This window comes from Anarhichas minor, unplaced genomic scaffold (assembly GCF_050575085.1).
Source record: "Anarhichas minor isolate MPS153535 unplaced genomic scaffold, ASM5057508v1 ptg000028l, whole genome shotgun sequence".
Classification (NCBI taxonomy): domain Eukaryota; kingdom Metazoa; phylum Chordata; class Actinopteri; order Perciformes; family Anarhichadidae; genus Anarhichas; species Anarhichas minor.
The window spans coordinates 19,704-308,061 of NW_027466474.1; the positions used below are offsets into that span (position 1 = coordinate 19,704).

Sequence of the window (288,358 nt, forward strand, 5' to 3'; positions counted from 1 at the left end):
GCCAATATTCAGTCAAATATGTGATCAGGACATCAGCAATTATGCTTTACTGGTCGTCTATCTCTGATAATGTTACAATGTAAACAATCAATCTGTGTTCAAACGAAGGATCCATTCAGTTACATTAGGATGCGTTCAGGCTCTGCTCAGTGAAAATGAGTATTGGGTGAAGATAAATCATAATGTTATTAAGATGTGTTCACATGTAATATCGTAAAATGCAGTATTGTTGAGAAACTTGAATAAATCCAGTTGTTTGAATTGATGAGGAAAAAAACAGTATCGGTGACTACAAGAAGTTAAAAGGACAACATTTACAATTTTGATGGTTTACTGCCTTAAGAGCGGTTGAAATGATTTTTTAGACGGTGGCAAAGAAAAATTGTCTGGAGCCTTGTAGACCAGCTGCTATGATCAAACAACAATATGGACCAGCACTGATCTGCAATCAGTATCGGCGGCAAAATAAACGTGATCAGGGATCTCTAAAAGTTATATTTGCTCCCTTTTCTTTCTTTTGTGCTGATCCGATCCGTTGACTTGGACTAATTGCACTTACTGTATCTCTTTGGTCCATCTTCGAGGCAGAAGGAGAGTGTGAGGGTGGCATCCTCCTCAAAAAACTCTGTAGCGAAGGCGTCCCACCACAAACTGTCACTTTCCTGTTAAAGGACAAAAAGAACACTACAGTTAGACAGAGGCAGGACTTCCTCAGGGTTAATCGACACTGTGTTTCTCTAAAGAATAATTATCTTTAGTTCATCAATATATGTAAAAACATGTCACTTCAGGTACCCCTCTGTCCTCTCAAAGGACAATGGGTTGTGTCAGTTTGGTATGAAAATATTCATATTATTTAATAACTCGGTGAATTTCCTTCATCCAGGTTGTTGCTCTTGCGCTGCTGCATTTTTACATAAATTCAATATTGATTCATTCTGATAAGTCAAAGATGTTGTGTCCATGCATGCCTCTCTATGAGACAAGATAAATAAGATTTGTTTTTTATATACGAAGCCAGCAGTGCAGGAGGGCAAGTATTTCCTTTATTGTAGATCGGCTCGTTTTGGGGGGGGGGGGGGGGGGGGGTCATTAAAAGGAATTTTATGAGCTTTATTTAAATCACTGTTCTTACATTTGAGTCTACAAAAAGGTTCAAGTATGAACTGTAAAACAGTCAAATACATTACATGCGTAAAATAAATGATGACAGGCCCATAAAAAGACATCACTACATGGAAGGATAAGAACTAAAAGCTGACAGCTACAAAAAGAGATAAAAAGCATTTCAAAATGAGTCTATAAATCAGGTTCAAAAACGTGATCTCAATGCTGGCTGCTGGCCTGAGCCTATACGGGTCGATGTAAAGCCAAAGCCTGGCAACCTTTACTTTTCTTAAGCCTGGACTTTGGGAGAGCCCTGCCTCGGGCTCCTACAAGTCTGAATTACAAGCTGAGGTCCAACAGCTTTATTATTCACTGCTGCTTCTACTTTCCACAGCAGGTGATGATACCTTCAACTTGTACCTTCAAAAGAGCTATTCACATAGTCGTAGTAGTTGTTGTAACACCAGCAGCTATTAATAGCTTTAGTGGCAAATAAACAGTGGTAGAAATAGTAAGAATATTAACACTATAGTTTTAGTAGTAATTGTAGCAGTATCAGTGGTAATAACGGTAGACATAGAAGTACTAGTAGTTATACAGATCTACAGAAGCAGTAGTCAGTGTACACTCTATGAGGAAACTCATGTAAATCTCTTTGGCCTGAAATGATTCCTCTAACAGCCGTTTACCCTCCTCCTCCTCCTCCTCCTCCTCCTCCTCCTCCTCCCAAAAAACCCCAGATCATGTTGGCCGGACGACCCCCTCTCCTCCCCTGCCCTCGCCCCTCCACCCGCCGACGTTGGACTGATGCTAATTTCCTCTGACACGTTATGACAGATCACTGCGTTTCATTCCAGGCCGAGGGATGGCAAGCACTTTCCAGATGCTGACAATTAGCGTTGTCACCATCGAGCAGCGTCAAGCCCGATAAGCAGCGACCGGGGCGGCCTCGCAGGTCAGCGTGTCTCCAACGCGGCGAGTCTGATGCAAAGAGGAAGCGATGTGGTCAGGAGGACGTAAACCTGGACCTTCATCCAGCTGCTCAATCAATAGGTGATCGTGAGTAAGTGTGGAGGTCCTTTGGATGGCAAACCAATCAGCTGAACTGTGAACTACAGACTGAACTGAGACAGAGGAGTTTTAACAAGTATGAGGCTAATGGAAGATTTGTCCAAGTCTAAGTCCAAGTTATCATTTATTTATTTATTCTATCAATGTCCAAATAGACATCATCCCCATCGATGATTCGGAAACAACAAGAGACATCCTTCTTCGAAGACAGGCTGCAACCGACGATTATTTCCATAATCAATTAATCTCACAACCGTCTTTTTGATTAATCGTTTAATCATTTGGTCTATAAACTGCTTAAAAAAAATGTGAAAAATGCCAATCACAATTTCTCAGAGCCCAAGATGTCAAATTGCTTGTTTCCTTCAACCGACTCTCCAAAACCCCAAATGTTTGTCAATGAACAATAATGAAAAAACAGAAGGAAGCAGCCAATCCTCAAATGTTTGGCCTTTTCTCTTCATTAATTAATTAATTAATTAAACAAATTGTTGTTGATTGAATTAAACTGAACACTATTTCACGCAAATATTTGTAAAAAATAAAATAAAATCAACAACAATAAGGAAGTTATGGTAGCAGTTCTGGCCTTTCATATTTGGAAAGTTGACTACCCTTTTCCCTTCAGCAACTTCAGCACCATACCACTTATCCAAATGTGTCAATGGTGCAAGTTTCATCAAAAACTGGGCCGACTGTGTCAAAAACATCATATATTGTTATGAAAATGTTGACCAGTAATGACAGCACCCCCATTAGGTCAATCAGTGTACTGTGTGGAAACGTGCTACGCTTTCTCCGTGTATGCAAATGTATCACTGGCCAGCTGTCCGCTGGGAACGGACTGCATGAGCTGCCGTGTGTCTGTGTGTGTGTGTGTGTGTGTGTCTGTGTGTGTGTGTTTGACTTTAACTGTGTCATACTGTGAGAATCAGCTGGTGTGAACTACCAGCATGTGTGTGGTGTCTGTTTTATATGAATACATCTATTTCAGAAGAGACTGACGGAGAAGGAAAAAATAGACAGAAATTGAAACGGACTGACTTCGGTGCTACTCGTCATTCAGATGGAGTTCAACCCATAATCCACCACCAGGAGGGGGCGGGACCTCCTGGGATTGACAGTCAAATGAAGGGTCAACAAGACTCTCTCTATCTCTATCTCTATACTGTATATACACACATACACACACACACACACACACACACACACATAGCAGATCTTTGCGATCTCACTGTGCAACTATGACCCTGTTCGTGCAGCTGATTTCTATAACTCCTTGAATACATTTTAATGACACAAGAAAAACATAACAAAGAGATCAAAATAAGTGTCTGTATTTATCATAAATTATAAAGTTGGCGTTGTGTTTTTCTGATTACAGATCAAACAACACGTAAGTCCATCTCTCAATGGTTTCTGTTTGTTACTTTAACTTTAAAAACTCTTGAATGAATTGAATACATATGTGGTGCCCTATAGCGAGTATCACAAGTGTAACGTTAATTCACATGGGATTTACTCACAATAATCTACAGTGGCATGTTCCCTGTGATTTATTTATTCTATAGCAATCCTAACTGATTGATGGTCTAACTAACTGGTTAACAAAATGCTGTACACACCGACAAGAGGGAAGAAAACAAAAAGACAAAAAACATTACCATCATTTCATATCCTAGTTTGAAATTAAGTAGCAAAACGACAACATAGAGGTCAAATAAACTAAACATAGAATGCAGCTTTTAACAGACGTAGCTCATCAACGGGAGTAATTTAAACATTATGTACCGAAGCTACTTCGACGGTCTCTTTTCAACACAAAATAAAAGCTCCAACGTACATTCCACAGAGGACAATTGTTTACATTACAATACGTATGGAATTTAATAAAAATAAAAGCATCAACATCCTTAAGTATGCTTGTCAAAAATATAGGTTATTTACATGTGTTTTAATGTAATTAGTTTTAGGTCTATGGCAATTGAAAGTAAATCCAGTAGCCTATTCTGAAGTATACAATTTTCAGGTTTTTGTTCTTCACTTAAGTATTTCCATCTTACTTTATAATTCCACTCCCCTACATCTTAGAAGGAAATATTTGAGTTTTTACTCCTCTACATTTATCAATGTACTGTGCAAGTTCAAACATACGGATTATCACAAGTATCCTTGAAGTTCACCAGTTACATTTCTTTCACGGTGCCAAGCACCAAACCTTCCAACTGAACTTCCCCTGCTGCTAAAACAGGTTAGGGGATTTCATGAGGAAGCGCGATCCACATTTTGACATAATCTGCCTTGATTTAGTGTTGGAGATACATTTTTCGAGTGCTGCTGTCATCCTGAGGGCCCCCATCACTCTGTCTTAAAGACTCCTCAGTAAGCTTCCTCTTACTGTTTTAATGAAAAGTGTTTTACTTAAGCTCCCACTTCTCTTCTTTTACAGAATGCTGTCTTCCTTAAAATCCCTTATTCAGTTTTACAGAAGAGGGTTAGTTAACCTCCCCACATTCAGATTTAAGCAGTGTTTCACCCACATAGACTTTAAAAATGTGGTTTCATTATTAGACTCAGTGTTAGTATTATGTCCATTTCTCTCTCTCTCTCTCTGTGCCCTTCTCACACTGTTTTCAAGCATTTTCCTGAAACTGAACCATTTTTTTCAAAATAATATGTTCTGCTCTGTATCAATATAGTTCATTTTGTCAGTCTAATGATATCTGGCTCAGGCAGGGTCCAAACGTATGACATGCTTTGGTTAAACCCACCCAGACAACAGAGAAATCTAAAAATAACAACCACATTTCATGCAACATGAACAGCACTTCATTTTACCACAATAAAACAAATGGCACTTGACAGTTTCATTGCTCTCCTCCATATCACTTATTTTGTAAATTAAATATGCATTTAGTAGCGCTAGCTAATAAAGTTAAATGTTCCTGTAGAACTTTTCCATTATATGCAAGCGATGCTCTATTTAGAATCAGTAACCATTAATCCTCCAAACTGGAGCTTTGGGCAGCTTTTTGGCCATAGTCTCGCCAAGTTGTAAAAATGTGGCTGGCTGAGCCGTGGACCGGCTACGTTTGGCTCGGATCTAAAGACAGAGGAGAAGCTGGATCGGAGCCAGACGGGCCGGAGAACGGCTAAAGCCTGGCCAGTGGACACGAGCCATGCGAATCCTCTGGCTGAAGCTGAACAAGCCACACTGAAGCCTCGTGGTGCTGCGGATGTGGTCTTCAATTTCAATCCCTCGACTACCGCAGGATATGTTAGGAGCTCTGCTTTTATTCTGTCATTGGTAGCAGGTTATAAAACTGTAAATGAGACATATTTACTATAAAAAAAGAAAAATCCTCCAATATCCTATGAGTCTTTTTTTGTTCTATCTCTGCCCGTCTCTCTTTGTGTCCACCTCCCTCTCTCTGTGTCTGTCTCCCATCCTCTCTGCAGCTGCTCGCTGACAGACAACGTCCTGCCTTCATTTACGCCCGCGGACTCTCTGACGAACCACGTGGCGTGACGATGTTTGTTGTCAAATGCTACAAATCAGGCCGCCTCCGAGGGACCCGAGGTGAACGGACATGGCCGCAGCCGTGACGGCCGTCAGCCGATAAGGCTCTATTGATTCAAACGGATCGCACCCCATCTGAGGGGGATTTATCAATGTGTCAATTGCCCACTAGCCAACCACAAATCACCAGTGCTGGCCAGACTCGGGGGATTTACAGGAAATCCAGAGGATTGGAGGGACAGCATAGGGAGGATCCTCAATAAATAGCAACAGGGCTGAGGGGTTAAGTCGTCGCATATATAAATGTTCATACCGGATGGAGACGCAGATGGCACAATGTGGCAATAGACAGAGAGGTTTTACTGTAAAAACACACAGCGCCCCATTGTACCATCTCTATCCATCGATACAACCCTTTGTACTGTACACGTGCACCTATACACAAATAAACCCATGCTGTGCACACATTTCTATATTGCGTGCATTCACACAGCCACATAAAAGAAGACCACCCTTTTCTTCCCTCACTCTATCTTCTCTAACAGTCCATAAACCACTAACTCTATGTTTTACATTAAACATTTTTTTCCCAGAAAGCTTTTGTTCGTTTTTTTCCCCCCCGCTGTTGCTTCCAGCCTCTTGTGGCAGAAAAGCCTCCAAGAGTGTAGGCGTGTCTGGGGCCTGACCTTGGAGAATTACCAATGTCTGAAACCCCATTCAGCTCCTGAATAGCATGGAGCCCGGCTGACTGGTGGGCCAAGGAAGTTGTACTGTTGTCAGAGATTCAAACAGCTTCAGGTTATTGGGGAGCATAACAACTTAACAGAACCATACACTCTCAAGATGTTTGAAAAGGATCTTTAGCAAGGTAGCTTTTGTTTGGTGAAGGCCATTGAGAGATGCCACACTTTAGATAAAAGTAAAGAAGTCAGCATACAATGTGCTTGTCGGACCTTGTAACGGTGCCTGAAACGCCCTCCATCCACACCTCACAGACGTTGTAATTGGGGGTTAGCGTACGACAATTTTTGCAACTGACAACCAAACAATCATGGCGACTTTACGCAAGGATTGGCCAGATATGCAGATTTTTCTTCTTCACACAACTGCTTCTATAATAATAATAATAAATGTTTTTGAGAGAGAGAGTCACAGTTCTTGTGCACAACCTTGATTATTTTAATTTTTGTGGCAGCACTTTGACATTTTTAGAGTCAATATTAATTAAAAAGTAATTGAAATTTAAATGAAAATATATTAAAAACCTGTTTTGTATTCAATTCAGTTGCTAAAACAATAACTGTATTCATAGGTAAGTCGACAGATGGATTTTTAATCAGACAACGATTTTGATGATTGATCATTTTAAGTTACTGAGACTTCCAAATGAATTTGGGTATAAAATGTAACTAACAGATATCACCATGAAACTTCCCCAGGTGATATAGATAGACAAATAGACAAAGTAGTAAAATAAAAACCTAAATGTGAATTCTGGAAGTTCTCTTCCCACTAGTCTGACAGAAGTAATTATAATAGTAAAAAGTAAAGTGAAATCTCAAAATTGACCAGTGGATGAAAGACAGTGTTTTTGCTACGTCAGCTGCTGTTTTACATCTTTATAAACTGAATATTTTTGAGGTTTGGACTGTTGGTCTGACAAAAAAAAACAATTTGATGATGCCAAGTTGGGTTCTGGGACTTTCTTTTGTTTTTTTCCATTCTTTTCGGAGAATTAGAATCAAACAAATAATCAGTTCCTTAAAAATGCTTGTTTTCTTCTTTTCTCTCACTGCAGTATGAAATCCCCAGACTAAGACTTAACCACACATGCAGGTGCTGTTTCTATTTAGGGGTCCTTAGGATGACAAAGTACAAGAACCACTCCTTTAGACTACATAGACAACACCACTTTAATCATGTCAGACTCAGTGCACACTAATGTTTCTGCACAGGTTTACCCTCTTGGGTCTTAAGTGTTTTTATATAATGCAAACTTCACATGTTGCTGCATTTGGCCACCTTACAGCCACCAGCCAAGCATTATGCAAATGAGGAGAAATGAATGCAGCACGGGGGGGAAAAAGTCATTGCCCTTGAACAGCCAGTGCACATTCACCGGGAATGAACTTTCTCATATAAATTAAGTCAGAGAGGAAGTTCCCACATTTAATTGCATGGCTGCCAATTTACTTAGGCATCGTTACCATTCCCCCTCTTTCTTTTGTGTCAGAAGATACAAGCAGTAGTCGGAGACCACCGTTTGTGTTTCAATATAGATTTAAGGTCGAGGTTAATACGCAGAAGTTGTTTGTCTGCTGTTTTTAATGCAGGAAACCTGCACAAAAGGAGCTGCTGCGAGGATGCATCCAGCACCACTGGCTTTCACCCAGAAGGTCGCAGGATTTATCCCCACAACAGCAATAATATCATTGTCCTGCTGAAGTGCCCTTGATCAATACACACACACTGACTGACAAGTGGGACTTGCTGAGGGTTTCCGCTAAATTCCTATAAAAAAAAGTGAATTTCAGCAGAACTTTTTTGTGACCCCGTTAGAAAGATAGATAACTAACTCACGACCTCATCAAGGGTTACATGTTCCTATGAGGTGTGAGCACTTCAAGCAAGCACAGAGTGTTTTTTATAACCTTTCAAATTGTTTGGTTTGAGTATTTTTGGGGGATAAATATCCTTTTATGGAGCAGAATAACGTTTTTTCTTTAACTTCATCTGGCGACCCCCTCAGATTTGTCTTGTGACCCCATCGAGGGGTCCCAACCTCCAGCTTGGGAAACACTGGATTAGAGAATTTGCGGCTTTACGCCGTTTCATACGATTGTGAATTCAATATCTTTGGGTTTTGGACTAATCGGCCTATTTTAAGATATCACTTTGGAAATCTCTTTTACAATATGGGACCTTTAACCGTTTAATGTGTAAAACGATTAAAGGTCCCATTCTGTAAAATGTGAGCTTTCCACGTCTTTTTTATTATAAAGCAGGTCTGAGTGCTATATAAATACTGTGTAAGTATTAAACGTTCAATCCATAGAGAAATACACAAAGCCTTTACACAGAAGCTGTGCCTTTTAATGAGCCGTCAGGATTTCCTTACAGTTGTGATAAAACTATGTCATATATAGAGACCGTTTAACAGTTTCAGCTCTAGTTTATTTCCTGTTGCAGTGCATGAGAATGGCTGCCTTCTAAATCCCAGATTTATATGATATTTTGTACACTAAAACAGAACGTGAGATTTTTTAGCATCTCTGAAAACCTTAGTGTGAAACCAATAGTACAGTATGTAAACGCTGGACACTACGTTGGCATAAATATCCCACAATGCAATGCGTAGGTGATGACAACGTTCATAAGTGACAATAGCGGGCAGCTCTGTACCGTCAGTTCAATATAAGTGTAAGTGTAAGATTTCACTTCACTCAGCGTTACATAGTTTTAAACTTTTAACAGACTTTAATGATGATTCTATGATATGGCTCGTAGCAAGTGACAAGGTAACAAACTACCGTTTATTCAAACAAAAGTATGTTGAACGAGAGTACGCATTTTGAATATGAAGTACTAGGTTTTTTGAACATTAAAGCATGTATGAACATGTTCTAGTAGAAACCAAATTCACAAGCGTGAACCTAGAAATGAGCACTGTCTCCTTTAAATAAATAATCAAAATAAAAAAATCACCCAACCATTAGTTCCAGCTCTGCATGTAAAAAAAACCTGAAATGTGTACAGATTCACCAAAAACCCAAGCAGCTCACCTCAATGAAGACAAACAAGAAGAAGTCAATATGCACCAGCTGACACACAATCAGGACACCGTGTTAAGTGACAACAAACATCAATAAGGATGAAAATAATAAAACAACAACAAAATGCATGAACGATAAAGCCGGGAAGTCAAATTATTTACAGCACCCATGAGAAATTAAAACCAAAAGCAAGGCGAGGATTCCGGCTGTGACTTGGACACAATAACACTGTTCTACCCCTCCAGCCTGTATTCCCCACTGCTGAGCTATTTAGACCAGTAAACAATCAACACACCGCCAAACAAAAAAAACTCAATCAATACCGGATTCATCACATCCTCAGATATTGTTCAGTTTAAGTGAATGTGCTCTGTTGTAATGCCAGTTAGCTCCTCCTGTAAACACATATTCACCTGTTGCTCACTAGTGTGATCTTCTGTATGTGACCACCATGGCTTCCTCAGTGCTACACAATACTTGCATGAAATGTAATTAGTTCTGAAGAATTTTAAACTGTGAAATGAGACATGAAACATGTAGAGTGAATAGATTATTTGTAATCTATTCATAAACCGGTTGGGGTAAAAGAAAAAAGTACGATAGAAAAATGTAATACTATTCCTTTTAATGTACATAGATATATATAATTATTATAATTATGTGTATTGTGAGGTCTTATGTCAAGGAATGTTCTGCTTTCGTAAAAATGTCATTACATTCATAAATCTGTATTATTTAATGATGAAGCTGTTTATTTTTGACTCAACTGATAACCTTTTACAATCTTTTGATGTTTTTTTCCCCCTATTGTCACAATAACTATAATAATAACTACAATTCTCGACTAATAATAACATTTCATTTTGATGTGTCAAATTTGCTGCAGTGCTGTCTTGAACTGTAATGCGTCGCATTGTTCACTGTTGTGTTAAAGGCTGGGCCCTGCAAAGATATACTGACTGAAGAGCACAATCTGTGTATGCGGCTGAGCTCATCATGTCATATATAATAGATTAGATTCTAGTCGGATGTTTGCTGAGACCAGAGGTCTGGCTCCGCTACAATGCAATGCCCCCAGAGCCGTTCAGTGTCTTGCTCAATGACACTTCAGTAGAGCAGGAGTTTGGCTACTTCTGGCTAATTGTTGGTTGATATTCATGGGCGCTGAAGGAGAACAAGCGTGCACAGAAAGTGTTTTCTGACTAAATTAAAACAGTCCAGGCTCGTAATATTCTGTAGTCCGTTCCCGATATATTCAGAATAGTTCACTTCAGAGGAAAAGCAGTAAACTACATCAGAGTCAAACAGCTGATCAGCAAAAGTGATGAAACAGCCAGAAACGAGCAGCGGCTGGCTCCTGGTGTAACTAAACCTGAAGAGCAGTGCGTCTCTCCCGGGTTCACTGAATCTGGTGCTGAACTGATGAAATATTACGATATGTTTACACAGCACAAGTTACTCTGCTTTCTACGAGCTAAGTGGCATCCAAAACGCCAATATATGTTAAAAGACTAAAGTAAATCTACTTCTTCAGAGTTTTTTTTTCCGCAGTATTCCAATACGACTACAAAGGAAAATTCTAGGATGACGTACTATTAGGACAGTGACTGAAAAATTACAATATTGTTGACAAAAATGTTCCTGCACCTCAGTAGTTTTTCCTTACTTCAGTTAGACACAAACAAACAGAAGTATGAGGAAGATACATCCCAGCAAAAACAGATAATGGCTAAAACATTGCTGAAAGTAAAAAAACAACGAAGTGGGTCGGAAGCAGACAAATCTTGGAAATGGTTTTGGAAAAAAAAGAAAAAAGAATGAAGAACTCAAAACTTGGCTGTTCTCCCTAGAGGACGCTTCACCAAATTTGCATACTGTGTGTTGGGATTCAGGTGGACGATGGATGGGTCAATAAAACGTTGGGAGACACAAATTCATTTCCTATTTCCTCTCACAGTCAATGTTGGTTTCTTTAAATCATTGCTGCAGTCGTGACCACAATCTTTTCCTAAATCTTACCAAGTAGGTCTGTGCCTAAACTTGTCTAAACCAAATGTGTAATTTTGAAGACTCATCCAGAAGAGAGAGAGCTGCAGTAAACATTTAGGAACAGCTACTGTTTTAAACGGCAGCTTCATCCATTGTGTTTTGTATCTTAGGATACAAAGAAGCTAGTTTCAAAAAGTGAAAACCATCCTCAAGGCCGATCTCAGCGTCTTATTCAAAGACCCTTCAACACACACCGGCTGCAGCAGAGATCCAACCGTGACCTTTATGTTTCAGGACGGACCCTCTGACCACGTCGGGGGGGGACAACAACAGGACATACATGGACTACAGGCCCCGTCTGTCTCCCGTGTTATCTGAGCGACAGTGCAGCCTGGAAGGAACCAGGGGAAAGGGCCAGGAAAAAGGTGGGTCTATTGTCCGGGCATCCTGCTGGATCAGACCGGCGCTCATTGTTTCACCAGAGGCCTTGTTTTTTTGTCTTCCTAAGACTTTCTGGGAACATCCTCTCAGAGCATCACATGTACAGTGTGACATCACTGGACCAACAAATGAGTCTATTGTGTAAATGTGTCACGTTAAATATATACATTGGAGAGGATCATATCCAAACCTGTTTATGTATCTTTTTAATATCTCAACTGTCAAGTATATGTGTTTATTTGCCATCCTTTAATTATTATTATTACTTTTATCACCAGCTGCGACGGCGACGCCAGTATTGCTTTCACCTTGCGAGTCTGTGAGTGTTTATATTTCTGTCTGTTGGACGGATTTTATCACCGCAGCAGCGGCGCAACCATGTAAGAGGCAGTCAAACTTTACAGGGGTGTAGTTGACATCACAATGAAGGCTGAGTTCGAAGATGGAAGTGGTCCGAGCAAAGCCGGCGAAATTTGCCACGTTGTTATTCGACATGTTATTGTTATGAAAATCTAAATTATAGCTGCTTTAAAGACATTGTTTTTTTTAATTGAGTGGATGACAGGCTTCAGCATGTAGCATGCTATTGTTGTGACGGTATGTCTTCGATATGTCTGGCCTGAGTCTCTCTTGTTATTTGTCACTTCTGTATGGGCGACCGGACATGTTTCCCCTTAGGCGAATAATAAAGTTATCCAAATATCTATCACTGTGGTCTGTAGAAGCAGATATTAATTACTGTCACCAATAACTTGGAGTAAGACTGAAAACTGTTTAACTGTGCTGTTGAATTGTACGTTAATATGTAAAGAATATTCAGTTTTGTAGACTGAATTTGCCTCAAAACACGAAAGACTGCATTTCATATATGATTTTTGTCCTTTCTGTGTCTATTCAGTGATTTTACACCAAAGAGCAGCGTTATAATGAATTAAATAATAAACAGGCAAAAGGCATTCAGCTGACTTAACAGTAATGACTACACTTATCTTCGGATAAGGTGACTTTTTTTCCTCCATCAGTCTGTCCGCTCACCTTTTAGCAGCATTATTCCTTATTTTGGAGAGGGGGGGGGGGGGGGATAATAAGGGAAGCAGAAGCTAATGTCATTCGGTCCTTTCGGAGACTGGCAGCATTATGAAAATATAAAATGTTTTTGCTGTTAATGTAAGAGCTCCGAGCAACGTTTTACGGGTCCACAACAGCAGATGTCTGTTCACTGTGAATCATAATGAAAACACATATCAGAGACAGAGAAATACATAATAACGCTGTTTAGTCAGTCAATAACAAATATATAGACTTATTTAGGGCTCCATTGTTTTGTTTTGTTGTTTGAGTGAGTGGGAAGGAGCTTCAATGATGTTTTTTGTTTGTATTTAAATGTATTTGATAATTGAATGGACTCTGGTAACATCAACACTGTCCGATTAATATCTTTAATCTATTAATTAATAAATTAGCTGTGAAGATTTGCTGTGTCACTGAGGCTGCTTTTAACAGAAAACAAGGATTAATATCTAAACATCTACAACAGAGGAAGACTCGCTGCCCTCTCCTACACAATTAACATGTGTTTTAATAATTGTTTAATTGATTTTAAAGCCTTTTGTTCAGTTTTGCATCATTAAAAACTCAGTCGTGACACATGAGAAGCCTTTCCAGTGATACCTGCAGTGGCTTGTTTTCCCTGATGGTAGATAAATCCAACAGTAATGGTTCAGATAAGGGCAGCGCGATACACCTTTCTGGTAATTACTCTCGTTTCACACACGCACACTGTAAAAAATGTCTCTGTAAACCAAGAATTTAAACGTCTTAGGTTCTGTGGAAATGTTTCTCAGTCTGGTAAAAGTTTAATGAAAAAGATTTTTTGTCAATTGACTAATTGATTATTCAACTACAAACTACAGCCTCAACATCTTATATTTATTAATCATATATGTTTATGAATGGTTGGGTACTTAAATGAAGCGGTGTTGTTGTAACAATTAACTCGTGTTTGTATTTGTTCGACACCTTTATGTCATTTATGGGGGAATTTGAATAGTTTTGTGTTGTTACTGAAGTAGTTGTGTTGTATTAAGACTTCCCTGCTCTCATGAATATATTAATGTTTTGTTTGGACATCTTTTAATGTGTGGACCGGCAAAAGATTAGTTGTTGTTGCTATGTCGAGGCTAATGGTGATCCACTAAAATAAGCAATAAACATGCCCGTCTCTTTTGCGTCCTTCGTTTGGAATTTGAGCTGAGCAAATAGATCGGTTTTAACATGAAATCCTGGGTTTTCCAGCCTCTCAGCTGTTAAAGGAACAGTTCACCCTAAAATCAAACATACATGTTCCCTCTTACCTTTAGTGCGATACATCAATCTTGATTGTTTTGGTGTGAGTTGCCGTAGAGATGTCTGCCTTCTCTCTAATAAAATGGGACTTGATGGCACTCGGCTTGTAGTGCTCAAAGCGCCAAAAAAAATACATCTTGGAAGGAACTTAGGAACTTAGTTTCTACATGAAACTGTTCCCAATAAGGTTTGCGAATTATCTTGAGTAACCGGGTCATGATTTCTGGATGTAGAACATTGCTGTTGAGTTTTTCAAAATATATTTTTTTGCACAAGCCGAGTGCCATATAGTCTCGTCATATTGGAGAGGACAGACATCTCTACCGCCAATATCTCCAACACTCGCACCAAAAACAATCTACATCGATAAATAGAAGGGAAAATACGTGTTTTTGATTTTGTGGTGAACTCTCCATTTAAGATTGCTGCTTTTCTTCGTCTTATAAGATAGTAAACTGAATATCTGTCGGTCACACAAAACAAACTATTTCAAGACAATATCTTTTTTTAACAATATTTTGACACTTTACACACCAAACATCAATAATCTTCCGTCTAATCATTGATCAAAATCATTATTTGCGCTTCTAACGTCTTAAAAACTAAAAACTTCCTCTGCGTGTTCTCGGTGGCTCATCTTTAATCCTTCTCTGTGAACCATCCAGCTCAGTGCCAACTTGACCTGCACATCATAAGCCTATTCATGTCAATCTGACACGTCATGCTGATGGGAACAGATCCACTTTGCCCCTGACAGGAACAAGGGATTTCGCCATAATGAACACTCCAGTTCCTCCGGTTCCACAGTCGAGCCAATGAGTCAGGTATGTGGTCCCATTTTGAATAATGAGAATAAGACTAACTATGTTCAACAGACACAAGAATCCAGTGAATGGCCTGCCAATCACTGGTTACTGATTGCTTGTGTGTCCACTGAGGAAGAGTGTGACCATTAGACCCACCGTCAGCAGCAGCAGCAGCCCTGTGGGTGTTATTACAGCGCCTCCATTAAAATGCTTTTGTTTTGCTTCTGTTTCGCCCTCTGTGTTGTAGTTTTACTTACAGTGTTATTCTGTGTCGCCGCTCTCCTCTGCTGAATATTAATGCCGTCTATGCTAATGGCCTTACACCGGCTGAGGTCGACCAGGCTCCTCCTCTGAATGTTAATCCGCCGGCTCATTTGCATACGCTTAAGTGTCAAATTCCCCCACAAATCATCGCAGCTGCCTCCGTGCGGCGAGGGCCAGTGGCCCCCAGAGCGACAGCACAGAAACAATGTGGTCACGCCGTATGCGTGGCATCAAATCCACATCAAAGCCTGTTTAGATTGCCAGGTCACAGGGTTCACATTGTGTAAAATGAAGGTAATGGGATAGCAGTCAGCCCCGCTGCAGAAATACAGCCAGGCAGGTAATAAGTATGAATGGAGCAGGTAATAAGGTTGGGATAGAAACAGACCCCGAGTCATCACAGGAGCAGGACTGTTTAAGCTGCAGCACAGTTATCAGTTCAAAGGTGAAAGCTGATCTCAGGCAAGCGCGCAGTGCTTGTTGTGTCGTTGTTGTTGTTTTTTATTCCTTCTTATTTCTGAGTGCACGGCAGGTGAAAAAGTTGTTACTGAGAAGGAACAGAAATCAGCCCTTCAGCATGTTTTGAAGGAAGAGTTTCGCCTAAAAATAAAAAAGCTTTGTTAACGAGCCGAAAGCAGACAACATGAGATGATATTAGATAATATCTATTTGTGGAATTTGAATCAGATAAAACGTCGTCAGTGTGAACTACGACCCTCAAAGGGGGACGTTGTATCATCATCACTCTGTTCAGCTGGAACAATTAGTTAACCCACTGATTAAAGAATTAGACGACTATTTTGATAATCGATGAATAATTTAATCATCAATTAATCGTTAGTGTCTTTTAAAAGGCACAATTAATAGGATTTGTCGGCTGCGGTTTGTAAACATCAAATTCAAAGTTGGCCCCTCCTCCCCGGCTTAACGAGGGTTAGGATGCTCAGCAGCGAGAGAAAGCCAACCTCAGACTCACTCTCGTGTAGGAACGAGCTTCATTTCGCCTCGCTAGGTTTACGTTTCTAGCAGCGTTGTGTCCACCATTGTTGTAGGTTCCTCTTGGACGCTTACGATCTTTCACCTGGTTGTTTTCAGAGGGATTAGCACCCAGAGACGTCCTGAACACAGCAAAATAAAAAGTCATCACATGGGTCCTAAGTGATGATTGAGAGGGATACTTTTTGTATCGGTCTATATCTTGTCTTTTAAGGAATGAAACTCAACACATCCTCTGGTTGCAGCTTCTCCAATGCAAGCATTTTTTTATTCTGTTTTATATGATTTTAAACTGCATATCTTTGAGTTTCGGTCCGACCAAACAAGACCTTTGAGGACCTGATCACCTTGGATGCAAAGAAACTGGAATGGACATTTTTTCCCCTTTTCCTGAGATTTTGTTGACTAACCGATGAATTGATTAATTGAGGAAGCAGTTTGAGAAAGTAGATCAATCAACAGATTCATGGGTAATGACAATAATCATGTATTGCAGCCCTATAATACACTGCATGGCTCTCCTCCTACACCTCATAGCTCAAAGCAAACACTTCATGTTGGATGTGTGTACACCTCAAAGTAAACCACCAAACACCATAAAACAACCTCTCTAATGCACTGAACACCACCCGAATTGACTCTTACCTGTCTCTAATGGCACTGGAGCATCTGAGGGTGGATTCCCCCACCCCGGTAAAGTTCATCTCCCTGGCTTTTAAAATGGTTTAACAGATGCTGCAAACATTTCGAACTAAAAGTTCCAGTCCGTGCAACGATACTGTGTGTAAGACTTCAAATCAAAAGAGTTAAAACCAGAGTAGCATGTCTCTGTCTAATTCTAACAAGTTGTTATTTCACCCCCGCAGGATTCACTGCCTGCTCTGCTATAGATGTCACTTATACTCCTGCAGACTATATAGCTTCCTCTGGGGGTAAGAAAGTCTCCTCCAAGTGTCAAGTCCTTGAGTCCTGCACCTGCCAGTGCGAGCAGCAGTTGCACCACCAGCCAAGCAAATTCAAAAGCACACTCATGAATAAGACAAATGGAAAGAATTTCTACCAGAAGAGTGACTCCAGTCGACTCCTTCAACACTTTTCTAAAAGGTGGTGTCATACTGGGGCTTAGTCAGCTCCCCCGTTTTGAAAACTACTCGGAGCGAAAGGGAATGCAAACTATAGAGAGTCATTTTGCTTCGACGGCCTGCCAGCGAGCGCGATGTTAAGTACGCTCGGAGCCATTCTCATCCTCAACAATGGAAGTCCTTTCACGATGTTAAGCATCTTTACTTGGGTGATAATTCTGACAAGACGCTTGAAATCATTTCTGACTGGGATCAACAAAATATATAGCAACAAACCCAGGCAAAGAAAGGCTTTAATATGCCTCTTCACACTACAATCCAACAGAGGATTTAACACCGTTATATGTTCTTCGGATTTGTTTCATATACTTTCTGTCTTCTTGTGTCGTATGTGTAAAGTACCCCTGTTCATAATGACAGGTCTAAAATGATGTTAATGTTAAACAGCTCTCAGTTGATGTTGTTTTATCGCTTTGATAGCTCATGATTTTTCCAGATTTTATAAGAATTGCTTAATTAGCGCTATTTAATGTGTCAGCTGTAAGATATTGCCAAATACTATGGGTTTTCATTGTTGTTGATGTAGACAGTCCTTTACTTGCAGCATTATGATCCCAAATCCTAATTACATCTATTTGTACTTCTCTTATAGGAGTAGAGGTGTTACACCTCTCTGCATACATGAGTAACACCACTATGTAGGACACGTTTCTTTGACTGTGAATTACTTTTTTTGCAAACAAAAGTATTATGTTTAATGTATTTGTTAGTGCTTTATCAATATGATGAACATATACATTAATTAAATGTTTCCGTTTGTTACCTTCATCGAATTTACAAGCCCATTTTAGTGGCAAAGTGAAGGTGAAGTTCAGTACTTTTCAACACACTGAGTTTTCATAAAATCCGAAGTAAAGACAAGAAAGATTTTTGAATGATTTTGCTGTTATTATTTCCACATACAGCGGTGGGCTCTAGGGCAATGAAGCTAATGTCAACAAAACACAAAGGTAAAAGATCGTCACATAATTTAAAAACGGAGTTAATCAAACTGATACTTCGATAAAAGACCAGTTCATTGCTAGCTGTTTACATCAAACACAGAAGGATCTGCAACAGCTGCTCGCAGCAAAACCTTGATGAAATATTCAAGACAACAATCCACCAGGACAATTCAGCTATTTTCCTCTAATGGAATCCAGATTTTGGGCAAGAAACATTCCAAACTTCCTGTTTTTGTAACAAAAATCATCGTGACCCTGCGCTGATACCGACACGGTCTGAATGTGAGCTGAATGTTAAAGTCGTCTTGTAGGAGTTGGACTGAGCGGCAAGAGGCAGCAGAATGACCCCTTCAGGCTCGCATCATATCATTAAGGGACCAGCAGCTGACCTCGCTAAACAGGAAGTAAACCATCTGCTTCCCGAAGCATGTATATTTTTTCCACTTTTTGTTTCATCTGTTTTAGTTAGAAGCCTAGAGAGAAAAACTCTCAGTAGAGTTAGAAAGAGACATTTTCATTTTCTACATTGAGCTTTTTAAAGGCAGATTTCTATTACAATCTTGTCACCTTTCCCTGAAATTTTTTTTTTCACATGCAAAAGGTTTGTGTAAATTGATGGCTACAGTTTTGCATTCACGAGGATAATTGCTATATAATTTCGTTAAAAGCCTAAAACTGAGCCGTATGGCACATCTGGATGCAAACAAATTTCAAAAGCTGAAGCATTTATTTCCCGCTATAAGACACTACTTCTCCCTCATTATATTCGCCACCTGGATTTTAATCAAACAATGAGCACATCGCTAAAGAGACGACGTATTATACACTCCTTCCATTGAAGACGGAAGACGAGGAGGAGAATGAAGATGCTATGGACACTAACGGGTACAAAAAAATAATTATATTATTATGCAATTATATCATTTAGTCTCAGGAGATGGAGGTAATGGTTTAAACTGATTTGTGTCTACTTAACATTTGTGTGTTTTCACATCATGGAAGACATCCATGTGCTGTTTGTGCTGTATACATGTCCAGTGGTTCTGTCCTGTCATGCGTGTGTGTGTGTGTGTGTTTGTGCACATGCGAACACGTGCATGCATGCGTGTGAGTTCATGCATGTCCATGTGTGCGTGCGTGCTTGTGTGCGTGCATGGTGATTGCACTTGGTGTCTGGGTATGTGTGGAGCGGGTGTCGAGGTCCACTGGGGCTCGGACCACTCCGTATGAATAATGCATCAAACCGGGCCGTTGCATCTCAGCAACGTCGCCTTGGTCTGCTTAAAGTTGCAAGTTCCTCTTTAGGAAAGTCAGCATCATTGCTGCAGCAGCTCAGCTGGAGTCAGGCTCTAAAACCAGATTTCCTTTAAATGACTGCAACGATTTCATATGGACTCATGTAAATATGGTATATTTATCCACAACAAGTTAGTTTTCAATGTCTCAGAGGGAATCAAATTCCAGCCTTAAAGCATCCCGCAGCTGCCAGAACTCACATTATTTAAAGAATTAAATATAAACAAGAATGCATTTGTCGATTCATAGAGAATTAATTTAATTTAAAAGTGATTTTGTTTATGGTAAAAATAGCATTCACTGGTTTTCTTATTCTTCTGTGATAGTTAAGTGATTTTTTTTGTTTCTGGGCTGCAGGTCAGACAAAGCAAGACATTGTTTGAGGTCACCCACTCTGAGAACCTGTGATGGTCATTTGTTTTTTGCTATTTACTGATAATCTATTGACAAAATTATCAATTATTATTCAGAACCAATTGTTAGACTTATAATGAAAATAATCCCTAGTTGCAGCCCTAACATTTATAGTTGAACAAGTGAACAGTTAGGCTGCTAAAAGGTGCTTTTTATTGCATTTAGCTGCTTTCTATTGCCATAAACATGCGTCGCGAGGACAACTTGACATGTTGGATGAACTTCTTATCTGCAGATTTACACATTCGAGATCACAGAACAGATGCCGAAGACAGATGCTTGCTATGTAATTCACAGTGGGATCACCAAAGGTTTAGTCTGAATGACACTGTACACCAAACTCGCTGAGCGACCAACTAGTTGAAGCATCAGGAAACTGACATGAAATGAAGTCACACTCATGCAACTGTATCATAATCACCTTGCTTTGCAATCAGGGTCACTTTCATTGAGAAAACTTCCTCCACAGACACAGTGATGAATCATGAATCATGAATCATGAATCATGGCAGACATCAAACACTTCACCCCACAGTGGGCAAACTCTGCATTCATGTCGGTCTTGATCTGTTGCAGTTTTTAACCAAACACATATGCAAATATGTGTGTGGGGGGGGGGGGGGGGGGGGGGGGGGGGCGATATGTAAATATATGCAAATTATTTAAATGCACGTAAAACAGTTATACTTTGCTTTATGCAGCCTGGTAAGAGTTGAATAGTCTTTCAGACGCCCTTACTGTCTTATATTTGTAAATAACTTTCTCTATTAATATGTTTCACTGCCCAAAAACTGTTCATCTTAATCTGATCAGTTTTCAAATCTTATTTAAAATCTTTAAATTTCATATAATTGCGGTGCAGGTTCACCTGATGTATTACTTCAGGTGGATCACTCAACCCATATCAGACTCGGAGACACAAGTCATGCATTTTACATTTTAAACAACTTAAATAGCCACGTGAACGCATCTCCTCCATATCATCTTTTTTTACTTCGGGTGATGGTATTTCTTGCAGCGGTATTGTCTTCACACCGGAGCCTGTTTACTTTCACCTCAGGAATGTTTGGCACTTTTGCACCGCATCCACACCTCCTGATTGACAGACCGTAATCCCGACCCGAGCCTCTCTGTCTCTCTCTTCACTCTTTCTCCAGCCCCAACATCCCGTCCCTTCTCCCCGCACCGGACCTCCACAGCCCCGGATACCCTCCCACCGGTACCGCAGGAGCTATCCCTCCCGGTCGGCTCACCTCTGTGCGCGTCTGCAGCCGCTTGTTCATCTCGTAGATCCGATACTCGGGCTGGACCATGTAGGGCGCGTGTCTCCTGTAGAAGGGTCCGAACGGAGACGAGTAGAACGGGTCTTGGGTTGAGTTGGACATGGTGGCTCCTGGCAAGGCGCACGGTGCGATTTCAACATCCAGCGGGCACAGCAGCGCACATTGAAGCGCGATGCTCTCCGAAGACCCCCAGTAGGAAGCAGCCGCTGTCGAGTCTGAGCTGCACTCTGCAAGTTGGCCTGCCTAGTTCGCTGCTATAGCGTGGTGCTGGAGGAGGAGGAGGAGGAGGAGAGGAGCGGAGGAGGGGGAGGAACAGGAGAGGGGGGGCAGAATTGAAGGGGGAGGAGGGAAGTCGTTTCCTGTTCCCTCAAGACCTACACTCAGTTTTGCACTCTTGCTAAGTTCAAGTAAGATCTTTGTGTGCATGTGCATGAGGGGTTCTTTGTGTGGATTATGTTCTAAATCAATGCATTGTTTTAGTTTACTCACACAAGTATTTGTGCTGTAAGCATAAAGAAAGTCACATTAAGGTTTAGAATGAAAAACAAGAATGTTTTCTTAAATTCCTGGAAGAATCAACATCACATTCAACATATCGGAGGTTTTAATGATATGAAACACAAACTTGCCAAAACTGATCCCTGTAAAGTACAATGTTCAAATGGGTTCAAACTGTTCTGTTCCAGTGCCTGATATGAATTTATGGGCTAAACATATCGACTAGAATAACAACAATCTGTCTGCGGCATATCAGAAATATATGTTTTTTAAGAAAACGCATTGCAAATACTTAAAGATCTTTAATAACATATCATCTGGAAGATTGTCTTAAAAAGAAAAATGCAAAATCTTTCTGTTTTATGTCGAAATAAAAAAATAAAATTAATGTCTGTAAAAAGTTGAATATACTTCCTCCTGAGCCATAATCTAGACTCTGAGACTCAAAGACACAGTGAGTGACGAGAGCATGCTGAGCAGCACAGCTGACGAGTCTGCACTTATAAAAAAACGCCCATTTAATGTGTAGCATGACTTCATAATAGTGTATTGATCGTGTTCCCTGCTGTCGATGCTGCTAACGACAGAATCTCAGTACCTGGCTAGTTATGCACCAAGTGGCATAATTTGTGATTAAGGGAAGGGGGGGCTCGCTGCTTTGTCTGCTGCAGTGGGGAGTCTGCAATCCATAATGTCACTCTGACTGTTAACAAGTCAAAACATGCGAAACCCGCCAGATTTTTTCATTTAATTCAGTGACATGTGCACACTGGTAGGTCGATAATGGATGGTACTATGAAGCCACTGTGTGTTAGATTTGCAAATTTGAGATTTTACATTCAGTGGAACAGTAGTATCAAACATGACATTGTGACACAGCGGCGATGACGAACTTTCTGCGAGTAAATTTAGATACATTTTTAAAACAAGTGTTGATCATGGCCTGTTTAACACCCATTAAGGAGCCCTGGGTCAAAAGTTTGCAATTGAGCCCATATAAGCCCCACCTACCACATTGTGTGCATTTTCTATATATAATCACTCCCAAGTTCCCAAATAAATCAAGGAGAATCAGTATTCATATGCTAGAATATCAATACTTTTTAGTTTGTGGCTGATTAAACACAACTTTATTCGGAATATGCACCTCTCAAGGCTCTCTACGCTTCGTAATGTTACTCCTCCGCTGCTCGTTTTAGTCGTTACTGCAAAACCTCACCTCAGTGAGTCCTCGACTTGCTTTTTATACAGAATTTAATATAAAGATTAGTGAGTATGAATAATTTAGCCCGCTACATCGGTCTCAATGGCAACGGTACACAAATAACTGGTCGCCTGTCTGACCATCCAGCTACATTGATTTGAATGGGAATGTCCGTTTTACTACTATAGTACTAATATATATGAAGGCTATTTAGCCTGAGTCCATTATGGAATACTAACTAGAGGTGTAGATGTTGTCAATGTATACACTGGTATCTTCCTTTGTATACCATACTTGTCTTCATAACTTTTACCCTTGTGCATATTTAGCCACTATTTGATGGGGACTATTTACAACCGGTTCGGTATGTCAGGTGTGTTTGTATGCATTATGGGTAATTAAGATGGCGACTCTGCATTTATCAGAAGTCGGAGGAAGAGCCCGGTGATCGGAATGTTACGTAGTATTAAAGTCCTAATGGGAACAACTTGTGTGCGGATCTATTTGTGTCAACTCTCCACAATATAAACTTAAACAATACATGTTTTGAAATGAGCTGTTGACATCTGGTACACAATTTTAGCTGATGATGCAGGACCAGCTAGAGTTGATATTCTACTTTAGTGGTACAAGTTCCAAAACAAACTTGCAGTTAATCATATTATCAAAACCAAATGAGTGCATGCAGTGAATCAGTTGAGTTTCTTGTGACCTGATGTCACGGTCTTTCCAGAAAATAAAGTACTTTTGTCCCATTAAGGGAAGCATTTCCACCAGCAGTTTCGAAGTATATACTGGGTAGTTAGAAAGATCAGGCACCCTTTATGTCATATTATGCAAAGTAAAGAGCGCCAGCTACAGAAACTCATAAATTAATCAAAGATGTCAAAATACCTCCCACACAGTTTGATTGACAGGTGATCTCTGGAAAGGGAATCAAAGCTAAATGAAAATACACCTTGCATAGTTCAAACTGTTACACATTAATCACCATCAGAGGATGTAACATCGCGATAATCTGGATAACCATCAAACTATACTTTCTACTTCTGCTTCAGTTTGTGACTTCCTACATTTCCCAGAATGACTTGGTGGGCCCTCCGATGAGAACACTCCTGAGCTCGTTGAATCTGTGTTTTTAATTAGGTTGAAACAAGTTAATCCAGTAATGATCAGATTACGCATCATCAAATCTCACACATTGCCCACAATTGATTTTGATTTGATTTGAACGATCTTGTTGTTGAATGAACACGAACACCTTTTGAATGCATTTATTCAATCTAAGATCAGGAAATATCTGTTTCTGACAACACTCATGTTCTTAGTTTGCATACTATTTGCCTGAAATTGCAGTTTGCATAATATGACACATGGACACTGTGTGCAGACAGGCTGGCTCTAATTTATTTCACCAATTTTACACTATACGCCATGCAGCACGTGTCAATAACATCATTTACTGTGACAGTATGTGTCACTAACATGTTGAATTTCTGAACCAGACACACCAGAGTGCATTGGAAATATATATTTTTTTGGCACAGCGATTAAGATTTGCTCCATGTTCTCCTCCGTGACAGATTAGGCCGGGGCTGCAAAGTAACCACAAGAATCTAAAAATAAACAGACACTCAGACCAGCCGTAACGCTGCAACCAAATCTCACATTAACTGCCCGCACTGGGAATTAATGAACAGCATTTATGAAGTCTGACTTTTAATCCAAAATGGCTGAATGGGGAGAGGCAGTCTGAATCGAGTGAGATAAAAGTTGTAATCCAAATGCCTCAGGCATCCGGTCGGGTAATTAAAAAAAAGTTTGAAAAATCTATTAATAAACCTTTAATTAAAAACTACATTTTTAATATCTCAAGACCTTTTCAATTGACATTTCTAACAGGATTTGGTTGCTCGCCTGAAGCGCTTACCACTCGAGTGTGGCTGCAATACAGTACATTGAAGTGAACAGCTCATTTAACAGATTTCAATATGGACTCGGTTGTATTGTGCAGATGATGGTAAACAGGACCCACATGAGAGGTGAGGCAGCAGAGGGTCTCTCTGTGAGCAGACCGACCACGCTGACGAGAAGATTTCCCCTCCTCAACACAGGGGTTCTCCTCCCACACACTGAAAACACACAGACACACACACCACTTATACATTTAAGAACTTACATCTAAAATCACACAAATTTAGATTAACTGCTTCACCACGAATATCAAAGGTGAAGCCACTGTCGTGCAACAACAGTGACTCGCTGATCACTTGACATATTTATGAAAGGCTGCTGGTGATACTTTGTAATTTTCTTAATGTGATCAAATCCCATTAAAGACAAAAAAGCAAAAATGTACTGGTCTTACTAACACGTGTTGCCTGATAGCTCTCACTCCTCTGTGCCATAGTGCTCCAATGTTGTCGATTAAAAACACATCAGCGAGCCACACGGTTGCGCTGGGTGACATGAACACACACACACACACACACACACACACACACACACACACACACACACACACACTGTAGTTTAGTCTGACTCAATCCCACATACACCGTCCTGCTGCCCCAAATACTCACTAGAGCACCAATGTGGATTAATCCACCGCTGAAAATAGTCCCAAACAAATGCACATTTGACTCCCGTTTCAATAACTTATCCTAAAAACTAGAACATTATTTAGCCTTTTTTTTAAAAACCTGAAACGTGAAAATGTATATTTGTGACCTGATTTTAAAGATTGACTGTATGGGATCGGTAGGAATTAATGAAGTGGTTGTTTTGTGGATCTGTTGACATATATTCAAAATATAGAATAACAATGAATCCTATAAATATCTAAGATCAACCGCATGAAACATTCTTTGCTTTCGGAGGCAAAGTCACAAACAAAGATAATAACTGGAAAACAAATGTCACTCACCACATTCATGTCTGAATCTTCAACAACAATCACTTTAAACCCGATCAATCATGCTGTCAGCTGTGTGAGACAGTGTTTCTGTTATTATATTTATAATGATTGAAGCGATCATAGTACATCATGTACAATATCTTAAGAGTGCTGAACAGTTAATAATGTTTTAATCACCATTAATGTTTTACTGAACTGACCAGGATGATACTTTCCACTGTTTCCTGTTCTGAACTTCATCGGCACATTTGTTCATGTGTTTTTATTTCTTTTTTCAGCTTTAGTCCACTAAATGGAAAAATGATTGTGAGGAACTCTTTTATTTTGCAACTATTAATTAACTCCAGCCTGTGGTGTCTTTGTGGAGGTTATTCCGGTGCAGTTCAATAGATGAAAATGTTCCTCATTCATGACTTCAGAACCTTTGTTTTACGTACTTCTGTATTTATCTTTTACTCCTGTACGTACCGGGGCTTTTTTTTACCCTCAGGGACAACGAAGTTGAAAGGAATTGAATTGAAGTGAACTGAATAGCAAACCAAATGTACCTTGAGAGTCCGCGTTGTCGTATATCCTGCATGTGTTTTGCTGAATGTCTCATTTGCTAAACGCAGAAAAATGCATCAAGGATGAAGGAGAAGAGCTTTTAGTTGTGAAAACCGCAAGGTGAGCGAGACAAAAACACTTGTGGATGAGAATGGAAATGGGTCAGGACACATATAGACACTCTCTGCTTCTGCTGGGTTCCCTCTCGCTGTTACTATGGTAACGTACCCTATCTCCCTACCTGCCTACCTGCCTGCCTTCAGCGCACAAACTACACACCCTTAGCAGCCGTGCTACAGGTTTTGCACCTGAACGCACCGATGCCGCTCGTGTTTGGAGGAACCCTGAACACCGTTTCCTTATCCTGTTTCACAGCAGAGCGTGAAAATGTAAAGTTGTAGCACGCGTTTGATGTCGCTGCTTAACAATCACACTCGTTTGTTTTGTTGGGGTTTTTCTTTTTTTTGGGGGGAGTGAAAACAGGCGCCAACGGGATGAATGTTTGTGAAATTTTGAAAGGCAGGAGGAAGAGTTTGATTGTGATTTTAATAAAAAAAAGGGAGCTTGCAGGCGATTGACAAGCAATCATGAGACAGATGAAGAGCTAAAAATAGAGCAGAACAGCGGTAAGACTGCAAATAAACCACTGTAGTCTGCGGGTTCAACTGCAGCTCAGTAAAACTCGGTAAGTAAAGACTCCTGCTATCTAACTCTGACCAGATTCCAGCTTGTTGTGGATGAAGTACAAACTAACTGGACTGTGAACACTGGGAAGTGTGTCCCCTATACAATTGTTTTCCAAATATGGATGAAATATACCCCGGATGCCGGAGCAGCAACTTCTATGGTAGAATCTCATTAGCATCGTAATAGCTTCCAGGCTCATTTGCATTTTGCCGTGAGTGATTTTTTCTCTCCCTCTCTCTCTCTCTTTCCTCTTCACTGCTGGATGGAATAATATAATATAAAAAAAAGAAGAAGTAAAACTTTGAAGCACCACATTTTATTTCATTATTTAAGTTAAACAAATTGTAATTGAAAAGCACTTTTCAATTATGCTATTTCCTCACACCGGTGACAAATGAGTCTTACAGTCGTGTCAAGCAATTATGGGAAGACACACAAAACTACAAACTAATATTTGCACACAGGGATGACGAATTAGTGTAAATAGATTAATACAGCAAGTAGAGGCTTTTAGTTCTATTTCAGAAAGAGCCCGTGTGTGCAAAGGTGGAGTTTAAAAATCATATTTGCGCCAATATCCTGAACTCTGGGGGTGAAGCGTGCCACCAAATACAGACAAAGATGCTGAAGGGAATGTCGGAGACAACACATAGCTGGTAATATGAGATCCTGCCAAGTTCAGATAAAAAGGCAAACTACATATTTAAAGTGATTGACCAGGCTTTTGTGGATCCTGCTGCCCTTTCGACAAGGTGGCAACACGTCCTTGTGTTGCACACGAGGATACAAACACACAGCGCAGCTTGTTAGACATCCACACTCTGCTTTTCTTATGCTGAATTTTTGCAACTCAGCGAGCAAAGGGTTAATATTTCCAACCAGTTCTGCCTCCGACACACACACAATCATGCACGCAAGCACACACACACACGCTCATATCCCCACAACCCATCACCCCTGATCACACTCAGACTCGCGCACACTCCCACACACACACACACATGCACACACAAACCCATAATTCCCAACACCACCTCCCCCTCTCCCTCCTCACCCACCGCCTCCTCCTGCCTCCCTGGGCTCACTCCCTCCCCCCCCCCCCCCCCCCCCACCTCCTCCTCCTCCTCCATTCTCCATCTCTGCCCCCCCCTCCTTCCTCCATCTCCTCCCTCCTCCACCACCACCACCGCGGCCCCCCCTCAGGTCAGTTAATAAGCGAGCCTGAGCCTGTGCCTCAGCTTGGCTGTCTGGAGGACATGCAGAGCAGTGTCTCCTGGGAATTGGCTCATGCAGAATGCTGCTCCGCCGAGAGAATGGAATTTTACCCTCGCTAGGGCTCCCAGCCGCACCGCGCAGCAGGAAACCTGACAGACACGCACACACGCAAGCACGCCAGCACGTGCTGCAAATCAGCACACACACACCCTCACACACACACACACACACACACACACATATATATATATATATATATATATATATATAGATAAACATAGTGGTCCCAAGAGTGTGTTTCCTGAGACATCTCCCCGTCCCTTTAAGTAAAGTGACCACTACCTTCTAAAAAAACACTTATTTTCCCCCTGAATCATCAAGAAGCCATCATTAACTTAATGGCGACACAGTCTTCGAGGACACACAGTTGCACAGACGCCTGCGTTACACTCAGATGTAAACACACACGGTTACGAACGCGGGGACATCAGTGGGTACAGAGCCGCTAATGAGTCGCCCCGTAGATTTGGAAACAGTGGCTTTTTTTACACTTCTGTCTCAACTTCAAGTCTTGAGAAAGTCACCCCCTCCTCACCCACCCCCCCCCCCCCCCTTCCTCCTCCTCCTCTTTCATTCCTCCTAAAACCCACAGCTCCATCTATCGGCGTCCCTGTGCTACATTGTTAAAGTCTGTAGGCGATGGAGAGTAAACTCTGAGGAAAATATTCTGTAATCACCTTTTCACTATTTCATGTGTCGTGTAAATTAAGTGGCTGCAAACAGAGAGCAGTTAAAACATGTTTGTAGTGTTAAAAAAAGTAAGCAGGTACAGGCACAGCAGCGACAAAGAAATAAATGTCTTCTCGCTGTGACCTTTAACCCTTAATGTGCTTTTTCGTAAATCACATTTTTTTCTGCCATTTAAAATGTCTCTAAATGTGACCCATTTGGTTTTAGAGACTGTGTATTTTGGGGACGAAATGACAGAGGTCTGATGAATCATGTTGTCCAGCAAGGCTGAGTATGATTCATGCCTCCAACAGGGTTGTATTTACGCAGGAAAAAACAATGTCCACTGCATCGAGCCTGCACATGTACACGACATGCAGTCACAGGGGGGGAAATATGTTTTTTTTGTTTTGCTGATGTGTTTTTCAAATTCTACATATACATTAATCACAGTTACGGAAGCTGGAGAGAGAGCTCGGTGTTTGGGATTATATTTCTCTCTTGTTGATGAGATTTAGCTGAGCAAAGCAAGGGATAAGACCCAATCCTGTTTTCTGTGGTCGCGGCATGTGTGCCGAGTCTGGGCGAGATCTCCAGTGGGAGAGATCCCACCACCTTCATGCGTAGATTACCACTGTTCCAATGGGATTAACAATCACACAGATTGTAAACCGGTGTCGCTGCAGGATTGAAATGTTCACAGACAAGGCTCTGTCCTGCTTTTTTCGCTGAACGTGGGAGAGCTTGGCTTTCAGGCATCTTTGAATAAGAGGCAGTGTGGTTTGGACGTAATCATAAACATGACAATTCTTATTTTTCTCTCCCCGCCGCTTAACTCAACAAGGAAATATAATCCAGAAAACTAACATTCACACAGGAGGTGATGTGAGGTGTAATGTGCAAACACACACCCTAATTGTAAATGAGATTTTTTATTTATTTTTTTCAAACTAAATGTTATTCTCCACCCCCAAATACACCATGACAGTGGTGGAAAAGAAATGTGGAAATGGTGGAGCAAAAAAAGAAAAGCCATGTGGAGACACAAACACACACACACACACACACACACACACACACACACACACACACACACACACACACGCACACACACACAACCTTCAATGAGCGCCTCTCCATGAAATGCAGCATTTACACCATGAAAACGTTTCAAATAATAACACTGACACTCAGCATGTAAAATATTTCTGCCCTTTTTGCATTGTAAATATTCTCCATCTGCAACATTTGTCAGGTATAGCACACGGAGGTTAGCGATATAATTATTTTTTCTTCCCTCTCGTGGAGCACCTACTGTGGAAAAAAAAAAAGAAGAAGCCCAGCCTGTCTCAGCTCTGGCTGTTTGTAGTGCAGCAAGCCGAGGCAGCAGCGCTCTCTTTGGGATTTAGCCTTTCAAAAGTCCTCGTCAGATTTGCAGCGCAGACGTACTTCTGCTGCCTGCCGCCCCCACATCTCTGCCCCCCTCCCCCCTCCTCCCTTCCCTCCCGCTCCCCAACTCCACCACATCTCCCCATCCCTCTAACCACCACCACCACCCCTCCCCCTCCCCCCACCATCAACCTCCTTCCCCTCTCCTCTCTCTGCTCACTCTGCTGCAGATGTTTTGGATATGTTTTCTTAGTGAGGAAGCTGCGCCAACTGCCAAGTGCCGACAAAATGCCCCTCGGTCGCTGGCGGCGGCGGTGGTGCCGGCCAACGGTTGGTGAACATTCCTCAGACAGAGAGAGGTTGTGCAGAGGTTAGCACCAGTGTGCACAAAGCAGGATCCCATTTACCCAACCTGCAAGCATTGAAGTCAAGAGAATCGTTTTAGGATTTAAGTGATTAGAAAGAGCAGCAGAATACAAAATAAATGGGCCCGTCTCTGTGTCCAGTTGCCGTGCTTGGACACACAGCGCTCCAGTGTTTGTGGGTTTTGCACCACAATGTGGCAAACATTTGCTGAAGGGATTTCAGGTTCAGTTTGGGTTTTGACCGGACCAGCCAGCTCATTAGCTTGCCTGCTCTGTGGCATGGCATCACAACCCTTCAGGTGCAAAAACGTATCTTTTCACCAGACACACAAAATGAGAAAATATGGGAGACACCTCCCAGTGTTCCCATTCCACACAACACATCTCCAAGTGTTGATTGTTCAGTGACAATTATTCTGTTGATGATGCACTTATAGAGGCTGTACAAAACTATCTGAAAGTGTTGAATTAACTGTGATGGGGATGGAACTACACAAACACTGCTGCAGGTGGTTGGTAACGCTGACAATATTGTTGTTTTGATGTTTTCATTTCAGCAGCTGGTTAGAATCAAGTCAGAATACAATACGTTTTGTCTGTTATTGGCACCATAATAGTGTTGACAGGTTTGTTATCTTCACTATTATATTAATAATGCTCCTTTATCCAAAGCTTGTTCTGTCATCAAAACCAATCACCATCTGGTATCAGTCGAGCTAACTGTAAAAAAAAAAAACAGCAACACACCAACAAATTAAAAAACAACACATTTTGAGCAAAATCAAACCTAAAAAGTTTAACATGAGAGGTGGCTTCACCTGTTTACCTTCATTTTACAAGCAGGTAGTTTGAGAAAATCACCGTGTTGCATTTCAACATACTAAGAACATATAACAAGTACAGTGAGAAGGATGGGAACTGGTCAATATGTGGAAGAGGGGAAACAGGCAATTAGTGTCGATCATCTTGGCCAATAAAGAACTGGAGTTTCCAATATTTTACTCGGTCATGACACATCCTGCTGTTAAGAATGAGACACCTTCTGTCTGTCATATGTGTGCTAATCAACACATTTGTCAATTAAAATCTGTATCAATCACATTTTAGTCAAGAAACATCTGCACCCTTCATACCTTATGTTTCATGTTTTGGTTACTTAGAAACATCTGTATCCTTCTCGGCTCAACAGATGATTTTATCCAACATGATTTTCCTAATCAACATGTATTATATATTTTCATGGATCGATACACATCTGAGTTGATCAATAATCGCGTGTCTAACATGCCGGTTTATCAATAGACATTTTTTGCCACGTCTTTAACCAACAAGCGTTTTCTGTGGAGGACGAGGCTGATGGGAGACCAAACTTGATGTTCAGCAGAGAAAGAAAGAAAAATAGCTGGCTGTGCTGCTACCATCCCCCATCTCGTAGGCATGGCAGCAGCCTCACACACAAGCGCCTGCGCACACGCACGCACACACACACACACACATATACAGGCTTGCTCATGGACACACCTACACACAAATACACATGCATACAAAGCACACATACATAAACACACTCACAAACACACACACACACGCACACACACACAGCTGATCTCGCTCTGCTACCTGATGTGAGGCAGAGAGAATTTTCCAGAAACCAAACACAATGAATCTTCCTCTGCTATTCATACAAAACAGAAAACCACGCTGCAATAGTCCTAATTCAAATGAAATCCACGCGTGTACTTAAAGCTGCTGCTATTAAGTCTCAAGGATCAATTTTAAACTGCTGGAGAAAGACGAAGAAAACAGAGAGTCAGAGGGGAGGGAAAAGTTTATGGTATAGCTTCAGTGCTGAATATATAAAGTGTTTTAAAGAGCCAGACTGGAGCGGTGTTTGAAGGCAGAGAGCAGCTGTGGTGGTCTGTGGTGGTCCCGCTGAACCTCCCTGCACCCCTCATAGTACAGCTCACACAGCAGCTCAGGGCTGAATTGTTGCACAAGGTTATATATATATATATTTTTTTTTATTTGATGAGATTTTCTATTTCAAAGATGTTTTTAAGCTTTTGAAGTCATTCAGATATTTATTTTCGATAGGATGGTGCAGCTATATTGATGCTGTGAGGCAGATTTAGTATGAAGATCAGTCTGGGCTTTGTTCAGCCAGTGTGTTTAGGTCTGCTGCTGGAGCACCGCACTGACTTCTAAGGGATTCTGACTTTGCACAAGGGATGGGACTGTATAGGATTTTTTTTAAATCTTGGATCGCGATAAAAAACCCCACTTGCAATCAGTTGATCGTGGTGAATCTCCATCATCGAGATAATGGGTGAGTGAAAAATAGAGCCTGATCTGAAAAATACAGGAATTATCATTAAAGAAATAACAAATACATATTTCTTTTTACAATTTACTATTTTTTACTATCTATTCTTTTACTATTTATTCCTGATTTATTATTACCTTATTTAAGATAATTCGATTTTTTTCACCCAAAAAAACACTTGTTTCTTGACTAACGGTAAGTTAAAGTGATTCCAGTATGTTTTAGTGCCATTTTAAGAGATTTAAACATTTTTTAGTGATTATCGGGATAATATCAAGAATCTGTATTATTCTGACCGTCCTAATCATGAAATGACATTTTCATATCGTCCCATGCCGACTTTACAATTAACATTATTTTGCAGTTTAATATTGTTCACCCATAAGTTTTGTTAGTAATGACACAGTTTGCACTTGTGATGTTCATTACTGTTACTTCTCTTTATGCAGCTTCTATTACTGAAAGCTATGGGAACACATGATTTTACTTAATGATTAAAACTTTCTTTTGCCGAGTTCTGTGTGTAAATATCTTTTCTGTGCACATTTTCTATGTTCTCTACTGAGTGTGGGTTTCCTCCAGGTGCTTCAGATTCCTCCCACAGTCCACAAACATGCAGGTCAGGTGAACTCCAATATGTAAAAGCCTCTAAATTAGCCACAGGCTTGTGTGTGTCGATGTAGTATTTAGGTATAATAATGAAGAAGGGCATTGTTTAATTGCCCTCATTTGAAACACTAGTGCAGTGCCCTCTGAAAACGTGCCTGCTCAGAACGCTAAACATTTGGCCTGTAGTGTTCCTGCAAAGACAAACAACTTCACACTCAATACTACACTTCATTGAGTCCTCAGCAAAAACACCTTCCATGACATAGTTGCGTCACTCAAACACCAAACTCAGGGCAACTCACTGCCAGAAACACCAGTGAAATACATTCTGGTTCAGGAAAAAACACCAGGGGCAAACTTTACCAGAAGACAAGGTAGGCAACCTTGGCCTGGGGCCCGAACTAAAAGGGCCCCAAACAGTTAATAGACTTGCTTCAGATTTGAGTATTATTTTCTACCACTGCCAATACCAACATTCCCAGTTGGAGAGATCGTGAAAAGTAAAACAAGATGGTGTTTGTCTGGTGTCCCCCAGTCACAGTTACTCCCGTCCATAAAGATTGGTGTAATACACATAACGGAGGTTTGTAAAGGCCCGCTGTGGACGACATGCTCGACTCATGGACTTGAAGCTCCGCCCCCGCTACTGCACAGAGCGCTGGTCACTTGATTATTCAAGGTTCATCAAAGGTGTTAAATTCAATATTCAGAGCATTCATATAGCAGCAAACAACTGTTATCTATGTAAGTAGCCTATATAGTGGAGCAGAGAATGAAGTCGCTCCTACTCTGTGTGTGTCGTAATCTGAGCTCCTCCTCGCTTTGTGTACATATAGCCGGGACGGCCACGCATGCTTTTAGTGCACTTGTAGCCGTCTGGTTAGCTCACGGCCGCTGCTGATACCGCTCTCAGGAGCAGACGGCGCCCACCCTCTGCTTCCCCCGTAAACTGTGTTAGCGCTGTTGCCGTAGTTTGCGCTGTTGCCGCCGTTAGCACCGTTAGCTGCAAGCCGTTGGCTCAAACATCACCATGTTTATAGTAAAGCTACTTTGCAGATTAAGATTTTTCATACAAAGGATGCAGTATAATCAGGTTGTAAAATATGGTTCATTGGTATACTGTAGATTCAAACTGGTTCACATTTACCAAATAACGTTAAAATGCTGCCTGCAGGTATCAGTAGTAATCCAATAATATATGTATATAATAATGTAACTTTCTGAAAGGGCCTAAAAAGAGATTTTATTTTTGATACTTTGCTTGATATTTTGCAGAAAATATGCAGGATATTACTTATTTTTCCATACATCCTTTTGCTTAAGTTAATGATCTGAATACTTCCTCCACTACTGTGTGCACATATAAAATGTACAGCGTAGGAAGTCTTTATGTGAATATGATGTAATATGATGCACTAAAGCTAAGACATGTAAAAATAAATTCTACCTGACGTCCACTGTGGTTCACTATCGCCATGTTTCAGACTGTTTAACTGGACGCACATCACAGTCCACAGCTTCATTTATTACCAGTGTTTACCTTGCCAGGTTCAGCCAGTGTCCTTGTATCAACCAGAATGATTTTTTGTTTTAGGCTTTGTCTAATTGGCATCATCCCAAAGAAAATCAATAGTGCTTCAAAATTACAGCGCTGGACTGGGTGCTGTCTCCAGGCCTGCTGATTATTGGACTTTGCATAGCGTTGAGTCGGTTTGCTGCGCCGTGGTCTTACCAGCAGCCAGGTGTAACATGGGAATGGTTATTTGTTTGAATAGAAGCCCAAAGCTTCTGGCAACTTCAATCCAAATCAATGCTCAGACCAGGGCACCACATGCATTGATTCCCCTCAAAAAAGGAGCCTTCTTATTTTCCTGACTTCGATCACCTCATAGTTTCCCCCCTAAAACAAAAATCTGCCAAAAAAAGAAAAAGGTGGAGAACTCAGAGGTTTGTCTTTTAAAGACTGTGGGAGGTAAGAGGGGGGAAGGGGTGAGGAGAGGTGTCGTCTAATGAGCTTTAAAGAAGGCGTACAGCCACGTTAAAATGAGAGGAAACAGACCTCCCACCAAATATGAATACCAGAAAGATGCAAATGTACTCAACAGTGAATTTGTAATTCTGAATATGTTCAGAAACAAAAGGCTCTGGAAAACAGAGGGAGTGAAAGTGAACTGCTCCCCTCTGCTTCTCAAAAAAAAAAAAACGGAGACAGGGAGAAGGAGAGGATGAGGGAGAGAGAGGAAGATGGAGAGGGAGGGGTATGAAAAAAAAGAGGCAGAGAGAGAAGGAGGGAGGGAGGGAAAAAAAATCCTGGGCCCTGTTTCTTCTGTATTTTCTTTCTTTTTTTTTTTTAAAGCAATGGCATCCTGTGTTCTTGGATGTGTCGTTGCCATGGCAACTGTAACTTGGTGACCTCGTTATTTCTGCCTAATCCCGCGCTGAAATTATGGTTGCTCCACCCTTTTGCCTGGCTGCCCCGATAACATAATCATTGCAAATGAGGCAGGGGAATGGAGAAGAAGAAGACGATGAAGAAGAAGAAGAAGAAGAAGAAGAAGAAGAAGAAGAAGAAGAAGAAGAAGAAAAAATACATTTTGGCATTTTTCTTTTTTTTCTTTTTAACCAAATCGCCACGGGCTGTAATATATCACATACAACATACAATTACTGCCACTACTATCTGCTATAAGTGTTGTGCAGAATCCTTACAACAGCCAATGACGAGTGATTCAAATAAAGCACTTAGCAATAATCGGCCGTGAGTGGTTGATAAACCGTATTGATTTCACATCAGTCGTGAGTTTATTACGCTGGAATCGGTGCCAAGTCAACAAAAAGGCTGCCGCTCACAAAGTTTGGAGACTGTACACTGTAAACGAAGACCAGGCAAAACTAAATCTACTGTACTACATACATACACACACACACACACACACACACACACACACACACACACACACACACACACACAGCAGCACATAAACACCTGAATTATTGATTTCAGTGTTTGATTAGATTTACCTATTGGATGAGGCACAATAAGCTCTCTGAAAAATTTATGGATTTTGTGAGATAAACATGCAAACTAATAAGAAATCCTCAGTCATGCCTATTCAATAATTCACCAAATTTGCATATTATTATTGGCATATCTCATTACTCCGGACCAAGACACACTTATATATTCCAAAATTGTATTAGTTGGGTATTCTGTTGCATTAATTAACATGAATAATGAAGGACGAAGCGCCTTTAAAGCTGCGAATCAAAGAAATCCCTCATTTAGGAACACAAGAGAAAAATGTCTTTGTGTGGTCAAATAGGCCACAGAGTCCTTAACAACTGAATTATTTGCAAGTAGCTACTGTAGCAATGACTAAAATATACTGCAGTGGAGGCAAATGCAGTGCAATGAATGAGTTCAACATTATCTGCATTTCATTTATTTAAGAGATCTCTAATCACTAGTAAAACTTTGATTCCAGATATGAACTCCAGATATATTTAAATAAAGACTAGTCCAAGACATCCCAACTTAAGTTTTGACATAATTATATCAAACAAAAATATTAAAGCTATGCATATCTTGTTTTGCATCATATTTTGATAACTAAAAGTAAGATGTTATTAGCCAATATGAACTGTAAGTATTACATCTTGAACTGGAGTTATGAGTGTTTAAAGGTAAAGTAGAGAAATCTTTAAAGTCACGTTTACAACATCTATGAAAAAAGATAAACATGTTCTTTTGGGGAAAACTCCTTTTGTCTCTTTTATAGTTGGAATGGATTCACACTGTAATCATCATTCTGACTAATCAAAGTGTATTCAAAGACTTAGGAAAACATGCGCCCAATATTGACATCACATGGTGACCTGCTGCCGTTTCCACTTAATTCAGACCAACCTGACTCGGTGGTCCGTTTTGCAACAAAGGCAATAAATATGGTGCGGCTGACAACTCAACCTAAAACCTTCAAACATTAAGTTCCTCACCTGAATCTGGAGATGATGAATTCCTACAACATGTCTTGGATAATCATTGATGACATGCATTCATTCATTCGCCTCCTCGAAAAAATCAATTACTATCAGATTTTCTTTAGAGCTGCAGTCAAAACCAACAAAAGACATTTTTCACAGCAGACATTTTGACTTTGTCGTAGTCAGAGAAGCACAGGTGTATTTAACAGCATTAGATGTTACACCTTTTGACAAAGCTAACGATGGCTGCATTCCACTTCGGGGCGGTCCCGGTGTGGTGCATGCCGGCTCAGCACTTAATGGAACTGAGCCAACTGAGCCTTTTGCTACGACGACGTGTCAAAATGTCTGCTGTGAAGAAAGATCCATTGCAAAGGCTTGCATCAGGTCACACAGCACAGATTTTGAGTCAAACTTCCATGTCAGATGTCTGACACTGACATTTTGACAGAATGAACATCTCCTTATTTGTAAATATGTAGAAGCGAAGCAGGCTGTTCTAGTCCAGCATTCATAGCTATACCTATGAAAAAGAATGCGCTGTAATTCATAAAATAACATGAGATGTATGTAATCCAAATAACCAAATGCCCACACAGGGTGGGCGGGAAGATGGGTGGATGGTTTAAACAGGAAACAGACTGTCACGTGTGAAACAAGAAGCCAACGTTGATTTATTTGTCACGTAACTTGCGTACTTCAGTAACCTCACTTCCGTACTTATTTTAACCCTCGCGACCATCTTTATCCTAAACCTAACTGAGTCCTTTCTTTGCCTAAACCTGAGCGAGTTGTTTCCTGTGAAGACAGAAGTTTATTTTGAAAAGACCGTATGCATGTAACGAAAGACAAGGAGTAACTTTTTCCACAGCTCTCAAACGAACCGTTGTATGAGCATACGGTTTTGATATCTTTGATTGAAATCATGCCCAGTCAGAACTAAAGAGGAGATACCTTAAATTTGAGTTTCAACCAGTGATATTTAGTATATCACTCGAAAATATCAAGGCAACCAGCAGATGTGTGAATATTTTGTCAACAAAGGTTTAGCATTAGCTGTCGTCTTTTAAAAGCCACGATAATTTGTTGTAAATCAATGCTCTTTAATAATTTAGAAAGATTAGACATTTATGTTTTTAAAATCTCGTATCTCACATTCACATGTTGGAAACAGTATTCATAGTGAAAGAGAAAGATGAGGCAGACTTAAGATGTTTTGGACCCCCCACCCCCCCTCCTCACTTTCCAGCACCCACCCACCCTCCCCCTTTCTTTTACTGAACTTAGACCCGTATGTAAATGAGAAACAGATGTTTTAGAGGTGGGGGGGGGGGGGGGGGGGGGGGGTCTTTCCACAAAAACCTCAGGCTTAGGAAAACCAGAAAATCCCCTAACTTGGATCTTTTGGTCCTGCTTCTCCCTTTGGAAGTCCACAGAGGCATAAACAGAGACAGAGACAGAGACAGAGACAGACAGAAGTACTGTACAGATGTGTGGACAGATGTGTGTGTGTGTGTGTGTGTGTGTGTGTGTGTGTGTGTGTGTGTGCGTGTGTGTGTGTGTGCTTAATCTGCCTTAAGAGAGACGACTGCACAACTCCCAAGAGGCTTATATTGGTCAGATCCTGTTGCTTGTATGGAAACTCTCAATTCGGTCACATCGTTCGTCCACTTTATAATACAACCCCCGACACACACACACACACATATCTACACACATCTACACACACATCTACACACCCCCCCACCACCACTGACCTGGATTTGACTGGCTGCAGCCTGCGGTATCCGCCCACATCGACTTCGCTGGTCCTGCTGGCTGTTTCGGCTGAGAGGGAAACAACAGTTTTGTTTTTGCTAATATACTTTTATAAATGTTGTTTTAATGGACGATGAGCCACTAAAACCACCAGCTAGTAGCAGAAGCAGTAACACAAGTGGCAGCGGTAGAAATCACATTAGAAGTAACAGCAGTGATGGGAGTAGGAGTGATAGCGGCAGCTGTTTCAACTGGATTTTAATGACTATATCGCAATATGTAGTTTGGATCTGCTTCATATAGCAACGCCATTTAAATTCTGCTGAGAATGAGGCCTTGTGTGAACTATATCTGGGAAAACTTTAAAGTTGAACACAGATATCTACAGTCTGTGTCTTATAACCAACAAATCACCAAATGAATACTCACCAGGAGTTCAGTTTGTAATCTGGGACACGGTGATAGTAGTACTAGTGGTAGTAGTTGTAGCAGTAGATGTAGTAGTAGTAGTAGCAGCAGTGGGGGTATGAGTACTTCCATCCTTTACCTGGTAAAAGTAAAAATACATTACATTACAATACAATAAAAAAGGTTAAAAGGTAAATGTATTTAGTATTATCAGCTGCAATTAGTCAAAGCATCAAAAGTACCCATATCGCAGCATTCTCCCTTCTTAATGTTGTATTATCTATATTGTGTGATTGTTTTATTTTTGTTTTAATGTGTAAGCATAGTGTAATTGTGTCAGCTGGTCAGGGTGGAGCTAATTTTAACTACTTGATATATTGTTGTGCACTGTAATCTATAAAGATGCATCAATATTTGTAGGATGATCAAATGTTTTCTGTGTAACTTCTCAAAAAGTAACTTGTTTCTACAGCTGTCAGATAGATATAGTGGAGTAAAAAGTACAATATTTAATATTTAATTGAGAAGAAGTACTTTGCTATAGTTTACTTTCCACCACTAAGTCGCAGCAGTACCTGTAGTCGTAGTATTAATCAGCCTAAATACAGGAGTTAGAAGCAGTGGTAGTAATAGTCGTAATAATGGTAGCGGTGTATTTTTTCTTAGTGACGGTAGTTCTGATCCATCCATCCATCGCAGTATGTAAATGCAAATCTTATAAATGCTAATGCAGAATGTTCATACCAGCATATTGAATATATGCATAATTTTTTGCATATATTGCATTTTTACACTATTTTCAGAATCACTGTTGAGGAGAAAAATGCTTATATTCCAGTTGTCATGCATGTATTTTTTGAGTTATATAACATGCCTACTCACTCATTGGTGCATAAATAACCTTTTAAACATTTTTATAAACCCCAAATCTACAACTAGGTGACTTTGTTGCTGTGTAGTAACGCTATGTACAGTTCATTTCAGGTTATTCAGGGTGTGCGTGTGTGTGTATGTGTGTGTGAGAGAGAGGAGGGATGTAGAGGTGCATGTTGACACCAGCATCTCAGGGGAAATGCTGCAGACATCAAAACGCCGTTTCCCCTCTTTAACATACAGTGAGGATGTCCCTAAACATTACTGACGTGTATCATGTAGCAACACATTATCTCCTGCATCTCCGTCTCCAAACGATTTTCCAACAACCAGGAACAAGAACCTGTTGGATATTTCTGCTCCCAGAAGTGACATATGTGATTAGATGGGTCACATGTAATGGCGGCTCTCCTCACCCTCCTCACCCTCCTCAGGCCTAATGAGGAGGTTATTACCTTTAATGGCAGCCTGCCTTCATCCTCTCTGATGCTGCAGGTTGTCATTGCTAAGTCCAGTTTGGCCAGAGGCATTTACAACAAATTTACATTTTTAACTAAGAGCAACAGTACATTTCAATCCCTAGATCGCCAATATTTAAAGCAACCGACAACAGAACGTGCAACATCAGTTGTATTGGACACACCAGAGCTGCTCAGAAAGGAACGCTTGTTTGGAAACAAGAGCTGAGAGAGAAAACACAGAGAAGTGGAGTCCCTAAACCCCGAGGCCCCAGACTCCAGACTTGCTCTACCTCACTCACCGCCAGTCCAAAAAAAACAAATATATTAAAATTGAAATGCTATAAAACAGAGAAGAGCAGCAAATCCTCATATTTTAGCAGCTGGATCCAGCAAATGATGGACTTATCATTTCAACGCATCTTATAAAACATACTCAAGGTATAACCAGAGTGTTCCTTTGACATAAACCCATTTAAGATGCTGTATCTGATGTGATGGGGGGGGGGGGGGGGGGGCGACCGTGGCTCATGAGGAAGAGCGGTTTGTTCATTAATTGCAGGGTCGGTGGTTTGATCACTGCCGTCTCTCGTCCACCTGTCAAAGAGTCCTTGAGCAAGACACTGAGCCCCGAATTACTTCCGATAGCCGGGCCAGCGCCTTGACAACTCTGTGCCTCATTAGTGTGTGTGTGAATGTGAATGTGTATGTGCGTGTGTGTGTGTGTGCATGGCCGAATCAACGTAAAGGACTCTGGGTAAATAAGATATGTAAATACAAATGCTGTCATATACGTATGATTTAGAATTACAGCTTTTAAGGATTGTTTTTTGTAGGATGGATATATCTGAGATCACTTTGCAATGATACTGAATGAAAGCAGGGAAAAAAGCAATAAGCTTGTGTAAAGATACTGCTACGCTTAAAAGTGCTACATGACAATTAAAACGTACACATGTGCTCATGCACAGATTTACAATATTCTCTTCACTCTGTGCACAGCGGAACATTTTGTCTTTTGTGCTCAAATGCTAAAAAAGCTGCAGTCACCATCGCGTTGCTCTTTAAAGCGGCCTCTGTCACACCGTGTCCCTCTGAGTGGACAGTAAATCATGTCAAAATGTGACTTACAGTAGTGCATGTATGCTGTGTACCAGCTCAGACAGAAAACAGTAATATATGTAGTAGAGGTTTGACAGAGAGTACGTGCGTTGCTGCGTGTTGCTGTCAGCCTGTCGTTACTGTCACAGTGACGTTCCTGACAGGCCAGACAAAAAAAAAACACGTTCCCACGTAACTTCAGCGTAATCACAACTCGAGACACTCCAAAGGCGTCGAAGCCTCTGTTGTTCCCACCTGTGTGTGAGAGAGAGATTAAATTCTGTGTTTCAGCAACAAGGTTTGTCAAAGTCCTCATTTTTCTTTTTTTTGTTGTTGTTGCAGTTTTTCTTTTCAGTTGACTAATTTCAGGGATTTCATTCTAATGTGCATTGAAGGAATATCGGGAGGGCAGGCCTTCATCATTTATTTATTGACATGGATTTTTCAAACAGTGGCTCACTGAGCAGATGCTGAGGACCATCTCCAGGATGCCCTGGTCTGAAAAGACACTGGACCTAGTGTTGTCTACTCGAGAAAAACAAAGTCTCCGTCCACCTTGATTGCTGCTCTGTGAGTTACTGGCACGACGGGCGTTTAATTAAATCAAAAACGTATCACTCAATTTTTAATTATGCTCCCATACACCTCAGGTTGACTTATGACTTAGTGCCATCTAGAGACCAAGGTGGGTACGACACTGATCTAGGAGAAAGCTACATTAGTCTTCATTATGTGCGGTGCAGCTTATTATGGCTGTTTGAGTACACTGGGTGACCTTACATTTCTTTGTGCCTTAATGGAAAGAGATTAATGGTTAAAAGGGCAAATACAGTATATCAATATAATAAAACATTTCCACCTGGATTGGAATTGTTGCTCTGAGTTCTATAGAAACATTTCAGGACATGTGTAGCTACTGCTTAGGAAGCACTTTTAAAGTCGTCCTCCACTCATGTGTTCTGCTTATTGCTACTTCATTTGAATCTTTTCTCTGTCCCACAGTTTCATCTTGGTAAAAAAAAACACATTTGTATATTCATTGATTCCGGATTTTTCAGTGAAGTAGAGGCTGTAACTGTATTTTTAAAGAGAGAATTAAACTGTTTGGAAAGAAGTTTTAAAACATGCCAGCAGGGTATCTCCAAGTAAAAGTAGCAATACAACAGTGTACAAATACTCAAAAGTCCTGCACTCAAAGACTCACTCAAGTAAATTGCAGATATATTTTCAGCAAAAAAAAAAGTTTCCTTTTTCAAATTTTCATTGAATGCAATTCTGTTCATCTTGTTCTTCCTACCTTTCCTGTACAGGCGTTAGTTTAGTTTTAATTCATGTATCTGTGAGTATATGTAGGTTCATTCAGTAACTGTGACTGTACATATGTGGGTGAATGTGTTTTTATATCCATCATATCTTTTGTCACAGCTTCTACTTTTACAATATAATAAGTAAATGAAAAGTATCAAAACTAAAAGTTGGCAGGCGAACAACAATTATGATTGTATTGTTATTATAGTATTGGATTCTTGTTACTGATGCATTAATGTGGAAGTGTCACTTGGAGTGAACAATGGTGTGTATTTGTAAAATCAGAAGTAAGCAAAATACAGTTAAAGTATCAAAAGTATGTCAAGAATACCCTTTACAGATGTTCTAATTATAAACAGTTATATTGGGAAGTTATTACTGATGTAAGCAGCCTTTTAATTGTGTGTTTGGTCAATATGAAACCAATTTGAACTACTTGATGTACTACTAGGTGGGTTATCTACTGCAGGGAATAATATTTTAGTAGCTGAACACATTTTTTGTTTAAAACATATTAACTATCGCATGTCAGTATACAATATTTCCCTCAGACAAGTAGTGCTTTAGAAATATAAAGTAACATAAACTGGAAGCAATTAGAAAGTACAAGTACCTCAAAATTATACAGTGCAGTACTTGAGTTAATCGACATGGTCTTTGCAGCAATAGGTTAAAGGTAGAAGTATCTGCTGCAGCATCAACACATGAACGAGACTCCTCATAACACCTTGATCAGACCTCAGCATCCTCCGTGACCCGGTCTCTGAACTGTTGCTGTCTGATCCTTGTTCCTACTTTGTTGTTTTAGATCCTCGGCTACAAAAACAGCCTCGGCTATGAGAACAGGGCAGTCAGGAAGCCGAGAGGCGGTTCCTGGGTTTTGGGTGACTTACTCTCACGCAACACATGTGGCGGCTGGTCCTCGGGAGGCAGAGGGGTCCTCCCTGCAGGTCAGGTTACCCAGAGCAGCCAAGGGCTAACCACTACCATCTGGCCTCACCTTCCATGTTCACTCCCGCTCCAGGTCCCAATGGCTTCCACATGGCGTCCTGCCGTCTCAGACATCAACTCTGCAACACACAAACACACATTCACGGAGGGGATGCACACACCAGGTACACACAGATACACATGCAGATAATACATACATGTGCACACATCTATCTGTACATATGTGAACATGCAAGAAATTAAAAAAGTGGTTTGTTTATATCGCAATTAGTAAAAATGTAGTTACAACTTTACAGAAAAATAGATCAGGCAGACAAGACATCATTTATGAAAATATGCTCAAAGTACAAAATATAAAGTTGTAGGATCAAGTAAAAGCCATAAAAAAGTAAAGAATTTAAATTATTCTTTAATATATGCATTCATTTGGCTTCATAGATACATAAAATAGATGAAAACATACACATGCACTTTGCTTACAAGCAAGTACGAACCCACAACAGATGCACATGCGCAAACTGAATATGCCCACATGGGGGGCGTGGTTTGAGGGGCTTTAATCAGGAAATTCACCTCCAGGGGTTTCATGGAAGCAGGACTGGACTCTGCTCTTCTCCCCTGCTTCACACAATGAATCATGGAAACAGCCGGTGCTTGAAAGCCTCAGTCCACTGTCAATAAAGCTAATGCTATCACAGCGGTCTCTGTGTGCAATGTAATCTATTATATTGTTTTATGTGCAGCATGCGAGGAAAAAAACAACAAAACACTACTTCTACACTTTTAACTTTTAACCTGGCTTTATCAAATGTTCAGATTTCTGTTATGGAAGTTTTAATGGTTATTAGGTAAACGTTTTATTTTACCCATTAATCTGTAGTGTCTCCCCTTAATATAATTATTTAGAAGCAGCATTTATTGAATCGGAGCAATAGAGTGCTGAGGGGAGAGGACGACGTGCTGGAAGCTCATGAGCTGGTTCGACCTCAAATTAGCACCAGTTCCCCCTTATTTCACACTAGGTGGGTTACTGACACCAAAACCCTTTTAAAAAGTACAGAATATAACACCACTAGGCCAACTGTCACTGGTAATAAGTCCAGTAGTAGTCGAAGACATTACAAAGCTAGAGGAGCAGTACATCCACTGTGCCATTGGAGGCAAACTTCATCTGTTTTAGGTGCTGAAAAGAGACATAACTCCTTCATTTATTTTATATAATGAAGGGTTGAGATCAGTGAGAGCAGTGAGATAAAACTAGTAGACACATGTGTGACTGGCAATTAAACATGTGGAAAAAGGAAAGACTACAGGAGCCAATCTCCCTCATTATAATACAATACACAGCACAACGTAGTCTAACAGTACATAGCAGAAGAAAAACTAAAGGGGGGACGTACTCTACGCTTTGGATCCTTCATCTTCTTTCAACTGATCATGCATTTTATTCTTCCATTTATCTGACCTTTATTTAACCACGATGGTTAAACGGATGGATGGGTTCGTTTCTAAGAGTGTCACGGTCGAATATGATTCATAAATCACGAGCTCAGCACAAGAGAACAGTTGATCACCTTCGCTCAGGTAAGAGATGATCATCTGCCCGAGATGAAGAACAAGTTATACATTCAGTGTGTATCTACAAACAGTTGAAGCTGCTGATGAACACGTTCGTTCATCAGTTAAGTTCATTTATTGTTGGCCACTTTGGAGGGAGAAAAAGGAGCACAATTGTCAGATGTATTATCAAACATTATAAATTACTACTTGAATGTATTGTACATGTTTGTAGCAGAGGTGGGACCAAGACATTGTTTTGCGAATCACTCGTGAGCCTCAAGTCTTTGCACTCAAGTTTCAAGCCTTAAACAAGTCGTAACATGCTCTTCAGCACATTTAAGGCCATTCTAACTACATTGTAATGATATTATAACAATAGCCTTAACGTAAGTTGATTCAGGAAATTAATTGATTTTTGATATTTGAATAACATACTTTTTAATCTTTGGGCTTGTGGAGAGGGTATCAAGTATCCACTCCAAGTGAAGTCACGAGTCATTGATGTTAAAGTCCAAGTCGAGTCTCAAGTCATCAAATTTGTGACTGAAGTCCAAGTCATGTGACTTGAGTCCACACCTCTGTTGTGAAGTGACAGGTGCACTATAGATGAAAGACATCTGCGAATCATTTCCGGGCAGCTGACCCTTAAACATCTTTAGATGCATTATGACATAATAATGCAAACCCTTGAGCTTTATGGCAATATTAGATTCAATGGGGTCAAGTATCTTTTTCTATTAGAACACTTTTGGTCTTTGAAAAACTGGATAAAAAAAAAAAATAAAAAAAAAAAAAAAAGTATGTTTAGGTATTTTATGGCTTTATCAGAGTGTTGTTAGTAGATACATTACAGGAAATGAGGGGAAAGAATGGCGACATGCAAAAAAAGGTCACCAAGAGAATCTGAACAAGGGACAACCACCAGTTCTAACGACTCCCATCTGGTTATTTTAATATTTTCTTGAATATTATCCATATTATGAAGTATATTGTGATAGAAGACCCAGCTGCACTGTCCCATTACACTATATAGCTCTGTTGACCTTATGTGACTCCGCTCCTTGTTTACCAGAGTGAGACAACAGACCTTTAAATCACATCAGTCATCCTCCATTTAAATACTCACCATCAAAAACAAAACACGCTGCTGCTGCCCCTTTGACAGAGGAGCACCACGGACAAATTCCCTTTTAGCACACGGCTGCACCTGTGACATGCAAATCATTTGCTTCTCATAGATTCACATTGCACAAAACAATCGCATCTGTGGCACCGGGTGACAGCTTATCTGCCCCAGCTGAAACGGGAACAACATGCTCCGTCTCAGCGGTAATCTTTGATCAGCTGAAACGCTTTCTGTGATAAACATTGACTCGATCCCCGTGGGCAATCACTCTAGTGCTGGCATCATGGGAGGTAATGTATGCATAGACGTGTTGCATTCGCCTCGGGCCCTCACACACAGACACAAACACACACATGCGTGCACACACAGTGAGATGAATTACTACGCCACCTAGAATAAATACATATCAGTTACAGTGAGCGGGGGCGCTTTGCTCTTTCCTATTAATCCTCAGCATGGTGATTTATTGCAGTGTGCTTGTCAACAGCCATATAGTCCCCCGGAACTGTGGCCGGCCGGGAGAAATGGAGGAGTTTAAGACTAAAGGCCCGGCAGCTGCCCTGTAGTCTATGTATGTGCTCCACGCTGAAGGTGATTATGTAGGCTACGTGTTGGTTGAGCAACAACGGAACGGGAGTGCAAAAATAATCTACTCGTCATAATCCAATTTTTAAATTGATGCCGGACCAGATATAGAGATTTGCACGTGGCACTGTGGAAGGCCTGGATGCTCAGCAATCCGTTCAGAGTGAATCCTAAAGGGATATTCTGCAAGTTATTTTTAAACAGTGGATGCACGGCAGAGCAACATTCAGCTGCGAGTGTTAACTCATCCGTTTGATGAACGCAACTTCCCCCTGAAAAACAGACTGGCAGATGAGCGGGGAGGGGGGGAGGGGGGGGGGGGGGGGGGAGACTCTTATTAGAGAGCACCATCTAGTGGGTGTTCATATACTACAGTGTTCAAAAGAAAATACTTTGATTTTGCAATGTTTTTCTTATTACCATAAATTAATTGATGCTTTTTGTGAATATGAAGCTAAAACCTGACATATCTTATTTATCATACCGTAGAGCTCCTTCGTTGTACAAACACCAGCTGTTGTAGGAAATCAATTTAGCTCTTCTAAAACTGTACACACGCATGAATTGAAAGCTACTGAGACTAACACACTGTTGGTTTTGATCCATTCGTGGGATTTGTTGACAATTACAAAATAGAGAATATCAGCAGCATTTGATTCTAACTTGTATCTTTCCAATTCCACCCCCCAAAAAATATGTGACTGTTGAGTGATGCAGTACTTTGTCAACTATTCTTTATCCACTTTGAGATGGTTTTACATTTATCGACTCTCTGATTGACAAAACAATCTCACCTCAAGGTCCATTTAGTAGCAGTTTTGGAGCTTTCAATGATCTTCATCAGTTACAGAACGGCTACTAAATCAACCTTGGAGGTTTTGTTTTTGTCAACTGTCATTTCAAAAGGTCAAGAATGAACCTTGACGTTATAGATCAACGTTACTCCCCCTCGGTTACCTTGAAAGAAAACCTTGTTTCTCTAGCATGCATTCACGGTGAACTAAGAATTAAAACACGGAGACACTTTTTCAACTTCTGTTTCCAAAGTCAAGAATGAACTCTGAACCTTAAAATGGATCCTTGGTGTTGACTCATTTTATTGTGAATTTCACACAGTTACAATACACGACTTAGAAAACCCACAACAGGAAGAGAGCACCGCGGAAAACAAGGACACTTTGACTTGACAGCTACAAACATAAAATAAGGCCACTTCACCGTCAACCTTATTGTCCGTTTGAGAGAAGAAGACAGCGGCTTTTTCTTCGACTTCGAGGTTTCTGCAGTGGAAGAGGACTTTCAGGGACGATACAAAAAAAGAACCAAAAGGTCTACAGATGTCACGTCACAATGGACTGACAACGTTGTGTGTTGGATTTCAAAGACTTTAAAGGAAACGACTGAAGCTAATGTAGGTATGAAGTAGCTGATATGCATTTTGGAGGAAGTTAAGACAGATAATTAATTTTCAGCAATTTTCTTCAATGTTCTCTCTTGGATCAGGACTGTGTGAAAGCGATCACTGATTAGAAGCTACATGAACATTTTTATATGAATTGTTTCTCATTTAACTCATTTGACTTCACTGATCTTTGAAAGAATACCTCAAATTTGTTGTGCACGTTTGAAGAGTGTCCATACCATCACCGTATGGTATGGACATATGTATATAAAACACAGTTTAGACCGTCACAGCTAGATGGCGCTCTGAGGCTGCATTTGCAATAAAAGCTCCTCCTCCTCCTCCTCCCCCTCCAAAATGAACCCATCTAACTGTCTCCTCTCCACCTTCTTATTTTATCCAGTTCCTCTCTGTTACCATCTCTCTTCTTCACCTCCACACCCTTAAACCCTCTTCCTCATTTCCTCATTTCCTCATATCCTCCTCCTCCTCCTCTCTCTACCAGTCTCTATCTCTGGGCTTCTCCATCTCCTTATCTCTCCCTCCCAACCCCCATCACCGTCTCCACTCCTCCCCTCTGTCCTCTACTGCGTGGCCACAGCCTGGGTTTCCCCTCCGGAGGTCAGCAGCTGCATTAAGCTTCCTGAAGCCGGCCGGTTCACTCCCGCGGCCCAGTTGAAGAACATTCTGGAGCAAAACAAATGAAATACAAACATTATTCAGGAAGCAATCAAAACCCAATATGTTAATTTGTTTAGTTGCATTTCTAGTATTATTTTCAGACCATCACTACAAATTTCTAAATTTAATCTTTGCAATTTAAATGCAGCACCTTCTCATACAGAACTGTAGTGTCATCTCCTACTATACTTTTACAGTATATATATATATATATATATATATATTCAGAATATTTTTGAAACAATGGGGAGTGCGTCAAGAAACTCTGTTGGTAATGTTGAAGTAGAAATCAGGTGCTCTTCAAGGATGGGGCAAGCAGTCAAGAACAAAAGGAAGAACAATGACTTACGTAAGAAAGAAGTTCTTGGTATTAATAAGCAGTCTGGAAAAGTTAAAAACCTTTAATAAATCATGGATATCCAACGCGGTTCGACTTAACAAGTCTTCATCGGGGTATGAAGTGTCATGAGGACAGGTGTTCTACTTTAAAAACAAAATGTGAACGCAAACAAGTACTGAAACTGACTCACGCGTGTTGACGCTAAAAAACTCAATCAAAAATGACATGTGAAAATGATATGTGCTCATAAAAGCTATAACACTAACAAAAATAATGGCAAAAACGAGTAATGTGAAGCAAATAAATAAATTAAAGGACAAAAATAATGAGTAAACAATAATGCACATAGAAAACAACCTTATTGAGCCCCACACTGTGGAAATACTCACAAGGGATCACCCTAAAAAGCTGTTTGTCCAAAGAGTAGTTACGATTAAAATGGCTTTTTTAAAAACTTAACATAAATAAAAAAAACAAATAAAAAAAGTCTATAAAATGCACCGTGTCTATGTAACTTCAACATATATGTTGGTTCACTTCTGTAAGATTTATTAAGGATTGCATTAATATAAAAGATCAGATTGTTTACTTGAATTTGCTAATTTCAAATCGTTTGTCAATTAATTTAGGCAAAGTTCTTGTGCATATTGCTGCACATTTAACCATCAATTAAACACCAACTTTGGCTTCTTTTTGAAGATGAAAAAAGAAACATGTTTATAATTCAAACAACAAGATATTGAGAAAAGTGTGCTAACTTTTTAGTGGATAGACGGTAACTTTAACTGACAAATGACACATTGACAGCCTTGATCCTCCATATTTTTTGGACGTTAAATAAGGAATCTGACAATCTGTGTTTCCATAGTAAGCAGGAGGACTAGAAATAACAGTTGTGTACAGGTTTGATGAATGACATTTGTCATGTGAAAGCCAGAAAGATGAGTACAGCAGATAGGAATAGGGACAATGAAGGAACGGGTGCCACATCCCTTCATTTCCCGCCACACAGATTGTTTCTATTTCTGTCCTCAGACCCTCATCTGTTTCCTCAGGGATTATCAAACTGGATCACATCCCCTCTAATCTCTCCTGGCCTACGCAGAGCGTAAACACAAACTTCTGTCTCAATGTATTCATTTAGGAGAGTTCAAATCACTGTTTCCTTTGTACTAATTACTGGAATTAATTAAAGAATTTAATCGATCATTAATCAAAACCCTTTTCCCCCACAGACATTGTTGTTTTGGAAAGTTTTAGAACTGTTGAAAAGATGGATGAATAAACAAATGCAAAAGAAAAAGAGTAGCATTGCTCATGTCGCTAATGAATCCAGTGGTCATGCTAGTTTGTAAAGTGGCTGAATAATACTCAGAAATTAGGCTACATTTTCGCTGGAACGGTTATATTCTCAGGGGTCTCTTGACCTCTCACCTCAAGATATGTGCCTGAAAATGGGTTCTACAGGTACCCACAAGTCTCCCCTTTACAGACATGCTCACTTAATGCTAATCCCCATGCAGTTAAGGAAATAAACATGTTTGTATGCAGTATAAATGTGTGTTTTTTCACCTATTCTAAAAATGTTGTGTTTGAGTATTTCTGCATACTGGGGTCCCTAAACAGTCTCAGAATTGCATAAATCAGGTTTGACTAGAAAGCTGAGACTCTTGTGGATCCAATGAGGCCATTTGTATTCATGTGTGAGGATGTTAGTCCACATAGCAGCCATTTCACATACTGAGACCATTTGTTAAGTAAGAGCTTAATCACTTTAGTTCCCTAACATGACAAACAACTGTACTGTCAAGTAAATCGTTTTAAATATAGTAGGAGGATTAAATATTCGATGTAAAATATGTGGATTAAATAAGTAAGTCATAAATAATACACTTCGCAGACAGAAAAATGGATGAGCTCCAGTGATGAGCAAGCAAGAAAAACACACAACTGTGCCATCAATCATAAGACAGACCAGCATAGATCCATTTGAACATCTTGTGGTGAAACGCCATATTTCAAATCTCTCGCTGTCTTTTTTTTAATAATAAATTTGACATGAATACGTGACCAGACATGAACCTGGGTCTATTTACACCACAAAGAAGATTTCATTTGATGAAGGTTTGATAAAACTGTAATACATTTAAATGGAAAAAATGGCTATAAATAGCTATTGTACTTCATATTCTGTGCTCATATGCAGTTCATTCTTGAGCACAACTTGCTTAACATTACATCAGGTATTGCCAGTAACGTTAAGGTTGATAGCTGGAAATTGTTTCTCTGATCTGAAGCATCAAACAGCTAAATGTGATGTTCAGGATGTCGGAGAGTCTCTAAGACTCAAAGAGCGTTTTAGCAGCCTCGACAGGACAGCATGTAAAACAGACACGTTTCAGTGTCAGACACGTGTAGAAGATAGTCGTACACCAACTGAACAAATCGTGTGTACAGAGAACGAAAAATATGGCACACACGACACACTCCGAGTAACATTTAACAGTAACAGACACGATGTTTCAGTATGTATTAAACAAAAATAAATACATTATAAAAACCGAACCTCGTAGATTCATATTATAAGTGCATTGCAGGGTGGAATTTTCCGAAATGCAAAAGTCTATAAAAAGCATTGGGTGGTGTCTTTAGGATGCATGAACATTTTCCAAATGTGACTCTAGAGCAGATACACATTTGTTGAAGTTATATTGATGGAGACAGATGTTACAGAGCTCCCTACAGCCTGCAAATAACAGTAGGAGTCATTATCCGCTTCAGCACTCACTCTGCGATGTACTCCAGCGGTGTCCAGGAACCGAAGTCTGCGTCGGGCATGAACTTCCTGTTCATCGGCGTATCCAAGGTAACCCTGTCAAATTAAGCCAGATGACAATCAGGGAGTGAGCGGCAGAGAGAGAGACACAGAGAGAGAGAGAGAGAGAGAGAGAGAGAGAGACAGAGAGAGAGAGAGACAGAGAGAGACAGAGACAGACAGAGACAGAGACAGAGAGAGATACAGAGACAGAGACACAGAGCGAGACAGAGCGAGAGAGACAGCGAGAGAGAGAGAGACAGAGACAGAGCGAGAGACAGAGAGAGAGACAGCGAGAGAGAGAGAGAGAGACAGAGAGAGAGAAAGCTGGCAGTCTGCAGCACCTCCACACATACAGACCACAATCAGAGCACAGGGTTCGGAAAGAAAAATGATTTGCATCATGTTTGTGTTTTATTATCATATTCATGACTTCATATTTCACTTGGCAATTCAACACAGCACGCTTTTCTTGTCACCTTTTGTGTAACCATGCTAACATTAACATGCAGTACTTCTGTGCAATAGCTTATAAACAACGCATCCTGACCCAGGAGTACTGCAGTGTTTTTTTTTTTGGTGGGAGGGATTGTCAAGGTTTATAAGATGTATACAAATATACATTTCTTTGCAGGAATATCCCTCATGCACAAATGCTATATAGTGCTGGTAAATGATGGCGCAGCAGGAGTAGGCGGTTGTCTCCAACAGAAATGCAAGTCATGGGGCTAATGCTGAACAGATGTGACAGCATGCTGGAGAGAAACTACAACCAGAGAGAGAAAATCCATTTCTAGCTTCTCATGATGACATTGCAAAAACCAAAAAAATATTTTAAATTAGATAAAGATGCAATGATGCAAACGCCTGTGTGTGCGCCATTCATCTAAAACAGATCATGTGCACAACCACAGATCCACTGGGTGACGTTGGCAGCCTTATCCATCTTTTACTCCTGCAGCTTATCTTCAACCTCCCACTTCCTGTATCCATCGGACATGACAAAGAATTGTGAGGCACAGGTCATTTAACGGCACAGTAGCTTTAGTCTTCGCTTCTTTTACCGGCTTCTTGCAGCGTCGGTGTATTTAAAGATGCGTAGTGCAACAAGGATTAATAAAATGTAAAGGAGAAAAAAACCAAGGTTGTCTGGTGAAGCTTTAAACGTTCTCTTCAGGTCAGTTATTCATCATTTTAGCGTGAGCCCAAAGCCTACGTTCTTTAACTGCAATGACAGATGACCGATGAATCGACGAGTCCTTACAGCTCAAATTCCCTCACATTTCTCTTCTATCCTCCTCAGAAGCAGATGGAAATCAAAGCTTAACATCCTTTTTGAGATTTAAAGAAAACTTCTTGTTGGTTATTCTCTTCATTGAGAAGACAATCTTACCAACAGTAAGCAAAATGAGTGAGACTTGCTGTGCATTCCAATGCCAATACTACCATACTATCTAGTATGCCAGAGACGATTTAGTATGTCCCAATACATAGAATAATAAATGCTGAATGCCAAAATTACCATCTGGTCGTATTTTGCAGTCTGCAAACCAGCATGCTTTTTTTGGCTATTCTGAAAACAATCCTCTGGGCAAGAGGATAGAGTTCAAGGTGCCATGTCATGGCAAAGTATGTCCTGATTGAATGCATACTGCATGCAACAGAACATACTATGTAAGGGCAGCTGTAGTACATCAAGTAAAAAGAAATAGGATGCGATTTGGAACGTAGTATTGGTTATTTCTTTAAGTTTTAATTTCTGAGACATCGATTAAAGTTGCTGTGACTCCAAACAGACTACTATCCTCCACAAAAGAGACAGACACAAATGTTTTCAGAGCCACCTCTCAGGACCACAGGTTGAAGCTATTCGATACTAAAGGGACACATTTGGTGGACGATTAATATTAAAAGCCTCCCACCTGTGATTCCCACATCCTCACCTAAACGTGCATTGAGTGTGTCCACAACATTTCCCTGCAGTACTTACGGTAGTATGGCCACAGCAGCGGCTCCCGATGGCATCCCACTGTTCTTTGCTGCGAGACTCTGACACAGCTGGTGGACGGCAGCTTTGGCCATGCCGTAGCCCACCATGCCTGGAGGGTGCAGATGGAAGATTTATTTTAATGTCCTCGGGGAAAATTCAGTTTGCAGAGGCAACATAGACCACATCAACGGCATGACACACTGTGCCTGGGAGTGGATGGCATTGGTTTAGTGGGGAGAGGTCAAGTGGAAGGAAATTGGGAGAATCTCCAGTAGGAACAGCTTGAGACCTTTACAAATGAATTTGTAGCCAGGTATGTTTGTGCTCTGATAAATAAACTAATCACATTCAGTTTACTACACACACTACATATGAAACATCTCTAACCGCTTGTTCTCTTCTCTGTCGTTTGATTTTGAAACCGGATAAAGTTATCGGAATGTTTTGTAGCTTCAGCATCTGGAAACAGTAAGTGTGCCTCTACCCCCCAAAATCTAACAAGCTTTCTGAAGAACGCAAAGCATCTGCCCACCCGACTAAACCAATCTCATGACCAATGAGAACGAGGGGTGGTGACATGGCTTTTATTACAAGCTTTTGATTTTCACCAAGAGAAAAATCAAAAAAAGGAGGCACGAGTTAGAGACGCAGCAGTCTAAAGACGGTGAAGTCAACACTCCTGTTATTTTTCTGTAAAGCGTTTTAAATAAAGTGTTGCGACGGGTGTGTTGACCTCGTCAAACATTGGCTAGCTAACTTTAGCTGTGTCATTTGATTCAGTCAGCGATGTAACAGTTACACCTGGAACTTAGCAGGTGTAAACATGTTGTAACAACAACGTCTCAACGTCAGAAACAGTTTGTGTGATTCCACCCGTTTTAATTCAGTAAATCTTAGTAAACACTTAACTCGGATAAGATTGAATTTAGGAACAGCCGGAGCAACGAGCTCCAGGAAGAAGATTAAATGGGGAATTGGATCAGAAGAAGCTAGAATGTGAGAGCCTAAGCAAAGGACTTCAGCCAATATACTTTAGAGTCCCAGGTTGGCACTACAGTCAGAAGACAAGTGTCTTCATATCAAAGACTATTCTGAATCCTGCACCACTCATGTTTCACAGGCTCAACTCTAGGCAACTTCTAGGTATGCTAGAATAAAAACTGGACTTCTGTGTGGAAGACAACGGGCAACAAGCTGCTTGAATATAATACATACGATTGTTTGCTGTGCCTCCAAACACTGAAAGCTATCTTTTGCATATTTTAGAGGATAATCAGATTGGAGATTATGAACAAAAGTCGCATGGAGAGCACAGAAAAGACCCCCCTCCTTCTGGGGCTCGACCTCTGTTTTAAACCCTAAATCAAAAGGTTAGGATTATTAAAAAGCCCTGCACGAGGTCCGACAACCCACTCTTGGTCTTTTAAGTTGGCTTTGGAATTTCAAAATGTAATTAATGATTGATTCAGAGCAACAAAGATGTTTTTGTTCACTGGGCAGAACATTTTGATCAATCACAAAATGATCTTGCATTTTCACCCTTTTATTTGCGGACGTGATACTCGTCTGGTTATCCCCCAACATCTGTGAATAATATTCACAACATTTAACGGGGTATTCATTCTTAAACCTTTAATTCACAACAACCTTCAAAGTCAATTAGTTATCCGAATCTGCTTTTCTTGTTTCCGCCGCACAGATTATCTGGATTTTGGTCAACGCTCATTAACTTTTTCCTCACTTTGTTTGATCAAAGCACACAGAAGAAAGGAAGTACCTCTCAGCGGTGTTTGTTATATTTCCTTACATGTGGCTCTTGATGTTGACTCGTGTTTAATTAGACCACACAGATATGTTTCTTTTTTTATACGAGATAACTTTCACAGTTTTCTTGTATTTAAAAATACACCTAATACCTAAAGAAATTGCCTCTGCAGAGGGGCTGCAGGCTCCCAGTAAATACAACCTCAGTCAAAAGAAAACAATAGATCAGGATCCCCAAACTGCATCAGTGCAGTTTACGCAGGCTGTCCACATGGATAATGTGTATGGAGCCTCAACTGCTGAGTCATCTTCATAAGCCAGCAGCCAATGAGATTGTGGGCTTTGTGCTGAATCGGGGCTTTGTATCGCCGTGGAGTTGGATCTCTGCCCAACCAGTGGTTAGCTTGAATAGAGGGGGAGACTGCACATCACATGGCACATCACATGGCACCACACCAAATCCTCTCTGGATGCCACAGAGGCCGGCTGGTGTCACATGAACAATGGTCTACTATAGAGAGGCAGGGTCCCGCCTCTTTCGGTGGACCATCCTGGGACTTAATGTCCGAAAACAATACGTACGGTAGTCACCAATGAAAGACAAATCATTTTAATTACACATATGGAGTTTTTTATTTATTTTAAAGATAATTTTGCACGTTGTCAATTCCAGAGCTGGTCTGGTTTCTGTGGCTGTTTTCTTTTATACCGTCACAGATTTGGGTTTGTCTGTTTCAACACTGCCTCCCGACAAGAAGCTGGATCAACAAATCGGCGTGTTTGATGCTCAGATCTACACAACATGACTTAGAATTACCAATAAGACCGTTCTCTGCAGAGATCCAGGCTTAAGGTATCTTAAGTATAATTCGTGCTTTCTAGTGATGTACAAGTTTATTTTTTCAATAAGGCTGCAACTAATGATTATTTTTACTATCATTTAATCTGCCTGTTATTTTCTCAATAGTCTGAAATGTCAAAAGGAATAGTTGTCTTTTGTTAGCTGCATTAATGAACGCTAATCAGTCACATTTTTGTCATTCAGCTGGTCTTGTGTAGAGTAAAATAAGGCTTGAGCTACATGCCCAAGGACACTAACAGAGTAAAGGGTTGCACACGGACAAACTGCTGCTTCCACAGAGCTCATCGGCTATTGTATCTTTTTTCCCCTTCTGGTTTTGATTCTCGGATCCATTTTATTGACACCTTTTCCTCTCACTGTTGTGAACTGCATGAGAATCCCCCGCGTCTCTGATCAGGATGTCAATTCCCCGGTCAAAGCCCTGCAGTGCTTTCCATTACCTGCTTTATTTGAATCGACAGGTTGGACAACAAAGCTATCTGCAAAATCGAGTCTCCGATACATCAAAGTCTGCCTGCAACCCTGACGTGACACGCGGCCAAACCAGGTCATCGTGATGAGAAGGGTAAACACAAGTGTGTGTGTGTGTGTGTGTGTGTGTGTGTGTGTGTGTGTGTGTGTGTGTGTTCCTTACCTCCAGTGCCCGACAGGGCAGCTTTGGCCCCGGCCAAAGTCAACAGTCCACCTGGTTTTAGGTGCAGAGCGGCGAGGTGGCCGGAGATAGTGGAGGTCCACACGCTCTGTTTCCACATCAGATCTGTGTTTTTGTACAAATCTAAGAGAGACGGGGAACATTTTTAATTTGCTGGTTTCTCATTTATCAAACATGCTTTTAAAGATGCATCATCTTATTTAGTTTCTGGCACAGAGAGCCACATGAGAAGATCGATACCACTCTTGTATCTGTCTGTTATAAATATAAAGCTACAGCAGTTGGTTGGCTTAGCTTAGCACAAAGAGAGGGTACAGCTAGCCTGGCTCTGTACAACAGCAACAAAATCTGCATCAGCGCCTCTAAAGCTCACAAATCAACACATTATATATCATTTGCTTAATCCGTGGAAAAATCAAAATGGGGTTTGTATCCGATTATTTCTCGGCTTGGACCAGAATCACACAAAGAAGATGTGTGATATTCAGTGAGCTTTAAAGGTGCTACTTGGTGGATTTTGTTACCTTTGGGCTGAGCCATGCTAGCTGTTCCAACAGTTTCCAGTCTTTATGCTAAGCTAAGCTAAACGTCCGCTTCTTAATTACCGTACAGTTTATTTAGGCTGAGTTTAATTTTGTGCATGAATGGCTGCAGGAAACAAGTAGCTGATGATTAATGTCACAGCAAACAAAAAAGGTTGAAATCTCACCTTTGGAACTACAGCTTCCTCCCGCCCATCCTCCTGCCACGCACAAGATGGCATCCACTTTCTGCTCCCCTAGTAACTTGGCCACATCTGTCGTCACCTGCACAAAATGAGAGATAACTACCAACACCTTTTCATAAAGCCACGGGGAGACTATCTCTGAAATAAAAACACCAGCTGGAAATGTTTACCACACATTCTGCGCTGCGTTCAGGAAGGGAATTGGAAAAAAAAACATTCACAGCAGGGGATGAATGAGTGATGATTACAGAGAGTTTATTTATAACCGTTATTGCAAAAAAGAAAATTGCAAGGATGTTCTATCATAAGGTGACAAAGACATGCATGAGCTATGCTCCAGCATTTTACAAAAATCATGTAAACTAGCTAAATAAAAACACAAAAATATGTTAATATACTAACCTGTATAAAATGAGAATATTGCCTAATAATGAATTAACTATTCTATTTTAGATTTGTATATGTATTGTCCAGGTTGTACCCAGCATTAACTGGATAAACAGGATAGAAAATAAACTGTCACAAGCCTACAAATATATAAACTTTTATTAATTTATAAAATATTAAAATATATCCAGTAATGTAAGATGTAAAAAGACAGCCAAACCAACAATATCTTGTTGAAAGATAATATATAGTTGTTAGATTCACGAACTTTTCTCCCTTCTTTTCAAATGTGACTTGAACGCAGCATTAGCATACAGTTGAGCAGAACCGATGAATCTAATTATAGATATAATAGATATAATTCATGATGCATACTGTCATGTGCAGCTCACCTGTCCTGCCTGCTCGGTGAAAGACTCACTCAACTTCACGATCACGTTCTCGTTCGCCTCCTCGTTTGCAGCCATGTCGATGCAAGCGACCCACTGTCAAACGTCACGAATAAAGAAACTACAGTCAGCTTGTCGTTCAGCATTGAGTTAGCATTTATTGATAGCATTGACTCCCACTGTAGCATTGACTCCCACTCACCCATCCTTTGGATTTGAAATGCTGGACACACGTTGCGCCCAGAGCTCCTCTTCCTCCGTAAACGATCACCCGGTTCGCAGCCATGTTTACGCTCTTGGTGAGTTGTGTGCAGCAGTGTGACAGAGAGAGAGAGAGCAGAGAGGAAGAGCTTCAGCTGAGCTCAGAGGGAGGAGGGGGGCGTTTCTCTCCGGTTGCGCAACAAGTTGACGGAGCTAATGCTGCATTCAAGGACGAACGGGAAAAATCTTGAAACCTATTTTTGTCAAACTAAACTGGAGTAGAGTTCACAGAATTAATGTTTATCTGACTAATCTGCTGCACTTGAAAATAAATGCCAGAATAATCTGAGCTGCTCTAACTGCAAATGAAGAATCCCAACAAGTAAACGTGGTTATCAATACTCTGAATTAAATTAAAGTTAAAAGAGAATTAACTCAATTGTATTAGATGTATTAATATGGAGCTAAATCCAGGTCAAAAGTTCTGATCATTTGAAAAAAAAAAAATGTGAACCTGAAAGTTCAAGTTGTGGTCTTGAACATTGAAAAATACAGCAATGTATTCTAAATAAAAATAAGTGAACGAAAAGTGTTTTTGGGTTGAATATCATTTTGATTCAGTTCTGGAATTTTTTTGAATACATTTATTTTTTTCATTTTTCACTTTCATATATATTTTGATATTGTGATATTGATATTGATATTTGATATTGATATTATATGTCGCCTCCCACTGGAGGTTTTCCAGGCACGTCCAACTGGGAAGAGACCCCGGGGAAGACCCAGAACACGCTGGAGGGATTACATCTCCCAGCTGGCCTGGGAACGCCTCGGGATCCCCCAGAATGAGCTGGAACATGTTGCCGGTGAGAGGGAGGTCTGGGTCAGCCTGCTTGGCCTGTTGCCACCGCGACCCGACCCCGGATAAGCGGAGGAAAATGGATGGATGGATGGATATTATATGTCTGTCGCCCTCTTTACCCTCTTTGAATCTCCTTGCATCCACTCTGACTTTATATCCATCCCACCCCCCCAGGACTTTTTTCCATCTGTCTTTCATCGGCTGGCCGCTACAGGGCCATTCAAATGCCGGGCAATAATTCTCTGCAGTTTCATCACCACGAGTGACACCTTCCATTGATTAGTGCAGTTTTAAATAAAGGCACTTCACATTGATGTAAAATCCAATAAGGGTATAAAATAGTCCTGCTCATTGATTTGCAACATCACTCACAATAACCTAATATATAAAAGGATATTAAAGGGATATCTTACACAGAATGCAAAATCTATGACTGGTTAACGCTAGTAGCTTACAATCACACAAATATGCCTTGGTCAACTACTCCCATTGTTTCTCTGTTTTTATTTTTATGTGAGTCCGTATGGAGAAGCAGCATGTGGCAGCGACTTCTTTTGCAACGTTTAACAAAAATGTGAAAAAGTTGTTGCTCTGTGTCTTTATTTACCCTTCATAATAACAGCTCTTGTTTTGATTTAGGGGTGCAGAAGGGTTCAAAAACAATATTTCTGAAGTAGCTTCAGGATTGATCAAAAATGTAGTAAAACTAATTACTGAGGGAGATGTTTTGTGATGCTGTTGTGAGACAGCATGCAGGAATAATATATTACAAGATCATTTGACAAAGGCCTGTGTGCCGCATTTGAATAACAACAATATTCTTGTTATTCAAATGCTTGTTATTCAAATGCTGAATAAAAGCCTGAGCTTGAACCCCTGAAGACATTAACCTTCAGCTAGAACCTCTACAGGTATGGACATGTGTTACAGGATAGTGTAGCAGTGATAAGCAGAACGTTTTGCTAATTTGTGAGTCACTTGTTGCAGCTCACTGTGGTGAAATAAGTACAAGCATCAGATCTCACAACTGGGTGAATTAGAACGAAAACCAGAAGGGCACTCGGAGAGCACAGACCTCCACCAAGGCCATGTCCTTTCCTCGCAATGTTAATGAAAATATGAAATGAATGAAAAAATAATTCTTGAATCTGCCCCGTGATTCGTCTCATGCTCCAAAATGTAAGAGATTCATCCTTGGCCCATGCTACATCCTTTCATTAAGTTTAATTAAAATCAGGCCAGTACTTTCTTTGTGCTCCTGCTGACAAACAGACAAACAATCACAGACTCATGTGAGATATCCAATGAGAATTGCTCACTTGTTGGAGGTTGACTATCTGTGTGTTTGCCTCTTAACGGGTGGCATCTCTCATGTCAGCCTCTGCCATCAGTGTACGAATGTGAGCGTGAAATGTTTATATATATTCAAGTCCATATTCTTCTTTACGGTTTTGTCTTTGAGAAGGAACGTAGAGTTCAGATGAGACCTTATGAATGAATGTGTGGCCGTGTTTCTCCCAACCATTTAGTGTTCAAACAGTGAGCACCAGGTGCTGCTACAAGACTGTGTTGCTGATGACACAGCACTGAGCTACAGCGTCCCATTATTTTTGCTGCTGTTCCATACATGCTGTTTGCCAACGCAGCGTGCCAACGAGATATCCCCAACTCTCATGAATAATACAGCAAGATGGCCTCGGCTCCCCTGCCACTGTAGAGAAGCCCCCGATCTGTCACACTCACCTGGATATGACACACACTCCTGCTAAGGGGAATAAATGCTTGCTTTGTCTAGTTTGACATCCACACACTCACACATTTCCAGTGTGAGAGAGACAAATACACTTTATTCTTTCAGTGCTGTAAACAAAAGTATTGTATGAAACACACACACACACACACACATGCACATGCACTTTTCTTTTAGAGTGTGAGTTGAGGAGGCAGATGTATGAGAGATGGAAGTCAGTGAGCCTGACCGAGCTCGCTTCTCTTGGAGAGCTGGGTGATGTACGGAGGAACACACCATAATTATGTCCCGCTGTCTGGTTCAGACCTGGGAGAGACATCCTGCAGGTTTCTGACAGTCGACAAACACAAAATTATAAGTACATCGCAGCAATCGGTGCCAGGTCGAGTATCTGTCAGCAGCTCAGCATCTCTCAGCGCGGCGGGACACAGTAATGACTACGGCGGCAGCGGGTGGTGTACAAGTACCGGTTTGAGTGGAGATGGCCACTCAGAGATACGATGACCTGATTGAAAGGTTGCTGGTTGGAAAGCAGGACCAGGAGCTGGAGAAACCCGGGGACCAGTGCTCCCAGGTTGGTTAGCATGGCAACTTCTTCCCACAAGCTGAAGGGGCTCATTGGTTTCTGTCTGAACTTCAGGTTTTTCTTTTGTCAAGTTTTTAAAGTGAATTTCATTAAAAGATGTTGCAGATTGTTCTAACCCTTAATCGAATTGTGGGTTGCAGACAGAGTCTTGCAATTTTAGATGTCCAGGTAACATTATTGTCATCTGACAAATAAAATTAGTAAGTAGGATATGTCCATCTCAGGTTTGGCCCTCATAAATCCAGTGAAGAAAACCTGCACTTAAGACTGAATACTGAAGAAGAACAAATGCCCAGTTTAACCTTTCGACAACATTATCAAAGATGCTCAAATTTCTAAAGACTCATTTTACACATTAACTTGCTAATGTCATGTCATTTTCTAACATTATTCCACTTGGCTGGCTTGTTTTAATAACCTTCCTCACCTTACCCGTAACTCATAATGAGCGTTCCTTTACCCTCACAGTATTTGTCATTACTCTGCCGTGCTCTTTATTTTGTTGTGTAATGCTGATTATGTGCATTGATCTTGGTTATGCAGCACTTTGTTTGTTTCCGAAATGACCCATGAAAACAAATAATCACAGTTCTGTTTGTAAGTGATCAAGCATTGTAATCTTTCATAAAGGTATTCCCCGTATTTTTGAGCACACTGTTGTCTTCAGAGGGGATGTATACTGTGTATAAATTCTGTAGCTATACGAATAAAGCCATTACTCATACATTTGAATGCATACATTACTCACTGATTACTCCATTCACTACAAGGACTGTTTCTAAAGTTGAGATTGCTCTCCCTCAAACTGTTTCGCAAGGAAAGGTCAGGTTGTCTTTTGTTTAAGAGATAACATTTTCCTTTTATAATGTAGAAATGTAGCTTAAAAATAGCGATGGATTGGTGCTAATGTAGGTTAAATGTTTGATAGATGTATTGCAAATACACGTAAAGATGGAGCTTGTACATGCTGCTAGTAGAAACATGAACAAACCCAGATGTAGGACATTGTGTACTTGCTGTTGATTTGCCTAAAAAATATTCAATAGCAAGAATACAATAGAAAGAAACTACTCTGAGCTGAATAGCACATTCAGTTAGAGTTACGGTGCTTTCTGTCAAAATGTGATTTCCCAAAAGAACTTAAAAAAGGGACAGTGTGCACAGCCAAATCCAGCAGGATGCTCTCTCTATTCAATGTAATAGATTCTATGCTCGGCACGGAGGAGTAAAATGCACAACTACTGTACTTCATCAATGTGCAGAAGTCATTCACCATCAAGTCAGTTCGTCACCACTCTGTAGAGTTACCTCACTGATAATCTTCTAAAGTCTGATTGATCAGCTTTGAAGAAAAGGTTATCCGGCCTCTCCGACTTTGTGATGGCAGCGGTTATGAAAATGTTACAGTTAGTGTGGTGGTTTCAAACACTTCTTCTTAACTTTTGAGGGACTGAGCTTCAGGAAAGATAAAATCTCTCTGGAAGATTTAGATTACGAATGGATCACAAATCAAAAGAAACAAACAACGTGTCTGTGTCTGAAGTCCACCAGAACAACTTCAAATGCTCCTTTACATGTTTTCTACAAGTCTGTGAAACTCTACTGGAGGCAAGGAGGACATCACTCCAGAGGATATTTGATGATGGTGGAGGGGAGAACAAACACACTGGTTCAAAATCCCATAATGTTTTAGATCTGGTGATTATGAAAGGTCATAGTATATCACTCATAGCATTATCATACCCGGTGATACTCATTGAGTCAGTTATTGATGTAGCATGTATTTACAACAAACAACACAAAGTGCTTCACAATTCAAGACAAACACAAGACGTGAAATACAGACAAATAAAAAAACGAGCGATACCTTTAAAAGAGATGAAAAATGAATCAATGTCCACAGATTTGAAGGGAGTTTTAAAAATAAAAAGTCACGTCAAAGGCACAGCCACCTTTAGTTTTAAACCTGGAGGGAGGAACATCAACATGCCCTAAAAGTTTTCTACTGACCATTCAGAGCACTACAAGTGATCCTGAAATGGATTCTGAATATGAATTTGAGATGGTGGTAGTGAGTCAAAATAAATCATGTTAGTGGTAGAGCAGTACTTTCAATAAACAGGTAGAAAACAAAGTTACAGTATCTCTTGAGACAAAATGTTTGATCACTGGACAAAGGTGATCACTTGCAATGTTTTGTGTTATTCAAACCTTCCTTTTGAGCAGACAAGTGGACCCAAAGTAAACCAGCAGATGCAACCCACAAGTATGAAAACATGTTCGTTTTTAGTTTGTGTCCCGTCTCCATCTTTCCTGTTAAATGCCGACAGACAACGTCCTATAGGGAAAAGAAAGGAGCACACGGGTTGATCTGAAGGATTTAATTGAAGAAACATATCAACACTGCTGTGTCCTCGTCGGAGACAAAGACAAAATGGCAAACAGAGATAGTCAACCTACAACAGGTAAGCATTGGATCTCATTGGATAATTGGTTGAACAGGATTTCAAATCTATTGGATAGTGGATCCTAAAGTGGGGCACTGACTTTGGCAACTCCCACTTTTGGATCCACTATCCAATAGATTTAAAATCTGGTTGAACCAATTATCCAATGAGAATCGCTCACTTGTTGTAGGTTGACTATCTGTTTGTTTGCCTCTTAGTCTTCCTCCTCTTTGACTCAGATGAAGTAGTGTTGAGACGTTTAGTGTGTTTGCACAATTTAAAACACTGTAAATCAGTCGGTGTGCTCCAGTCCGTTCTTTTCCCTTGGAAGTTTCCTGTCCGGAAGCTGGGAGGCACCTGATTCAGCCGCATGCTGCTGGAAGATATACAAGGAAACTCTGTTTAACTGTAGGTACAACATGTTTGTCACATGTTTGTTTCTTTTTACTGAGAAGTCCTTTCCCACTCAGTGCATTCAATGAGCCGAAATCGATCTTGTGCTCTGAAATAATTAAGTTTCAACACTATGTCTTGTACCAGACAATAGCAGATCCTTTTTGATCTACAATTTACTGTATTTGCTTCCTGTCATTTCCTGTTGTTGTTGTTAAAACCTTGTAAAAACCAGATAGCTTTGGTCTCCTTCTCCTTTACCACTCGCAAATATTGTTGTTTTGGTCTCCAGCTGTGACAGCCAGTGCCATCCAGCCAAATTGTTTGGACTGATTTCCTTCAATCTTGCCAGAGGACGCACTGTAGCTCCATCCCCTCCCCGGGGTCTCTCTCTCACGGACTTTGATGCTTTTGAGACATAAATCCTGGACAGCTTTTTCCGCTCATCCCCGAGCTGTGTCAAGCACCACTTTGTTGCCATTTCAATTCTCCGTTTCATTGTGGCAGCTTCCAAAATGGGCGCTTGGAGAGTTTCGGCCTGGTGCGAGTTTGTTGATTGCAGTGCTTTATGACTTGGAAATGTGTTTGGTGGCTGAGTGGCATGGAGTGGTTTCATAATGGGAGCTTATCAAAGCAGTGGGCAGCAGGGGAGGAAAGAGACAGATAACAGGCGCAAGATAGAGAAGGAGCTGGATGGTTCCACTACTGAGATACACACTCAGTTGCCAGTTTATTAGGACCATATAGCTACAACTAATACAGATCCAGTAAATCCGACATTCATGAAGGTTGTAATGTTCATTCTTTGCTTTGCTGTGTGATGATTTTGGTGGCTGTAGTTTGTGGTGTGTACTGCATTGTACTGAGAGATCAATTTATATCAGTAAGGGGAGACTGAATTACAGAAACACAACTCTGTTTAATGCAATGCCATTTAACGGCACCACAAACTGCAAATCATGATTTAATTAAAGGAGAGTAAAAATTGATTTCATTTTCCGTCTCATTCATCTTCATCTACACTTGTATCTTCAATATATAGTGGCAACATACCACATCTTGTTAATAATAACCTTTCTTGAATAAACAATAAATTCGATTTTTTTTATGTGAATGAACCTGACCTGCACAGACTGGAGAACTTTCCTCTATAGATTGCATTCCTTTGGTTGAGGATTTAGCACTTAGCACATGAGCTGTAGCTTTGAAAGAAGAGTGCATGATCATCCTGCAGGGAAAATACTAAAGAAACCTCCTTTTGTTTTCCTCGGCCAACACTAGATGTCCCCATGAGCATTTGATAGAACTAAAACCGCTCAGCCTGTGCCATAGCACCCTTTAGATGTTCATGCATGGGCCTTTTTCCTCTTCAAGAGCATATCATGTAGATGCAAATGTAGAGAAGCAAGTGTGCAGACATCGCTAACGGGACGTAGAATAGGCCTACTAAGCGCCCAGGCTAAACGCAGGGCATTACATGGTGATGCGTCCCAGTGGCCTGTGGAGAAAGTCTGAGCTCTGAAAAAAGAAAACTGGTGTATTGTGGGTCAGGTGATCAAAACAGAGGATTAGATGGGGAAGCTTCAGGGGTGTAACGTCTCGGATCTCACAGCAGCTCGCCCTAAAGTGGATTATGAAACTGATATTGTTGTCCGATGTTTACTGGAGGGCGAGAGATGGGAGGAAAAAGAATCTGCCGGTAGACAGAGGAGGAGACGCCGGTGGCTGATGTAGGATAAACGTATAGCTCGCCCGGAGTAAGACTTAAGATCACTGTGGAGAAGAAATAAAAGTGTATAGTGGCAGGTGGAAGGAAGAGCTGCGAAGAGAGGTTTCACAGGAGGGCGAAGTTGTGATTAGAGAGAGATTGGAGGTGAAATCCCAGGGAATCACCGGCAGCTGTGCAGGTTGCTCATTGAAGTCTTACTTTCATGGGTGTGAGGAAACAATCAAAATGGAGTTGGGGAAGAATCAAGAGCGGGATTGATACATCTGTGCCAGGGACTTTGGATTTAAAGATGGAGAAGGACTGGGAAGTAGAGTGTACCGCGGAAGCACCAGCAGATGTTCCCTTTTGTCGGCGCTGTAGTTGGAATTAATTAAGCCCCCCCCCCCCCCCCAAACATCACAACAGTCTCCTCTTCTGCCCACCTGAATCTTCTAATTAACTTGTTTTAAAACATGAGATCACAGCATTTCAAGTTTCACCAGGGGAGACAATCTTTTATTAGCATATTCATCATTCCTCATGTGTTTTTTTCCTTCAATTTTCAACACTATTTCTTGGTTGATGAGGCTCATTTAATTTGTAATGATTAAGTGATGAAAACGAGGCTTGTTTTAATTAAAGTTTGTAGACAGATTAACAAAAAATGTGCTAGTGGAGTGATTTTACACATCAGCGGTGGCCATTGAGACGTAAAACTGTGTTCAGAGGAGGCGTTATAAGAAAAGTTTTCTGAGGCATAGTTCAGTCAACATCGAGCAACGCTGAAAGCAAGAAACGTCACTGTATTATTGCATTCTTCTTACTTCTCCACATAGAATCGATTTATTTGGAAAGAAAAAGGATGACTTTTTTGTGTGCAGTCCTTTCAAACCCTTGGTAAAAACACATTATATGGCTATTTAGCGTGTTCTGTAAGAAAAGATGTAAAGCCTTAAAGACCTTGTTTGCTGTAAAAGCCACAAGCTGCAACACGGAAATAAACTTAATTCCACCAAGCCAAAGATACAAAGGGAAGTTATCTTGCAAAGGTTTTTCCGACTGACAAAACAAGATTTCACATTTTTTTTGATCTTCTCTTCACAGTCAGAAACGGTAAAAAGACAACACCCTGGATTCTGACTGAGGTTTGACATTTAGAGACAAATATCACCAGAAATCCGCTTTGTTGATTCCGTTGTGCTGCATTCTGCAGTTTCAGACTCAAACTCAGAGACGCTGCAACAATGTTGGTTAGAAATTAAATGACAACTAGAGTTAGAGTTTAGAACAAGTTGTAAAAAAATTAATATAAATAGTCCCGAACCAATTTCGAATTGCACTCTAACAGATGATCAGTGGGCAGTTTAAAAAGGATCAGCTGAACCAGAGTATCACCTTTTTATTTCACTGTCTTCTTCCTTGTAAAACCTGGCCCCTACATTATTACCCACAATGCAACTTGTGTCACTCGTTTCTCATATTTCTCATGTTTTATACTACAAATTCTGGCCAGATCCTACACATTGTGTGAAATGAGACACACTCATTGTTTTGTTTTTTTACGATCCACTGGTTTTACTGCTTCGGTTCAGACTCACTGATTTCTTCAGTAGAAAAGCTCTGATTAGAAACCACTATATGCTCACTGCTCAACACTGAACTGCAGCGACTTGCTTGTAAACATTATGGAGCATTTAGCTGCTGCAGAACCAGAGGTGGTGCTGACCAAAAATGAAGCTCAAAGGAGAATATTGGATTTAAATTCACCAGGTCAACAGAAACATGATGCCAAATGAAAGCTAACGTTGCTCCGTGTCTGCTGGATGTGTGACCTGTTTGCTAACACATCCACCGTAGCATAGTTGTTAATTGGTAATAAGTCAATTTCAGTTTTCATAGCTTGTCCAGCTGTCCCAATGCAGCCACGGAAATCAATGAAGACTTCTTTAAAGGAATCTATAAAAATCTGCAACATGTGTATTGGAATGATTCAATTTAATCTGTATTTATTAAGCATTTACGTACAAAGATAAGTGCTGCTAATTTGATTCAGAAGATGTTTGATCATTATTTAATGATGAAAAAGGGGTGAGATATTCATCACGGATACTCCAGCAACACTATTGCTCTATTAATGTGTAATCACACTAATCCTCTCTTTCCATAGAGGATATCTCAGTAGATTTATCTGTGAACATCTGTTTGAATCAAGCAAATCAAACTGTGCTGATTCGCAATGAAATCAAAGTACGGCTGATTATCCTTTTTTATATATTAAAACCAAAATTGATGTTTCTGAGTCAACTCGGATGACAATGATCATTATTTATGCCATAACAAGTAACAATTTATTTAAAAAACAAGCAGCAATTAACAATGTTTGTTTTACTTACTAAAGTAAAGATAAAACAAGATGAGCAGCACCAATATGTTTTTGTAAAGACACCAGTAAGACCTTAACGATTCAAGATGTTGAGTTCCACTCTACTCCTTCGGTGTCAAATTTACTCAATACTAATAACATCAATATCACGCTTTACAGTCAGCAACTCAGCCGCAGGCAAATCCCAAAAGCTGTACGTGACAAATGAGCCGGTGTTCATTCACATCACTCACCACTTTATGAGACACATTTCTGCTTGTTCATTACGAGGCTGCTGTTTCACGTAAAAACTGACTGTCTCCTGTCCAACTCATTGTTTCTCCAGGTTGTTTTACTGCTCAGTGTGTTCGTCACCTATTTGGATGTCTTCTGTGTGAAAATGACCCAACTGCATAAAGATCACATGAAATGATGGACAAAGAGAAGAACATTTCTTGAGTTTTGAAGATCATTTTTAGACATTTAAACAATGTTGTTGCCTGTCAGAGAGAAAGTAGATGTGAATGTAACACTGTCAATCATTTCTTTTGTATTGAAAGAGTTGCTTGTAAGTATTTAAATCCAGACAATTTTGCCATCAATTTATTTATTATTGTCTATTATTTTCACTTCGTTTTTAGTGGAGACTTGGCACAACTCCTCCTCTACAGAGTTTATATTGTAATGACAGATGGGATATATTATATCGACATATAGCCCAAAAATGTTCAGTAGCCGCAACCTCCGATCACGCGGACAAATCAGTTACATAATTTCTAGAAAGTTTTTGGACCCTCATCTTCGTGTGAGCTCAGACACATTTTAAACCAGATTACTTTGTTAGCATTTTTAAAAACAGGATATCTCTGAATGTACTTGTATTTGTACAATGTCCTGACACTAAATGACTGTTGTATACTATATATCTGTTTTTAAGTCTTTTGTCTCAATATGTGATGTTTTTTTGTTCCACGTTGTCGTGCTTTTAGTTTCTTTTTTTTATACATATCTTAAGAGGAAATTCTAGTTATAGCACCTTTTTACAGTTGAAATGTTGCATAAATCAAATTTGGGACCAGGCACAGAAAACTGCACACACAGCACGTATAGGGCAATGAACTGGAAGTTAATAGAAGCAAATTTTTGCCCATGGGCTTCATATAAGGTTATTCCATTCATAGACAGCCAGGTTTCATCCAAAGAGCAAGTCTGCATTTTTGGACAAAAATGGTGAATAAAAATGTCATTATCTGATGACAGTGTTGGAAGAAGTACTCCGACCCTTTAGTAGATAAAAGGGAAACAGTACATTTGTATTAAAAAGTCCTGCATTCACAACCTTTCTGAGTAAAAGTATAAACTTATTAACAGCTAAATTAAGTATTAAAAGTGAAAGAAGTGTTCAACAACGCTAGCTACGAAAAACATTTCCTGTAATACGTTTATATCCCACAAAATCAATGGGACGGATAAAACACTGGACTTCTGTCGAGGAGAAGAAGCGTGTTTGTGTCTCGTGTGTGACCACAATCACAAGAAGTTGATTTATTTGTTCTTTTCTTAAACCTTATAAGTTGATTGTAAAGACTGTTTGCACGTAGCATACACGTTGCTGGCCATTCAGAGGAAAACGCACAAAATGAGGAATAAAGTTTCTTTAGATATCTCTAGTATACCCTAGTATGAGTATACTTTGCAGGAATAACTTGATATGCAGTAAAATGGCTTCTGTAACTGATATGTTATTATACATTATATTATTGGGTCGATATTGATGTGTAAGGGTTTACGGTTTAAGCAGCATTTAAGTGTTGTTGCTGTTTAATAGAGCTACTTTTGTAACCGTGTTGGTTATTTCATGTATTTGAAAAAGGTTCTCAAATGTTTTAATGTATTTTTTTGTTCTGCAAAAAAACAATAACAATTGATGTGGAGTAAATGTAATGGAGTAAAAAGCAAAATATTTCCCTTTAAAAGTCGACCGTAAAATTAACATACAAAGTACTTAGAACCTTGAAGTACTTGAGTAAATTACTTTAGTTACATGCCACCAGTCCCCGATGATGCTGTGGTGAGAAGCATGCAGACGAGCACACTTCTCACCACACTAACTTTTAAATGGTATAAAACGCTGCTTTCAGCCTGGTGTTCAGCTACTCTTCAGTACAACCAGAAACTCGCACCAGCATGACCTCTGCTCGCTCCTCCACAAGTAAAAGCTTATCCAAACAAGACGAGTCCTCACGTCGGTTGCTTGTTGCGTTTGGTCTAATCCTCACCTCCCCTGCAGCAAAAGAAAAAGTACATAGGCTGTACAGCAAGAGCTGCCATGTTCGCTTGCTCTGCATAATGAGATCTGATCACAATATGGACAGAATGCAGACATGCATATAAATCACAGATGTAAGGGCAAAGGCGTGATTGGATTGTTCATTAGCCTCGTAGGAAATCCAAATTCATTGCACTGCATGGAGAAAATCAGGTCTCAAAGGAGCTGTAATTAACATTCATACCATTAATATAACATCAAACAACTATTTACTATGTAAAGATAAAGAGTCTACCTGAGCAGAGAATGAAGTCGCCCTCTTTGTGTGTGTTGTAGTCTGAGCTTTTCCTTGCTTAGTTGACGTAGCCGGCCGGTTGCTTGTGGTTTTAGTGCTTGTGAGCGTGTCTCACTGGGTAGCTGATGGCCGCCGCTCTGCACTGCTCACATATGGCGGTTACACCTGATAACGCTGTCCTGACCGTTGGTGCCGTCGCGGAAGCACAGCACCTACCCTCCGGTTTTTGCAACATTTCGGATCCGTATTTAAGTTCTTGTTTTCTGCTGTTTATGTTGATTTTAGAGATTTGCTGCATTTATGTTGTTAAATTAGCCTAATGCCTTCATATATTTTGGTAGGATTTTAGGTTGCATAAAATCTTCTATAGGTTTATACTCTTTATACATAGTCTATGCTCTATCCAAACACACTTTACTTACTATAGGAACACGTGATCATGCCAAATGTTAAAGGGATCTATGAGATTGCATTCAAGTGGCCTGAAAATGTCTTTTACTGTTTCATGCGGTTGTCTAAATATATTTAAATCTGTGACTACTTTGTTCGTCTCTCCATTTATAGATAACGCTTGTCCAGTTGCAATGCAATACAAATTATTTTGAAGATATAATTTCAGTAAAATCATGTTGCCAGATGCTAAAACAGCATTGAAATATTGGAATCAAAGTTTGTCAAAGTTGTCTTGAAGCTCTCAGCTTTTCTTCCTACCAGTATATCTCATTCCTAGACCTGCTTCAAATCTGGACCGTGTCTTTTTATGTCAAGGAAATGTTTCATGTTTTTCATCCTGCTAAGTCAGATTTCATTCCACATCCTTTGGGAAACAATGCTTAGCTAAGAGGCACTTCAAAAGACAACACTCAGTTGCAGCGGCTACAAAAAAAACTTTTGATCAATCATGATCCACTTTTTTTCGGTCTGTGTCCTCTGGGGAAAACGTTTGGCAACATTATTTGAGCTGAGACGTTCAGAAAACACTTAAATGTTTGTGCAGTCATAAGATGTCCAAAAATAATAAAATATGCCAGAATAATCATGTTAATTACTGAACTGTCTGCTTTTTGCCTTTATAGTACTAGCTTCCTAATTAGAATAAATAGTCAATTCTGTTGAGCACAGATTCAGTTCTCCATGAATCCTGGACTGACGCCGTTGGCAGGATGATACGAGTGTGGCAAACACTGTCCACCAATAAAAGTGGAGTGGGCCTGGAAGCAGCATGGTGGCATGTCCTACTCGGAGGGCTGTTTGGGTTTCTAGCTTGTGATTAGAGCGAATGTGGACTCTGACCTCAGTCAGACACAAAAGCTTTCACTCAAAGTGCCGTGACTACTGCATTATGAATGCACCTGCAGATTATTCCATCAGGACTGACTCAGCAAAGACTTCCACTCGCTTTTCAAAGTATCACTCCGTGCATAAATGCCGGGAGCTGAAAACAGTCATGAGCGAGTCCTGCTGAAAGCATTCAAGAGGAAGTAAAACACACGTCAGCTGCCAAACACACAAAACAGAGAGCTGAATACGACGTCCACTGTTGCTGTGAGTCTCCATATTACATTACTCCAGGTATTAGTGTCAAGTTTACTTCTGATATATTGATATTGTGATGTGAGACTGGATATCGTCTTAGATTTTAGATATCGTAATGTGGCTAAAGTGTTGCCTTTTACTGTTTTTCAAGGCTGCATTACTGTTCGTTGTTTTTACTGCGTTAATATTTTGTAAAAGCACCAATGGTCAACACTAAAGTATCGTATCGATATCGAGGTATTTGGTAAAAAATTGACATCAATTCACCTTCTTTGTGAAGAAAAAACAACATTTAATGTGCCAGTTAAAAGATGCATTGAGCAATAACTCAATAAATATTCTGATCCATCAATTAATAATCTAAAAGTCTCTCTTCAGTATTCAGGCAGAAAACGAAGATTTGTTTTACAAATACATGTTGCAGCTACCAGTGAAAAGATGAAATGAGGGGCTCGTTAGATGGGGAAACACTTGAAAGTTATCACAGCAGTCATTTTATCTTTCAGTGGACTAGAATAGGGTAACAATAAGTGGGAACAGTACACGATAAACATCTGTGTAAATGCTGAAAACAAGAAAACTATTATTAATATTATTTTAATTGTGGTGAAAGCCGGGTCAATGTGGTATAGTGAATGTTGAAAACTAGGACATTTGAGTGTTTTACAGATATTTATCAGGACTTGGGACACCCAGCTTGAAACTGTGACAATCCCGCTGAACGTAGAAGGTCTGGTTAGAGCAGTTTATACAGAGGTTAGCCCGCTACAACGGTCGCAATGGCAACGGTACGCAGAAAAATGGCCGCCGCTCTTACCATACTGTTACGTTGATTTGAATGGGAATATCCATTCTTCCCCATTCTATTTCTATGACTAGAGCCCATTATAATGACCACTGGAGCTTTGACCAGTGAAAGTTTAGCATGCTTGCTTAATAAATTACTTATGATTATTTAAAACAAATCCAATGCCAAAGACCAATCTGTTGATTGACAAATAATTTCAACATCTTCACATACCTAAGGATCTGCTAACCAAAAAACCTGCTAAACCATGGAGTAATCCACTCCCCATGACTTATCATTACAAGTTTGTAGCTATAGCCATCTTTTTTTTCAAACATTGGAAATCTCATTCGACCAACGGAGCTCTTAAAGTCTTTTCGTTAGCTCCCAGAGAGCGCATGCAGGGGTGGTTCTCCAGCACAACTGCTGCATTAATTCACAGAGGTCAAATGGAAAGTCTGAGCTCTGGAAGACGGCTCCAAACGAATGTCACTCTGTTCGAGTAGAGGCCCGCAGAGCGGAGAGTGGGAGCCATATGCTTGGTGCTAATGCAGCAGTCGCAGCGAATGTGCACCGAGTTGACATCGCAATCTGGAGCCGTGCACGCCGCCACCGAAGTTTAACCGATAATGGGATGTGAAACTGGTCACATATCACATCTGTGTGAGCAGGCTCCTGCTGACGCTCCCCGTACAATTTGTCACAATCTATTACAGTCTTCACCGCACACCGACACACACACACGCTGAATATTCTCACTGCCAATCTTTTCTGTAAAGGCACAAAAACACATGAAAAAAATGCCAGCTCACACGCACCAATTCATGCAAATAACTAAATTTGAACACACAGAGGTGGACTTTCTACCACTCCATTGTGTGCAAACTTTCAAAACCAACACCCCCCCCCCCCCCAACCTATTGTACTCTCAAACACGACCGCCAGCACACATTACACAGAAACCCACACACAGACAAAATGAACTCCCAGCTTGAAAAACAAGATGCTACAACAAGCTGCAGAGACAAATTCCTTCCCCCCTCTTCTTTATTCAACATGCAGCCCATTAATTGTCCGCGTGATAAATTACAGCCATCTCAGCAGCCCCCATGTGACATATACACTCGGGTTGTTTATAAGCACAGATGTGGCAATGTAATCTCTGGATTTGCCGGGAGAATGTCAAGGGAGAGCCCCCTCTTACTCGCCTTAATGAATCATGCTATAACTTAATTTTGAAGGAGCAAAAACACATTGGGCATATGTGCTGACTGAGCGTGAGCACGTGCATCATGTTTAATTATATGCATTGATGTGGCACTGGCTGTGTAGTTACTTATGAGGCATGACGCTCATGACATGCTTCATCACGATTTACATGAAAACATGTTTCTGTGAGCAACATCTCTTGTGCTACGTTGTCATTATTGACTCTGCACTACACATTACAGCTACCTCTTAAGCACGACGCCCCCAAATTTGGGGGCTCTCGGGCTCAGAACCCCTCAAACTCACATGCGGAAAATAGCATGATTGTTAGCCAGAAGTGTGGACACGGCCACTTTTTTTTTTCGATGAACCAGCAACGTGTGGACAACAACATCATATAAGTCACTTATTATAAACTCCAAAGACAACTATAGGCTACACATATAAGCACAAGTATATCGTGGCATAAAAGCACCAAATCCGGGCCAGAAATCGGCGCTATGAGTACAGTAAATCAATGTTTGTACCCTCATGCTAACAGCTACCAAGTCATACAAAGCATGTAATAGCATTAGCACACGTGGCGGAACACGTAACTAACTTCTTTTTTACGATCCGTATAAGCACTAAACAGTTGTGGGTGATCAAACGTACCTTCATGCTGAACTTCGCCGAAAAAAATCGTGGGTATGCGCCCAAGTTTTATGAAAAATATGGATAATAACGTCGGAGAATTTCCGTTCCAAAGCTGTAGTCATTGCTGCCAACTGCATACTGTTGACTTCCGACTTGTTTCCAGAATAAGAGCGGTCAAGGGGGCTTGGGCGAGTGGTCAGACTGCCTGCGACCGGAAATTTCCGCCGGGGTACACGCGTCACTTCTGGCAACTTTATTGTATGAAATCTTTTGACGATCACCACCAAACTTGGCATGAGTCTTCCTAAGCCTGTGACGCGTCTAAGGAGGGGTTGTTTTTGGAAATCGACCGAGGATAGGCTGCCATGCAGCCACACACACACACATGAAATGAGAAAATCCTACAGATGACAGCCAAAACTGGCTCTGATGATGTTATGAATATGAATATGATTCCTATTATCTGTATTTGGATGTATTGAATCATATGAGTGATAAAGAAAGTGAAATATATAGTTATATAGTGTATAAAAGTACAATGTAAGAGCTGCAACAGCTGGTTCGAAAATGATGGCCTCGCCTGACTAAAACCTCTTATTCTTAACTTTATTCCACTTTATTCCACTTTAACCTTTTTTTAATAACTACTGATCAGTTATGCTATGACTTGGGAAAGTTTCAGGGAGCTAGCTGCATTATTTCAATAACCTTTTATCACTGAAAGTGCATTTTTCCCAGGCGAGGCTGAATATTTTCACTTTCAGCTGTGTTATGTCTTATTTTCTATATTAACCAGCAACATATTCACAATATGACCTATGTAAACTATGTCACAGGTGTTGTGATCTGATTATATCAACAAAAATTATTAAAATCGACCTTGTAGTTACAGAGCTATGGTCAGTTTTGTAGGGCTATGCTTTTTCGCTCAGAGACCTCAAAAACGGCTCCGAGCTTAATAAATACTTGGTATTCTTTGACCAACACATTGTCACCCCGATGCGTCAAATACCTCAACTTGGTCAGTGCTCCTAACTATGACACTCTAGGTCCCCCTCTTACGTCCCTTATGGAAGTGTCGGGGACGTTGTGTCAATATACGCTCCTTACATGCGTCATGTTTTTTCAAAATTAACTTTTGTCTTCACAGGAAGTTTCGTTTAGGCAACCAAACCTTTTAGTTCAGGATGGCCTAATCCGGCATTTGTAGCAAAAGCTACGATTTATTACATATAAAGACCACAAAAGCACACACCGGGGGGGGGGTTGGATGGAAGGTGGATGGGTCCAAGAAACAGTGATCTTTCAGCCTGGAGACCACAGTTCATTCATGTGAAACGAGAAGTCACATTGATGCTTTCATCACGTAACTTGCGTACTTCAGTAATCACACTTCCATAGTTATTTTAACCCAAACGACAATCTATTTCTAAACCTAACCAAGCAATTTCGTTGCCCAAACCTAAGTGTTGTTTCCTGTGAAGACAGAAGTTTATTTTGAAAAGACCCTGTGCACGTAACGAGCAGAAATGTCATGTGTTGCTGGCTTTCATACGAACCGTTGTGTGAGGATGCGTTGCTGAACTCGACTGGGATGACGACTCACGTGACCACCGAGTGACAAACGAGTCACGTGATTAGCGACTGATGTGACTCCAGTGGCTAAGGACACTAACGACTCATGTCACCAAATGTCAAGATTTACTTCCAGTTTTGCTCGGGACATGAACAGTAGTCTCCTGGACTATAGGCCTGTGTTTGCTTATGTGAACTATCTCGCACTTTATACTAGGTCAGTTGCTCTGAGCATGTAAAAAGAAGGGCGGTGTGTTTACATTAACTTAGGTGTTGTCTTTGGCATCTTTTGTGGGTTAGAAAGGGTTCAGGAACACAACAATATGTCATTGAAATGCTTACTGTGAGATGAGATAAACCTTTATTGATTCCCAGCATGAAATTCTGTTGTTGGACAGAGATAGGAACAGATAAATAGGGAAAGTAAAGTAAGAGGTATATACATTTAAAATAACAATAGAATCAAATGTAGAACCTATACGAGAGCATTTAGACAGTAACGATATGAAGGTGGATGTAGGAAGAGGAAGACATCGGTTTGAACGGGTCGGGGACAGATGATGCCGGGATGAAAGGCTTTTGTCTCCAGGTGAAATCATCGATGACAATAACGTTGCTTATCACAGCTACGCAGACGACGTTCAGATTGACTTAGCTCTTTCACCAAGTGACTATGGTCCCTTGGTGAAGGAGCTTAGATCAAGTCAATAGCCGGATGCAATTAAATTTCCTTCAATTAAATAATGACGTGACGGCTTTCTATCTTGCTTCAGGTCATTTCAGGCTGTGGTTGTATCACCCAAGAAGACTGTCCTCACCAGAAAACAACTGTTGTTTTTTGTTCAAATGCTTAAAATAACCTTGGTCTTCCTGACAAGTGACCTCTTATGGTAAATAGTGTCTGTCCTCTCCCACAAGCAAAAGAGGACGGAGGTTATTGGGCATACGAAGTGGCTGACTATCAATGCAGAACATGGTTTGCATATTGTCTCCTTAATACTACATGTGACTAAGGACTTTTTTACCAGCTGAAAGTATCCTACTGCAACTGAATTTAGTCCTCTGCTCCTTCTGTCAAAATGCAGGTTAAATTCCTCAAAGGTTTTTGGTCCCTTGGTGAAGTTATTGCAGTGGAAACAACTAAATGTTATTTTTATTGACCATAAACACTTTTTTATAACCTGAACCAAGTTTTAGTTGCCAAAACTTGACCTTATGAGGTGCAAGATCAGAAGATGCTCATGTGAGTGACCTACTATAGAACGGTGACAAAAACAATCAATTCAATTCAATTCAATTTATAATTTAGTCTAATTGAACGCTACTACAAGGAACTTTCATTTTGTTTTGATTTTAGCGGCCCATGTGGACGGAAGTGGTGTCATTTCTGAGCACCAGAGTTGCTTTAGAAAACCTCTCACTTTACTGCAGCAGGGTCCGACACTCAGTCCTGGTTCTGTATGGTTTCATCTGATTTTGCATAGAATCCGAGCCGGTGGCACCGATGACGAGCATTAAGAAGGTTCTATAGAGGCATCAGTATGAATGCGAGAGTAATTTGGGGTTTTGCGGACTCATCCAATATTGACATTCTTGTCTCTTGATAGAGTCAGTTTTCATCCAAGTAATAACGCCAGAAACCATTTTGTGTATGCGGGCATTATGTTGTCATTAGAAGGAATGTACGACAAAGGCTGGACACCTCTTCAAAGTTTTACACTAATACATCCATTGTTTCAAAGCCTGTTTATTCTAGTGTGGAGTCACAATTATCAGGTTACGGATTAGACTGAAACACTGATGAGTCAATAACTCATAACTCATAATGACATGAATATATCAGACATGGTTGCTTGTCTGAAAACATGTTTGGTGGTGCGATCCCCGGCTCCTCCTGTCCGCATGTTGAGGTGAGACTCTGAAACCCAAGTTCCTCCCCGGGTGCTTTAGAGCAGCTCACCTCTCCTTAAGATCAGGATGGGTCAAATTCAGGGGTGGAATTTCATTCAGCTGTGCTGCGTACCATTATAAAAAATTGTTGTTTAATAGTGTCGTGGCACATATTCGTAACAGAATTACAATACACCAAGGGCAGCCTGCAGTGCAGCGCATAAATTAAGAGTCTTGAAGTTTTAATTGGAGACAGGCAAATTGATGTGAATAGAAACTAGGCAAAACAAAAGGCTAAACAGAAATAAATACATGAATAAATAATGATAAAATGCATAATTAGCTGCATTTGCAAATGAGACAAACACAACTTTTGATGCGCTGTAGATGTAGCACACATTCATGCATCATAAATAGTATCGACTTGATGCAAGTTATTTTAAAAGCAGTCTTAGGGGCTACAAGTACTTGTCAAAATGAAAGATCTCTGTGCACAATGACTGTATGTCTAAGTACGCTGCACCTTTAGAAATGGTCTCCCTGTTAGGTAAAGACCAGTATTTTATTCAGGTTAGACTAAAGTACATCTTTATTGCTCTTCATAGGATTCAGGTGAAATGTCCTTCATCTCTACTGCTGGATGAATTGGATGTCTATAATTTGGCTTTGGGAGAGGAGGAAGTTGTCTTTGTTTGCAATGTTATGTCATATGTAGAGTGTTGCTCTTTTCTTACAAAAAGTTAATTTAGTCAGTGATGGGATGCACAGAAAAGTACATTTTCGTGCATTAAGTGCGGCATACTTAAGTATTATTTTGAAGTACTACATTCCAGAAGGAGATAGTGAGATAGCGATATATGATACGAGTGTTCATTATCATTATTGACGGATTAACAATAAGCAGCATTTTAATGTTGTAGCTGGTCGAGGTGGAGCTGATTTTTACTTAATCTATAACAATACATATTTTATTTGATGATATTTTTTGTGTGGAACATCTGAAACTGTCAATAGTATTACTAAATGTCATATAAATAGTAAAAAGTACAACATTTCCTAATGAATTGTGGAGTAGAAGTATAAAGGAACATTAGAAATTAACTAACTCAACAATACTCGAGTAAATTAACTTTCACTGACTACTACTTCTAAATAATATGAAAAAAATACATATTCTTATTAAGGCTGATGTTCCTTTACATGGTCACCACAAATATCTTTGAATGAAATAAATATATGTAAGAGAATGTTGTTGATTTTTAGCGGTCATCTTCCCCTCGTGATGATCACCTGGAGGTCATACAGCATAGTGAATAAAAAGCACATTTTTATTCACCACTCCGTCACTGGAGCACGCGCATCATGCACGCGTGTGCACGTGCCCAGTGAGTGTGTGGGGCAGCCCTAAAGAAACCCAACTCTCTCCCTCTCTCCCCCTCTCTCTTTCCCTTTTCCACCCCTCTTAGTCAAGGACAGTTTCGCTTCGCATTCCGCCTGTCAGTCTGCCCTCGTGTTGTTGCTTATACTGCCTACTACGGGATACTCGTGATTGGTTCATCCCGTCCCTCTCCTCCCTCCCTCCCGCGTGACTGTATGTAAATCCGGTCGGGACTCAGCCAGTAGGTGAGGTTGGGGCTGGCGGCTCCTGCCTCGGTGGCGCACACGAGACCCGAGAGCGGCCGAGGTGAGATCGCTGCACTGTCGGAGCTGTCCACTGCGCCGTAGTGCTGAACTCCACAGTCCCTCTGCTCTTTTCTTACTCCGTCCTGCTCTGTCGGCTCTGCTGCACATTGGAGATATTTCGGGAAAGGATTAACAACCTCCCCTTTGGCAGTTTATAGGTGCAAACTTCTCCCGAGGACATCTCGCTCTCTTTCGCTCTCGCTCTCTCTACACACACACACACACACACACATCGGGAATTACACTAACCGTGAATTTGACCGCAGCTCGAGATTATCACTAATAATAGTTTGTTGAAAAGTGTTGCTTCCTTCCGTTTGCCACTAATCTCGCTTGGATTATCTTTCTGGATGGTGTACGTCTGGACGCACAGGTAAAAAGAAAAATGTGTTTTGTTTGTTGTGGAATCATTTTGTTAAAACCTATCCGACCACCGCTCCATCCCCGAAAAGTCCCGTCTCTCTCTGTCTGACGCGCTATCAGCATGCAAGCTTAACCCTCATCATCGGTGAGGCGCCACAACTCTTGTCTAATAATCCACCAGGTCACTCTCTCCTCGACTCAGAGAAAAAAAAAAAAAAATCTCCCGATCTGTCGCCTCAAGCGTTTACTGTTTCAATTGACTTGTCGCCAGGACCTGGAGGCTCAAATCAAGTGATATCAGGATATCTGAAGTTGAGATTACAGTTACTGTTATTCTGTCAGGAGCGCTGAAGCACAAACATGTCCTGTAACACAATCAATGTTTTTTTGAAACGGCTGGAGACACGCCACAATGCCCAGAGCATTTAATTTATCCGCGCACTACTTAGTGCGATATTTTTTTTTCCCTTGGCACGCTAATCCTTGAGTGACACCGTTAGCAGCAGAGGGATTATGCTTTTGTTTTTCATCCTCAATTTTGCGCCTGACTCATTTGGCAGTGTATTACAGGTTCCTGCGCGCGCCGGGGATGGTCCATTAATTGTGTTTATTGATGGTTTGCGAATGAAATCTGGGGTGTTGTTTTGTGGTTTTATCGCTGTGATGGTGCAGCAGATGGAGTAAGAGCTAACCTAAAGCCAGATTAAGTTCTGCCATCGATACGACTCCGATTTACAGGCTGAACTCCTTTGAAGAGGTCTCTGGTGGAGCCTCAGGACAAAAGATACAACAAATACTATAAAGATAAAAAAAAATAAACTTGAATGATTGCCAAATACATCTATTTGTAAAAGATGGTAGAATGTAACTAAATAATTTACATTTACTAAAGTAGGTTGAGTTACTCACTGTTTCATGTGTACTTTGACTCCATTACATAAAAAAAAAAGAAAAGAAATTGACACTTTACAAAACAAGAAAATATGATGCGTTGTTATAGATAAAGCATCCCAACAGTGAATCAAGTGTTTAGAATGAGTTTCACCTCGACAACAATGACAATTACACATTAATGATTGATTAATATATAGTAGCATAATATAATAATATGATAGTGTGAAACTCACAGGGTTCATTATTCTGTATTATTTAAGTTATTTTACTTGAGTAATATTTTCAATACGGGACCTCTACTTGTACTTTTTGCCATGCTTATTTAGGGCTTGCTATTTAGGTGTTAGACTCCTGATTAGTGTGGTGACAATGTTATCGATTTACAGGAATCTGTAAAAGGGACAAGACAAATTCCGAGCAGTCAGCATGTTGTATTTCCTCCATCATTTTGACGTTCTGCGTGATTTACCGGGCACACAGACACTAATGATGCCAGCACGTCTCTCTACTAATTGCAACAGTAATTGAAATTCCTGCAGAGGAAGTTTGAATGCTACATAAAACATGCACATTGAACGTTCAGCCAACTGTGAGCCTTAACAATCCGACTTCAATCCTTTTATTCCCACAATACATTCACTTTATCTGTGAAAGCTCTTTGAAACCACAAGATAAAATCTATTTCCACTGGCACATTGGATGAATGAGCGGGTCTATTCTTCAAGGCTGCACTGATTAATTGAATCTCCATTCCAATACGAACCAGCGACCAAGTATCATAGGCTATAAACTGTATATAGTGCAGAATAAAGCGTGAATACTTGACAAACGTGCTAGTCTAGATAAAATATCATTCTGTTGAACGGGATATCGAAAGAGGGAAAAGACAATGCTATTTATTTATTTATAGCATGAGCTTCCTGCACGGATATGCTACTGAATCACTCAGTTCACAGTTATCTTCAAACCCAAAAGAACACCAACAAAGCCAAACAACAGTGTTTGCAATATTCTCACAGGAACCCCCCTCCCCCCGCAACACCAATACCAGAAAAAGCTCTTTTTTCCCCTTAGCTCAGATCCAATTAGACCGTTTAACAACAGGTAGGAGATGGTGCCAGCTGAGCAGGTAGTGGTGTTTATGGAGCTGCTCTGCTTTTTCATTTCATTGCAATGTCTTTCTTCGAGCACCGCGGGGAGGCAAAGGCTTTTGAGTCGATATTTCTTTTCACTGGAAAGAAGAAAAATAATGCTCGGAAACTGATCAAAGCATTTCAGATTTGAGAGGAAAAGCACTGCGTGTGAAGGTAATGGCAGCTGGTATTATTGAGGGGGGGGTGATATGACAATGAAGCTGTAAATTGAGGAGGACGATTGCTGAAAATGGCACCGTTTTACGATCTTCATGATAATCTCAGATGTCCTGGCAGATTCAAAAATCTTTACCAATAACACTCTGAGACGTTTTTACGGGGCTGTTTTAGAGAGCAAACTGGTTTTAAGAAGCATATTTTTCCCGATGTTACTTTTATGGCTTTCTGCACAGCTGCTAGGTACATCCGCAAATTCAGCAGCTCACTTTTCAATGCCAAGGCAGGTCCCAAAGGTTTTTCCGTTCCACACCTCTATGATCATGCACTAGTCCTTTTATGGCTACTGTACTGTCTATTTTAAGCTACCAGCGGTTTCTACTGGGTCGCTGAACAAACACGGGAGATGAAACAACTATACTGCAGCTCTAGCAGCTTCCTCTGGGCTTCTTTGGGATCTATGAAATCCATTGTGTCGTACAACATGTAAAGAACCATCATACCGCTACTGAAGTAAAATGTGAAGAAAGCATGATGGAATCAGGTGCCATACTGTGCAGGAATAGAGCCAGTTTTATTTGGCAGTATCATTGCGTTTAGTCAGTGAAAGGTACCAGAGGCCCCTGCAGATTGAGATTTACACACTTTTCACTTCAGAAAACTTTGATATTTAAAGAGTCAAACTTGGTATCATGCAAATGTTTTGGGTTTTATTTGCATATTTTAAGATATACGTTTTTAAAAAGTCTGCCTCCACTCCAATACGATTGAAGTAAATATACTGTCAGCAGTTTTTTATAGGAACTATTTCTTCTGTAGAAAGTAGTTACAAAAAAAAACAGTTGTCTTGTCGAGTTTTTTTTAATTATCCAGAGTAATGGGGATATTGTTCCTGAAAAAAGAGACGTTTCTGTTGACTTTTTTGGTAACTTTTGAATGTTTTCAGCATCACAAATTAGATTGAATTAATCTCCACTACCCCTCTAACCTCATTGGGTAGAGGGGCTACCATAAGGGCTGAGTTCTTACCCCAGCGGCCCGTGTTCAAGTCTGCATATCCTATCATATCATTCCCTCTCCCCCCTGCCTTTCCTGTCTGTCTCTCACTCTCTATCAAACAAAGAAGAAATGCCCAAAATATAATTGGAGATTGAGATCTCAAAACTTGGCCAAATAAAACCAAAAGCTATCTGCATGGATGTGTGTCACTGGAGATGAGTCAGAAAATATTTTCCTTTTGGAAAATACACTTATTGTTTTTGTGAGAGTCAGATGAGAAGATCAATACTACTCTCATGTTTGTGCCCAGAGCTGGACGGCGATTAGCCTAGTTTAAAACAGATAATCTGGCTCAATCCAAATTCCAAAAATACGTCTACCAGCTTATCCACACAGACAGAATGAGACTTAGTGCTTTTAGAGGAAGCTATGAAATGTAACAAGCAACACCTTGTCCGTCCACGCAGCACTTCTGTGTCTCCACTATTCGTCTGGCAACCTCGAGGAGATGACAGGGCTCTGTGAAGTGCACACAGCCGTTCGCCAAAAGACTGTTACAGAACTAAGACAAAAAATAAGAAAAACATTTTACATGCAGTAAAGTATGGAAACGGAGTGGTATCGATCCTTTAATCTGACTCTCAGGAGGAAAAAGAATAAGCGTATGTACCAAAATATCAAATTATTCCTTTAATACTTCAAAAGGATCCATAGTTTGAATTCTGTCTTTGTTGAAAGAACTCACTTGAGTAGATTGTAGATGAGTAGATTTTCTAAACATACTGGTTTCACCTTCACAACTTTTTAAATGTGTCATCAGTGATTTTTGTGGATAATGACTTTTTCCTTTCTGTAACCATCAGGCTTTCAATTTTACAATTCAAAAGTCACATTTCACAAGGTCACACATATAAACAACCCAAACGAAAACATATTTAACACTTGTGCTTGCTATGGAAATCAAAATTTCAAATGTGTTCAAAATAGGTTTAGATACAACAACAGTAAACAGGTTTCATCTCTCAGAAGCTCAAAACCCTAACCCACCTCAACAATAACACTTCTAACATGGCTCTCCCCTCTTCCCACTCAGAGCTAAGCTGCAACCGCCGCCAACTCCCATCTGCGTCTCTGTGTCTGTCTTTGTTGTTCCCCTCTCCGATATGTGGAGTCTTTATTGTGCAGTGGGCCCACACACATTGAGCCATCTTACCTTGCTGCCATGTTCAGGAGACACTACCTCCTGACACTCTTGTGTCTCCTGGTAAGCAGGGGGTTCGTTTGATGAAGTAAAAACCTTTTTTTCCTTAATTTTTCTATTTATTTTCTATGTGCGAGTCAACCGTTGCTGAAAGCATGCAAACAAAGAAACAGAAAACGTCGTTTGATCACATGTAGCAGTTACAGATGAGAACGCATAACAATATCATTTCGATTATCGGTATGTGCTTAACTTTCTTTGATGATGTATGAAAAAGTCTGCTCTGTGCAGTGAAGTCAAACATTTTGCAATGGATTTCCCCTTTTTCTTTCTCATTTTGCTTGGAAGATCAATCTCAGGCAACAGCATGAGGCTCCGTCTCCTGACTTTTCAAACAGCTCTAGACCTCTGAAGCATGACCTCCACTCCACTCCATGTCTTGATTGAACTCCAAGTGGATTGTTAAATTGTTATTGTCATAACCCATTTCGTGCAGCACAGCAGAACAAGGCTTCCGTGGCTACTGTCAAAGCCGAGGCCGGGTGAAGCATTGAGACGACTCTTTTTCTCTGTCTCAGTGCTCTTTGGCAGATGGTCAGACCATAATAGAAGTTGCAGATACCTTAAGGGGTGAGGGTCAACAGGCTCTAGGTTTCTGCGCTAATCCTGTCAGTGTGCTGTAAGCGGGCTAATAGCGAGTGTGGCTTGAGGCCTTGTGAAATACTTCTCAGCAGGTGGGGTTAGTGGTGGTGCTCGTCTCTGAGATAACAATGCCGTTGTTTGCTGTTTGTTGTAAGCGTACGACACTTGGGGAGTCGGGTGTTGGTGGTCCGGCAATGCGTTGCATTTTAATGGCATCTCAGGCCACAGTTCAGTGTTCACCGCCGCTCGCACAGTACAGTAGATCAGATCAGTCCGATTATGTAATGATTGTTCACAATGGGAGAGCCAATGTGCCTCTGCCAGGCCCTTTCCTGCAGAGTTGTAGCGACGACCTGCACCTCACGACATTTGAAATGGTCTATAAATTAAACGGCTATAAAAGAAAAGTCAAGGTCTTCCCTGCCGTTGCCTCGTATGTCCAGACTCCGGCGATCGTAAATTAATCAAATGTGGGCCGTATAACGCACAAGTCCTTGCTGTCAAACCTTTGTCACACAGAACTTATTGGAGTCGCTGCACAAAACCTTCTGATGCGTAAAAGGAGTGTTAAATATCTTGTGGTTGTTGTGGTGCTCGCTCATATTAATTGTTAATAATTGTAGCTTTTTGGATGAATCCCAGGGTACAATCGGAGCTGATGGCACACAGTAGGCTGCTGATAATTCTCAGATGTCTTGCCAAGCTAGACGGAAATCCTGTGCATGACAAAAGATATATTAGAATCACTTTTCAAAGCTGTGATAAATAATGTGCACACTCTCTGAGGATGAATTACTTTAAATTTTCATACAGTACAAACTGGCAGCCGGGGCTGGTCACAGTGTGCTGTCTGGCGTTTCTTAAGGACTGCCTGGCTGGATCAAAGATAAATTATATAGTCTGTGAGAATCCCACAATTTCCCTTTTAAGTTTAAGTAGATTCTAGTGTTAGGAAAAGTTACTTTTATTCACTTTAATTAGATTCAATCTACTTTCAAAATGTGCACTGCCACAGTGTGTAGCTGACTACTTTTTAAAGGCATTTTGATTCAAATTTGTAATAACAGAAACTGAACCAAAGGGAAATTAACAATGTTATTGACAAACAAAAGTCAATTTAGCAGCTGTTCTTCGGCTTTCAATTGTATGATATGATCCTCTTCAGCTGTCAAGCTCTTTAAAGGAATAGTTTAATGTGAAGATCGGTACAACTCTCATGTCTCTGCAGTAAATATGAAGCTACCACTAGCAGCCGTTTGCACAAAGAGTGGAAAAAAGGTGGAAAGAGCTGGCCTGAGGCGGATTTTGTTACCTTAGTTTGGACAGCGGCATGCAGCCAACATACCAAAACCAATGGCTTTGGAGATTCAACATTCATTCTTCACATTCTTAAAAAAGCACATTTTCTCTGTACATCTTGAGAAAGGAAAAGGTGAAATGGCACATCCTGTTTGTGAGTTCAAAAAATAGTGTTTGAGTCCCTGCAGGATTGCTCAGCCGGTCTTAGTGCTCACTGAAATCTCACCGTCCGTAACACAAAACATCCATAGTCCTGCTGAGAACAAAGCAAGCTGCTGAGTTAGAAACACATCAGAGGCTCATTAGCGTTCCAGTGATTGACCAGCTGAACTCCCGTTACCCTCACGGCTTTCTTAATGTCTTCGCTGCTGTAAATCCCCTCACCTCATCTCATCGTGTGTACCGGTCCGACACTGTGGTTCCAACAGAAGTCCTTTTCATATCTACAGTACCCCTGGTCACGCGGGACTCAAGGAGGGAATATACCTGCCTTGTTTTGTGCCAGAGACTGCCGTTGAATTCTGGTGAAGCTCCAACTTTCTGAGTGTTGAGGATCATTGAAATTCCACGTTTGATTTCAGAAGTTTCTCTGCCTGGATTTGGACTGCCTGCCAGGATTTAGAGCAGATTAACTTTGAAAGTGATTTAGCTCTCGGCTTCTGCAGTTGCTACTGGGGCAGAAAAATAACAGTTTCTCATCCACTATTTCCATCCTCACAGTAACTGAATATTCTTAACGTGCAAAAGAGAATTCTGGTGTGAAAAGAGATGATTGACAGTCAAGTAGGCAGAAATATAGAGGAGACCCAGCCCTCTGTAGGTGTTATCTAATGACCCACACAACACAATAAACACACTCCCTGGATGCATTTGTGGCGTTCCTCATTCAGTGGTAAAATGTAACTGTGGTGTACGAGGGGATTTAGTGGGGAGGCAAAACACGGCAAGTTCAAAGCTCAGTGTAATCACATTTTATGCGTTCGGATAGATATCTGAACGAAACAGATAAGAGCCTCATAAAAAGGATGGGGGATAATGAATTATGTCATCACAACATGCAGCCAACACATTTACACAAGGGCCTATCTCCTTCTTTATCTGCTATCTGGTGGCACTGGGATGCACTGCTGTTATCCGCTTGGCATTTGGAGCTGTGCGTCCTGTCTAATGAGTCGGGGATATCGGAGCGGCGCTCTTCCAAAGGGTTCAGAAGCTGAGTTGTAGACGGCAAGTTGCTTCTTTGAAGTCCAGTGAAAGTGAGGGTTGACAAATCCTAAGAAGTCTGAATTAATTATGTGTGGCAGTGGAGTCAGGCTTGTAAATGTACCATAGGGACTGAGGTGTGATTGATACAAGGGGTTTTGAATGATGAGACGAGTTTCTCTGAAACTCCTTTGTGCTGGTTTTCGACATAGTTAAAAGGACCGTGCTGGTGTTTTTCCACGTTTTAGCAAATCAACCACAAGGCATGCATAGTTATAGTTAGTAATGACACACTTGGAAACAGAAGAACCACTTTTTTAACATGAAAGTAAGCTTCAAGGTGTTAGTGCGGCGACACAGGTGTGATCCCTCACTCACTTCGTCATGAAATTGTAGATTTTTTTCCCCTCATGACTTTATGGACTTGTTGTCCATGTTGGCATCACCCTGATTCACAAGTCATGCTGTCTGAAAATGAAAGCTGCAAGGGTGATAATTTGTCTATAAAGTCTACGATGTCTATTGTAAACTGTTACTCATGCAGACGAGGTTCACAGAGCATGAAAGCAAACACCATGCTTCACAACACACGGTCACACCTGAGAGCTGCGCTGGATAACCACAGGTTTTAGCAGCTAGCCGCTGAGCAGCCCCACTGGAGCAGTTTGTGTGTTAAGTGCACCTCAACAGCAGGTAACGAGGGAGCAGCGAGTCAGTCACGCTCAGATTTATGCTTTCTTGTTTTGGAAGTTTCTCGGCTCAAACTGGCTTATTGTTGACTTTCTCATGTAACGGCTTCCCTTCAAACACTTGAACTTAGTACTGTAACTTGGAAGTGTTTGCTTTCAAGTGAATTAACATGAAATGTTACTTTGACCAAAATAAAAACGGCGAGCAAGAGTTCAGAGTGATGAATTATTTACATCAAACACGTTACCTCATTGCTAGTTTTAAGAAAAGTTTTCTTATTAATAGAAAAACTTAGATTAGTTGAACTCCTCTGCTTCACAACGCTACACAGAGTTATTATTAACACCTACATGTTATATGAATACAAATTCATTAAGCTAACTCAATAATTAGGTTAATGAATTGGACCATTAGCATAACTGGTCATACTGAATACATCATGGTGATTATGGAGGGACATTAGGCAGCTCGAGTGACACTTATTTGGACGTGATCCAGAATATTTGAGAGATGATTAAGGCTGCGCCAGGTTTAGGCCCCGGCTTTTACAAGGCCTGTTCGGATTTGGCTCAACTATTTGGACTCAATTTATGCCCCAGAAAGAAATCCCCCTTTTTGAAAATTGCTCCTCAGATGAAAAGAAAGAAAGAAGGCAAAGCGGAAGGTTTTAAAGAGGGGCTCTTTTCAACTATTTCCTCATGCCGTAGCCACTATTGCTCATTATTTCTGCTGTCAATAGCACAAACCAGGATGAAGCTAATGAAGTCTTACACTTCCTTTAGCATTTCATCTGTTTGAAAAGAAGGCCGCTGTTAAAGGTGAGCTTGCGTTAGTTAATCTGTCATGAAAACACTGATTTCTTTCTTTCTGAAGTTAAAAGTAAAGCAAATCAAAAGGATCAGATTATAACTTCACAGGTGTCATTGATGCCAACTTAAGCGCCAATATCTTTGCTCTATACATCAGTGGGGACTCCTAAATAATTAAAACAGACTGGAGCATAAAGCTAAAGGTCACATATCAGTCCGTCTGTGTAGAGACATGAGCTAAAATATGTTTAACGTAAATGTGTCCTCCAAATATGGAGATCACAGGAAATTTAGAGGCTGCACACAAAGCAGAATCCACGTTAGCTGTCAGCAGATACAGCTGCCTGCACAGCTGGGCGTCTGCAGAGGAAGCGCTCTCGTAGCAAAAAGACGCGTCACATGCTCTCACCAAAACATCTGTCACCATGTCATTTCAGATGAATGGCCCGTGATTACACAATGATGGTTTTTGTGAGGACGAGGCCTCGAATTCTGGGTGCATCACAAGATTGTTCATCTTGTTCACATTCTTCTAAGAAAAATAAGTGATGATGAGATGAGTCATGTGAGAATTTGAAATGAATGAAAATAGAACTTCCTTCTGGTTCGGTTAAGTTAAAGAGCTAAGGCGCCTCTTCAAACTGAAACCAGGAACTAACTCAGGGACTCAAAAGTTCTTGTGTTTGCGTTGCCTCAGAATATCAAGAATGGCGAGGAGGCTAATTAGTTGCACGTAGGTTAAAAGGGAGTTTGAACTCACAAGAAAGCCAAGGCAAAACGAAAAAACTTGACTTTCTACTATGTCAATTTTATAATTAAAGTTGGGGAAGTCAATTATTTCATTTTAATTTACACATGAATAACAACAAAATAAATTCCCTATACAGACAAACCATGTTTACTTGCAGTCTGAATGAGTTCTGTACACAAGTTGTAACAACAACTATGAACTCCACCTGTCCTGCACCCTCAGAACATTTTCAGGGTGCAGGAACTATGATCCAGCAACCAAAAGGTTGCTACGAACAAAATCCTTTCCATGAATTTTTATATTGTTCAAAGAAAACGTTTTACTCTGGATTGACAATTGATACCACGGAATTGTGACTCAGAGAATATCCTATTTGTGACAGATTTCAGGATCATTTGTGTCTCTAAGCACCTGGTTTATAGTGGAGATTTTTTTCTATCGAGAAATCCTCTGGCACACGGGAATTAATGCATTTTATGTTTCCAGCTGCTGCAACAGCTTGGAATAAACGGAGGGGCTGGGCAGTGATCATGTGCAGCGATAGTCACCATGCCGCATCACTAGACGCAAGCAGAACGTAAAACTTTATTGACAAAAGTCGTGTCAGATGTGACATTATTGGCCAGAAAATGTAATGGCGCAGAGCAGTGCCAAAATCCTACAACAATGATTACGTAGCTCCCAAGTTGTTGCCAAAAAACAAAGAAGGCAGATCAGCAGTGTTCTTATACTTTAATGCACAGTTGTTAAAACACAAGGACTAAAACTGGAAAACACCAAAACAATAATTATATTTTATGTCCTTTACCATATCACTGTAAAAATGCGATATGTTTGTGTTTACTCCTGGTCTTGGAAACAATAGTTTATAGCATTTTAAAAAGGTGACTGCCTCTATTTCCATTTTTTGCTGTCATTTTATTTCCTATTTATTCATAGCATAAGAAAGTGTCATCTTGTCTTGGTATACGTGAAGACAACAATCATCTTCCAACACGCATTGGGCAAAAATCAGTGAAGCAAACCAAACAAGTTGGCAGTTGCTCCGGAAAATGAACTATAAGCAATCTCACATTTATTCAGCACATCACCATTAATGAATTACCAGCACATGCTTTAGTGGTGCAATTTACAACTTTGATTTGTGCGGTCTGGAGGGGAATAGACGAGTTTTAGGATCGAGGTTTAACATCCGATATAAAGTATGATTTTAATGTATGATTTGAACCTACATAGTGTTTATAGTGTTGTTCTATGAGGCCTGTGTTCGGACATTTGTTTTAATATATAGGTGCAAAAATCTCTACCTTCTCGGATTAACGGCTTTTCTTGTGCTGTTGACCAGTTTGTAGTTTCATAGTAGATATTTAAGGTTGAGCGCTTTGCCCAGGGGAGAAACTCAGCAGTATTTTCTGTTGGAAAAGATTTTTGCCTCTTTACTTCAAACGCCCGTTTCTTTGAGGTTATATGGGCTTCATATAAGATTACAACCTTACATTCACCAGCCAGCATTTCTAACCTCTGGGCAAGTGCTGCCCCTTTTTATGAAGCCACTTTGCCATTTATTAACTGACTCACTGGCTGCAAGTCTTGCAGAAAGAAAATGTAGTATGGTCTGTTCCGAGTGAGTTTTTTTACTCCTCCAGAACCACCAGAACACTGTAGTGAAAGGCGTTTTTGTTTTCGCCTTGTGCAAAACACTCTCAGCAAATCCTTTTCAAACCTCGAGTGTTTCATTTTCATGCATATCGTGAACGTCTGGACTACAGAGGCGGCTGATGCTTCATTGACGCACCAAAATAACGGCAAAGCAGCCGCAGTAGTATGTAAGGAAAAGCGATTCCTAGACACCATGCAGGGACATAACACGAGTACTGTTGAAGATACTAATTTAGGCATGTATTACATTCAAAGTCATCCCTTTGTTCCTTTGTTGGATGGAACTGCTCTTTCTGAGAGATTGGCACAGCAATTTTTTGCATTTGTAAGGGTGGAACAAGGACCAAACGGACGCGCTGCCCTAGGGGGAAGTCTGTCGCCTGTGGTTTTGGACGTGCTTTGAACTTGAAGGAGTCCTTTATCGGGGCACGGTGCTGCCGGGGATGTACGAGTATGAGAAGTGCCATGATAACTCTGCCAAATAAGACATGCTGCAGCAGCAAACACACATAGCAGACGCTCCAGTGTTCTCCAGATATCTCTGAGACAAACTGTACTGCTCCGACCGAATTGATCTGCACATAGAAATACCGCTGAGCGTGCTTAAAGAGATCTGCCCACAGGAGGTCAGGAATGTGTCAGTGGAAGCATATGACGAGAGAGAGGAGAGCAGAGCCGTTTATCTGCTGACTTCAAGTTCCCCTCCAGTGACCTCGCTCACAATTTGAATAATTTCAAACAAGCGTCTCTAGGAAAGCATTGGTTTACTGAGCAAACTGGGAGCACCAGTGCATCCCTGCTAGTTGAAAAAGGCCCGTGTGCCTCAACAGCAATGCAATTTCCCAGCTGTGCAGGTGGGCTTCATTTAATGGGCCTGGAGAAGACAGTATTTTTGGAGCTTTGAAACATCAATACGGTTAGATATGGAAAAAACACAATCAGATTCAAGTGCACACAACAGGAAACTATTTTGCCAAATTAGGTTGTACTAACATCAATAACTATCTAAGAAATGGGCTGTGTTTGTCACTATGTTTTTGAAATGTATATTCAGAGCATTGATGAAGCACCAAACAACTATTTGCAAGGTCACGTGTGCTTTTAGTGCATGTTCGTGCATGTGAGCGTGTCGCACTGACTAACTAATGGCCGCTGCTCTGCCCTGCGCTCATACGGCCGTCCCAGCTAACGCGGAAGCACAGCACCTAACATCGGATTCCCCCTCAGGAAAAACACGGTTAAATCTGTCAGCATTTTTGTTGTCTGTTGGCACTGTTAGAGCCTGTTAGACACAGAACGCGACAACTGCACCACTGCGCTGTGAAACACATTATTTCCAATGGCTTGCGCGGCGCCACAAAGGCTTTTTTGCAGCATCTAGCAAAGCGTGGGTGTGGGATGTGCGCTGAACCCAGAAGAACCCGAGAGCGCAGCACAAACTGCGTTCTGTGTGAAAGGCGCTTTAGGGCTATTTGCACTGTTAGCTGCAAGGTTGAGAGCCGTTGAGAGGCAATATAAATGATTACAATATTGTATTTAGCACCTTTAAATCTTAGACTCACTCATAGACAACAGATGAAACTTGCATGTATTTAAGATGGAAAGTTGTCTGTTGCAATCCAGACTGAAAATAAACACTTCTTTTCTTCATTTTATGCTCTTGTAGAATTGTTAAAAATTCTCAATTGGTCATGGCAAGTTAACAACATATTGTCTATTGTCCGACTACTGTGGAAGTGTTGAGCAAGGCACTTAAGCTTTGATATACACAATATGTCTGACTGTACTGGACCGCTCCCTAATGTAATTCTGCAGGACCGGCTGACTTTGAAGCAGGGTGATTGCAGAAAAACCTCATGCATGCTCAGCAAAGTGGATAAATAACAGTGACTCAATGGAGAAAAAAGGAGAGATTTTTGTCCTGCTTTGACACTTTGCATTTCATACGATAGAAAGAAAATAGGATATACTGCCAAAGTGCTACAAAAAAAGTTGCTGCCACAGGAATATGATGAGCGAAGCCTTTAAATGTCATTTCAGCGCTTGACAGGTTTTAAAACAGTTTGCAAAATAAAGCATTTAAAGACACAATTTAGAATAATACTTGTTTAAGAAATGTGTCCATCTTGCAGAACAGCCTTTGGTTTTTAAATCATCTGCAAGGGAAGCTCATAGCATTGCTCATTGTCTCTCTATATCTGTCATCGGTTTGTCTTGTGGCAGCATAGAAACGGGAATAAGATAAGCTAATGTGGCAGAAGCATGACCTTGTGTATCTTATAAACGGGGTATTGAGCACTTGAAATATGTGACACCCAGACTCACAAAAGACTCAATAAAGACAAAGCGTCCAAAATATGACGTTGGAACTTTTAACATATTGATTAGTTCCAGTAGTTTTAACTGTCAGAACGATCAAGTCTCATGCTTTGTGTTGAAATGAGGTGTGGTTCACAGACTAGTTGATGTGATCAAACATCAGCCTTCACATTGAGAGTGTTTTAGCGCTGTGTTTGGCCATGGTCGGTTTAAAGAGCATGCATGTCTTTTTCAGCACTCGTCCTTCATTCACAGAGGATTAGTGCACTCACACTTGCTGTGCAGTAGAACCACAGTGCACTACTCTGATTGACCAATTCATTGGAAATTCAAGAGTGTTGCATGTATTCAGCTTCATAAAGCAGTACACGGAGTATTTCAACTTCATAAATCACGAAGGGCGAGGTCTGTAAACTACAGTCAAGCCCCTGGGACGGCCCCCACACTTTTGTGACCAGGTGTGCTTTACATCAAAATATTAAGGATTCATTGTAATGTCTTGTGAAGATGCATCTAAAAGACATTGCCATGTGAAGAGTGAGATTGTCATTGCTAGTTTGGAGATTTGAACCTGTAATTATTGCTGACACCTACAGTATTTCAAGATATTGGGCCTTAGGATTTCAGAATTAATCTGAATCAGGCCTTTTTCTTTCAGTTTATTGAGAAATAAGTAAAATATTTTGTTGTTGTGACAACTTTGCGGACTACATGGTAGCTAGCAGTGCAAAGCAGATGCTCGAGGGAAGCGTTGGCTGTTGTTGCTATAAACTCAACCACAGGGGTTGCTGCCCTTTTGCAAGGGGTTGAAATATCTTCACTTGTGCCATAAGTTGTTTTATTGTTCACAATATGTTCTCCGTCTTGTTTAGAAATCATGAACTCAAATGAGGCTCATACAGTGCTGTTTAAAAAACAGAAGAAACACAGTGTTCCCAGTAGACTATCAGCCATATTCAGAATTGAGAATTTGTTTAATTATATTTGAGACAAACTGACTATAATTAGAAAGCTGTAAATTGGAGAGGTATCAGCAATAAGTCAGAAGTACTCTAAGCTGACAATAATCACGTAGGAGAAGAGTATTCTTTAATTAAGGCTCTGTAGGGGAAAAGAAAATGTATAGCGCGTTTTAATTATGTATTCCTATTTTCCAGACTTATGACTTACCAGACATGCATGACAGCTGATAATAAATGACACAGTTTGCATGTATTCAGACCCAGTTAATTCCCAGCATGTTGCAGTCAGGTGATATGTAGACGTAGTATCTGTAAGATTGGGCTTTATAGACATTTCTGTTGTTATGCTCGCCCAGTGCGTTGACAGGCAAAAACCCGCTGAATGAGACAGATGGGGTGGGGGGTTGGAGGAGGGCGGCTGTGAGCTTGTCAAGACATGATGCATTGTGTACGTAGTGGGAAATGGGTATTCTTCATTTGAAAGTCAATGCCACAGCTTAGACGTGCTCCAGGGAATTTAAAACCACGAGCCAAAGTTATGAAGACACTCCCTGGGGAAGTCCAGAGAAAACTTCCAGACTGTTTCTGTCTCCACTGCTTTCAAGGCAGATAAATAAGACTTGGAGTACTCAAACATGCACCCTCTGACTCTCACACACAGTGACTTGTACTGTATAGCCTGTACACATATATGACATGCACATACTAGAGCTGTCAGTTAAATTAAGAACCAATTTCCCTAAAAGATATCTCATATTTTCCAATATAAATTAATTTAGCTTTTAGGCATTTATTGGGTGAACTTTCACTTTGAATAACATAATTGAATGAGTAATACAATTAGTTTCCAGTTCATTATGTACACCTATATGCACTCTAATAATAGAAATGGAATGTGAGTAGAACGGACATGACGTGACTGACGTGGTCAGAACGGACTGACGTGGTGACAACACACGTCAGTGGGGCCGTAAAGTGTTCTCTAGCTAGGCTGGCTAGTTAGCTACGTAGCTTGTCATTTTCCACAACAGCTGGAACCAACAGACCCAGCGCTGCTGCTGAACTGCAGCCTGCTGTCCGTCTCGTTTTTCTGTAACAAGTGTAGCGTTAAAGCATAGTGGCCTTAGCAAGCTAGCTAACTAGATAGCTGCAAGTTAGCGTATTGAGTCCACCATGTTTTAATGCTACACTGGTTACAGAAAATAATAAAAACAAAGCAATGTGCTTTCCTACGCTGTGACAAGTGTGCGGTTGAAGAATTAGGTTGTTAAATTTGCTGCTAGTTTTTGTCATTACCGCAAAACCTCACCTCAGTGAGTCCAGTACTTGCTGGAAGTTGGTTTGGTTTATATGGATGTTGGCCCGCTACAAAGGTAGCAATGCTAAAAGCTATACTAAAAAAATCCCACCTCCACCTTCAAGGTTATACTCCAGTTTTTGTTCGAACATTTTAGAGAGATGTTGATTAAATGTTAGTCATATTTGATTCACTGTTGCCTCATTTCCATCTGTGTAATTTGTCATTGTGGCAGAAAGCTCTATTAACAGTGATGGTGCACAAAATGAAAAGAAAAATAGATCCAATGACAAGGAAATTAACTGGCCACAAAAACAAAAACGAATTCTGGTGTGCAACAGGAATAATTTAATTTTGCATTATTCAATTCCACAAAAAATAGTTTTGCTCTCTTTTAATAGAGGAAAGCATAGTTTGCGGTTGAGGAACTGAACTCTGAGCTCTAGTAAGGTTAATAATGAGTCGGTAGTTGAAAGAAGTACAACTGTAAAGTTATTTGTAGAAGTTGTGACTGATCATAAAGAGTTAAATGTCTGCAAAGCTGTACTGTATGACGCACTTAAACTTCTTAAAACTGTTCATATGTCTCCGACACAGCATCCTGCAAAAGTTAGTCCATTAATAACCCATTTAACACTGGGACGCCGCAAATAAGTTGATTGATTGTGCTAGCAGATATGGTAATCCACCTAGTGTGGCTAAAATACTGTGTTAACAGAGCAGTGGAGCAGCAGCAGCTGCAGGCAGGGCTCCTACCTGGATCTGGAGAGTTTAGAAATGCATAGAGAATGAATGTGGTCACATTAAAGAGGCAATAAGTACGATTTTTAGTGCCCCGTAGCGTAAAACGACCATTATATGTCTGCAGGGGGTTGCTAAGGCGCTTGATGATTTACAGCGTTTTAACAATTACTTTGCCAGGTTCAGAGATCTTTTGAATTTCTCGACTCGTACTTTGGAACTACAACTCCCTGCCCACTGGATTATCAAGGCCCTTTCAATGCCCCCTTCCTACTCGACAGACAGAGAAAGGAGTGAGGGAATGGTTGATGAGGCATTTCATTTACAAAGGCTAATGGCTTTGTTCTGAAAGAAAATAAGCTGAAGACCAGGGCTTAAAGCAGCATCATTATGCTGGATAGTTGCATAGAACTTGTGCATACATTTCTTTGTAGATATTTCCTTTAAATATTTGTTCCAATTAGCTGCTTTATTTGTCTTGGTTGTGAAAATATGACTTTAATGTTTCTGTAGATTAAACGGGGCGAGGTGGATGGATGGGTACAGAAGGTGGTTTAATTCTACCGTTGTCTTTGACGAAAAACAGATTTTTTTAAATGTCAATGTTTTTAGGTTAAGCAAAAGTCTGGAATATGGGTGTTGAATATGGCAGACAATTATATGCACACCCAAGCTGTTGATGTTTGTTCTTCTAATTGAACATTTATATTTTTATCAGCATGAAACATATTCTGTGCCCAGTTTTTCCATATCTGTTCAAGAAAAACAAATATAAAAGGCTGGAGTTTCAAAGCACCAAATGTGTAGGGAATCTGCAGGCAGCTCGGAAAGGCAATAAAAGTCACGAAAATAAAGTTTCAGCGTTCCCTCATCGTCCGGCACATCACAGCGTCAAGTTGCTCTGCCGGCACCACCTCCTGACCTCCGTTGAATAGCACGTGGGCCCACAGAGCTGCCACAACAGTGCCTTTGTTGTCTGACTCAGTGTCACTCCAGAAGAGCCAAGAAGCGGGGTCACCATCCTGCTGTCAGTCATCTCCTCCGCTGAAGGATGATGAGCAGGCGCTGGTGGCTTGACACGGCTCAGAAAGGTACAGCTCAGTGTTTGGGCGTGAAAATCCACAAGTCAAGTCGAGTCAAATTTATTTATAAAGCGCTTCTAACAAAGGGGATTTTTGCGACGTGATGCACAAAGAACTGAAGGCATAAATGCAGAGCGACGGCGAGGGATACAAAATAAGAAGGAGCAAACACATTGCAGATTTGAACATAAAGCTTGTGTGCATGTGTTTTTGTATTTGTGTATATGCGAGTGTTACACTTATCTGTATTTCCTGCATTTTTACTTTTTTGGACATCGCTGTTTCTGGGACACAGACGTTTTCACAGGGCATGTTTTTTTTTTCTTCACACAAACAGTGTTTTGTTTAATTCATGTTGTGCAAAGGTCAAACTCGTTTTTTCATATGGCACAATGAATTATTGAAAATGCAGTTATATCGGAGGGGAAAAGTGAATATTCTCGCTCTGTTAAATAAATATATTTGGGCTGCAGCTCCGTGAGGGTGTGAGGAAACTGTTTAGGAAGTAATCTCACCGCTTCATCACAGTTGCTTGATTTAGACACTCAGACTAATTAATCCAAAGCCCTCACTTTAATTGCCTTAATATATTGGCTCTTTGTCTTCTTTATCTTGATTTTCTCATGACGTCTATTTCCCCTTAATTGATTCAAAAGGAGATCTAATCTCCACGCAGAGTGTGGGGCACGTATTGATAGCCTTAGTTTAAACCAACGACAGTTTTGCGTTTCCCCATTGTCTACACTAATTACTGCAGACTTGATGTATTGTCTTGGCCAAACGGTATCGAACCTCCAGAGGTTTGGAGAAGAGCACTCACCTTTCTCGTTTGGTTTTTGACAGGAAAAGACCAATGAAGACAGCCGGATGGTGGTCGGCGGCAATTTTACTGTTGGGCCTCGCTGTGCTCGGCGCAGACGGGAGACCCAACAAGGAGGGACTCAGGTCGCCGCTCTATCGACCAGTCGTGAGATTCCGACACAAGGTATTGATCGCCGCCCTTTTTCATTGGCCGTCCATATCGAGATGCCTATGTGCTTTTGCCAAGTATGAAAGTAATTACAGTGGCGCTTTTCTTCTTCCGTCAGATGACTCTCCTGTGGTTGTTGTCTTTATTCTGCCCACTGAAAAATACTTTGATGAATCATTATCCCTCCCTCTGTGCCAGGGGACTGTCTTTTCAAAGACAACATCGGATTAATCCGAGGCTCAGCTGAGCATAGATGAAAATGAGCTTTGAGTGAAGTGAGGAAGTTCGCATTTCATTTTAGCTCAGCGTTTAAGGTAAAAGATACAATTTAATGCTTATTGACCCAGCGATACAGGGCACATCTGCTGCTTTTATTAATCGCTTAGGCTGCATCTCAAGGAACAAGTTACATTTTCCCCCCTCTAAACTTGTAGCATTGTGTGGATCAATTAGCGTCAGACTGGGATAGAAATTGACTGGTTTGGCAGACGGGGGGACTTCAGGGGACATCAAAGTGTTTTGTCAAGAGGCATTAGTGGGATTGTTGTCCTTCAGTACACATTTCCCATAAGCCTCCTTTTCAAATTTTGTTCACTAGTAAACACTTCTACTCTCTATAAAATCCAAGATAAAAAAATTAGCAGTGACAATAAGTGCTTTTATTTTAAAGCAATCTGTCATCTTCAGACTAAATATTGCATTTAGAATGTGTTCCGGCCAGCTTTAGTCACGTCTGCTTGGGAATGAAAAGCAAAGACAGTGGTAGTGAAGGGTGAGTGGGCCGAGAGGTGGAGAGCGAGATGGAGAGGGATACGGAGGAAACAGATGGGTAGGAGCGTCGCTGGACTGTATCGGAGTCGAGCGAGGAGCCGGGAGCGGTGGAAAGCTGTTGAATCTACACAGTGGTCAAACACATTTTGACCTTTATAACAAGATTTATTTAGAGAGATGCTTTCCAAACACGTAGACCGCACAGATCAGCTATGTGAGAGGTCTGCTTCTTTCCATCCACAGCTACTCTGGAAATAGTGTGTGTAAAGGAAGTGAAGAGATATAAACTTCAATACCCAAAGAATCCTGTAATATGATCACGGTAAACTGCAGAGATAGGACTTCTGCCAGACTGGGATGCTTTATACCAAAGAGAAGAGAGAGAGACAAACTGCCTGGACGGTCTTAAAGGGCCAGATCACTGTTTTTCTACCTCATCTCTGTGTACAGTGTGGCAGTTCACCATTTTTGTGTTTATACTTTTCATTACAGCTCCAGATCTGAAATATCCTGTGCTTAGCAGGATCCAGAAAACAAATGCGCTTTCTAGATTTCATCGTCTCACGGTTTCATCTTGTGAATTAAATTTTTTTGAGTCTGGTGGATAAAATGTTTCTGTCTCTTGTGTTCACACCTTTAGGTGTAGGATTTTGGGTATAGATTGAGCCCTTCGATACCACGAAGTGTAACTGATTTGAAGTGTCTTGCTACTAGAATTTTATTTCAAACTATGGCGAATCTACAGTTTCAGAGTTTGCCTCAAAAACATAATTCCTTGCATTTTTTAAGTTTAAAAAACATCTTCTGTTTAAAAATCATATGAAGGTTTGATTTTGAAGGTTGTGTAAATAATGCATTACATTCAAACAGTTCATTTTGACTTTTGTCCCCTTCTATTAGCCTTGTTTGGAACCAGAATAATTAAAGTAATGTACGTCCACAAGTAGCGGGAAGTTGACGAGAAGCTACAAAAATGATGTATGTGCTCTTCCACTCGAATGAAATGAATGTGCCTACCACTGTGATTACATCGCAGAGGAATGTCATTACAGCATCTGCATACCATTACAATCCATCCTGCGAGAGGACAGAGGTAAACTCCGCTCATCTATCCTCTGTCACAAGAGGGCTGTGGAAATTTACAGCGGTTTGGTGAAAAATGGCCACATTGCCCAAAATATGTCATCAGCCTTTTTGTTGCGTAAGAGAATCTTCGCCGCTGCCTGTCGGCTGGATTGCTGAGAAGCTCGGGTCATCCACTTGTCAATACAGTTAAATGAGCAACATTAAATAATAGTTGTTTTTAAAATTAGATATCCACAGATTGTAGAAAAACAACGGCAAGTGTCAGAACATGGCTTACAGCTCAGATTTTTACTCAACATCTCCAGTTACAAAATTACAAATTATGAATTTCTTTAAAATCTAGTTTGCGTCACATTTTTTAAATTAAATTCCTCTCAATTTTACCAGTAATGGAATGTGATATTACAAACAAAATATTTTTTCTAAATGACATAATTCCTTGAGTGCATTTTCCACATCTGCACAAAATGTGCCGATCGTCCTTTGAGCTCACTGCCACAAGCTGTGATCCGCCAGTGGCCGTGTTAATGCGATGCCTTTTCCTTCTCTTTGAAGGACAGTGCTTGACAAGGGTAACGGGATCGTACACGACCTTTTATAAGCTTTCCTCACAAAGACTTCAATCACGAGGAGGCACTCGGCCATAAACAGCTGGTCACATGGTCTACCCGTAATTCCCATGGTATTGTTTCAGAAATTCACTGTGAAATCCTCCGCATGGGGTCGGGAAAAGGACACAGATCTCGGCCACCAGAATCCCGTCCTAATTATAATTCATCGTTTTGGGAATACCACTTTAAAGTTACTGCTCTGTAGCTTCTATTACATTGAGATTTGATTTCATACAGTCGAGGTCTTTCACGACGAGTTTCACCGTAAGAGTGATGGAGAGACTGGCTGTGTAATAGCAGCGGCTAGACTTGCTCCGCACGAGGGACAAAAGCAATTTCTGTGAGTTTGTCCCTCTGACATCAAGCTGTTATGTCAGGACAAACAAAATGGAGGCAAGGGCAACTGTGTGAAGAGCCCCATCCATCCAGCACTGGCTTGGCCACATGGCAAATCTAGATTAACAGGGGATGAGAGAGAGAGAGAGAGAGAGAGAGAGAGAGAGAGAGAGAGAGAGAGAGAGAGAATGAGTGGGAGGGGGCCGGGCAAATGAGATTGAGATAAAGAGACATGGAATGGGAGAAATAACAAGAAGAAATCGTAAAATTCACAAGAGCTTAATGTACAGTAGCTGCAATAGACAATGTTTGGCTCAAATGTGACTGTCAGCATTACTTCCACCCTCCCCCTCCTCCTCCTCCTCCTCCTCCTCCTCAGCTGGTCAGTGTTAGCCCCAAACCTTGTCAGTCATCTTGATGAGCTGTCTACTTTCAAATGGCAGCCAGCCGGAGGCTGAGGTAACCAGCTTCCGTAAAGTCTCCACAGGGGCTGATGAAGCAGACGCTGAATGGAGCCAATCTGCTGCAACAATAACAAGATGTCCATGCTGGTGTCAAACTGTTAAAGTCTTTTCTGCTGCTTATTTTATGCTCTTAATTGTCTGGTTACTATTTGATTCTTGTTATTAATATGATGACTTTTGTTGGTCAATGAAAGGGTCTGCATTGGTATGCGTGTGTTGCCAACAACGCACAACTCCTATTGGGTACATGTGCTGGATGAAAAACAGCATTCAAAGTAAAATGGGAGGTTGTCTGCAGAGTTATATTTCAACGTGTGCTCATACAACGGTTCGTATGATATCTTGCAAAAAGTATCTCGTCTTTTTTTGTGTGTTTCCCCTATGAAAGTCATTAACACGGGCAAATGTCCGCTCGTTACATGCAAACAGTCTTTTCAAAATCAACTTCTGTCTTCACAGGAAACTACTTAGTTAAAAACCTACATTACGCAAGTTACTGTACATGACAAATAACTCATCGTTGACTTCTCGTTTCACATCGGGGAACGAACAGCTGTCTCCTGGCTGAAAGAACCGCTGGTTGTCGGACCCATCTACCTCTCCTCCCCCCTGCCCCGTCTGTGCTTTTGCAGTTTTTATACTTCTTTATATCCGCTAATTACCTGGATAATATTTGACATCATTTCGTGGGATATCTACGATTTACGGAGCATTATTTCTCGTAGGTATAGCTACGAATGCCTGGATATTTACAAGCTTTCAAGATGTGTTTAATTAATGCAATGTTTTGACTTCCACTGTCTGTCTGATAAGAACTTTAGACTTTAAAACTCTGCCATTCTATGAGTAAGGATTTTAAAACCAATGTAACTTTTTTTTAATGATTGTGAAGTAAACGGCAGCATAACTGTGTTCACATTACAAAGTAATCTACTTGGAACCTGCTTGTCCATGTCTTTGGTTTTACAATTTTTGGTCCAGAGTCCTCCGCATCAGCACCTGTCACATTGAAATGAAATGAGGGAGCTGTGTAGTTTTCCCACCATCTATCGGTATGAACTTACAGATTCAGCCTTGCTGATCGGCCGTCTTACTGTAAATTCAACTCTCTTGTCATACAGGCATGTTGCAATTTGCAGTTATATGTTTCAAGTTGAATTGTACTTGGAAGTGGATGGTGTGGAGGAGTGAGGGATGTGGGATCTGAAGCAGGAGAAGGAGAGGAAAAGGAGGAGGGAAGTGGAGGGAGGGCGGGTGAGAGATAAAGCAAGAGAAAGATGTGGGCTGTCAGCCAGCCAGCTGTGACAGGGTCAGATGAACCTCAGGTTGTTCAGCTGGGTGCTTCATCGTCCCCAGAGTCTCGGGGCAGCAGAGACGGGCCCGCCAGTGGCCCTGGGGAAATCACTCTCTTCAAACAAATGAAGTGTGAACACTGTCTGCCATATGCAAATAGGCCCCATTTGACATCTTGCCTACCTGTAGCGCAATTCTGAATGTCACCTCCTCCAGAGGGAAGAGGGATACGAAGAATGTCAGGGAGCCACAGGTGCTTTTTGTGATTACTAGGAAACAATATTTTGTAAAAAATCTCGAAAGATGATCATTATCTGGTCATGATGTTTAACTTGGTTGTCTTTTTAGTTTCATAATATTTTTTCAACACATTTTTTAAGTAAGCTTATGGTGAAGCCGGGGAAGTATAGTGTCTTTTCACCTGTAGGGATGTTTACGGACATTAATGTCATTCGATGTTAAATAGCTGTGACTGGTTTGCCTCTGAATATGAAGGGGGTCATTCCAAACATATACGACTGCTATTAATCGTTTTTTAATCATTTTAGTGCTGAAACGGAAAATTGATTAATTTATGAGTTGATGAAACTATTTATCAAACAATCTGCTACAATCTATTACCTGCTGAAGTAATTTATCAATCAAAAATGAGGAAAAGAAACCTTCAAATGTCAATCTTCTCAAATGTAGGACTTTGGTGATTTCGTCTTTTCTACATTGTCCAAAATGTCCAATTAGAAGACAATCAATCAATCCATCTATTGAAAAGGTAATTGAGAGATAAATCAATTAGAGAATTGTCGCAACTAGAGCTGAACGATATAAGAAATGAATCAAATTGTGTTTAAAAATAATGTTTTTAGACCAATATTGAGATTGAAATTCAGGATATAATTAAAAAGAAAAGTTCTGTGTCATTCATTATACACAAGTATTAAATCATTATATAGTAAGACTAACACAACATTGGCTACAGTCAACATATAAACTGCTTCCATATAAGCTTTGTCTACCTGATGAAATTACACGAATAGATTCATTAATTGACTAGAATAACATATATATATATATATATATATATATATATACATGTTTTGAGTCATATCTCTTGGATACTTTTATGTAATAATAATATATTATTATCCATACATGTTTAAATAAGAAAATACTGTTCCTTGCAAACCCAGGGTTTAAGTAATCTGCTATTTTCCGTAAGTGGTCACGGACCACTGTTCATTATTGACCGTAGACCTGTTGCATAATGCATCTTCTCTAGAACACCGCCGTGCTCGAGTTTGAATGTTCCGTACAAGAACAAGAAAGATGAGCTATGCAGATTTCACTGTAGAGAAATCAAATATTAATGCCTCTTTCTTTCTTTAGTATTCATGGTTTTGTGGAGAGCAGCTACTCAGAATAATAGTCCAGATAACGGCGTTTTCTACAACCGGCATCAATATGCATGCTCCAAATGCAGCTGACTTTATAGTGCACCTACCCAAGTGGTCATGGTTATTTGCTCTTCTTTATGTGCTTCTACACTGTGATTTCCATTATTTCTTTCTTTTTTGGTCGGTCAGAAAAAAAAAATGAAACTGCAAATTTGTTCAAGTGGTGCAAGAAGCCTAAGAAGTCATAGAAAAAGAAAGTGAAAAGGATGAGTTAGATAGCAGATCCCAAAGGAAAGTATCATGTTTGAGTTCCATGGATTGCTATGATAAGATATAGGAGTGGGGAATAATGTAAAAGAAAAAAATATATCATTTGCAGGAGAAAAGGTTGCATACAGAATAATGAAATAAACTGAAAATATCCTAGAATATTCCTAATGTGAGAAATGCTGCTTTTCACTGAACCTTAGATAATTGTGGAAAAAAAGACCAGTTGAAAGGATCATCATTGTGCATGTAAATGAGGCAAATTACCACTTACGGTAATGGCATGTTAATATCTAACTCGTGAGTGCATCATTAGTCTCCATTCAAACAGACGACACTACATTGAGTCAGACAAGTTCTTGCTCTGAGTGAAAGCCTTTGACTCTAATGTCATACCAGCACTGACATATGATCTCCGTTGACCACCGATTGTTCTAAGTAGTCTATAAAATACAATTTCTGTGGTACAATCGGCAACAATTTCACTACCTCAGCTAAATGGAAACATGTTGTTGATGCAGTGATCTTGTCTTTTATCTTAACTCTGATCTCTTCTCCTCTTTTCTTTCTGCTCTTGTTCCTGCAGGATGGGATCCCTGATAGCTTGAGGATAAAGGGTGAGTTTCCGTCTCTCATTTCCTCCTCTTCCTAACTCTCCTAATGCAATTTACAGAACCAACGTTGTACATCATGCACGTTCGCCGTATAGGGTTGTTGTGTGATGGAGGCCACGGCATGGCTCAAGCACATCTGCTCTAGTATCCTTTGGACTACCCATGTTTTAAATGATTCATGCAGGTTTTCTTCTTAAATAGAAAGCAACAGAAACCACCGGTTACAAAGAGCACCGTTAACCAAATAATATCCACTTTAGGAAACGCATTAGGGAGCACAACACGCTATCATTTTCTTTTTTTCCCGCTAAATGCGACGATCTCAGCAGATATTTTAACCACAGTCAACCAACCGCGCTGTGCTGTAAACATTTGCCATGGTGGTCTCTGCTGGTTTTCACTTTACTTTTAAACGCTTGATGAAAAAAGCACAATGCAAGTTTCTTAAGGTGGAATCAAATAGCCACTGACGCACGAGGACAAATGGTAGTTTATAGATACAAATGTGTTGTGCTGTAACATGCTTGAGTCATGAAAAAGCTTCAACAGATTGTTGTGGTTGAAGCCGCCCAAGACCTCAACATCAATATCGTATCCTCTCTTCAACTTCAGTACGGCCAGTGGTGAAACAAGTGGAAAAAAAGGGGGGAGAGATCGGACCTCAACAATGTTTTATACATGAAGCTGTGAAGGGCATTCGTGTCTACCTTCTCTTCCCACAGCATTTTTTTGTATCAGTTTAGCAGCAGTGTAGTTGCCAGATATACAGTATATTTCAGTTAATAATAATGATTTTATTCATATAGCACCTTTAAAAACAAAGTTCACGGAGTACTTTGACAGACAAAGCTAAGCCAAAGCATGATACAACACACTATAACAACAGAAAGCCGAACAGTGGGCCAAACAAAAGCAAGACAAACTTTGCAAGATTTAAACACTGATCAAACAGTAAAACAAAACAAATCGATGCAAATAATACAAATAAAAGAATAAAGAGAGAAAAAGCAAATAAATGCAGTAAAAAGACGGCATCACATAAGTGATGATAGTGGTTTTGTGCAATATACTTCTGTGTGTAAAGTCTAAAATAAGGTTTTGTGCTTTGGATCTTTGTAAATGTATATTATTAATATCTCAGTAATTAGTCAATTTATAGTTGTAGTAGGTAGTTACTGTAGTTATACTGTGTACACTAATATTTTCCTCAGTACAAGCTATGTGTTAAGAGTTTTGCATGATACATTAACCTTTTAACCGATAAAAATGAATCAGAACGATTACTTGACTTCAATTTTCTCAGGACACTTCTTGAATTCACTACTTACAGGGTTACAGGTTACAGACAGTTACAGGGTAACAGCATTACAGGGCAGCATTTATTCACCACGGTCTGAACTTACACGTACAGCTATACAGATATAATGTTACTGTTAACTTCATATTTACTGTCAGTCACACACACACACTGTCTCTCTCCCTTTTGACACTCGCACACAGCTACGCACTGAGTATAACACATTCTAGTTAACAAAAACACATCTTAAACATACATAATTCCCTGTTGCTTAGGCCCGGCGGGGAGTCAATTTAGGGGCTTGCAGTACACTGGCGGAAACCCTGAATTAATTATTGTTTTAGCTATAATTTACATCTACAGTGAAAATCTCTTCACACTAGTTCTCAAAATCAAAAAAGTGTTTAATTCCAAGCTCCCAAATATGTGAAGTGTTTGACTTTTCTTTATTTTAAATCATTGTAAAGTTGAATATCATTTTTTGGGCTGTTGGTTTGACAAATGTAAAGTTATTTCAAAATGTCACCTTGGAAAACAACTGTGATGTTGTTATTATTCTAAACAATTTATTACTATAAAACATAATCAATAGATAGATTAATCATTAATGGTCATGACCATTAGCTGCAGCTGTAGCTGGCACCATTATCCCCAACCAGCTTCATCTACCGGTGTGGTACAAAGCAGGTGTGGACGCATTCATGCACCATGGTCCTCTTGCTGTTTGACAGATGCATCTCATCTGTCAACCTGTCACCTTTCTAATGTCTTCCCTGTCTCCTCTAAACAAGAGTCAATGTCAGGCAAAAGGTGATCTTTCTGTCCAACTCGTCTGCCACTAAGTGTCTGAAAGGGCCGCTAAATGGACGTCTCCCTATTTTTCTTCACCAGGGAAGGTCGAAGCAGTAATTGTAGAGGGTGCATTACCATAAAGGGCGGCCCCAGCTGTCTGCTGTGATTCACTTTAATGCGCGACGTAAGCCGAGAGGGGAGATCTCACTTTGGCCAGATTTCAGCAAACTCATTTCCAGCCCCGATAACGAGAAGGCAAGCGAACTGTAGAGAAAACCATAAATAATTCAAGCATCAACCCCATACATTGGAGGCTTCTCATTATTACGCAACTGAGGTCAATTTAGCGTTAAAACGTCGATTTTACAAGCTGTGTCACCATCTACCTTTGGAATGGACATCTAGCAAGCCAAACTGAGGGGAGACAGGAGCGAAAAGTTGCAAAAGAATTCCCGGTGGAGAAAAGGTAGAGGTTTAATTTGTGTTTTAAAACTCCAGCAGCGTACATTCGTTATGGTTCTGTCTAACGCTGCAACACCACAAGTCCCATATCTTTTAAGAAGCTATTTTAAAAGATTTTAACATACTTTGCTCCCTTAAAATCAAAACCAGTTCGACCGGATAGTCTGTTTTATTTGGGTGGTGTATTTCCTCTCGGTCTTGTTCTGTACTCAAACACACATAATTGAATGTGTTCAATTGTCTGAGACTGTAATATTCCTTGGCCTGTGATGGACCGGCAACCTGGCCAGGGACTACCCTGCCCCGATATTTCACTTAATGTGTGCTGCGACCCTGAAGAGGATGAGCAGTTTACAAAACGGATGGACGGATATTATATTCTCACATTTAATGTGGATGAGAAAACAAAAAAATAATTATAGATCGGGGGAATGCAGCGCCCTATAAACTCTAACTGAATGTCAGCACGGAGGAGACAAAGACGGACAAATGCCAGCCGTTTTCCAGGATGCTCTGTAATTGGAGTCCCAGAACGAGCGTGTGCCACACTAATCGGGCTTGTTATGCATTCAGGCTGCAGCAAGACCTTGGGCCGCTGGTGAAATGCAATTTTACGGAATAAATAGACTGATTTAGCCATACATATCTGATGGAGACAATCTTGCCTTCCTCATTACATGTAAATAATGTCAGCGATGGCAACACTGCTATGAAGGATGACCTGGTATGGTGTGCAAACAAGAGACTCTGCCGTTATCGCTGGTGTTTACAGACCATATTCAGTGTAGCAAACCCCTGCTATTTCAACAAATGACACATTTGTTTATGTTCTGCCTATATCAGGTTAAAGATGCTAAAATCTTTACCATTTATAAATCTTGAGTAAAACTACAGTTATGAATATCACTCAAATGCTTTGCTGACATTATTTACATAAAACAGCATTTTTTTCCACTTTTGTCAGGGTTTTTTATTTTGTTGTTTGACTTTGGTGGTTTTGGTAGCAAGCAATGCACGGGAACTTGGCTTGGGTTTCGAGGAGTTGTAGCATTATTAGTATTATACACTCACTGCTACGTTCACAGCTATAACTGTTTATTTCATACTCGTCGTCACACACACACACACACACACACACACACTCTCTCTTTCTCTCTCTAGCAGACACTCGCTGATGTTATGCCCGGGCTTTCAATACACTAGCGGGAACCTGACAGAGTATGGTAGACACCAATGTTCTTGTAGTCATGTTGATGTACAGGGATATTGGGTGCAGTTGTCTCAGTGTAGTAGTTTAAAAAGTACGAGTACATGAGCACAGTATTGGACACGATTCCCAATACTGCTATTGGTGCCTCGCTATATGATTTTGTTGATATTTTGAATACACCTATAATTCTTGGTGAGCCAAAAGTTAATTTTAACACTGGAGGAATCCAGCATTTTAATCACAATTTTCATAACTGGAGGACATGCATGAACACGCAAAGGTCCATTGGGTAACCGGTGCAGACTTCTTCATGTATGTAAATAAGGCCACTGAAGAAAGATTTCCCCCGCGGACAGACTGCGATATCAGTCTCAAATAACAATCAAACTCCCTCGACTTTCCCCAATAATAATATGGTACAGCCTTTCAGGTCTGAACTCTGCAGAAGAGCAAACATCTTGTTTTGTTGCCTAGCACCAATGTTTATGTTTCTGTAATCTATGCCGTCTTCCATTCTTTCATTTACTGACATAATATATCAATTTGTATGCATAACAGCTGCCTCGCCCCCACCAGACCCAAGCCTGTAGCTGAGCCACATTTGAATAATTCAGATGCTGCAAACACCAAGCTCTAAATTGTATATTAATTCTAAAATTACACACCACCCCCTGGGCCCGGGTTACACTTTTAATAACTCATCACAGAGCGCTGAATGCTGCGTTGCACTGCACTTTTTCTCACTCAGAATCATTGGAAGACTCCCCGTTGTTACATCTAGCCTTTCACTGTTTTGCTACAATTTAATTTGCAATGGCTTTCATACGGTAAGTCTTGATCAAGTAACTGTGGTTTCGCAGAGTGAGCAGTCTTTTTCTTCTGGGCGTGGAGAGAAGTCGTTTTTTTTAAGAGAGGCTGTGGGACTGCACTGCACCATATGCGAGCACCATTGACAGACTTAGATGAGTTGCCGAGTAAAAAAAGCCGATAGGATTTTCCTTTTGAACTCCCACAGGAGTTCTCTGGCTAATTTTACAAGCCACTTATGCTCCTTGGCCCACTAAGCCATAAGAGGACAGTTGTGTCTGGCCTAAATGCTGTACAGTACAACTCTGTGACCTCCTGCGGGCAGAAAGCCGGCTATACCTTTCATGGTCACACTGCACTTCAGAGAGCATTAGGCGGTGCTTTCACTGCAGGTCTTCACGCTCAGTTTTAAATTATTGCTCATATTTTTTGTAGATGACGGTTCAAATCCTTGGCTGTATAGCTCTTAAAATATCTGATCGCAATATGACCTGACAGCGATGTGAAAAACACACCCGCAAAAAGATTAACATCACAATAGATTTGGTTGTTAACTCAACTTTCTCCAATTCTCTTTTTTTGGGATACATATTTTTATTGAAGGAATGATACAATAATGGTTACATAATGCATTCCATTACCCTCCATTTAAAAAATAAATTAAAAAAAGATTACCCTCGCCCACCGTCCCTGAACGCACCTTGGTAGCTGAAGTGTTCACAATGCAGCACTTCACATTTTAGCAGCAACACACTTCCAAGGCAACAGCCCACACATTTCTACAACATGTTAAATGGTCCAGAATACACTCAGTAGCATTGCATCAGCCATCCTGTGAGGTAATCAATAAAGCAAGTCTGCAAATGTACTCAAATGCCTTCATCCAGTGGGTAGTTCTCTAAGACTCCCTAAGTGTGACAAGAAAGGTTTCCATTTCAAGTCTGCATCTGGATGAACTGACTCATACCAGATACAACTAAGAGCTCCTAAGAGTTATTTCTATCCTGTGGATGGTTTGACTAACGCAGCTGTCACTACTAACATTGATAATGTCTCCATTCAATTTATTTTCGCTGGTGTTGTGCATGCTGGTTTTAACGGTTTAGCACATCTTGACCAAAAGCCACTTTCCATCAAGAATTTCTTGGTAATTTTAGTCAAGGAACTAAAACCGGTCACTCCCCTGCACATCCCTTCTATTACACTCGACACTTTTACACCACACTTACATCTCACTTGTTTATAGTCCTGTCATCTGTTCGTTTGTGCACTTTATTTTATATTCCACTTTATTTTATATTTTTCTGTACATTTTTATATGTTTCTACTTTGCACTGTTGATTGTTGTTAAATGGTATGCACCTCCCGTCATGTCAAATTCCTTGTATGTTCAACATACCATGGCAATAAACGGTTCTGATTCTGAAAAGGTTCCTTCAGTCCATTGTTGTCTGCGTTTCTATAGCGATCTAAAAAACCTGCGAAGACAAAAGGGGCCAATTAGTGCCCTGATGGATGAAAAAGCAACATGACATGGGACAAGGGCATTTACTGTAATTACAATTTAAAATGGAGCACTTCAGAAATGGAGACTTCTGTCAATCAATTTATTTGTCACATGAAACTGTACAAGGTAACGTTACAACCCCAGTGAAATGCAAACCAGCTCCTTCAATTAGTAAATTAACGTTAACGTTATTCACCACAAAGCACATGCCTCCTCTCTCTCTCCTAGAGTCCTCTGTTCTGTCAGATCGATATATAGAAAAGAGTCATGGTCGAATGCCGTTGTTCGATATTCTGGGATTCAGCCAAGTTTCACGACCAGTTCAGTTCCTGATATTCTGTTGGAAGCTGATGCATGCACTGAGGTCATCCAATTTTTTTTATCTCACTGCAGCGGCATTTCCTGCTGCATAGTATTTACTGATGCACGTTGGATATAATTAATAAAATGCAGAGGAGGAAAATGAAACTAAGTGCGTCTGTCTCCACAGTTAATCATCTGTTATTCGTCTGATAATTATTTGTTAGCGCTTCGGATCGTAGCCACCGTGAAACAATCACTTCTAATGTTATCACACACAAATAAAGCTTCACATTTTGTCCTAAAATGGTTCTAAATCGATACGTGCACTTGTGTATTTTTGACTAATAAGCGATGGTCATCTCCGCAAACACCACCCTCAAAGTTCCTGTACTTTCAAAAAATACTATCCCCCCAACCAATGCCTTTTTATGGGGATAAAATGTCCCTGAAAAATGTCCCGGGGACCTAATTTAGACCCTGGTCCCTGCAGTTGAAACACAATGGTTTCCTCCAAAGCTTCATAGTCTAAATACACCTGTCAAAATACACCTGTCAACTGAATTAACTATCCCAATCTTATCTGGGTTTTATGTGTTCACCCAAAGCTCAGTGTGCATCCTACATTTTTTTTGATTTTTTAATAGTGTGATGAAGTCCAGCATAGTTCTCCGTTGTACCTGCTCGTTAACGGCACTTCCCTGATGTCCCAGGTGGAAGTCAGTTCCTAATTAAATGTAAACCAGCATCCTCTGCACCACGCATCCTCTGAACCACGGTTTAGTACTCTATCAAATATTTCCTGCCTGGGCACAGACTTTAATGAACTAATCGTTCAAATGGCGTTTCTTTAAATGCCAATTAAATTGGATAGCTCTGCTGCGCTCATCCCTGGATACACATTTTCAACGGTAAGTTAGCTGTTTGACTGCCTTCGCTCTCTAGTTTGAAGTCAAAAATCCTTTTCAGCATCGGAATCCACTTGAGTAATTTGTAACTGCTGTACTGAAAATGAATGGAAGAGTGATTTCCTGGACTTGTGGGATATTTGGTGTCTTTGAAAACCGAAAGAGCTTCAGACTTCAGTCCTGTTATCAGTTCAGATGAAGGAAATTCACTGTTTTCTCCAGAAAACCAAAAACCTTCTGAGCTACATCATTTATTTTTAGTCAACTGACACAAAAAGTTTCAATTCCCACTTGTCTGTCTCCTGGAGATGGTTACTAATGCTAGTAAACATTGACTGATGGACTGTCCTGGGCCTTTTATGAGTCTTAACGTAATATACTGTGATGGCATGCAATTTATTTTCAGCTCTTTGAATGCTTAATGAACTCGCAAAAAAAACACGTTAAACTGCTTATTCGAAAATAATAACACGCACAAGGATAAAAAAAGAGAGTGATGGGTGTCATGATGATCATCAGGAGTGCCAAAGGAAGCATGACGTGCTGCACACTTAGCAAGATCAACAGTATTACCACTAACAGTCCTCTTCAGCGTATAAATGACTCCCAGGATGTTGATACTCATATTTTTTGGCAAACCATATTCCGAATATATAGAATTAAATGGAGTGAGACAAATCTAATTGAGATTCATCAATACTTCTTAGTGATCTGCCTGAACCCGTGGTACTTACAGTGGATAATGATGAAGGCTTGGCAATGGCAGTGCATTTTTTCCCCTCTGAAGGTCAACACAGTAATCATAAGAAGGAACATTAATGTATCTTGAAGGACAGTTTCTGTTCTCAGCCAAGATTAACTTTATTGTATTTTTTTATCCGAACGGCAGGACCGCATCAGTGTCCAAACATGAAATACCTCAGTGAGAGATGCACTTAGTGTTCACGTAGAGATATTTCATTTTATTATACCAAAATTAAAGTGACTTCTCTGTTTTGCAGCAAGTAAAAACAAAATCTTGAAGAATTCTCCGAAGACCTTATCCAACTTTTCCCAGGAGCTTGACATAAATCGCCTCACAGCGTTGACGACAGCTTTAATATCTAAAACGGCTTGTTGTAAATTTAGGAAGCATGAACATACCATATGAGTTAGAACAGCTAAGGCCCTAGTGTCTCTTACACACTCAGATGCAAGATTAGCTTGCAAAGCTGCTTTTTTGTTGCACTGTTTGCATGTAGAGCGATATAAAAAGATGATTTGACTGACAGTAGACTTTTGTCTTCTTGTATGGTTTTGTTCTCAGCAGGGGTTTAGCTCATCGCTGCAGTTGTGGGAAAAAAATGAATAAACAAAACTGCAACTTTAGTTTTCTTCATGTTCATTCTTGTGCTGAAATCATAGCTGGTCTTTTAAGTGTTTCATCATGGCAAATGAAAAAATAAATCTATTTTCCTGTTGTGTTTTTGTCAGACAGGAGCATTGTGTGCTTTTATCTTTTTACTATTCAGTTCATGTCCTGTTTTTTGGGGACTCTGGATTTTCTTCTCTATTGTCCCCAATCGAGTTTAAACGGTATAACCCTCTGAGGCCATATAACAAAAGCCTTGATGTCTCTGTAGCTGTTTAACCTAGGGCAGAGATAAAGAACCATATGAATTTCATCGAAAAAAGATAAAATAATCCCTCCTAATTGATTAGGGGCTAAGTGGAGAGCAGGGTCGTCGGTTCGATTTTTAAGAGTTCCTCTGCTGCTTCATACCCTCAAATCACACACTTCAGCATCACTTTGAACCTGAAGCGAACTCTTAATGCTTTCGACGAGAGCATTTAGCATTGAAGGTTGCAATTACTTTGAGGGGAGAGATTACATTTCAAACTAAACCTGTTCATTGTGTAAACAAATATGCCTTTGCTTAGATTTCCTTTGTGTGTTTGGCATTAGCATTCCGCCACTGGCACATATGTCCGTTTCTTCCCTCAAAAAATGTCATCCTAAAGCTGGTCTGCATCATTGCTGGAAATCTACTTTACATTAAACTGACACTTAACTGAACTTAATCTGTGGAAAAGGACAAGTTGTTGCACATCCAACAATATATTGTGTCGTAATTCTGATTTGAGAGGAAAACCAAAGAGCTACATCCTCCAAATCCTCCACGCTAACCTAAATCCTTAAATTTATTATTCTTTAAAATCTCCTTAGTATTGTGAGAGATTACTCATTTATTAATTACTAATATTTGATTAAAAATAACGATACATTCACACATATTCATCAGAGGAAGCATAAACATGGGAGAAGAGAAACTACCTGGTTTTCCGCTGTTTGCCAACCCAACCAGGCAGCTCACTGTAATGTGAGGCAGTAATGGCAGAAGCGTGGGGTGCTTACAATTAGTCGTCAGTCTCTGAAAAATGGGGTTGTTGGAGGAAACGCTCTCGGTGCTGCATCCTGATGTGGACAGAAGGAGAGGAGCCGGGCCCACGTTCAGTCATTAGGCGGGGGAATGAAACGGGACGGAAAGTTGCCAAGTGGCTGCCAGGTGCTCTCATATCCACTCTCTAGCACATGCACTCAGCCAGGGACCGTGACACATATACTGTAAGAGGGTGGAAGTAACACATTTCTTTTGGTCTTGTTACTGCAATTGAATACATTTCGTTTCCTTTTTTTTAATCATGACTGAAGCATTTGTACATCACATCTATTGAAGTTATATAACCTCGACAGTAGGTCTTCTTTACAAAACAATTGAATACATATAATAACAATACATATTGTAGCATCTGCTGAGGCACATTTATGTGTTGAATTTACTATCTTTTTTAACAGTGTGTTGTAAAAACTGAAAAGAGAAAGTAACAAGCAACCCAATAAAAGCAGGTGCACATCAGAGTGGTTCATATGCAGTGTAGATTTATTTTTTCCATTAGCTGATATCTCGGCCACATTGTGTCCTCTTCTAGAGCTTAAAAGTAATACAAAATAACATCTAGCTCAGTGGATGTTCAGAATTATTGTATGAAAAATAGGAATTGTATTTTACATGCTAACAATGGGATAGGGTAGAGAGATTATAGCTTATACACTAAATAGGATACAGCATTAGTACCAGCTTTGGGTTCGTCTGGATGTTCATCCAAATTCAGTATTGAATCAGTTCATCAAGATTTGAAATCCGTCCATTCCCTACTCTAATCTAACTAAAATGGAAGTTGTCTCTGTCTGTATGTATGTCTACGGGACACACATCCCGTTCCGAACAGGCACGTTTTGAACTGGCACAGCTTTATAGTTAAATTAAATTAGGTTTAGCTTTCAACATTTGTAAGAAAGTGAACGTACAAATAACTCAGAGATTCAATTAGCGCCACATTTTGTTGGCCAAGAAGGCAGAAACGCAACAGTGATGAGAGGCGGCCTAATAAACTTCACAACTGATAGATACAATCTGCAGCATATTCATGCGCCGCTGTTGCCAATCAAATAACCAATTAATATCACAATTGCTGTAGCCTTCAGCAGTAAATAACCTGTAATGAACAAATGTAAAATAGGTTACCCCAATCTCCCTACAACAGACTTCAGTCTGACTGGTTTTAAATAGTCTATAGTTCACAGTCTGCAGACCTGATCTACATGATGGAGTGATGTGTTGTTGACTGTAGCTAACGTTAGCCCAGCTGCTGGAAACAGATGCTCAGCTGGACGGATATCCCGGGGACAAACAAAACTGTTGCTCCTACTTTATCTGTGTATTTACTGCCACTACTAAAATGCATTTATACTCAGAGCAGGGGAGTGCCGCCTCTACAGTTCATTTTTGTCTCGATACTGTAGAACGCACATGTAGTTAGAGTTCCAGCCTACCGTTATCCGTGAAGAGCTTCCGTTCAAGATGCTAGTTCGGCGTAAGCATGACCCCTCAGGAAGCTAAGCTGCACAGCTGCTGGGCTTTGGCAGTATTACTGTATACCAGGGTAAGGCTGAAACAATTCCTCAAGTAACTCGATTATACAAATCATCGAATTCAAATTCTTTAATCCCCCCGTCTACCCGTCCACACCAGGTTTGTGTTGGCGCTAATCAGCAATAGGCCGACTGAAGGTGGACACAAGGGCTGTCACAAGCAATCCCAAAACACCTATTGGCATTGGTTTGGATAGGTATTATTGTGTGTTGCTTCTGGACAGCATGCACCTGAAGGAGAGAAACAGAGCGAGGCAGACACACTCATTTATGGCATCACAACTGATAAAATGAGACTTTATTTTATTTGTAATGGTGGAAGTAGCTTCTGCAGCGGGTTTTGTGCCCTTACAATGTATGATGGGATCAGTTTGGATGACTCGTGCCGCCTCAGTCTCAGTCAAGCATCACGGCAGAGAGAAGAGACATACAGACGAGCAGCGAGCAAGATGCCTGAAAATGTATTAATAGATATACATTTTAATTTGAACACATAACAGTCTGATCATTTAAATTATAATGCCATTATAATAGTAGACCATAAGACCTTTTTTTAAAGTAATTTTTCATATAGAGAGATATGTGAGTAGAAATGTGATAGAATCGGAATAGTAAAATAATCAATAGCTGCAGCACCTATACCAGATTCTTTAGGACTATTTTTCAATAATGTCCTAAATACACACCATCTGCTTTCTATGATACTGTATTGATGGGATGTATTGCACAGTTTATGGTTCTTTTGGGTTTAGTCTTCTTCCAGCTACAAAAGCAGTATATGGGTATTTTATTCACTTGCCAGTCTGCCACCACTACCGCATATCATCTCCATTCAGCACTGATATGTCGGTACCAAGTAACGCTACAGAATGTGCTCTCCAGAGAGAGAGAAAGCGAGCGTGTATTACGATGAATATGAAGTTTATGGTAGCTGTGAATGTAGCAGTTCAGTAGAGTATGAGCTAGAGCGGGTGAATAAATGCAACTCCTCAAGATCCAAGCCAAATGTATGTGTCTTGCGTGCCATCTGTTGATTGAATTGAAAGTGTAAGTTATCCACATCTTCAGCTTAGGCTCACTTAAGGTGGGCTGACCTTTAAGGTGGACACGATGTCCTACATTACTCTTTGCTAATTTAAAAAAAAGAAGAAGATACAAGTAAACAATTGGTATTTTGCCAACCAGGAGTCACAGGAACAAGACTGTAAGGTCCACTCACTACTTCTTTTCTGAGCCATCTCTCATGGTCTTTATCTGCAAATTGAAGCAAAGTTTGCTCAGTTATTATGAATTGGTCTCAGTTGTCATCACATGACCTTAACGTGGGAAGATGATGTTTGGGCCGAAAATAACGCATTACTGTTGGCAGGAGGCAATATAAATGTTCTAAATTTAGTACCTTTAGATAATGCTTCTCCCTCTTGGATCAGTGTGAAAAGTGAATTTGTTCCGATTGAAATTTGTAATAAAATAAATTATAAAAACGTCCTTAATGATTGGTGGGGTACTTTTAATGGGCACGGTGGAGGACAGTCATGGTTTGGCTATTAATATATTTTTGAACCATTGATAAGCCGGAGAACGTTCCACATGCAGTATATTGTTTTCATTTGTATTTACAGTGTGTCCTTCCTACTCTGCAAAGTAGTTTGTGATGAATGTGTCAGACAGCTTTTTATGAATAAATTGGACGTGACTTGATTTGGTTGTTGTGTTAGATTTCTCGAACACCCAGCAAAGTCTATTCATGTGCCGTCAGTCGCGTTTGTAGAGAGCTACAAGATGGATGTTCAGATAGTAAACACCCTGCTATCTGCCTCCTTTACCTGAACTGAAAATGTTCCTGTCTTTTTTAGAAATGTAATACATTTCCCCCTCGCCGTATTTCCATTGTACGTGATCATTCGGGGCACACGGGAGTATTTTGTGCTGCTACTCCTGTCGGCACGTTGTAACTTTGACCTTTGCACTTTTTAACTGTGGCATGTTTTACTGTTCAGGAGGAAATTGCATTTCACTGTTTAGTCATCTTGTATAAGAAGTGAATGTGTGAAAATGTGAATGCAAAGACTTTCCTCTTCATTTTCAGTTAGTAAACAGAGATGCAGGGTGAGCTGGCAAGGTTTCAGATCAGCAGGTTTGAAGAGCTCAGATTTCATTCAAAAAGGAAGAGGCCTTCTCTTTTATTAATTCGTTTTTGGCCTCTGTTTGGTACAGTTCATTTATCAAACAAAACAAAAATGACAAAAGGAAGGACCACATGGATTAAAAGCAAAACACTATCCGATCCAATCATGCTACAGTATGAAACTATAGGGCTAAAACAACATATATGCACCTACAGTCACATGATGAGTTACTATTCACTAGAGAAGTGTGCACTTGCTAAGTATAAGACATGCCATTACACATTTTCTTATGACTTCCCCCGTGCTTTGCATTTGAGAGGGAGGACTATGGAACGGACTCATTGAGGTGGAAGGGAAGTCATCAATGTTTTAAACATAGTGGGTTACTTTGCTCCAAAGGGTTGAAAAAGCTCTTATGCCTCAAATAGCTTCTCATAAAATGTTCACGAGTTGTTTATGCCATCAGGAGCAAAAGTGTTTCCCGGTGCTGCAATTAGCATATACGTTGTGGGAAGGAGAGGAGGTGCATTTCAGCAGGTGATAACACGACACCTCCGTAACGTTGCTGATGGATACAAGGTCTTTTAGCAGGTCTACTCCTTGATGACAGAGATCTTTGACTTGGTGTGCCTAAGGATAACGAAGCTACAACTCGCTGCTTTTCTGACTTTTAATACCACAACAATTTTAATCATACAAGGATCTTTGCCAAGAATACTTACGGTAAAGTTGCTGCATACATCTCCATATTTCAAAACAGTGGAGCTTTCTAATTTGACAGCTGAGTATATGAGAAGGTGCTAGTTATGCTCATTTACACTTGCATACATGACACTTTCCATTAGACACGGAGCTGCAAAGTTTCAAACCTGGTGGTGGTGGCAAATTTAGATTTAACCCTCGAGTAGCATCTCAAAGTGAAATGTGGAAGTCAGAAAAATGGCTCTCAAGTTTAATTTTAATCTAGGATGAATCATTTGGCAGTGTAGTTGTTTCTGGGCACAACCTTGAACAAAGCAAAATGAATAATTTTCAAATATTTTTCAAAGAAAAGTGTAAGGTACATTTTTCGCCTGCTTAAAAGTATGTAGTACAGACACCAACTTGAGTTATCTTAAATATTAAGCAAGGAATCTATCTGTATGTGTGTGTGTGTGTCCTTCGCATATCTCAAGATCCTTTCATCCGATCTACTGCACACTTGGTGGGTGTATTGCTGGGGACCCAAGGACGTGCAGTGTTGAAGTTGTTGCAAATAGGATATGTGACACGTTCAATGAATATAAACGTGAACAGAGCTTCAGGGCTCTGCATAGTGCTCATTGACAGCAGTAAGGCGTCCTCGACCAAAGAAATTCTTAGTCGACTTAACGCTACGATTTTGTCGGCTAATCGATTGACTAAGACCAAAACGATTGATTAGTCAACGTATTGACTAAAAGGTGGCAGCCCTTAACGGCAGTTCAATTTTGCTGCTAGATGCTGGAATACTACAAACAAACTCTTCTTCACTTCCCTGATGTCAACGATCAATGAACGTTTCTCTAGAACACTGCAAACAGCATTTAGGGGGGCCAAGCAATCGGCTCGCTCCGAACGGACACGTGTTGTGAACAGCCACAAGCTCCGAACAGGCACGCCTCCGACAACGCTGCAAGCAGCGATACCGGAGTCCAACAATCCACTAATTCTGATGCCGAATATAGACGCGCCCCTTATATGCATTGCAACCTCATTTACATTTTCATGTGATAAATCTATTATGGCTGGATTGTCTGGTTATTCAAAAGACTTTTTGATGGCTACAGGTCTACTGAAGTTCCTCTCGGTAGAACTTGTTCCCTTATTGCAAGTCTAAGATGAAATCTACAAGGTTGTGCATAAATAACAACTCAAGCTGGGTGAAAATGAATCAGGCTTCAAGACATTTTATTTCATTCTCCATTAATATGTCACAAATAATTAATTCATGGTCAACAAATATGCAACATTCGGGAGCTTGCTGTTTCTGAGACTCTGCTAATGGTCACAGTTTATTTCAGTCACTGTGGGAGAAAACCCGACGTGCCGGCAGATCGAATGCATACATTAAACTTTTTCTTTGCATGACAACGGCTTTGCTAAAAATACACTTAACTGCTGCTGCTACTGTAGATGCTTGTGTATTCCAGTATTTGCAGCTCTGCACACGGCCCTTATGTACCTGCTCAACATCTGCTGTGACTTTCAAAGAAGTTAAACGAGCAATGTGTCAGCCGGTGTAAGGGAATGTGACATTGTTTGTGTGCCATGTAAAGTTTTAGCATTGTTTTAGTAGTTGTATTTTTCTGATTTGCATCCCCTTGTACTCGTTCATGGGCCTTGTGGGCCATCTTAACTCGGTGCGCCGAGTGAGCTTAGAGCTCCCGACTGTTGTTTACCACAGTCTGGTCTCTCCCTCAGGACTCTGAGCTGCTGTAATGGAAAACATCAGATGTGTACCAGGCGAACCTTCTTAGTTTAGGAAGAGAAGAGGAAAAAGCCCCGCCGGAAATAGGACCTGCAGTATAGCTTGTTGAAAAAGAGATGCACGTCCAAGAGTGAATGTGCTTCAAAACATTGGGGCATTGCTAAAGTGGGGCGGCTGTAGTTCAGTGGCCCCGCCTCCTACTGTCTGCATGTTGAAACGTCCTTGAGTAAGACACTTGAACCCAAAGTTTCTCTCCAGGCGTTTTAGAGCAACCCACTAACAGGGGTCGGCTACTTAGGATGTGTTGGTCACATGTCATGTATTTCCCTGTAAGTGACCTTGGATTTAAAGTTTTGTTGTCATTAGTGGTTTTGAGCATTTAGATGCAGCAAGAGATGTCAGAGGGCAGCTTGAATGGTTTTACAAAGAGTTTCCATTATAATGCTTTTTGTCTTTTGCTGTGAAGGCAAGGCTTTAATCCATCTGCAATGACAATCTGATTGTGCCTGGGTACAGACCGTCCATGACCCCATCAAGTTTGAGTTGACCGATTCGGCAGCGTGACATGAAACAGCGGTTTCTTGATAAAAAAGTGTACGAGCCAATGAGCGCCTTGGGGGCACTAACACTTAGGCAATCTGCACTATGGGCGGGACTAATGCCATCGTCTAGCCATTGTCAACGGTTGTCAGCTGTGCGCTTGAACCGAGGAGTAATAATCAATCAAAGAGGCAATGTCAGACTGAAGATGGAAACATAACTGGTCAGATCACTCTCAATATTAATGAATGCACACAGAAGGATTCACAAATGTATTTTGTAATACACATAAATGACTCTCCACAAACATATTTTTCGAAAGTTCATATCTTTATATACAGTATATATATATATATATATATATATATATATATATATAAATTATATAAATGTAAACAAAATCCACATAATTATTATAAATAATATTTTTGTGGAGCGAGTAATTTCTATATAAATCACAAAACACATTTGTGAATCCTTCTGTGTGTGCATTCCTTAATATTGAGTCAGATCTGACCGCATAGAAACAAGTCGACAATTCTGTTTGATATCAGGCAAAATCTGATTATGTCGGCCGTGTCCAAGTACGTCTGTTATCCTTTTAGAGAGCGTTCACCTCATTATGCACGCTTCGAAGCATGATGCCCTTCAAATGATGTTCTGGAGTCACTTATGTCGGCACCTTGGTGTTGCCTACATGCTCTGACTAAATGTTGGCATTTTACTGTGAATTGAATTCAATGATTATATTTGAATGTTAGTGAGTAATGTGAAGAATGCCGTTATTTTACTATCTTATATTCATTTTAGATAATAAATGATCATGGTAGGTCATCTCTTTAATTCCCCAAAAATATGAATTGTGTTTACGTAAGCTCGTACCAACCAATTTAAACCAATAACATGGTGACATCTATCCATCCATCAATCGATCTTCAACTTTTAGTGGCAAGTGAGGTGTGTGTGAGCCACAGTCCTCTCTACCACCGTATCGGACTACATTCTAAGCTCACACTTTTTAGCGGTCCAATCGAATGCGAACGATTTGATTTTCAATCCTTCTTGTAAATGTTCACTGCTCAAATATGCGTTTCTTTGGAAAATACGTCCCAGAACAGAAGCTAAAGACGCTCTAGCTTCTGTTTCACTGAGACTTCAATCTTCTGTTGCTTTTTTGGATCAGCGGCGGCAGTCTGGATGAAAACTCATTTAAACTTTACCAACAGTTTCCAATTTCTTAATTGGTAAAAATGAACTTCCCTGTTGTGTGCAGCAGAACTACACAACAGCCTTCACAGCCTACATCGTATCTCATATACCATATCGTATTAAAACAGATAATACTGTGATATCTCATCGTGTTTGTTTCTCCTGTCTTGTACCAAAATAAGCAGAGCAGTAGCAGAAACAAATCCACCCCTATCATGATTAATGCTCCTGATAGGCGTTTACAAGTGCACAGTTCCAGCTCAAAATTCACACAACATCCTTCGGGTTGTCATTCACCACTGAGCATCGTGTATTTCCGCAATGCTCTGAAAAAGTAATAGGTCATCAATAAATGAATGGCTGTGCACAACTCCTCATTTGTCTCTGATGTCAGCTGATGACCAGACTGTTGGATGTGCATACTGATAACAAATGACTGCGCCCTTCGCTGACCCTGCTGGTGGCAGGGAATTTGCCTGGCTGTGCGACGCAAATTCACTGAATAATCATTATGCCGGGCCACCGCAGGGATTTAATAAACTAGCAAATTGACTGGCTCCAATCAGGTCACAGTGTACGCGCTTGTATCTCGTCTAAACCCTCTGTGACGGCTCGATGATAACGCAGGACTGTGTGTGGGGTGATGTACGGGATGCGAATGAGGCTTAACACTTTTAAGTTGGTGTGTTAACCACATCGTCCAACTGCTAAAGCTCAGATATAAACACATGTCAATTGAAAGCCACAAAGCTCTCAAAACTGATATTTCAGGATTTAATATAACCTCATTTCTCAGATGGTATTCTTCATCTCTCATGATTGAATTAACTTTTACTTGACAAAAAATAAAGACTGCATGTATGTGGCTTTTAGCTACTTACAAGCTTATACAAGGAAATGGTGCAAATGCAACAACGGTTTCCTTTTTGGAATTTGTGTTTTAATGCAAACGCTGATACTAACTTCACAATGTTTGATGCGTCTGAGCGAAGAAGCAAAGCGATTTATCTAATGCATTGTTAAAACCGTTTGCTTAGGCGTGTCTGTGGACGCCGGGTGCTCATTTTGCCTTTCCTTTGAGTTCATATATCTGCCCGTTCTGCTCAAAGCCAAATGCTTCATAGATTGTAATTAATGCAGTGAAGCACCACTCTCCAGTCAATATTTATTGGTCAGTGAGACAGTGTGTGCAATGTGAAAGTAGAGTTTGTGGATGCCAGTCTGTATGCGCCTCAGTTCAGTTATTTTTCTTCCTTCCATGACAGTTTTACAGTTCAGTTACACTCTCTTATCGAGACTAAGTGCAGTGCAACCCTGCGTTGAATTAAGGTCATGTGCAAAACAACTGAAAAGCATTAAAGTTGAATATTGACAGATATTTCAATATGAATGCTAAGCGGATACAGTTTTTATGAGCTTTCCTTCTTTACGTCGGCAGAAATAAAAATGTGGCCAGCTTTGTTTTCAAAATGAAGCCATTATTTTAATATTAAACATAATTAATGTAGCTGGATAGGCTTAGGTAAGTAATACAAGTTATAGCTGAGGGTTAAGATGAAGTTCATGGTTAAACAAAAAAAGAGAAAGATTCATCAAATTTATAGCGGCATTAATCCAATGTGGCCTGAAGGTGGCAGAAATATGACAAAACTTGCTGATAAATAGCAGCCACCGTAGTACTAGCCCCTAACGTTTTATGGCTAACATCTTAGCAAACAGTTGTTTAATTAGACGTTAAGCAAAGCAACATTATCATTCCATCCGGCGTTATGTTTCTGGCCACCTGCTGAATATAAACCCAGCTCTGTTTTTGTCTCCATCACCCCAGGAGAAAAACAGATCTGGGTTTGGCTAAAATGTTTATTCTTCAACAGCTAGTTGCTGATGTTGTCTGTTTGGTGCTGGGAAGGTAGCATAGCATAGATGTTCAGCTTGACACAGGGGAAACTGTGCATGTCATGTCAAAGAAATTAGCTTAAAAAAAGGCTAAGATCTTTAGATCTTTTGAATCTAGTTTGTGCAGGTCATCTTGGGGACACTTTGGATGCTACAGAGTGAGGCTTTGATGAGTTCAAAAACTTTTCAAAAAATTAAAACTTCACTTTTAGTGGGACATGTCTTTGCAGATGTTAGGGATTCAAGCCACAATAGTTCAGTACAAACTTATGTCACAGCTGTCATTGATCAATCCTGTGCTGGAGTGAGTCGTGGTTTGTATGCGAGGATGAGTGTTCCGGCATTTTAGCTTTCATTGTAGCCATTAACATGGTCCACTTGGCATGTGAAGAGAAAAAGAAAGGCTTAGATATTTGTATTACCGTGGCATTTCTTTGAAGGATAGCTACACTTATTACATAGATATAGTGACCTTTTCACAGATAGAATAAGCTGTGGACAAATACGGTTCTGTGTCTCTTACGTACATAACTTTACGCAACAGTGCAGCATTGAGAGGCACTCGCTTTGATGGTTGTTGAGTTTCTTTAATTTTTTTTTTTTTTCTCTGCTCATCATACCCGTCCACCGTCCCTTGAGGACCATCGCAAAGGGCAATCTAAGAGTGAGCAAGCTGCTATTAGAAAGCCGATATATTTGATGTGGTTCATGGGTTTCTGCACAGACTGATCTGTGGCTTGTCAAGACTTATTGGTGTTCATATAGGTTGAAATGGCAGACCACAACAGAAGCATGTCCTCAAAGAAATTAACACTAATCGTTTATTGAGGGGAAAATGTTGTTCTCATAAAACCTTTTTAATTATGTACTATTTCTTCAAATAACTGCTGCTAAAGAAAGACATACAAGCTGCAATGTTTGGCTCTGGTACTATTTGTTCTCCCCAGCCTGCAAAACCCAAGCCGTTCCCCCTTTAGTCATTCACTGTAGAGCGTTAATTCACATAAAGCCACACTCACATAAAGGTGAGGTAAACTGTGGGACACGCTGGCCACTGTAAACATACTCTATGCCATCAAAGTAGCTTTGGGTTTAATCGAAGGCTTTGCACTTGAGATTTCCTCAGACTGTTGGTTTTTAAGGTCTGGAGGGGTAAAATAAAACTCGATTTTACGCAAACAACTTTCAAAATATCCTTTAGATTTTGTAGATCCTCTTATAACCTCTGAGTTTTATCTGCTGACCCCTTAGGGGATCTGGACCCATGGGTTATGAACCACTGCTCTATGCGATAGCTCAATGAATACCTGTATGAAGACTGTGTATATATCTTTATATTTACACACACACACACACAACACACATAAAACATCCAGCATACTTTAAGGAATAAGACATGTAATGACATCACCTCCTACTCTAGGATATTGTGATGGACATTTTCCTCTGCTTTCTGATGTGGGATGCTCCTGTAGCTCTCCTTGTAGAGCGGGCACACCATGTAGACGGACTTCTTACTGCAGCGGAGTTTGAATCTGACCCACAGGCCTTTGCTGCATCTTGTTCCCTCTCTCTCTCCCCCTTTCCTGTCCTTCTCCAGCTGAGATATAATAAAGGCAAAAAGCATAAATAATTGTAATGGCAATATTTGTTAGTAGCAGCGATGTATTGTCTCGTTCTTATTTTAACGTCACTAAACGTTCCATGAAACCTTAATGAACTTTGAAAAAGACAGAGAAAGGCAAATGTAATAAGGTTATATTATAATTCACAATGAATTAAAACATGTTCATGATGTTTCTTCTGTTTTACCGGTATGTGTGCTTCCATTAGTGCTGTTGCCCGCCTGTCAGAAGTTTAAGAAGTTCACTCTCCTCACCACTAACTGATTCAGCCCTTAAAATGACAAAGCCTCCATGACAATGTAGATCTGATGAGGGTTTCCCAGTCGGAATGGGAAAGCATACTCGCATAGACGGAATATATTTCTCTCTTAAAAAAAACCATTTAAAGTAATTTGATTAAAATGTAGATTTATTTGACATCTTTGCAGTCTTGGGTTGAAGTAAACAGAATTTTAACCACTCTCAATGTGGGTGTTATGGATTTCTACTAACATTTTGTGACTTTAGAAAAACATCATCCTGTATCAACGGGGATTCCCTGAGGGTTGACGGGACTGAAAGAGCCTTAATGTGATCCAACCTGTAACAAGAGCCTTAATGTGATCCAACCTGTAACCTTTAACTCAGACCTTCCATCTCTTCTGCTACACATCGATCACAGGTTGTGGATCGGTCAACGATGTAACTTTTTTTCTTTCTGTGTGTTTTCCGCAGCTTTTATGGGACACAATGGCTATCCAAGTCCATGTGAACACAAGTACTGTGGCTTGGGGCGTCACTGTGTGGCCAACCACGAGACTGGCCAAGGGGAGTGTAAGTGCTTGGATCACTGTAAGCCGCACTATAAACCCGTGTGTGGTTCAGATGGGAAGCTGTACCAAAACCATTGTGAGCTCCACCGGGCCTCCTGTCTCAAAGGACACAAGATTACCATCATGCACAGTGAGGAGTGCTTCTACAAAGGTAAGAGCTCATGTGACCTTTCTCTAATGGTGTATGCGCTCCAGTGAATGCTGTATGTCTACCACCGTGCCCTTTGCAATGCATACGAGTTTCCTTTTGGCCCTGTAACCTGTGGGGTTTAATCGAGTTTGCCTCCTGCTATGACAGGCACTTAAATGTTTAGATAAAAAACAACATATGATGCACCCACAGTATGGACATGTGAACCTAGTTTCTGCAAAAGAAATGTGTGTGTTTGCTGAAAAGTGTTTCTGATTTTGACAACTTCACCATTTGAAGGTGGTTCATTTTTAGTACTGTATACATACTGTATATAAGGTCAGGGACACTTTCATCCAAACTCATGCAGTTTTACTATAGGTACCTCCATGGTACACAAATGCTTATACCTGCGCAGTGTTAGTGTCATGTCGGACCCATTCTGTGACCCAGGACTGAATCTAGGTTATTTATGACCTAAAGGGATTGGGAAATTAAAGACTTTTTCAACATAGAAGAAGAGGAATAACTGAAACATCTGTGAGCGAGAGACAGTCTGGGAAGTTACCATCAGCCAAATGTTGGCTGCTGAGCCAGTTTACTCCACCAGCCTCTTTGGCAGTCAACCAGCCATCATTAGGGAGTGCCCTTCTAATCTTCTGCTACTTGGTTGGTAAAATAGTGCAAGTCTCCATTTTGGCTTACAGGCTTAAAATGTTCTTACCCCAGATCTAAATGGCTCATTGAAAATATGTCACTCCAATGAAGATAAATAATAATTTCACCCACAAACAGTGACTAGAATAAACAACGATCGCTTTGGTGTGTTTTGTAGAGTTTGCTCATTTTGCAGAAATTACACCCGCTGGCTCTGCTATTGAACAGCTTTTGTTGAATTTACTTTGGGGAATATGGACTTATGGGAATAGATTGCCATTTTGGGGAAATACAACGGTCATCTTAGCTTAGCATAAAGACTGGGACAACAGGGAAACAGCTAGCCTGGCTAAGTTTAAAGATTAAAAAACTGCCTACCAGTATCTCTAAAGCTCCCTGATTAGGCAGATGCTAGTACACCAGCTGAGACTCCAGGAAGTTACTATCAGCAGCCAAGAAATAGTCCGACACATATTCCCCTGTGAAGCAGAGAATCCTCATTTTTACTTTAATGTTTTTTGTACAGATTGAACAAACCAGGTGTAAGAAGTTAATTTGTGAGATTTTAGTTAGAGTTTGGTATCCCCCTTTTCCACAAAAGCTTTACCAGAACGCAAATGAGCGTATTTGTCGAACTATTCTTTTAATATGACAGCAGGCGTAAAAAAAAATCAAACCCATCTTTTCCATCTCCTGAAAACTGTAATGCACAATGTCATAACAACACACCATTTTTGTTTGTAAAACTGTACTCAGTAAGAGGATCCACTCTAGCAAATGCATTTTCATTTTTAAAAGATAAAACAATTATTTCGAAAAGTATTATTCAGGGAAAAACATGAAAAGCAGCATCTGAATTAAGGGGTTATCTCTAATGTTCTCTGTAGATGCACATATTACTGCATATTACAGTCCATTATAGAACATAAGAGCACATGCCATTGTACCTTAACATCTTACACATAATTAAAGACATTGTTGAACCAATGACATGAAATATTGACATATACAGTGATGTATAACATTGCATAGTGAACACAACATAGAGATCAGAACGCTCAATCTGAAACCAGTCATATTGTGAAACGCACAGCTTGGTTCGAAGGAGGGAGCAGGTGGTTGCACTGTCGTGTTCATATTTCCCCAGAGAAGGTTGACTGCTCCCTACCATTGATTGTATAAACACACCAATTATTCTTAGTCCCTGGAAACAAGGCTACTCTCTCTTTTGTAACGCTAGACATTAGTGAAGTAAGAGCTCCTGACACGCTGCACCTTTGTTCTATTCAGAGCAAACGGGAATTGTTGCAAACTCACAGGCAGCATATTCATAATATTCATGAGCGATTGACTGAGTCTCCGCATTGATTCGACAGGGTTTCTCAGCTCACTTGTTTACTTTGAAAAGTAACTTCATACGAGACTGGGAACCACTTTGGATCTGTATACTGTTTCTGATAAAACTCTCTTGTGGTCTTCCTTACAGAGGGTTTTTGGGGCCAACATCCTCGGTTTGTGAAGCCAAAAACAAAACAAAAACAAAAAAAAACCAACAGCACATCCGTCTCACCACATACACGCATTCTGGCACGACTAAAATGTTCAATTTAGAGATGAACAAAGCCTCACAGCGGGAAAGGAAAATATGTGCACGCTTTTACAGCAATTCCCTGCTCTATACAAGAGCCAACACATGCAAACCGTCTTAAAACAGCAGCATCATGATTTGTCATACATTAAGAGCAGCCTAGATAAGCCTCTGATGACAATCAAAGCATCTGTTTCATCCCAATCACAGTAAATAGGCATTCAGATCAGTGATACATCCCTGGTTGGTGTACGTCTCCGTGCCCCCCCCCCCAGCACCCAATCAGCATCTATCCGCAATGCAGAGTGGGATATTTGACCAATGTCAGGAGATCAATATCAGATCAACAGGAGCCAAAGGAAGCAATCATTTAAAAAAAAAAACACAAGCCCCCCCCTCCCATCACCTCCCTCTCTCGGTCCAGACGTTCTTTCTTTTTACAGTGACGGATGTTTAATCAATTTCTCATTGCATGAGAGCGCCAGGGAGAGGACACAGGACACCATTAGTGATCTCTGCTAAAGGCATTGTTTTCTTCTCGACACTTTCAAATATTAAAAAAATAGAAATGCAAATTATAAAAAACGTTTACAGTTGTAAATGTTTACACAGGAAAACAGAGGGATTGCCTGAATATTGCACAGCCTCGGAGGATCTGTTCTTTGTTTCAAAGGGAACAAAAAGGAACCGTGGCAATCAGAGGAAATAGATAATTGAGCAACTGTAATAGAGCTTTCAACTAAATGTGATGTGATTATGATTCAGGGGTTATTAGTGGGTAAAATGAAATCTGCCCTCAGTGGCATGTTAAATATGTCACTTGATTTGTTTGTCCTCCAGGTAATGGGTTCAATTTACCTTGCAATATGGAGATACATTCTCATTATCGCAGCATAAAAAATAATTTCCCTCAGTTCAATATTAGTTATTACCATAATGGTGGTTATGTTTGGGTCCAATTTGTGCCTCTGTTAGTTTGTTAGTTAACCGAATATCTACTTAACCGATTTCTGTTAGATTTGGTGGAAGGTCATGCCACGGGCCTAGAAGCAGTGATTACTTTGTAACCACGCTAGGGGCTGACCCAAGAGATGGCAATGTCAGTCGCTTGGTCGGTTCACAGCAACTAGTGGATGAATTGCCTTGAAATTTTGTGTAGACGCTCATGGTCCTGAAAGGATGGAGCCGACTTAGTTTGGTTACCCCCTGACCTTTCTTCTAGCGGCACCATGCGGTTGACTTTTCTTGTGTGAAATAGGACAACCATTACTGTCGCCTTACGGCAAAAGGAGCCGGGGTTCAAACCCAGGCTGGCCGGCCCATATGTGTGGAGTTTGCATGTTCTCCCTGTGACAGCGTGAGGTTGCTCCGGCTTCTGCGGCGTCCTCCCACAGTCCAAAGACGTGCAGGTTAGGTTAATTGAGGACTCTAAATTACCCGTAGGTGGGAGTGGAAGTGTGGATGGTTGTCTGTCTGCATGTGTCAGCCCTGTGACAGCCTGGCGACCTGTCCAGGGTCAACCCTGCCAGCTCCAGGGTTTATTTAAAATAAAGTCAATAAAATCCGATCTGGTCTTGTGCTGTGTTCTGTCCACATTAGCCTACTTGTGTTGCAGCGCTGTCGCCTTCCTTTACCACAGCCGGGCTCTACGGTCCAGCATTTCATCGCATATGAGGGATAACATTTTAGTTATATATGAGCTTATATTTGATGCACATTTGTTTCCTTCCAACATTACAATCTTCCTTGCAGTTCTTTTGAGTCCCATCTGCGCTATGTTCACACCTCCTTTCAGAAGTGGAGATTTTTTCCCCCAAAACGTATTGCGACTTCCTCCCTTAAATGAATATGCAGTGAGGAGAAAGTGCACCCTGCAGACACTCGCACAAATGATAAGCAAACTGCGACTCTAGCCGGGTTTGTTTGACAAATACAGCACATGAGTTTTGTTTGGGGTGGAATGCATCAAGTTTGCATCTGAAAACAGGTGCAAAAACCTCAATAAATCTCTCCCTCGGTTGTTGATTGGCTGAATGTACGGCATGGAAAGCTTCTCATTACAGCAGCATACAGTCTTCCCCTTGTCCAGTATATTAAACTGGTTGTAATCTTTGACTGTAGGCTGTTAAATTTGGTACACACTGCCATAAACGAACTGTCAATGCCAGATGGATGACATGCTGGTTACACTAATGCTCTGCTGACTGCAATAAATTGCCTCATACTTTCACTGCTGTTAGATAGAAGCTAATAAAATGGCGATCAGCTGGTCACAGGAGATGTATTTCCATCATTTATCAGCCACTTTCAAACCACATTCAGTGGCCAAACAATCAGTGCAAACCTAATTTTAATTATGGATGTGCAGGTCATCTTATTTTAGATCCGTATGTGTTCAGCAGATCTAAAATCCTCCACAGCACGACTGCTGATTAAACACTGAACCTCCTCCAATGTAAATATTCAGAAAACAAATGTGTAAGTCATATGCCAAAGCACATTTCACAAACATTAGTGTGTTTATTGTGGATTTACATGTTTGGATTTCTTGGGTATGTTATTCCTAGCAATATCACATCGACATTTAACATGCTATTTTGAAAGTAGAGCGATAGTGCAGTAGATCGCACAGTGATTTTGAAGTGCCATGAGTTCCGTCTTTCAAAGAAGCTGTGAAATTGTACCATTATCTCCAGTATTCAAATGTCTCAGTGATGTCTTAATGAGACCAAATATCATACAAGTGCAGAGTATCTCACGATCCCTTACAAGATTCATATTAATTTGATGGACAGACAATTAGTCCCCTGGGCAAGCTTAAACCCACAGCCGGAGGAAATGATTGCTTTTGAGCTGACATCCATATGCAAAGAAGCTGAACCATTACTGGTTCTGGTCCCAGCTGGATGGGTGTATGTTGGCAATGGACAGGCCTTGTCAGCCATACCTTCTCTGTGCTTCATATCAGTTTTGGAAGACGGGATAAAAAATGACAGCCATGTGTTGACTGAAACTTCTCATTAGCACTGGGGGAGAGCATATGACCCACCATTTACACCTCACACAGCATGGCAACTTCACCAGGATCGGATCTGATTGAAAATTAAGTGGTGCACAAAAGCCTGTCCAATCTGCGGAGGGAAATGTGTGCATGAAGGCGAGCAATCTCTGCAATAGGCAATTGCCACGAGCGGAGACAATCAGGGCTAAGGTTGCGGCACATCAAGCAAGTGGTTTCAGTGCATTCAGCACATCCAATTACCTGGGAGATCATACATTTAGAAAACCTTCAGACGTTTGGCGCCAAATTAAACCTTCTGTGCCAGAGCTTCTCAATTTTTTTATTTACTACTTACTGTGTGGTTGCACTGCATCATTTACTTTACTATTACATCATGGTGTTGGGGAGCACGGGCCGACGTTTTACATGGGATGTGTTTCAACATTGAGATGAGCAGTTGGTGTTGGATTACATCACACCTGTAAAAAGTGAAACGGCCCGCAGACTTCAGGTAGTCGCATAAAACATTGATTCAGACATTTTAGGGGTACCAAAACCAAAATAAGAAAGCTCAAAGGAGAAACAAACATATACACAAAGTTATGCAGAGGTTGACATGTCACAATTCTGTTCAACCATCGACGGTTTACGAGTCCCACAGTTTTTAGTTTGTACTGAGATGGTAATTTAGACTGTTAAATGTCTAAAATGTAAAACGTGGGTCCCATAAGGACCAACGGTGACACAGGTGTCACGCGTCCTAAGCATTCTGCCTTTAAGAGAATAGTGCCAAGCTTAACACAACTGACGGCATGGGTAGTGCAATAATGTATACTTTTTAATCACATTCATGGTTTCAATCAGGAATGGGTTGCTGAGTGTACATTAGAATTACTGCCAAAATGTGATTAATGAGTAACAACCTGGAATAGCACTTTCATAATTACAATGCCAATGCAACAGCTTCACCACCTATAGTGTGATAATGATCTCACCTCCATCCTTGCAGCTCATGTCTCTGTGCCTTTGGCCAGAATAATTATTCTTTTCTATTATCTTCCGGATGAATCTGTTTATGTTTAGAATATCGGAAAATAGTGAATAAGGCCATTACAGCCTCCCATAGTGCAGGCTACCATCTTCAGATTGTTTTTGTTATCGGACTAACAGTCCAAAACAAGAATACACTTAATTTAGTATCATTGAAACTAGAGAAAACCTGCAAATCTAAACATTTGAGACGAGAAAACAAAGGATTGACTGAAATGACGACTCCATTAGCAAAATTGTTCTCGATTAATTTTGTGTTTGACTAATTATGAAATCAACAAGTTGTTTTAGCTCTAATTTGCATTACATGAATCTGCATTGCGGGGTTCAAACACTTCGCTATAGCTGCTGGTTAAATATAGGGGAAATACAATGTGTATATTGGCTAAATATGAAAGGCTCTATATATTGTTCCTACTTCCGTTTGTGAAAGACATGGGTTAAGTTGTGCAGTTAAACCCTTAACGAAGTGAAGGCAAATGAGAGTGAAAAGTGCGGTGATATGATTTGATGGGCATAAAGAGACAGAGGGTGAGTTAGGCGTTTGGGGGTGAAAAAATACTTGGAGGGAAGCAATTTCTGTTTTTGCATAATTATTGAGAGGGAAGAATCAACAGAGGATTGACATTGATGGAGGCTTGTCCCTCACATTCCCTCTGTCACGGGGTGTCATTTTTATTTAGTCTCCCGTAATTATACTTTGTATGATGTAGAAAGAAAGAGTTGTTTAGGGCGTCTGCTTGTATATCATTTTGGTTATCAAGCAGGCATTTAAAAACATTATTTTTATTATATTAGATATCAGGGAGTTTTTTTTGCAGGGGTGTTGTTCCTATCAGTATACATTTAATGCTCAGTTTATGGTGAAACTGTATGTATGTGATGTAGTTTTGTATTCTAGGTCCGTTTCTTTCTGCAAAACACAAACAAAGTAGAACAACTTTAAAAGTGACTTTTTTGAGAGCTTTTCATTCTTACTGTACTATTGTTATGTTGTCACTGTACAGCACAGTTATATTTTAAATTGTACAACAAACCAGGCACATATATGCCACACAGCAATAACGAACATCTGTAAACTAGGCTGTGTCTATAAAAGTAGAGCTTTTTGAACTACACTGCGTTTGTTGTCGGCTGCCTCCCTGGCATCTCAGTGGAGCAAACCCTTTGTGGACGACTCCCCTGGGCTCTGCCAAGGAAAAACATGCTCATGAAGCATCACAGCATCCGGCCTCCAGAGACCCTCTACCTTAGCGATGCGTCTCTGTCTTTCCCCACCGGAGGCATTCCAGGGAGATCAGCTTGTGTACAGTGAAGGGCTTCTGAACCTCCTGTGCGTTCTTGCTTTCTTTTAATGACTCTCTGGTGCCGTTAATGCCGCGACCTCTGTGCGAGACCTGGCATTGTCATCGACAGCAGCGCCAAAGAACAAGCTCCTCATTAAAATCTAGACCTGTGGATCATTAAGTTTGCAAGGGCGTCCAAACCATTGTCAGCTGCAGGGTCTCGGTGCCGGTCGACTCTGACGTCAGTGTAGACCAACACGAAAATATCTTGGAGATTAACTTCAAAGCATTTCTTTTTCTGACACATTATTATGAGTTTTGGACATTATGTCTCAAGGCTGTGGCAACTGGCTAAATGTTTGTGTTGAATTCAGCAGCACTCAGGGCAGAGGAGATTAATGTTCCTGTTCAATCTATCCAGATTATGTGCTCATCTGCTGTGTATCAGATCAGTTGATGCAGGATCAGATTGGTTTTTTTTTTAACTAAGAAGAGCTACACGCACGCACGCACACGCACGCACACGCACACACACGCACACACACACACACACACACACACACACACGCACACACACACACACACACACACACACACACACACAAAGGCACTACAGAGGCTGTGCAACTGTCTTTGGTGTGTGTAAATTGACATCATAGCATGCTTATATGATAGCATATCTTTTTGGGTGTTTGTTTCTCTGAAAGTGGATGTGTGTCAACAGCCTTTAAAGTTGTTTCCGATACCAATACTAGGAGGATAAATGCCTCCGATACAGCCTAAACGAGTATTGGCAGATATGTGAATCTTTGCACTGATCCTGTGTCAAGTTACCATTTAATTTATCCGCTCATTTACACTACACAAGAACAACAATTACGAGCGTTGATGATGGTAGTAGCCAACGAGTGAGCCATTCTCATCCTTGTTGAGAGTTGGACATGTGCCATGTGTACCGACTTGGATTGTTATTACGGAAGGAATTGTTATTTATTCCAAGGTAAATTTTGTTTTATATTACTGTTGCAGTACTTTTTTACAACGTTACTGTACTATCATTTGTCTAAATTGTGGCTGCAATTTGTCTTTAACGCACTGGCATGAGATCGGTTCTCTGTGTCGGCCGATGCACAAATTCAGGCTTCGGAATCTGTGCCAAAGAGAAGAAAAAGACAAAATAAGGACAAACAAGCCCTCACCTGAGAGATAGAGTTGATGACAGAGCAACATATCCCTGAAAATCTGTGGCTTGCAGTGCCATCATTGGGCCATTTTTAATGGCCAGTTAGAAAATGTTGACATGAAAAAGAAAATAGACAAAAACAAGGCCAGGTCCATGGAAATGAACTTACTTTTCTGCCTCCATGACCCACTTAGCCATACTTTAATAGGAGACACTGAAAAGGTCTATTGTCTGGAGCAATGACACACTGAGCAATATGTCTCTTTCTGGGGGACGAATCAATGTTTCACAGTGCCTGATCATTTGAAAACTTTGAGTAATAGAACACAGCCTTTCATAATCAGCGCTGTGGCATTACAATGGAACAAAGATGTTGTCCCTTTTTTTCCCATTGATTTTTTCCCCCATTTTTTCTATGACACGGGCATCTGCTAATGATAGTCATATCACTGAATACATGGCAGCAATGGCCTCCCTTATTATAGCTGGATGAAGACAGATGCAGTAGAGAAACCGTGTAGATGTATGACATAGCTGCAGGGAGGGGCACAGGCCAATTTGTTGATAACTGATATGGTCAGGGAAATATCAGAGCACAATGGTCTCATCACTCTTTGTGTCTTGGCTTGCAGGAATAGCTCTTCTATTGCAGCAGTCTGGGGAAGGAAAGTGAATGACCAATAATACAGATTGAATTAGGAGGAGAAATGGAAAATATGATGAGGGTGAAATGTTATGTCACGGTGAATCAAAACTCCCCACCTGTTCACATTTGAAATCTGTGACCCCGTTGTTTTCCGAGTAAAGCCACTTTACCACGTATTCCACACTTACCTTGAGCTGTATGACAAAACATTTCCATTTTTCCACCCAGCCCGTCGCAGTCACCAGTAGCATTCAGATGCATTTGTCTTGCTTGTGTTATTGATCAAAAGGCAAGATGACTGAAACCTGCAATCATGGGCTGAGCTGCACGACATATATGTGGCTGTACTGTACAGCAGGGTTTCAAAGGGAAAACGAGAAGGAAAAGTCACTGCAGATGGCGAGGACATTTAATATTTACTGAAGGACACGGCCTGGAGCCGCTATGCCTTGTGCTGTATGATAAGGATGAGCAGCTACAGTGGTCTAATTTTAAAGGCTGCGTGTTGAGTTTGTTTATTTATTCACCACCCTGACTCCCGTCAAAGTGACAAAACACTGAACCCCCAACATGTCAGCTATGTTATCTAGTAAGTCATTGGTTAGTAATTGGTAATATGTTTATATGGCAGCTCCTGTCATAAGTGGGGTTTTGTTACAAGCTGATGCCTTCAGTAGCAACAGTAAATTACAGCTTCCTTTGCTGCTCACCTTTATGTTGAAGGCCTGTTTCCTAAAAGCATATTGAATTTACAAAAGCATGATCCAAATGGAAAAGCAAAGGCCATCCACACACAGTTGGAACCTGCTGTCACTCCAACATTGACAGACAGGTCCTTTAATACCGGGTGTCTGGTTGGCCAGTGGTTTACACTGTCACATAACAGCAAGAAGGACCTGAGTCTGAACCGGCTGGGCCCTGTGGAGTCTGAATATTCTCCGAGTGTTTGTGTAAGTTTCTTCTCACGGTCCAAAGTCTTGCACTTTAGGTAAATTGGAAACCCATTACACTTCTTACATTTGCGAGGTATTTGCAAAAGACATGTTCTTAAAAAGACATTAGAGAGAATCATTTATTAAAGGCTGCCTCTGACATAAAAGGTTGAGAGCGTCTCAAGAAGTAGACACCTAAAAAAAAACAAAGAGTTTTTCTTTTTCCAATTCTAATACTTTCATCACAGCCACCAACGCTGTCTGTGGAAAAGAGATAAAATGGATAATTTGTAAGTTTCCAAACCAATACATGTATAGCACTGCATACTTTACTCTGAATAACTACAATTAGGGAAGTAAAATGGGGGGAAGTAATGCAATCCTTCATCAGCTTCCTCGTTGTTGTATCTCTATTGTGACACCAAGATGTTAAAGAGTGTTAAAATGTAAGATTCCCCAAAGATTCCTGTTTGTTTCTACCTGGTAGTCTGTCGTTCTCCCCTTCCTTCTCCTTCCTCCTCCTCGGTTGTGTAAAGGTTATGTAAAGGTAACATCAACCATCAACTAGAGATGCACCAATACTGATATTGGATATCGTTTTTTTTTTTTTTAAAAGGTTAGGAAAGAATGATCCACTTCCAAAGTGAGGCAGCCAGCTTATTAAGTAAACACTAATTTAAGTAAGCACAGCACTGTGATGAAGGGATACGTAGCACTCTACTTCACATTACTGATGTCATTCTATACTGTAGCTTGATCCCTAGCTATCAACATGCCCTTCCCTTGAATCTAAGAAAGATGATTGGCTTCACTGCCAGTAGTTCCTCTAATGTGATTTTAATCTCATCTCGCTTAAATGCCTCTTTTCTTCGTCTTTTGTTTTCTTTGTGTTCGTATATACCCTTTTTTGTCTGTTGTGTGTGTGTGTGTGTGTGTACTTCCTTTTTCCCTTTGTTGGAGAATTTCCAGTTGCAGATGGAGATCTTATAGAGGAGTGTTTATTCGATGACAGAGTGATAACACCTGCAGGAATTGTTCAGGGAGTTCAGGAAACTTAGCAACCATCGCTTTGAGGCTTGCTAATAATTTGTGTTTAATTGCCACATCTACTTCAAACAAAAACCATACTGATTAATTCACACCACTACACTACTATGTTATTAGCTCTTTCATGGTTGTGCCGATAGACGAGGGTCTCAGGGATCGACGATGTTCAAAACGAATGCATTATATTGTTATTATTTTTGTTGTGAAATGATTTATTGTTAACCAACACTTGCTTAAAAGGCACCGTCAACATTTAGTTTCCCTTCATAGTACATTAATATGGACCCGGATCCACAAGGAGGCAAGAGGGGGCTGTGATGGCTGTCCAAAGCGCTCACAGATTTACATGGAGTATATTTGCTAACAGACAATGTAGCTCTTTTACATTTGGCTCATTGATTCAAGAGATATGAGGTGGGGCTCCATAGGCTGGGGATGAATGAATACTGTGTTATCAAAATTATTATACGGTTACGGTTATACTGTTTTGATTAGCTTTTGTCCCAGTAGCCCCTTCTCTCCATGTGTATCTAAAAATAAATATGTATTAAAGGGTTTATTCTTAGCAATGAAGAAACCCTTGAGGGGTTCCCATAAAAGTATTTCGATTTCATTCAGTGTATTCAGTATTATCTGTACGGTTCCTCAGTAGTACACAGTCAATGCACCTGAGGCTTTGTTTACCGTATTTATAAGGACAATTAGCACCAGCTGCTTTGCACTGTGCTGAAAAAAAACAAGATTCTTTGGGCAATTCCGCTTTGCTTTATTGTGTGTGAGATAGCGGAAGTTTGTTTAGAGGTCTTAATTCCAAGCATATCTTAGAAGAAATTAGCAAAAGAAACAACCATATCTACCTGCACATGCAGGATAAACTCACTTAACTAAAGATAATCTACTCTGTTATCCATTACCACCATTTTTAGAAGCATCGAGCACAAAACAAAGTCCCACACAAGCTTTATACATATACAAGACTGTGCAAGAGGTCCAAGCTAAAGTGGGATGTCTACGTCAGGTAGAACTGTAAGATAAACGGTTGCATGGATATTGGCAAGAGATTGAGCATACAAGACAAAAACAAACATGGTGTGTGTTTTATTGAACTAACTGAATGAATTAGCGTTAATCAATTGGATGAATATAAAATAAACACTGCACTTTTTCTAACCAAACACGAAGTTCAACTGTCTGCAGTCAAGAGACGCTTTCAAAGATAACCACAAGCAAATTCTAAATATTGCATAACAACGTTGTGCCGTATTGATGTGAAGCTTGGCTTTGATATTAAAACTTGAACATGAAAGACACGTTTGAAGTAAATACTTTTGAACCACACATATACAGTCATAAAGAAGAATCTGAAAATATCTTTTCATTATTTGTTCACGATAAAGATTTCACCTCTACGCTACACCTGCAGAAGCGGCAAATCTATTTATAGGTTAAAACTTATTGGTAATGTGTCATTTTTTGTTGAGTACAATCCGCTAAAACCCCCGAAAGGTTTTCACACTTCAAGACGAGGAAGTGGTGTCTTTGATGGGTTTATTTATAGCTTCTGCTTGGCTTCAAAGCATTCTATATTCATGTTCATTATGTGCTTAAACTGGCCAATTATTCCATCAGAGGCGTGTGTAGAGGACTGGGCAACGGATCCCAAACAATCATATGACAAATTAGCCAATTAAACATGTTTGATGTTCCTCCCCACCCCCCTGTTGTGCTGAATAGGTGTTTGCCAGTGGAGAATAGTTTCATTGATGCTCACAAGACGAATTTGTGACAAAGATAATAGTAATTACAGCCACGGTTAAAAAAAGAATACGCGGAAAAAAGTCTAGGACTAAATATATAAAGCTTAGTCAGGTAAATATATGCACAGTGTGTTTCTTCCTGCAGCCTTTTGTAACACATTTGCACAGTTTCAAAGAAACACAGCCTGGGGCTTGAATGTTTTACTGGAGGACCTTGACAGTGGATTTCACTTATTTAACGTATTTATCTTTTTTTATTTTGTAAAATTACTTTTTTTTTCTTAATTGTTAAGAATGTATTTACTCCACATTTTGTTCTGTCCTCTAAATCTTTGCAACCCATTTATACAAACCCTTAAAAACACTTCAGAATCTTGATGAATTGGCCACCTGTATTTTGAGTGAACCATTTTATCAGTCCGCACAAGATGGCTTCCCATCATGTATTGTCCTTTTTGTTGTTAGCTATTTTGTTTGCAAGCATTGTTTTACATCTCCACACCATTGAATATGATGATGCATCCTCAATGGTCCTTTGAGGTTAAAGAAATATATATATTTAAGTATTAGTTAAAATCCCTTTTCCTGTGATAAGTGTTCATTTTATTGCTCTCTGCCTTCTCCCTTTCCTTTGTTTCCACCCACTTTCTCCATCCTGGATATCAAGCCTTTGAACAATTTGGAGAAATAAATGTGAACAATAGATGCCAACTTTGCTTAAAGCGGTGTGTTTTGTGAGTAAGCCACTATACAGAGATGGAGAGAAGAAGAGAGTGTGGGGAGGAGAGGGTTGACTGGGTTGCAGCGCTGTGGGCGTTTTCTAATATCAAAGTGTTGACTTCATTCTATGTATAGCACAACCCATCTCACCCATGACGGGACAAATGTGTTTGGTTTTCAGGTGCTGGACAGTGCAATCAAGTGAGCAATGGATCTGTTATTGAGGAAGAAAAGGGAAAAATACAAGTTAAAGGTCATGTTTTTAATTGGCCTGAGGACGAAAGTCTGCTCTAAACAATGAGCAAATGTTATCTTCTGTGCTTGAGATTTGAGATTTAATGTTTAGCTTTTCGCTTTTTTTTGCGCGCTGAGCTGGTAGTGTACTGGGAGTTGTTGGAGATGTTTCATTGAAAACAGCTGCCTGATTCAGTGCCAGTACGCATTAGGTCCAAACTGGGAAGAGGGGACAGCAGCTGCCTGCCAAAACCCACGAACAACAACCCGTCACGATCGCATTTCCAACACGAAAACACAGTTAGTTAACTCAGCAAAGGGGGCTTTTGTTTTCGGCTCGGTTTGTCTTTTTGTTTCTGCACGCATTACAGTATTTTTCACTTTCATTAACATTGCGAGATAGGGCAATTTGTGCTGCATTCATGTAGTTTCAGAATCATCGCAAAAATGATTCCAGACTTGGAAAATTCATAGAACGCCGCTTCAAGTCGGAACAACAACTTAAAAACAGCTACCAAGTTGTTTAATAAGCAGTAAAATCCAACACATCTTCTTCGTAGTGTCCATGTTGTTTCCACATTACAAATTAAAGCTCGTGAACAAACAGGACGTGAACGACTTCCCAACTCTGGAAAAGGGACCATCTGAGGAGCACCTGAATGCACCATTGTCTGCATCCTCCCTGCGCTCTCTGAGTGGCGAGTGTCGTTCTAGTTTTCTTCTAAATTGCTTCTAAATATTTGATTGTGTCTGTTTGTTTGTGTCCAGCACAGATCTGCAGGTCTGTGCTTGCTGCCTTTCCAAAACTGTTAGGTTGGCCTACTGGCGTGCTGTGGGTTTTTGGCAGCCAGTCATTTCTTGCAAAAAATTCCCCAAATAAAATGGCAAAATATGTTGTGATGTTTCATGCTGTTCAGTTTTATTCTAGCAACACGGACAGCGAGTCAAACAGATGTGACTTCTGTAACTCTGCTGGCGTAACAGTGTGCTTGTGGATTTTTACTGCCTTAACACACAGTGCTTGTAAAATGTTGTCCATGAATATTGATTATAGTCAAGACGTTCTGTTCTTCTGAGCATACTGCATCTGGTGGTTATGACTGTTTGATATGGTCGACAACTCCAGAACAAGCGAGTAAATGGACCTTGAATGGAGTTTGTTTTCATCGTTAGCCTAAAATGTATGGCAGATGATTGGTCTTTATATATTTACGCTTTGTGCTTTTTATGAGCTATGAATTAATCCCTAAAAACCTGACATGACTAGCTAAATGTTTAGTAATAAAGCAGTAAAAGGCTAACCTCGTTCAACTGAATACTTTATTGATCGAACTTTTAAAATTCCTCTGTTTTTGAAATATTATGGCCTTTCTGAGTCTCTTCCAATTGGGAAATGGCAGTCGTTAAATGTTCAGCACATAAAGTGCAGTGCACATAAAGCCTCCTCTTTGATTTAAGTTGAGGCACCTTTTCTTCTCACAGCTTCTATCAGTGTGAATGTGAGTCTGTCAAGAGCTGAAATGACTGAGCAGGCTGTCAATACGGCAGATTACTCCATACATCAGAACAACATTCCAATTCCTGACAAAACCATCAGCAGGAAAAATGCTTTACAATCCAGCCGACCTGGACTCGTTTACTCCTCCCTACTGATGGTCAAGGTGATCAAAATGCACTTCGACAAATAACCAAGATTAATGAAAATGTTTCAAAGTAATAAGAGATTTGGAGATATATGTGGGTGCTAAAGCAGTGGCAGGCGAATGTTGTGACAAAACAGTCTTGTTTCCAGCCCTGTTTATGAAGCTGAATCCTTTATGACCCGATCAATAAAGGCTGTAGAGTACGCCATATCTGGGGCTGCAGATCTATGAGAATTCAACTCTTTATGGTTCCCAGCTATGACTCGAATGTCTAAATGGATGATAATAGAGTCCTTTAACCGAATGCTGACCCCACTGTGGGATGAAAAGCAGGACTCAAGAGGGATTGTGATAATAAGTTTTACTGCCGGTCAGTGTAAGGATCTGCTTTATACTCTGAGTAGGATACTGTGGGTGTGCTTTTGTGTCCATTAGTGTCTAATGCAATACCAGCCACTACATAAATCTGGATGGATTCTTGTATGACTTTAGCACACAACAGACGTATGGCAGACTGGTTGCAGTACAAACATTTTCTCAGAGGGCTGAGCTGCTCTGGGGATCAAATCAACGCGTTGGTTGAAGTAAACACATTGAAATGCAGAGGCAAAGAAGCTAGCTGGGTAAAAGGTAGGGTCAGGTCAGGAGAACAGCTAACTATTTCCACACTGCAGTATATGAGTCAACACTGCAGGTCAGCAGAGCCAATTATTATCCAATATGAATAATAAACTCTTGGGTTGACAAATTATTCTCACCTTAAAGTCCACTTACTCTTCTCGTGCTTTCAACCACTTGGTATGGTCTTCATCAGTAGTTGGAGTTTGCTCTGTTGTCATGAAACTGTCGATGTCTTGTCCACGCTGGTTAAAAGTTGAGCTTTGCAGTCGACAAAACGTTCTCAATTCAAGCTCCACTTGGCCTTTGTTAGTAGTGCTGAGTTGTTTGCATTTGTGGAGTCAGTAAACTGTGCTTAGCTAACTTCTTCAAAAAGTGTGCTTGGGTGAACATTTTGCTCATTGCTAATATATAAAGTAGAACTGCCCCTTCTTAGTCGATTTGTCGACTGATCGGTCGTTTTGGCAGCAGTTGCTTATAAGATTGCTTTTCTTTTAAACATTTACTTTGGTCGAGGACAGCCCTAATATCAAGTATAACCACAAGGAAAACAATCTCTTTTTGGGTTACAGTTTTTTAATAAATTATTTTCTCGAAATGTGAAAAAAGTAGAGTAAAGTCTTCAAATGGGAGGCCTATCACAGAAGTTCACATTCACTGTAGACTAGTTAGCTGAACTACTCACACTGTGAGCCATTATACACAGTTTAAACCTAGAATATCACATTTTTGTTTCTTTTGTTAGTAGCAAGAGCAATGAGATTTATGATCTCAGACTCTTTTCATATCCCTTGACTTGTCCTCTGAGGTTCTAACATATTAAGACCTTAAATCAACTAGTGACATCATTTATGCCCCATCTCTGCATTTGAAGGGGTCTGTCTACCTGCATGTCCCATCTGTGGAAAAAAAACAATATTTCCCAGTGTGGGTGCTATAGCCCAAATATAGACCTGCGGCAGTGAGTTGATTTGATATCGCTGCCTAGGTGTGTTCAGCCCCTGGGTCACTGTCCTCCATCATGTCATCAACAAGACCTGCCACTGAAGGAGTTAGCTCTATGTAATCAACTCTAGTGGGATCAGATTAGAGAAGTGAACAAAGCCTCCGTTCTTGCTATCTCTTCCTCTTCTTTCTCTGTCTGATCTTCTATATCAGTCCACTAGTGCTGGGCGGTATCACCAAAAATCTCTATCACGGTATCTTTTAAGATTCTGGGGGTTTCACAGTATATCACACCATCATTTTTTTTTTTTTTTTTTGCATTACTGGGTCTTTATATAGGGCCTTTTGAATTAAAACATTGTAATATCATCATGTATTCACTAAAGGCTCTAACCCTCTGAACCCCAAAATCCGACAGCTGGATGGAAAAGCATGTTTATTTTAAACAATTGCCAAACCGACACCGTGTTTGATAGCCAGAAGCTGTAAAAACTGCCATAATTGTCAGCTAGTCATCTTTCCGGGGGTCATTGAACACATCATGTGTGACGAACACTTCCGTCAGAAAACACAACCGAAGCTAAGCTTAAAATTGTGATATTTAATCAAAAACATTTTATTCTACATGTCTCTCAACAGATCCTGTAAAAATACATTCAATTCTGCCTTCTTAAGCGCAACTAGGAAGCCATGATTGATCCCGCTGACACCAAAAATCCTTGAAACTTCGTCTGAACTGCAGGCTGACTATATATGGCATTGAAACTGTGTGATACTGCACAAAAGACCTTTTTGACTTCTCTCTACTTCTAACCATTGTTGTGTTGTTTCCATAGAGGTGCAGGACTTATATATTGCAGTGAAAATCAAGGCTACAGCGAGAAAGATGTGACAGCTGGAGCAAAAAAAACAGCCGGGAGCTTGGCCCCCCTAAAAATATACAATATATCTGATAAGAAATTAGAATTCATGAAACAGTTGCAGAATGTAAACAATCCTTAATGTGCATATTGCAACATAAAAAAGCGTAACAAATATATAAGTTAGATATGACAACAACTGTCTTTTCAAAACTAAATATTGTAAGATAGTTGCTTCCTGTCATATGCAGTGCCTTGGGCAAATACCTCCTCAAGCGATGTCTGAACCTTTGCTGTTTCACTGGCGCTATTGACGGCCTTGATCCGGTACACCCACGCATTTTGTGCTGTGGTGACGGATATTGTGAACGTTGGCACCACTGGCAACAATAGTGGCTGTGTCGGATTTTAGCTAGCGGCTTCAAAGTTACCCAGCATGCCAAAAATGTTTGCCATTCAATGCCATTAAAAATGAATATGATCGTTTAGAACACATCACATTAACCATGGACAGGATCCAACAGAGTTCAAACTAAAGCTCACTAGAGGGGAACTGGTCCAGTTTTGGGGTGCTGTAGTGTTTAGTAGCAGAAGGCACGGAGGCTGAGCTTCTTTTAAAGGGAGATTTGGAGGCTCCAAAACACCTCTGGAGGCGTCTGTCAGAGCTCAGTGAAGAAGATGAGGGTGGGAGGGGTGAATTGGATGGGTGGGAGTAAAATCTCCTGGATGATAATGATCCCCTTCAAGGTGAGAAGGGAGGGAGGTAATACATCAAAGATTAAGACATGAGGAACAGCAGCAGTCCCTCAGCAAGATGGGAGGGAGAGAATTACACTTGCATCCGAGGAGGAAACAGTAGCGACAGAGACTGGATGAAGGGAGGGAATCTGTCCTGAGCTCTTACCAAACACGTTACACTCAAACAAAGTAAAGTTACCAAAAAAAACAAGATTGTCCTCAAAAGAAAAATGGCAGTATTTGTTGATTTTTCAAACACGGACAGAGACCTTTGTTTACATGTTCCTGATAAGGGACCTCTTGTTGTGTTTAGGTCAGAGGACTTGTTTGTTTTCACCCTATCATTACATGATGTGCATGGATTCACAAGTTATCAATAACTCTTCCATTCATAATCTGGAAATGAGAGGAAATTTGTTGCTAAAGTTTGTCTTTGACTTTTTTTTAAATATTCAGCCAAATGCTGCAAATCAGCTTCACTTTGCTTTACGTTGGTCAACTCCAGCAGCCATTTTGACATTTGACTTGTTAACATTAGAGACCTAAATAGCAGGTGAGTGTGGTTTGTAGTACATTCATGGCGACCAGGTACAGCATTAAAAACTCAGTACACAGTGTCAGCCGCACAACACACAAAACATATGTTAATATAAGCAACTACAGCTCCATGACAACACAGTCCATCTACTTAATGGATCTTGTGATAAGATTGTTTTCTCAGCTGATGTTACTAAGGTCAAGAATGAATTTTGAACCTCAGTTTCGTATGTTTTACATAGATGCACAGCTCTTCAGCATGGCAGTCAGAGACTAAAAGTTTTCTTCTGAACTCTGCAATAATAGCAGAAGTCGGTTATCTGTGAGGAGTTTGCAGCCCCAATGCCCCAATATCCATTTTAGATTCAGTCAGGTGTCGCGGCAGTGACACCTCTAGTTGCTCTTAAAGATTGCAATCAGTGACCTCTGATTTGGGTAACCCAGTTGTCACACTATGCTGTCTTGATGTATCGTGAGCCGTGGCAGTATCCAGGGCCCCCAGAGAAGGAGATGGAAAAGCTGGAGGAGGTGGTTTTGGGGTGGGGGTGGGGGAGCCCCGTTAGCAAATATGGGACAGTTTCAGCAGAGTGGACTCCGGCTATTCCGCTGAGCCACCTTTTCTTTATATAAATAAAACAGTAGTGCTTTTAAAGGGGCAGGCGGAGGAGGCAGGGGGTAGCGGGCTCACCCACGGTTATGGCCTCAGTGAACACTGGACAGGATGGAGGAGGTTTGCCTTTTTTCTCACCGACTTTTCAACCCGTTCTCACTGCCAGCGCGCCAGGTAATGCAGCTTGGTCAGTGCTCCGATGCACAACATCAACCGCGCTCTTTTAATAAACCTAACTAAGTGATTTTGTTGCCTAAAATAAAATCTTCCTGTGGGGATGGAAGGTTATTCTGAAAAGACGTTGTGTATGTAACAAGCGAAACGCCTTTGCTGACACTGACGCCAGACGTCGGTAGAGCGTCCTAGTTTGAAGCTTAGTGCCACAGTTTGCATTTTTTTTTACCCTTTTTGTCAGTTTTCTGAGCAGTTTCTTTCCTCACAAAGTAACCAGTGATTCCCACCTGGATTTACAGTGATTGTTTACACTGCAGTTGTTTCTCTGTGTTGCTTGGAACAGTGTGCATTAAAGTTTGTGGATTCCTGGTGCACAGTGGCGCTCTGCTCAGAATATTCTCCTGCACGCTGATGTCATGTTCATTTCATTTCTCCCACATCTGAAAAACTTTTATAAAACAACAGATTCTTTAGAATATATCTATCTATCCATCCATTATAGCTAAACTTTTTGGATTGGCCTTCATGGCGTCTTCTTACTATAATAATTCTTATAAAAAGGTGTTGGATCTCTGCCCTCTGCAAATGGACCCTGGATCTTACAGTTGTTCTATTCTCTGTTTTGGCCCTTTTCTAATGGTTGCAGGGATTTCATTAACTAAAGAGGAAGTCTTTTTGCATTTTAGAGCAGGATGACAGATACTTGTGAGGATCACCTGCTTAATTATAGCTCAGTACAGGCCGCTGTACTGACGTTTCTGCTATAATCACATTAAACCTCTATTTTCTGTTTAGGATTAAATGTGTCTACAGGTTAGAGTTTGTATGAACATAACAGCTGAAACTGTATTTTAATTCACATACATGTTTTCCATCAGATGCCAGTGAAACGCAGCTGCAACATGTAGACAGCATGTGAGTCCCAATTTCTACCAAAAACCAGCAGGTCTTTGCACTGTGTCATTTCAATTAAAGTCCCACCTGTTTGTCCCCCTCCTCCTATTAACCATGGTACAAAAATACCACGCAGATGGGCAAATCGAATTTCAAGGTTAAAAAATACCAAATGGTTATAGTGCTGCTTGCACCAGTCTTGGTTTTCAGAGAATGAGTACCTCACCGATTTAGCATTGCACTGACTTATATAACTTTGTCAAACTCAAAAAAAGGTAGATGCAGCAGAACCTGAAGCCTACATTACCCACAATGCAGCAGTAACTGTACACTGCACATTTTCATCTGTTATGCAAGAAGTGGCTCAAGCCGCTGGCCTCAACTAGAGAGGAGGCGCAGTGCTACAGAGGTCTCGTACCGTTGATTCTTTTCAACTCTAAACCCCCAGAGTTGTATGCCTCCGTGCCGGCGACAGTCGTTGTACGTCCATCAATCCGTACGTACCATTATCATGAACACGACAATTCAGGAATGCCTTGAAGGAATTCTTTCATATCTGGCACAGACGTCCATCCCCTTTCCGTGAACGCAATATATCGGCCTCGAGGGTAGGGTTGGGCGATATTTAAAATCCCCTACTGACGATATTGCTTTAACAAATAGAACAATAATTAAACTGAAGATAGAGATGCACATAGATAGATACAAACATCTGAAGACTGGAGATGCATATGTTGTGATACCCACAAGTGGCTGCTGTATAGGCAGTAAGCACTATTTACCCAAGGCCGTGCTGAGATCAATATATCACATTTTGGACCGACATGGATCTAAACTGCAACTTGGTTGGCAGAGGCATACAACCACAAGGTGGTACATTTGACTTGTTGTTTTCAGTCCCAACCAACGTTGCCCCAAGTTGTGTGCTCCCTCTGGAGCCACAAAAGGCTCGATGCAACTCTAGTTATTTTCACACATTTTTACACTACTCCCCAAGGCTTGCAAACTGACATTGATATCTTAAGTCAGTGGAGTTTCCCTTTCAAATGAAATGCTGTTCTGTCAACACGCTAATTCAGAGACCTTTTCTTGCCAAATCAAGGACTTCCAAAGCATTCTCTTAGCTTCAAAAGGCTGAAAAACAGAGTCAAACCTGATTTAAACTAAAGAAATTAACAAGTATACCAATAAAAGTGAGAGTTGGCAACAATGGCCGTAGCTTTGCATTTTAATAGCAAATCTCTCTACTCACAGCAGAGCAGCCTGCTGCTACTATGTTGCTCTGTTTGACAAATAGCTTTAATCAAATCAAATATTTGCCCTCAATCGATACAGCGCATATGAGTCCTCTCACTCATGACATGTACTTCCATCCAGGTGGGCACTTGACCTCCGCATTATGTGAAGAGTTCAAGGCAATTAATAAGAGGCTATGGCTTTGCTTGGTGGAACCTGGCCAGCCACTTGCCACATAAGGAGCCTATGTGACCAGGGACATTTGTCACAAGCGAGGTCATTGAGCAGCTGAAGCCAAACGACCAGTCTGTGTCCTTGTGTCCATGTGCTGTTACGAAACAGTGTTAAAACAATAATGCCGGCTACCATTAAAATACCACTACATTTTGACTAAAAGGCACGTTGACAGATTAACAGCCACTTTGAAAAGATACTATTCCAAAGTACAGTGAGAGTGATGGTGAAATATTGAGTGTATAAAAGCTCCTGTGAGTGAATTAAAAAGTTTCACAGCCTGACTCTTTGCCACCCAATTTTGTTATATCAGCTGCTTTCTACAGAACCTTTTGCCCCTGGAAAATGTCATGCGTTTCATTCATGAATAATGTTGACAAAAGCAGCATTGTAATAAAGCGTTCCGGTGGGGGTCGTACAGTTGATGCTTCTATAACAACACTGCCACCTCTCCTTGAACAGTGTTTACTCAGCTTGTAATTGGATGTTGCCTAAAATGGCCGTGTTGTCATTAGTGTGTGTGAGAATACTTCGGAAGACTCTGAAAGGAAATGTCTAAAATTGCACGGGGACACAAAAGGATTTGTTCATATTTTGTCATTTAGGTACCGTAATTCAAAAACACATACATTTGTGACTGTCCATGATTGAATGGAAATCGACCTACCATCGTTATTACCATGGGGAAAACCACCATGAAAAACAAAAATTAAAATTTCAGCCAATTTTCTTGAGGTTGAAGGATTCTTGCTCTTTGGAGAGCAGCTTGTAGTGAATCTGGATGAAAACTAACAGATGCAGGAAACACACTTATTTAAGGATTTGTCTTTCACACCTTGACATGCACGAGGCAAACACCTATAAAGTTAGCAACTGCCAGATGTTCTGCTTTCTTTCACAGTTGAAATAACAAACATGCAAACCATCCGTTGCAGAAGTTAGATTCTTTTAAATGCGTTTTTGTGGGGAGGTGAGTTGACGTTCACTGCATGTTTCATTCAAACATATGCACTCAATATAAAAAAAAGAAGGTGTTTCACTCATGCAGTTAATACCTTTTATTAAATGTGACAGTAAAGAGATGACAGAAAAAGAAAAGAGAGGGACGGGAGGGAGGGAAGGAAGTCTGTTGTGGTTTACGGCCAACGTCTTCGAAGGCTTCTCGACTGATGATTCAAACCATCAACATTTAAAGACAGCCTTAGTTTGTCAAAAAATTTGTCAAAAAGTGTGTCCCACATAGCTCAAAAACAACTTGGGTGGATGAGACTGACTATACAACCCTAGGCTGGGTTTTACAAGACCGAGAATCACATCTGTTCATCTTGATTGGGCTGAAAAATACAATAGATTCCTTGTAGAGAGCTGTAACCAGTTCCCTAAAGGCCTCTTTTGACTAAGGTTGGTTCAGTTAATTTGAGAGAGATTATTGTAGCCATTGTCTAATTAATGCTGACTATTCCCTGTGTAGACTGTTTGGATACTTGGGGATGGGGAGACTGTAAGTACATGTGTGTGCAAAGCAGTTTGTGTGTACAAGTGTGTGTGTGCCCGTGCATGTGCCAGTGCGTGCTCCTTTGACGTCGCTGACCTTCATATCCCCTGGTTATGCCAGCAGCCATTTATCTTTTATTCATTCTGCCGTTTGTGACCAAGGCAGCTTCTCTGGCGCCGACGCTTGTCAAAACAGAGCCTGTCCCATGATATGCAGCATGCTGCAGTCTGGATGGCCTGCGCTCTAACAGCCGATGCAGTTTCAATGGCAAGAATTTAACTCGCTGGTTGCATTCACCAGCCTCTCTCACGGTTTCAGCTGCCAAAACAAATTTTGTAATTCAACAGATCCTCCTGTTGGTAAGCCATCTGCAGTGACTAGTAGAGAAGACGAGCTTAATAACCGCCTCTGTTGTTCCCACTCGCTAGTTTCATGAAGCTTCATGGAGCATGCAGCTCCAACATCTGTCAACAACGCAGTTTGTCTCTTACCGACAAGCTTACCTGCTAAAACAAACTGAAGCGTTGTTGCTGAGCTCCTGCTCTCCACTTGGCTATGTGAGCTCTCAATTATTCAGTTTTCCAAGTTATTAGAAAAGAAAGCATTGCAAGAAGAGGTTTCCACTTCGGATCACATTTCTACAGCCCAGAAACAACTGAGACGTTGTAAAAACACAAGACAGGAAGGAAAAACCAAAACAGAATGTATTGATGGGTGTTGTAATCCGGTATTAAACGTGCACTGATGCTAAATTATTAAAAGACGTAGTATTGATAAGTTTGACGGTTTTGTTATGGCTGATCTCCACACACACACACACACACACACACACACACACACACAGAGTGAAGTCAGTGAACAGCAGAGCAGTGAGGCCACGGTGTAGACCAGACCTGGGCATTATACGGCCCCCGGGCCATACCCGGCCCTTTGGCTGTCGCCGACTGGCCCGCGGGATGTCAATGGGAAATTAGGAATAAAACGTAAATAAGTGTACATCATGCACGGAATACAGCTGCATTACATTTCATTTTGAAGGTGACTGTTGCTGTTTTTTTTTCTCAATTTCCGTACGTTAGTATGTTGGTGAATGTGTGCGAGCAGCAGCATCACTGCAATGTGACACGGACATCTGAGGCTTTGCTAGCTAGCTTTATTAACTAGGGATGTCACAATACTAGAAATGCAGTAGTTTATACCGATACAGGTGGAATTACATGATTCTCGAAGTTGATACGAAAATCTAAAAGAAAAATCAAAACAATGAATCCCATATACTTCAACATACACTCCTTTATTACCGCTTGAATACAGGCTTTCACTAATTTAATATTAACCCCTGATGAAGTTTTTTTCTAAACTTTTATATACAGTATATCGACTTTGCGGTTGTAAACATTACTGTCGCCGGTCTAAACAACTAATTTATTTATATTTCAAACATTACTACATTTTAATCCAGTTCACAATGTATTCTTTTTTTAAATAATGTATTATAGCAATTATAAGGTGAAGAAAAATAACCAATAATAGTATTGATAAAGAACCAAACCGATGAGTAGTATCAATAAGAGTAGTATTATCGATAAAATCCTAACGATACCAGACCAGCTTCAGTGCTACTGCCATGTATTCTACAAGTCTCTACTACTCTGTCTACTAAAATAATTACCAACAATCTTCGAAAACATATGGGCTGATCTTTTAATCTGGCAAAGAGCATTTTCTAACACCTTGGTACAAATCTCCCATTAGTGTACAACTGGATTGAGAGTTGGTGACTGCAAAAGGCCGTCGCATATGATTCACATCATTCTCACACGCGTCAAACCATTCGGTGACCTCGTGTGTGTGTGGAGGCATTTGCAATCATCATGTTTCTCCACTCATTTATTCAGGTTTTTCTTTTATTCAGTTATTTATTTATCTTCTATTTTATTTATTATCTGTAGCTGAAAGATTTGGGGAAGTTTTGTTTTCAGTCTTCCTCTAGAAAATTGGATTTGTTCATGCAGAACTAAGAAGCTCACTAAATCATCTCTAATCAGTTTAATTTACAGTCAGGTCTTTTGTTTACACTAATTCCTTGTCTGTATATGGTAGAATATAAGAAGATCCACCAATGTTTCCTCTATTTCTTGGGCTTTAAACCAAAGAAAGGCTGTTGCATCTCACACCGTTCTCAGTCACAATACTAAATACTTCAATGCCAGGCAATGCAGATTACACCTTTGGACTTCCCAAGGTCCCACAGAATTGAGATGAAAATGGCTCGATTGTCGGAAAATCAATGGGCTTCCACTGAGACAGAGTGTTAGGAGAGCTTCTCTCGGCATCTTGTGCCCCAGTGATGGTTGGCGTCAGGATTAAGCATCTCATTCAAATGCTCACTGATTGCTCAAGTTGTTTCGCTGAAGGAATGCTGGAAGAAAATTATAAGAGAAACAAGATCCTACACATCAGCTAATGGTCTCTTGGGTGATTCTGATTCTGCTTAACTAGTCACGAGCTCTAAGCCAGCACCCGGTTCTACCGAGTGGAGATCTCGTTAATAGTCTCACTAAATCATTCTCGCCCAATCACTTCCAACAAAGTTCATTTGTCTCGCAGAAGACGCCATGCGCGGCAGCTATTATTCCACATTCGTCCTGAGTAGGTATGCACAGTGTGGCAGCGATACCTCCTCCCTCCCCTGAGATTTGAAAAGCATCACAGTGAACAACAAAGTTTTTCTTGTGGGTTGGTTGACATCCGCTAATATAACTGTTATTAGAGGAGGAACACTTCCAGATCCAACAATGAGAAGTCGATATGACATGTGTCAACCTGTAGTTCTAGTCATTATTTTCTCTACCCTGCTGAACCTTTCATGTAGTTGACTTCTTTCATCTGGAGCCTTTGATGGCGGATTGTAAATACAACACCATCGTGTTTTGTGTAGCTGTCAGGGTTAGCTCTTGTGTTATGGATTTTCTCGTCACTTTCTTCGCGGTGAAGGGGCTGCTGCACGACTGACACTGTTTGTGCTCCCCTCGGGGAAAATAACCCTTAGCATTTCTTATTGTGATTTAAACAATCATGGACATGCTCAGATTTGGGTTTTGCTAAATATGAACATTATTGTTTAATAACGTGAGTCTTCAGGGAAATTGTAGTTTTCAAAGGTACTAATTGACTGACATTTGAAATATGGCATCCAATTAAAAAAATTACAAGTTCAATACTTTAAATCATGCTTTTTTTCAGCACCTGGGAGTCATTGAGGTATTTATTAAATATCTGTTTGTAGACGGCCCGTTAACATTTAAATAATTTAGTAATCAAAACAAAAACAAACAGTAGTGATTGACACAAGTTTATTAGAAATATTCTCTCCCTCTCCTAACCCCTCTGCCTCTCCTTTTATCTTTCTCTCCCAGATGATAACTGCAGACTGACTGACTACCGACGGCTGAAAACCAAGATTTTGGATTTGCATGACAAACGATACATGGGGTCCAACATCCACGGGGCCCACAATGATAACATGGCTGTCAGGAAGCAACTGGTTGATATGATGTTCGGGCGCTTTGATGCAGATAACAACGGTCAAATAGATACCAGCGAGCTCTCACAGGTAAGGATACTGATCCAAAGATGAACTTTAATACACAATGATATATCTGCTTTTGAAAAGAACAACATAAATGTCATAGATGTAAATTGCAACAACTAACATTGATGTTGAGAGAATAAGATAAATATTATTTTTGCACTTGTCTCAAGACACTCCACACCACCCTTCAAGTCTGTTCAAACCACAGTCGGTTTTATTTCGAAAATGCAATCCAGCTCAATTAATTTGTATAGCCCAATATCACAAATCACAAATTTGCCTCAGAATCGCTTTACAACATGCGACATACTTTATTTCCACTTTAATGGGGGCAAAAAAGGAAGAAACCTCAGGGAGAGCATCAGAAGAGGGTTCCCTCTCCCAAGATGGACAGAAGTGCAATAGATGTCACGTGTGCAGAATGAACAACATAACAGAATTCAATGATTCATGTAATGAGGGTAGTTATAGCAGTAGTAGCACTAATAATAGCAGAATCATGATTAACAACAGCAGCAGTGGATATAATAGAATGATAATGGTAATGAAAGCAGTAATAGAAATGTGACTAACAATCGTAGTAGCAGTGGATGTCAGGCAGCGCCACAGCAGCAGGTACGACCACGGCGCAGAAAATAGAGGCTAGAAATGAACAAACACCACCTGTGTGCTCAGGTGTTTAAACTTTGACACTTTGATCGCTTCCATACAAGTAACTGTGTCAATTTTACTCTTCTTACCCTTCCCCCTGGTAGCTGTGCTGCGTGGCTTTAGGTGCATCTTTTGAAAAGCAATGTGGGTCAAAGGAGCCTTGTGCTCATTGGAGGCTGCAGCCTTTGACCAGCGCTGCCAAGAGGGATGGTTGTAAAAAAAGCAGTTTTTGTGACTGCTATACAAGGAAGGAAGATATTATGTGCATAACAAAGCCTCCCGGTACCTGAGGACTGATTTTAAATAGAAAGTGTTTAAATTATTGAAAGGGTAAGCAACCTGCGGTGGTTTTCAGAAACATGAAACCAGTTGCTATTCTTAGGTCAGTTTCCCGCTGATCCAGTATCCCATCTGCACTTGGGTCACCTTGGCTGTCTTTGTCAGTGCCCCTTCGCCCAACGGGGGAGGTCTCATTAGATTCATTTGAATATATTTTAGTCTTTTAGAGTTCAAAGCCTCCAAATAACACCTCAAAAATAGTGATTTTCTTTGCCATATTTTCATATCATTTACATAGTTTTACATGTTTTTACATTTACCCGGTGCCCAGTTCAAGCATGAGAGACATCAATGTTTAGTGAGTAAAATGCACGGTCAACAAACCATGTTGCACTGTGTTTTATGGAATAATATTGCCAGCATGCTCTGAATGTGAACTTGAATATGCCCTTTAAAGCTATTGGATATTACTTTGGATTTTCAAACCTCTTGGTGATGCCATTTATTCTACTTGAGGCCAAGCTGTACCACTCCACCTCTCTGTGTGAATTACACAAGCTAGTCAGTAATACACATCCAGATGGAGAAGCTCTTTTGTGGAGTTCCTCAAGGGCTGCTTTTCGCCCTCATCCCCTTTTATCCCAGAAAAATATGTGAATGTTGGCAGATTTCATACACTATCAGCTCCACATGCTCAGAGAAAAGAAGAGAAGCGAGTATTTCTGGAATAGTCATGAATTTAAATAATAGTGGATTGCAGGTGGTCTTTTTCAACTAAATCCGAAGGTGTTTTTTTTTGTTTTTTTTAATGCATAAATACATTGATGGCCTCCTCCGACTTTCCGGTACACATATCTGTGTGAGATTACAGGATACCTTTTTATTTACACACATCTATGGCCTGAAAATGTTGAGAAAAGTTTTGAGCTTCTGCATACTTTCACCTCGTATCAACATTGCTGCATAATCGATTATTGCACGATAAATATCAGAGTGAAATAGCTTCATCAATCTGACAAATGACTTAATAAACGGAAACAGTTGTGGGTTAACAGTGCCTCAAACATACGGGCACCTGAATGTAATTATGGATTAGGTGTTTAAGTAGTTTCTATGTTGTTGTATTAAATGTTCTCACTGAATGTAATTTCAAAGTAATTAATAGCTCAACGGGACACAGCTTTCTTTTCACTCCAAAAGATGTGAGTTTGAAATATCATACACACTATATATAAAGGTTCAGATTCACTTAGATCTGCATGCCATTAACCTCAGTGGCTTGGACTGCAGAATTTTGCCTTATTGACAAAAGGTGAACGTTAAAGAAGACAAGGGATTTATGCAAATTCAATTTTGGAGTGAACAAGCCCTCAAAAGGAGCATTGCACAAGCAAATCACACCTTTATCAGCAGTTCAAAGTACCAAACCATGGCTGCCACCCTCGTGCCCTGAGGCGCCCTTCATAATTGGAGTGTTTTCTGATCTCATTTGAAAGTTTAGGATGGAAATCCCTCACCCTGGCTTACTTGACTTGATAGAGTGTACACATGAAGGGGCACCGGGAGCAATTGTTCCTGCCCCTTTAGTCTTGGGTGCCCTTTTGAAATGGCAAATCAAAACTTTCTTTTTTCTTCTTGCATTGCCCATAGCTCTTTAATTCGACTAAAGACACAATGCCTGAAATTATACCTTAGAAAACAAAAGGTTTGAGAACAGTTTACCCTCTGCTCACACTTTGAGAATAAGACTGGAGCAAATTTAATCTTCGTCTTGACCAAAATAAGTATAATCAATGTGCAAATCTTTGAAAATGCACTAGAGTAGACCCTTCAACATCCTCTTACTAATGCGTGGGCTTTTAGCAAATTCATGTGGAGGTTTGACGCAGGTTTAATTCGGTATCTTAATTTGTCTGCAGGAAGATGAAAAGAAAAGTTGGTTAAGGAGGAGACAAACATAACTTTAAAACATTGTTAATGGAAAAAGTGTGTTGAATGTGATGGTAAAGACAAATATGGAGTGAAAAAGGGAAAGAGACAAACATGTGTCTTAGAGGTTGACCAGACTAAAACTAAACTTAGTATCCTAGTACTGTGTTCAACTACATACGTTCACGTGTGGCTATAATACATATAATACACCTGCAGTGCTACCAAAATAGGTCAAGTGTAATTACCGAAATAGTCTGTAAATTAAAGTTTGATTTGAAACAGGCAGAAGCTGCATTCTCAATAAACATTACAGCTGGTTATCCCATCGATGATGTGTATCAGTTCATTTAGCTCACAGGGGTCTGCTGAAAGCTAGTGAGGACGCCCGTGGTCCTCTTTTACTGGGGTTGAACAGTCTGTACAGGAGAAGTGACTGCAAATATTTAGAGTAACCAAAAGTATACGTGTGTGGGAGCAATGTCATGTCAGAAAATGTTTAAGAAACAGAGTTAAAGCCTGAAAGCAAACAACTCCAACACCACTTACAAATCTCTCAAAGGACATTACTCCAAGTCAAAGCAAGCAAGAAAGGAGTAAAGAGGCGAGCATATCTTTGAATTTCAATACCTTTTGAACTGAAGAATCTGCATAGCATTTTGAGGTTATTACAAGATCAATGTTTGGTTTAGATCAAATAAATTACTTCAGAAAATACTTTAAAGATGAAAAGAGGAAAAAGACTCAACATCTGGCAGATGCGATCAAATGATTCAATATCCCAAAGACTCAAGCAGCTGCTTTCTTCTGTACGCTACAGTTACTTGTTACGTGTTGTGCTTCTATACGCTAAGGATATGCCATTACTGGTGACTTCTACATTTTGGGGCAAGTCATCCGGGAAGGGAAGAGCGGTGATCCAATGGACAAGGCACGATGTATAAAACCGTCCCTCGTGATCAGCATTTTGACAGCTGATCTGCTGTGATGGATGTTTCGCTGCCAGGGCCATGTAGAAGGGGATGAGTAGGACCATGCTTTAGCAGCCTGGTGATCAAATCTGCAGTGTTTGGGACCTTTTCTCCATCCATTGTGACAAAACTTCAGTTTGGCTACAATAAACTGACAGCTAATACTGTGTGAGTTCAGATTGGGCACGTCGACTTATAACCGATTTTATATCCAAACTTTTAACAGTATGTTAAGTGAGTACACACAGTAAGTACATTCACTTGAGTGCTGTTCTTTGGTATCATTTTGAGATATTTAAGGTTATACAGAATATAATTTACTTTATACATTTGAAGCTTCTATTGAGGTTTTCAAATTAATTTCAAATGTCTTTCATCGTATTTTATGTCATCAGCCTAAAAACAAAGAAATCCGCTGAGAAAATCTTCAATTTGAATAAAGTGATTAATCGGATTGAATAATTTAGTCTTGTTTTTTCAACTTTCATCAACTTTCTTTGATGAATATAACTCGTCAGTGCGTGCCTCCCTTTGTGTGCGGCAAGCAGGAAAGCAAACAGTTTTTGGACTGCAGCGAAAATGTTGTTTTCAAAAGGCCAAACGCCAACAAATATGGATTGAAGCAGAATATTTCATTGCGTAAAAACATGTTGTCCATTTATTTTTCAATACATTTTGAGTATTGAACTTTATTACGCTCTGGAGTTATTAGAAATGTTTGATATTGTATTGCTATCAGATATTTGGGCTGTAGACAAATTAAATTCAATTACTATGCAACACAGGGTTGATCCCGGCGACATTGTTGTATTTTTCGAGCACTGCCCACTGACTTTAACTGAACATCGATGTAATCTCCTCCAAGGTCATCAAGCAAGAAGGTCTGTCCAAGGATATCTCCGAGTGCACACTGTTTGACCTGCTGAAGTACAACGACGTCGATGACGACGAGCACCTGACAAAAGACGAGTTTTACACAGCCTTGGGTGAGTCCAACGTTTTGTTAGTAACATGTTTTGTGCCATTACAAAACGTTTTCTAAGTTTGAAGGATTAGGCAGCATCTGGCCTTTTTTGTGCCCACATTTTCCATTGTGTCAGAAAGCATGGATAAGATGTGGCAGAACTGAAATTCTCATTTGCCTATTCTCAGTCAATGCATGTAATATTGCCTGATGTGTTTATTACATGCGTTGAAGTTCATTGCTCCCATCATATTAGTCCATAAACAATGTGACAAATCATCTTTCACTATATAAATCACTCGGACAGCAATGCAATAATCGTGATTAAACTGTAACACGAAGGGTAACTATACCGTGGAAACAACAGAAATCTCTTCCATGTGTGTTCATTTTAAACCTTAAATTCCATTCATATTGTTCTCTTACTCACTTTGAAGCTTTCACAATCTCTTCGTGGTACAAAGTACCAGATTGACCGACCTACTTTCACCCCTGATGAAACCTACGACACCTCTCTGAAAATATACAAACCTTATGTGCCCCATGAAAGAAAAATAAGAAGTCTATTTAAGTTTTGATTGTGTTTACATTTGAAATCAGTTAGTTGTGTTTCCTTGGAAACAGGGCTCATTATAAAGTTACAATCTTGATCAATTTACACAGTGTATGTTATATAGTGTTTAAAACCTCACAAATGGATTACTTACTTTGAACTCCAGATTGTTGGCAACTGTAATGTCGGTCTTGTTGTTTGGCTCTCTTGGGTAGACGGATAAAGGCGCTCAACATGCAGTTGGTGCCAAAGGAAGCAGGTCATGACTAATGCGAGACAGTAGTTCAAACCAAACCCCCCCCCCCCCCCCTTATTATAATATGACAGGTTCTCTGCTACGTCTGAGTCACCCCAAAACATGTGGACCAGTTCCCTCCTTTTGTTTCCTCCTCATGCTCTCTTTCCCAGTTCCTCTCCGTCTCACATTTTCAGTCGGCTCAATATCCTCTGACGGAATACATTCTGACATTTGGCTGGCTTGACACATTTAGCAGTGGGAGAGAATTCATAATCAACCTTCAACTCATCAGTGCTTTGTATTTGAAGCATTTCTTCGAGCAGACAAAGTCACGGGAGAAAGTGAATCATCTTGTCTGGTATTCTACACATCGTACGTGAATGTGTGGGAGCAAACCCCTTCGGGCAAATCCTGAAAATAAAGTAACGCCAGCCAATCTGCGGAGAGCTGCATTTCCTTGAAGAGTTAAGTTCTTCTAGCTCCCAAATACTTCCTCTTCATTTTTCTGATCTTTTTTTTTTGCATACTTTCAGCTTAACTCCTCATGAGGAAATGGGATATTTAATGAGTTTATTTCAACCTGTCTTACTCCTCCTCTCTTATACATCTTCTTTCCATTTCCATAAAGTATTACTCAAAAGGTAGCAGATTCAATGAAGTACTATTGTACTCTAGTGTCTTTGTCAACAACTCAGTATCACTCACAAATCCCATGCACACTACCGGAGCACTCGAAGCCATTTCACCTCTGTTCACTCAATTCTGATTTGGAGCGTTTTACATACTTGGAGGTCAATGTGGTTGTCAGTTGGTGTCTTCTTCACTGCAATCATCGTTCATCCTACTTCACTCTGCTACATGCTTTGGTGCTTCAAAGACAGGCTCTCAGTGTGCCTGTGAGGCAGCTGAGAAAAAAAAAAAAAGGTCACAAATTCACCTTCTCAAGAGAGTTACATACATTCATACATACATACATACATACATTCATCAACCAAGGGACATAACACAGTCATGATGCGATGAAGATGAAGCCTTAAAAAAGGACAGAGACCTGGAGTTGTCAAAACATTGTCACTAGTTGTGTGGCCCTAAGAAAAAAGATCTGAGCCAGACACGCAAACCAAGATACTCATCATACTGGGGTTCAGCATCTATGCTCACCAACATGCGATTTATCACCAGATCCCAGTGTGGCGTTATGCATCCTGCCCTAATGCCAAGAATACCGTCTAACATCATCTGTAAGATTCACGTTTGGAAATAAAGGCTAATAGGGAAAGCATTACCTTTTATTATGTTATTGAATTCAGTGAAAAACACCAGTCAATCACTTTTACCGAGCGTGGCCAATCTATTTTATTTCTCTTCTTTCACATACAGTTATAAAACAGTGATATAAGGTAACAGACAGTTAGAGCTACATCTTTGTTTTTTGTTCTTTTTGTTGTTGTATGTGAGACCCGGTGCACAGCTCCTCACATCATCTCTGCATCGTCAATGATGACTTGAGTCATAACCTTGAACATGTCGATGTAGGTTTAGCCAGGAGACCAGCAGTGCAGCGGAGCAACATGGACAGAAATCCGTGGATTGATTTGGCCCCGTAGACCACGGTCAAGGTGCCTGTGGCAGAAATGCATTGCAAAGTTATAGTTTTTCAGTTCATTGCCAGCATAATCTGTGAGTGGCAGCTATAAAAAAAAACAATGCAAATACCTTAAGCGCCGTCGTAAACTGAGCACCATCATAAAGTAAATCAGTTGATCCAGTGTGTCCAGAATTACGGTGCGGCTTGGAAGCGAGCAGCAATAAATGCAGACTGACTCCCCATGAAAACGACACCTGTCTTGACTACTCTTCTAATAAGGACCTTTTGCACACCTTTGTGGAATATTCAAAGCGGGCCAACGTTGTTTGTCATGACAGAAGATAATACTTTAATGACCATGCATTATTCATTCCTCCTTTGCATAGACTAGAAGGGGGTTGAGAATCAATTTGCTTCAGCTAGCAGTGAGGCAACTGTCTGGCAGAAGTGATGTCTTTTAATTAGATGATGTTACAGATATGAATGATGTCTGCCACGCTACTGATAGTCGGCCCCTTGTCATCGTTGAATAATTTGGTGAATGATGGCTTAGTGCATCATGGGTAAACAGATAAGATGTCATCGATCATAAAAATGTCATTAACTTTTGGTGGGAGAGTGTCACGATACATCGGGGCATTGTTTGTCAGACATTAACATCAGCTATATACACAGAAAGTATAAGAGGAAACCTACAGTGTGATGGGTGCAGTGACCTTGAACATACTTTACTCAAGCATTTACAAAGATGTCTTAATAAATAATTAATAAAAAGCAGGTAGTTTCAAACTGCAGTAGGATCTTTGGTATATAGAGTTCAGTAGTTCTACTGTGCCTCAGTTCTGTTTGTAAAGCTGCAATATCATTTTTGCATTTCAATAAGTAGAAGTTACTCTGTACTGTATGTGACAGGAATAGTCATGATGTTTTTGCTTTTTATACGTTGTAATCTGCATCAATTTTGCATCCAATACTTTCCTCAATGTCACAGCACAGCAGAATATTTATTTTATATCATAAGAATAAACCCCTAACTCTATTATAACTGTTGAATTTTAAGCATATGCTTTCCTTTATTCCATCCAAGCCACATTTCTAAACAAACTTGTTATCAGATGATTATGTTTTAAGTCTGAAACCTTAGAAGAAAATAATATTACTCTATATGTGAGGGATGAAAGAGAAGTGCGGCAATAGTTCATAAGCACGTAGGAATAAGTGATACAGGTGCACTGAAAAAACATATGTTGCATGTGTTTACATGTGCTCCTTTCCCTCTTTACTATGGAGCCGTGTGCTCTGCCAAAACATGATAGTCGAAAACACTTTTGTGCACTCGGTGCTGGGAGGAAGGTCTGCCATCTGCAGCAGACCAGTCACTATCCGTGATCACTGACAAATAAACTTAGAGAAAGGTCACGCTCACAATTTACCAGAAGCAATATCTCAAGCTGACTGTGAAAAAGGAACCTGGAACGTTGTACTCGGACGGATGTTTAGGTTGCCATTAAGTACATGTTATTTCATCTACCATATCCAGGCGCTGTAAAAAATAGTTTAAAGGTTCGCTTAGTTTGGGTAGCATTCAGGCAGAAGGTTATAAAAGCTGCTCCATTGTGCCAATGTCCTTTTTAAGCCCTTTGAAGTTGGCTGGACAATTACAGGGTGCTCTGCCTGTGCATCATGCAGATTAAATGTTATTAGTTTGGGTACACCTACTCAATGCATTTGCTAAGCCTCTAGACACACTGCTTCACAGACAACAATGAAAATGAATGTGCAACGTGTTTGGAAAGAATCCTCTGTCTGAATGCTCCCTCAGGCTAGTTTGTTGGCTTGAATCCAAACCGCAACCAAAAACTGTTCTTATGTGCACAGCAGACTTGCAGCGCACCTTGTTTTTTTTAACAAACATGTAAATGCCTCATCCCATAGAGAAGCTACATTTCAACACGACAGCGATCACATTTTCTGTCTGACTTAATGTAGCTCACTTTTATGACTCCAGTACTTGCCCTCATTCTAGCTCGTCTGTCAACTACATAAAGTTTATTTATTCAGTACGTTATTCATCTGATTCACAGTAATGACCTTAACTGTCCTATCAAGTAGAGTGGTAATGCTATTTGTGCTGCACTGTGGAACATATATCACCTTTGCTTGTTGTGTCTTGGGTGCTAAGATATTGATCTGAACCATGACACCTCTTGACAGAACACACAGCCTGGAGATGCAGCTCTTTGATTTCTGCTGAGGCTCGAAGCCTTGGAGTGCCCGTTAGATTCCTAGACGGACTGGTGGGAAACTGAGAAAGACTGTAATGTCATTCATAATGTTGATGTGCTGAGTTGAAGGTGGGGGCTGTCAGTGTTTTTTAAGGACAATACTAGTATATGCTCTTTACGTCTGGATCTGGGATAATCCTGGTCATCTGTCTATACTCAACATATCTACAAGGGGTTTAACAGAACACAGAAGTCACGGTTCGGTTGGTACCGACTAACAGCAGGGCAAGAATACGCACAATTCAACCAAACTGCTGAAACTCTGAGAGCTGGTCGAAATAAAACTGCTGTCCGCCATATGTGTTAGTTTCACTACCTCTGGGCTATTCGGTCCATTTGCACTTTGATAGTGTGTTTATTGGAACAAATCCAATGCGGCAGAAACGAGGAAAACAACCCGCACCTTCATCTCGTCCTCGTTTTCAGGAGGCTGCAGCAACCCAAATCCCGTCAGCACAAACCCTTGTGTCTGGAGTCCCAGTGGGTTGGTCTAACGTCTGTAACGCCAGCAACAGAACGTTTGTAGACGGGGCGGTCCCCCGGGTTCAGACCCCTGGTGCTTGGGTTTGCACTGGTTTAATTCAAGCGAACTGCTAACTTTGGGTAGCCAAGTCTCCCGGAGCTGACGCATGCTCTACTCCCGGCAAAGCAGCCTCCTGGCGGCTGAGAGGACGAGGTGAGGTTGTGAGTCATTTTCTCCTTTCTGCCACTTTGGATTTATAATAATCCAATAAGCATGCACGGACCATGGAGGGATTATTGACAAGCCCACGGGGCAGCTCTACTCCTTTTTTTTCTGGACTGTGGACTGACTGGCGCTACAGAGACTCATTATCGCCTCTTGAGGGACACATTATATTATAGAAAATATGGGCTGGCGCCTGTCAGGTAGCATGCGAATTTCAGTAGATATGTCTGCAACACAATACATATACTGTACATCATTGTCATAATGTCAGGACCATAACTTCTTCGCATTCTGTTGATAATGTTAGTTTGTTTTTTTGAATGGTTTGAACTAAAAGTCTGACCTGATCTTACACATTGCACCTTGCTGGTTATGGTTAGCATTAGCGATTGCCACGTTGATATGCCAATATGGGTTTCATTAGGGGGACATATCAATTGTTCAACAGTTATGATTTTCTCCTCACTTTTCTTCATTTTCCTCACTTTTCTGCACTTTTTGGGTCTATTTTTTGTTTCATTCTATTCTGTTAACTCATGTTCCTTCTCATTGTCTTTTGCTTTAATGCAAGACGGCTTTAATCCTGTGTGTTTCCAAGTCTGGGGTAATCCCTATATTTGCAGAAAGTTTGCCAAGTTCGAAAATGAGTTGACGTACGCTCCCTACTTCTGTGAAGATTATAATTAGACATCCAAACCAACAGCCGGGCCTCCTTAAGGGAAGGCTCCTTCCATTAAGGCAAATTCTGCTGTGATTCAGCACACATGGCACAGCGACGATTAATGGATACTCAGGCTTTTACTTGTCAAAACCCCTGCTGAGCATTCCATTCACAGGCTGCGAGAAGTGGTGTTAAAATGGTTTCATAATTCATGGTTCAATTTCCAGCATGTGACTTTCCTATCTCCAGAACGTGTTCGAGAGATTTAAAAAGGAGTTGCATTACTTTTCTAATTTGTGATCCTCGACTGAAGGACGAGGGACAATTTTCTCAACAATTCTCGAAGGAAGGTTGTTCTTGTGACACTAAAGGGAAGGGATTGTCTGTTTTCAACAATTATATGTTTACTCAAAAACACATGCAGACAGAGCTGTTAATGTGTTTGTTTGGAATGGAACGAATTATACCCTTACTATTGTTTAAGAGAGTTGAGTTGAGTATGGCTTCTAAATTGTTCTGGATAAAATGGATCAATTCACAATTCAGCACAGTGCAGTTAACATAAGCAAACGGTGTTTAAGATAATGGATTCTAACATCTCATGCTTTAATGAAAATAAATGACAAAGCACAAAGAATCAGGCAAACTCAACCATTAGCATTAATGTAGGTAGGAGTCTTTGGTCACTGATAGGATGTAGTTATGTACTATATAAGGTAAACTGTCATTGTTGGCCGTGAAGTGTAGAAAGCGAATAAATCCAATTAAACGTTTATATATATCCAGTCGCTTTGAAGTGTAACTTCCCCCCCAGGCCTGAGCGTAAATCCACCTACTGGATCATTTTAAAAAATGCTAAAAAAGGGTTCAAGGGGAAACCATGCGCACTTCCATTTGACGAAAACATCGACGCAGCGTCAACAAACCTGGGGAGAGGAGAGGAGGGAGGTCATATTAGAGGGTGTTAACTTTCATGATGTAGATCTCAGAATTGGCCTTGCAAGATTAGGGTAGATTTAAAATCTTCGATAGCGTTTTGAGCCATTTTAAACCATGAAATGCCAATTTATAATGTTGGTAAGATCTCTCAATATTAACACCAGCATTGGTGTGTTTTACCAAAGTACAGTCAAAGTTTAAAGCTTTCCAAGTCTATTTCAATGTTGCTGGCAGGCTTTGTGAAGTGTAGGAATGGGAACTTAACGTCAATTCCATATTCGGCTACTCGCATTAAATAATTGTAGACTACCCGCAAAAAAAACTAAATATTCAGATGATGCAATAATTCAATTCTTTGGTCGGTGAAAAAGAAACTGTTGCTGGTTTACTTTGTCCCCCTCTTGGCCCGTAAAGCTCAACAGTTAATTCAATCGTAATGAATTTAACCCCCTGAGACCTGTGGGCCGAGCTAGAGTGAAGGTACTGGCATCATATTTAACTAAACAACCTCCATTGATGCCAACCATGTCATGCTGGCCTTTTTGGCAGGGGATAACTGGCATAATGATTTTTTAAGAGATCCCTTGACCTCTCACCTCCAGACAGGTGAATGGAAATGAGTTCAAATGAGTCTCCCCTTTACATACATGCCCACTTTATTCTAATCCCATGCAGTTTGGGGTAAAAAGCATGCAGTTGTTTGCATGCATTATAAATGCATTATTTCCGCATATTCTACAAAGGGTGTATTTGAATATTTTTGCATAATGGGGTCCCTAAACAGTCTTGGAATTGCATAAATTATTTGTTATGATCCTCAAGTAGCCAAGTACTGAGACCATTTTAACGTTTTTACGTTAAACTATAAAATGACCTGTTGTGACCTCTAGAATACTCACAGCTTCATGAAACTTTACAACCACAACTTTAATATGTGGAGCATTTAGATGTATGGCATTCCTAGGTATATTGACTAAAACAAGGTTTCTGAGCAGTTTCCATAACAGACGTGCTCACCGTCCAAACATTGAAAATAATAAATTCTTGCAGAAATCTCAGAGATAGATACCAAATCACAGCATGACGTTTTTTTAATGATGTTCCTAAAGGTCTTGGTCTTAATGTTGTATTTTTCAATTTAGCTTTAAATATGTGTAGTAATTCGTATCAATTCAGAAATTGCTGCAACATGTTATGAGGCATAAGTGACCATGGGGATGGTCATCATATACTTCCATCATAATGTTCTAAGCCCTTTTACAATTTCACAATTTGTTTTACCGAATGTGTTAATTGATATTTATTTCTGATTCATGGCTAGAACAACTTGACACACACGGTGCTTCAACCTGAAGATCAATTTAAGTTTCCAGCTTTCAGATGATATACACCACTTTTATGTGGCATTTACTGTTGACCTGCTATCTCCCTCTAAAAATCCCCTTTCCCCCAAAAAAGACAAAAACGGATCTATGGGCTCTCTCAGAGTTAATGATACTAAAGTTTAATGTTAGCTTGCACTGCACATTTAATTTGTTTGTTGTTGTAATTTTGTCAAAATATTTCCAAGCATCACTCTTAAGCCGGTAATGTTAGATCGAGTGATATTTGACTGAAAATGTTGAACGTTATCTCTGGCTCAGCAGATCCATATTTTATTTTATTTTATGTAGATATCTGGGCATATATTCATATGCAGCTACATTACAGCATCCTGTCCCAAAAAATGTAATCCTTTAATATAGAACATGGTAAATTTATATACATCGATAATGAGATAAGAGTCCCAGTGTTGACTTAATGGTTCTTATGGAAATACAAAGCCAAGGTGAATGTATACTTCTCATGCAAAAGACTATTTTCATGCCTCCGCACCATCTGTTCAAATTTCGTAAATGGGATATTTTAGGAACGCCTGGAGGTAATTTATTCACATTTGGCACAAATGTCCGTTCGGTCTCGAGGATGAACTGATAGGAATTTGGTTGTCAAATGTCAGTATGACCTCACAAAACACGTTTTTGGCCATACCTCAAGGATTCACATGCTAATTTTTACAATGTCACACAAATCTCTAGTAAGATAAAATGGTGAAGTGATGACATTTTGGACAGACATAGACGTAAGGCGCAGCTTGAGTGGTCGGCGGAAACATACAACCGCGAGGCGGTAATTCTAGTTGTTCAATGAATTCCAGATGTTTCAGGTAAAGACAGTTCGTCCTGCTGCTGAGAAGGCAGCTTGTTCTCAGGACAGTGACACCATTACACTGGTCTTTGAGGATCCAATGACTGAACGCTTCAGTAGTGCTCACGCTCCACTGACAAGTCTGGTTTTAATTCATTCGAGGAAATCGCTCAGAATATATTTTTAGTGCCCTCTGACTGGAAGACTGAGAGAGGTTGAATTGGCTTTCTGGCTGTCAGGATTGTTTCGAGGTTCAGTGTAAACAGATGGCTCTTTTCCCTCTTTTCTCAACGTTTACCACCTCCTGCCATTCAGTCGAAGGTGTTGGCATCCACCATTTGCAGCCGCGCAGCTATCCGGGTGCGCTGTGATGCTGATGTAAAACAAGTAGAACGCACAGACAGAAGGATGGAAGCGCACTGCACTGTAATGGGGTGAAGTTAATTGATGCATATGCTATGTATACTGCCGACAAACACGCAAACAGGTTTCTGATGTTGCTCGGAATGGCAAAATAACAGGTGTCAATCAACATTAAATCCTTAATAATACAAAAATTAAATCTGATATAGTTTACGGCCATGCAGCCGTATGTTTGTGAAATATGATGGAACAATTAAATCACAGCCTCTCTTATGCTAAAGTTTAAGTGCTGTATGATTTACTTATTGCAGTTAGATAAAGGGATTTTTCATTGGTTGTTTTCCACAAGGTAGCTGTGATAAAATTAATCCAATTAGAGCTCCTCTTAGGCTCTGTTGCATACTAATGCTGGTCGTCCCTCAGGATCTCTCCCAACAGCTGCTTTGGAAACAGACTTGAGGCTGATCATCCAGAGGTAATGCACTCACTAAGGCCATTTGTAAATGTTTAACAGCCATCTTGATGTGTATAATTTTTGTGGGAGGAGAGAGGAAGTGGGTTATAATTATCCTCTCGCCCTTTACCTGTAGTTTTTGAATATATAAAGGTGTTATAACAATAATACTGCAAAAACAGAATCATTTCCAGATGCAGAAGGATGAGACTGCGATGCTGATGGAAATACTGAAACTAGTGGCCACTGTAGCTGTGCCAAGGGTATTTTTCTTGGACTGGGACTGTTCAGAGCATTATAAATAATCTCATTTCAGTCGAAAAGCTCAGAATCCACATCAAAGGTAGTTCCTCCCTCAAAATGACGCCAGCGTTCTTTGACCTAAAGTTGAGCTGCAGAGTTTTCCATGTAAACAAACAAGGACGTATATACATTGATTCAGAGGATGACTGTCTCAGAAGATGTGGACGAAAGTTCGTACTATCAAAGATGCTAAGAAGATCTTAATTACAATAACAAGCATCTAATGATTACATCGGTTATAATCTTCCTGTCTTGGTTTCTCATTGTGCACAAGTAATAAAGCACATGATGCACAAGAAAAGGGTTGGTTAGATTGATGGTTTAAAAAAGGAACTTTACAGAAAAACAAAACTACCATAAAACACAGACAAATTAAATGAAATTAGACTTTAGAAACCCAAAATAGTTTGGCATATTCCTGTTGTTTCTTACTGTTTTACTTGGTTGTTTAATCTATTGTTGTAGTCTGTATACAACATAGAAGGTCGATATTGTGCACATCCAACACCATTTTGGGGAAGATGCAAGACAAAACCAGTATACGAAGCAAAACCTGGTGGAGTCCACACTTTGTTTATTGCATGCTCGCAGAAGTTAAATAGTCAACATCCTGACCTTTGTCAGATAAACATCTGTTTGTCTTTATGGTCTGCTTTTCTTTCACATGTGAGCTTACAATCTTCAGTGCAGATCACCTCTCTTTCCTTAGTTAGGTTAAACACGCTCCATTTGCATTTCCCTCCCTTCGTTTCTTCACAGTCGGGTTATATTTTTTTGCTCTGCTAAACTGAGCTCAGAAGAAATACAACTTGTAATGGTGCAAAGGCTTTATCGCTCCTTGTCTTTATGGGAGTAGAGATCACCTGATTATTGTTGCTATTGTTGCCTTATGGTACTGCAGGGATCCAGTTTGTTTAGTAGTACGACAAGTGGCAGCATTTCAACATTAAAAGCAGAAGTAAGTACCTTCCTTGGTTTGACAAATGGGGAGTTTGTGTGTTTCAACGTTGAAACTGTCTTCTTTCTCTGTCAAACATTCAAGTCCACTGAGTCCCTCATCTTCGGTATCAACAACAAACACTCCACAGTTCTTGTTTTGGGAAAGAGTTTGCACAAATCAACCATCCAAGATCAGAGAATGTTCACATGAGTGTGCATTCTGTTTTTGGTGTGTTTTATTTTTCTTTCCCCTTTGAGTCTTTGCGTATGGGCTATGAATACTCGGCATCAGGGAAAATACTTTTATCTCCGCTTCAAAACGTCAAACTCAAAGCAATTGAGGGTACACAACCTTTCAGCCGTGGTAATATGGAACATCATTGAGCGGGAGAGAGAGGGAGTGTGTTGGAGGAATGAGAGACTTGGTGAAGATAGACAGAGCCGGCATGTGTTGGAGAAAGAGAGAGAGAGAGAGAGAGACAGGGCATGATAGAGGTTGCGCATGGGGGTTGGCTAAGAAACTAGTGCAATTTGTCTTCATGCAGGCGGCCCCTCGCAGCATCCTGCAGGCCCGGGCTATTTTCCCTGACAAGCTTGTTGCCTCCAGTGCAATAGGTGATTTACCTCTCGCCGCGGCACTGACCAACATCCCATTCTGGGAGCAGAGCAGAGTAAATCAAAAGTCTGGACTTCGCCGTTAATCACTAATTAGAGGTTGGACGGTGAAGGTTGATCCTTCCCTGGGGGCTGAGTCCCTCAAGCCTCAAATCAGACAAAAAAAAGAGCAGCCAAGGCCACTCCCTGCTCTGATAAATCTTTCACAGAGGAGGTGCAGGACTCAAAGTGTTTGAGACGGCTCCAGCAGCCCAGACTCCCATCTCTCCGAGGAGTTTCTCATTCTGGTCGGATTCCAGCCCTCCCTTCCTTCTTCCCTCCCCTCCTTCCTCCATCCACCAGCGAAAGCTATGATGGAGCCTGTCTAGCTCTCTCTCTGCCCACTTTCTTCTTTAAATTCTCCCTATAGCTTCACACATTTCTATCCCCCCTGGGGATCAGCGGCAAATCGAGTTTGTTGCTCGCAGCGTATACCACAAGCATTAAGATACAAGGGGGCTGTAATTGAATGGTTAGGGAGGACATTATTGAAGGAGATTTTTGTCAGCGTATCCACCCACCACCTCCTCAACATCACGAAGAGCGCCGAGTGGCTGAATGGGGTTGATCGGCTGGCTTTACCGCTATCAGTGTCAGAGGAGGAGGAGGAGGATCTTGGATTAGCCATGCGTGACTGATGGAAGATCCATTTTCCTTAATTCTTTACTTTCTGCATCAGAGCGGATTTAATGGGTTATACTTTCCCTGTTCTTATTCTCCTATTTATGGATTTCTTTGGGGTCATCGTAGTTTTTTGTTTGCTGTCTTAGATTTGCGTTTGCTTGACAACCTTAATTGGTTTGCATATGTTCACTGAGCCCAGTGTATTCTTACAGCATTTAGCCTCACGAGATGACCAGTTTTGAAGTAGCCCTGCAGTTTTCGTTGGGGTTACTGCTTATAGCAGATGTACTAATCAATAATTGATTCATATCAAAATATGTAATGATAATTAATAACACAATTATGAATCATAAACTCATGAATTTGTGTAAAAAGGTGAAGTTGAGTGATGGCACTCAGCTTCAAACTGAGCAGTAGTCTCTCTCCAGTTTCACTCTGCCCTAACTGCAGTACTTTCAGGTACTGTAGTAAATAAGTTTCTTGTTCTCATAAGTTCACTGCATTTTTCTCTCAGTTGTTGACTGAAACCAGGCATCCGGCCTCTGACCTGTAAAAGAGCAATCATTCAATAAACTGGCCCAAATGGTCGGGATGGGTCCTTAATCGTATTGTTTTTGTACTCCGTGAGTTAATCTCGGCCATGTCGGTGTAAATTGAGGGTTTGTCACTCAGTACCATTAGTGCCCTGGAGTTCATCCAAACAGTGTCTGAAAGAACTTCATCAGTCGAAGGTTAAAGATTATTTTTCATCATCATTATTTTCACATTTCAGCGCAGCATGGTGCCTTAAAATGTTTTCATTTCTTTCCAGTAATTTCTTTTCCCTGTGTCCATGCAGGCTCTCGTATCACTCCTGCTGTCGTGTCTTTATTACAGACAAACAGCTTTTAACCGATCAAACGCGTTCCATCAAATGATCTCTGTCACATTATGATGTCCACAGGGGAAATGTTTCAGTCGCTTCATGAAGTTGGTTATTTCTTTTCATGTTCCATTTAAACCCCTCCTTTAAAATACAAGTGACGGGTTATGTTCATGACAAGAGAAATTTCCCATCAGAGCAGGCCATCACAAAATATTGTTATCATCTATTGAAAGAGATTGACTAATGAATGATGTTTGCTTTTTGGAAAATAAATACTGATTGGCTCATTAGTTAATGTTTGAACCTGCTTTCTAATTTGTTTTGTGTGTGTGTGTGTGTGTGTGTGTGTGTATAATTTGTAATAATTTAGTATGCACAATGAATTTCTTACAAATTCTACAGTTAAAAACTAAATAAATGATCTAGAAACCATCTCGCCAAATCAAACCATGGTCGTACTTCACGTTGTCGCGGCTGATAAAGATCACATACACATACATCATTCACAGCTGCTTGGTATTGCAAGATGGCAGTGGGCACCGCAACCAGGACATCTGTAATATATGATACAGTCTGATACAACAGCACAGCAATATACACGGACTTCATGGAGCTGATGAGGTTCAATTTTTGTCAAATCTGTCACACAGGTGTTGGCTCAACAGTGTATTAGTATTTGAGGTCAACATTTGGGACTGTTAATATAATTACATTATACTGTAGGTTTTTTTTTTATCCCCAAAGCAGTGAGGAAAGTTAAGCAGAAATGTTTTCTATTGTTTTGCAAAGCTGTTTCTGTTATTTGACTCTTTGGGTATACACAATAACAGTAACATCTCATAATGTAAAAATAGCAGCCTGGGTAAAAGTGATGTTCACCTGGGTTTTTTGAACCCAGTGAACCCAAAACTGGTAATATTTCCCACAGGAAGAACACAATTGATCACAGTTTAGAGTTATCTATTCATAGAAAGTAAAGAGAAAAAATGTGAAGTACGAAAAATAGAAAATGCAAATTAGTTATTTAATTGTGGTTTTCTTTAATCAGTTTATTTTTATTTTTTTTATCACAACACCGGGACAAAGTGTAGTCTCACAAATGACCACAAAGATCAACTCCCCATTAACGGTATAATCATCTAAACTTCGAGTTCTACTCCACTAAGAAGAAATGGCTGTTATTAATCCTGTAAACTTGATGAAATCCTGGCAGAGATTTGGCCGGGTTTATCGCAGGGTTTCATTGGGCCAAATGAGAGATTAGAAGTCTTAACTTGGAGCTTCCCACTGAAAAGAGGTCTGAGTTGTCTCACGGCTCCGGGCTGATTGGCCTGGATCTAACAGGCTAGCCAAGTTCACAGTTCAAAGACACAACAAGTGGACCAAAAGCCGCAAATGACCGAGAAGGTTAAAAAGCGCTCAGAGGCCGCTTGTACAGGGCCAGCGGAGTCGTGCTGTAATTGAAGGCGCTCTCGTCCTCATTCCCTGGACTGTGGCAAGTGAACACTGTCTGCTGGACCTGCTCTTTCATTAGGTTTTGTATTTCATGCCCTTAGGAGCAGAACAAATTGAGTCTCTGTTTCCTTTTGCTCTGTTGCTCATTACCCAAAAGAAAGATTAAAAAGCATTCTCTCACAGGCAGCGTTACATAATACCACCAGAGAATGGATGAGTTGTCTCATCAAAATACTGGACACACAAAAGGCGTGAACTAGCCATGCTGACCGCTCACCAACCCACCCTGGCTTTTCTTAATGGCAGCATTTTCTCTCAGTTACGAGTAGAAATGAACCGCAGATCCCACAACCACAACTTCACCAGAAACATGTTTCAACACCTTTTAGGTATTGCAGGAATACTTAATTGAGCAAAGCTCCGCCTCTCATCGAGGTCTAGGGCTGTGTTTCCATGGGGAGCCTCTCTGGCAGCACAGTTTTTTCTTTTCTTTCTCCATGATACTTTCATCAGAAGGGATGCACTCCTGGGCTTTTACCACAATAAAGGGAGCCTAGCTTTATTTTAAACCAACTTCTCGTTATATAGCAGCGCGCTTCAGGTGAGGTTCCATCAGACCAGCAGCCGCTGTGCCTCCCAAAAGTGGCTGTTCTGTAGCGTTAGCTAAAAAAAGAGGTACATAGTGGTGAACCCAGGGTCCTCAGAGATACAGATAGAGAAAGTAGAACTTACATTATGGTATCACTACATAAATTATGCAAAGTATTAGCAGAACATTTAACTTAATTCCTTCCCATTACTTTGCAAATTGCAATAATTCTGCTACCTCAGTGCATCTTTTACTAAAAAAAAACATCTGCCTCCGTAGCACAACAGCAGCTAATTGAGACACTCTCGTCTTCTGTATTCTTGTTTTCAGGCTTCATTAAGAGAAAAATGTGTGCAAAACATGAATTGCAATGTGAGTTCTCTCAGTGCGTTTATTCCACTGAATGATGAGCTGTTACAGTATAGAGAGGTTCACCAAGTTTGGGATGTAAAGTATCGGCGGACTCTATCGTGAAAGGTTTTCTTCCCTTATTCAAGATAACTTGCAAACTAAAAGTTTTACAAAGAACTGGAATTGTCGGCTCTTTTGTTTGGCAGTTTAATTTACTTTCTCGAAACTTGGATTGAGTCAGTATCCTTAATGATGGAACATACTCCAAACAAATAGGGAGCAGTATTTCACCTCTACTGCTGGGTCCATACAATCTAAATACACAGTGGTTGGTTTAAAAAAAAAACTACTAAGTAACAGCAGGGCCAGACTAAGCCATCTATGACATAACGTCACCACTGTAACCTCTTCAAATCCCCTTGATAATGTTTTTGAATGTTTCCACTAATATTCTGGCCATATCTTGAACATTGCACCTCAAAGACAATCTGGCTGACATTGTGTTGTTATTTTTTTCCTCTCGCCAACAGATGTGTACCTGCTCACTCTCCCAGATGACCAGAAAGTAAGCGTCACCACAGTCACCGTCGGCCAGAGCGCCGTGTTGACGTGTGCCATCACAGGGGAGCGGAGGCCTCCTATACTGTGGAAGAGAAACGATCAATATCTGAACTCCTTGAACCTGGAAGACATCAACGTAAGAGCCGGCGTCACTCTCTCTGACTGTATAGTTCATAGGTGGATAAATGGGTGCATAAGTAGGATAGGTTGATAGGTAGTGGAACAAAGGACACAATAATAGATAGATGGTAGAGGTGCGCTGCATGTGTTAGAGCCATTCAACTGTAAATACCACGGTATTTGTTAAAGTTGAATGGCTCTAACACATGCGGCACACAGGTGTGATTATGGTGTTTTCACGTTGTGAAGCATCATCACTTCTTAACGACTGATATAGAGCAAGAGCTGCAAATTTGAAATCATTTCACCCCGTATTTCTTTATCGTCATATTTTTACTTTATTTCTTTTGGCAGCGGCTGGGATTGTCAGCACCTTTTATTTGACGGTTGGCGCTGGCTTTGTATTTGTAGGTCTGACAGTAATCCAGGATGTCGGTTTGTGCTCATGGTGTCTGTGTTTAGAGACTGCTGGGAGGGACAGGGATTTCAGACAAAGACAGGAGATGAAGGGGGATACCAAAGGGGTTCAGCCCTCGAGGAAGAACCTACTTTTACAACTCGCTGAAAGTCTGTATGTGCGTATGTGTGTGTGTGTGTGTGTGTGTGTGTGTGTTAATCGGCATGCACAGCCCCAGACAGCCCCCTGTGTCACTTCTATCCACATCAAAGGGAGCACTGATACTTATGTGGCGAGGTACAGACAAGCCAGACCTCCTTCGCCCTACCCTTTGCCTCTCTGTGTGTCAGGGCGGACCAAGATGAGTGTGATTCTGCTGTGCATAATTAAGTCAACAGTGTCGCAGTAGATAAAGGGAGACCCAGCGAAGCCACTAATGTATCATTAAATGTTGATGACCCTTAAAATGAGTAAGAGGCGGCCAGCTGTCGCCAGTCATCCTTGGCACCATCAACTGGCTCTAAACTAGTGTGCGGGTTGTAGTTGTTGGTGATGTGTGAGCGGCGTCAACGTCATTTTAGGCAGCTTTCCCACCATTTGCCTTTTAATGCCATTTTCTATAACATATCAGGACTGCTTTTAAGCAATTTATGACCAGAAAAGATCTATGCAAGTGCAGGGTGTAACAAAAAGAAAGAAATGTCAAGCCAGATTATTTCTTGAAAACGCTTCTGAATATCTTTCGGAGGATTTATAGGAGCAAAAAAAATCTATCTTGCATTTATTTAATTTTTTTTTAACAAGAACTCTTGCAGTTCTTTCTCTGTTTTTTGAAGATCCAATACAGCTTCTGTCTCATCTCCTGATTTTGCCTGAAGACACATAGCAGAGTTCAGTGTCCCGACCAGATGTGGTCTTTGTCTGCGCTTCACACGCAGTCATCAGTTCCCCGGTGACTACTATCAGATCTTGCACAGGTGTATTCTCAATTCAAATGTCAGCTCAGGGATGAAAGCTTCTGCTGCCAAATGCTGTTCAGTATATTCAGTGTACCCAAAAAGTCAATAGCTGGAATAATGAAAGCATAGACCAGCATAGACCTGACATGACCTATTACCTTTTCAAATTGTAGAACATTGCTATCATTTTACATCAAAAGTTTTTTATATATTTTTTCCTCCTGTACTGAGAGAGTGGAAAGAAGAACAAGCTGTGGTGGTAATCAATCAAAGCTTGGCCTTTTGTGGTTTGCAACCATCATACTGCTGGAGACGTCAACATTTGATTTCAGTCCGCAAAACCTTGAGTTTTCTATAGCTTGAGTTATTTATTAGAGATCCAACAGAGAAGAAAGGAGGACGCAACTAACACTTTGCATTTGAATTTAACCCCAAACCACTTTGGTACCCTCGGGATCCTTACATTGCCTGTATTTATTGTCGTTGCATAGAATTACACTTCCTCTGTCTCTATGGTGCATGCAGCGTGCTGTGTTGATGCCAGTTCAGCTTCATGAAGTGAGTCTGCGTTAAACAACTGCCGGGACTAATCTGTCTCTTCAGACTGAGAGAGCGCGCTGTATTTTGACCCCGGAGGTGTGCCATTGTCAGATTACATTTTTTTGTTGGTATCCAACAAAGCCTGAGTTTAAAACCTCTGCAAGTGCACAGATTCTCTCCAAAACATCGAACTCCACCAGTGAGTGAATCAGCATGTGACTCTGGTGGCTCATCAGAAAACTGTGTGCAAACCACCACAGCACCAAGAGAAAGCACCAATAGAACATTAGCAGCACACCATCGCCGGCTTAATCCAGATTTATTTTTGGCTCTCAGACTTCCAGTCAATCATTGTTGGCCCTTCCAGAGAGGAGAATTGATTTCATCTGCACCTGTTATCCACAGACTAATTCTAAATTGCCTTGCAGACAATTTCTGCATAATTGCAGGCTGTTAATATTTGTGAGCATCCACTGCCAGCCTTAATTAGAGTCATATTCCTGTGAGTACACATGCAGTTTATGCGGTATAATCCTGCAGGCCTTCCCAGTTTAGAATTTGGTTATTTGAAAAATGTTGTCGACTGACTGAATCGCACATTAATCCCAGTGGTGCGCTTGTATCCCGGAGTTCAATAGAGCTTCTCTAAATTTTGACAAAGCAGCTTACTGTAATTCCATGAAGTTGACAGTTGCTGGCTATTGCATCATCATCCAAGGCTGTCAGTATTTCAATCCTCCCTGAGTGGCCGAGCAAAAGACATAGTCACGTTGTGTCGTGTGTGTGTGTGTGTGTGTAAGTACCTTCATATTTGTGTTTGGGGATGCCGATTCTGTGGTGGAACTAGTTCGGAAGAACTTTGATATTTTGTAAGTCTTTAAAAGTTTGTAAATCCAACAAAGTGCATTTTGTAGAAAGATTGTGAAGTTTGTTTAAAGCTTACTTTTAGCAGGATTATATATCCAACTTCTAAGAAGGTTGTTGCTGTTGTTGAATCGTCTGAACCACACACGTGCACTTATCCTTACTCATTAGATCTATATCATGCGAATCATTCCGGACCACAACACCAGCAGTGCTGTCACCTGTTTTAAAATCTATTTGCTGTGCTTTTATTGAACTTAACTTCTTAATGTTTGACCTCTGTTTTACTCCCCAACAGATCCCGTCCCAGGTAGGGTGTTTTTTTTAATTTTTTTATCTCAACTAACTGACATTGCTTCACTCTTTTTTTATTTTATTTCCATTCACAAAAAGCCCACAAAGCTACTGAGGCGCCTACAGCAGATGCATGATGCTGTTTTCAGAAATGCACATCAAATAAGTTGAACATTATGGGTTTTTTTTCCAGCAACTGCACCATTCTCATCCAAAACAAATATGGTGAAATCGAAAGATAAAGGATGAGGCTGGCGATATATATTAGAGTATTTCTGTTACTGTCAACCAGTCCTGTGAAAAAGCCAAAGCCAACCACTTGTTTGTCCATCTCTCAGTGATTTGACTTCCCCAGCTGGTCTGTGGCTCTTAAACACTCGTATGCACTTTGAAAACTGAAACCTTCAAATACAGGTGGCACCAAATTCAAATTAATTAAAAAAAGGCTTAATAATCTCCCAAACAGGTGGGCAAAATAAACAACAGTGGCTTTGCTCATACTAACGAAGGAACACGCCACCCAGTGCAACAGTGTAGCTCATTTATGTAAATAGAATTGTCTTTGTGATGCTCACAGCATCGAATAAAATAAATTCAACAGCAACATCTCTTTCCAGAAACTGCCCTCATTACTCTGAGTGATAAGTAAACACTATCAACAAGTTTTGCTGGAGGTTTCTTTGGTGAAAAGTGATTCCAGCAGAAACTGTTGACAGTGAGCGCTGTGCATGATGCATGCGGAGTAATGGAAACATTGTTTCTCGGAAAACACATGCTGCTGAATCTTTTTTAAATGTCGTTTCTCAAAGCGCGGAGCACCATGAATACGATTGCGTTCAACTTCACTATACTGAGGTGGAGGCTGAAATGTTAGCATTCTAAATATCAAAACATTGGCTCACAAATCTGAAACGATCTGTGTGGTTAAACACCAGAGACAAGTGAGACAATTCGAGTGAACCTGCACTTAAATGTCAAACTACCCCCCATTCTTTAGTGGCGTTGCCTCAATATACTTTTATTCCGGCTAAATATGTTTCTCTCGCTCTCACACCTCAGGGTATTTTCAGTCAACTGATTGTGTTCCTCTCACAAAGTTTCATGAGGCCAACTTCTCCAGAGGCCGATTTCTGAAACGCCTCGTCACTAGTCGAGGTTAGCTATCCGACGAGGTGGCTTTTTATTGTCCTTTCAGAGGACGACATGGCACTGACAGCTTTATTAATTACAGTTTCTTGAGGGCCATGGCCTATTTGTAAATCCACCTCTACCCGCCCTTGTCACCCTTCTCTCTGAGTCGTCGAACACCGGCCTGCTTTGTCTGCAGAGAGCTGAGTGCTGGGTGCTGCTGAGAGCTGAGGGTGAGGGTGGCGAGATGAGGTGCAGGAATCATGTCGACAGCCTCCGCCGTGGCTCGTTCCACCCCTCTGAGTTTCATTTCTCCCCCCATTCATTTTTCATTTAAGAAGGTGACACAATATGCTCTCAGCCCAAGGGGCCAAAACGCACCATCGATTTCCCCTCATATTGTGAAGCTCTGATGCTTCACTCAGCTGGAGCCGTTACCGGGCTCGTGAGTTAGATCGGACGCACACCGGGACGAACTGATGAACACACCGTGTGCCTGTAAACACCGTGGCTGACTCTCCTCGCTTGTCTGCAGACATCTAAGGAGAAGACAGCCAGCAGAGATGTGATCAACATGTTAAAAGCTATTTCATTAGAAAAAGGCACCTTTCTTGGTTTGAACTCTTCGAAAAGAAGACCATTAATTATGGCCGAGTCTTTTCATGAAATGAATGCTGTGTTCAGTTGTGAGCCACGAGGAGCATGGGGGCAGACTTTTAGACATTCTTAAGAGCAAAGTTCACACCACTAAAAGATATCTGCATGTTTTTTTAATGCGTGGCAGCAATCGGGGACGAACACGTTTCAGCACTTGGCCTTCATTGAGTTAGTGGGCACTGAAGAAGACTCTAACGAAGGCTGCTGGAGCACGTTCATTTCTGAAAAAGCCGCGGCGCATTGGAAAGAGGTGAAAAGCTTTTATTGTGAACACAGGCGGAGATTTTGCTCGTACGTTATCCCTGAAGATGTATAATCACTTGATTTAGTTCATGTGTTATCTTTGAGAATTTATGAAAAAACGCTTTTTCTTAGCAATATATTACTCTGCAAATATGTATATGGTTTTAAATCAGTCAATTCTATTTCTGTGAACACTTCAATATCTCCGTGAGCAATTCAGATTTGACATTACTAACAATCCAAAGCACTATAAACATCTATAAACAGGGATGACATTGGTCAAAATGAAGCGAAAACAGCTTAAGACATCTCTTGAATAATTTTGAGTCAGAGGAAATTGTATAAATAGCTTTTAATCTTAATCTTGTGAGTAGGAATAAAATATATACATTTTTCCTTTTAACAGAACAGGAAAGGTTGATTCCACAGTAACACTACATATAATCCAAAAACTAATTATGACGACTTTCCATTGCCAAGATGGCGTTTTACTGCAGTGTGATCTTAAAACTGGCACATATTTACACTTTGCCAAACAAATTCATCACACTGGTGCACCGTCACTGGGCTCATTAGCTTTGGGGGCTTCTGTCTGTGCTACAGCTGAATAACTAATTCTTCTGTTTGCTCTCTTTTCTTGTCCAGCACCATTTTCTTTGTGTTCAGTTGCTTAATCCTTGTGCCTCAATAGGGACACTTTTTGGATTTTTATTTTCATATTTTTGATCATGTTGGCTGTGTTACTGCCTATGGCAGATATTTTGGTAAAGCTGTGAAGGGAAATTCAACCTCAGCTCGTATAACAAGTCCATAATAAACTGTGCAGCCAAAATATGGACAATCAAATCGTTCCCATTAAAACCACAATGTTTGATCCCACGTCCATTACATCACAAAATGATGCATTCAATTATATCAGGCTTTCAGAGGCATCGCTGCCCATTATCTCTTGTATTTAATGAAATCTATCAAAATCAATGTTGTTGCTAATCATTGACACATTCTGTATTATTATTATATATTTTCAGACTGAAAAGAACTGATGCAAAATAATGCCTGCAAATATTTCACCCTCAATTATGTCTAATTTTAAGCTTAATTTGAACGGGTGAGTTATGAGTTATAGTTAGAAAGAGGACATTTTTGTTGGAGTTTATTTTTTTTTAATCTGACACTTTGTTATTGTTGCTAATCATTGAAATGTCCCCTGTGAACAAAGCCCCTCCGGCATTAACAAAAAATAATTAAATTTTGGTGTTTTTTTCCTCATAAAACAGTTATGTAAACATACAAAACAAAAAGGTTATGATCTGGTATGAAGTAGGTAAGAAAGCGAAAAATAATAATACTTTTATTGCAGTTTTTTGACACAGATAGTTGTGTCCTCTAAGGACATAAGAGCAACTTTTTCAATGTGAGGCACAAGGGTTAATAATCACAACACAGCATGAACAAATCATGTTTTAGTTGGCTCTTCATTAGTTCACAAATGATAACTGAAGTGCAACACGTTTTGTGTATTTGTGGGACATGCATGTTGTCCTTTTCAGGGACAATGACGTTGTACATGAGTAATGGAAGTTATTCTGATTGACTGTATGTCGGCGGCGCTGTATTGCCCTGTTTTTGTTTTGAAAGCAGCTAACGCTGTGTCATTTATATGCTAATCAATTATAGCCTCAGTCCTTTTTCATCAGATCACTTTCCTCTGATTGGAAAAATGACACGTACCAGAAAACTATTTTTCTTAACTGTGACTTTGACTTTTTCCTCATTCGTTTTTTCTGTGGCACCAAAATGGCTTTAACTTCTGACTTAGATTGATGGACATTGCTCTAAAATGTGTCTTTTTGAACGATGGTAAAAACTCTCATTGCCTGTGCTATGGAACGTGTTTATCTTGTCATCTGCACACTGCAGGCTTGTTGCATTCATATTGAAGCCATTCATTTCCAGCATCAAATGCCTTCTAACATCACTGTTGCAAAGAGACCGCCAGTTCTTTCTGTGAGTCATGAAGACCCTTTTCTCTCCTCTTTCTCCCGCTGGTAGGACTTTGGAGATGATGGCTCACTGTACATCACCAAGGCGACCACGACCCACATGGGAAACTACACTTGTCACGCTGATGGCTACGAGAAACTTTTTCAGACCCACACTCTTCAAGTGAATGGTAAGAGACTAACACAGAGATTGAACGCACTTTTTTGTTCATTAATTCACCATTTGCTGTTCAGTGCAAACCACTAACGATCAACTCTTTCCACTGCATTTTTTTGTCTACTACAACATATGTGCTCGGTAAATCACTTGTCCTTTGTTTAAAGGGAAAACAAATCAGAAACCACAACTATACCTTTTGGTTTTATCCCCTTGTTTTGCATTAGTTTGATGTAAAACCGCTCTGCTATCCGTCTATGTAGATGGAGACCATGTTTAGATACAGCCAATCCAATCTTGCATGAAGCAGAAACGTCAGCGTTCTATCGTTGGCAGAGCAGACGGTTGCACTGAGCCAGACAGCAGCCTGCTACAAAACACTTTGAACTTTGAACAACCATATTAGCTTTCCTGCTAAAGTCTCCGTCTTATCTGATTTACAAACAGGAAGACAACATGTCTCTCATTCCCTACGGTGTAACACGCCGACTACCATCTCTGCTGTTCACCGAACAAGACCCAGACGAGGCCCTTCAGCCGAAAAAGAGCATTTCAGAGATTTCCCTACAGACCGTCAGCCACTATATGGCTCGCAGATGGGAGATTTAGATTCTTGCTCAACTTAAAGACGGCTAGTTTGGCTTTTGTACTTTTTACTTTGTTGTGCTGGCGAAGTGGTATGGTATGGTGGTATCATAGTCTCTTGTCCTTGATCAAAGGGATTTGTTCAAACAGCTCTTATCTTTGAGAGAAGTCTTGAAGTCAAACAGATTTGCCTCAATGTGACATCTTTTTACTTCGATTTTCTGTTTATTAAGTGTGACTTGCACTCTTTTCTTTGTCTGATGGCTCAAGCTTTGAACACAGTTCTGCTTCCAAATGAATCATTGTTGGTGATTCTTGTCATTTTAAACACATCACTACCTGTACATTCACACATGTTTAAAATAGGAAGCATCTCCTGGCGCTATACGGATGCAGCAAATTAGAGTCAGTGAAAAAACATATTGCGTTATTATTCCTGGGACACAAAGGTCCTTTCCTAAAGGGTCCCTCCCCAGCAGTACTTCAAAGCAGAGTGTCTCTGTGAATAGCTGTGGATGGCACTCCTTATTAATGAAGACACAAGGATGCACAGGGAGCAGTCTTGCCATGAGCTGGTTTGGTGTCTTTTAAGCCACTTCTACAAAAGCATAATATCCCACAAAATAATATTACTACTATAAAATCAAACGCATGATTATATGACAAGTGTTTGTCAGGAACTCAATTATTGTTACATACCACATGCGTACTTGCTTTTCAGGGTAGTGAAGTATTGTGAAGGTACGGGCACTCTCCAGTGTCCTGGCACAGGTAATACTGCTAGAATAATTAGTTGTTGGGTCTAGGGGATTTAATTACCACTGAGCCGTATGGCTGTACCAGCTTCTAACAGACAATAGCTTACAAATAAAGGACGGGGGCCTTAACCTAACCTGAGATCCAGGTGAGTTTGGCTAGCTTCCCGCCATCGCTCCACTCCTTCATATTACGTAAGACCTGCCATCTTAGGACTGACAACCAATCAGAAATAACAAATAACAATCTCTGACAGTGACACCGGCAGCCGTGTCTGTCAATATTTATTCACTTTAATTTAAGCCCAAAAGACTGTTGAATATAAAAAAAATATCAACCATTGTTGAACCAATAGCAACAGTGATATCTTGATGCAACTTGTTTTTGGAAACAGAGAAGTCATTACACTGGCTCTGTACCACTGCCTTATTTCCTACAAGATTACTCTACCAGACTAAAAACTGCAGCGCTGTTCTCACACGTTGCTTAATTAAAGTGTAGTCGCTCTGCTCAATATTTATTTGTCACCCACATTGGACCCATAACATCTCATCTGTTTCACTCAAGGCCTGTACTTTAAGTTAGTCTTGATACCTGTTATCTGGGAAAAGATACAGAAACATGGCGAATCTCATGAGACATGTGACTTTTGGTCGTAATTGATAACGAAACTTCCAGATGACCTTTTCTACTGCAGACTATACATTTCAAATTCATAGTCTGGGTGAAGTCTCCAAGGACCAGCATATCACCCTGCCATGACTACTGACAATTTCTAAAACTCAATTAAGAAACAGCTGAAAGAGTAATTCTGGGAAACTGGATTCGGAGTGCTGTCCATCACTGGGAGGCCACATGAGAATGACAAGAGATAGAATATTCAGACTTTTATTCAGAAGAGTAGATGGAATTTAGACTGGAGATTCTTTTTGGGAAACTTTTCATTTCCCTGAGAGATTTCTCTACTGTAGGCTTGTGAATGGAGGATCATTCAGCAGTTTTGGGCTTTCTTTCTCACACACACACACACACACACACACACACACACACACACACACACACACTGACTCATCGAAATGTCCCTCGTGGATTCCACACATGCACTTTGTACATTGTCTGTGAGCTTTTATTGTCAGTCAGCCTCCTTGTATTGTCTGCCTCTTGTTGATGAAGACACTGCAATGCTTTCTGCGTTTTGCACTATTATCCTTGAGATGTACATTTTGCTCTGATTATTCATTATCGTATGCTTTGTCTGCTCTTGTTTTGTTTGTTTAATCTATAGCCCTTTCTTTGTTGCAGTGACCCCACTTTACCCACAGGAATCAATAAAGTTGCATCTAATTTGTAGTGTGGCTGCAAAGTTTGTCCACTCTCACAACCACTTTAGCAGAAAACAAATTGTTTTTTGGGGGGTAAATTAATGAAAAGTCGTGGTTGAATCGTCAAATGCACCAACCACTTCTGCTGCTGGAAAAGTACATTCATTTTCCTAAGGAAGCAGCATTCATTTTGAAAACATAATTTGAAATGTAAGTATTTCTGATGGGTAAAATGCAAGAATATTGGTCCTAATGCTTACGTCTGCCTGGCAGCATCATCTTTCAAAAGGTAGCTCAAGCTGTTTGCAGACATTAATGATGCATAACACATACATTACTGATGCGGTATTCATGTGCAGTTATTTGTCATTGTCATTCATTATTGCCCTCTCACTCTTTTTGAGAATGATCTAGCGATACCCTTCTGAGATTTACCACCTTATCTTGGTGGGGGGGGTTGTGTGCCTCTGTAACCCTGGCAGTAATGTTGTTGGGGTTAACATTAAGACCTGATGCGCCTGGCGCCCATGCCTTTACCCATGGGGCCTTGCTGGGAGGTAAATTGAGAATGCCCAGCATGTAAGCCTGCAAAGTTAGCTATATGTGGCAGGATGTGGTGTGCTGATCCCTCACTGTAAAACTGTCCCTGAGGACCTGAGATGTCATATTTCTAGTGGGAAGAGGCCGAAGTCAGAGGTGGAGCCGTACCGAGTAGATCTACAGTTATTGAGCTCACCTTGACGCACAGCAGAGAACCAGAATCCTTGATCGTGGCTGGACTGTCTCGTTTCCCAGAGTTGCTGAGCTGTTGTAGGAATACTTGCATGTTGGCGGCATCCTGGAACCTTCATGGTTTTGTCAGGGAAGGTTCGGAAACAACAAAGTAACAGATAGAGAAACTCTAAAACTGACTCATCTTTTCAGTAATTTTCATGCAAAAATTGCCAAATATTTTGTGGTTCCAACTTCTCAAATGTGACTCATGGTGTTCAATGAAAGACTTTGTGCTTATAATCTGAGCCGCAGACATATAACGTTAGACATGGAGCTTTCAAGTGGAGCTTCCAAGTGCGCACCACTTGGAACGATGAACTAAAGCTGTTCTTGATCTAAAAACATACATACGTTTTATATCCGTTATGAAAGAAATCACTTTTATGTAGCAAAAATGTTTCGACATGCCAATTGACTCTTGATTTTCAGAGGATTCTTGTTGATGATTGTGCATCACTTCTTTAAAAAAAGACCGTATGGTGTGTATATATATATATATATATATATATATATATATATCAATCTATCATTCTTTTAAGGAACATGATCCCTGAATAAGAAATAAAATAAAATGCATAACAAAAAAGAAGAAAATGAGTGCACTCTGAAGATGACTCCTCTTTCGTGGTAGAAATAAAAATCATGCAAACATCGTGGTACTCCTTGGAGATCCATTAAGCTTCTTAATTCTTGTCCCAGATCTTTTTTTAGAACAGCTCCAGCAGTTTCTGCTTTACAGTTTTACCCTTGAAAAGTACTTTTTCACCGGCTACGTGATGTATGTTTGATTACTCCCACGTGTCTCTAAGAGGCATGAAGCTCAGGTGGGACAGTAATCACGAGAGGAGGCTTTCATCATGGCGTGAGCACATTTGTCACGGTGTGTGTGTGTGTACAGTACGTCATGGTGAGTGTTTGTATGTATGTGATAGAGAGGGGACAGGATCATGTGTGTTATTTTAAGTACGTGTTGGTCACGGTTACCTGGTCAGTTCTCGCAATCCAATGGTTATGACCGCCACGTTTGTCAGCAACAGCCGCGTGTTGAATTTGATTAAAGAGTTGGAACAGCTAGTTGGAAATCTCCCAGTACTGTGATGTTGAAGTAGTCTCCTGCCATGGTGTTTGTGTCTGAGTCTGCACGCCTGCTCATCTTCCTGAGCAGCCATGGCCGATGGGAGCCTTGCTGAGTGATTGACGACTGGCTGGGGAGCTTTATGATGGAGCTGTCAGCCCTGCTGTGTTGCATTCTCCTGGCAGTGGCTCTCCTGACTCTCAGAAACACATCAGAATGCAACTTCTCTCACATCTTGTCTGAATCGAGTTTCGACTCGCTCCTTTCATTTTCTCGACTGTCCGGGGGAAAGGAAACGGTGATTTGCACGCAGGAATTGAGTTTGCACACTGGTGGAGCGCGTAAGTGACGTATTTTCAAAAGGCAGAGAACACACTTTTTTTCTGTTTAGAGGGAAAAGTAGAGTGTCATGGTTCTGTGTAGCTAATAAGGCTGCTGGGGACCTGGTGGAAGATGCAGATTTACTGTGAGAGAAGCAGGAACATTTATTCATGTCTTCAAGCAGAATACTGGATGCTACCGAAGCTTTTTAAAATGCTTTCAATAATTTAATCAATGCTTTCATTTTATCATTTAATGCCATTGAATATCAATATACGTATAAAAGCAGAGTCACTTCAAAGAGGGAGGGATCTCTCTGCAGTCGCTCCCTGTGATGTTTCATCTTTTTTTCCTGTTTAGGGGTTTTTCTTGGGGGAGTTCTTCCTATGCGATGCACAGATCTAACGACAGAGGGTGGTGTACAGATTGTAAAGCCTCCTAAGGCTCATTTGTGATTCGTGATATTGGGCTGTACCATGTAAGTAAAATTGAACTGAATTGAAAGAAAGCCAGAAGCATATTTGTAGTTTCAATGATTCAATGTTTCAATGTTATGATGATGTCACAAGGCCTGAACTGTAATAATGAACACTGGAACCAATCGACACCTAAAACAAAGCTAACCAACACACAACAATTCTTAGTTTCTGGGGAATATACACTAATGAAAACATAGATATCAATAATATATTCCATTTCCGCCAATAAAGCCATCTTAAGCCTACACACTGTTTCTTGAAAGCTTAAAGGACACAGTGAGACATTTTCAAAGTTGTAATCCTATGTCTTTGTGTCAGTTGTTCACTTTTACCTTTTTTTATTTTAAAATTCCTCTCTTCACTTCCTATAAAATATTTCTTAATGACTCATTTCGGTGCATATACATACATTTATCCAATCAAACTATCAGCGGATCTCCTGCTTTTAAATTTCAGTATCAATGGCACCTGCATACACATTAAAGTCATATAAATCACAATGTATTACACTCTCAACAGATATATGAATTTAAGTTTATATTTCATCTTTATATATATATATAGTTTTCATATAACATTTATTCAGTTTGTAGTTCAAGTAAAACAGTTGATTGCTGTGAGTAGGAAACTTCTTATTCTAAACTAACAACAACTATCCCAATCCCCCGAAAATCAGCCACATTTGTTATGAACTTAATTATATACATGAAGTATAACTTTTTATTATTTTTGATTCAACATTAGAATTTGCACTCATCCAAAGAATTCCAAATGTTTTCCTTTTTTTCAAATAGTTTTGTAATTAAATAGATTTTCACTCCTGGCTTATTGTCAGACTTTCATTCTCCCTGAAGGGGGAATTTAATCATTTACAATGCTTTATTGACCTCTATTAGTGACTATTGGTTCAAACTTCAATACCATTAATTAATGTCCACAGCAAAGCAGGATGTGCTTTGTCTCCCATATCCACAGTCACATGGGGGGGATTCACTGGCACGAGGTTGTTCTTAGATAATGGGCCTTTAACTACGGAGTCACCATTATTGAGCTCTATGGGCAGCCAGTGGGAAAGAACATTCCCCCCCCATAGAGATGGGTAAGGTAATAGATATGCTAAGATAAGAAGCTAATACGATGCAAACAGTGGTGACACATCCCTTTTAGAGCTCCAGGGCTGAAGAATGAAGTGAGAAGATGAGCTCCATTGTTAAACAGTACTCATCAAAGGCAGAAATGCAGCACTTAGTGGAGATAACATTTTTTCGTTGATGTTTATCAAAAGTGATATTCTCCTCCCGCAAAAAAATACTTCTCTATTAGTGCTCTCACACCGTGTGCTCAGGTCCCGTATTGTACCTTTACTAACTCAATCTTTTCAAACACAATTTAAACATCACTCTATTTACTCAATACGTTTAAACCCTTTCAGAAACAACAATCACCACAAGGTCAAGGTTTCCAACTTGGACGAGAAGCACTTTAAGTATGATCATATACAGTTCCCATGGCCCGATAATCAGACGTCTGCATCCTGACAAACTCATTATAAGTTGACAGGAAAGCTGCAGCAGTTTTCACAACAATCAAAACATTTTCTGATGTAAGAGTTGTTATCTCTGTAAGTCCACTGACAACAACTTGTACAGGTGTGTGCATCTCATTCACAGTTTTTGATATTTTTTTTATCAATCTAGCTTAGTTTAGCTCTGATTGGTCAATTGTTCCTCTAACGATGGGAAACAACCACCAATAGACACAGCAACACGCGTATTTGAATCGCTGAACAACCCTGAAACCATGCTGGCTTTAGTCCACATACTGTACTGTCTGTGCCCGCATTCCCAAAGTCCAAACCAAATTGCTAAGAACATGTATATTTGTTCCCTTCATGTTCATTTAGTCCATATTCTTGTCATTTATTTGCTATAACACAGACACTTTTGAATAAACTCATTTGGACACCTGTCTGCTGACCCAATATGCTCACTTTTCATACAAATATTTAAACAATGTTTCAATGTTTACCAATGTAATTATGCCGTGCTGAACTGCGTGGAAACCTCACTTGGATGTCTGAGGAAACTAGGCTGGGTTATTGAAGTTTTGGCAGGCTGCCTGCCCCTCCCACCGCAGATGTTTTGTTGAATTAGGTCCATGAAAATCCTACAGAGGACCCAGTTGCAACTTCTGCTCTGCCTCAGCCAACCTCTGTATACCAATACCACAGCACTGATTACACCTGCACTTACATACCGTGTAATTACGACCCTCCACACACTGCACCTGCTCTTTTGCTGTGACCTATCTGACTCCTGCAGTGGTGTCGGCAGCTCCGATTGGACGTCTTCAGCACAAAGCACCAACCAGTTCCATCATCTCAAAGATCACCAGCAATTTACCCCAAAAAGGTGTGTGAGATGAGATGTGAGCTCAGTGCCATGCTATCTATTTTCTATCAGTCTCAATGGCATCAGAAGATATTTCTATTTACTGTATTGGCTCCAACAATAGACCACCCTGATGATAAGATCACTGCCCTGTCTCCCCTTTTCAGCACCTGTTTCTAGATTGATTCTGAAGGTTAGAAAAACACAGAATCACACAATATATATATATATATATATATATATATATATATATATATATATATATATATAAACTATAACATTTAAATGTAGTTATTAAACATGACAACCTGCATCCTGCAGGTGTTTCTAATTCAATTGTTACCATCTTAAAGAGAATGAGGATTAGTGTGTTAAACCATTGCAGAGCCTCTAGGAAGCGGCAGGTTGAGTTACATTCGGATAATATTTCTGTTTTTCCTTCACACTATTCACCACCTTCCTCTTCTACAGAAAAAAACGGTGATGACATCTACGTATGTCAAGTTCTCAAATGTAAGATGGCCCTGTTTTTATTAAAAAGCAGATTTCTTGGAAAAATATTATGTTCAATTCAGATCGATCGTGCTCGAATCACCACGCATTCAGCAGAAATAATGCATTTGAATCTGCACTGCTTTTACTGTGTGTGAGTGCTGAAGTGTCTAAGCTATTACTGTAACCACTGTGGCAGCAATACAGTTTTTTCTTGAACTAAAAGTCCCCTGGATCTATTTTGCTTTAATTCCAACAGCCAATTAATGCAGCTTTGTGAGATTGCCTTAGAGGTTTTTATTAATGAGGTGCTGAAGGGAGTCCGGTCGATCCACGCTCGCACTATACGACTGTTGATTAGTAGGTTGTTGTGGATGTGGGCCAGCAACATAGGTTCATGCTATGTGTGCCAAGACCCCAAAAACCTCCAACCAACCCCTGCAACACACAAACACATGATGAGTTTCTTACGATCGCTTATCTGAAACTAATCTTGATATTAGATCATCTTAAATACTGCTAATATCTTTATATTAGCCATTCATTTACAATACTACGATTAACTCAATTTATTCAAAACTCAGCATAACTTACTTGTTACAACTTCAGCCTGAGAAAAAGGAAGTGTTGACCATTGCCTGGCCTTCATAATGAGTACATTTACATACAATCTAGTGTCCTAGTAATGATCACATTTGGGATGTTAAGTTGACACAGAGTGTAATAGAAAAGAAATTGTCAAAATTCCCATTATTTATTCTTCCTTTTAACAACAGTTAAAACCCCCAAAGTATTAACTTAACCGTCATTTAATACAAAGGAGAGCAGCATATCTCATATTTTAGAAGCTTGGTTTGGAAAACTCAAATGATTAATCAATTATCAAAACAGTTTATTTTCTAGGGATCGACTAATCAACTTGGTTAATTGTTTCAGCTCTAATCTTCTGTATTACCAGTTGTGTTGGTGATATTCTCAGAATTCATCATCAGATTTTTTCATTTTTGTTTTACTTACCCACGACCACTTAACTTGCAAAGTTACCATTATTTTCCAAAAACCTGATTTATAACTCAGGCACACTCAGCCAAAAGGACACATGCTGTATAGACGGCAGGATCTAATCCTTGTAGGTGAAAATGCAAAATCAAATCACAGAATTTACATAATGCTTTTATAGTATCTACCTTTTGGAAATACTGAGATTGCTGCTCTTTATTGTGTGAGCATTCAGGAAGACCGATGTAAAGATGCAGCTTTACATTCAAGCAATCCTCACACACACAAAGCAATTTCAACAACCGCGGCTGTCACAAGGTGATTTACAGTGAACACTCGACACATAAAGGGATAAAAAGAAGGATAATAAAAGCAGATAGAGAACAGGAGCTGCACACACACACACACACACACACACACACACACACACACACACACATGAAAGAGAGCTTTTGTAAGCTTGTATAGGCATCTGTGAGGATATTAAGTGTGAGTAATAATCTTTACTAAAATAATTGTCTCCGTGGGCTCTATCCAGTCAACCTTGTTACCGCTGAGGGCCGTCGCAGTAACTGTGACTGTGATTGGTAAAGTAACCCGAGTGTCGTAGGAGCCCCTCGGTGGCCCTCTCTGGATGGCGTGCTGGCAGTGAGTTCGACGGGAGCCTCAAAGCCCAGGAGTGCCGTGGTTACCAGATGGCCGTGGCAACAATCTTCAGTCATTTCACTCACCTGGCTGAGTAAAGACTCCCTCTAACCCAGCGCCCGCAGGAAATAGTCTCTACAGCACGTCTGCCTCTTCTGCTTCTGCCAAAGACGCTCACTTCCATCCTCCGCTCATGTCTCTGAAGTCTGTTTCAGAAAGGAGAATGGAAAAAAAGAGGACACTGATTTGGGCCACAGAGGCAACGAGGGACTGCTCAAAACAAGATGGCAAGATAGAAGGAAAAAAGAAGTGATGTCCCTACTTAAACCGCTGCCAGGTTGTCGTCTTATATGTGACAGGCTGTTGTGGAATGACTCACGCCGCCTTTTCGTGGTCGCTCTGTAAACAGTTCATTGTCACAGTCCAAGTTTCAGTCAGCATTTCTCCTCAGAGATACTACTATCCTTTTTGAAAGGTTTTATCATTGTCATGGTACTCGGAGAAGGCGTCTTTCTTTAAAGGATTATTCAAATTCATTCTTTTGATATTTTCCATGTTTTGTGGTGCAAGACTCGAACAATTTAGCCACCGGGTGCAGAGCAAAACGTGTGGCATATTCTCAGCCACTGCATAAATTCATATTGTTAATGTATTTGTGTGTTTTATTGATTATGTTGATTTATGCCTCTTGGAAGTACAGTATGTAGGATAGTTTGTTTTTTGTTTTGTTTGTTTTTGCTTCAGGGTAAGGTAAAGAAGGGTAAGGAAGTGAAACTCCAGCATGACGGTGCCACAATGTGCAGAAATGTGTAAAGTCAGCTTTTGGAAGAGTTTGCAGTAGACAGCAACATTCAGTTTGTGCCTTTTCTTCCTTCACACATTTTGTTTTCTTTGCATCCATCCCGTCATTCCCTTCCTGACAAAAGGTAACATAAAATCGATGGCTACCAAGCAAAATCAATAACGTCCGAAGCGAGATTCTCTCCCTTATTTATCTATCTGATTTGTTTGGCTTCGCAGAGCGCGGTAACCTTATCTAAAGGCATTCTGCAATGCTAATGCCAAACCATAAGTTCAGGACTTGGCATCTTCTCTAAAACTTCTCGTTCAATAAGGTCGACTCACTCCTCAAGTGGTACTTAAGTAAACAACATCGTGGGATGCACTGCATTTATTGATCTCACGTCTCCCTCTCCTCTTTCCCTCCATATTCCAGTTCCTCCCATCATCCGAGTTTACCCAGAGAGCCAAGCCAGGGAGCCGGGCGTCACTGCCAGCCTGCGCTGCCATGCTGAGGGCATCCCCAGCCCCCAGCTGGCCTGGCTGAAGAACGGCATGGACATCACAACCAAGCTGTCCAAACAGCTCACCCTGCAAGGTAACGAGTCAAGAGTTTACTGCTCACTGTATTTACACTTGTTGATTTATTTTATTCCCACTACTGCTGGTAAATGCTACTAGCACTATAAAATGTAAGGTGACATATGACATGACTATTGCTATCCTTACTGTACAATCTGAAATGTATGTTTCAAATAAATATCCGGTATATTTAACAAAAACAAACAAGATATTTGTCAGTTCATGTATTTGTATTTTCATGTTGACTCATGTACTTTATGAGCGGTGAATGATGCATGTTCGCTGATTCGCCGGTTGAACTTCCTGTTCGATGTTATTCTGTCCATTTTCAGTTTAAAGATGTTAAATTCAGGTCATCAAGAGATTCATAATGTCGATAGCTTAATACTTTTAATTGTTTGGTCACAGTATCAAATATTACGTTTTAAATGCTTTATCGTTCTTTCAATTAACAGCAAAGCCAAATGCTTTTCCTTCGAGGTTACACACAAAAGCTTTTAACATACCCCAGTGTTCACAGAAACACAGCAAGTGGCAGACATGCGCCACATTCTTACTTTGAACTCCTACCTTTTTGAATTCTTCCGAAAACAAACCTCTCACCTTCCTTCCTAACATATTAGAGATCTGTTGTGTAACAGAGGAACGGTAGCAGAGGATGGTAGCACGGAAGTCTCCTTTTATCTTTGTCTTTTTCTGTCTGTTCTCCCTCTCTGTTGCTGCTCAAAGCTAATGGAAGCGAGGTGCACATCAGTAATGTGCACTTTGAAGACACCGGCGCCTATACTTGCATCGCCAAAAATGATGCCGGCATAGACGAGGACATCTCTTCGCTATTTGTGGAAGACTCCGCGCGCAAAACTTGTATGTATAAGTCATGATGTTTGTCTGTTTTTTTTCCAAGGGATAATGGAGTCATGCAAATGGAGCTCTTAATAATTTATCCCGTCAGTTCTTAATAGTTTATGTTCTGTGATGCAGTGATAGAGCCTCTGCCAGCGAAATAATGGTGATACTATCTATACTTTCCTCATGTCCTGGTTTGGAAGCAGGAACAATTGTTCACGCAACCCTCGATCCACTCAGGAAAACATTTTGGTCTCTCACATTTCATCCCCTCCATGCTGGTGTACAGTAGTGCTGCCACTATTTGTTATTAGTGCTGAAACGATAGGTTGATTAATTAATAAGGGCCGACAGAAAATTTTAAATTCGCTGTTTCTGATCTCTCAAATATTTACAGCTTTTTTATACCCTTGTATACCTTTTTGCTTTGGCCTGTTACTCAGACAAAAACGGCATTTGAAAACATCACCGTGGCAAATTATGATGGGTATTTCATCCCTAAACAATTAGGTGATTAATCCTAAACATAATCTTCAGATTAATCGATGACGAAAAGAATCATTAGCTGCAGCCGTAACGTAATGTTCAGTTAAATAATTTTTTAGTCTATAAAAATATAAAACAGTGAAAATACCGATCAAACGTCTGAGGTAATCTTCAGAATGCTTATTTTGTCTTAAAAAACAGTACAAAACCCCCAAAAATGATCTATACAATTATACAAAGCACAGAAGAAGTGCTAATCCTCCTCTTTGACAGATGAAACCAGTGAATGTTTGGCACTCTTGCTTAATAAATTACAAATGTTGTTTTATTCTAAAAAATATTGTCAGATGTTCTTCTGTCAGTTGATGTAAACAGACAGAAGAACTAATTGCTCAACATTAGCATCTCCACTGTTTCCTCTCTGTCACTCTACATCAGTGATGTTTGTCACGCATACAGCATCAATTGATTAAGGTGGTATTTGGCATTGTCAATATGTAACCGTGTAACATTAGGGCTGTGACACGAGTAACCTTCTTATTCAAATTTGGAGGCATCTTTTTTCGACACAAACAATCTCCCCTTGTATCCTGCCCCCATGAATAGAGCCTCGCACGGTAATTAACGTTGACCTTCTCTGAAATGTCAGAATCTGTCTTTGGGGTTCAAGACCAGTTGTTAATGTGTCGTTCTTTCCTTTGGGTAATTAGGGATCCCAAACAGCACACGTATCAACTTTGCAGTCAAGTCACACATTTCAAGTGTATACACTGCCCGCACCTCTCCTACACCCAATGCGCTTAGATGTCATCTCGGCGTTACGGCACTTCCTCCACCCAGTCCATCGCGCATCAGAGGATCACGCTCGCCGAGGTCGGAAGTCACCCGTGTGCTTTGAAGCTTTTGAAGCTGTACCCCCGGCCAAAATGGTGCTGGGAGATGGTTATTGCAGACCCTTTTTGGTGTGAGCAACCCCAGAGGATAAGAGTTCAAAGGGTTGTCAGCAGACAGACAGACGTGGCTGCACTTTTACATTACGAAAGGTATATAAAACACTGTCGTAGTCTGGCATGAAAATCTGACTGACTGCATACATGACCCACTGTAGTTTTCCCACAATAATTTCACCTTTATTCAGAAACTATAAGTGAGCAAATGGAAGGCGACTTTCTATCTTCCCTGGATCATCTGTCTCCGTGAGCCTGAGGCTTATGCGAGGTGTCAGCTCACACCGCCTGCAGCCCTCAACCTCTGAAACCTGTGAAACCTGTGAAACCTTTACCTCTGCTCCTGGAAAATACTCCCTCACGAGTCTTTTAGTTCAAAAGGGAGTCTTGAAATGTCATTTTTGTAGCCTTAAAAATGTTTTGCTCAGTACAGCATTTTTAAATTGCCCTACCTTATCTTGATAACAACTTTAGCTTAATTATTTTAAAATATTTTCACTATGTACACAAAAAATCCTTAAGAAAAAAAATGGTGTTATTGACATCAACAACAAATAGCACGAAAGGACCAAAAACAACTTTTATTTAATTTATTATTCTGCCAAAGATATTCAATTTACAAAGTTATAGAAGCTAATCCTTACTCTATGGAACCAGACATTTGTGACACTTCTGCTTGATGAAAGTCTGATTATGAATGTCTCTTGTTCTCAGGTCTAAAGCTCATCAAGATGACCTGAAAAAATAAAGCTTATTAATAACTACAGTGCCCATGTTACTACATAATACCCAGTACAACAGTGTGACTCACTGATGTGAGAGAGGAATAAGCTACATGAGGCTTTGCCGTGTGATGAATGAACAGTATTGTAGTAATTAAGGTCAGTTCCTCGTTGCTTTTGATCTTTTCATGGGATGTGTTGACAGTAAGAAGATGTATAAAGGGCCTTATCCTTAAAGGTGATTGAAACAGAAGTGCAAACACAAGAAATATTGGACTCTCAGAATCCTTTGGTGGTAATACACAAAACTGTCTAATCTGGAAAAACTTTATTGCACAGTTAAAATAACGTAAATAACTTTTTAGAACCATTGCAGAGATCGCCATTAAGACGGCTCTTTAATTACCTTTTTTTTTAAACCTCTTATACACTCTATTGGCCCATCATGTCCCTGTTACTTAATTCGAGCTTGATATCCGTTGTTTCTCTTTGTCGCTACAGTTTGTCTTTGTGTCGTTTATATTCGCTTTGTTTCTCAGAAGAAACAAAACCAGACGTGTTTCATTTATTCGCTCCACTCAACCGGCTCTGTCTTCTTCATATGGAAATCACAAGAAGTCTGGTATAAAAGAGAGATAGAAAGAGGATTGTTCAGCTTTACAAGTGTAATTATTTTAATAGTAACAAAAGGTCCAGTCAAGAAGTTTCTCACGTAACTGCCAACAACTGTGTGTGTGGGAACAGAGAGAGGTGTGAAAACGAAAGTAGTACACTGTTTATTAATTAATTCTGTCCATTCAGAGTCTAGAGGCCAGTTTATTTATAAAGCACATTTCTTCAAAGTGCTTTACATAAAGCATGAAAAAGAATAAACATACAGAACAAATGAAATAGACAATTTATGAATACATTTATATAAATATAAATTGTTTAAAAAGTGTTAAGCTTCTAAAGAACTGCTCATAATTGTCTTTTTCAACATGTGAAACAGCTGTACATCAATAATTGTGAGTGAAAAACTCGATCAAATGAACTTCAGATGTATGAAGGTCTAAAAAAGAAAAGTATGAACCGGAGTGGTAAAGAGAGAAACGGAGAAATATTTGAGTGCAGTCTTGTATATAACTGAGCAACTTCTCATATAAGAAGGTGAAACAAACAAACACAAAACATATTAAATCTGTGAGAGGGCTGCAGGTGTGATGTTTGACCCCCTCTTGTCATTTGCATTGTCTTGGCTTTTGATTAGCCACTGGAGATGGACAGATATTTTTATTAGGTTCTCCAATAAAGGGGCGGCTGGGTGATATTCTCTAGGAAAGCTGCCAGCCGCCGTCAATACGTCAGTGCTTAAGGCCAGAACGGAGCTACGAGGAGAGTCTGAGCTGCTCACACTTTGTTTTGTGAGGTTCAGTGTCAACAAAATAAACTTCATTAGGCACAAAAAGTGTCTTTAAGCAATGCAGCTGTTTTCGTTTTCCTGTTCAACAAACAGCTGGCATTACAAACCTATTAATAACAGAAAGCACTAGTGGATTGACAGCTTGTGAGTTAGTGCAAACAGATGATCTTTCAGTGAATGTTGAGAGCATACAAGGCTCTTCATTTATAGTAGCTGGAGTTGTTAGATGTGTTACTTGAACAGCAAATTCCCTGTCAGCAATTTATGCTCTCACACTCACTGGTGGCGACCGCTTCACATGTTCTCTGAATCTCACACTTAAATGATGTCTGCAGATTGCTCCAGACAGTGTAGTTATGTTCTTTTCACAGATTCAGACATTTGCATTCTGTTGTAAAAAAAAAAAGAAAATTATTATTCCAATGATTAATGCTACTTTATTCCACATATTTAAAGGTGAAGATTCACAAGTTTAAAATCTCTCGCACAAACACTTTTCGAGGTAATTTTACTTACATGCAACAAATGCATTAACATAATAAGAAACATGTTACTAAGCTCAATTCAGCCAGATAAAGAGAAAGCAAAGCATGCTCAAGCTCACCATTACAAATAAGTATAATAAAAATGCATACAATACAAATAATAAATACAGATACAACAATAATAAAAACAAGAAAATCATGACACATATTTGTTTGATAGCATAGAATTTCATTATGTATCCCTGGATGGAATGCCGAGTGAATGTTTGTTTTTGTATATGTTGTTCTTCGTCGAGGTAACCTGACCTTAAAAACAGGATGAGGAGGAAGATTGATTCGGCTGTAGGTCACCGTTTCATTAATCTCTGTCTGTTTGCTGCGAGCGCCGTCTCCGTCAGCACTCAGGTTTTCCAGTAACAATAGTTGTTGGAAAATCTTTATGTATGCTTTTAGGTAAAGTAAAGTAAGCATGGAACTTTCCACCGAGAGCTACTGAGTGTGTTGCTATTCCCATCTTGGTCAGTTTCCTGCCTATACCTTCCTGGAAACGGTGTCTAGCCATGATGGGGCAGAGTTAACCTGCATTTTTAAAACATCAGTGAAGAAGCAGATGCTAATTCACTTCACATTAGAATTAACTTGTGTGTAAGTTTTGCCTTTCACTGACAGAGCCAACATTAGCGCTTCACCTGTTCTGGATATCATCCTTCTGTCTCATTTCCAAACACAGCGTTTCACTTGGTGTGTTTCCTTATGGGCTTAAATTCACCACCGTTTATGTAATTGTTCGTGCTATATTTATAAGTGCTCATGCTGCAAAATCCGTTGTTCTTTCTGAATCCAGCGGCTTAATGTGACGTGACAGTGATATAATTGAATGCAAGGAGGAAGGTTGCTTCTTCAGCATGTATTTTTCTGGGTACCCAGAAGGTGCACCATTGATGTTTAAAGAGAATTGAATACAGCGTTGGAGGCTCAGTTGCGCATGAAGCAAACAAAAAAAAAGTAGGACTTCCAGGTATAACAGATGAAATTACCCAGATCTTCCAGGGATCTTCTGCATCATCACAAATAACCAGCGCACTAGCGCTTCTTTTAACCCCAGCTCCAAGCCCTCAGTCCAGCCTCGTTCTCTGGCTCATTCACATGAACCGAGGAAGGAAAAAAAAACTCTGGATCCGGCTTTTAGTGCATTTTATAACTTTTACAACCTAATAAATTAAAGTTACTGTGAGGGACTTTTAACTTTTTATGAAACCGTCTCAATTTAATGACTCTATGTGACCTGCATAACTAAATGAGACAATGAGAGGAGATTGGCTGCTTCTATATAGGTATACTAAATGCTTGTCATCAGATTCTGTGCAGAGTCGGATGAAATCATGCAGGTTCACGAGAAAGTCTTTCACTTCAACCTGGGAATTTTAACTTCGGTATGTAATCATTATCCCACAAGTTTTGCAATAAGTATTCCATGTTCACAAGTACTGACTTGTCTTCAAATGGGTGGCATTTGTCTTTAAGTTCAGGAAACTTTCTACCAAGATTTCCTTCTCTGATCCCACGAACGTAGAGATGCTGCGGGGCATGTGGTGGTGCCAGCCTACCCTGAATCTAATACCACTGATATGAAACAGACGCAGATTCAAATAACACATTGCGATTATATTTGGAAATGTGTTCGAATTCTGACTGTGTGGAAAGTAATGATCTCATTCTGTGGAATCATGGTGTTTATGACCCGCCCCAGGCTCCTCATCCAGGCGGCTGAATGAGACACGGAGCCGAATAACTAACTAAGCCAGTTGTCAAAGGGCTGAATAAGGCATTAAGCAGGAGATGAACTGAAAAACATGATCTGATGAGCGAGGCGTGAATGATCTTTTTTTAGATGAATTCTCCACCGAGGAACTCGAAGGTCAAAACCTTCTCTTCACAGGCGCAGACGCTAAAGTGAATTGTTTTTCTCTCAAATGTACCCAAGCACTTCGTTGTTTGGGAAAACCTGAGCAGTCAGTCACTACTCTGAGATCTCGTTAACAGAGTCTGTCACCAGCAGGCAGAGCGCCATCCATCTCTGACAGCCTGCCACTAAACTGGCATAAAATATCTGCCCTTCACAATGTGCCAATTATTTCTGCAGCGTCAGAGGATCAGAACGAGCGTTTGTTGCTTCGGTCTCCCCCAATTCATGTCTCTACACATTATGCTGCACTTCATGCCTTGTACGAGGGACTTTCAGAGTACTGTGTAGTGGAGCTGAAGTGCCCTTCTGTGCCAAATTAAGAAATTGTTATTATAGAATTATTCTTGCTGTTATTGCGACCTCACAATACAGGTTCAGAGGAGTGTATCATCCTTTTTAGTGCCACTCTTCTATTTGTAATTTCTCTCTTATTGTGTTGGTGCAGGACTTATCTCAGTATGCATTTATTATATTCTTATCATGTATGTTATGCACTGAGCAGTTATGAGTAGTTTGTATGTTGCCTAAGATTAAAATGTCACCGTGTGGCCATTTCCTTCTTGATTGGTTGTCATTAAGAAAATAATTGGCGTAGAGGACACAACATGGCAGCAGCACTAACATTCTATCTGCGCTCGAACAATCACCCCAGAACTCATGCAAATAATTAAGATTTTAATGAGATTCACGGAAGTTTTTCAGTGCTAATGTTGTTAATTAATGACCACATTACATTAGATGCTGAAACATTATAATGGGATAAACAGTCGACTGTCAAGCTAACTTTGTTAATTCATTTTATTATTAGATACATACATATAAAGAGTGGTAACAAAAGCTGGGAGACAAAAATAATGAGGTTCTTTTCCAACTTTCTAAGAAGCAGCTGGCGGAAATATTTCATTACACCAGTTTACTTTATCTCCAATAAATACCTGCTTACTAAGCAAGTTTTTATGGACAGTAAAACTAACATTCAGGTACAGAGTGTACACTTGTGAGGTAATGAGCTTCATTCGAGGAGTTAGGACAGTGCTGCTTCATAACCTACTCATGACTCCAGTATCTACTCTTTACTTTACTCCTTCTTCTGTTTTTCTTTACTCAAAGCTTTATGACTCACTGTAGAGGCCCATAAGTAATGTCTGACCTTTACGTACCTCAGCAGGAACAGAAAGTCTTGACAACTCTAGTGGGCTGAAAAGCGCTGCACTGTAAAACATCTCTCGGTCACGAGTCAGTTACTAAATCGCTCTTATTATCGGGTGAGATTATATCACAGCTTTAAATACAAATCAAGTCATTTTGAGGAATCTTAATTGTAATTTTTTTTTTTCCTAAATCCAGATCTGATTGTTTTGACTTGAGACTAATTTCTAATGTTTGGGATTATTTCAGCCTACTGGCATCATTTTCTCAAACCTAATGACTTGTTCAGACATATTGCCATCATTGCATCTTTTCAACCCTTTACTGTTTCTATTTTACAGACTGTGCTGTCTTTGCTCTGTACTCTCTTCTGTGCTCTTTATACTTCACCATATTATATCTTCCACACACTCCCCTGACTTCACTCTCTACAGTGTCTCCAAACCATTTTTTGACGTTTAACAGTTGGTAGGCTTTTGTTCCAATCAAACCCGGCACTATTTTAATTCAGGCAGAGTGGAAGATCTAATCAGTGAAATCCGCTGGTGAAGTGATTGGTTGGAACAAAACCCTGCGATGTCCCGGGCCTCGATGGCACACGCATAAGAACCACGCGCTCCACACCAAAGTCGGTCCGCCATGCTGTCTGCTCCGCAGCCTCTGAATAGAGAAGATCAGCTCGTGCCAAAATAGCGTACATGTTTCCATCAGTGGTGTCCCTCCACCATCACACAGTGGGCTTTGGATACGCTGTCAGCAACAAGGAGCTCTAACCAGACAGTTAAACAGGTTGTATCGATTTAGTTCTCCTAACTTTACAAACCATTATAAATTGGTTAAAACACAGGTGTTTATGTGATGAAATAGTGGAAACCTGGATTTTTGTTTGTCATTGCAGGTGGTTCATATTCATTGCACAGCTAAATATTTACCTCTGAGTGTCTCCCAGTGCAGTTTTGGTTTGTGATGAGCTCAGACGCTTCAATGTTTAAAACTCTCCAGTAACTTGTATTTTTTTTTTTGAAACTCTCATAGAGAGTCCAAGGAATCACGTCTTTTGAATACTTTCCCTCTTAAGGAGATGATACAGCCTTCAGTTCTCCACAGGCTTCCAGCTCTAGTTCTACTGCAGTCAGTCTTGTTATTTTAAAAGCTTCCTTATTCTACCTGACTGTAAGTAGTACTGCCGGGCACTTGCTGTTGAAGTTAGCCCTCGATCTTTAAGCGCCCTCAAATATATGCAGTTGGTAAAAAAAAATAAATTAAAAAGCACTTTGAAAAGCACTTTGAATTAGACATGAAATATTTCAAAATGACCCTTCGATACTTCTCCTGAACTATATAAATCAACTTTTTTTTCAATTTGTATTTTTTATTATCTACAAATCATGTGAATAGACTAAAACCAACAGAAAGTTGATGCTACTAACAAGTATCTGTGTAGCCAAAGGCTGCTATATCTCAATGCTGTTACTCTGTGCCAAAGAGCTCCATTGCTGTCCAAACATATTAAAAACATGTGTGACATGCCCTTTCAAAAGTCTCCAACAACTGTAAGATTTACTCCAGTTTAAATGTTTCATAAAAATGCCAGAGCCCGGGTGTTTCAGGCAATAACTGAGCCCTTTAGAAGAAATGAAATGTGTGACCTGTTTTAAAGATGTATGTCTTCAGTGAATGGCTTTTAGCTGAGAGCCACAGACAGGGAGGGAGAGTGGGACTGACTGACATTGTTGGTTGTAGTCTCTCAGAAAAATATGGTATCACCAGAATAACCAAAATATGTTTTAAAGTATTTCTCAAGAACATTAAATATTCATGACTTAACGACCAAAATAAAAGTGAATCTTTGTGAAGAAAAACACCCTTGGGTATCATCTATTTAAGAGTCTAACACTCAAGAACTCACCTGTACTGGAACTCTTCTAACTTTTGCCAAAAATGGTGTGGTAGTACGAAGCTAATTAAGAACATTTCAGGGCCTTTAAGAAAGTCAGTCAAGTAACCCCTGATTCTAATTAGAAAAACAAAAGTTGGACAAAGTTTTTTTTATAGAGAATCAATTAAAAAAAGAGGACATTTGAGGTAGTAGATTTCGAAAGAAATAGGAAACGTATTTAAGAAAAGGGAACATTTAAGAGAGCAAAATTGAAGATGGTGTTAGAGACGTCATTGATAAACACACATTTCTGCTGATCTTACGCTTTACAGGCTCTGGCTAAGACCCAAAGCAGGGGGTCCTGAGGCATCTTAATCCAGGCCTAGATGTACTGTAAGTGAGTGTTGGCAGGTGCATCTGAAGACTTTTTGGCATAGCTGCAGTAATGGATATGAGGTGTATACCTGCTGTGCATGCTATCAGTCTCTGCACTGAGAGGATATCTGTTTGTATCAATGCAGATGAAGAAAGAATTTGAGTGGTTTACCCATTCTGCTTTCTCATTGTAACGGCCTACAACACTTGCAGTCTGTAAATCATAATGCATGTGTGTGTGTGCTGCTTAAATCAAAAGGAAAGCAGAATTTAAACATATGCAGTCAAAGTTTCCAAGACGGGATAATCTCTGGAAAGAGCAGTGAAACCCTGCACACCGGAGGCAGTCATCTACTCTGACCCAATTACTCTACTGATATTATGCATCCGTCGTCTACTGCCACGCCGCTATGGTGAACACCACGGGCTGTTTGCCCTACTGTCGCAGCTCTTGTAAACAAACAAATTGAATTCATGTAACCTTGCTGACGGGAAGGAACTGCGGAGTCCAGGGCGGCTGGCGAGCCTGGTGAGCGTGGCGTTCCCAATGTCTGGAGCCCGGTGGAAACACAGTTATTACGGCCAGAAAGAGTGAACTCATCGCCTACAGTGGCAGCCAGCTTGTTTTGTTATATGGATGATGAAGTTGATGTATGGGCCCCTTCCATGCGCAGAACAGCCACAGTCTTTCTGCCAAGTGATGAATAGCATCAATACTGTGGACTATTGGAAAAGACCGAGGCACACAAGATCTCATCTCGAACTCCTCTTTTCCATTTTCTCCCTTTTCCATTTTTGGCACATCTCAAATAAATGGTATTGTTTTTGCTTTATATTTTGCCCATCCTTCCTTCCTTACTTCTTTGTCCATCTATCTATAGACCCCACTCCTTTTGTGCAACTTTTAATGAGCGAAAAGGTATGCAAGGGTGCACAGGAACACCTTGACAAAGCACTTTTGAAAGATTAAGGCTGACTAACGGCGCAGTGGTGTCTAGTTGGCTTTGTCTCTACCCTTTTCTTTCCCCCGCATCTGTCCACCCGAGCAAGAGGCTGCGGGAATGAGCATTTGCAATAGAGGCGAGATTAGAATCGGATGTGAATTGGGCTGCAGATTGGTTTGTAGGCAGAAAATGCCTGAAAGTGGAAGATGGGGTGGAAGCAGAGGGAAGACCGGGGGACAGATGAACAATGAGAGAGAAGGTCACAGTTAAGAAGCCAGTGTGAGAGGAAAATGCTGCTGGTGTGGTGGGAGATAAGAATGATTGAGTAGCAGAATTTGCATGGAAAATAACTTTTTAATGGCTCTAAATTTTCTCCTTACCACATCACGCTTTAGTCATGTAATTTTAAGTAATTGCACTTTGGCTGCTTTGAAAGCCACCAGCTGGTCTGCGTTTTAGGCCGGCCATTAAAGCACTCTGGGTGTCGCGTGGCTTTTGTTCGTCATTTCACATCATTAGTCACCTCTAAGTGAATTTAATGAGAAATGACCTGTTACAGGAGCCGAAACAGTTTTGTTGCCACTGAAGGAAGGAGCACACTAATCCCTCCTCATGACGTATGGTAATCATCTGAGCTTAGAACCTGTGGCCCACTCATGGGTGTCTAAGGCGGCTTATCCATACAGCTCATATTGATGGATGACGATCTGATGTCTCAGGTTTTGTTTTTCAAACTTATTTCACGCATCTCCACATACTCGGGGATGCAGCAACCAAAAATCTTAAACTGTTTTACAGTACTCCATTTTCCAGTGTTTGGTATCAAATTATTTCCTTGCAGAGGGCTCTATCGATTGTTTGTTGCACGAGGTGTCAGAGACACAGTTTCCATAAAAGTTTCATGCAGCCTGCTTTCCTCTTTGCCTCAATAGGAGTTAGTATTTGGGTGTTAGCGCTCACAAAGGTCTCCCATTGATTCTTGCATTGATTTTTAACCGCACTTTCCTCTTTTTTTTTTCCCCTCACAGTGGCAAACATTTTGTGGCGGGAAGAAGGTATGTCTAGACTGCTTCTGATTCACTATAGCGTTCATTAAACTGAGTTAATTGAATTTTTGTAATAGGGTTACTGAACTGTGATGAGAAGGATTAAATGATTTGATGCTTTGAAAGTAGATAACAATGTTGTAGGCCAATTTCCGTTGCAAATGTTCACACCGTGCAGTCTCATAATCTATTTTATTTATATATGCACTTTGTGTTAACGGGGCTGTTTGTGCTTTCTTTCCAGGTCTCGGCATTGGCAACATGTTCTACGTGTTTTATGAAGACGGTATTAAAGTCATTCAGCCTGTGGCATGTGAGATACAGAGACACATTAAGCCCAGCGAGAAGCTGCTGGCTCTGCAGGTGAGTAGTCACGCAAAAGACGCAATCAGCTTGTGACTCACGTTATATGATTCATTCCTAGTCATGTACATGAAGTCATGTACTAGTCAGTCAGTGTGTTTTGGTTTGGTAAAATCCTACATTCTTCAAATGAATGCTAATGTTGCTCCGTGTCTGCTGGATTTGTTACTAAGCAACTGTTTGCCAACAGGTATGAGGTGATAATATGTCAATTCTGTATTCAGAGATTGTAATAATGAAAAGTTGAATGCCTATTCAAGTCTCAGAACTTGAAACTATCTAGGTTGGAAACAAACATTATTTTTACTTTCCTGAATGCCTGAAAGGATTCCTTAAGACTTTGACCCTCTGGTTATCTCTGCAAATTCCTTCTTACCTTCTCTAAAGAATCTGTGCGCGAACACGGACGCATCTTTCTCGTCCAGGTCAGTCCAGAAAACGTTTATGATTTGTGCCTGCCAAGGACTTGAGACTTGAGTTGAATTGTCGCTTTAAAATCTCTATTTTATTACATTAGAAAACATTTTAAAGGAACCAGACAATGCAGTGTAAACGGGAACAGGCATAAATCAAAAACTCCACCAAGAAGCAATAACAAACTAAAACATTTATGATGTAAATGTTTTTAAAGTGAACTGGTGTGAGGAAACAGCTAAGTGTTGGTGGGATAATGTGTCACTCATGTGATTTATTATTCGCTGGCCTTGACAAGCGTCCTGTTGCCTGACCTGCTAGTAATAGCTACTGAAATCAATCACAAGCAGTCAATAGGTTCTACAGGGATTTAACTTGGGTTCGGTGTGATGTTGCACTTGTGAATTTAGAGGACACAGCCTCCAACCACCGTGCCACCGCCTTAGATAAGAATGCACACACAGATATGTGCTTGTTTATCTACTGTAGAGCACCTGCCTGATCTCTGTTTCTTGTCAAATAAACAGACAAAGAATTGTACATTTTTAGCAATGCAGAGAAGTTGGAATGATTTTGATAAGAATAGCTCATTAGGGTGAGTAAGACATTATATAGGCACCATTTAACACATAGAATAGCAAATAATGTTCACTTTTGAATGAAACGAATGTTTGTTGATATTTTCAGATTTTTAAGTTAAATTCCTTTGTGGATTGGAAAAAATGCTATTTTTCTTGTTTGGTGACAATTGGAGATACTTGATTATTATTGAACAGTGACGAAGAATATGTAGAACATAGAGAAAAATATATTTTAGTAACGAGCCATTATCAAATGCAGGGCTGTATGCAATTGTAAAAAAATAAAATTTAAATTTAAAAACATTATGAAAAGTTGTGTTTTAGCTTTAAGTGAGGTGCAGCCCTCCCTCACAGCAAAAAGCCATAATATTATGCACAATATTGACGCATCACGCTGTGAGGTTGTTATTGTGTGATCAAGCAGTTACCTATTTCCACATCCAGAAGACACAGGGCAACAATAGCATTCATTTTGAGTCTTGTTTATGTTCGCTTTATGATTCAGTCTCCTTTCAACACTTTTAGTTTTGTAGTCCTCACTTACTCCTGAGGGAGGTGTCTGGCTGTACAGTGGGTTTAGCGGATCATTTTTTTGCTGAAAACAGCTGCCTGCTGCTGCTGATCAGCTGTCAGATTGAACCAAAACTTTAAAGTTGTGGAACCAAAGATTATGACCTGAAAGAAGCTAAAATGCTCTGCGGATTGGACGTAGTAAATGCTTCTGCTGTTATTCTAAAACTATTGATTAGTCCAGCTCTAAAGTGGTTACTGATAGTCAAACATTTTCTTCAGGCTATTACTGCTACTGCTACAGAAAATGATGCCCAGTGGACACGGGGGCCACCTTTACGGTGGTGCACCTGTTAATTTACAGTCCACAAGCAGCCACAGGCAGACGGTTTCACCTCCCGGAGGGCTCTTTACACTCAGACCCGCCCCTCCTGAAACACCGTTTATCACTGAAACCTTCAAGCATCAAAATATTCAAAGCGTGCTGCTGACAGAAACCTGTTCGATTTACATGTGTTCTCAACTGGATGCTTTCCTCTGAGCTGCTTTTCATTCAGGAGCCCCCATGCTTATTGGATGGCTGTTATACATAAAGTGGTGCCATGAATGAGCAACAATCAGCCAAGCGTTCCTCTGAGAGGTGTGTGTGTATTAGGATATCCATCACTGTGAGTGCTGCAATGCCAGTTCCAGTGCTGTCGTGGGGGATTGCTGTGTGAACACATGAGGCCGCTTCCAGCATTGGAACTCACTTTTCTCCATCGCATAGGTGCATTGATTGATTTGTTTATGGTAATCTTGCAGCGAAGTCATTATCCTTAACTACCGTATAGTGTTTTACTGTGATACACACAGTCGTGGGAAAACACTGTGATGTCCAATTGTACTGAAGTCAGTCCTCGAAGTATCTTTGTTTTCCTTCCCTCTGCAGTCGGGAAGAAGCTGAGAGGGAGCATCCATGTTTATTCTCGCTGCCAAAGCATTGTGTCGAGTCCCGTTGTGTTGTTAAATGGTTCTTTCACAATGGGAAGGATTTGGCGGTTACATTTTTGTAAACACAACATTCAAAGTTGGTCCCTCCTTCCCAGTTTAACAAGGGTTCTCGCCATTAGGTGAAAGCCAATGCCAGATTCCGTCTAGTTTTGGAACGAGCTTTGTGCACTTGGCGTTTCTCTTCACTATATTTATGTTCCTTTTCAGCTCGGTGGCCGCCGTTTTTGTAGGTTCCTCTTGGATGCGTGCTTAAGACCTGGCACCTGGTCGTTTTATTGGGGTCGACGCCCAGAAACGTCGCAGACACAGCAAAATATGAAAATACTGGCATAGTGCAGGGTCTATGCAGATACAGACACCGCCACACACTGGTAGTGGGTCATAAGTCATTATTGGAAAATCCTCATTGTGCCTTCAAACATAGGGAGTGGGTATGTTTAGGTACCATATATTTACTCAAAAAGAGTCTCTCCTTTCTTCACTTCACTCTGACCAGAAGCACATCCTGAGCTCCTAAGTGTTCCCTGTGCTCCCCTGTAAACAGAAGGGGAAACTATTCTGGTGGAAAATCTGTTAAAACTAATCTGCACCTTTTTGGGGGAAAAAAACAAAAACAGTGTGTTGAATTGAGTTATCTACCATTTAAAAGAATTCTAAAATCAACATCCCATCATACTTTTAGTTCATAGCAGTTTGGATTGAGACCTTAGAGAACCACCTTAAAAGTATAAAAATGAGTTGCTCCTCTGAAGTTCCTCTTTTTGACACTTCGGATGATGCCGTTTCACTGTTTTCCTCCCCACCGATGATGTTGCTGATGTTGTGTCGCAAATATATTAGCACTACAAATCATCCAGTGGCTTAACTGGGGAATATCATAACCATCATTGTTTTAAGCATGGCTCTTTAGATGTCATCACCCATTCGCAAGTGAAAAGAGTGGATGTCCTTTGAAGACATATTTAGCAGTAGTAGGATTTACAGCTTTTGTTCAAATGATACAGTACAGTATGGTATTTTATTGTTCCTGGTGTGGTTCCAGTATAATGTCCTAAATGCAGTAAGGATTTGAGTGAATATATGCAACATATACACTGTGGTGTATGTGTAGTGAAAGCATTTCCATAATGATGGGGAAAAAACATATCTGCAGTCTTTAGAAGCTGTCAGTTTCTACATAAATCACATACATGCTATGCACCCACACACATACAGACATATGCAATACACATACACATTGAGGATTACAGCCGCCTCCGTTCACACCCTCAGCTGTGCATCAGATGTTCGATTTCTCACCTCTTCAAGGTGCAATAAGTAAGATATTTACAGCCAAGTGGCACAAAGTGACCGCAGTGTGGGACTGCAGGGGTTACACAGAGTTCAATACCAATGACTCAGCCATTGCTTCACCAAGTGCAGGGTTCTCTGGCTTTTAAAAACTGCATTTCCCAACCTGTTTTAGTTCAAAAACACTGACAGATGGTGCTACAACTGGACACTGAAAGACGTTACAGCTACAAAGAATTGGAAACCTTGTTGTGAAGCCAAAAACGCCAAAGCGCTGTCATTGTTTTAGCATTCTGCATCAAACAACCTCTCTGCTATGTGATTGTTTTATGTCTTCCCAAATTAACCTGCTTATCTACAGATGAAATACAGAGGACGGGATGAGTTTGGGGCTGAAATAGAGATGAGTTAAATTCTCTCAGTGATGCTGCTGCTCTCCCTTATCCCTGAATGAGTTCAATGAAGTTCATGCATTACCTAATGTCCTTCTAACTGAGAGAAGTTGGCCTGTGGGACGGCACCTGTCACGGATTGACTCTGCAGTTGTAAATATGGGAGAAAGAGTTCATCCCTCCATGCCGGAGACCTTCATTCATCCTCGCTGGCCAACGGCTCTCTAAATTGTCCCGCAGAGTCTGGAACAGACGACTGGGCAGAGCCTGGAGGCTTTGAGGGCCTGGGTGGGGGGGGGGCAAGCTCCAGAGACAGAAGGCCGGTTAAAGTTCCCGTTGGCCAGGAAGGCGAGAGCTGCCAGGACGGAAAGCTGAACAGCCGCAGATCGTCTGCAGGCTTTGTGCTGTGGATTATGTATGGACAAATGGGAGCGATTACAGAGATTTTTCAGGACCTTGCAAAGCTTATTTATCTAAGTTGCCAAGATAATACAACTCACATCAGCACAGGAGATAAGACCGCAAGTAGTAAACAACACAGAATAACGACTGAATGGAGATACTTGTTTTTTAATGAGGCCTAGTTCCCTGTGATATGAAAAACCATTAGTTGACCGGCAATGTGTGTGTGTGTGTGCTTTTGTTTCCTTCCAGGAGGAGGTGTGCCCCACCTCACCAGGAGAAGAGGTTCAGAGGTGTGTGTGGTCATCAGCGGTCAACATCAAGGACAAGTTTATTTATGTGACACAGCCAACCTTGGATCGAGTGCTCATAGTTGACATCCAGTCTCAGAAGGCTGTCCAGGTAGTTTTCAGGATAAATTGGAAAACCAGGTTCATGTCAATTTTGTCAACAACATTACAACAATGTGTGGTGTGGGAGGAGTTGAGGATTTTACACAGAAAAGGGGAACAAATGAAAAGAATCTTTCCTGTTTTGTAAAATTGTAATCTGTGCCAAGAAACCTCAAGGTTGCAGGAGGCGAGTGTATTTTTCTCTTTTTCTTTCTCCAAATGAACCCACGATAAATCGTTACTGTAAGTATTTTCTGTGATTGATTTTGTCGAATGAAGGACACGTTTTTTTCATTAAATCGTCCCCTTCGACTTGGGATTCAGTTTGATACAATACATCATCCCTCATCCAAAAACTAAATCATTATAAGAGCGTTGGACGACATCCTCCAACTTTCACCCAAAGTGCGTGTGGAACTTTATCCTTTTTGGGAACAGCTTGAGCATTAGATATGCATGCACTTAAAATATTCTACTTGAGTAATAATTTAGTAGGATACTAATACACAAGAGTGATTGCTGTGGTGTGCTGATATTGGCCCTGGTGAGCTTCATACATTCTGCAGGGGGCTGAATGCAAGACAAGAAAGGTGCTTGATTCCATAAGACACTTCATTATATTAGTACATATAATTGTGTATGCACACAAGGATGTAAACTTACATTTTCTTATAGCTGACCAGAGGCTCATTCAGCTACGCACAGCTAATAGATTTCACAGTGTTGTTAAACCCACTGCCTCTCTGCTCTAATACTTCTCCTTGTGCTTACATTTTATATATACTCTATATACTGCCTCTAAGGAGGGGGTGCCTCGAAAAGATCACTTCTTTGTAAAATAAGTACTTTACTTGTACTTCATAGCATGTCTGTCAGCCAATCAAGGATTAAAGAATGATTTATTGTCAATATGCAACACAGCATTGCATGACAAAATTGAGTTTTAGATCATTTGCAACGCTAGAAAAACAACACAAAAACAGTAGTGCATCCCAGTAGGTTTTTATTTGTATTCATTTGAACCAGGAGGAATGTAAACTGCAGCAACAAAAACGACAGCAAAATGATGTGGGCAGATAACATGGTCAGCATCTTAACATTAGACATTTGACATCAGGGAAACACTGCCTATCAAATGTGACTATGTTTAAGCACCAAGCATTAGTAATGTAAACACACAGTCTGCCTCCTCTGAGTCCTGTTCTCTGCGCGTCAAATGCATATTGATCCTGGATTTTCACACTGGAGCCAGGTCTCTCTAAAGATGTGGGCACAACAGTCACCGACCTCCCGTTGCTCGGTTAGCCTGGAGTCTTATTTTATCCATGGGATCCGATAGCCGGTTCAATTTTAGATCTGGTTCTTGGTTGTCAAAATTCTAGTAATCTTAGCAAAGGGCAATGTCGGAAAGATTCAGCACAATTCTGTTTTTTATCCTGCTAGTTCTAAATCAGGGCCTCCAGTATTTTTGATCAAGTGTGATAAATAAGGTGTCACAGTGAGCAGGCTTACACCTGTTATTCCACTGTGTCAGGTACATTAAATTAACATTTCATATCTTCCGCTGCTCATCTCAGTTTTTCAGGTTGCAACTATAGGTTGTGAATGTTGAACAGGCTGCTACTCCTTCTCAGCCAACAACAGCTGCTCTGTTCTTCTTGCACTGACGGACTGAAACGCTGCTTTTCCAGCTTTAAGATCCTTTTCTTCACCTTTAGTTCCCCTGCTAACCCCTGGCCCGAACCTTTTCATACCTGCTGCTACAGTCGAGACCTACACTTAACTGCCACAATGACGCGGGGACCAAGTAGCCTCGAGACCCACCTCTTCACGGAAACTGTAACCTGGCAACCCCCTCATAGATATTGTAACATGGCAACTGCAGGTTTCCTCATTGATGGTATAAGATACAATCCCCCAAACACTCTGCAGTGCACTCTTGCAGCTCTGTTTATTTTCCTGAGGGAATTATATTTTTCCCGAGGCAAACCCAGGAAGTAGCACATCTCCTACATGACATCATTCAGCACATTTCTTGTGAGCAGCGTTGAGTTAAATCATCAGTGTCGGTGGGTTTCTGGGTGTGCCCGGCTAATCCAGGGTTGCTCCGATCCCTGCAGATGTTTGTGTAACCGTGATGGCTGTTTACAGCTTGCATGCCTCTCGGGGACCTGCCAGTAAGCAGTCTGCTTTCCCAGAGACTGTCACAAGCTCATTATTCAGTCGCTGGGAGGTTTAGATTCATTGTATTATATTAGCAGTTGTTAATTAAGCACCTGAACCCACATCTCGTCTCGAACAGTAGGAGGGACGCAAATTCTAGTTTTCCGGTTACAGGTCTCGCTGTTATTGAGTTATTAATAGGATTGACGTACGCAAAGTTATAATAACGAGCAAATTGCATTTTGAAATTTGTAACCAATTAAATGCTCGGTGAAGACTTTTTAATGAGCAGATTGTATTTTGCGTTTTATGACCAAATTAATTACAACATGCACACGGGTAAATGTTTAAAGGAGCTGCGATGTTTCCCGCTCTTCATCTCCGACAGATCCGCTCTTGGCGCTAAAGTTGCACGAACATATTGGCTGAGGATTCTTGATAATCTTCCTCAGTCAGAGAGAAGTTGTTAGTCGAGAGAAAAAGAACAACACGAACACCTGTCACCTGACTACACGCTCAGAGATAAGTTAAGATTCAACAGATATTCTCAGTTTATGTGCTATATAACCCCTCTCTGGAGCTGTTTGCTCTCTCAGTGATACAATATATATTTTGCCTAGGTAAACAATACTATTAGAGCTGCATAGCAGAACAAATAATATAGCTGCAGTCAAAGGGGATTGTGGGAATATGATTGCTTTTTCTTGCTGTTGTTCAGGCTGTTGCTTTTGCGCTCTTCTCCCCTGTGCTTTCCCTATTCCCTTTGAGCTGGCTGTCTATCCTCACTCAGGTGGACATAATGCATGAGGAGCACTTTTCTGTCACATGTGACTCATCTATTGTTCTGACTTGGAATATCGCCGCTGTGTGTCAAGGAAACGGATAAAGACTGAAAGCAATTACTCCAGTGTGGTAAAGCAATTGTGTCTGTCACCACTTGATTTGAAATGCAGCTCAACACCAAAAACATCTTCTACCTAAAAAGCACACCTCCACTCTCTGCCTTGTTAAAAGAAGACTTGCTCCTGTCAGCCCCTGATGCATTAGTCTGCAGGAGAACTTTTCAGAAGCATTACCGCAGCACATCAAAGAAGGATCTCTTCAAAAGCAAAGTCTAGATTGCCTTGAATTGTTATTCTGTGGCCCTGCTATCTTTAAAGACTCCGTTTGGTTTGATTTTGATGTGTCGCCCCCTTCCAGACTGTCAGCACCGACCCTTATCCTGTGAAGCTTCACTATGACAAATCTCACGACCAGGTGTGGCTGCTCAGCTGGGGAGACATGGAGAAGAACCTCCCTACGCTCCAGGTGAGTCCACAAAGTTGTTTGTAACACTCAAAATGTTATTCATTCCTTTGCAGAGTTTTTCCTTGTGAAGTGGTTATGAGACATTTATCATCGTCAGGATTCAATCTAAGTTCAGGAAAAGGGCCAGTATCTGCGTTTGTGTCTTCTTAAAGTCTTGTCAAATTATTGATTATTTTGCGCTATATGCTTCTTGATTGATAGAATGCCTGTCACAACCTCACTGAGACCAAAGTGATGTCTTCAAATTGCTCATTTTGTCCAACCAACAGTAGAAAAGCAGACTATAGTCACATTTAAGAAGCTTGCACCAGCAAATGTTTGACATGTTTACTTGTAAAGTTGTCATTGAGTAATTGTTTCAATTTTGGATTAGATTACTGTAAACATCTAAACATTCCACATTAGGTCCTAGTGCTGATTACAATAAATACCATGTGTGAATAGTTTTCATTTAGGCTTTAATATCGACCTTAGCGCATCAGATACTGCATAGGTTTGTCAACAAAGTTAATATTTAATATATTGTAAACAACCTTATAATCACCATCTTGGCGAGGCATTGCAGTTAATGAAATGTCCTGCTGTTCCGTGTTTTTCCAATATGACATGAATGTGGCATTAATCACTGTTGCCTCTCTGGGATATTCAACTGTTGATTTGTTTGTGTTGCTTGATGAGGGGTAATTAATAGTCACAGTGCAGTGTGTCAGTATGTGGACATTGACATATTTTCAATTGTTTTGGCTCAGAACTCCAGCAGATTGGAAAACAAAACAAAGACTCTGAGGATAAAATGCTGATTTGTCATGTCCATTGTCTGATTGTTATATCTTTTAAAAAGTGTTAACAAAAATTACTTAATTATTTTATATTTACTCTGAATTATCACAAATACATTTGGGTTTTTGTGGCCGTCAATTTCATGTTGACATGTACTCTAACATGGATATGATATAAATTCTCATTAAAGAGCCAAAATTACAATAATCGTGATACCTGGAGCCGACTACATGGCAAACGTAGTATCTTGTACTTTTCCATCAGTACAAATGAATCATATTATAGTCACCACTCTGCTGCTCTGAGTGGCTCTTTGCTAAGAAGAGTCGTTTCTTTTTAGTGAAAGTTGTGGAGGAAGTGTCAAGTTTCATTCATTGTATATTCCGGGGGGAAAGGCAAAGTGCACGACATGACTCTTGCTTTACTGAGGTGAATTTGTGCTGTGGAAATGGACATTCTACCGAATTAAGAAGACATCAAATCAACATGGAGGAAGTTTTGAGTTTGCATTAACTTGGAATCAGGGAAAATTAGCAATGAAGGCCTCATTCTGTTTGTCACTGAGGTAAATAAAGGAAATTTACGGAATATCTGCAATAAACTAATATCAACATGACTCATCTATTGGTGTGGCTCTAGTCACATCCATGTGACCTGAACAGTGAGGGAATTTCTTTTTTCATTGATTCAATCCTCTCATTTTCACCTGATATGGATGTAAAAACCATCAAATATTTAGTTTTAGTTTGATTTCAGACGCATATTGCTGGAGTACAGAAGAGGAACAAAATGAGTCACTGTCCAAATACTAACACCGTATGTCACCATGACACAGACTTGAAGATCATGCTACAAATACAATCATTGTAATGAAATGGTAATTTATTTTTAAGAGTACTTTTGTCTCGAGTGTTGATTGGTTTTACTTGGAAATCTTGCTCATAATCGCCTGCAACGAAATTCATAATGCGGGGTTTGGTCTCTGGCAATTCGCTTTGTGCATTGTGGCAGAATCAAAGCGAACCCTGCCTACACACAAGCACATGTCTGCCCACTTTCATGCATGCACGAGTATTATTTAGACACCGGTGACAACGGCACACATCACCTCCCACTGGGAAGCTCCAGCAGTAAGAGAAGAGGCTGAAGGCTTATGTTTCAAATCAATGCACCTAAGCATAGATAAACATGATGGCAACATGTCGAGTGATTTATTTGAGTTTATTTCACGGTTGTTATGGATTAAGACTGTTAATTTATATGAAAAATAAAACATAAATTACAAGTACTACCCCCTTTTGGTTGTAAGCTTCAAATACGTATAGATACAGACTTAAAACGAGTAGAAACCAGCAGCACTGAGCTCATGTTTGACACCCAACTCCTTCTTCATTGGTGTTCACCAGGTGATCAATCAGGCCAGTGGACGAATCTCCCACCATACCGTTCACACACAGCCGATCGGAAGACGCTTCGACAGGGTGGACGACTTCTACATTCCCGCCTCCAGCCTCATCATTAACCACATCAGGTGCGTCCAGTATGATCCAAGAACGCTCCTAATGCAAATTGATTCGCAAATTACAGTCGCCCCATCGGCATTTCATTCACTTTTTCTCCTGAGGCTCAATACTGCAATAATGATTTGGATGTGTGTGAAAGAGAGTGTGTGCTTGTGTGTTAGTGTGATAATGGAGCCTTTTTGGAGAAAGGCCCAGTGGTCATCGGCGCTGCAGAGGAGACAGTGGCTGATCACCTGAAGTTCTAAAAATAAACCATCGTCAAGTCAGCTGTGTAATTAACTTTTTATACCTGAGTCTGTAAACCCAAAAGATACTTAACAATAACTGACAATTTCTTTATGCCAGTAAGGATGGGAAATGCAAATACTGATCACATGGCAGTCTCTAAGGAACGAACAACCTTTTCCCCCAAATAGACGCAGCAGGGTTGGCTGAGTTAACTAAACAAGGTTCAAGGGCGGTCTGGACGATATGGCCACAAATGTTATCACGATATGTTTTTTTTAATAACTATATATTTATGAACAAAGCATTAATTACGGGGGAGACCTTACATGTGACATTATACATTTACATAAATTTACATTCACATAGTGACATGGCATAAAATACAAATACAAATAGTGTGGTATATTTGTGATTATTTGTGGTTGATAATATACAATTATTCATTATCAGAACAGGTGATATGTCCACTATATACCACACTTCTTGTTGGCCATCTCACTGCTGCATGCCACTTTTGAGCATGCACCGCCCGAACCGCCTAACTTGAGGTTAGCCCTATGCTAAGGTTAGCCCTATGCTAACTAGAACAATTATTCAATCTTGCAGCTGAAGCCAACATTTTTGCTATCAGAAGTTAGTGTGATTAGAGAGAGGCATGCTTCTCTCGGAGGAAACTCTAGTATCGGCACGTAGAGGGGCAGTTCAAAAGTCACCTACAGTGTATAGAACTGTTGTGGATAAATGAGGTCATATGTCCGATCTTTTGTCCACAGAGTTAATGAGACAAATTATGTTTTTTCCATTAATTATTTAGTCCAGTAAATGTCAAGTGACACAGCAAAAGCAACAAATCCTCACATTGGACTAGTTAGAACCAGCACCGGCTTAAACAATCGTTACACTCTATATGAGAGCGTCCCAAAAAACGGAAGGCAACTTAAAGCCCAACAAGAAATGTGTTCAGTTTTTGACCACATTGCTTTCACCAGCTACGTTTCTAAAACAAGGGCAGGCAGTGTAATTATATTGCTCAGCACCCAGAATGGTAAGTAAATGCAGCCTTAATGCAGCTGGACCTCATTTAAAATGCTGTGCAGGTTTGCGTGTGCTCTTTCTTTAAATCTATACACACGGCCAAGCTGAACTTTAAGAAAGCTATAATGTTTATAGCTGCTGACATTTTCTCTTCGACAATATCGGAGGCAAATCAGAAAGAAAGCGATTCAATCACCACTCCTGCCTCCTCGCAAGCGCTGCTTTAATTCCAGAGTCTTTGTGGCAAATAGTCAAAGAGGCTGGTTCTTCTCAAATATCAGTAATCATTTAAGCCATTAGCACACCTGGTCTAGGACTGCTTATTTATTATTGTTAATGTGTTTTCAAGATACAATTAGTAATGAGTATTGAGTGCATTGAGGTATGTGTCCAGAGGGGCACAGTTGGCACCACACCTCCTCCCTCACATTTGAGTTAATCATCAACCAATCACAGACATGCTGCTGTGATTTTTCATGAGTCACGAGTGGTCGTCACACTCAGGCTTAACTTGGACAGAGAAAGGCTGGTCCCAAACGCTTGGCTAATGTCATGGAGAGGCCAGGAACAAGCAGGAGGTCTGGAGTATTTCAGGATGTTAACGGCCCCCTGGTGTGGAGGAGTAAGCAGTCCAGTGTGTGTGTGTGTGTGTGTTGTGGGTGGGGTGGTGGGTTTACTGGCACTGCTGTAATTAGATCCACTGAGACTTGCAGAAAAGATTGCAGGAAAGTGTGTTCCCCGTGTTTGAAATTTGCCATCTTTACCAAGTAGTTGCTCATCATTTTTGATGCTCTTCAGAACAAGCTTACTGTATGTAACCTGTTATGAATATTGCTAACGTGGCTAGAATGGGATTGTATCGTTAGGGACGCAACATACGATTTTTATGCCAATTATAACAGATTATTGTGCCAAATATTCTCAATTAATTGTTCAGTCACATTGATTAAAGAACATTTTATCCAATCAAATATTCCATTAAAGCAGTCCTGATCATTTATTTGCATTATTGCCCACAATTGATTAATATAATAACTGATATTACAGGGTTACAAATCAGAGTATACAACATACATAAGTTACGAATAGTTGAGACATTTATGTAGATTTACTTGTAGTTGAGACGCATTGAGACGCAGTTGGCTCTTCAAGTACAGTAGTTTTGTTATGAACTCATAATTCAACCTTGTTAACAGCAGAGTGAAGTAGTCTTCTGTATATCTGTTCGGAGAATATCTCAGTATACAGTTGAAGCACTCAAAGAGCTTGAGATCTATATGTGCATGAATGTTATTTTTTTAATCGGACAGCTGTTTATATTGCAGGAAGGTGTAAATTAACTGCTGCCTTGTGGCTCAGATTTATTTCTTTATCTTGTACACAGACAGCCATTTGTCTGTCGGCTAGAACGCAGCATTGATCAGTCGATTTAGCAACATGAGCAGTGTGCAAACTGCCGACATATGTTCAGCAACTTCCGGGGATTGTTTAATGACTGGGGGATTCCCTCAGCAGCTTCCATAAAGCAAGCAGGAACTTCTGGGGGCTGTCATTCATTAAAACCATCGACCTACAGTCAGGCAGCTCTGCATGTCAGCAAAAAAAGGCTGTTATTTCTTATTTGTACCCACATCTACAGCACCTTGCAGCTCAGGCTGCCCGCACCTATTTTTCGCACAGACTGCCTTTTGGCAAAACAAGCCGAGCGAGATGTTGATTCGATGTTTTTGCGCTGGAGGATGGCTGAACAAGAATTGCTGTGTTATGGATATCTTTTACCGTGCAGCGTTCATTGTTCTCTTCCCTGTACATGAATTTTGCCCTCAGGAGCTTTAACTGAACTGCAGAGCAAAGTGTTGAGACCCAGTCATTTCTTTAACTGCAAATATTGACACGAAGATAAGCGGATAAAATGTGAAGTAGCTTTAGTTAAACATAACCCTGTTGTGCAGAACCAGGGAGAATCTTTAATGCATTAATCATCGGTACAAACGACAAACAGCAGCTGTCAGTTTGGCTGAGAGCAATGTGGGTCTGCCAATAACACAACCCAGCTGTGTTCACATCAGAGCAAGGCCAAACAATGTTTGATTATTAATTCATCATACATGATTTTTTTGTCCTGCTGTTGTAATATTTTCAAAGACAATATTCTTTTAAATGCACCAATGACCTTAAGCTTCCAGGCATGTTTCTGCACAGCCAAAACTACACCTTCTATGCTCGCACTGAACGTTAAACCAAAACCCTGATCGGTTTTCTCCATTGATGGTTCCAATAAATTATTATTACTCTAAGACAACAGAACAGAGAAAGGCAGCAAGGCTTTACGCTATCCATCTTTTGAACCAAAGGCGAGGCGGCAAAAAAGGAAACTGGGAAGATGGCAGGGAGGATGCAGACAACTGTTTTCACAACACAGGTAGCCACAAAATGTGAAATACTACTCCTATAATGTTAAATCAAGTTCACTACAGTTTATAACAGGTATTTTGACTGCAGCCATGTGGGATGTCAGAACACAGAACTACTCAAACTGAAAGAAAATCAACCACAATTTCTGACATGTCAAAAATCCACCAGATTGTCCTGCAGCTATCAAACAACAACCAATCTGGAGCACTTCTAAAAATAATAATTTTAAAAAGTCTGGAACCACCAATCTATGTTGAATATTGGGCTTATTCTGAACAATGTCTGCCTCGCATTACATATATGTTAAAGGTCGTTTAACATTATTTTCTTTAAATTCTCTTCTCCATACAAACAAACAAAAACAAAGCCTCTTTTCCTGGAGCCAGTAGTCCGAACGAATTCTGGATTAATGATTCCCCCACCACAGCAATGATAGTGTCCTCCGTGGCTTTCAAACAGCCATTTTCTGTTCGCAGATACAGGCAGCTTGGTGTTAAAATGGCATGATAGATGATAAATGACGGCAAGATTCAATAGCCTGTCAGCATCGATCAGCTGGTATTCACATTTAATTGAGGCCTGTCAGCTCCTTGCATATTCCCCCTCTACTTGTTCAGCTGTTAAAATGTAATGTTCCATGAACATTCTCTTTGGGTTTTTATAATGAATAGTTTTTTCACTGATCCATGCCCACATCTAAAACTGCTATAATTCTATGAGGGCAAAGTGTAGATGATGCTAGGCTGCCAATATGAAGATTGTCAGGTACTAGAATTTGGCTGTTGAAGTGGTTAAATGCATCTCTCAGCAATAATTTTATTTTTTCTCCTGAACATTTCCTGAACAAAATGATTCCACTCCAACCATTATCATAATTACCCAGTACAAATCAATTTCCATTTCTTATTTCAAGCTGATGCATCTTGATATTTGGATTGTGCTGCTTTACTTTACAATGTTACCACTTGCTGCTTCAGAATTATTGAGCATACAAAAAGAATCACCACACTTTACTGGCACATTCATGACTTAAAATTACAAAAATATAGATTTTCAGACACAAAGCATGATTAAATTGCCTTTTAAAATTAAGATTTCCTGCTGTCTAAATTCGTAAAGAAGGGTGGAGTGTTTGTTATCAACTTGTTTTTTTAAATTGTGGCTGTCAGGTTCAGCCAGCTGTTCTGGTTTACTAACTGTTACTACTCTGAGAGACTACAGCCACTGATCTGCTAACATGCTGATGTTAAACAGGTATAACCATTTTCACCATCTTAATTTAGCATGTTTAGCATGCTAAGTAGCACTGAACAGAATACATCTTAAGCGGATGGGATGGAGGTAGTGCAGGTACTTGGTCATGAACTTAAGTATTGGACAAGTTAAAACTCTGAACTAGAGGTGGTGCTAGATGAGTTAAGGAACCACCAAAGTTACAATCCCATTTCGACATTTCATCAAAAACATGAAACTCACAGGATCACCAGTCATACGATACATCACCTGTCTAAGGGAAAGTATGCATCACTCCATCTCATCGATGATATATTTCACTGGATAAGTAAAAATGTTAACTTGCTGGTGGCACGAGATTACAGTTGAGTCATTACCAAACAATAGGCTTCCTTCTCTGAGAAACGTGAACATCTGCCCAAAATTTCATGTCAATCCATCCAGTAGTTTTTAAGATATTTCAGTCCAGACCAAGGTGGAGACCAACCAACTGACATTGCCGACGTGACTAAAAATCTGTCATCATTTCAGGTTTACAAGAAGACAAAATGCGTTTTTGATAAAAGCATTTGTTTTGTTTTTCTATTTTCTACAGATTTGGCCTCATCCTTCACCGAAATGAGCCTGTCCTCCACAAGATCGACCTGGAGACGACATCGTATGTGAAAAACATCAGCTTACGGGAGTACAACTGCATCCCCAAGTCTGTAACCTACACCCATCTAGGCGGCTACTACTTTGTCAACTGCAGGCCTGACTCCACTGGCGCCACGCAGCCACAGCTCATCCTGGACAGTGTAACAGATAGTGTGATCGGCCAAAACCGTGACGTCACCGGCACTCCATACGTGTCTCCAGACGGCCACTACTTGGTCACAGTTGACGATGGCGACGGCCTGATGAGGATCCAGATGATTTCAGAGCGGGGAGAAATCCAGGAGCCCTTTGACATCCACACTAACCTCCACCTGTCTGATCTGGCCTTCCAGCGCTCCTTCACCGAGGTCCACCAGTATAACGTGTTCGGCAGCTCCGGCCGTCAAACAGACGCTCTGTTTGTGGAGCTGCGCACCGGCAAAGTGAAGATGATCAAGAGCTTGAAAGAGGCCACCAAGTCATTTGAGTGGCCATGGAGCAGTAGGAACAGGGTAATGGCGGGCAGCGGACTGTTCGGACAGTACCTCATGACCCCGTCCAGAGAGTCCCTCTTCATCCTGGACGGAAGGCTCAACAAGCTCAATTGTGAGATTACTGATGTCCTCAAAGGCAACGTGGTGGTGTGGGTTGGGGAGTCTTAGGTTGTAACATCCAGACCCTATGAGCTTTCTTTTCGTCAACGGTACTGTTGCACTGAATTCTGTTGCAAAGTTTTTAATTTTGTGGGAACGTGATAATGAATACCACAGATTCAGAAACCAAATTGACCATTTGTAAGTCCATTGGATGAAGGACTGTCATCCAAAAAATACAATATACAAGTGAGGGAGTAATTGGTTGATATTGTCTGAAAGCCAAGTTTAAATCTCTTTTTTCCCCACTGGGTGATTCATGTTTATATCTACATAAAGTTGCTTGCTGGTAATCTTTTTCAGGAAAATTGGTATGAATCCGTTAATATGTGCAACTTTGCATAATTATTCACAATTGGTTGTATTCAGTGTGTGAGAATGCTGTAAATAATCTCTGAACAAAACTAATACTTAAGTCATTTGGCAGAAATAGATATACATATATATATATACTGTATATGTCCAGATTAACCCTTTAAATTTAAGTTTACCCACCCCAAACTTTTTCCTGTGCCTTCAAGGAAAGTTCCCCTCCATCAGAGGAATTAGCATACTTATTCCCAGTGTGACTGCAGATTACACCTCCTCCTTTTGACCCCTCCATTTGTGGTGAGCGTGGTTCTTCACAAATCTCCTGCTGTCGTCTATCCGTTCATCCAACACGGCCGATTCAGTCTAATTAAAATGATCCCTTGTTGTCATCCAATTCTGTTTGAAGTGGAGATTGAGAGACCGAGTGTTTCATTCTGCTCGGTAACCTTTGATCCAAAATCATAAAGACGGTTTGGACAGTTTTGAATGATATCTATATTGTTTTCCTTTTTAGTCCAAAGCAGAAAAATGAAAGTCGGTGACAATGTCAGATACATTGTACCAGCTTTATACACAACACATTGTGAAATTTGAAGTATTTCAAAATGTTCCTTAGCAATGAGTCAACAGAGCACTTGTGTTTGAAGAAAATCTTGACTTTAATATCTCTGGACCAAAAAAAAGATATGGAAAGCATCTTAGAGTGTAATAGAGTGAACTACTGAAACACGTGCATTGTCTGCTCTGTTTGACAGCACGTTTCAAATGGATGTTTTTAATGTGAAGTAATGATGAGCTTGCACACTGGGGAGTGGGGTAATTGTATTGTGTAGAGGGTCTTTGAGGCTTTGAATATGGCAAACACCTCTTTCTGAAGGCTGCTGCAGACAGTAGACAAGTAGCTGGCAAGTCAATGATCAGTTCCCTAGCTGGACACATTTCTATGCATTTTCACACTAGCACTCTATGACACTGTATCTCAAATTTAGTAAGGACTTTTGATGTTTACAGATTATATAAAGTCATTCCGTCTTTCCTCTTAAATCTTACTCGTATATATGTTGATTTTACTTCTTTTTTTTTTCTCTCCCCAGTCACATTCTTTGCCAACCTTAAAATCCAAGTGTACTGATGATAATGACCTCTGATCTTTTCTCTCTATGTTCTGTACAAAGCGACCGACTGTGACTCCATTAGTTTCCCATTCAATGTACAGATTCACGCAGGTCCAGTTCATAATCATTGCACTCCTTTTTAAGATATGAAAACAAAACACACAGTTGTCATTATCAACATCTTGTACCCCAAGCACATTGTGATCAATGCTTCCACCTCCACATAGCCATGTCTTGTATGTTCCTTCATGTGATTGTTATTTATATAGAGAAAACACGCTTGTCATTTTACCCAACAATAAAAACTAGACTAAGAAAAACAAGTGTAATATTGTCTATTTCCTCATTAAAACGACCCTTTATTCTGTAGATGCAGGCACACAGACAAAGAATGCATTTGCAAGTTTCCTTTAGGAGTTACAGCAGCCTGTTGCCAATTATTATGCTACAAGAGATGCTACATGAACAAGGTCAAAACTCTGTTGTCCCTCTGGGTATATTTATCTTACAGAGAATTATGCATTATAATGCATGATTATAATTAGCAAACAAAGAAAATAAGATTGTGGGACTTAAAGGTCTGTGAATTGAAAGAAAAGTAGGGCAGTATAAGCCTAAGTAACTTGTTGTCAGGTTATGTCAAATATTTTAAGAAAATGTATCTTTTTTTTAAAACGAAAAGATGATATTCTGGCCATTTTCAGAAAATGTGAATGAGATGAACATGATTCAACATATGACTACCTGAAGGCTCAATGGAAAATATCAATCACTATTAAAAATAAACTTCCTTGTATAAATATATATAGATGAAAAACAAATATAAATGGTGCAAAAGAAAGCAAGGATGATTACAATAAAAGCAGGTAATTTATATTCTCATTAAAATAATGTATAAATATATTAAATATATAACAATGTATAGTATGTATAGTATGACGATAAAAGTCACAAAAAAGTTACTGTATACTGTATAAAAAGTCTTACTGTAGTATGTCGAAAAAAGTTTAAAAACAAATTTGATAGTATAGTATCTCAACAGAAGTAATAGTATATTATGTGGAAAAAAGCTGAAAAGGTCAAAGTATAGTATGTCGTAAAAGTCATAGTATAGCATGTAATTTTTCTTCTCAAGGATATTTGTGCAGGGAAGATTTCTCTGCTGAAAACAACATGTTTGTGTTACACCGCAGCTAATACTTTCAGGCAGTGTGTTATTCCCCCTCTGGGCTTACCCATCTTTAAAAGGTACGTGGCTGCAGGTTGTGTCAGGTGTTTTGGATAAAAGGATCCTCCAAACTGCACAAGGCTGTATACTTATCTTTGAAATCCATGTGGAGAGGTACTTCCATCTGAACAACCCTTACATCAGATAAGCCCCTTCCACTGACAATGAAAACCCACTGCTTTTACCCACATTCATGACAAAGGAGAACATGTTACCACATTCCCTGTTTTTGTATTTACTATATGATTCATTTATGGTGTGTTAAAGAAATGCACTTGAGACTAAAATTACTCTTTTAGTCGTGATTAGGGCTGTTTAATCTGTTTTGATGAATAAAGATAATAAGTGAGTTCTTTTCATAATACTTCAGTTATTTTATTCAATTAAGGTTTTAAGAGAACTAGTGTATTATTACTACTGCTATACAGCCTTCGCACTGTTGCACATACAAAACCTTAATTGAATAAAAGAACTGAAGTATTGTGAAAAAAACTCACTTCAAGTATCAGTAGGTAAAAGTACTGAACAGAGTACCGAATAGACCCTTTCAGAGATTTTATTCGACACATTAGTGGATTATTATTCACTCCGCCAGGAAGATCATGAGATTGGTGGTGTGTGTGTGCATCCATGAGTGAGTGGGTGTGCACCTCTGTGTCTGTCCACGGCTAATCTCTCATTCTGCTGCAGTAAACTGCATAATATTTTGGTTGCCCAATTATGGTTGCATGCTGAAGGACCATTTACATTGTTCACTTTATAACATGATCATGTGTTTCATCATAATCGGATTAACTGATTAACAAGGCACCAGAAACATGTAAGGCAATAAAAACTATAATATTTCCCTCTAAAATGTAGGGAAATAAAAGAAAAAAGAAGTTTAGCAGTAAAAATGTGATGGACACCCTTTTATACTGCAGTATAAATGTGTGTACATGATGTGTGAAAGCCTATGACGACACTTCTGTGGCTGATGACGTGCCTTTCGTTGTTCCCCAAAGATCAACAGAGGCTGAGCTTCGGTGCAAAAGTGTGCCGCCTGTTCTCATGATCACCATGTCCCCCTGTGCTCCTGATAAATGCTCCCTGATGCATTCCTCCCCCCACCGCTTCCAATTTATATTCATAACCAAGTCACACAGGCTGGTGGTTTATATTAATATTCTTCCCTACAGAATCTCCGTTAATAAAACAGTCATGTGAATAGAAAAGAGGTCCTGGCAGTTCCTTAATTATCTATTATCAGTCCTTTATCTTCTCCCGGTCTCATGGGAGGGCCTCGGACACCACCCCAGCACACACTTGCCTCCATCAGGGTAACATAGCACCACACCACACTCTGTATTATTCCATTCATAAGGTGGGAAGCATAATCACGCCGCTGGCTCCTTAATCATGTTGCCGGGGCCTGCAGACAGTGCAACCTCTCTGCTCCATCCATACTGAGGCACCTGATGACTGCAGCACCACTGGTGGTGCTGCACTTTGTGCCGGCTGTAGGCCCTCATCCTGCCTGCCCCCCTCACTCTCCCTCTCGGCCTCAAGAATAATCAGTGGTAACTTCTGTGTGGCTGCGGATGGAAGCAGTTGGAAAAAAGACTTTCTCAACTGCAAAATGGACTTTCATGAAAACATAGAAGGGGTTTTATTACACAAAAGAACATGCACTTTGGATAAATTACAGGAAGTCTAAATTGTTTCTCTTGGTGATTAATTTCTCTGTTCAAGACGTCAGAAAACAGTGTAAAAATATCAATTGGAACCCTAACCAACAATCCAAAACCCCAAGATATTAAATTTACAATAATATATGAGATAACAATAGTATACAACAGGCTAACTTTATTACATTTTTCAAAATTGAGAAATGTTCTTTTACAAGATGGATTCATTAGTCCAGAGCATAAAAACCGAAAACTCTCACTGTCTTTATTGCATCTCGCCTGGACCTTAATTTTGGCTTCCTTCAGCAGCTTCATAGTCTGTATATAACAAGTGGTCATGATGACGTCACCCGATGGTTTATGGGCTTCGGTTTTGAAGCCTTGAGGTCGACATTTTGGTCGTGCCGTCACGTTTCTTTGCAACCAGAAGTGACAGGAGACGCGAAATACAAAATTTTTAGGCAACCAAAATGTTACAATTAACTTTCATGAACTGAAAACAAATTATGAAAGGGTTAAAAGTTCTAAGATGAAAACACGGAAAACTCCCAGACAGGACGCCGTGGTAGCAACCTGCCGATCACAAGGTAGCCCCGCCCCAAAGCATACTCTGCTTTATTGTCTATTTTAACATTTTACCCTAAATGGACCATAATTTACTAAATGATTTACATCATGCTGTATTGAAGACTTGAGACCATAAATATATTACGATGTTTACTGAGGTAATACATTATTTTTTTCATAGACTTCTATACAATCAGACTTATTTTTGCAACGGGAGGAGTCGCCCCCTACTGGCAATTAGAAAGAATGCAAGTTTGAGGCACTTCCGCATTGTCTTTGCTTGTCTGACCCGGGGGTTGCCGCCTGAATAGATGGGAGTTTTATAGGTTTTTGCTCATTAAGTCTGAGTTTAGCAGTCCGTCAGGGAGTTCAAGGATCTCGATGCCTGTCTGTGCAAATAACATACGTTTTTAAAGGTCATTTAGCAAATCCTTCCCCTTTACTGGGTAAAACTGACTGGAGATGCTTGATAATAATATGATCATTTATAATAATTTAAAAATATATATATTTATATTCATTTGTTTTGGAATTTTTCATATGCAAAGTCATGGACATATGGAGATGGCAGCAGCCCAGAATGTGGATTAAGGTGCTGACAGCAGACGCCTCGTCCCCTTTAGTTGTCCTATAGTCATGCTGAGCTGGTTGTCGTGACATTGAGGCGCATTTGGACTCTCAGCAGTGACGGGGGGACGCAGGCAGAATCCTGTCATCCAGACACAGCCCACTGATCCTGTCCTGATAGCGCCCAGGTTGACCATGACAGGAGCAACCACCTCCACTTAGCATGCACCTTGTCTGTCCTTTTGCTGTTCAGTGTGCTGCGAAAAGGCAGCAGAGGGAGTGCTCCTCAAGGTTGACCCGAGAGGGCAAGTTAATTAAGTTGGAAAAAACGTCTCAAAGTTAAACTCCGAGGTCTTCCCCGGCTGTTTTTACACCTTTCCTGACACATTTGTCAGAATAGGGAGTGCTGTCAGACCAGAAATTCCCAGCGCTGTGTTTATTTGTGTCATGCTGTAGTGGTTTCAGCACATTTAAGCAGACAGGTTTTTATTCTCAACCATATGATTCAACCTGAGCCCTGTGAGATAACTCTATCTATCTAACTATCCACAACTAACACACTCTGACTGTTTGCTCTTCCATACACCAGAAAGTAAAATAAAATCCTTTATTTTAGTGTCTTTATCAACAGATTCAGCCCGTTCACATCTCGTCAACATGTAATAGGTTGACGGATGCTACAGCATCATGGAACACATGTGACTGGTACATCACCATCACTGTAGCACTGTACATTTTACATTAGAGCTGCAACAATGAGTCCATTGTTAGTGTTGTTTTGTATTGTAATGTTTTTATGGGTCAAAAGGGCAAACATTAATTGGTTCCAGCTAAATGTGAATATTTTTCTCGTTTTCATTCTCTGATAATAAAATTTATATCTTTGTGTTTTGGACTGATGGACATTTTAAAAGTCACCTTGGGCTAATTAATCGAGGATATAATAAAAATAAAATAAAAGTTATTTGCAGCCCTTTTTTTTACATGATGACTGGATGTAAGGCAATATTTAGCTATTTTTAAAACACATTTATGCACAAGCTTTTCTAAATAACCTGTTCAGAGGCTTGGTATCGATCCTAAATGTGTCCGTACTGTTCGAGTATCACTGACTGTCATTGAGCTTCTTCGTTTGACAGAATAAGGGTTTTCTTATTCCCTAAAATGAGTAATCTCCCAAAAAATTGTAACTGCACAGAAAGTCAGAAATCCTTTTGTCACTGGTATCAAATAATTTTGATCCCTAGGCCTAATGCGAATAATAATAATTGAATGTATTATAGTTGATCAATTAATCAACCAATTGGTTCAGCTCTGATGTGTTGGAGTACACTATAAGGGTAGCAATATGAATTTGGAGCTCATTTTACTTAAAAAATGTAACAGTGTCTCTACACAAACCATATTTATTCTTTCAGTACATCTTCAGGCAGAGACAGACCACAGATATTTAAGATCCAGAACAACCTAAAATCAAAACTGTAATTTTCTCTTGCATAACATCTGTCCTGACTCCTTTGAACAGTCAGAAAGTTAGCCCTGCAGTTCCATCTCAAATTTGACCCAAACAGGGGTGTGTTCAGGATCTTGAGCCTTTAAAAAGCGTGAAATGATAATCACATTTCTGTAAGCAAGCTCTGCAGCATATTCAAGAGCCAAATGACTGCAACGTGCTTCTGTATCTCATCACTGCAGACTTCTGAGTACACTGGCAGTGATATCCAGCTGGGATGTTTGTGGGAAATAAGTTTGATGTATGTTAGCTGTTGGTACACTGCTAAGAATCAGTTTGATTTGTTTGCTTGGATATTTTGAGGCGATTTCTTTGATGTTAGAATTTCGGTGGAAATGCAACTCTTTTGTTTATTCAGCCACGGAGGATTATTGATGCTCATGCTAATTGTCAAACTCTTATTAAGTTTTATTCTACAAACACAAAGATGTTGCAGGAAAAACACCTTGCTTCCTGTTAATCAACACATTTCTTGACACGCGTTGACACAAGCTTAACTGAAAATGTTCACACTTTTTGTGTAAGAAAAGATTAACCAAATGATCTTGAAGCTGCTATGTCATCGGTCTGACGACAGATAAACCTCTGGGGGCAAGGGGCTGTATTTCTGGGGCTCCGGTTTAGCCACCGGATATCCGGGCCAAGACTTCCTTTGTCTGTGTGCTGCTCGTTGTTTAAGGTCTGATAAGCAACATGGGATATGAGACGGGAGTTGGAGTTGAGAGAAGACCTGACCAGATTGATTTGAACAAAAAGCCAGTATACAAGCTAATTTCAAACCAATAAAAAGCTAAATCTGTGTTAGATGATAACCAGTGGGCTCCGAGATTGCCTTTCAGCTAGAGTCGTTCTCATACCGACATCGTAAACGACTCCAATATAGAGGAAATCACTAAATTGCTAACAAGGCTTTGGAATTTAAATTATATTACAAGCAACTTTTAGGGTCTGCCCACACATATCATACCAATTAAATAACGTGGCATCATCCCTCAGAAGCAAAAAGTCAGGCCCTGTGGAGAAGACCAATGTAGGAGGGCTCTATGTTATATAAAACATGAAGAGTATATAAAGATTTATTGGCAAAAATGACTTCGTAAATATCTGAATGAACTGCCCTGTATCAATTATTTTAGACATAAAGCATCCATCATCCATCCGTCCATCTGGACACAACAGTTTTCAGACCACAGTGTGTGACGTTGGAGAAACATCCAGCAGAGTGAAATGTCAGACGGTGCAGTGTAACACGCTGCTCCATGTTCTGTTTCAAGCCCTCCTCATTTCCATGCAGGCAGTAAAAACCTCTGAAATGTGTTCACCGCTTCACAAATCATGGAAGGTCTCCATCTTTAGATGTCTCTCTCCACTAGAGCAGGAGGCCATCTTTACACCCAGGCCCCGGCAAATCGGGCCGTTGGCCAGCCGGTCGTCATTAGGAGAATTTACTTCTCGATGCCTGCCGCTGCCGAGCGGAGGACCAGATGTGATGCCCGTCTCCTGTGTTGCCGAACACAGCGAGACGCATCCTGCACCGGGGGAAACCATTCTAGAGAGCAGCTCTATCACTGTCAGGAGGAAACATCGCACGGCTCTCTCCAGCTTGACGGCTCTGAGCCAAAGAGCCAGCTGTTGAGAGAGGAAGTCGGAGTGCACAGAGAAGAAGAAGGCCTGTGGTTTTCGATGCCGAGAGGGACTCCTCCAATATGTGAAGCTCTACAGCGAAGAGACTGAAGTGAATGAGGACTCACGTAAATTCACCTTTGTTGTACCTGCGAAACAGTTTTTGTTTTGCAAAGCACTTTAAACTGCATTTTATGTATGAAAGGAGCTATAAGAATAAGGTTCATTCCTAATACTTTTATTGTGTAAAAGGTTGTTTTGTCCTGATATGTTTTACAAAAGAGATACAGTAAGAATTTGTTAAAATAATTAAATTGTGCATTATAAACTGTACACTCAAGTAAAATAGAACGATGTAACAATAACAACTTAATTTTTAATAATATGAGCATATTAAGAAAGCATGACAACAAGAAAGTCCCCCAAGTCTGCCGAATGAAATGATTGGACGAGCTTATTACAGTCCTGCGACAGCCACAGATACCAGAGTTTTACATTTTTCATTTTGTCAGAGCATTTGTTAATGATTGCAGTCAGGATGTGATGAGAATTTCAACAAAAATATCAAAATGTTTCCTATTAAATATTCGTTGTATGTACAATTCTTGTGTTGTACTACCTGCTGTCTGTACACCTCGGATAACTGTATTTTGACAGCAACTTGGGAAGCATTTACAGAATTGAAGTCATGACTTTACTTTGTTATTTCCCTTCAATTTAATTAACAGCCATACATCTATTAACTGATAGTGAATGTTAATCAGTAGCAATTCTAATCATGTGGCTATTCTTGACAGTTGAAAAGAGAGAACTGTGACAGCTGTATTACAGTTCATGTTATATTGAGCTGTCTTTAAAGGAGGTAACTCAAGGTCAGCAACACTACATGTTATTATACTTTAATTTGAAGAAAAAATCATTTCCGCCCACTCCTTTTATGCATCGAGGGAATGGAAACAAATGTCATGTTGCTTCTCAAAAAGAAGAGGTAGGCCTCTCTAACCACGTGAGGTCAACTCATATTCATACAGTATTTTCTTATGAATCTATTCATAAACAGCATCTGGAGCCTCAGTGTGGCTGTATTATATGAAATGTCGTGACTGGATGTAAACATCTTCTAGATCTGGGCAGGAAGCCAGTGCTGGATAAAAATCATGGTGCAGCAGAAGGAATATTTTTCAGTAATATAATAAAGAAAATAATATCGCTTTTCTAGAGTTGACAACTGATGCTTTCACAAAATATAAACACAATGAGATTTTTGATGAATAATAATCAGCAATGTGGATATAAGGACAAAGTGAGTAAATAATAAAACAGTCTGGCAAGTTCAGAGAATTACATCAATTTACTGTAATGCAATCTACAAACCAGAAAAAGACAACACTTGTGCCGTGTTACAATATCCAAAATGTAAGACGATATCTAGTCTCTGGTCACAATATCAGCTTAATATCGATGCATTGCCCGGCCCTGTCTGATAAAACATAAAAAGTGAATAATACATGTGGCCCCAGTGGCAAATGTACCTCTCCTGGCTGCCATTCACAATCTACCTGCCAGTGACAGCCGATGAAATAACATCCAGATTAAGGATGTCACATCAATATTAAACAAATAAAGAGAATGCTAGCCCGGCGCGATGCTGCTGAAACTAAAACAACATGTCATAATTTGGTGTCATAAAGCTTGTTCATACACGGCTTACCTCTGTCTGCCCTCGGGGATCCTGCCTGCAGCTGCATGCGCCGCCGTTTGTCACAGAAATTTAAACTAAATCCATTTTGTTGTCTCACACACACACACACACAGACACACACTAGCCTTTTAATGCATGTCACTTGCTTGAGAAATTATAAATAACTTTGTCCATCACACAAACACATTTTGCTGAAACGCCGCTGCCTTTTCTGTGACACTTGACTCAGTCATTCCTACTGATCCCTCTCAGCGCCCAGTTCTGATATAATTACATTTAGCCAGCCGTGGAAAATATCTAAGTACATTCACTCAAGTACTGTACTAATTTTGAGGTATTTTTACTTTACTTGAGTACTTCAATTTTATGCTAGTTCAAATTTCTACTCCTCTACATTTCAGAGAGAAATATTGTTTGCTTCATTCCACTACATGTATCTGACAATTTAAGTAACTTTACAGATTAAGATTATACAAATAAAAGATGTGATCAATTTATAAAATGTTATACTCTGGTATTGATTGAACCACAAAAACAGTATAAAGTACTCCCCCTCCACCAGCTGTAACATTAACATTTTACTTTGTGCTTATACTTAAGTAAAATATTGAATGTAGGACTTTTACTCATAACAGAGTAGTTTTACAGAGCGATACGGCTACTTTAAGTTATGAGTACTTCTTATGAGTACTTCTTACATTTAGCAGACCACAATTGGGAATCAACTCTGTGCCACATGCAGCATTTCAAACATGAATTATCATTTTTAACTGTGCTTATCATAACCATCAAAAATATAGCATTTCCTTATTATATAATCTTGTTGCTACTCTTTGCAATAAAAATATTTCTGCTTAAACAAAATGTGACAAGGAGGTTTGCAGTATCCATTCTTCACTCCGAGCCACCCAACCAACTGTTACTTTAAATCACATAATATCAAGTTGCAGATTTACGGAAACATATTTAACTTGAAATAACCAAGGAACATATTTAAATACACTAATATGTTAAAGGTATGTATTTCATTAAATGTAGCTTTAAGGTGTGACACACAAACAAACAAAAAAAAGAAGAAGTTTGCAGGCATTTAAATGGGACCCGTGAGCCTGCTGTTGATGTGGGGAGGCATGACTAATGTGCACTTTCTTGTCTTGTATATCAGGGATGAGAGGGCCACATCACACATATATGATGTTTGCAACACCAAAAACAATACCTATCCCTCTTAAACGAGCAACCAGAATCTGTCCATTTGTCCAGCAGTGTTCAGCCTGATTTGAGTTTCGCAGGTCGGCTCAGATTCAGTCAGACTGTTGAGGGTTGAGGCGTACCAGCGTTTCTTCGAGCTGTGTTTACCATGTCAAACCTCCCCATCGCTTGCTTTGACAGTCAGCTCCTGAAAAACAACCTCGAGGGCTGAAAAGCATGTTGTGTTGACAACCTGCAACCATGAGTTTTCATGTCATTAGCTGGGTCATAACAGCATATTCAAGTTTTTTAACATTGGTGGGTTTGATAATTATTGCTTTTTTTCTTCTGTGGTTTGAAAAGGTACTCTTTAATGAGGTGAAATTAAAACAAACACAATAAATTAACAATGACATTATAAACCTTGCAGCACTGACTTTAGGATCCACTGCTCCAGATATATGTTCCTGCTTACAGTATCCATATAGAAACCGGTTTTATTTGTTTCAGTCAGACACAATACGTGAAAGATGGAACGTTGACACTTATCTTCTGCACACCACTATAACCTTGTCAAACGAGTGCACATCCTGTCCTGAGTTTTCCTTTCGGGCCACTGACACACTCGTCGTGTTGGCTTCAGGTAAAGCCTTTTACATATTGTGCTCACAGTGACATGACATTATTCTTCTACTCCCTTAAGGTGAAGGGTTAGCACCGTTACAGGCCGTGAGAACAGAGCTGCAACCTATTGTGCAATAAAGTGGAGTAATTGAGTCTGTTGGGCATTCCAATCTGCAGGGAAGTTTGATTTACATTTTCAGCCACAAAGCTGTCAGATGTTTCACTGATGTTTGACACTGTAACAAGGTTTTAATCTTCTTTCTCACCCGCCCCCCCGACCGATGTAATAGTTCCTACCCTGGAAAGAGAGTAGGGCTACTTTATAGGGTGCTCAATATAACTTTGTTTTTGTTTTGGCAACAGGGGGGAAAAAACACAAGTATAAACAGTTATTCCCTCCAGGAGAACGTGTGCAGGTGAGTTGGAGGCAATTCAAATGCAATGGAGCAAGCAAGCTTATATTTCCAAAAATAATATAGAGCCAACCAATACTTGCAGCATTTCTCAGCAGCTTGGGATTTCACAGTTTTTCTTGGGAATATATTAAACACAGAAGTACCTTTCAGACGGCTGCACGTTGATCATTTATTATTGCAAAGTCCTTCAGTGCTGCCCACAAAGAACTTGAGGAAATTATCTGGTGACCAGTTCTTAAGGCCTTTGCAATTCTGTAGAGCTGTGTGGGAATGTTGAGGCGTGAAACTATAGATTGGATCAATGCAAAAAAAAAAAATAGAAAATGTCTTTTAGGTTATATAATTGGGTGCATGTTTGTTTATGTGTCTGTCTGAGAGTGTGCCTGCATGGGTTATGAGAGCAGGGGGTATTTAGGGTTTTATATTCCATTTCTTTGGCTGCTTCCTGAGTTTTTTCACAAGTTAACACGCTCACAATGTTAAAATGCTGAGGTTTAGCAGGTGTAATGTTTGCCATGTTCACTATCTTAGCTTAGCATGCTAGTATGCTAACATGTGCTAATTAGCACAAAACACAAAGTCGAGCTGAGGCTGAAAAAACAAAGTACTATTCAGATATTAACATTGATGTTTGTCCCAAACATCCTCCTGGAACCATGAATGCCTGTTCAGGTAATTACATATAACATTTTGTGACAACTCATCTTGTATATGTTGAGATCTTTTACAGGATAAGTGAAAAATGTTCAAATCAGGGGGAAACCAAAGCAAATAGGATTAATCCTTTTTGGATACAAGAGGAGAAAAGGGTGAATTTCCATGTTTGTAATCCCAGTCTCCCACGTGAGGAGGTGCATCACCAATTTAGATTAAAACAACAAATTATGACGATTAGAAGTGTTATGATCAACACATAAATCAAGTTGTTGTTCTTGTTTGCCATCACAAGTAGTCAGATGAAGAAGCCAAATGACAGCTAGCATCCTTTACTGCCGATGGTACAGAAACAAATGTTTATGGTTATAAGCAATCAAAGACACACACAGACCATCAGAAACCCGGATACTAGGACCATGTATACAGGGACGGGAATAACAAGGTTTCACTTTGGGATACGAGGGATTTGCTTACTCTACATTTAGAGTTAGTAGGAATTGCTAGCGCAGCTCTCCCATTTGTCAACATGGCCAGTTGTTGTATTTTTAAATGCGACTCCTTTAGAAGCAGAATCACTGCCACGTCCCACATCGCAAACCAATTTATTCTTAATTATTAACAATATTGGAGGTAACAGAATAAATCAAGTTTGGTTGTTCCCTCATGTAACCTTTCCATAAGTTCCTTTCAAAGAAAGGAAAAATACATGACAAACTTTGCAGAGTTTTAAGACAAAACTGCGCAGACAGTAAACCCGAGAGCAAGAAAAGTCACGCCATAGGTCTTTACTTTGCTTTTAACTGAGATGTTTGATCATCCGTCATAATGCTGTGCTGTCTCAATGAATGTTTTTTGGCTGTATGAGCCCGTAAGGCAGAAGACATTTACTGTGAGTGGTTGCTATTATCTGTATTTCTATTTGAATTACTTTGAACGTGATTATTATGGAAATATGAAGTTGGTGCAGTTCTTACCGACATTGCAGTTCTTACCGATCAAAAACTTTAGGCTGCAGACACTGAGTTATATTTCATCGTCAAAGAGAAAATGTATAGCGTTCTTGAAATCACACATTTATACTGTGACGGTCGGATGTAACCTGTCAGCCGAACAACGTGACTTCATTTTGTTCTTAATGAGCGAAGGGATGTTGAAGGCCTGAACCGTAAACAAAGCGATGCAGTTCATTATGTTGTGCAACAAACAAACGATATGCTCTTCTCTTTCCGTCACAATGGGAACTGTTTCCTTTGTTGCCTCTGAATCACTTCCTGGCTTGGCATGTCCATGGGGAACTTTCAAGACTTGTTGCTCTGTTTGTCCCATTCATTTGCATTTTTCCACTGCAGAGCTGCATTTAATTATTACACAGAGAGCCCATTTACAGAGATAATGAGAGAGACCAAAAGCAAGTAAAACTCCCCCATTACACAGTTTAACACTATATACAGGAAAAGCAAATCCTGCACGACAAACATTTCCTTCTCCTCCATGTGTTCTCCCTAAGGAGAGATACAAATTCAACAGCACTAGAAGCCTTAATTGGTGACTGTAGGGCAGAGTTGTGGATTAATGAGGGCATATAAAGAGATCAGTCCAAACTAAACTTATATTTCAAGCTCCCTTCCTTGAAACATAAACATCCTAAAACATAATAAAAAAACATCCTAAAAGCTACAGCCCCAGATATTGTTCCAAAAAAAAAAAATAGGTTGGTTGCACAATATTCAACTCTCCATGACAGCAGCATGGCAGAAATTACAGTCTGTAAGCCGGAGCAAATTGTGTAGCTGTATGGTTTTTTGGAGTAATCTAATAAATACCTCCAACATGACAGCATCACTGCAAGCCTAAACACCTCAGCTCTCCCTGTTTCAAGTACCTGACACGGGCAATTGGGTGTGTGTTGTAACCACATTCTTTATGATGCATCTTTCCTGCATCACTCACAGCAGATACAGTAGTTCACACAAAGCTGTAGTGTGTCCCAATCATCTGGTTACAAGCAGACAACACAACTTGATTCATGCAAACAATTATTTGAGGCAGCCGAGCCCAAAACACAGCAAGTGAGTTATAAAGTGTTTTAACAACGGCTACATCATTCTAATAACTCTGCTTCTCCTTACAGATGTTCATGTGTTTTCAGCGCAGTCAACCGTTCAATTCATATTTGACCGCAAAAAAAACACACACAAAGGCGGCGTGTGTTTGCATTAATATTCACTTGAATGTTGTTAAATGTATTATGCTCAAAGATCAAGAGAGAAACGGTAAACAAAGCATAGAAAAGGTTTTGTAATCTTATAAATCGTATTCAAAATGTGTAGTCATTTGCCCAACCGTCTACTCGTCCTCTTTTATTATTTGAGCGTATTGTTTGACAAAATATCATTTCAGGTTTTCTTAGAGTAAATATATCAGAGAGAATTTGTTATTTTTGGGAGTTTTTCTTTTACTGTTTTGTGAATATCCAATGGATTAAATATTTATCGTCATTACGATCAATGTTTTCTGTACAGAGGATATTCTGCATTACTTCACTGCTTTTTAAAAGTCAGTCTTGTATAATTTTGCTGGATTCTATCTGGTCTGTATTCTGCAGTTTTAAAGTTATTATCAGCTTTACTTGTATGAAGTATACTCAGTTATTTTTGAATATCTATTGTTAAGGCTGCTGATATTGCATATTTTGCTCTTTTTGGGGGGTTTGTTGACATCATTAAGTTCAATCAGGAGAGACATGTGAATTAAGTAACAATAATTTCTTGTTATAAGAGATGATATGTGATAATAAAGATTTCACAGGAAGTCTTTGGTGCTTTGACTCCAACGGGAGATTTGTAATCAAGGGTTTTTCTGCCCTGAGCGGCAGCAAATTAAATCTCCTCCGGTGGTGGCTGATGAGTCTGCTCAGACTGGCAGGCTGAGAAGATGATTAAGATTATTAATCTTGGAAGACTGGGCGATGAAGAAGAGATGGAGGAGCGAGCCTAACAGCAGCGTGGCCGTACTAAAGGCAGAGAGAGAGAATCTGATTTAAAAAGAGACGGCAGCAGCGAGATGATAGAATAACGATGTGGATGAGTCACTGTGCTTTTGGATGGAAGAGACCAGCCGATATCACGACTGACAGCTTCAAACAATGAAAGCAGGAAATAATTAGTGAGTATGCGTGAGAAGAGTGAATGGCAGGATATATGCAAAATAAACTACAGGTCTCAGCATGCAAAAAAAAGTTGTTGAATGCACTTATGATAGAGCTTCATTAAATTATCCTTAAATTGTTTTAGACACGTTTTCGCCGGGAGAATCATGCGGCTGCTCGTGTGTGTGAGTCAGTGAGTGTGCATCTATGTGTCTGTCCACAGCTAATCTCGAATTCTGCAGTAGCAAACTGCATAATATTTTGGATGCCCAGTTATTGCTGCATGCTTAAGGACCTCATGTGGTTGCGAGGACTCACAAGTTCTCAAAAGACCTTTTATCACCTGTTTTATACTGCCACTGACTGCATGCTGACTCCCGTCTTACTTAACCAGCATTGGCCGGTATGGGCCACTAGTAACGCAGCTGAGTGCATAGCAGATCCCCAGTTGCTACGCTACAGCAAGAGACACAATGCCCTCTTTTATTGTATTGTATCAGTGTGTTTTGATATCACCTATCAGGTAACAGCTAACGGAACTACACACACAGCTGACTGCATCGCCACTGCTCAGCCGATTAAAAGAGAGCGTATCTGTAAACATTCTAGTTGTTATAGCATTGTGAAATATATTTCTCTTCCCCAGCCCTGCTTGTTGTCATCTGTTTTGTAAAATGCATGATCAAACCAAGTGCATAAAATGTGTTGGAGCTGACTTTTGTTGGACTCACTACTCATTCTCCTCACACCTGAATCTGAATACATTTTCACAGAGATCACTTTTCCACTCTTAAGTCCAAAAAAATCAAATTGGTTCTTTTCACAAAGTCATAAATGGAATAAAAAAATCTCAACAACTACAGCTAGACACTGTCAATCACTGTGGATGACATTTTCATTCCAATCTGAACCGTTGAGGTGTGAAGAAGGTTCGGGGTGGGATTATATTTTGTTTGGTGTTTTTCCCCCCAGCACTAAGAAAGGACCATTTAATCATTCTTAGAACACAATAATGCCGCAAATGTGATAGATGTATGACAATAAAAAACAACTTCTTCCAGTGAGGAGAATAGCAGCCGAATGGGTTGCTGTGAATGAAAAAAAAACATAAGGATATGAAAATCACTTCACCTAGGAACATTCATACAATATCCTGGAGAAGTGTCTTCGTATTCACGGACCTTCGCAATCATTCCGATAATCTCAGTGAACTGGGATGCCTCCAAAGGAGTGCTTGTAGACACCAACCGAATTCATCCCAGAGTGCTGCAAAACTGCTGGCAGCATGAAGTGAAAAAAACTTGACTGGGCAGTTTTCTTTTTTTTTTTTTTGTGCATTTATCTAGACTTGTTCGCTTCATTGAACTAACATGAAGTGTATAGCTTTTGGTAGAAATGGCCCCACTCAGCCTTGAATGTAAAGCAGGGCTTTGCCAACTTGTTCTCTCGACACCTTGCAGTGTACTGAGGCGTGAGCTTCTGCTGCGATGGTGGCTCTCTCTATTTCCTCAGCCAATTTCATTCACTGAGTCACAGACGTTTGCATGCAAATAATCTATACTGCTCACATACAATAACAGACGAGCAATTGCGTGACTATTTGTTTGAGACTTTAACCTATGGACTGATAAAGCAGCAGAAAATGAGAGAGGAAAGAAAGGGGCGTGGCTACCTTGTGATTGACATGGTCACTTTCACATTGTTGTCTATCGTGGGAGTTGTACGTGTTTTTTTTACAACTTTTACCTTTTTCACAGTGGGTTTTCAGGTCATTAAAGTTAGTGTTAAAGTAACATTTTGGTTGCCAAAAAATGTGTTATTCAGCGTTTGGTTGTGCTTGGGCCACCCTCTCGTGATACTTCTGGATGCAAAAAAACAAGAAGGCCACCGCCAAAAACGAAGGTGGTGACAGCCAAAATACGAAACTTTAGGCTTCAAAACCGCAGTTCACAAACAATTGGTTGAAGTCACGGTCACTACGTCCACTAATTATATAAAGTCTATGGGTGCTACGCAGGTCAAGCTCTTCATTCTTGCACATCACATATGCAGTTTACAGTAACAACGGTTGCAGAGTTGGCATTTGAAATTCTTGGCTTCTTGTTTTAAACAAAAGCAGGCTTCTAATTTTTGGCAGTCAAGAGAACGGACTCTTCTTGCAGCTAGCAGACTAATTACGCTTTAGCTCCATGAGGTGGTTGTAAACAGCATCTCTGGCTGACATTTTAATGTTTAAGACTTACTCATACATTAGAATTATGACACATTATAAAATGCTAGATAACATGGGGCTAAAGCTGCATACATCCAGCAAAAACTTAGCCCCACCAGTTGTTGTATTGCAGCATTGTTCTTGTAATGCAGTGCAGCATTAGTATTACAGACCTAGTGTCATGGTATCAGGAAAAATGTAAGATTAGACTATTACTTTGTTCCTACATAACCCTGTTTCATTGCTAAGAATATTATTTGTATTTTTACTTTTAAGATTACAAGGAAATAGGCTTCTAGGATTAACAAATACCCACACATCCATAACAGAATACCTAAATAGATAACATTCAACTATAATGTGGAATAATGTTGGCTGGACATGCTGGAATATAAACTTCCCCATATCCAACAAACAGCAGGACAACGCTGCAAATGTTAAACCCAGTGGGGAATACAACAGAGGATGTGCTCGTCGTGAAAAGGCCTAATCTTTTTGTGTGTAACTCACAACATAATGCAGTTAGTCAATGATCTCTTAATAAGGTAGTGAGATAGTTAGCCGAACTTGAAAACGATAGCAGCTTAAGTTGAAGCAACAGTATAACTTTAAACACCTTACCAAGTGTTACTGTAGTTTCAGACAGTGAGGAATGGCATCATTTCATAATTCAGTGTTTGTTTCAAACCAGACGTGAAGCAACAAATATTTCCATTCTTGCAAAATGTAGATCAAGATGAACATCTAAATTAATATGATTTGTTCTTAAAAAGAAATGCTTTCGTGTATTTTTTTTTTCAGACCGCACGCGAGGGTGTGCTGAAAATTGCATTATTTTTGGAGACAAAAAGACGTTTTGGTTATCCTCTTTGTTATTGTAAGATGTGCCAGCCGTGCAGAGTGACGCTGAGTCACACACTGAGCTGTCGAGAAAATGCCTAATTACTCTTGCACAGCAATACTAAAAATGTTGTTTTGTCTCGGAGAGACATTTCAGACTATGAAAAATTAACACAGAACCATGAAACAGGGAGGTCAGTGCCCATTCCTTCAGACGTTTTTTTACTGGCACTTAAAACCATGCTTTAGAAAGATAAACAACACCAACAGTCTCAAGGATTCTTTCCCTTTGTGTTTGTAGTCGCTTACAAAGAACCTTTGTCACACCTTCCTCACAATTTCTCTCTGCTCGCCTAAAGCGAAAAGAGAGAAGCGAGTCTTTTACTCAGTCGGACATTAATAGCTCTGCTTCATACAGTACCTATTCATATGTGAGATTGGCTACTAAGAATGCCAAGGAGATGAATAAGGAAAAGGAGAAATGTGCATACTTTAAGAATACCAAATGAGTGACTAAGAGGTTGCAACAATGACAGATCTGTTTGCCCCCGGCTGCTCACTCCTTTTTTTTTTTTAAAGATGCTATCAAGGAACAAAGGTGGATTGGTAATCATGCATATATCACCATTAAAAAAAGAGCCTCACAAGAAGAGTTGCAGCCATATTAATAAGTTAGGGAGAATATTACGTTTACTAAACGATATTTGCGGAATGAATTGAATTTGAGGTTTATGAATTAAAGAGGAGCCATGTAAATTATAATCCTCAATTCACTTGAAAACTCGGGCATGAAATCCATTTTCATCTTTTTTTCTTTAACTCTCTCATTTCTGAAGGCAGCGCCTGATCATGTCTCCGAGCATTAGCGCAACTGGATCTGACTGCAGATGAAATGGAGCCAAAGGACAGAAGAGGACGGTCGACATTCATTCATTAACAGACCACTGCAGGAACTCAGACTAACACAAACGGATATGCTCGACAGTACGCAAATCATCCAAACCCTCTAGAAAACATGTAAGCAAACATAGAGACTTGGTTAATGCATTTTAATTAAAATCATCATTGTTGTGAATATAACAAGCTCTCACTCACTCACTCAGTCCTCTCAATTGTCAGACTCAATAGGTATTAGCTTGGTGCTCTCCATCAACGGGATGGAAAAAGATGGAAACGAGTCCCTCCCACACCTGCCTGGATGAATGTACTTTTCTGTCACTGGTCTTTGCGTCCAACTCTTTTAACCGAAAGCCATGCTGGCTGCTCTGGAAACTGTGAAAAATCCACTAAATGAGGCAATAAATAGGCCATGTAATTACAGACTCATGCATGCTTTATTTTATATGTGCAATGAAGAAGATTGAAAAGGGGTTCATGAGGAATTCTAAGAGGTTGAGTTAGAGGACACTAACTGTAAACTGCTTTCCATGGAAAAATGTCAGCAACAGCAATTTGTTAAAACACTTACAGCCTATGTGGAAACACTGAAAATAAAAAAATGTAAACATTTTTACGCATGCCTGAAGCATAAAAGTTGATGTTACACTAAAACCCAATGTGACAAACTGCAAAGGCAAAAAACGAACAAATCATGTATGAAGCATGGGACTTAAACGTCACTCAAACTTCCACTGAAGAGACATCATATGTGCTCGGAGCGATGAGGAAACTGTAACGTTCCTTAAATTATTCATGAAACAAACACATTTTCCACATTTGTTTTTGTGTTCGAACTTCAACTGACGCTTTTTTAATCTTGTTGCCTCTTCTTCTGCACTGGTTAATGGCACCCAACTGGAGATATCACCGCCAATTTATCTCAATGTCTCCTAATATTCTCAGAGCAGAAGTGGAAGGAAACATACATTAATTAGTATTTTCTTTCCCGGATTTTTGGAATTTGTGCTTGTAACTACGATGTAAATGTGTTTCCAACCTTAACCACATAGATTAAGTTGTCTAAACGTTACCAGACCTTGACCATAGAGGTAGCAGATTAAAAATAAAACTCATATGAGTTGTTTTCATGCATTTGGTAAGAAACTGACTAGCAGCCTATTATGTCTTTCAGGACTTATTGATTAATTGGTGCAGCTGGTTACTGGGTTCAGCTGGTTCTCAGTGGATGTGTTCCAACCAAACCTCTTGAGCTCACAGTAGCTGAACTCCAAAAAAGAACTCCACATCTGAGTCTGATTGTGGTAACATCAACCGGTTGTTGACACACACGCAGTGGAATAAGTAAAGTGTATGCAAAGAGATTAGATAATTAAACATAATTGGCTGTTCGTGTGTCAGCTGCAGATGGTATCATGAATCTCCATCGTAAACATAAAACAAATTCCAGGAGTATATGTAGTCTGTGCTTTCAAGATCTAATTATATATATTGTTTATAGTCCTAATCAACTGTCGCCATCCCCGCTTCTAAAAGCAGTTGCAGCATTGGGTTTGGTGCAGCTTCTTTGTTGAATAAATTACGGTTTAAGCCTGAAAATGACTTTTTATTACAATTTCCCCTTTTTTGTTTGATACATAAGTGCTGGAAAGTGATTGATTTTCAGTGTCATGGTGCTTAAATTGCCAGGGACTACAAAATACAATAAATTATAATTTGCACAACATCTTTTCCCTCGGTAAAGTTAGCTGTAATAAAAAAAAGTATATAACTGTTTTAAGAAATTTAAAAAATCAGCTTTTTCTTAACTGATAGCTTTTCTCTTTTAGTATCATTTAAAGCCCATTTTAGTAAAATAAGCCCAAAAGAATGCAGTTAATGATGGTGTGTGGCAAACAAAAATGAGCTGTATCAAATCTGATTTACATACTTTCCAGTATACATTCAGTCAAATTTGTGGAAATTCAGTAACAAGCAAGGATATTTCATTGAAATAACTCTGGAGGATAGGTGGCATCTTTGTTTTTATCATTACCATCTAACCAAAATAAATCACCAGAAATGGAAGTCAGCTCTCTGTGAAGCCCATTGCTCATCATAAAAAAGACACAAAGTTTCCTTTTTTCTCAAGATAGTTTCTGCTTTTACTTGAGTTCCACTAACTTTCTTTTGTGTCTGCAGCTGATGATAATGTCTCGTGTGTGAAGGATACTGAGTTTATTTAAAGTTGTGGTACATGTATGTTGTTTTTTTTTGCCAGATGGGGAAGCGGAAGAGAGTGAATCTGATGGCTGCACATCTGTTTTTCAACCGGCCGATCTGAACTCCGCTCCATCACTGAAACTCGTTACACACAGTGGAGGAGACCGTGACTGATAAACCTCCACTGAGTCCATCAATTCTGCAAGCATATTCAATTAAAAAATTAATTTGTCTGAGGGACTTTACATAAATGTGTAATGATACTGTGTTATTCATGAAACATCACTGTCTATGACCTTATCATTTATAAATAGAAAGTGTCACAGAATCTCTCTCTCCTGTGTAAATAAATTATTTCTTGCATTTCTGATGCTTGTGTAGGTGCAATTTTTTGAAAGAGGAAAGTTATGCTACAAAGATACAGAGTCCATGAGAGACTCCTTTAAAAGGGTTGTGGAATATCATTATGTCACTGCTGACAGGCATATATACTGCAGGGAAATGCTCCGCGTCCCTGACACGATGGGGATGATAATCAGAGCGGGATATTAATTATTTGGATCTAATAGTCAAAAAGTCGGCTGGATACATCGAATCAACCGGCTGCAAATTTAATGAAACATGAAATTTGCAAATATGACAATGCTGTAAAACTGTAAAGTACTGAGACATAATTGTATGGTGCCCATGTTTGCCAAATTCTTGACAATTCATTATCACCTAACTTTCTTTTTTGCTTGTGATCCCTTTCCTTGGCAGAGGGTGCACGTCTGTGAAGAGCAGTGGGGGAAGAAGAACTCGGATCCTTTACTTAAAGGTCCCGTGTGTAGGATCTGGTGGCATCTAGCTGTGAGTTTGTAGATTGCAACCAACTAAAACTTCCCCTGTGTGTCAAGCATGTAGGAAAACTATGATGGATGGCGCGAAAATGCAAAAGGCCCAAGAGCTAGTGTTTGGTTTGTCCGTTCTGGGCTACTGTAGAAACATGGTAACAACGTTTAGAGGATATGGACGGCTCATTCAAATGTAACAAAACCACAATGACTCTTAGTTTTCGGTGATTATACCCTAATGAGGAAATTGTGGTAATTACAATACTTGTTTTTCGTTTAACTGGTTAAGATGGATCTTTCCCTTCTTGGACTGATCCATTTGGGTATATTTTAGAGGTTTGTTTAAATAGAAAATACAGTATATTGAAAGAAAAGTACAAAGATTAGAGAAATGTGTAAAAAAATAACACATGTTGAAAAGTAGTGGCAGCTGCACTCACAACTAGTTGGGTGAAACCACTTTCCTAATAGGAGAACTCTGCACACAGCCGTCCAGCCATTCATCAGAAGTTGTCAGTTTAAGCTTTTATCATGCATTTTTCAATGCGCTCTGTTGACAATGATGCAGTAGTCATGAAGAAATGTCGATTTGACGATCCCGCTGGGAGACTGACAATTTGACTGGAGCTTCTCTGACTGATCATTTTAATTTCATGCCTGTGGAATGAAATCTGACTACAAAGTTGAGCAAAGGGCCGTGTGAAATGCATCACTCGTAGAATAATCTAATAATATCAGGATGAAAATGATAACCTGCCTCTTCATCGCTGCTCTAGATGTCCCTCGCCCTAAGTCGAGATGCATCTCAGCATCCCAGAACCTCCCACAGTTTGTCTCAGCTGCCCGAGCAGCTCACGGGTCCAGGAGTGGATTTGGCAGCGTTACAATAGTGGGGCAGACATCCAAAATTCTCTGAGCCTCCTGTAGCTCCTCCCTTCCTCCTTTCACTTTTACTGTCCTTTCCTCCCACCTCATATTCACTTCCCCCCTACATTCCACCTCCTTCTGTCTTCTTTAGTCTTTGTCTTTCCTTTAGGGAGCCACTGATCCAACTTATTTATCTCCAGATACCGATATCTTAACTCAGAGTATCTTCTGATACAAATCCAGAGCTTTCTATGCCAAATTTAAAGACAGTATTCTTCACTTTGTGAAACTAATTTGAATGACTTTTTATGTAATAATGCCAGAGATTGCTGTGGTGCTAAAAGCTGAATGTAGATGATTGCGGAAACACTGATTATTAATGACATGGACAAAGAAACTGTATTTGATTTGGATCGGACACACCACCACCAACAGAAGGTCGGTATTAGAGTTCATTAAGGCTGAAGGATATATCGATGTGTCAACTAGTCTGATAAGCAATTTAAGTCATTTATCAAAAAAATGTGCATTTGTTTTTTGTCTGTCTTTTTCTCTGCTTTGTATCATTGTAGGTTGAATGTATTTTGGTCTGTTTGTCAGATCAAACAAGACCTCGAAGATGTCCCATGAGGAGCATTTCTCACTGTCCTTTCACTGTTCAGACTAAAAAACTAATCAAATTAACGCAAAAAAATATCAACAGATTATTGGACAATGAACGGTGACGGTCAGCATATTGGATCAGTGCATCCCTAGTTCCCTTTGTTTCTTCTTAAATCCAGCCATCTCTCCCTGTCAGCGTATTCCCTACTTTCTTCTCTACTTTTCTCTCATTGTCCCATCTCTGTTGCCACCTCTTCTTCTCTGCTATGATTACTATACCTGTCATCCAAACTCATCATACGTTAACTGCTGCATGTAAGAGCTGACCCACAGAAAACCCTAAAATCAGATTTCAACTGGCAATTTGCAGCTTTTTGGTCGGATGATGATTAATGGTTGCTCATCCTCTACTCCTACGGTTTTTAAATGAATTCATTGGCCCTGGTTCAATTTATTGTGTTTCCATTTGTTTTTAGTGAAAGTCTTTAGAAACCAAAAGGAAAAACTAATTATTAATGCAGCCTGTCTTTACCACTTCACACAATGCCTTGTTGATGGTTTACGGGGTTTACATGGTGCTTTAACAACATTAACGAGAGCCTGCTTTGTTAAAAGCTTGCCTGTCTGTTAATCAGGACTTAATTACAAAATAAAACCACCACCCACAAAGTGTGACACCTTTTTGTAAAAGACGGGTTGCCTGGGTATTTTCTTGTTCTTGGTTCTCCTCAGCAAATGGGATTTTTTAAGAATTTTTGCTCATTTATCCGTTCTCCGGGGAGCCTGAGGATCTGGAAGCCAGCACAGTAAGTTCACTTTCTCTCAGCTTTGAAGCTTGTGACGATGTATCTGCCATTCAGGTGAATAGGACAGAGAAGAAAGATGAGGTGAAGAGAAAGGAGGCATTATGATCCCGCTGCCCTGGAACCTCTGGCTCCTCCTTTTGTCTCTTCTCTGTGGAGCATCTGGCAGAGCTAATCTTTCCCGGGCTCCACTTCCATATTTTTCTCCGTCTTTCTCTCTCTCGGTTTCTGTCAGGCTCCAACAGAAGCGAGCAGACAAATCCAGTCAAGCGGAACACCATGTTCAGATGTAAGACTATTCGTTTAAGCAGGAGCAAGTCGGAGGAAATAGTCTCTCCTTTTCTGCTTCTTTGGTCAATTTCGTATGGGGGGGGGGCTGAACAGAACAGCAGCATCAGGGTAATGGACAAAGATGTTGACCTGAGAGATAAATGATTTAAGGTGGCTTGAAACGCAAATACATCGACTAAAAGCAGTTATTTTAGGAAGTCAATACATCACAAATTCAAGCAGGGATAGATACATTATTCCCGAAAGTAGATGAAAGGAAGCTCATTTTTAGTATTCAGAGAGAGTCACTGGTTTGTTTTCTGATGCTCTGCCCCTTGCATCAACTTTGAGTCGGATGGGAATGTTGCAGATGATTAGTGACACACACGACTCATCTGTATTTAAAAGGCGGCATATCATCAACCAAGTGCTGCCCGGTGGCCGAGAGAACAATCACGGCTGGATATTGGTTCACATTCAGGTTGGACACCTCATCACAAACTTGATAGGACTCTGTCAGGTAACTGGAGCTGTAATTTTGCACTCCAGTGATTTCAGAAAAGCACTTTGATATAAATGTTTCGAAGCTGAAACAGACAGCTTATCTGATCAGCAGGCGCCTTTTATGATAAATTACGAACACGGTAAGGTCAAAGTAATGGGACCACCCAAATGTCAACATTAAGACTCCGCTGAGTGACGGATGGGATTTCTATTCTAGAGTGGCTTCATTTCCCGGCAAGTTATCTGCCCTCGGGGAGCTGGATTAATTGTAGTAATTTCTTATACAACACATTGTGCTGAATACTCTCCTTCTGGGATGCAGCTCCTTCACATGGTGACAGCTCCACTGTGATTATCAAGCAGTTGGCGGAGAACAAAAGAAAGAGGGAAAATGGGTTCATCAATTTGCTGATTACATTTTGTGGAAGGTGTTATCCGAAAAACCAAAAGTATAAATATTTCAGCAAATAAAGCTCAACTGAAAATATTTAATTCTTGTCATCCAAGAATCAGGTTTGTGTAACGTGCACTTTAAACAAAGGGTGTGTGAACCATTCAGCATTTCACAATTTGATTCAAAACGATTCAAATTCTAAATTCCATAGATAGGAGTGCTCATTGTAAAATCTACAATAGTCCGCCGTGCACAATATAGGCGGTGTGCTAAATTATGGTATGAAAGCAGAGTAAAGTGTGCACAAGTTTAGGGATTTGTTTATGAAATGTTCTTATATATGATTATATTTGCACCTTGAGTGGTTGGAAAACTAGAACATTTAAAAAAATTGATGATGGGATATTGCAAATCGATTCAGAATTTTAGAAGATAACAATCTTGATTCTTACATGAATACATTTTTGCCCACCCCTACTTTAAATTACAGAGGGTTAAATGAGGAATTAGACTGGAAGCCATTTCTGTAGAATCTACTGGATTATGTTGATGTCCATTATTATTTTGAGAACAATTGACCCTTCGCTAAATCCCGCCCCTCATAGTCAGACTGGCCAATCATAGCGTAGCATCAACCAGTTCCAACCAGGGTCCAACAACTACAGTTGTTCCATAGACTCTCATGCAATTGTTTTAGATTTTCATAATTTTTCGGTTTTGTGGAGCTAGTCGTGGTTAAACGTCGTGTAATAGTGATACTCGTTACCCGGACAGGTTGGAAGGAGATGTACGTTTCGGAAACGTTACATTTCAAAGTAAAAACTTGTGAAACTAACATTAGCAGAGTGCGTTAGCACATCGTTAAATAGCTAATCAGAATGAGATTTTGTAAATTTGATTTTTTATTAAAAAGACGACTCTAAAGTTTTGTACACATGGCATCTATTGTGGTATTTCGATCAAATGAGAGATCAACGTGTTGCATATAAGGAAACTAGAGACAGCCTGAGCCTCCGCTCTGACGAAAGGCAAGAGGGCTGAAAACATTTGGTGAATAAAGCAGCATGGTGTACTGCAGGAGTTTTAATTTTGATGGACTTGCACTGAACTCACAGTGGTCTGCACCCCGCTGTGTGCTCTCTCACAGTGCACAGAATAAAATTACATGTTCACTTTCAACATCTTAATGTGTTCAGAACTGGAGGAGACCAGTGTTGCAAGACCACACCTTATATATTCAGTTAGGGATGAAAAAGAAAGAATTAAGAGTCTAAACTAAGCACATACAACGGGATGGTGCTGGTAGAACTGGTTGTTGGTTCGCACAGCTTATTTCAACCGAGGCCTCTGCCATGAATGTCATGACATACTACTACATTTATTCATTTTTTTTGGCTCTGACTCCCATTGTTATCTGTTTATATATTGACTGAATTTTACAGGAATAAAAGGTATCAGACGGTTTGAAACACACATTATTGTCAGTCTTTCAGCATTGAGCTCTACAGTTTGCCAGTTGCCATATTTATGCCACATATTTCACCTCGCATACTTGAAAATGTATCGGGGCTTGCAATTTTAACAAATCATTGTAATTTGATCTAATGATAGTCTTTTTCCTCCAATCACCAGCAGTGTAATCAAGCAATTGGCGAGACGCTGAGCACAGCAGCCTCTCATCAATGACAGTTCTTCTGGTTCTCACAATTTTTGACTCAAAAGTAAAGAACATACAACACAGTGCTCTATTGTTTTCACGGAAGATGCCACAAATTTATTTTTATTTTTATGGTTTAACAACAATCACAGGAAAACTAAAATCATGTAATTTTGTCGCCTTCCCAACTGCATTTTTTCTTTTCTTTGCAGCACATTTACACAACAACTGGACAACTGGCTGGGGGTGAGCATGTTAGCTGTTGTATGATTGAGTCAGTGACCTTCCAGTCATAATACAGCCCATCTGGCCAACTTCACAGATAAGATTGTCTCCACCATTGATTTCCATCAGACCGTTGCAATGTGAACGTTGAATGTGAGGTTGAGTCTGATGATTCAGATGCAAATGTCTATTGAGATTGGAGGTCAGACCTGGCACAGGCTAAGTATTCACAGCAGTGCCTCAGCGGGAAAGCAAATGCTAACTGCACAGAGGAGGCGGCATACTTCCTCCAAAATTACAGACAGGTCTCTCCCTCCATGTTTCCAGGACAATTCAGACGCTTTATCTCGCCTAAGGCTCAGAGGAGACTCCGACTGACACATTCCAGCTGCTTCTCTGCACTAGCTGCAGACAAAATAACAAACTGCCAACAAACGGAGATGTGCAAAGGGATGCATACTGTGCCCTTAAGGATTTATGCCCTGGTCTCTTTGAAGTGATGCTGCAGTCTCTGTAATTGTCTGGCCTTTGTGGACTAATTGCTTGTCTGCTGCACCATGGCATACTGCTATTGCTGAAAGGAGGGCTCACTTAAAAAAAATAAAGGGGGTGCTGTCTTCAAGCATTGCTGGTTTGAAATAGAGACATCATGGACGGTGTTGTGTACCTGAGAAAAGCCGATCGAACATATAGTACTACACCACTCAAATGAATGTCACACTGTCAAGCAGCATGGAATTCTGACCAACTACTACTACCGTTACTACTACGAACACTGCTTTTAGTAGCACAACAATAACTGCTGCTACAAATACTATTAATGTTACAGAATACTGGCCACATAGAACAACTAGCAGACATATCTTAAAGAGAGATATAATCACCTGCATTATTACAGCAATAAAACACAAAAAACAATTCCAAGTTCCAACAACAACAGCGGAATGAACTCTTCACAAGACATTTCAATTCTGAATCAATATTCAAAGGCTGCAGAAGCGTTTTTGCGTTTGAAGCTAGTATTTCTGCGCAGTTGTTTACTTTGTAAAGTTACCGTGCAGATAAAATGGTCCAAAATGTACAAACAATCGCCCCTGCACTGTTGACTGCATTAGCACTCATGGCTTGTTCGAGCCAACTCCGCAAAATGGCAAGAGCTTGATTGGACCATATATGAACTGACATGTCACATTATTCCCAACACACTTTCTTCTATCTGTCAAATGCCGACTGTCGACACTACAGCCTGTGACTTTTGTGATAAGGTTGCCATGACATTTTCCAGATGGCGGCTGAAAAATGTCGAAAACAAAACGCTGGTTAAATGGATTCCGTCCTTTGCTGCGGGTTTGATGCTGTCTTATCGACAGGCTAATTCCCCGAAGGAATAGGATGTGCCAGGGGAGGAGACTAATGGAACAAACGGAGAGTTGTATCCCCTCGACACCCTATCTGAGTCTAAACTCACCTGCTTATGAACTGCAGCGCTGCCCAGCTCCGACGGCATCGCTCTATCTTTTGCTTTGCATCGCTTGCCACCTTGGGGCTGGGTTGAAAGGTCAACTCCACATCAGATTTGTCTTTATGATGTTTTAAAAACCCAACATTATTCTCTCTCCACCTCGACCATTATGTGAGAAAGATAAGGATTTTTTGCTGGTGAGAAAATGCACCAAGGCGCAGCATGTAGAGCCGGACTGACAATGACACATGACAATGACTACTCTTTTGGAGCTCAGACTCCTGGTGAGATTGGATCCACAGTGGCAACACAGCAGTATAAATAACTCCAGCAGTGGATTAGAGGGAGGGAGCTCATAACAAGCTGTTCATACCATTTAGACCGAGGCAAACAAACAAAGGCAGCAAGTGACATGTCTAACAGCTATTGCACCGTTGGCATACAGGACTTCTGAGGCAACATGCTCAACTCCCCAGATGAGTAGTTGAGATGTCGAGCAACACAACAGGTATATCAGGTAAAACCAAAAAAAGGACGCATTTCTTCCTCTTCCCATCTGTCTGTCTTCTCAGATACAGTACGTCTTCAATTCAATATCACACTAATGGACAGAAGATTTAAAGACCAGCTGGTGCTGTTCCACAACAGTGAGACCTTTTGGCAGCGGGAGCACTTTTAGCGTGTCATCGATGATGCAACAGGGTGTGGCGTCTGCTGAGCTGTTCTTTGGTGAAATGAACATCGCTGCAGTTGTAATCAAGGCTGACCAAGAAAAGCCAATCTAGACCCCGACATAAAACAACTGGGGCTGACAACGGCATCATCAAAACGAAGGCCGTCGAGAAGATTCCCAAACCACGATCTACTTAACGTTTGATTCACTGAAAAAGAAAAGCGGTAAATTTAAGTCTAATGTTCAATCCCAGCAGATATTCTAAATTGACATTATAAAGTACTTTGCTCAAAGGTTACTGGTGCTTGAACTGAATTGCACATGCTCTTATAAATTCACAAAATTGCCTTCAACTCAACAGAAATTGCTACAAAACTTTTTCCTTGTGAATTTGGATAATTAAACAAAAAACTTTAGACAGCAATTTTGTGGTCACTGCTTCAAGCAGATAAACGTATCTGTCCATCATACTCTTAGACTTCTCTTTGGTTGCTTTTTCATTTTCAGTATGTCAGTGATTCTAATTACGATGTCTTTTAACTTAATGACTTTTGCCACGAACAATCCCTTTGGGATATTCCCTTTGTATTTGATATTCAAATTATGCAAGAGCTGATGATACAATTACTATAATGTGAAGCTCGGTAAAGCATAAGCAGCCTATGACGACATACGTTTTATTTTTAAGATGTTGCTTAATTAAAACATCAAGCAACACAAGTGTCTGTGTGATAGGATGAAAAGTGTAGCCTGCTGGAAGATAATCTCTCAACATGGTGGCGCTGATGAGGACGTCTTTGTGCGGAAGAGACAAAGATGTGCTGCAGGACACGGCGGTGTGCGGAAACATCAAAGCGCTGAGGATCAAGTAATCTAAATCAATAGCTTTCCTGAGAGAGAAATGTGCCGGAGAGAGAGGGATGAACACATATAGAGCCAGAGACGGATAAAGATCCAACATAGAGGTTTATAAAGTGTTTTCATAAGTGCATGTGTATGTGGATGCATGAACCATTTGTTGCCTACATTACTAGAATGACACACTGTCAGGAAAACACTGTTGGTATAATTGTATCTTCCCCATATTACAATTAAGCTCATCAATATTTCAGCAAACCTGGAGGGATGCAAAACTTGGTGGACAATTTAAAGTGTCCTTATCTATTATCATGTCTTTTTCTTTTTGTAAACATTTCCACGAAAAAAAGACTAAAACTAGCAGTGCAATAGTCCGTCTCTCAAGAATAAATATTTTTTTCTATAAAATGACGGAAGAAGTGAAATGTGAAACATTATGGGACATGATGTCCTGAAATAGTTTGTTTTGTTGAATCAAAAGTCCAAAAACCCTAAAATATTCTATTTACAATCATATGTTACAAAAAAAGAAGGAAATCTTCACATTTGAGAAGCTACAACTGGCTCATGCTTTAGATTGTTGCTCAAAAAAGGAGACTACAAGTAAATAAATAGAACTTTTAGAAACGTCTTCTCTAACAAAGAACCTTTTACTTCATAAATCTTTATTTTCTGTTTACACCGTTTTCAACCATCACTGGCGGAGAGGGAGAAAGTTCCAATGTATGGAAGACCTCTCCTTCCTGGGTGTTGCCTTTGATGTGTGACTGACTGATCATTAAATACCTCGTTAGCCTCCAGAGAACGGCCGATTGCCGACCTCTGAGATGCTCGAGCCGACAGTGCAGAGAACAGGAGAAACCTGTCTCTGCCTTTCTCACCATAAACATTTCAAACAACTTATTCTAACTGACAATGAAACGGGATATTTGGATGCTGCACACATTTCATCCAGGACTCAATTTAGTACCAAGGTAAACAAGCCAACAAATATACAATATTTTTGAGTTGCTGCAGTTCTATTGTTGGCCTTTTGTGGAGCTCAGTAAAAGGTGAGTTCTTCCACATGAATGGTTAACTGGCAGCAATACTGTACTTGTTTCTGTTAAATTAACTGGACGACTTGAGCACAACGGATATTTTACAGTTAAAGCTTTGGCTTTCGGTGAATTTGTAGAGTTAAGCACCGCTTAATTAATGTGTCCATCTCCAACTTCCTTCTTCACAAAGGACACATTGTATAAAGCAGGCCGTGTTAGTCACTTAACTGGGTTGTTGCTGCATTTAGCACGCACATTAATGCTTCATTAACGGTAACCCTCGCTAAGTTTCAGATTAAGTTACCCTCATCTTCCTGCAAACTTAAATTTCCATGGGGCCCAGAGAGCATGCACACCCATAGATAGAGCATGCACACCCATAGAGCATTATTATTAAAAAAAATAGAAAACCATGACAACTATGAGGCCACTCTATTCGGGTTATTAAAGTTCCTCAGGTAAACATACAGTACAATACAGATGGTCATTGCATTTGCCACTTTCACTTGTTGCGACATGTGCCTGCAATATATATTGGATTTGGAAAACAAGTGTTTTTTCCCCCCTGTACTGCATTTTTACAGTATCATGATTATGATGGGCTGTCACACAACAGCAGCAGACCCCTAACCTTGGCGGTGTCAGGTCGGTGCTCTATCTATTGAGCCACACGTAATAAAACCCTTAATCCTGTCAGTGTTAGTGTATCTCTCTGCCCACTGAGCTTCAGAGGACATGGGATACCCGAGCCTGGAAGCACTGAAACATCTTGGCGAGCAGGATGAGATGTAGCAGAAAGTAAAGAAACAAAGTGAACTCCAAGGATAAGAAACAAAATTAAAATACAAGGCAAAACATTCTTGTACTAAACACCAAGAGGGAAAATCTCTCTCACAGTTTGATGACTTTGGAGCAGAGACGAGGTGCCCTTGTGGTTTAAAGATACTGTGCTGTAATTAGAAAGTCACGGTTTAAACCCATCAGCGGCAAACACATCCATTGACAGCCATTTGTCCTGTTAAAATGTCTTAACTACTCTCTTGTTTGTTACACTTTGCATGCACAAAGCACCCTGGCTATCGACCGTTCTCGAGCTAAGGTCTAATGTGGATTTAAGCTATTTAAAAAGAATCTATCTCACTCTGATTAAGTATCCCAGAATAGCTTAGCATAATATTGCATAAGCCTGTCACCTGTACCTTCTATATTTTACTAAGTAAGATGGCTTTCAATACCAAAATAAATAATTACCCCAAGAGCAATCTTTGTGCAATCTTCTCTAAATAACCAGACAATTAGGTGTGTTAATAATGCAGATTCAGAAATGAGCACTCTACCAAATGCTGGGATATTTGCCTTTGGATAAATCAATAAGGGTCACCCATCGTACGCTGTAGCTGTGAGACCATAACACTTTAATCCCATGATGGTACACGGTCTCTGGACTTCGCCTGTTGTTCCCGCTGAATAACTATTTCTGACCACATGCCAATTAAATCAAAGCAAAATGACAAATGAGTCAAACTGGCTCATAAATTGTCTGTCTGTTATTCGTTCGCTCTGCACAGAGCCCCAGCGTCTACTCTCTGGCATATTTTTATGTAAATTGTTTTGGCAGATCCTTTTTTTTCCCTTGGCATTCATTTCTAAGTTCACCAAGCCGAGCCAGAAAGTCAAGTTATGTACATGGTAAGAGGCAGTTTTATTTCCTATGTTGACGTCAATAATGTTGTCTAAGGAATAGAGTGTTTAGACAGCACAGGAAATACATTAGCTTGAGCCAGACATTTTCAGGAAATATTGTTGTTGAGTTTGAGCTTATCAAAGTTATTCTCATTAGGGCTGGCGTTGGCGTTTTGGTATAAACATTACAATATAACTAAAATGTTGCCTTGTCTTGGTTTTGAAAGGCTGCTTTACAGTAAAGTGATGGTATTTTGGAACCTTTTACGTCTACCTGAAAGTGGAATGAACAATGAATGCATCGATGTGAAGGTATATGGAGAATAATAGTGTGATATTTGGTTTTATGAAGATGGCTCAGCCCTAATATACTTTTTACAGAAAGCAGCTAATGATGATTTCCATTATTTCTTGATTTATTACAATTTTTTAATCAATCAATCCATTGTTTAGTGTACAAGATGTCAAAAAATGAAAAGAAAGTAAAACAAATCTGATTTGAGGGTAAAGGTTTGCTCACTGTAACCAACAATATTAAACCCAATTGCTTTACTTATAATTCTAAAAAAAAATATTTATTTTCAAAACTTGTTTTTCTGTTGATTGACAATGACTGACTGACTGTTTCATTGACTAATCATTTGATGACACTGATCACTCTAGTCCAGTGTTTCCTGGCCCACATGTCAGCAATAATCTGCTGACTTTGCTCTCTGACCACTATACCTGAACATTTACATAATGGTGTGGCTGTCTGAGATGTCACTGCTCTGACATGCTGCCACTCATTCTCTCTTTCTTATTTGTCACACCAGAATACAAGTGTAGACTGTCAGGCCATCGCTTCAGCAAGTCTTTTTTTTTCAGCTTTGCAGTTTGTTCTTCCTCCTTTAAATGGATTTCTTCTATTAAGCTAATTCAAATGCATAACATTTGGCCTCTACATCTCCTTAACCATTTGTGCACGAACACAACATTTGAACATTCCTGTGACTAAAAGAAGAAAACCTGTGTGCAGCTCAGAGTTTGGGTGGTTATGCAATTGTTATGCAATCAACCCACATGGTCATAAATGAAGCCTCAGGAAGTCTTTGCCTTTAAGGATTTATAGCTAAAACTAGTTACTGTTAGTTCAAGTCAGCTGAATAATCATTTCAAAAGGTCTATAAGAATATTCATATATTCATTATAATAGTTTGGAACAAAGCATCCAACAAATGCCATTGTGTGTATTATGTATATAGTATGTGTACTATTGTGTGTTTTTGATCATTACAGTAGCAGCTCTATGGAGCAATGTTTTTACAAGTAGGTCCCCATTTTGTTGGTATTGTGCAGGTACATGATGGTGCACATGCATGCACGCAAGCACATGGACGTCACGATTCAAAAATTGCAGTCTGTTTCAAGGGTGCTTCAAGAAATAGCAATGCAGTGGAAAAATGCAGGGAAGAAGAAGACTACAGGCTTGTATTCAAGGACGTAAATAAGGATTTAAAAGACGTAATACTTAAACATTTGCTTTGAAAATGTTTTATGAAAAGGAAATTAATGTTTTTTAGACCTCAAGGGATGTATATTTATTTTCAAGGAAAGACTCTATTCTGCCATCAGTGATGATATTGATGAAAATTTCACCATTCTGCAGAGCAACTCAGAATAATGTCAACAAAAGCAATACTATGATGCCTTTTAGTCAATAGGCCTTCAAGAAATGAGCAATCAACTTTTAGTTGTTAAGAAGTGGCAATTCTTTATTGATGGCTTTCACTCTCACATTTATTTCCCCGTTTATTGGATTGTTCCAAACTGAACACAGCCAAAATCAAACATGAATTTATTACATTAATTGATCATGTTTTTTTCTGTTTGGGGTAAATACACTAAACCATTCCCTACTGAATAAAAGTACAGGAAACTGATCCACTAAGGTACCAGTGCAACGTATTCTCATACAACGGTTCGTATGATGTCCTATGAAAAGTTACTCGTTAAACCTAACTACGTAGTTTTGTTGCCTATATGTAACTGCGGCCGTTTCACGGTAACAACGTGGCGTAAAATGCCAAAAAGCCTAAAATGCGTTATCATGACACGCAGAATGTCCTTCAAATGTTACAAATGTATATATTTATGTGCTTTCCCAGGAGACCTGATTGCAGTGAGAGGTCATCAACACAACCTGATTGAATGTACTGAATCACTGTCTGTTGGAATCTATATATTCTGAGCCTGTGTGTTGAATGTTTTTTTTCTTAACACAGTTTGTTTAGATTAAAGCGTTATTTGTAATCTAGGGAAAACACCAGTAGTGGTGATAAAAACTGAGAGCAGCATTACCAACAATGGCTGTGGGGAAAGAGCGACAATGGAGGCTGAGGGGACGCCGAGATTTAGAGGCCATTTGAACGGTTATAAAACTGAAGGCAACAAAACGAACCGTGTAATATTTTAGACTAATCGCAGCTGGTTGCACACTGGGGTTTGTGGTTTTTAAAGCATTAGATTAATTTGGCCAGCGAGCATGTACACACTGCAGAGCCCAAAGCCAGAGCGGCACTTTGTTTTTCCAGCGACTGTAACCTTTAGTTCATACGAGCCTGCCAACACTCGTTTCTGCAGGAAGTATACTGTGGTCGCGGTCATAAGCGTGTATGATGACCCCGACTTTATTTTTGGTAACAACAACAGAAAAAAACAGCCAAAAATACATCGTTAAAGGTTCAACACAACTTATTCCCTGTGAGGACTATAGGAGGACTTTCACACTCAGATCCCTCCCTGACCTCATCAACCTGCCCCAACACCATCATTCATCAATGTAGTCATTAAAAGTAATGGCCTCTGCAGAGCTGCTTCATGATTTAATGGCCATCACTCCTCACTCAGAACTTAGTTAAAGGTATTGTTTACAGATGAAGAAAAAGACTGTCAGGCTAATGCATTTTTACACTAACACCTCCCCTTACTTTTTGTGTTTGGAGTACTATGCAACGCTGATATATGAATGCTGTCGCAGAGATAATGACACAAGGCTAAAAAGGACTTGCATATTGTTGTGGTAAGTTACTGCTGATGTGCAGATAAAATCAACATGAATTAGAATACAATTTATGAGCTCCATAAGCACGTGTAACGGAAGCTGATAGATCACATCTACGGGACGCGAGAGCAAATTATTACCTGAAGCCACAATGAAACCTGCACAGGTAACCCCTAAGACAAAATATCCGCCTACGCCATGTGGCTTAATGAGGCAAAACACCATTAGCATGGCGGGAAACACACCAATAAATTACTCAACCACTAGCGACTTCATTACCAGTAAACTGATTGAAGTGTCAATAGATAACTCAACGTTTCACGACCCTTTCCACTGCAGTGATATTGCTGTCTACACAAAACACATAAAGATGTGGTAATATGTGAGAAGGCACTTGGAAATCCAATTAGTCCTGCGATTGCAATTTTGCAGCGTAGAATCTTTCTCCCAGAGATGTGCCATGTAAATGAGATTTTTGCATCTTGACGAGACGAGAGTGCGGGTCGGTCCTAATGACGCCGTAATGCTCAAGGTTACTAACCTGCTTATAGGGCAACGGGGAAATACAAAAGTCTGGCGACGCTTCTGAGAATATGAGTTAAGTTTATATTAGTCACTGATCATGTCATTATCTTTTTCATGAGACAGACATGTTTTTTCTACTCTGCATTTTTCAGCCGACCAGCCCAGAGTTTAGGATTTGCACCACAAGGGCCGCTGTTAATGGACACGGGACATTTTAAGCGATGATCTAGCGAGCATGAGAGACAAGGATCGCAGCATACACTAATAAGCTTCTCTCTGCGGAAGTCTGATTTACGTACCCTTTCATTCAAGTTTGCTAGACTTATTAACTGCCACAGACTCTTATTAGTTTATCACAACATACCTTAGCCCTTATAGTAATTATTTGGAGTTTTTAACAAAGCGTATCCCATCCACTGTGAGCTAACGTTATAAAAGTTAAACATTTCATGTCATGGTTCACTTTACCTTAACAATGCAGCATTGCGTTTGAAGAGACGATGTAAACTAAAGAGTAAAGTTGAAGTAATTTTTTGGCTCCAATACATTGCTGTGACCCTGGCTCCTCATTCATTAATACCCAACCGTCTCAACAATGCCCAACAAACATGTGAAACCATTGCTCCTCACCAGAGTTGAATCAGAAACCATAAACCATTTTGGGATGCTGTGATAGATAACTTAGTAGCTGATTCTAGCAAAATAGGAAAATGTTGAAGTCATTTCCAGATTTTACACGACGTTTTACTTTTTCCTCTCATTCTCCATGTTTTCAATGACTGAAAACAATTAGCTTGTATCCTGCTGATTTCTAATCAAAATGTTAATTTTACTGAAAAAGACACGCTGTCATTCCATTTGTGGTGTCTGTTTATTTTGCCTGATGACAAACCTCACCTTTGTGTTGATGAGCAGCCAGTGAAGGAAATCAACACATGGAAAGACACCTTCTAACAAACTGTGCCACATCTCATTGTTTATAACTAACAAATGAATGTGTGTCGTGGTTAACAAAGCACCGCCATTCCCTCCATAACTGTGGCAGGATAAGATGATTGGTTTGTGACCAGTGTGCGGTAATAAACATCAATTTCATGCAGCATTCCTATTATCACAAACTTTAACCTTATGTAAACAGAAATTTGACCTTATTCAGCGCAGTGTTTTGAGCAATGAATAAAGTTATCTTTCAGCCTGGTAAATGCTATCATTTCAAACAGTAGTTCAAAGCCATCTGTTGTCACAGGCAATATTACTCTGTAATTGCCACTATCTAAAGTACAGGATTCTTTTGAGGCCTACACAGGCAGGGGAATTATAATGATTATTTCTCTCTTGGCGTGTGATCCAGGAAAAACTGTATCCACAGACGAGTACCGAGTCCCCTGTGTACATCGCTCAGCATGTTTCACCAGATAGCCAAACAGATGGACGAGGCGCTGCGAGGATTAAATAAAGCCCCCGACATTAAAGTTAAGTTCAGTTCTATTTACTTGGGGTTCTTGGTCAACATGTTGATTCAAATGGAAAATGTCTTGCAAAGACCTACAGTGTGGTACCATGACAAACTTTTTTTTTTTCTTCATTTTTTTCTAAATCACAACCTCATCTTCTAAGTTTTTTACTTGCATTTCTTGTTTTTTTAAGATAAACACATATGGGCTGTTATAATTCAAGTTATCTAGTATGTTGTATCTTATATCTGAATCCTTGGTGTTTTAGTGTTCAGACCACAGGCTCAACGTTGGTGCATGTCAGAACAGACTGTTCAGTGTTGTGTACATACTGTCAGCATATGCTCTGCCAGTCACAGTTGTTTATCACTAATTTCAGTCTAAGAAAGGTAGAGCCAGAAAACATTGATGAAGGACAGAGTAAATAGACTTTGACTTTCCAAGATGCCAGAAATCAGTCAACCGAAGCCTGACAGATACTTTATATTCGTCTTGACCAACCCTTGACTTCTTGGATGCCTACAAGTTTTAGCTAGAAAAATCTGTTCCACAATGGTAAATGTTTAAGATGTTATCCTCTGCCAGTCAGTTAACTACATGTTATGTAATGCAATTGGCTGGTTCGTTACATAACTAACTTGTCATTAGAGTTACCTAGTTGCAGTGCAGAGGAGACTTGGAGATCTGCAGTAGATAAGTCCTAGTTATCTTTGTTATTAGCTTTCTGACACAAGAATGAATGACAACAAACAATAAATACATAAAACACAGGTGAAATAACATCCACGATCATTTGCAAGTCTTAAGAAATGATGCTTAATATCTCCAAATCTGGCAAAACCAACGTAGGTTGTTATATGCTACGTTATGGGATAGTACGTCAATACATTTATGTATTGACACTCACTTATTTATCACTCACACAACCTGAACCGAACGAGAGACACTCTGTAAAAGGCCGACAGCACAGCTCAGTATGAAGACAGCAATATGCCAGAAAAGAACTTGAACCTGCGTGAAATCAGACTGTTCTCAAAACTCTGTTGAACAGAGTGTTGTAAGCACTTCTGCATACTCACTGCTACACATCTGGCATGTTACCCACACACTCCCTGCCAGATGTGCAAGTCAAAATCACAGGCTAACTGTAAGATGGGAGGAGGAGACGGTCAGAGGCTCGATCTCAATATCCACGACCTTCACAGACTTTAATTACTGCATGCTCAGCATTCATTGTTGAGTGCAAGAGAGTGCAAGGTCTTAAAATGCTGAATGACGAATCGAAGGACAAGCAGCTGTGTAGCGCTTGCTGGTGATGCTTCCGACTTCCTTCTTCATGCCAAATTTTTAATTGTACAACCCGACAACATGTGGCTTCTTTCCTGAAAGTCTAGGTGTGCACAATTTAGTATGGATTTGGGCCTCAAAAAGTCATCAAGCACTTGGCAACTTTATAGCTGCGGAGCCGAAACCATGTCTCCTACAAATTACATCTTAAGAGTTATGTTCTTACGCAAAATATAGAATGAATGCAGGTTTTAGCTCATATTGTAAAGGTAAAAAGAATGGTGTGGAGGTCAAACATGTGAATGCTTTGTTTGACCCCTGTGAGAAGAAATGCATTCGAAAACAGTTACCTGCACTGAACACCAGTTTGATTCTGTATTAACCGATACCAAACTCCATTCTTGAGTCACAGTCCCTACTTAATTCAATCACAGAGCAGAGCAGCAGACCCTAAAGCTCTTCGGGGGTGATGTAAGGAACAAAAAAAATGTCATAGGCTAGCATGAAGAATAAAAATGCTCGACTGAAACCGTGGCAAAATAAAAACCTCTCTGGTTTAGTCTGGAAGTCTGCTGGTGCATTTGATGCCTGAAATGCACCAGCGGACATACTGACTGGCAAAGAGGGGTCTGGAGATGAGCTTTTAAAGGCCTGTTACTGGGAGAGTGATATGTATGCGTGTGTGTGTGTGTGTGTGTGTCTGTCCAAAAGAATGGCATCAAGCCATCAGAGAAAAACCCATCGAAACAGAACCAAAGAGGGGGATACGCCGAAGCACAATTTATATCCACGTCGTTCTGCTGTGTCACAAATAGAGTTTGTGGGTTAAAACCAGGGAGAATCGCACAATAGATTTGTGTGTGTTCTGCCAGCACTTTCGGAAAAAAAGAAAATCAATGAAATTGTATATTGATGATTGAATACATTCAGTGGAATAGGAGACACAATGACTCCTGAAATGGGGTAGTATTTTCTCATCAGAGAGCAAAGATGAATAAATCTAATAATTTTAGGGAATTGATAGAAAGGACTCTGGGAACTAAATGTATTTATTGCTTTGCTATCATTTAATTGTGGGGTGCAGTGGTCTACTATCGAATCATCATTCTTCAGCCCGCTCAGTGTCACGGTGGATATTTGCTGAGCTGCACTGGGAATACTCTGATACACAGAGTAGTGAACAGAGTTGTTTTTTTTCCCTCTCTGTTTTAATGGAGCGTGTAATTCTGAAGCAGTTGTTCCAAGATGTGCATTGTTCAGAGATAAGACATTAATCATTTACTGGCACACAATACACTAATTTCATTATTTAATGATTTGCATTGAAAATATCGTTAAAATGAGATTAGGGAGGCAACCAAGTGTAGCTGGCCCACACTTGTTATGAATGCTCGTATACTCTCCTAAACTAACCTTTTTAATTATGTATGTTCCCAAAAATTAGACGCCAATAACGTGCACTGTTTGGAGCCCCATATCCCACCTTAAACACGTTTTGTTATAAGTAGTTTTAACGAGGATGATGAGGACGAGTTTAATGGTTCACCAAAGTTAAAATGACAAACATAATTCACTGCAATGGAAGATGTTATGTAATGAGCACACACATTTGTTTCTGCCAAATGGCACCAAATCATAATCATCTTCTTGTCTTCACTTGCATGCACATAATGCAATCCCCTCCACACACACACACACACACACACACACACACACGCACACACAGAGAGAGAAAGCTCAGTGCCAGACATGTCTGAGAAACACCTGCAAAAGGCAGTTCATTAATGTAAATAACAGCCTGCAAACATGAACCGTAATTAAAAAAGCACCCTCTGGAGTAGTGTTCGTTCAGAAATGTATAACAGCAAATTTCCTATTCATGTTAACAAAATCACATTTTGCATCTTCATTACATTATCAAATACCAAATAATGCATACTATAAGAAATGACCTCCGTTTGTAAAGCGTTACTTTTAAGCACCAGCTAATTTCTCCAGCGCGTGGCTACACAGAGCGTCTCTGGACCAGAGGATGTTTTAACAAACAATAGGAATGATGTTGAGTGGCCTTTTTTCCAGACATAACAGACTCAACTGAAGTACGACAACTGCCAACTCTGTGCCAGCTTTTGCGCTAATGCAGCGACTAGATGTTTGGACACGCGGTTTCACAGGATAAGTGAAAACTTTGACCTGCTGGTGGCGCTAGAGGGAGAGTGAGGGGATCACCAAAATCAGTGTTCATTATCCTCTGGGCCCAATGTATATGTCTACCAAATCCCATGCCAATCCATCCAATAGTTGTTGAGATATTGCAGCCAGGAACAAAGTGGCGGACCAAAACACAGACTGACATGCTGCTAGCATGGCTAAAAACACATCAATAAGACACACTGGGTGCCATGTTATCTCATTCATTCATTCACTATGAACAAAAGCACTGACAACTTCCCTCTGTTTGAGTAGCGTTTGCTAAAAACTACAGTGCCCAGCTTTTTAAAGGAATTACTTAGTCTTCTTCTGCAGTTTGACCGTTATACCGTTCTCTCTCCCCATGTTTATTGTCACACTCTCAACACTGACTGTCAAATAAAGGCAGAGAGGTGTGTGGCTATTGTGACTACTTGTGAGATTCACATCTTCAGTAGAAATAGATATACTTGGATATGAAAGCCGCAAACAGAGAATAACTAACACGTTATTGGTTTGTGCCTTTTCCTGGGATTTGTTAACATCAACAAAAATGCAGAATACTGACAGCTGTATTCTTAAAATGTGATTGAAAGAAGTTTGTAGTGTGAGCCAGCTTCAATGTTTAGATTTTCTCTTTTTAAACAGGCAGACATTGGTTCGCCAAGAAGATTGGAGCTCAAATGTATGTTTATAGATGTGTACTGACAATGTAAAAGTTCAGCTTAATGTCAATGCAGAGTGTCTTCATGTTATAAGTACATTCATGGTTCACTCTATTACTATTTAAAGTTACATTATAACTTGTATGTTGACAACAAGCAGTTCAAACATAAGGAAGTCATAAAGACGACGGCATATTTCCTAAATTATTCGAGTGTAAATCTAAAAAGTAGAGTAGAATGATTTTCGGCTGAAATAACTAGTCGATTAATCAGCAAAAAATTTCCAGGGGTGAATTCTTACTTGCACTGAATATCATTTTCCATTTTTTCACGAGTCTTTGGTGTCTTTAATAGCAGGTGTGGGTTTAGCAAACACTTTTAGCGCCACATGGGCGCACTGCTCAACACTCTTTTGGCACAGAAATGAACCGGTGTCCTGTGACTATTCAAGTGAGTCAGGGAAAGATGTGCTGTGTGTTTCATGGTACATCCTTCAGGGCATGATCCTTCCGCAGCCGTGTCTTATCTGTTATTAATATGGACAAGACATTCAAACACATTTTCTTGCCTTTTTCTCTCCAGTGAGCACAAACCTTTGATATGGCTCTGTGGAAAGGGAGAAGATAATTGGTGATGCCTTGCTAATCCTTACTAAGGGGCTTCTTTTCTTTTTTTTTTAGACATTCCCTCTGTATGCGTGTTGTTGTGGACTATGCCAGCTGAGGTAATGAAAGGAATTGCTGAATAGTTAGGATAACTAAACTCAAAAAGGAATTCAATACATGTACATGTTATTGATATGAGTGTTGAGACATTTCTGGCTTTAATCCTGATGTTCCACTCTGTACTCCACATCATCTGGGAGTTTTTAACGCCCCCCATGACATTCAGTGACATTTCCATCTTCTTAATTATGTGACAATGAGCAGGTGTTGGAATACATTTCAGACCGTAAAACCTGCTGCCGCTTTTGCGTTGTAATATTTCACCGTTGGATCTTTGCTATCCAGCTTACTTCCTTACAACGACTATTAAAAGATTCTGCATTCATACGGAACAAGATTTTGGTATCGTAAGCTTTCTGGTTTACGTTTGTAATATTGTGGTATTGACCAATCGACCAGTCTTTGGCTGAATGCAGGTAAACAGTCCTTGTGAAGAGCAAAAGAGGTGGAACCATAAACCGTATATAAGAAGTGGACGTACTCGTCGTGACGTCACCCATTGGTTTGTGGACTGCGGTTTTGAAACCTCGGAAACCCGGAATAACATATATATTTATAGCCCCTTGTTCTGAAATTGACTCCCTTCTGTTGCAAAAATTTAATAATTCTGTAAAAACGTGTGAATTTGTTATGTGCGGCATGAAAACAGGGCATCAACTTTTAGATTTTTCTCCTCATTCTTCTACCCACAAGTTTCTTGCCATCCATGCCTCTGTCAATCACACACTTTCATGCTCCCTTACAGTGTGATAATGCACACTGTCAGCAAGTTGTCAGCCATCTCCTTCACTAAAGAAGAAGGAAAAGGGAAGCGGTGCCTGCAGTCTTCAGGGGTCTTTCCTAACCTTTTCCCAGGAAACTAGCAGCTCCTTTGGAGAGAAGGTCTTTGATGCCGACTGCAGTCTTAGGAGAATGTCATCTCTAATTACCTCTGAAATCCATCTCTACCCGCTCCATCCCCCACACCTGCCACCTGTGTTTGTCAGCTAAAATCCTGTCCTGCTAGTGTAAAGAGCTTTTAAATTTAAAATGTAGCACACCAGTCAGTCATGGCGCTGCATCTTAGCTTTAAACATTAGTGAACAACTGTATTTTTTAGGGTATGAACCTAACTGCAAGCTGGTTTATTTGACACTAAATGTGAAATAAACTGGGAATCTTTTAATTTTACATCAGTCAAATCTATTTTATTTATGTAGCCCAACATCACAAATCACTAATTTGCCAGTCTGTACTACCGTATACGAAACCCTCTGTCCTTAGAAACTCGATTTGAATAAGAAAAAACTTTTAACGGGGATAAAAATGGAAGAAACCTCTCAGTCCCCTCTCCAAGGACGGACAGACATGCAATATAGTGTGTAAAGAGTAGACATACATTATCAAATTACGACTTAAAGGGAAATATGCTGCCGTCTGACGCACCGGTTGAATAATTAAGTGTGCAGAAATTTGTTGTCATGATTTAGATGATTCAAGTAAAAGTCAGTAAAATGAACTTTGTTACATTAGTGCCTGTCAGTTGGCGTTGCAATAATCTATATTTTTCATTTGAACAAAGGTTTTTAGTGTTTCAGTGTCTTTTAGCTCATTGCTTTGGTAAAACATCTGTTATCAGTTATGGTTTAGTCTCACTTCTCTTATCAATGTCATTTTAAGCTGCAGCAGGCAGTGAAGAAGCTCTGATAAATTCACGTTATTACCGCACCAAAGTGCTTGAAAATGAATAAAAGCTCTTATGAGACCTGCTCTTACGGGCATCCAGGCAGAACTTTGTTAAACTGAACTAAAGGAATAAACACTCAAAAGTTTGAGTAAACTGCTCTGAATAGGAATGTTCCCAAAACGAATGGAGTCCAAATACACCTTTACTGTCAAGATATAAGGTGTGCGGAGTTGAGAGAGAATGACTGGATCTCATAGCTGACATTTAAATGAAAACACAATTTGTTCAGTTCCTGAGAAATATGCAGGAACTGAACATCAGCTAAAGAAATGTCGTCCCCCTCCGTTTTCAATCAATCACTTTTGTTAAATTAAATATTGTTTCTGGTGATGAGCTACAACAGATGTGTGACAACTAATTAACATTTAATGAAAAGGATAATCTGTGAAGCCTTTCTTTATAATGAAATACAATCACGACAGCCTCACCTCTTGCCTCCCCACCACCACAAAATCCAACTGTCATCAATCACTATAATGTAATAGAGTTTATATTGTTCTACATGTTAAAAAAAAGGTCCACACAACTTACAAAGGAAGCATTTTGCTTTGTTCATATTTCAATCTCTCCCCTATCTTCATTTATGGAACTTTATGAGAAGGGAGGTGGACGTGACAATCTCTCACTAATACCTCAATCTGTCATTTGAATTTAATCCCCCATTAAATTGAGTAAGTGTGAATTGCCCTGCCATAGACCCCAACGGCTCATTGTTCGCAGCCAGTCTCATTAAATCTGTCAAATGCCCATTTCCATGCACGGTTTCCTGCCCTCATATATTAATGAGGGGCAGGAAGATTACAATAGCTTACAGTTATAGATGGTTGTGTATAATGGGGTGAAGGGATCCGTCCAAATAACTTGATCATTATGGCAAGGTGGTGACTGCGTGGAGAAAACATAACACTTGAGTTGTCCCCCCCCCCCTCTTTTTATGATTCTCCAGAACAGGAAATAAAACCAACACACTGTAGACAGTAGATTGTGAGGCAGGACTGGACCTTGCTTTTGAATAACCATTTTTTACTTAAAAAAATGTATTTGCAAAATTGTATCATGACGGTATGACCGTAATATGAAACAAAGGAATGAATGTTGTGTATTCAATTTAATTTGGTACTGGTTACAAGCTAATAGTTACAAAACGCATGTGTTTATTATTCAATAGTACAATGCCCCGCTCAGTAGATATTTGGGATACAATTCATCACTTACCAAATTTAAATAATTCATATAAAAAATGGAAAAACATGTGGTTGGATCAATATTGGTAAGGACCTTGGAAATCCAGTATCAGTCAGGTTGTAGTTATCGCTTACTCTTTAAAGGTGCTAAATTCAATATAGCAGCAAACAACTACACTGTAGATTGTAACAGCTGGCTGCTGTTCTAAATCAGCGGGAGATTTTTAAGAGTTTGCCATTTTTGTGGGAGTTTTTTCCTGTCCCACGCCAAGCATCACTCTTTGATTGAGGTTGAAAGTGTTTTTCATGGCTTTAGGGTCCAAGTGTAAAGCGAATGACAACCCAAACAAGAGGCAAAGTGCTTGAAGACTCCATTGGTGATATGAAAACACTGTTAGCTCTGTCAGGGGGTTGCCGTTGATTCTACCGTTTGCGCTGTTAGCACTATTACCTGCGAGCCGCCGAGCCAGCAGCGTGAAATCACATAAATCAGGGGTTAATTAGCAATAAGTACAGCAGCAATCACTTCAGCTTTTTAAAAATACGTTTACAATGAAACTGGCAACAGGATTTAAAAAAAAGTAATTACTGTATAATCACTCAATTATACAACATGCCACTTTACAATAGCCATGGCTATGGTTTTTACTCAGTCACAGTCTAGAAAGGTGCACTTTAGTCCTTAATTAGACAGCTAAAGACAGCAGGGTATAGTTCAAATTCTAAAAGAAAATCGTATTAAGGCTTCAGCTAAAGAAATGTAAATCCCAGTTATTAAAATAGCTGCCAAATTGGTTTTCTCTTGATAGACAAATTGATCACTTCAGCTCTTATTCTTGTTAATATCGGAATATTTCAATCTCACTGTCCAACCCTATAATATATTACTCGCAGAACTGACTTATATACAGAGCGTAACCTCCAAACTGTTACTGAACGCCATCCAAAGCGGCAGGTAGAGCAGATGAAGTTAATTCCCTCCATGCTCAGATGTGATGTTACACTTGTATCATCTTCCATTACCTTTTATATGAAGTTAGTTACTGTAGTTGTCCTCTGCAAGTGGAAAACAGTCACACAAAGTCTCCTCACTCGGAGTACAACCCCTCTGGGGCCACTGGTAAAGTAAAAGACTGCTGCTATTGGCTTCAACTTTATTTAAGCTGGACATTCAATTGCAAAAACCAGAGGGCATCAGTTGTCTTTCAAGCCATTAAAAAGACAAAATCACATCCCGTTTTTTCCTCCTCTCCGTGCTCCATTAACTTTATATATACACTGCTCCCTGCCCAAGGAATCTTATCTTACGACCTTCTGCACAGCGTTCAGGATTTGCATTCTCACTGTAATCTGCAAACATGGGGAACGCTAATAAATATTCCTCTAGCAGAGGATCCCCGACCAGGCTTATTCAGTTGCTCCATAAAAGACATTTCTTCCTCCTGGTTGAATGCCACTTTCTTGGAGCAGTATCAATAAACACTACTGGCCTTGTGGAGAGGGCAGAGTTACGGTTTATTTGTTGACTTGCCACGACAGATATGAGGTTTCACTCCCCTCCTTGAGCGACTCATAAATCTAACGGACACAATAAGGTCGGAACTGGAGATCATTAGAGGATCTCCCCGAGCGCCAAATTTACCCGGGGAAATCTTCGTCTCTGAGGGAGACTTGGCCACAGTGAGCTTTTTCTTTTTTAGCTGAGGACCAGCAGGGGACTAATATCTCGTTCTTCGCACTGCTGCTTCCAGATTTTTACGAGGTCTTCAGCCTGCGAAGGAAACATCCCGCTGAACCGACAATTACCTGCTAATGCACATTGGCTAATTTGGATCTGGGGAAGAGGGGAATTATGCAGCAATCAGCTCGAATCTAAAACCACGCTACAGTATGTGTGCAAAATGATAGTACAATATGGACGGCTAATGGCTTTTCATAACACTGGCAGCATATACAATATCATTTGGGGTTACAACCCTTTATTATAGCTGCAGAACAGATGCAGCGTGCATATGTGTGAATATTCTACATTATATTACAAAATGAAGCATTTACTGAATATTTGTTTCTCATATTTACAATACGATGGGATACAAATCTTTAAAAGCAGAATACTTATTCACACACATTTAGTACTAAATGTTCACCAGGTGTTCCTGTAGTTACTGCATTTACTGTAGCACACAGCAATGTAACAAAAAGGTGGGAATGCATTTTCGTTAAACTTACTGGGGGTATGGAACTGAAAAGAACTGTGCTGACAGACTATAGAGGATGCATGCTGGTTTACAGCTTCAAAAGACATCACATTTGTGTTTTCTTCACCCTCGCAGTGGTCCTGGATAAAGCAATTATGTACGTCAAGAGCAACACAGATTCCTGTAATGCACCATAACAGATTAAGATGCGAGACAGATAAGGCGGTGTAATTACTCTTAACTTACGACACGTACAGTTTGAAACCACTTCACGAGAGTCTCGGCTGACAATACTGACATTAGCCTTGAAGTCTACCTTTGTTACTATGTGGTCTAAGTTTTTACTATCTGGGCTTTGGACTCAATAAAAGACATAATTGTTTTTGGAAAAGAAAGAGAGTTAGAGGCACAATTAAGAGAACCTGTATTTCATCTGTTCCTACAGAGTGCATTCGGGTTGTTTTTAAGCCTTAATGTTGCTAGGCTAGCAAGTTTCTTTATGTCTGTAAAGCTGGTGTGAAAGCTGATAATCAAACTCTGTGGGCCGAACGACCGGACCAAGACCGCTTGAAAAGGAGAGCGTCGGTCCGCAGACAAGTGGTGCGGTTTGTTTGTGATGTGAAATCATAAAAACCACAAATATCAAATCCATCTTCGGATTGTGAACTGTTCAAGAAGCAATTTTATAAGGAATCTGTAAATGCCATGTACATATTTATGTGAATCATTCAATAAAAAATGCGTGTAAGCATGTGAATCATGGGAATTTTCCCCGATCAATCAGACTGCTGTGCTTGTATCCTACACAGTATACGTTGGCAGTTCATTAAATCCATTAAACAGGGCGTGACATTGTGTTCTCAAAACATCCTACATTAATCCAATATACCTCACAGACCACTGCTTCACAAGATTCCTCTATTTAGCTCCGTGTCTACCTGTCATTGTTCAAAACATGCAGTCGATTTGCAGTCTAATAATATTAATAATGCTCATTGAGCAGTTTATGACACCAGGGAACATAAATATAGACATTAGAAGCTTTTAAGTGCTGCATGAGCTGTCAGTGACAGCCCCATGTGGTTCCTGATGCAGGATGACAAGCGCCATTTTCCAATCAACGAGTTACCCGTCAGTCTGTATAACTTCACTTTAACTCCTCTTGGTTCTTTTGTAAAAAAAAAAAGTCAGCGTGAACATGAACCGGACCAGAATGCAATGAAAGGTGACACAGAAAAAAAAGGTCTGCACACTGCTAAATGACAAAGGAAATCCTCCTGGTGGCTTAAAGTACCCAATGCAAGTATGTGACTGATCGACAAGATGAAGACTATCTTCCCCTTGGATTTTTGTCTCAGGGAAACTGGATCGAAAGAGTTTTGTATCATCAAAAAGTAATTTTCCGAAAGCAGGATGGTCGTTTTGTATTCAGAACAGCACAGCTCTTTGTGTGATGCACACTGCGCCGTTTAAAACTTAATGTTCTGTGCCAAGATACACACAGAGAATGTGAGAGTGTTAAGACAAATAATTCAAGTCCAACTAATTAATATGGGATCAAAAAACATTCATGTTTAATGAGGTTGTATTCTTGCTGGTCTGTCCTGAAGCACTTTAGTGCGTTTGAAAATTGCAGAGAGCAGAATAAGCGTTTAAATGGGTCAGAAAATGGGTTTTGAAATGTCAACGACCGGCTAAGTAACTTTTGAGTCAATGCTATTGATCAACAGCCCTTATCAGTCCTCGCAGTTTTGTTATGATGGTTGTTTCTGCTGTGGTGCAATGAACTAAATCAAACTTGTTACCCTTTTAGTAATTGATTGAAGTATAGCTGTGAGAAGTTTTCACAGTCAACTTTCCTGCTGTTTCCACGCAAGCCAATAAACGGAGCTTTGGCTTGTGATATAAGACGACAATAAAAACAAATCATACCTCAATTAAAAAGGACTATTATCAATAAGAAGAAGTTGCTGCATTAAACCTTTTTATTCATATGTTTACCTGCGATGAAAAATCGTTATCTTAATTAATACCGTCACTGTCTCTTGCACGCAGTCACTCTATATACACATTTTAATGCATGAGGACCCGTATTTTGACAGCTATTAGCAGAGGCGATGCACGCATTTCACCGTGTACCTACAGACGACTTCAGGGACTTCTCTTCATTAAAACCAATCGGGAAGTGGAACGCTGCTCGGTACGTGGCAGCAAATGTACTGAGTGAATGCAAAATATTCATGTAATGTTATCATTCCGACACATTTAGTCATGTGGCAATATGGATGTTTATGACAAAAATAATAATGAGCTGTTGTTTTTTTTAACTGAACTGTTTTCTAAGTCTTAGAAAATATTAAATAGAGTGTTTTCATACGTAAAAGGCTCATATCTGTTGGGGGGAGGTGAGTGTTTCTAGATATTGTGAATTAGGATTCATAGTACTGCCCAGATCAGCTCTGCTAATTCAAGATCAAAGAGATGTCGTCATGATCTGTTCTCAGGTTTATTTGGATGCTGGTGGAATGAGTGATGTCAGGGGTAATTTCATTGCATTGGTCTTCACTTACATCATCTGACATTCTTTCAAAAAGTAATGGAGTTTTTTTTTGCAGGGGGGGGGGGGGGGGGGGGGTTAAGGAAGACATGATTGTGTTTTCTCCTTGCATCCTCAGAAGAGGATATCATCTTCAAAAAAGAAATACCGGTTGAGTCTCCGGTTAAACAGATCCACCCAGTAATCTGCTCCCCCCCAAGCGCCCCACATTAATCCAAACACTGTATCTGGTTCAACTTTCAACTCCAGTGATTCTGGTGTCTGACGTCGAGGCTATGCACCCTGGGAACGCTTGTCCTTGTGTATGCATATTCTGACAAAGAAAAATTACTCAATTAAAATGTATGCTCCATGCTCTGTAGAGCTGTTAATGTCTGCTGAACGGAAATTCTCCACTGGGTCAAGTGAACGTTTGTTAGAGTGGGACACAGTTCAAAGCAGGAGTCAGTGCTTTTGAGGATTGTAATTATGGTGCTTAACATTATTACAGTTTAGAAGTACAGCTTCTGTACAGTACAGTCTGATCCCATGCGGCCATTTTGAGTACAAACCATGATTCTGAAAATACAGAAGTAACAACAAACGGCTATTACGTGAGAAATGTATTTTTAAGAAACAAGCATTTGTCATATTTGTTGGAATGTGGAAGTGCAAATAATAACATAAATCTGTTCCATTTAGGGAACATGCCAGCTAGCACTAATAACACCAAGGCCGTGACACAAGCACATCTACAGTAAATGGGATGCCGCCACTATTAAAGTTGTCAGTTACACTTGTGATTGTCAAGAGAAATTGTCCGCTGTGAGAAAGGAATTCGCCTGAAGATAATAAACGGTGTGTTAACTTAAGCCAACAGCCAGTGCAGGTCGTCTGCCTAAGGGCAAAAATTCTAATTTAAAAAGGGCGAAAATGTCATGGTTGGAATAAAATTAAACAAATTTTGAGACCAGAATCTTAAAACAAATCTTTAAAAGAAACACTGCATGTAATATGCAATGTGCACTCATTGTATTATACAATCCCCAACTCTGCAGGTGTTTTTAGCCTCGTTTAGCGCATAGTTTTGGTTCTATGTAAAATTTAATTTATGGATCTTTTTCATCAAAAAGCTGAAGAACAAAATGTAGAATGTGTATGTAATTCACTGCCTTCAACACTCCATCCAGCTGCTCCCATCAGGCACAAACTTCAGAGCCTTTCTGACCAAAAAGAGAATTTACAAAAGCTCTTTCATGTCCCAACGCAATATCCGTTTTAAACAAGGCCGAACAGACTGTCACTACTTTGTAATGCAGTTTTGCACACCTGCTCTTATTCATTTCCAGACTTGTTTGTGTTTTAATGGAATTTTATGAGAGTCTTTAATTACCATATTTTTTGACGTTGCTTTTGAGCCCAAAACATGTTTCTATCATTAAGTGACAGAGAACAAAGTTTGTCAAATCTTCTCGAATGTAGTCTGCCTGCTATCATGTGAACCATAATAAGGGTATTAAAATATATATTAATATATATATATATATAAATAATAAACTTTTCCAGAGAAAAAATTTGATTCAAAAAGGTTTATTATATATATTTACACAGAAATAAGAGAAGAATGAACAACTTCCAGCTGAAGTTCCAGTCGTGGCTCAAGTAGAGGCTCACTGCGTAATGTTCGTTGGCTTTTCAGAATACTAACTGCTCACTTCTAATAGGTTTGCTGTGTCACATATGGCCCACAGTAATAAGCTGGTGGCAGGTAGTTAACACTGATTGATAAAAGACCTTTTAGAGGGCGCAGCACACTCAACACTCTGCAAGTGTTTTATTGCCTTTTGTGTCCAGGGCGAAGGGAGACTGGAGAGCGACTGAAAAGAGATGTGACATTAGCAAATGCCGAGCTGGGGTTTTAATCCATGCAACAAAACATGGTGTGAAGGGACAACAGAATAGCTATTAGCCTTTGCAGGCGCTCTCTAAATCACACTCTCCATTTGGAGAGCCGTTTGTAGATTGTGTGGTTAATGTTGCTGTTAGCAACTGTTTGAGAAATTCAAACCTTGTACCCGATGTTGGGCAAGTTTAAAAGCAACTGAATGGAGCTCACATAATGGGTATTATTGCATTATTTCAACACAAGTAAGTGTTGTCCAAATATTTCTATTTAATCTCTTGCTTAATTCCGTTTGGTTTAACAGCAACAACTGAAATACGGTCTGCAATATGCTGTTTAGAGAGCCGTACACTTTAGCTCTCCCCACAGTCCTTTAACAAAGTCCATCTATTTCCGATATTATTTGGAATCACAGATAAAATCAGTGCCAAAGCAGTTTGAACACAGCCAAACGAGGAAGAGGATGCTACCACTAAATCAATGGACAGGGCTTTACTGCTTCAACATATGGGAGTTTGGGAGTTAAATCTCGCTCGGTTCCTGATTGAATTTTACAGCCAGAGCCTTCAGGAGACTGCTGAATGGTAATTACCTCAATGTAGGAACAACCAGAGTGGAAAGAAGTGCTAAAAAAGGGAATGAGAATGAATAGCAGCGGGCCAATCCTTGGGTGTAACCCATCTGCTTTGAAATGTGGCAAGTTTGAAAAAGGACAAGGGAAGCGATAAAAGGACAAAACTGCAACAGAAGACACACGGTGGTTCTTAATGAGGTTTAGAGTCTTTGCAAGGCAGCAAGCTTCACTTTTTTTAATGACAGTTCGCAGTGGCTGGGAGGTTTGCAATTTCCCCACCAAATTCGACTGTCTCATTAGCCAACTATGACTGTACCCAGCTGGATCTTTGAATGATGACATGTGACCTGCTAAAATGGCTGCAGGTCACATGGACCGACGGTATCAGATTTTAGCGCCCCTTTCACACAGAGACTGCATAATATCGCCGTGGAGAAGATCCACCGTTACATCGGCTGTACTTTTTCATACTGAACCGAAACACGGCGACAAAGGGCGCATCTGAGCTCCTGGACATGGTTGTCTCCCCAATGCGCTGCCATTCTCGTTTGCAGGTTAGCTGCTAACTGCTGCTTTAGTCGTTGTTGTTTTTTAAATCTCCCGCTGGTTGGGGCGCCCAAATCACACGTCGTCAAAACGTCTGTCCCTTTCCACGCAGACGTCGGCTCGGCTCTGAGACTTCCTCCACTGCCGGCTCTGCCGCCCCATTGTGCCTCCGCACCTTTAATTCCGAACAGGCTGTGTGAAAGGGGCTTATATGATTTACAGAATGCATCGAGCAAACTAATTCTCAGTGGCTTACGGACTTTCCTTGGAGATGAGTGTCTATGATGGACGGGGGTGTATTGTGAGGCACAGCAGAGAATAAAAAAAAAAATCATTTTGATGCTGTCCATCAAAAGTTTTAAGCCTCGTTTTTAGCACACAACCAGTTTAGGTGATTAAAGACAAGTTTGGCTTTTTCTGTTGTTGGATAAAAGCTCCACAAGCTTCCACTACTGTATGGATGTTTAGATGACAACATACTTTATAGAGCAACCATTTTGATATTAAATTATTCATTTTTGAATTTCGCATTTGCTGGTTTCAAAAATATTGGGAGTTGCTGTTTCTCCTTGTCACATATGAAACAAACTTAACATATTTGGGCTTTTGGACTTGCTGGTCAGACAAAAGCAATCTGAAGATCACCTCGGGTCTGAAGATCACCTCGGGTCCTGGGAAATTGTGAATTTTTCACAATTTATTCACATTTCTGGTCAAATGTTTGATAACTTGATCTCACCAAATTCCCATTTTTGATTGGCTGCTTCACAATGATGTAAATAATAACAAAATACGAGGAAAACGTGAATAATATCAATATTTTGCATTAAATATGAATTACTAAAATAATGTTTTCTGTTTTTCTGTTTAAAACCTACAAGTAAAAGCTCTTCTGTACACTGTTGTTAATAAGAACAAATATTAAAGCTTTTTCTAAAGTTACATACTGTTTGATAAGTGTAATTAAAGTAAGTAAAGCTGTCATGCAGGCTAGCACAGTTGACATTATTGCACACGTAAATAAAATAAATGGACCAATTTAGAAATGAAACACTGCCAATTTAAAGCTGTAGAAAATGTCAGCGTGTGTTTAAGATGTTATCCAGTGTTTACCGAGAGTTGTTAATGCAGGTTGATGTGTTTTGATTTGCGTGGAGGCAGCTGAGTCTTATGTTTCTCAGAGATTAAGGCTCCATCTAAAGCTTATAAATCAATGATAAAGAAGGTTATTAGCTAAAACTTCAGCAACATGTGGCAGGAACTCAAACCCATGGGCAACGGCAAATAAACACTTAAAGTAACAACAGGAACAATGCCTTGATTTCTCCATGGAGATGCTGGAAGAAAATAGGGCTGCAACTAACATTTTGTCATTAGCGATTAATCTTCTGACTGCTTTCTCAAGTAATCGTTTTGTCTGAAAAGAGTAAAAAGTTCCCGTTGTAACTTCCTAGAGCCTAATGTGACGAATTCAGATCGTTTGTTTTAGCTGAACAACAGTCGAAAACCAAATGACAGTAAATATATTCAGTTTACTATTATAAATGGCAAAATACTATAATTGGGCATCCTTGCTTGAAAAATTGACAAATGATTAATTGATTACTGATTTTTGGTTTGAGAAACTTATCAATTACTCAACTAATCCTTTTAGCTCTAAATACAATTGTTGATGAAAACAAACTGTTCAATTCAGGCACAATCAATACAAAGTAAAGTATAAAGTAAAACAGGTGCACAGTCTGCTGGTGTCGGCTCCTGCTCTGTACCGACTCGTTGACAAAGAGTTCCACTTAACAAAAAACGTAAAGTAACGTAATACAAAATGGTTTACACTATTTGGGAGTTAAACATTGTGTGCAAGGTACAGCTGAAAATAAGGAGCTTCATTACAGTGATGAAGATCGAGGACACATCTAACCAATCACATCTACAGTGCACTCTATAGGATTTGGGCGGTGGCACATTTATTATTGCTTTGGCTCTGTACGTTGGATTTTAAATGAACCAATGAGGTTAAAATGCTGACTTTACAGTTTAGGGGAGTTTGAGGTTGTTCTTGTTGTCACAGAATATGTCAGAACTTAGAACTAATTGTTTAACCTCAAAAGAAATAAGCTGGAGGAAAAAAAGCCAGACTGAAAAAAAAGCTTCAGTGCCCCAAATTAGTCACTTAATCAATTTGTGTATGAACAATCGGCTTACGGTTTAGCGAGTTCATTTAGCGAGCAAATATGCATATGGTTCCACCTTTTTGTAAATGTGAGGATTAAGCTAAATGTCTTCATCTGTTTCTGAAGCATACGAGACGTCACCACCAGTATGGACACTATTTTCTGAATTTCCAAAGACAAAACTATTTATTGATTGGTCATAACAGGACAAGACAAACGGGCGGGTAGAACGCAATGATCTGGCAGCGGGTGACTGAGAGGCAGGGGTTTAAATAGTGGCTAGAACAGGTGAGGAGAGTTGTGCTGATGAGGGAGTGCTTGATTAGTGATCAGGGGCAGGTGAAGGGAGTTAGACTGGTGCTGAGGGAGTGGCTGACAGGTAGAGTGAGGAGCTACAGAAAGACACACACAGAACACAGAAGGCAAAGCCTGATCGTGACACAATTTCTATAATACAATTCGTTTATTTTTTTTAGGCGGGGGGGGTATGTCCAATGAGCATATTGTTTGAGGTTTCTATATTCAACAAAAAGTATTACAAATCCCAGATCTGCTTCAACTCATCTGTATTATAAATTTTTATCATAAAATTCCATGATTCGTGGAAATCATAGGGATAGCCAGACCTTGCTGAAAGGCAGCACACTGGGATTACATAGGTCAGTTCTGGTTCTGGTGCAGATGAGCTCTGTGGAGACTTACACACTCAAATACACGTATGTCCGAACACCAAATTATTATCCTGCACTTCCTTCTGCGCTTTTCTCCTCCAGAGAAGGATTTGAATCATGGCTTTATCTCTACTTGCAGCGAGGCGATTGTTAGCTATTCATCTGCTCTCAATTGGAGTTTCCGGCGTATTGAGCTCTCGCCGATGATTGTTATGCTGACGGGACCATCGACTCCCTTTGCATCCAGACGGGCTACGACTGCTATTACTCTGTTTGATCACGGGGTGAACGCTGACTCGACAGGGAAGATCAGGATCCGGCTGAACATACAAAAGGGTGCAAAAGCATTTCTAAAAAACTCTCTGGACATGCATATTCTACATAAACAGCACTTCTGTCATGAGGTTTTCAAATACCTGCTATTTCGAGATTTCACCAAAAGCCAAGAAGGAAATTTAATTCAGTAAGTCTGCAAGTATGCTGTGTTTGCTGTGGATTTGATTTACTCATATTATACACTAACAATAACATTGTACTGCTCTGGCCCTCGTTTTCATATATAGTACATTGTATTGTTCAAACTATTACTATCTTAGATAAACTGTGATATTGTTAATAATTCAATTTTCATGTGTATAAGTCTGCTCTATTTGTTTGGAAAGCCTGGAAAACCAGGTTTGAGAGACTTCTCCAGTATTTCACAGTACGTTTGTCAGCGATTCAGAAATGCTTCTTATTGACATGAAGCTCTGAAAATATTTCTGAGAAAAAGCAGTCCTCTATTTATTTGTGGACTTTCTACGGTATTGCTTGAAAATATTTACGTGACATTCTGGATCTGCATGACTGAGTCATAAAAATAAAAACAAAACCTGAACACATTGCACCGCAGCGACTGCTGCTGTTTGTGCGTTTTGTGAATGATGATGGACATACAGTGATGTGTGGGTGTTGTTTTTTCTTTATGAGATGTACGCTTTGTGTGATTTTCCTGTTTGACATTTCGTAACTTTTTATATGAATCTGTGCTCTGCAATAAAGTACATTTTATACACAAGATCAGTTCGAAGCAAATCAAGTTTTGTTCTTCCAGCTGTCACACGTTTTAAGGTGATGTTCGTTTGGCTGCCTGTCAGTTGAGAGGTACTAAAGTTGTATTACATCTCATACACCGACTTATTTCTACTATTATCACAATCAAAAGCAATATCCTGCAAGAGAGGACAAGAGCAGTGCAGGTGCTGGAGAGGCTGCTATTGGATTTATAGGATTTAGTTCAACACATTATGTCGGTCTGTATTATCTAAGGAAGACTGTAAGGTAGCAAATATGTATAACGTACAACAAAAGATGACATTTAATAAAGTATTGAAGTTTGTGTAAGATACAGATGTTTTATTAAACAATTATAACAAAGAGAAGACAGCAGTGAGGGAGATTCTGCTATCAAACTCTTTGCTATGAGGCCTTGAAAAGAACCGACGATGAGTCGAGAGAATAAAAAGGAATTCCAACAATGAGATTTCAGGGTCTTAGAGGCGAGGTCTTCTCACGTCACATTATTAATCTCAAGGTTCTTAAATGTGGCCATAGCCTTCATTTTAAGATGCCTTGCATGTGAAGAACTGCTCGTCTGTAATTACTTCACAATAGAGGATATAACGTGCATCCACAGTCACAGGGAATATGAGTGGTCCCCAATCTGCAATTTTCCCATGATCCTTATCTTTATTAGCTCATTATTTTCAGTGAAGCCAGCAGTGGCTGCTGATCTGTGGCATTTATCCGGGTGAGCAGAAACAGCCAATTAGTGAGTGCTTATCTGATCACAGATATGGAGGTGCAGTGAGAATGAAATAGCACAGCGAATTCTGCAGCTCAACTTGGTTCTTTAAATTACATTACTAATATACTGTATATATTGTTAAAATGTTATTAGAAAGTAGAGCTGAATGCCGAATCTATGCTTAAAGTGTATTCAACATATAAAATATTACAATTAATCATTCAAGTCTGCAAGTTCAACACCATTAAAAATTCCCTGTGCGTCAAACTCACTCAGACTACTAATCTGATCCCCACAGCACAATGGAAACATATTATTTTCCCCACTTTCAGAGGCGCATATCAATTTGTTTAAAAGACGCGGCCGGCGTAGACGTAGTGAGATGGTCCTGCAGTGAAGTTCTGGACTGGTGCTGTGACTACGCCGAGCCTGTCATTCATTTCAAATGCAAGGGTGTGTTTCCCGTTTCAGAGATAGCTTCGGACAGACTAGTAGATCAGAGGTCACCTTTGCTCAAGTTTAGAAATAGCAACATTGTTGTTTGTTGTAAATTAAGAAATATTCTAGAGATGTGTCATCATCGAAATAAAAAATGTAGACCTATTTAAAAATAACACCACCAACAGGGATTTTGACAATTCTTTTACTTTATTAATGTCCAAAATTTACAATTATCAACTCATTTCTTATCTGGGACATCACCCCTAACAAGCATGCTACGCCAACCAGCTAGACTCATACACCAATACACACACACAACCAGCACATTTCTCCAGTGGGGGGGGGGGGGGCCTTCCACAGAGAAACATCAGCCTCTGCAGCTGAAAGGAGGAAAGACTTGATCTCCAGTCAGTTTTCACTGTCTCCATTGTTGAAAGTCGTTGCTCAGACATCGCTGTGTTGACTAGAAGGATTAGCTACAACACCATGCAGGGCACCAAGCTCTGACATCGTTCTCACCTCTCCTCTGAAAACACATGATGAGAATTTCATATCAATTAAAAATGTAAATAACTTCACTCTGCAGATTTATCGAGAAACCATATTCACACCCGCCTCATTTAACAAATCTGACACACATTCTAAACACCTGACTGCATGATACTCATGAACAGCTCCCTCATCTGTACCGCTGCTCATCGGACAAACATCTTGTACTGGTTTTACTCTGATAGAACTTCATCAACCTGAATGCCAGCAATGCTATTTTCCCAACAGCTCCTTATAGAGAGTGGCTCATCCAGACCACTCTGCCCGAAACTCTCCCTGGCTACTGGGCCAGTACGATGGGTCCAGGCCCCCTTAAAAAAAAAACGTCGCCTCCTTGCTGCAGGTCCTCTAGATGGGTGATGATTAAATCTGACTGGGCTGTTGAGAGTCATGCACTACTTTATCAGTATCTTGTGTTTTATCTTTTAACAACTCTCCCCTACTAACTGCAAAGATTAAATATTCCATCCACATCACACACACACTTATTATTTATTCTTACCAATCAATGTTGTCCGCTCTGCTTCCAGCATGGACCGGGTTGGGATTCAGTAACCTCACACACGTTCTACTCTCCAGTCTCGGTTACAGCATGTTGGATCTTGGCCAGTTGTGGGACCCATCCTAAACTATGTGAACGGTAGCTCCTCCTTCGACACAATATATGTGGTGTACATGATGTT

At 40.2% G+C, this 288,358-nt stretch overlaps 3 protein-coding genes across 3 annotated transcripts; 1 reads left to right on the forward strand and 2 right to left on the reverse strand.

The window, feature by feature from the left end:
- Positions 1 to 559: 559 nt before the first annotated feature.
- On the reverse strand, positions 560 to 21,610 carry LOC142962877 (LIM domain-binding protein 2-like; the record flags this gene model as incomplete). The annotated part of the gene is made up of 2 exons (XM_076103559.1): positions 21,363 to 21,610; positions 560 to 662 (listed from the first exon to the last, which is right to left on the reverse strand). Coding segments are annotated over exons 1-2 (235 nt in total), but the record flags the coding sequence as incomplete, so codon positions are not given.
- A 27,455-nt stretch (positions 21,611 to 49,065) lies between these two features.
- Positions 49,066 to 60,356, reverse strand: qdpra (quinoid dihydropteridine reductase a). Its single transcript, XM_076103544.1, has 7 exons — positions 60,198 to 60,356; positions 59,999 to 60,091; positions 59,202 to 59,298; positions 58,475 to 58,615; positions 55,215 to 55,323; positions 53,198 to 53,281; positions 49,066 to 50,075 (listed from the first exon to the last, which is right to left on the reverse strand). Exons 1-7 carry the CDS (start codon positions 60,279 to 60,281, stop codon positions 49,973 to 49,975), a joined length of 711 nt encoding a protein of 236 aa, XP_075959659.1. The 5' UTR covers positions 60,282 to 60,356; the 3' UTR covers positions 49,066 to 49,972.
- Positions 60,357 to 63,289: 2,933 nt separating this feature from the next.
- On the forward strand, positions 63,290 to 227,154 carry fstl5 (follistatin-like 5). The gene is made up of 18 exons (XM_076103560.1): positions 63,290 to 63,382; positions 99,504 to 99,616; positions 101,249 to 101,390; positions 108,181 to 108,211; positions 130,027 to 130,275; positions 157,759 to 157,955; positions 162,630 to 162,750; positions 178,995 to 179,161; positions 182,204 to 182,215; positions 186,280 to 186,400; positions 197,442 to 197,603; positions 198,317 to 198,451; positions 209,817 to 209,843; positions 210,079 to 210,197; positions 215,032 to 215,181; positions 218,535 to 218,642; positions 220,829 to 220,953; positions 226,452 to 227,154. The coding sequence occupies exons 1-18, from the start codon at positions 63,290 to 63,292 to the stop codon at positions 227,152 to 227,154; spliced, it is 2,775 nt and encodes a 924-aa protein (XP_075959675.1).
- The last annotated feature ends 61,204 nt before the right edge of the window (positions 227,155 to 288,358 follow it).

Coding starts and splice junctions, on each gene's coding strand:
- qdpra (XM_076103544.1), bottom strand. CDS start 60,281: ATGGCTGCGAACCGGGTGATCGTTTACGGAGGAAGAGGAGCTCTGGGC. Junction 59,299..59,998: donor TCACCGAGCAGGCAGGACAG/GTGAGCTGCACA, acceptor CATTTTGTGCAG/GTGACGACAGATGTGGCCAA. Junction 53,282..55,214: donor GCTGCTGTGGCCATACTACC/GTAAGTACTGCA, acceptor TTAATTTGACAG/GGTTACCTTGGATACGCCGA.
- fstl5 (XM_076103560.1), top strand. CDS start 63,290: ATGGCCACTCAGAGATACGATGACCTGATTGAAAGGTTGCTGGTTGGA. Junction 198,452..209,816: donor AGACTCCGCGCGCAAAACTT/GTATGTATAAGT, acceptor TTCCCCTCACAG/TGGCAAACATTTTGTGGCGG. Junction 215,182..218,534: donor AGTCTCAGAAGGCTGTCCAG/GTAGTTTTCAGG, acceptor GCCCCCTTCCAG/ACTGTCAGCACCGACCCTTA.